This window comes from Oryctolagus cuniculus, chromosome 5 (genome assembly GCF_051225735.1).
Source record: "Oryctolagus cuniculus isolate XC-2025 breed Fujian yellow rabbit chromosome 5, ASM5122573v1, whole genome shotgun sequence".
In the NCBI taxonomy this organism is placed as follows: Eukaryota; Metazoa; Chordata; class Mammalia; order Lagomorpha; family Leporidae; genus Oryctolagus; species Oryctolagus cuniculus.
Window position 1 is genome coordinate 1553149 of NC_142871.1, and position 283905 is coordinate 1837053.

The following is a 283905-nucleotide window of genomic DNA, read 5'->3' on the forward strand; positions in this document are numbered from 1 at the left end:
GCCAGGGCACTGCCTCGCTGGGCCTCACGTGGCCCAGGGTCCGTGGCACTGAATCCCCACTCGCTTCCCCTCACCATCACCTCGGGGGCGAGGACTTCAGCATGTGGGGGTCGCAGACACCGTCTGTCCACACTTGCTGAGACCCACGGTGGGCACGCCTGCCTCCGGTCCTAGTGCAGGAGCTGTGCTCACAACACAGGGCCCCAGAGCCCGGAACCAGGCCCCACGGGCAGCAGAGGGCCCCAGAGCCCAGAACCAGGCCCCACGGGCAGCGCAGGGCCCCAGAGCCCGGAACCAGGCCCCACGGGCAGCAAACGGCCCCAGAGCCCAGAACCAGGCCCCACGGGCAGCAAAGGGCCCCAGAGCCCGGAAGCAGGCCCCACGGGCAGCAAAGGGCCCCAGAGCCTGGAACCAGGCCCCACGGGCAGCAAAGGCCGCTGAGTGGGTGAGGGAAAGGCGGGCGGAGCACGTGCCCGGTCAGTGCCTGGGCAGGGCTGGCTCACATCGGCTGAGCCACCATGTACACGCGTGTGCCCACCCACACCAAGGGGCAGGGGCCAAGGTGGCAGTGGAGACAAAGCCCCTGCCAGGGGTCACTACACTCAGACACAGGTACACATCCAGACATGTGCGCAATCACAGGTACACACCCATGTAATATCCACACCTACATCCACACCCATGCACACCTGCACACTCAGACACAGGTACACACCCACACACAAACGGGGAACATCACACGCACATCCACACATGTACGCGCCCACTCCTCCAGCTGCACACGTGACACCTCTACACACACAGTCCATGCACACACATGCATGTACACACACTCACCCAAATGCACACACACTCGTCCCCATGTGCACATACATCCGTGTGCACACACACGCCCATCCCTAGGTGTGCACACACACTGACTCGCTCTCCCCAGCAGGGGCCCTCACTCACTAGGACACACAGCCCCTCGGGGAACAGGGCTGAGCCTTGGCCAGACCCCTCTGCTACCCGCACCCCCTGGCACCCCCCTCAGTGGCTCTTGTCCGTAGCCTGGAGGCCGAGGCTGCACAACGCACCCCGTGAGGCCCCACAGAGAGCAGGCTCTCTCCCCAGCAGCTCGGGGTCTGCAGCCCCACCCTCCCAGGGGCTCCCCTCTGGGGCCAGAACAGCCCCCCGAGGGTGGAGGAAAGAAACACAGACTTGGGGGCGGGGCTGCCCTGATCCGCGCCTGGCCTGCTCGCCTGTACCACCGCTCGGTCCCTGTGGCACTGTCCCTACAGCCAGGGCTCAGGCTGGGCGGCCTCCCGGTGGGCTCCTGGCTAAGTCCTCCCACTGCCCCCTGGGGTCACCTCCTGCACCTCATGTGTCCCAGGCAGCGCCCCTGCCACCTCCTCGCACACGCCAGGCTCAGAAGCCAGCTCTGGGAGGAACTTGCTCCGGTACACGGAGCCCCAGGCGCCCAGCTGGGCGAGGGGGCCCGGGGCAAGGGACCTCTGGCCCAGCCTGGTCCTGCAGCCTGGGGCAGCCGTCAGCGTGACCCTGGCACCTGGGGAGATGCCCGCTTCATCAGCCCCTGGACAGCAGCAGCTGGCGGTGAGCTGCAGAGGTGGGCACAGGGCTGCACTGCGCGGTGTCGGCCGCTCCCCAGTGCAGGCTGCCGGCTCCCCCACGAGGCCGGTGCAGAGAGAGGTCCCCAGAGCCCGGCCCAAGTCCTGCCTCTCCTCTGGTAACTTGGGCCAGCTCTAGCCCTCTCGTAAATGGGCTTGTCTCGGGATTCACGGGCTGCCTGGCCCCTCAGGCACCGGCTGCCTGCTGGCTCCCAAGGACCTCACCTGTGGGACCATCCTAGGCCCTCCCCCACTTCCCAGACGAGGACCCGGGGCCTGGCCTCAGAGCTCCTGGGACTCCTCTGCCTACACCCCCTGAGACAAGGGCACCTCCTCCCTGGGCCAGGGCACCCGCGCCCAGCCCGACTCGGAAGGAGGGTCCTCGGTGAGCCCACCTCCAGTGCCTCCTGTCCGTCCTCATCCCAGGGCCCCGGGAGCAACCAGACTCGTGGGTCTGCAGGTCACGTGTTTATTTCTCAGGCGTGTGGGGCACAGGCTGAGCCCTGGCCGGGACCCCACGGGGAGAAGGCGCGCTCCTGCGCTCTGCCTCGCGGCTCCTTCCTCGCCTGGGTGCGGGAGGCCTCCCCCTGGCGGGGCCGCGCTCCACCTGCCGAGCTCGGGTCCCGAACCCCAGGCCCTGCAGTGTCTCTGCCAGGTGCTTCCGGCCCGGGGACACACACACAAGCAGAAGTAACTTCGCGTCACCACCTCGGAATCGAGAGAGGGGGAGAATGCAGGGCAAGCCCAGTGTCTTCCCTGGAGCCAGCCGGCCGCAGTGGGGAAGGTTGGGCAGGGCCGGTGCCTGGGACACGTGGCCCCCGCTGGAGCCCGGCCGGCCACAGTGGGGAAGGCTGGGCAGGGCCGGTGCCTGGGACACGTGGCCCCTGCTGGTGCCCGGCTGGCCGCAGTGGGGAAGGCTGGGCAGGGCAGTGCCCAGGCCACGTGGCCCAAGCCAGCAGGCACAGGATCTGAGGGCCACCCATCAGCCCTCTGCAGGGTGACAGCTGTCACAATTCAGAGCCAAGGAGTGACCCTCAGTGGCCCACAGAGTGTGGTTACCATCTGCTTGTCTCACCTCCCGCCCGTGTCACCTCCTACCCATGTCATGTCCCACCAGTGTCACCTCCCACCAGTGTCACCTCCCACTTGTGTCACCTCCCACCTGTGTCACCTCCCACCCGTGTCACCTCCCACCCGTGTCACCTCCCATCCATGTCACCTGTGTCACCTCCCACCCATGTCACCTCCTACCCATGTCACCTCCTGCCCGTGTCACCTCCTACCTGTGTCACCTCCCGCCAGTGTCACCTCCCGCCCGTGTCATCTCCCACCCGTGTCATCTCCCGCCCGTGTCACCTCCCACCCATGTCACCTCCCACCCATGTCACCTCCTGCCTGTGTCACCTCCCGCCTGTATCACCTCCCGCCTGTGTCACCTCTTGCCCGTGTCACCTCCTACCTGTGTCACCTCCCACCTGTGTCACCTCCTACCCATGTCACCTCCCACCAGTGTCACCTCCCACCCGTGTCACCTACCTGTGTCACCTCCCACCTGTGTCACCTCCCACCCGTGTCACCTCCCACCTGTGTCACCTCCCACCCGTGTCACCTACCTGTGTCACCTCCCACCCGTGTCACCTTCCGCCTGTGTCACCTCCCGCCTGTGTCACCTCCCACCTATGTCACCTCCTGCCTGTGTCACCTCCCACCTGTGTCACCTCCCACCCGTGTCTCCATCTGCTGCTTGGGTGCTCAGGCACGGAGCACTGAGCGCCCACCTGTGGGGTGACCTTCTGTCCTCCCCACTTTGCCGGCAGGAACCGGGCCCGAGCCCACCTGGGGTTGCAGAGCAGCCCATCGCCTGAGGGCACAGAGAGCCCCGCGCCCCCTCCCCTCGTGCGTCGCCGCCCGCGTGCAGGAGCAGGAGAGAGAAGTGCAGCGGGGCGGGGGGGGTGGCTCTCCTGGGTTGGTGGTGCCGTGGGGCTGTGCCCAGGCAGGGGCGGCTCCCGGGGGGGGGGCTCTCCCGGGTTGGTGGCGCTGTGGGGCTGTGTCCGGGCAGGGGTGGTTGCGTGGGTGGGGGGTGCTCTCCTGGGTTGGTGGTGCCAGGGGGCTGTGCCCAGGCAGGGGTGGTTGCGTGGGTGGGGGTGCTCTCCTGGGTTGGTGGCGCTGCGGGGCTGTGCCCAGGCAGGGGTGGTTGCGTGGGTGGGGGGTGCTCTCCTGAGTTGGTGGTGCCAGGGGGCTGTGCCCAGGCAGGGGTGGTTGCGTGGGTGGGGGGTGCTCTCCCGGGTTGGTGGCACTGCGGGGCTGTGCCCAGGCAGGGGTGGTTGCGTGGGTGGGGGGTGCTCTCCTGGGTTGGTGGCGCTGCGGGGCTGTGCCCAGGCAGGGGTGGTTGCGTGGGTGGGGGGTGCTCTCCCGGGTTGGTGGCGCTGCGGGGCTGTGCCCAGGCAGGGGTGGTTGCGTGGGTGGGGGGTGCTCTCCCGGGTTGGTGGTGCCGTGGGGCTGTGCCCAGGCAGGGGTGGTTGCGTGGGTGGGGGGTGCTCTCCCGGGTTGGTGGCGCCGTGGGGCTGTGCCCAGGCAGGGGTGGTTGCATGGGTGGGGGGTGCTCTCCCGGGTTGGTGGCGCTGCGGGGCTGTGCCCAGGCAGGGGTGGTTGCGTGGGTGGGGGGTGCTCTCCCGGGTTGGTGGCGCTGCGGGGCTGTGCCCAGGCAGGGGTGGTTGCGTGGGTGGGGGGTGCTCTCCCGGGTTGGTGGTGCCGTGGGGCTGTGCCCAGGCAGGGGTGGTTGCGTGGGTGGGGGGTGCTCTCCCGGGTTGGTGGTGCCGTGGGGCTGTGCCCAGGCAGGGGTGGTTGCGTGGGTGGGGGGTGCTCTCCCGGGTTGGTGGTGCTGCGGGGCTGTGCCCAGGCAGGGGCGGCTGTGCGGGGGGTGGGGGGTGCTCTCCCGGGTTGGTGGCGCTGCGGGGCTGTGCCCGGGCAGGGGCGGCTGTGCGTAGGGGTGCTTGGAGGAAACACGGTACCGATGGAGTCCTGGAGCAGGTGCGTGAGGCTGCTGTTGCGGTAGGGGACGTGGGCTCGGCGCTGCGACAGGGCCCCCAGGACGTCCGCCAGGGCCGCCAGACTCCGGTTGATGAAGGAGGCCTCCCTCAGGGCCAAGCCGGTCACCCCAGACTCGCCTGGGACCGTGCAGAGCCCGGGGGGTTACCTTGGCTGCAGGAAGGGCTGGGGGGGCACAGAGCCGCCTCCCTCTCCCGCCCCTTCGCTCCCCAGAGGCGCTCCTGAGGTTGGCGGCAGGAGGGGCACAGGTGCCTGGGAAGCCATGAACCTACATCTTCCTCAGCGAACGCCCTCCACCCTCCAAGCCGGAGCCAGGCTCGGGGCGGAAGTCCAGCCTCCCTCCGCTCCAAGGGCGGGAGGAACAAGGCTCTGGGCCGTGGGGGTCGGGCTGAGGGTCTTTGAGAGGGGTCGGGGTTCCCAGGCGAAGCTGAAGGCACCACGCCCCACGTGGAGTGCCTGTGACCCCAGCTCCGGCCGACGCGGACTCGGGAGGAAACGGTGGTGGCCCCAGTGACGGGGTCCCTGCCACCCCCGTGAGGCCCAGATGGAGCTCCCGGTTCCCCGCTCCAGCCTTGGCTCAGCCCTGGCTGAGTGGAGTGAGGAGAGGGTGGGAGATCACCTCCCTCTCCCTAAGTATTAGGAAAGAATTTAAATTTAAGGGTAAAATTCTCTTGGGAGAGAAAATGCATGTCCAGAGCCCCCATGTCTGGCTCTGTAGCACCCCCAGGTCCAGGGCTTCTGTAAACACCTGTGCCCCCCACACTCCTCCCCCTCCCCGGGCAGACCTGGAGGCCCCCACCTGTGCCCCTCCCCAACCCCGGGCAGACCCCCCCCCCCACTCACCAATGCACTCACTGCCGGCCAAGTCCACCAGTTGCAGCCGGGGCTGCACCTGCTCCAGCTGCAGGTGGCCTGCACGGTCCCCGGGAACCAGCGCTGGGGGGGTGGCGTTGGGGGGCTGCTGGAGGGGCCCCACTTGCAGCTGGCCTGGTGCCCGGAGAGCGACAAACAGGGACAACTGGGTTACTTCATCTCTGAGATGGACGTGGGCACCGAGGGGCAGGCAGAGGAGCAGGGCAGAGGCCGGCCTCACACCCGTCCGCCCCCAGGAGAGGGCCGGCTGCTTCTCGGCCGGGGTCGTGCAGCCGCCTCCCAGAGGCTTTGGCTGCAGTGGAAATACCAGGAGAGACCCGCCTCCATGGCGGCCACGCCGGCTTCCCCTCTGGGCTCTGGTTCCCCCTGCCTCCCACCCTCCTCCCCTTCCGCCAGGTCCCAGGGCCTTGGGCTTGGACGCGGCTGCGGTGCCCACGCCGGGTGCCGGGCGATGCCTCAGCCCTGCGGCCCTGCGGCCCTCCTCCCCTTCCGTGGACCAGCGGAACACGGACGGAGACTCTACCGGGGCTGTCGGAGGAGCCGGCCGCGGCCAGGCTCACGGTGATGATGAGGTGCGAGCGGGAAGAGGCGGCATGCACCAGGGTGGGGTGCTGCGCCCGGAGCCGCAGGCCCCCGTGGACGAGCCTCATGAGTTCCCCGGCGCTGCCCACGGCCCTGGCGGGGGACAGACAGCAGGCGTGAGGGGGCTGCGCCGTGTCAGCCTCGGTGGCTCGTCTCACAGAAGCTGCGGACGTGGCCCAAGGCCGGCCCTGGACAGAGCACTGCATGGTGGGTGTCCTGCCTGGCCCAGGGCCACCCCGCCCGTGTCACCGGCCCTCTCTCAGTGGCCGGTTACTTGTGGCACCCTCACGGGCCCGAGGGCTGAACTCCTCTCTCCTGAGCCACGTGCGTGAGATGGAAGCACGCCCCCTCTCCGTGGGCAAGGCGGCTGCGGGCAGGGCTCCGGGCCAGCAGCAGGAGGCACGGACGGCGCCTGCCAGTCACAGGCGGACGCCTGGGTCCCTGTGTGGCGACCGTGGCTGCGTTCCAAGTCTCAAACGCTGTGTGCAGGGCCCTCCCGGGAGGGCAAATTCCTCCCTCACGCGGGAGCTCCCACGCAGCCGTGGACTCACGCACACTCAGGACAGGACTCTGGCCAGGTGAGGCCCGAGCTGGGTCCCTGGGGTGACCCCGGCTGCTGGGGCAGCAGTCCCACCCCCTCACTCGCCGGCCCAGGGCTCTTGGGAATTTGTTTTTGAAGACACATTTATTTATGGGGTTTTTAAGAACAATTCCTGTCTCGCTCATACTCCCACGGCTTCACTATGATCTCGCCGGTGCCCAGCACTCGCGTGGGTCTGGGTACAGGGCCCGGTATGAAGCAGCCGCAGCACAGGTCACCGGCGACTCCTGAGAGGCCACGCTTCCACGGGTGGCCAGGACCACCCCTCCCAGCACTAGGGAACAGCGCCACAGGCCGTTCCACGCACGCATCCGTGGCCCGCCCCGCCAGCACGCTGGCCGCACACGGGCCTGAGAGCCAGGCCACAGGCACTCACCGGCGGGCCAGCGCGGAGACCTCCGTCCTGCCCTCCTTGGTCGTGGTCACCTCGCGCTTGGCCCCGGCCAGGCCCGCAGAGCCGTCCTTAGCCAGAAGGTCAAACACGTCGTTGTTGTAAACTTGCACCATGGACACGTGCAGCCGTGGGCTCCGGGAGGGGTCCTCCGACAGCAGCCTGGGAGACCACAGGGGTTAAACCCTCAGGGGCCAGGACCACGCCTCCCCCAAGCCTGGAAGACTGGCTCCCCAGCACAGGAGCCCCCCAGGGGACGCTCCCGCACAGAGCCCCTTGGGCCAGGGGTCGCTGGCCTGGGCAGGGTCCTACCGATAGCAAGGCCACTCAGGGGGAGGGGCGTCCTGTGAAATCGCGGGGTGAAGACCCCACAGCAGTGTGGGACCCGGAGCCCACACGGACAGCAGCAGGAGACTGCATGAGCCCATCTGTCCACCGTGGCCGGGCCCACGGCGCCTGCCCGGCTGTGTAAACCCATTCTGCTTCGGGGCAGCCCGCGGCCAGAGCCCTGGGCTCTGATTCTGTTCGTGCCTCCGACCGGGCTCTGCCAGCAGGCTCGCGGCAGAGCCTCCCCCGCCGGGCTGGCGGCCTGGGCTGGCAGGGACGGAGACGGCACAGGGATCCCGACTCCGATGGCATCCAGAACACTTGCAGGGAAATTTGCACGCCCAGGTCTCGAAGCACCGTTAAAGCGTTGAGCAAGGGGGTGACTTAGCCGCGTCCGAGGCGGGATCCCGGTTTGTGCGGCGGCCGCCTGTTTCTAGATGGTTCCGACAGCCACGTTTCCCTAACTCTTCCTCCGCGGGAGCCGGGGGCTCTGCACTGCCCGCCCTGCCTGCTGCCCTCACTGGCAAGCTGCAGTCTGCAAACTCGGGACCAGCCAGGCATGGGCCGTGCAAGGGTCACGAGCTGCCTTGACCCTCATGTAGGGCACACGCCCGTGACTCCAGCCCAAGGCTGCCCCAGCCTTGTGAGAAGGGAGTGGACACAGACCCTGAGCAACACCTTGGGGTCGCAGCGCCCACTGGCCAAGGCTTGTCCTGCTGTCTCAGGCCCCGCCACCCACACAGGAAGATAGCGGTGTGCTGTGAGCACGCCCCCGCTCTTCCTCTGGTCTCCCCGGGTCGGCCTGCAGTCCCCACCCCTCCCGCTGGGCTTGCACTGGCTGGGCACAGTGCCAGGGCTCCCTGTTGAGAGAGGCGGCCCCTGTGTTCACCTGGGTCCCGGTAGATTCCAGGATGGAGCTGAGACAGGGCTGATGGAGGTGTGGGCCAGCGAGCGACGCCAGGGGCCGAGGGGACACGGCCCTGCCCGGCAGCCAAGGGCTCCCCGCTCGCGGTGGCCACGCTGGGGATCACTGCCCCCAGAAAGAGCCGTCCTCTAGGGTCAGCCCCGCCAGCACCCCTGTGCCCGCACCTGCTGTCACGCGTCCTGAGCTTCTGACACAGAATCCCACCTGGAGGGGCCAAGGAGGCCGCTGTCCCCCAGATGGACAGTGCCGCGGTTCCTCCCCAGGGCTGCGCGGGGGCAGGATGGACAGTGCCGTGTTCCTCCCCAGGACTGCGTGGGGGCGGGATGGACAGTGCCACGTTCCTCCCCAGGGCTGCGCAGGGGCGGGATGGACAGTGCCACGTTCCTCCCCAGGGCTGCGCGGGGGCGGGATGGAGAGTGCCACGTTCCTCCCCAGGGCTGCGCGGGGGCGGGATGGAGAGTGCCACGTTCCTCCCCAGGGCTGCGCGGGGGTGGGATGGAGAGTGCCACGTTCCTCCCCAGGGCTGCGCGGGGGTGGGATGGACAGTGCCGCGTTCCTCCCCAGGGCTGCGCGGGGGCGGGATGGACAGTGCCGCGTTCCTCCCCAGGGCTGCGCGGGGGTGGGATGGAGAGTGCCACGTTCCTCCCCAGGGCTGCGCGGGGGCGGGGGGCGGGAGGCGGGCGGGCAGGCCCTAGCTCCCTGGGGCACTGCCCCGAGCAGGACGTGCGTCTCCTGGAGCAGGTTCCCGTGAGCGAGCTGTCAGCAAAGCCACAGCCCGCGCCCTGCTGTGGACGCCCAGCCTCCAGATCTGCGCGCCGGACAGGCCGCTTCCCTTCGGAGGGGTCTCGTCCTAGTAACACACACTGCCCACCACAACGGCCTCCTCCTGCCCGCCCTCCCCCTCAGCGTGGCCACGACGCTCGCTCTGGCGCCAGGAGCGCCCCAGCCAGGCCCACTCCCTGGGGAGGGCACGGCCCCCACGACCCTGTGCCCCCACCACCAGGTTGTGGCCGAGTCGTGGTTCACCCTCCCCTCCCCCCGCACGGCCCCCACGACCCTGTCCCCCCCTGGGTTGTGGCCAAGTCGTGGTTCGCCCTCCCCTCCCCCCGCATGGCCGCTGTCCCTGTGCCCCCCCGGGTTGTGGCCGAGTCGTGGTTCGCCCTCCCCTCCCCCCGCACGGCCGCTGTCCTGCCCCTGTCCCCGCCCTCAGAGGCACCTGAAGAGCTCCCGGGCGGCTCTGGGGACGAGGCCCCTGTCGTCGCCGTGAGCGGGCTCGGCCTCCGCGTGCCGGCCCAGCATGGTGTAGCTCTTGCCGCTGCCGGTCTGGCCGTACGCCATGATGCACACGTTGTACCTGCGGGGAACGCGGCCTCGAGGTGTGGACGCACCGGGGCTCCGGCACCCGTCCTGCTCCTGCACCCCTCGAAGTTAGGCCTCGCTGACCGGCACCACCGCCTGCTGACCCCGCCCGGCTGCGGCCTCGTCACACCTCGGTGTACCGACTCACACACACACAACAGGGCACACTGAAGTGTACACACACAACACGCTACACTGAAGTGTACACACACACAACACGGCACACTGAAGTGTACTCACACAACACGACACACACACACAACACGGCACACTGAAGAGTACACACACACACAACACGCTACACTGAAGTGTACACACACACAACACGGCACACTGAAGTGTACACACACAACACGGCACACACACAACACGGCACACTGAAGTGTGCACACACACAACACGGCACACTGAAGAGTACACACACACACAACACGCTACACTGAAGTGTACACACACAACACGGCACACTGAAGTGTACACACACACAACACGGCACACTGAAGTGTACACACACAACACGGCACACTGAAGAGTACACACACACACAACACGCTACACTGAAGTGTACACACACAACACGGCACACTGAAGTGTACACACACACAACACGGCACACTGAAGAGTACACACACACACAACACGCTACACTGAAGTGTACACACACACAACACGGCACACTGAAGTGTACACACACAACACGGCACACACACAACACGGCACACTGAAGTGTGCACACACACAACACGGCACACTGAAGAGTACACACACACACAACACGCTACACTGAAGTGTACACACACAACACGGCACACTGAAGTGTACACACACACAACACGGCACACTGAAGTGTACACACACAACACGGCACACTGAAGAGTACACACACACACAACACGCTACACTGAAGTGTACACACACAACACGGCACACTGAAGTGTACACACACACAACACGGCACACTGAAGAGTACACACACACACACAACACGCTACACTGAAGTGTACACACACACAACACGGCACACTGAAGTGTACACACACAACACGGCACACACACAACACGGCACACTGAAGTGTGCACACACACAACACGGCACACTGAAGAGTACACACACACACAACACGCTACACTGAAGTGTACACACACACAACACGGCACACTGAAGTGTACACACACAACACGGCACACTGAAGTGTACACACACAACACGGCACACACACAACACGGCACACTGAAGTGTGCACACACACAACACGGCACACTGAAGAGTACACACACACACAACACGCTACACTGAAGTGTACACACACAACACGGCACACTGAAGTGTACACACACACAACACGGCACACTGAAGTGTACACACACAACACGGCACACTGAAGTGTACACACACACAACACGGCACACTGAAGAGTACACACACACACAACACGCTACACTGAAGTGTACACACACACAACACGGCACACTGAAGAGTACACACACACACAACACGCTACACTGAAGTGTACACACACAACACGGCACACTGAAGTGTACACACACACAACACGGCACACTGAAGTGTACACACACAACACGGCACACTGAAGTGTACACACACACAACACGGCACACTGAAGAGTACACACACACACAACACGGCACACTGAAGTGTACACACACATACAACACGGCACACTGAAGAGTACACACACACACAACACGGCACACTGACGTGTACACACACACAACACGGCACACTGAAGAGTACACACACACAACATGCTACACTGAAGTGTACACATACAACACGCTACACTGAAGTGTACACACACACAACACGGCACACTGAAGTGTATATACGCACAACACAACACACTGAAGTGTACACACACAACACGCTACACTGAAGTGTACACACACACAACACGGCACACTGAAGAGTACACACACACACAACACGGCACACTGAAGTGTACACACACATACAACACGGCACACTGAAGAGTACACACACACACAACACGGCACACTGACGTGTACACACACACAACACGGCACACTGAAGTGTACACACACAATATGGCACACTGAAGTGTACACACACACAACACGCTACACTGAAGTGTACATGCACACAACACGGCACACTGAAGTGTACACACACAACACGGCACACACACAACACGGCACACTGAAGTGTGCACACACACAACAGGGCACACTGAAGTGTACACACACAACACGGCACACTGAAGTGTACACACACACAACACGGCACACTGAAGAGTACACACACACACAACACGCTACACTGAAGTGTACACACACAACACGGCACACTGAAGTGTACACACACACAACACGGCACACTGAAGTGTACACACACAACACGGCACACTGAAGAGTACACACACACACAACACGCTACACTGAAGTGTACACACACAACACGGCACACTGAAGTGTACACACGCACAACACAACACACTGAAGTGTACACACACAACACGGCACACTGAAGTGTACACACACACAACACGGCATACTGAAGAGTACACACACACAACATGCTACACTGAAGTGTACACACACAACACGGCACACTGAAGTGTACACACACACAACACGCTACACTGAAGTGTACATGCACACAACATGGCACACTGAAGAGTACACACACACAACACGGCACACTGAAGTGTACACACACACACAACACGGCACACTGAAGTGTACACACACACACAACACGGCACACTGAAGTGTACACACACAATATGGCACACTGAAGTATACACACACACAACACAGCACACTGAAGTGTACACACACACAATATGGCACACCATGCTACACTGAAGTGTACACACACGGCACACCATGCTACACTGAAATGCACACACACAACACAGCACACCATGCCACATTGAAGTGCACACACACACAACACGCCACACCACGCTACACTGAGGTGTACACACATACCAGTGCACTTACATTCACACACAGACACGCACACACAATCTGTGTCATACCAGTGCACTGATACACACACACCACACAACCAGCCACAGAGCACTGACACCCGCACTCACACACGTGTGCGCACAGCACAGTCACACACAGCACACTAAAGTATACTCAGACACAAATGCACACACACAGCATGCCTCCCACCAGTGCCCTGAATCACACACACACACACAGCACACGTCACACCACGGAGCCCTGAATCACACCCGCACTCACACGCGTGTGCACACAGCCCGAGGCCGTGGCTTCCTCTCTCCGCCGTGCTCGCCCCGTGGGCTGTGGCTCTAATCCAGATGCTGTCCCGGTCCCCGAGCAGGGCCTGGGCTGGGCCGGGCAGCCTGCTGAGAACCGCGCTGCCCGTCGCTGGCAGCGTCAATCCCCGTGCCCTGGAGAGACGCGGCTCCTGGTGTCTGCCCGCATTCACACGTGGCTGCAGCTGTCCCTGGACAGACACTCCTGGCCCCTAACCGAGACACCACTGCCCCTGGGCCCCACGGCAGCATTGCCGAGAACAGAGGGCTGAGCCCCAAAGGGCACAGCCACGGCACCAGCCGAGCTGACCACAGACGACAAATGCGACCTGCCCGGGAGCCCCGGGGCCCCGGGACAGGAAGGGAGCTGCGGCCAGTCTGGAAGCCACAGCCGCCCCGGAACACTCTCTGGGGCCCAAGCACGGGCGCCCTTGACGCATGGCCTTCACATCTCCTCACTCCTCTCCCGGAGCCGACAGCACCCGGGAACAGCAGAGTCCACACCAGGGCAGCCCCAGAGCCAGCGCTGACCCCGCCCTGCACCCTCCCCCTGTACCCTGCACACTGCCTCTGTACCCAGCACCCTTCCCCTACACTCTGTACCCGCCCCCTGCACCCTCCACCCTGTAATCTCCCATGCACCCTGAACCCAGCACCCTCCCCCTGTACCCTCCCCCTGCACCCTGCACCCAGCACCCTGAACCCAGCACCCTCCCTCTGCACCCTGCACCCTCTCTCTGCACCCTCCCCCTGCACCCTTCACCCTCCCCCCTGCACCCTGCCTCTGCACCCTGCATCCTGCACCCTCCCCCTGCACCCTGCACCTTCCCCCTGGAACCCTGCACCCAGCACCCTTCCCCTGCACCCTCCCCCTGCACCCTGCAAACTCACCCTGCACCCAGCACCCTCCCCCTGCACCCTGCAAACTCACCCTGCACCCAGCACCCTCCCTCTGCACCCTGCACCCTCCCTCTGCACCCTCCCCCTGCACCCTTCACCCTCCCCCCTGCACCCTGCCTCTGCACCCTGCATCCTGCACCCTCCCCCTGCACCCTGCACCTTCCCCCTGGAACCCTGCACCCAGCACCCTTCCCCTGCACCCTCCCCCTGCACCCTGCAAACTCACCCTGCACCCAGCACCCTGCACCCTCCCCCTGCACCCTCCCCTCTGCACCCTGCCTCTGCACCCTGCACCCTCCCTCTGCACCCTCCCCCTGCACCCAGCACCCTGCCCCCTGTACCCTCCCTCTGCAGCCCGAGGGCAGGCTCGGAGCCAAGGCTGCAGTCTCTGTACCCCGAGGTTTGCTGGAAGTTACCATAACTGTGGTCATCATTAGCTCACCCGTCCAGGAGAGACGTAAGAAGGGGACGCACGTCCTCAAATACCTCCCTCTGAGATTCTGCTGGACCATAAACTCTGAAAGAGCGAAAACGAGGCATCACTGGAAGGGAAGGGAGCTGCCCAGACACCTGAGTTTCCCACAGAAACTCCCAGCACACTCCAGACGTGCAAACCCCCAACACACTCCAGACGTGCAAACGCGCAGCACACTCCAGACGTGCAAACCCCCAGCACACTCCAGACGTGCAAACCCCCAGCACACTCCAGACGTGCAAACCCCCAGCACACTCCAGACATGCAAACCCCAACACACTCCAGACGTGCAAACTCCCAGCATACTCCAGACGTGCAAACTCCCAACACACTGCAGACATGCAAACTCCCAGCACACTCCAGACGTGCAAACCCCAACACACTCCAGACGTGCAAACCCCAACACACTGCAGACGTGCAAACCCCCAACACACTCCAGACGTGCAAACCCCCAGCACACTCCAGACGTGCAAACCCCAACACACTGCAGACGTGCAAACCCCCAACACACTGCAGACGTGCAAACCCCAACACACTCCAGACGTGCAAACCCCCAGCACACTCCAGACGTGCAAACCCCAACACACTGCAGACGTGCAAACCCCCAACACACTGCAGACGTGCAAACCCCAACACACTGCAGACGTGCAAACTCCCAGCACACTCCAGACGTGCAAACTCCCAACACACTGCAGACGTGCAAACCCCAACACACTGCAGACGTGCAAACCCCCAACACACTGCAGACGTGCAAACTCCCAGCACACTCCAGACGTGCAAACCCCAACACACTGCAGACGTGCAAACTCCCAGCACACTGCAGACGTGCAAACTCCCAACACACTGCAGACGTGCAAACCCCAACACACTGCAGACGTGCAAACCCCCAACATACTCCAGACGTGCAAACCCCAACACACTCCAGACGTGCAAACTCCCAGCACACTCCAGACGTGCAAACTCCCAACACACTCCAGACGTGCAAACGCCAGCACACTGCACACATGCAAACTGTCATGCACAAAAGGTGAATCTGTGTGGCTTCCCAGGCTCACAGGGGTGAAGGACGAGCGAGGGTTCTGCATCCGATGTCACCCAAGTGTCGCAAACCCAGGCAGAGAGAAGTGCTCCCCGGGGAGGGGGAGGGCGCAGCCGACTGTGGCTGATTCGCTCTACTCAGCCATCCAGCCGCAGCAGTGCAAACACCCTGCTCTGGGAACATTCTACGAGGCCACCAAACTTTCGTCTTCATGCCTGGAACGCGCGTTTCCCGGGCTCCAGGGCACGGAGCAGGTGGACACCCTTGGGAACCGGGGAGACGGGGGGGGGGGGCACATCCCTTCACGAACCGCCATCAGCATCACTCAACCTGAAGACACAGACTCAGGGGTTCGCCCACGGATCTGCACACGGATTGCCTGTAAATGCGATGAACTGAAACAACGGCTTGGGCCCGGCGCTGTGGCACAGCAGGCTAAGCTGCCACGCGTGACGTGCCACGCCGTATCAGAGCGCTGCCGCACATCTCAGCTGCTCGGCTCCCAGCCCAGCTTCCTGCTGCTGCACCAGGGAACCCAGCAAGACATGGCCCAGTCCTCCAGCCCCCAGCACCTGTGTGGGGGACCCAGACCCTGCTGTCGTGGCCATGTGGGGAGTGAACCAGCGAATGGAACACTCCCCTCTCTCTGTCACTCTGCCTTTCAAGTAAACAAATCCTTACAAACAACTCATCAGTCCACAGGATCCGTCAGGGGCAGCTCTGCCGGCCCCCACACCAACACAGTATGTGGCCCGAGAGCACCCACCTTTCAAAGCGGTAAGTCTTATTGATGGGGGGGTGACTGGGACGGTGGCACCTCACCAGGACAGTTTCCTGACGGTAAAGAACAAACAGGTGGTCAGACGGGGCCCTGAGCGAGGCGTCCAGCGGCCACCGCCTGCTTTCGTCACCAGCTCACCAGAGCACAGGCCCAGCCCCCGCCGACAGATCGCAAGTGACGCAGGGCCAGGGAGCCTGGCCGGGGCCCACGCAGCCCCCAGACGCAGTCCTTGCTCTCTGCCGGGCCCCGCTAAGCAGACCAGAGCCCCCTCGCGAGCACCCCTGGCTCCAGCACCTGAGGTTCTAACAGGCAGGCGCCTCTCGGGCCCCAGCCCTCGCCATGACCCAGCCGGGGGTGGCGGAGCGGGGCTGCCTGACCCCAGGGCACGTGGACTCTGATCGTGCTGAGCACAGCAGTTTCAGCACGGAATGTGAAATCAGCACTCAAGGAAGCTCGGAGCCAAGTTGTTCAATCCTAAAATAAATGTGAATTCATCAAAAACCAGAGCTCCAGGAGAAACTGTCCTCTTAACAAAACAAACCCTGCAATTGCACAAGAGGTCGGCGGCGCCCAGACAGCGGCTGCTGGGCAGACCGTCCAGCGTCTGACTGTACCATCATGCGTGTGTATCCATGTGTGTCCATGTGTGCGTGCGCCAGGAGTCAAGGGTACTGCAAGAAACCCACGCAGGCTGGCGCCGTGGCTCACTAGGCTAATCCTCCACCTAGCGGCGCCGGCACACCGGGTTCTAGTCCCGGTTGGGGCACCGGATTCTGTCCCAGTTGCCCCTCTTCCAGGCCAGCTCTCTGCTGTGGCCAGGGAGTGCAGTGGAGGATGGCCCAAGTGCTTGGGCCCTGCACCCCATGGGAGACCAGGAGAAGCACCTGGCTCCTGCCATCGGATCAGCGCAGTGTGCCGGCTGCAGCAGCCATTGGAGGATGAGCCAATGGCAAAGGAAGACCTTTCTCTCTGTCTCTCTCTCTCTCTCACTGTCCACTCTGCCTGAAGAAAGAAAGGAAGGAAGGAAGGAAGGAAGGAAGGAAGGAAGGAAGGAAGGAAGGAAGGAAGGAAGGAAGGAAGGAAGGAAGGAAGGAAGGAAGGAAGGAAAAGAGAAAGAGAGAAAGAGAGAAAGAGAGAAAGAGAGAGAGAGAGAGAGAGAGAGAAAGAAAGAAAGAAACCCACCCATGGCAAATGGGGCTAAAGCAGACATTGATTTGGTGCAATGTTTTTTGAGATCTATTTGCTGTTTGTCCTAACACGCCTCTCCCGTGAGCCCCTGTGTGTGCCGACAGCCACACCTGTGCGTCAGCAGTGTCCCGTCGGGGCTCACAGAGCAGGCTGGGGGCTGGGGGCTGGGCTGTGTGCTGAGGGCTCCCCAGGGCTGAGCTGGGACGCAGACACACGGTCTCCCTGACACTGAGATTGTGGGGACGCAGGACGCTTTCCCGTCTTCACGCCGCAGGGGTCACAGGTGCATGGGGTAAACCGAGCAGCAAGAGCAAATGCTAGACAACAGCCCAGGCGGAGCCGGCCTGGCCACACGGGCACCTGGCGGGTGCCCCAGCTCCGGCTCCCGCTGCGCCGCCCGCGCTGTCCCCACCCTGCGAGGCAGGGCTCGCCATCTCCCTGGCAGACCTGTCTCCGCCCTGTGCAGTACACCAGGCCGTGGAAATCCCCCAAGACCCCAGGCTGGCGACCACCCTGGCCCAGAGGGAGGCTCAGGAGGGAAGGAGGTGGGCCCCAGGCCGGGAGCACTGCGGGGGTGCCACAGGTCCCACCCCCTCAGCTCCCACTGTGTGTGCGTGACCAGGATGGTGAGGGCGGGGCTGAGGAAGTCCGTGGCACCTGGGAGCGGCCAGCGTGGCCTCCGGACCACAGTGAGAACAGTGTGCCTGTGTGCTCACACTGCTCTCCCGGGGGCGGGGTCCTTCTTGGGGGTGGGGTCGCTCTCCCAGAGCTCCTTTCTGCACCCAGTCTGTCCCAGGCGCCTTCTCCGCACCGGAGCCCACATCGGGAGCCACACGTTCCCGCACAGGGAAGTCACGTGCCCTGTGACAGAGGCCGCCCAACACTGGGCGGGGGCCGGGAGCCACGGCTCAGAAGCTCAGCAGGCCACGCACGGCGTCCCCCGCCATCCACTGTGAACCGGGGGCAGCCAGCGGTGCTCAGGGGTGCCCGAGAGCTGACAGGACAGGGCCGGGACCGGGGAGGAGGGGACGGCCACACGCACTGCGAAACTGCACCCTTAGAACGGCTAACGGAACCTTGTGTCTTGTGTTGTGTGCCTTGTATTTGCAAAAACGACACACCTGAGGGTGCGCCGGGAACCCAGGGCTGAGGTGACCTGAGTGTGTGCTCCAGGTCCAGGAAGGGAACAGAGACGTGGGAGCGTGCGCCTGTTCCCACCGCGCTTGGGGCAGTCCCGGGGTCGTCCCGGCACTGATACCGAGGCGGGGGCAGCTGTGGCCCCCCCGCAGCGAGGGGAGGGGGGGCAGGCGGGGCCACGGTCACAGCCGGCAGGGGCGGGAGGGGCAGACGGCCCGTCCCCCTGTTCTGACCACAGACGGCGGACAGACGGGCGGCTTTGTGCTGTGTGAAGTGTGGGACACGCACCAGGAGCGGTCCCTTCCGTGGTGTGATGAGAGCACACGGTGACGTCTGAGCCCCTGACTGCTGGGGGACGGCCAGGCAGGCAGGGACCCCCCACGGCTTGCAGAGGTTTCTCTGCGCATGGGATGGATGCAAAGCCTTCTGGGAGAACAGCGCCCTGTTCCCAGGTAAGGGGCCCAGCGGCTGGACACTCCACTGGCTCCCAGGCTCAGAGCCCCGCGGGGCAGGGCGGGGGCGGGGCAGGCAGCCCGTGGGGTGGGTGCTATTCCTTATCTCTCCCCCAGAGGGCAGCTCCACCCACAGTGGAAATCCGATCTCTGCTCCCCAACTTTGACACCTGCTTCCAGCAGGAGCCCCGGGGGCCGCCCCACCCCCACCGGCTGGTCAGCCCCTCTGCCCGCCTCTCTGTTGGGGCAGGAAAGTGCCCCTCTCCCCCCCTGCCCCCAGACCCTCCTTCTGCTCTGCCGCCCCGGTCCCCGCCCCCGCCCCCGCCCCCGCCCCCGCCCCCGCGGCAGGATGAGCTCTGCAGGCCCAGCACCGCCCAGTGCCCAGCGCCAGCGCCTGCATTTTTGATGACCTGGAAGCAGAGCCAGTGAGCACGGGAGGGCGAGTTCCAGGCACCCCTCCCACCGCGCAGCCCCCCCACGCCGTGCACCCCGAGACTGACTCCAGGGGCCACCCTGCCTCACTCCCACCCCAGGAAGGACCCGGACGCCAAACGTGAGCTCTCGCAGGACGGTGGCCGGGGGCGCGCTGGCACCATTTTGTCATCGCCGCTGGCTGCTGGGGCCGGAGGGCGGGCGGAGGCGCTGAGGCTCCGGCGCTCCGGCTCAGGTTAAACAAGGGGACGCCAGGAACACCGACCGTCAGCGCACTCCCTTCCAGAAACATCTGACCGAGTCGGTGGGCACCGCGCACGGAGCAGCCAGGGGACGCGGCCGACCGCCTTCTGAAGGGAGCAGCCTGCACTGCGGCTGTGAGACACGGGATGTGAGAGGGGCAGAGCCGGCGCCGTGGCGGCAAAGGTAAAGCCGCCGCCTGCAGTGCCGGCATCCCACACGGGCGCCGGTTCAAGTCCCTGCTCCACTTCCCATCCAGCTCTCTGCTGTGGCCTGGGAAAGCAGCAGAAGATGGCCCGAGTCCTTGGGCCCCTGCACCTGCGTGGGAGACCTGGAAGAAGCTCCTGGCTTCAGCCTGGCTGTTGCAGCCATTTGGGGAGTGAACCAGCAGATGGAAGACCTCTCTCTCTCTCTCTCTCTCTCTCTCTCTCTCTCTCTTTAACTCTTCCTTTCAAATAAATAAATCTTTAAAAAAATAAAATAGGAAGAAGAGGAGGAAGGGCGGAGCAGGGAGCAGCCCGAGCGAACGGGTGGGCCCGACAGGCGACTTCCACCTTTGATCCTTGCAACTCTGTTTTTAAAAATCCCAGGAAACCGGGACGTGGTTCCTGACATCATAACGACTTCCAGGTCCTCCCAGGTGGCTGCCACTTGGGGAATAGACCCAGGATGTCGCAGCGGGAAAGGACACGCCCGCCCCGGTGGGGCCACGGCAACACGTCCAGGAGTGGGTTCCGGGGGCCGTCTCCCTGTCACAGCACAGGCACAAAGCGCCGTGGGATGGGCTGTGAGTGTCTGGATTTCTCCCGCGGGGACAGGCACGCGTTGGGCGCCCACCCTGCCACGGGCTGCCCTGAGCGTGCGTGGCAAGCAGAGCTCAGAGCCCGGCCCTGGTGGGGAGCAAGCCCAGCGCCGTACAAGAACCAGACAAGCGGACGGGGAGGTGCCTTGAGCTCACGCCCGTGAGCCCACTGCCCCCGCAGCAGGGCCGGGCCCGCACAGTGAGGGCCAGTCCAGGCCATGGGAGCCAGAGGAGCCCCAGCGACCGGGCGTTAAGGCTTTGCCTGGGGTCACAGGGTGGCTGGCTCTACCAGCCATGGTCAGAAATCACCAAATGCCACAGCAAAGAGAACCACAGTGGCCACGGGCAGCTGGGCAGGCGCTCAGGGCACGGCCACCGATCCCTTCCCCCACTCTGGCGCCCGACACAAGATGGGGATGAAATGAGAAGCACAAATGGCCCCCTAGGATGGCGGCCAGGAGCGAGGGCCGGGCCCCCCACGGGACAGGCCCCCATGGGGTGGGCCCCCACGGGACAGGCCCCCATGGGACAAGCCCCCCACGGGACAGGCCCCCCATGGGACAGGCCCCCACGGGACGGGCCCCCACGGGACGGGCCCCCATGGGATGGGCCCCCATGGGACTGGCCCCCACGGGACGGGTCCCCACAGGACGAGCCCCCATGGGACAGGCCCCCATGGGACTGGCCCCCACGGGATGGGTCCCCATGGGACAGGCCCCCCACGGGATGGGCCCCCCTCGGGACAAGCCCCGCCTCCACGGGACGGGCCCCCCACAGGCCGCACCCCCACGGGACAGGCCCCCACAGGACGGCCCCCCACGGGACAGGCCCCCACGGGATGGGCCCCCACGGGATGGGCCCCCACGGGATGGGCCCCCACGGGATGAGCCCCTACGGGACGAGCCCCCATGGGATGGGCCCCCACGGGACAGGGCCCCCACGGGACAGGCCCCCACAAGACAGGCCCCCACGGGACGGGCCCCCCATGGGACAGGCCCCCCACGGGACGAGTGAGGCCACAACTGAGGCCCCGCGTGTCCAGCAGGAGCCCAGCTCCTACAGACCCCGGAGATGAAGAGCAGGGAGCCGGGCCACGGGCGCAGCACTGACCCCGTCTTGCCGTCCCTCTGCGCCCTCGGGGCCCGTCCGGGGACGGTGCATTCTGGGGGTGCAGCCCTGCCCCCGTGCCACCCGAGGGGCCCACTTCCTCCCAGGGGCCAATGCCTGGGGGCTCACAGGGCTCCCAAGAGGGGAGTGGGCCGATGCCTGTGGTTTGCGGGGCAGCACCCACCAAGCCCCGCTACCCTCGCCCTCTAGACGGCGGCGTCTCTGGGGCGGGGAGCCCCGCGGAGGGACGGCGCCTCTCCAAGCACCAGGGACCTACTCACGTCGTCCATGGCGTGGGCCACTTCCCCAGAGCCGGAGCTGCGGGAATAAAACAGCGCTGCACACACGCGTCTCCCAGCGCCGTCTGTCCTGGCCTCTGGGCCACCCCCACCCCCGGCCCCCTCACCCTGGGCCGACCCTGGCCCCCACCTCCTCGGGGCCCCGGGCCCCGTCTGCTGCCCTTCGCTCCCCTCTCTGCCCCGTCCGTTTCCCCTCGCTCTGCCCTCCAGGCCCTGTCGCTCTCTCCCCTCCCTCCACTTCCTCCCAAATTCTCCAGCTCTCCTTCCACCCCTCCCTCCCACACTTTCGTCCTCCGTGTGCGCTCCGGGGCAGCCTCCTGCCTTAGGACGGGTGCCGCGAGGGAGCCCCCCAAGGGCTCTGTGCGGTCACCAGTGCCCACAGGGGCAGCAGGTTCCACACCAGAACAAATGCGCGGCCTGACACAGGGCAGGCAGCGGTCACCGAGCTGGGGCCGGCGTTGCGGCACTCCGGGCTGAGCCCTGCTTGCCACGCTGGCAGCCCACACAGGAGCGCCGGTTCCGGTCCCGCTGCTCTGCCTCTGATCCACTCCCTGCTAACGGCCTGGGAGGGCAGCAGGGGACGGCCAAGTGCTTGGGCCCTGCACCCACGTGGGAGGCCCAGAGGGAGCTCCTGGCTCCTGGCTTCAGCCTGGCCCAGACCTGCTTGTTGCAGCCGTTTGGTGAGTGAATCAGTGGGCGGAAGATCAATCTCTCTCTCCCCCCCCTTCCCCTAACTCCCTCCCTCTCTCTCTCTCTCCCCCCACTTCCCCTATCTCCCTCCCTCTCTCCCTCTCTCTCCCCTCCCCCTCTCCCTCTCTCCCCCTCCCCCTCTTCCTTTTTCTCTCTCTCCCCCTCCCCCTCTCCCTCTCTCTCCTCTCTCTCTCTCCCCTCCCCCTCCCTCTCCTGCTATAAATTACAAATAAACAAATCTCTTTCTTTAAAATGGTGACTGAAACCTGTTGTGAGCCTGTGAGAAGCCGGGCAGCCTGGAGCAGCACTGGCGGTGGAGCCCACCTTGGGGCCAGGGGCAGAGAAACAGGTGTGGCAGTGGGTGTCACTTCCAACACACACATGCACACACGCTTGCATATATACATGTGTGCATACACGTGCACGCATGCTAACACATATGCACACATGTGCAAACACGTGCACATGCATGTGTGCTCACACACATGCACACATGCTAACACATATACACACGTGCAAACACGTGCACATGCATGACGTGTGCTCACACACGTGCACACACTTAGTACATGCACACCCACATATATGCACTCGTTTAGCACACAATGTGCACGCGCATGAACACGTTCACACACGCGTGTACACCCCTGGAGCAGGCCTCGCTCACCCGTTCTGGGGGCCTGGACCCTCCAGTTCGCCGTCCAGAGGCAGCAGGGGGCGGATTCGGCAGTGGACGCGGACGTTCCCCTTCAGCTCCTGCAAGGACAGGGAGCCGTCACGGCCACTGCCACCAGCGGGGCGGCTGGGCCGCTGGACGTCGCCCTAGAGGGCCAGGAAGTGGTGGTCGGCTCAGGACTCAGCCTGGCTCGGCCGAGAGCAGCGTCCAGGCTTCTGCCTCACTCACACTTAGAGTCTGTCCCCCGGGGGCAGGCGCGTGCCAGGCGCCCTTCAGTCCCCAGGGGCTCTGGGGGGACCCTCACCCTCCACCGAGAGGAGAGGGCCCAGGAAGAACCAGCCACGGGCAGTGCTGGACGGGGAAACCCAAGCTGGGTTCCTATAGCAACGAATGCCCCGAGGGGCCGTGTCCGGCCATGAGCTGGCGGCCACCTCCTTCCAGGCTGATGACCGACGGGGCGGATGCCACAGACCCCGCTGCTGCCCTCACCAGGGCCTGCACTGCAGAATTCCTTCCCCTCCCACGTGGAGAGCTTCCGGTCAGAGACGGGCGGCTCCTGGACCCTGCACACCCTCTGCCCCCCCCCCCCCCAGCCACCACCGCTGACCTGGCCAACACCCGGCCTGCTCCCACCCCTCTCTGACGCCGCCTCCGAGCGTGGGTCACGCTAATCCAGACGTCCCCTGGAGAGCAGCCCAGCAGCTGCCCCGAGGACGGATGCCCAGCTCGGGGCTCCCGGCTAAACCATCCGTCTTTGGGACCCTGGACCCACCCTCCCAGCCCCCGGTGGTGGAAACCTGCTCGGGGGAGCAGCAGAAATGCCGGCACACGTGCAGATCTGCCAGAGGCCTGAGCACGCCGCACCGGACGCCGTCTCGCGGGGAGAGCTGGGCACCGGGAAGGGAAGACCCCAGGGGATCATGCCACAGAAGACAGATGTCAATCAAAGGAGACGGCAGGACTGGGCCAGGCCAGCCGGCTACACGCGCATGGACAGGAGGCGCTCACCTGCAGGCCAGAGCAGCCTCGGGGGCCTGGAAGCGGTTGTGGCCTCTGGGCTCCCCCCAAGGCTGCCATCGCCCTCTGGGTCACGGACACTGGACCCCGCAGGCCCCCCGGGCCGGGGGATCCTGGGAGGGCTGCCCACCGCGGGCCAGTCTCACTCGGGGTCCCCCCAGGGCCGTGGGGGCCCGACGCCATCCCGGCGTGGCGCGGCCGCTCACCACCAGACGGTTGTGCAGGTGCTTCCTCCTCTGCTTTTCCAGCTCGTGGCGCGCGCTGACTTCCCGCAGCGACTGCTGCAGACCGACGGCCTGGGCCTGGCAGGCTGGGAGGACAGGTGCGCCTGTTAGCACGGCGCCCACGGCCTCCTCCAGGGGCACGAGGTGGTGCCGGCCGGCACCGGGCCACGAGCCCTCTGGCCTCCGGGTGCGCCATCCCCAGCGGCTCAGCCAGGGATCCCGGCCACACACGGCCAGGCCACAGGGAAGGCGCCAGCACGGTCCCGCCTCCGCCCCCTCTGGGGCTTTCTAGAAAACACCTCATCTTTCCAAAGCTCAGAGAGACCACTGTCCCTAAAGTAGCAGCGCTGTCTCTCCCTGGAGCACGCGATTTGCAAGATCACGCGTGTGTGCCCATGCATGCTCACCAGCACACGCATGCGCACACGCTGCACTCACTGCCAAGGTTCTCAGAGGGGTGGGGGGGCACTGAACCAGGCGCCAGCTCTCGGCACGCTGGGGTTGATAGAACACGGTTCACTCTCCCACGCACCCGCTGTGGGGTCACAGCAGGAAGACGGCTCCTACGGCCCCATCTCCATCACCGCTGGACGGCGTGGACACAGGAACCCCGGGCCAGGGGAGGAAGGGCGGGACCCAGGCACGCCTTCCACTGGGGACTAGCGAGGCTGTAGCACTTTACCAGGCCACAGAGCAAACGTGGCCTCCTCCGTGGGTTTAAGTTCTGAGGTTTGAGACAATGAACCCAGGCGCAGGCCCCGCTGCCCCGTGTGACTCTCACGTCCCAGATCCCAGCGCTGGCTCGAGCCCGCCACGCTGCTTCTGTCCCAGCCCGAGAGGCAGCAGACCTGGCTCAAGTGCTCTGGGCCCCTGACACCCACGTGGGAGACCCATTGGAGTCCCTGGCTACCGGCTGAGGGAGGGCGGGGGGGGTGGGCAGCTTGGGACCCAGGGCACCAAAAGTGCCTGAGCAACTCAGGTCTTGTCCCTGGGAAAGAAAAGGCATCGGGAACCTGCCTCCCAGCCACGGTTCCCCCCAACGCCGCCGCGCTGCGGGGGACCAGGCCGGCCCCTCACCTTGCAGAGTCTGCCCCTGGAGCTGCGCCGCCTGTGCCGCGGCCACGGCTGCGGCCACGCCGGCCCCGCACTGAGCCTGGAAATCCCCGAGAAGCCCCGTGGTGGAGGCCTGGAACTCCCTCAGCTCCCGCTTCAGCGTCTGCAGGGCGAGAGGCAGCCGGGAGTCGGATGGGTGTGCACCTGCTCCTCGCGCAGCCTCGCTGCCTGGCAGCCGGCCCACTCCCAGGAGGCAAGAACTGACCGCGCCACGGCCACGCAGGACTCCACTCCCCCCACCCCCACCCACGCGCAGCAGGGGTCTCGCTGCGCCCACGCCCTGGCCCGCTCCGGACATCCAGGCTCCGTGGAGCCAGGATTTGTACTCCAGAAAGCAACATCTGTGATTTCACGGCTTTCAAGTGTGAGAAATTCAGAGTCAAACATCCCACCAACGTCCGCAGGAAGCAGCGCTCGGTGCAGAGCGCGAGGGTCTCAGGCGCCCGGCGCTTCCTGTCTGCTGCCTTCCTTAAGCGGGAACAAAGCCGCCACCTTCCAGGAGGGCGGTCACCAAGAGCATGCGTCCCCGGGAGCCGCCTGCCAGGGCGAGGACAGGGCAGACCCCAGGCAGCGGCGCGGGGGGCGTGGGATGCAGACGCCGTGCCAGGAGGCGGCACGCAGCGCTCCCGTTCCACGGCTGACACCGAACGCCCTGGAAGCTCAGGAGGCGAGCAGCTGGGACAGGAGCTGGACCCGCTGTCCTGTCCCCGGGGGCGGCTTCCTTGTGTTAGGGGACTTGCTGATACACGGTCAGAACTGCAGAGTCTCGTCGAGAACGTCCAGCTCTGCGGCCGCGAGGACAGGGACGGACGCCCCTCGGCTGGAGGAGGGCGCGGCGGAATCAGAGAGCGACCGCCACGCTCCGGCACACAAAAGCGCCTGGGGTGGGGGGGTCTGAATCTGGATTAATCCTGTTTGCAGATGGTGTTTTGCTTGCTGTCACAATGGTTTCTTGCTTCCTAATCTTTCCCCCAGTCACCTGTTTGAAACAATGCTCCTAGGAGCTTGAAAACACCCGCGACCCGGCAGCCTGGCGTGGCGCCAGCCCCTGCCCCGCGGGAACGCGGCTCTCCCGGCATGCCTCTGCTGTCAGAAACTGCCGGGGCTCTCCCAGAGGCGTCCACTCTGCCGACGCGGTGACCGGGGACCGCGCACCAGCCGCCAGCACACGCGGCGTGCTAGCTCCCCACTGCTCTTCCCCACCTCCCGGGGCGCGGTCGGTCGAGAGCCGAACCCCGACGATGAAGATCCTCAGGACTCACAGCCCGCCATGGGCAGACGCCGGCTCCCTCCCACTCACCTCTCAGTGCCCACGGGGCGGGGGTGGGGGGTCCCCGACAGGCGACACGCACACAGCCCCCTGGAAACACGGGGGTGGGTCTGTACCTGCAGCTGGCGGCAGAGCTGGCTCGCGGCCGAGCCCGAGCAGGCGCACACGCGCGGGGTCTCAGCCCTGCAGGCCTCTCTGCGACTCTTGCCCATCCTTTCTCGGCACTGCTGGGCGGGAAAACGGAAGCTAAGCAAGACCAGGACGCCAAGCACGGGCGCCTCTTTGCGGACAGGAGAGGCGGCCCAGCGGCCTGGGGCCTGGACTGCAGCAGGGAGCCGGCGTGGTGGCGGCTGTCCCCCGGTGCTGGCCGGTGCAGAGGAGGGGCAAGGGTGTCCAAGAAGAGTGGCTGCCCGGAGGGCTTCCTGGAGGAGGCCGCCTGTGAGCACAGCAGGGGAGCGACAGGAGAGCCGGCCCTCTGGCCGTTCTGTGGATGTGGGGTCCTCCCTTCAGAGCCACACGTTCCCACAGCAGCACCTTAGGCGCAGCCGTCAAGTGCGGGGGCAGAGCCACGTGGGGGCGGCACTGGCGCTGCCCTCAGCACAGAGCCCCCCACCTCGCTTCAGGAGGGGCGAAGAGACGGAAGCAGATCTGCAAGCGAGCCGGGGGTGAGCGCTGTGTGGACGCTGACCCCGCCCCCCACCGCTGCACCTCGCCCAGCCCAGCGCCCCGGGCCCCAGACAGAACCACGCTAGCACACGGGCCAGCCTGAGCCGGCACCAGTCATGAGCGGGGAGGGGTGGGAGCCGGCCCCATGATCTGCCTGCACGCACGGGCTGCAGCCACTGCCACTAAAAGGCTAGAAAACCCTGGGCTGTAGCTGCCGGGAGGGGGAGCCGGCCGGAGGGGGTGCCGCCGACGCTGACACGGGCGTAAAGGCGCACTGAGGATTAACTACTCAACAGGCCACGGGGCTGGTGTGCAGGGCTCGGCCCCGCCTGGAGGCCGGGAGGCTGTGCCGAGGTGGTGCCCTGGCGGAGCTTCTCCGGACTGCAAGCCCCCGGCGTGCCGTGGGGGAGCACCCGGCTGCTCTCCATCGGGACTGGGGGCGGCGCCGTCAGCTCGGCCGGGCCTCGGCTTCGCCGCCTGTCAGTCTTCCTTGTGAGCACCCAGGGAGCGCATGACCCACACAGCCCGGCCTGGCCGCGGGCACCCGCCAAGCTCCCCTCGCCTCCTGGAGGAACTAGTGGGAACACTCCTTAAGTAATCGGCGCATTCGGTGCAGTTAAACTTCCCACGGCACCTGACAGGGTTTCTCACCAGTGGTGAGGACGGGGGGGGGGGGGGGGCCCTGGCCTTGGCCTTGGCTTTGCTGTGAGCATCTGGGGGACCCAGCAGGCAGCCAGTAGAAATGACACGGGTAGAATCACGCCAGCACCCAGAGTGACAGCGTCAATCAACAGAAGCAAAGGTGGCCTCCGGAAGCAGGGTGGGAGGGGACTGAATGCCGACGGGCGCCAGGCATCTCGGGGCTGCCGGGGGGGGGGGCAGCTGCAGGGTGCTGTCCACGCCCACCGCCAGGCAGGAAGAACCGGGGCCCTGGGAGCGGGGCTCACGTGGCGGGGGCGGCACCCTCCCGGTGCAGTCATGCCCACCGTGGCCTGGGAGGAAGGAGCTGGGGCCCCTCTGCCCCTGGGCTGGTCTGTGAGTGAGGCCACCTGGAGGATACCCATGGACCCCTGGAGGGCACCCCACTGAGCCCCTGGAGGGCACCCATGGACCCCTGGAGGGCACCCACTGACCCCTGGAGGGCACCCACAGACCCCTGGAGGGCTCACCCCATGGACCCCTGGAGGGCATCCACTGACCCCTGGAGGGCTCACCCCATGGACCCCTGGAGGGCACTCCACTGAGCCCCTGCAGGGCACCCCATGGACCCCTGGAGGGCACCCCACTGAGCCCCTGGAGGGCTCAACCCATGGATCCCTGGAGGGCACCCATGGACCCCAGGAGGGCTCACCCCACAGACCCCTGGAGGGCACCCACTGACCCCTGGAGGGCTCACCCATGGACCCCTGGAGGGCACCCACGGACCCCAGGAGGGCACCCACGGACCCTTGGAGGGCACCCACTGACCCCTGGAGGGCTCACCCCACTGACCCCTGGAGGGCACCCACGGACCCCAGGAGGGCTCACCCCACACCCCACACCCAACCCTCCACATCCACGAGATGCGGGTCTGCCCAAGTCCCTGGGCCCGGGAGCTGTCACAGCGCCAGGGCTCCAGCGTGGCCGGGCCTGGGGCCGTACACCGGACACGGTGCACGACAGCCGTGTGGGGAAGCACAGGCCCTCACACGCTCAGAACTCTGGGAGCCAGCGGACGCTGAGATCGGGAACGTGGACCTGCCTGTGCCGGAAAGACGTGCACTGAACGCCAGGTGCAGCCCCTCCCACCCACTGCCGGAGGCCAGGGCCAAGGCAGCATCACCTGTAGCTCCTCCTTCCACACGGGCACCAAGCCAGGGCGCCCCGGACGCCGCCGACCCACCGCAGCCCCCGGCGAGCCTACCTCGGCCAGCCTCAGGTGGAGAGCAGCATTTTCGGTCTCGAGCTCCACGATTCGTTCTTCTTTGACCTGCAACCAAGGAGCCCAGACGGAAAATGACAACAGGACAGCACGTGCTGACAAGAAGGCCACCACCGCCTCGCTCACAGCGAGTGCGGCCACGTGACCGCCACCCACGGGTCGGGCCACGGAGACCCCGCGCCCTCTGCCTGGCAGCCTGGTGCCCCTGCCCCACAACCCCTGCTACAAACACAGAAAACGGACGCGGCCGCCCTCTGTGGGAAGGCTGCTTGGGGGCTGGCTGGCGGGAGCGGGGCAGGAGAAGTCGGGCAAGGAGAGGCCAGTCAAAGGCCCTGCAGTGGGAAGGACCTGTCCAGGGCAGGGAAGCAGAGGAGCCGCCAAGGCCAGTGTTGCTCCTGGGATGAGAGCCGAGAAGAGGCACAGACGTGACCCTCACCATGGGAACGCACTGTGGTCATGCACTGGAAACAAACAGCGGCTGTCCTGGCAGGTGCCGGTGCTTGTGCGCAGTCCCCTCCTGGGGCTCAGTCCTCCTGCTGGGCTCAGTCCTCCTGCTGGGCTCAGTCCTACTGCTGGGGCTCAGTCCTACTGCTGGGGCTCAGTCTCCCTCCTGGGCTCAGTCCCCCTGCTGGGGCTCAGTCCTCCTGCTGGGCTCAGTCCCCCTGCTGGGCTCAGTCCTCCTGCTGGGCTCAGTCCCCCTGCTGGGTTCAGTCCCCCTGCTGGGCTCAGTCCCCCTGCTGGGGCTCAGTCCCCCTGCTGGGGCTCAGTCCTCCTGCTGGGCTCAGTCCCCCTGCTGGGTTCAGTCCTCCTGCTTGGTGCAGTCCCCCTGCAGGGCTCAGTCCTCCTGCTGGGTTTAGTCCTCCTGCTGCGCTCAGTCCCCCTGCTGTGCTCAGCCCCTCTGATAGGGCTCAGTCTCTCTGCTGGGCTCAGTCCCCTGCTGGGCTCAGTCCCCTCCTGGGGCTCAGTCCCCCTGTTGGGTTCAGTCTCTCTGCTGGGCTCAGTCCCCTCCTGGGGTTCAGTCCCCCTGCTGGGCTCAGTCCCCCTGCTGGGTTCAGTACTCCTGCTGGGCTCAGTCTCCCTGCTGGGCTCAGTCCCCTCCTGGGGCTCAGTCCTCCTGCTGGGTTCAGTCCCCCTGCTGGGGCTCAGTCCCCCTGCTGGGTTCAGTCCTCCTGCTGGGCTCAATCCTTCTGCTGACACTCAGTCCCCCTGCTGGGCTCAGTCCCCCTGTCTATGGGAGTTAGACTAGGGCCCAACTACTGCTTGAGATACGTTTGCTCCTGCTGGGGACTCAGGCTCTCCATATGGGGCTCAGTCCCCTGCTGGGGCTCAGTCCCCCTGCTGGGGCTCAGTCCCCTTGCTGGGCTCAGTCCCCCTGCTGGGGCTCATTTCCCTGCTGGGGCTCAGTCCTACTGCTGGGGCTCAGTCCCCCTGCTGGGGCTCAGTCCTCCTGCTGGGGCTCAGTCCTCCTGCTGGGGCTCATTTCCCTGCTGGGGCTCAGTCCTACTGCTGGGGCTCAGTTCCCCTGCTGGGCTCAGTCCTCCTGCGGAGGCTTAGTATCTGGCTGGGCTCAGTCCCCCTGCAGGGTTCAGTCCTCCTGCTGGGCTCAGTATTCTGCTGGGCTCAGTCCCCTGCTGGGGCTCAGTCCTACTGCTGGGGCTCAGTCCTCCTGCTGGGGCTCAGTCTCTCTGCTGGTCTCAGTCCCCCTGCTGGGCTCAGTGCTTCTGCTGGGCTCAGTCCTCCTGCTGCGCTCAGTCCCCACTTGCTGAGGCTCAGTCCTCCTGCTGGGCTCAGTCCCCCTGATAGGGCTCAGTCCTCCTGCCTGGTTTCAGTACCCTCCCTGCTGGGGCTCAGTCTCCCTGCAGGGCTCAGTCCATCTGCTTGGTTCAGTCCCCCTGCTTGGGCTCAGTCCCCCTGCTTGGTCTCAGTCCCCCTGATAGGGCTCAGTCCCCCTGCTGGGCTCAGTCCCCACTTGCTCAGTTTTCTGGCCCGGCTGGCCGGATGCTGAAGAGCCGCATGGCGCCCCGTGCTGATTCTCTTGGGGGGGCAGGTGCGCTGCGTCCGTGCATCCGAGGTTGGCCGTGGCTCCACACGGCCTGAGCCGCTTCCTTCCGGCACGAGCGCTGTGACTCTGATGTCCCTGTAACCGACTCTGGCCGCTAAGCTCGCCTTGCCTGCCCGCGACAAAGCCCAGCTGCCGCCGTCCTACTCTGCGGCCAGGCTTCCCGTGTTCCGTTGACGCTTTGCCCATGTGTGTGCTTCCTGTGTGTGTGCTGTGTGGTCTGCCTTCCTCCGGGCGCCAGCACCGGCCCCCGGGTGGGAAGACTCCCCTCTGTCCCTGGGGCCGGGGTACAACTCCGAGAACCCGTCGTCATTCTTGGTGGGAATTTCTGAACACGACTTTCATCTCTGTACCGGCTGCGGCTCCGTCCACTGCGCCCACCTCCGCGAGTCTGTCTTAGGCTGGACACGTGGACGGTCCGCGTCTTCCTGAGCTATCGGCCACGCGCTCGGCTTCTCCCTACCGTGTACCTGGTGGCCATCTTTCCTCTCTTGATTTTAGCAATCTGAGACTTCTCGCTGTTGAGAGCCAAGCTCAGGTTTGCCGTTCGGTGCTCTTGGACAGTCCATTGGTCCTCGGACGTCCCTCTGTCTACGGTTTCTTTCTGCTCCGGCCCCTGCTGCTTCCTTCCAGCTGGTCTGGCTCAAGTTTGCTGTCCCACCCAGCACCGTACGAGGGGGGGGGTGGGGGGGGCAGGAGCGGCGCTTCCTTACCTGACTTTGCAGGTAAGAACGACCCTCTCGGCGCCACGCCGGCTGCATCCCAAGCTCCTGTGTGACATCTTTATTCTTACACGTCTGCACTGATGCAGGATTGAAGTCCCACACACCTGCTGTGCTCTCCTGATCCGACTGTGGAGCTGGGAACACGCCGTGCACGGTGCCCGACGCGTGCTGGGAACACGCCGTGCACGGTGCCCGATGTGGTGCTGGGAACACGCCGTGCACGGTGCCCAATGTGTGCTGAGACACGCCGTGCACGGTGCCCGATGCATGCTGGGAACACGCCGTGCATGCTTCCTGACGCGTGCTGGGAACACGCCATGCACGGTGCCCAATGTGTGCTGGGAACACGCCGTGCACAGTGCCCAATGTGTGCTGAGACACGCCGTGCACGGTGCCCGACGCGTGCTGGGAACACGCCGTGCACGGTGCCCAATGTGTGCTGGGAACACGCCGTGCACGGTGCCCAATGTGTGCTGAGACACGCCGTGCACGGTGCCCGATGCATGCTGGGAACACGCCGTGCATGCTTCCTGACGCGTGCTGAGAACACGCCGTGCACGGTGCCCAATGTGTGCTGGGAACACGCCGTGCACGGTGCCCAACGCGTGCTGAGAACACGCCGTGCATGCTTCCTGACGCGTGCTGAGAACACACCATGCACGGTGCCTGACGTGGTGCTGAGACATGCCGTGCACGGTGCCCGACGTGGTGCTGAGACACACCATGCATGCTTCCCGACCTGTGCTGGGAACACGCCGTGCACGCTTCCTGACGCGTGCTGGGAACACACCATGCACGGTGCCCAATGCATGCTGGGAACACGCCGTGCACGGTGCCCGACGCGTGCTGGGAACACGCCATGCACGGTGCCCAACGCGTGCTGGGAACACGCCGTGCACGGTGCCCGACGTGGTGCTGAGACATGCCATGCACAGTGCCCGATGTGTGCTGAGAACACGCACGCCGTGTACGCTTCCCGACGTGGTGCTGAGACACGCCGTGCATGGTGCCCGACTGCGGTGCTGAGACACGCCGTGCACGGTGCCCGACGCGTGCAGACCTGGTTCACAGGTTCACTTGCCAGCACATCTCCTGCAGGTGGGGGCGGGCTCTGTAGCTGTCTGTCAGGACACAGTAGGGTGTCTCCTGTGGGAGTGAGCGGGCTCCGTAGCTGTCTGTCAGGACACAGTAGGGTGTTTCCTGCAGGTGGGGGCGGGCTCCGTAGCTGTCTGTCAGCTCCGGCTGGTTGACGGTGCAGCCCGTTTTCGACTTCCTTGCTCACCTAGTCTACCGTGTTGGACGTCCACACTTACTTCTGAATCATCCGTCTGCCTGGGGAGCCGTCAGGTGAGTTCTCGCGGGTGGTTTCTATAAAGCGTCACTCTAGCTCTGACAGGCTGTGCGCGGTCTCCTCCCATCTCTCACCGCACTTTCAAACCTGAAAGCCGCCTCCCCAGACAGCAGAGCCGGCCCAGCCTTCACCCGTCCTAGGGAACCCCTGCGCCTGGCTGCATTACCGCGCACGCATTTCCAAAGCCGCTGACCGACTGGGGCTTGCGGCCGACCTGTGCGGCTCGCGCCTCGCTCTCCTCTCTCCACTGCGACACTCTGCCAGCTTTCCCGACCTTTCCCACCACCGTCTGGCTGTCTTCCTGGCGGCTGCTCCAGGGGCTGCGTGCACACCGCTCCCACAGACAACCCCAGCCAGGTACGCGGCGCATTCTTCCCGCCCGCTGACCGCCACACCTCGGACGTCTGCTCACGTCGCACACGCAGCAGCACAGGCTCACGGTCACTGCTTCCCACAGCGCCCCCTTCAGTCAAGAACCTGAGCGCCCTGCTGTGGCCTGGGGAAGCAGTGGAGGACGGCCCAAGTCCTTGGGCCCCTGCACTCACATGGGAGACCTGGAAGAAGCTCCTGGCTCCTGATCAGCTCAGCTCTGGCCATTGCTGCCAGACCAGCGGATGGAAGACCTCCCCCTCCCTCTCCCTCTCCCTAACTGTGCCTCTCAAATAAATAAAATCTTAAAAGAAAAAACACTCCGAGTGCATGCACCGTGTTTCTCCCTGGCGATGCCCTCAAGCCAACACCTCCAAGGGCTGCCGTCTTCCTGCGTGGGAGACGTTTCTGCCCCACGCGTGTGCGTGCGGGGCTCTGCTCGTCCTGCGTCTGGAGCGCACGGATTCCGCCAGCTGTGGTTCGCTGCCTTCAGCCCGTGTGGGAAGCCTTCGCAACCACTTCTCAGTAGTTCTCCCACTCCTTCATCCCCTTTCCCCAGCCGTGGCTCCCACTGCCCTGCCTGAAAAACCCCACCCCCTTCCCTGGGCTCTGCTCATCCACCTTCAAGCTGTTTCCGCTGGTGTGCGTGTTCGCGTCTCTCCGTCAGTCGCTTCCTCACTGAACATTTCCCTCTGTGCTAACTGGGCATTCCAGCGCACCTCTGCTGGCGTCACCCGGGATGCGTGGGGGCGGCGGTCTCCAGGGTCTCTGATGGCTCTGGAGAGCTCTCTGGCTAAAGGTCGCGGCGCACCTGCTGCCGGGCGATGTCTCTCCAGAAGCGCTGTCTGCACCGTGTGACGCTCTCTGTCCCGTGGTGGCTCGAGGGCCTGGAGACCAGGCCAGAGCAGGGGGCGTACCCAATGGGCAGGTCCACTGCGCCGCTCAGACCGTCCCCGCCCCCCGCTGGCTTGGTGCAGACAGCGCCAGGGGCCACCGTGGGAGCCCGGGCAGACGTGGTGCTGACCGTGCCCCAGTGCACCCAGGTATGCAACTGCGCTCCACCGGGTGTCAGGTGACCCGGGCTCCCGGCCACTGAACAAAGTAGCAGCGCCGCCTCCTCCTGACCCAACCCCAAAGCTTTGTCTCCCAAGACGATACGTTCTACCAGCCCGGCCTCGACTGCTGGACTCGCTCTGGCTGCGGCCTGAACCCACTCTCAGTGCCCTGGCGAGCGCCCTGGCTGCGACCCCCGGCCCAACGTGTTCTCTTTGCTGGTCTCCTGTGGACCAGACCCTGCCCGCCTCCCTCCGCTCCGCCGGGCTCTGGCTCCGCGTGGACCCAGTGGACTCGGCCACAGCTGTGCCCCCCGTGACCTGCGGGTGCGACCACCTGAGGCAGGTCAAGGCTGGGTCCTCCTGGACACGGCACTCGCTGGGGGTGAAGACGCAGAGAAAAGACCACGTGAGGACGCGCGGCGGGCCGGCCGGGAGAAACCCAGACCTGGGGCTCCGACGTGCCGCCTCCAGGCCCGGTGACAGCCCAGCTGAGCAGGTGCCACACGGAGCCTAAACGAAGCCACTCCCGGGAGACGTCTTCTTACCAGGCCTCCTCTGGGACAGCTGGCCCGTGCCGACGGGCAGTGCCTGGCCGCGTCCTGTCAGCCCGCTGCCTCTCGCCACACAGCCCACAGCGCGCCCGAGCTGGGGGGCCACTGCACCCCGCCATCCTGGCTCTGCCTGGGTCCCCCCAGGGACTGCGCTTCCTCAACCCAGCCTGGGCGGCCGAGACCGGCCGGGACGTGGCCCCTGGTGAGGTCAGGGAGCCCAGGGGCTGCACCCCGTCTTCTCAGCCACCCTCCAAGTGAGCTTCTGTCAAGCTGAGGGGAGCAAGGATGGGATGGGGGGGGGCTGCGGGGGCCTTTTCAGCACAGAATTCGGTTCTGCCCTCCACGCCTGCGCTCCTGGGGGTTTCCGGGTCCGCCAGGTTTGGGGAAGCACCGCCCACCTGGAAGCTCCCACCACTGCCAAGCCAAGGGACAGTCGGGGCGCCCGCTCCCCACGGCCGCCTCGGCCTCGCGGTCCCCGCGCCGGCTGCTCTGAGCACTGCGGGAGCCCGGCCGCCCCCGCACGGGCACGCGCACGGGCACGCGCACGGGTGGGCGCCGTTACCCACCCGCTCCTCCGCCAACCCTGGACCGCGGGAAGCCGAGCACTGGCCACAGGAGGCTCCGCCCACTTGTGCCTGCGGGGGAGGCGGCCCTGGGCGGGACAGTGCCCCGCCCGTCCAGCCTGGCCCTCCAGGGTCCTGGGCGCGGTTCGTGGCCTCACCCGCACTTGATGCTGCAGCTGCAGCCCTCGGCGCTCCCAAAAGCTCGCCAGTGGCCCGCGACCCGAGGGCATCGCGGCTGCTTCCGCACCGCACCGCACCGCACGGCTCAGGCGCGCGTTCTGCGCCTGCGCGCTTCCACCCGGCGATGGCCCGCGGGCTTCCAGTGAAGGGGCAGCTGGGGGGGGATGGGTCAAGGCCACTCCTACAGCTGCTGCCCTGACCCCCACCCCTGCTGCACCTGCTGCTCTCGCCCAGCCCTCGGCCGCACCTGTCCTCGCCGTCCCCACCCCAGCCCCCGGCTCTGGCTCTGCGCTGACCAGCAGACGGACAGCGCCAGGCGAGGGCTTTCCGCGCCTGACCACGCTCCCCGTGACCGCACAGCCTCAGGGGTGGGGCCGGGACGCACCCTCGCCCTCCTCTTCCATCCTCAACGCCCCCTACACACACCCGGACTCGCCCCGCCCCACGCCCGGACCGGCCCCTACCCCCGCCCGCATGCAGCTGAGCCTGGTTCCAGCCCAGGCTTCCCGGGCCGTGACGGTCCCTCCTGGCTCTGGAGAGCCCACTGGAGCCCGGCAGGACGGTCCCGAGGGTCCTGGGCACCTCCTCATACGTGCTTATCACCTCACCTGGGCGTGCCACGTGCGCAGCCCCACTGCGCTCTCGCCCAGGGAACGGAGAACCTCCGCTTGCGGCAGTGCACAGGGGCCCAGGGCCCGAGTACGGCCCGTGCTGCTGCACCGCTTCGCGCTGAAGCTGTCGACAGTTCAGCAGCGCTCGCTCCAGTCCATAAATTCTGCAAGAGCCGAAGAGGCAGGGGCCGACACACGGGACCCAGGCACTGTCTTCAAACAGGGAGCGGGTCTCCATGCCCTGTGGGGGCCGACACACGGGACCCACGCACTGTCTGCAGAACAGGAAGCGGGTCTCCATGCCCAGCGGCTCAGCGGGCGCCCCCTCCACCAGCCACGCCCACGACTCCACGCCCTCCCTTGGTCCCCTCCTCAGGCCCTCGGCTCCCACTCCTTCCCCACCTTGCGCTAGCCAGAGACGGCAGCGGAGGCAGGGACAGAACCCGGCGGGGCCGTCCCAGGCAGCGTGCGTGCGGTCAGACTCGCTGGGACGCCCCCTAGCTGGCACCCGGCTCTCTCCCAGCCTGCACCCCGGGAGCCCTCACCCCTCTCTTCCCCAGTGCACCAGCCCCTGGCCGTGGGCTTCTCCTGCCTGCTACAAGCCTCTCTCCCCAGACGGTGCTGACCCCCTGCCCAGGGGTCCCGGCGCAGCAGGGCGAGCAGAGCGCTGGTTCCAGCCCCAGCTACCCCACTTGCAATCCAGCTCGGTGCCCACGAGCCTGGGAGGCAGCAGGCGATGGCCCAAGTACTTGGGTTCTTGCCGCCCACGTGGAAGGCCAGGTGGAGCTTCTGGCTCCTGGCCCGGCTCCGGCTGCTGTGGCCATCTGTGGAGCGAACCGTTTGGAAGGTGGGAAGCGGATCAGCACCCTCCCACGTGCGGTGCGGGTCAAATCCCAAACCTGCAGAGTACTTTCGTAAACACGTAAGCGGGAAAGGGTAGAACGGGCCCGGCCTGGGACCCACGGCCTGGGGCTCCCTCCAGCCAGGCAGCCCTGGGAAACAGGGCAGTCACTGACCCTCCCAGACGAGAGTGCGCCTTCCAGTCTACCCCGACGTGTGTCTCTGGGGCGCACGTGACTTCTGAATAAAACGGACGCATCTCTGGAACTGAACACCACGTCCCTCCAAGTCACTCGGCTGTGCGTACTGTCGGCCCAGGGCGGGGCCTAACCCCACCTTCGCACCAGTGTTTCCCGCGGCGAGGTGAGGACACTGCTGGGCCATGGCGGACCAGAGAAGCCTGCATTCCCTGCTCGTGGCCCGGGCGCGACCCGAGCAGTCAGTCCCTCTCCCCAGACTCAGCAACAGGGCTCAGTACCAACACTCGGCCTCCAGGTCTCTGCTCTCCAGCCCCGGAGGGACTCTGGGCCTCCAGGCTGCGGCGAGTGGACAACCGCTCCCCCCACAGAGGCGGCTCCGGGTCCACAGCCCGGGACACGCCCCCCCCACCCCCGCGGAGGCGGCTCTGGGTGTGCGGCTCTGGGTGTGCAGCCCGGGACACGGCCCCCACCCCGCGGAGGAGGCTCGGGTCGCAGCCCGGGACACGCCCCCCCCCCCACCCGCGGAGGAGGCTCCTGGTCGCAGCCCGGGACATTGCTCCCCCCTGAGGAAGCGGCTCCCGGTTCGCAGCCCGGGACACACCCCACCCCACCCCCGCGGAGGCGGCTCCGGGTCCGCAGCCTGGGACACGCCTCCCCCCCCCCTGCGGAGGCGGCTCTGGGTGTGCGGCTCTGGGTGTGCAGCCCGGGACACGGCCCCCACCCCGCGGAGGCGGCTCCGGGTCTGCACCCTGGGACACGCCCCCCCCCCCCCCCGCGGAGTTGGCTCAGATGTGCAGCCCGGGACACCCCCCCCCCCCCCCGAGGTCTCTCTTCTGGGCAGGGCAGGCGGCAGCTCCCTGCAGTGCAGACTGCACAAGGCGCCCCTCCGCCCGAGACTTCCCATCCTTTGGCCAACAACTCTGGGTCACTGTGGCCTCCCGGAAAGTCCTTTAGGGCCCTTGACACTGCCTCGTCCCAGGGCTGCTGCCCAGAGGTCACAGAGCTGGGGCCCGGGACCACATGAGGGCAGGACCCACACTCAGCAGGGCACCAAGGCGTAGCGGGGCTGACGGGCCTAAGCAGGCCGCAGCTGCCCACCACGGCCCGCGGCCCCCAGTGCACCTGCAGCGTCTCACGGTCAAGCACACGCCTCTGCCCCGGCTCCTGACTTCCGCACTCACACACCTGCCGTACACAATTCACTTATGACGGGGCAACTTTCGGAACTTGAGAGAGCCGGGGCGGGCCGGTGCACCGAGAGCCCGGGTGGCGGGCCGCGAGGGCTGCAGCCTCAGGCACACGTCCCCGGTGACACGCGAGCAGCTCTCTGCGTGTGCTGTGAGCAGGCCGGTGTGACAGTCAGTCAGCAACTTCAAAGTGACGCGAATCCATTTAAATACATAAAAGTTTATTAAAAATAGGCTGTAACTGGAGTACAGTAGAAATGAGACTACAGCAGTTCCGATGCTTCCCGTGGTGCACGCCGCTGAAAGCGCTTTTACACGTATACACGTCTGCCCTGACTCTCCCGGTGGCACGCACAAGCCCTGCCCCGTGTCCCGTGCCGCCGTGCACCTGTCGTTCCGCATGCTAACAGCACGCTGGGTGGCGGCACGGTCTCCCCGTAGAGCAGGTGTGGACCCGGTCACGGCCAGGCCGCCAGTGCTCAGAGACCTCCGGGAGCAGCCTGCTCGCCTGGCCCCTCCCCAACGCGTGGAGCACCTACGCTCTTCCTTAGCAAAGGAAACGTGAACGCACGCTTCAACTAGAACCCTGACAGCACAGAGTATCCACGCTGCTGCCTCACAGTGGATGGCACAGCCCCAGACGAGCGGCTTCTGTTCAGAGTGCGCACCGGCCGGGGGGGGGGGGGGGGCTGTGCGACCACGCGCGCCTGCCTCACACACGTCCGGAGGACAGCACGGCGGAGGAACCGCCTGGCCTCACGGGGGGCTGCTGTGCGACCACAAGGGAGTTCACCATTTTCACATCACACAACATCAAACAAACTGAGGTCCGTCTCCCCAGCACCTGCCACCTACCCACAGCTGGAGACAGGAGAGTTAAATAACCACTACACCGCAAGCAACAGCTCCAACTGCCTACGCGTCACTCGTGGAATACGTCGCTCACAGACGCCAGTGGCTCAGCCTTCCTGCAGCTGTGTCTGCCCGTGGACCGGGGGCACAGTGCAGGCGGTGTCGCCTCTGCTCCTGGGCTCAGGGACACTGTCCGCAAAGGAGACCCCTTCACAGGCCCGAGGATCTGCAGCCCGGCGGACTCTCTGATGTAATGCTCTCGAAATTCATCCATGATTTATTAACCTAACAACTATCCGGTACTTCTAAAAACAAAAGCCCCTAAGTTTAAATCCCCAAATTTCCATTTAGGAGGGTTTCTTTAAGTCAAATATTTAGAACTGATCAGGAGTGGCGTGGAACAGTCTGGAACCCGAGGGGCCTCCCAGCCGGCAGCAGGCACGGCCGCCACCGAGCAGTGCAAACAGCAGTCCAGTAGTTCAAGCTATTCACTCTGGAGGCTACAACAGGGGTCTTTGACAAGGAGAGGAACAGGACTTGCCTGTCGAAGCCCCTGTGAGGACTACGGGGCTGGTGGGGCGGGGGCGGACCCACCCTCCTCCCTGTGGCCTCTCAGCCTGGAGCGGCACACGACCCTTATCTTCCACTCAGAAAATGAAGACGTCAGCACGCCAGCTGCGTAAGTGAGAATCTTTTGGTAAAGTGAGAGAACACTTCTTGGAGCCTGAACACCTCTAAATCCCAGCCACTTCAGACAGGGCCGCTGTCACTCAGCCCACGACCCGCAAGGCAGCGTCCGGCACGGCCCTCCTCACTTGGTGTTCAGTTCGTTTTCCAGTTCTGTCAGTTTCCGGGAGGCTTTGACTTTGTCGGACACGTCCTGGCCTTGCGAGAAGAGACGCTGGCGCTCTCTGAACGTCAGGTTCTCAGGGGCCCCGGCACTCCCAGGCGAGTCCGCGTCGTGGCTGTGTGGGTCAGACAGGCAGCGTCAGCGAGCGAGGCGTCCGCACGGCAGGCCGTGACTGCCCAGTGAGGAGGCTCACTCTCAAATTTCAGTACGATTTTTTCTGCGATTAAAACTACTGGGGCGCTGGGGCGCAGCAGGTTCGGCCGCCGCCTGCAGCGCCGGCATCCCACCTGGTGCTGGTTAGGGTCCCGGCTGCTCCACTGCCCACCCAGCTCCCTGCTCTGGCCTGGGGAAGCAATGGAAGACGCCCAGGTGCTTGGGCCCCTGCACCGTGTGGGACACTCCTGGCGTTGGCCTGGCCCAGCCCTGGCCAGACGATGGAGGATCTCTCTCTCTCCCCTCCCTCTGCAACTCTTTCAAATAAATAAATCTTAAAAAACCACTGGGCTGCACTGAAGCCCACTAGGCAATGAGGGCAAAGTCACACTCCTCTCTCACAATACTAACTGGTGCCCATCTACCAGCAGTGCCGCTGACTAGCGGCGTGTGGGACCCGAGACGCCCGTGAATACGCCTCCTCCAGGACTGAGCTCCGGAACGGCCCGGGCGAGGGCCCCGCTTCCCCTGGTGCGCGGCCGAGACCAGCTGCCTCGGCCACTGCCCCCGCCGCCTGCCTGCTGCCGGGGCACACACGCCACTGCTGCGAACAGCGCTCAGGGCACACGGAGCTTAGCAAGGCCCTGCTCACACCCGCCCGGCCCAGCACCCTTACCTCTTACTGCGCTTCTCCCTGGGATCCCGGGAGGCGTCCTGGGCTCCGGCGGCCGTCCCAGTAGATCCCGTGTAAGAGTTTGGTCCTTCCCAGAAAAAGAAACAAAGTTCAGCTGCGTGCATTATTTCTGAACGTTACGGCGAAGGTGCGGTGCCCCCAGGACCGAGGTCTCTACTGGGTGCACGGGAGACCCAGAGGCCCAGGCTGGACAGAGGAGCCGTCAGTTAAGAACACCTGTCGCTCAGTGGCCCGAGGCGGCTGCTCCCTACCCAGAGACGGGGCTCGCCGACTCGGGCCTGGGATGAGAGGAGAACTGGGCGGCTGTATCTCCCAGGAGCTCGGATCACATCACACACAGCACCCTGGAGTCAGAAGGTGGCAAAATGCCTGACCCTGAGGACTCTTAGACAATTTCAGGAGCAAACGTTAACACAAACATTAAGAAATAATCACAGGGCTGGTGCTGTGGCGGAGCGGGCGCAGCCGCCACCTGCAGCCTCGGCCTCCCATACGGGCGCTGGTTCGAGTCCCGGCTGCTCCACTTCCAATCCAGCTCTCTGCTGTGCCCTGGGAAAGCAGTGGAAGATGGCCCAAGCCCTTGGGCCCCTGCACCTGCGTGGGAGACCCAGAAGAAGCTCCTGGCTTTGGATCAGCTCAGCTCTGGCCGTTGTGGCCAACTGGGGAGTGAACCAGAAGATGGAAGACCCCTCTCTCCCTCTCTTTCCCCACCTCTTCCTCTCTGTAACTCTGACCTTCAAATAAATAAATAAATAAATCTTTAAAAAAAAAGGAGTAATCACAGGCTAAACTTCTCTTTTCAGAATAAAGTTTTCTTCCAAAATAAATGGTTACACTGGGGCCAGCATCATGGTACAACAGAGAGAACCGCTGCCTGTGACGCCGCATCCCATACGGCCCAGGTTCCTGTTCCAGCTGCTCCGCTTCTGATCCAGCTCCCTGCTGGAGATCTGGGAAAGCAGCAGAATACACACCAAGTGCTGGGCCCTGCACCCACTCGGGGGACCCGGAAAAAGCTCCTGGCTCTGGCCTGGCCCAGCCCCGGCTGATGTGGCCATTTGGGGAGTGCACCAGACCTCTCTCTGTCTCTCCCTCTCTCTCTGCAGCTGTTTTCAAATAAATAAATCTTTAAAAAATAAGTAAATGACTAAAGTTATGAAAAGAAAATAAAGCCTTGAAACAAACGAGCTACCCCACCGGCTCTGCTGTGGCACGAGACACCTACAAGGCAGCGGAAAGGGGGAGTGGAGGGGACAGACACCGGGCTGGCCGGGCCGTGCTGGCCGCGCACAACACCTGCCCTGTGACACCTGGGCACGAGCTGCCGCTGGAGCTCCGCAGAGCAGACGGAAGCCTGTAAACGGACCAGGCGGGAGCCGATGCGGTCACGGGCACCTCTGAAAACCGGGGGCGTCGAACCAGCGCTCGGGTTGTTTCCCTTGTTCAACACCAGCAGGAGAGTCACCTGCCACTGGAACACTGCCCGCCTCCGACAGCGCAGGCCGGGGGATGCAGGCTCAAGCCGAGCGGCCAACACCCGGCGTGACCTGGGTTAGACAGGGCACAGCACGGCACAGCATCTCCGCACTGACGCTCTCCTTTGGGCCGAGTCTTCCCGTTTCCCCAGCCGCCTCCGCGTGCAACCCGGGGCACCGCACCTTCCCTCAGTCCAGCCCGGGCTCCCGGCCTCGGCCAAGGCTGTGCGGACGGAGCCAGGAGCTCTCCCAGCCAAGCCACTGTGCCCCTCAGGCGACACCTGCATGCTGGGGTTTTCCCATTTTTAATTCGAATGTTTTGGCTTAAAATCATTGCATTCTATATTTTCAGCTTTAAGAATGATTTTGGCTTCTTCCACTGGTAAAAATGAGTTCAAAACGCCCAGGATTTTTAATCAGCCTATCAACTCCTTTTAGCCACGTGTACGTGGCAACTATAAAATGCAAGTTGTTCCCACGGCGCCTTTCACCGTGTCACCATGCTGAGTCCATGGTGCTGTGCTGCCCACACCCCCAGTGGAAGGTGCCGCGTCTGGTGTCCAGAAGCCAGCACTGCCAGAATGCCCCCAGCAGACACAGGGCTGGACAAGGGAAGCCGACAGGTTAGAGAAGGCAGAGGGGTGACAGCTCTGTACCACACAAAGGAGGTCTTGGAGGGGCCGAGCAGCGAGATGCAGGCCACGCCTCTCCGACGACTTACTGCCAGTGTGAAACAAGACAAGGTCGGTGGTGTGAGAGCCAGCGTGGCTGGAAGTGACTCCCCGCTGTGCTACCTGCTGCCAAGCCTGGTGTCTGTGCCATGAGCCTCACACGGCAGCTACTGCTCGGCCTATAGGATCTGCTGAGGGGCTGGCGGCACTGCGCCAGGCGCCGACGGAGAACTGAGCAGATGAGCCGTCATAACAGACTGCCCTGTATCTGAGGGGTCAGGAAGGAGGGGAAGGGAGCCGGGGTGCCCCACACCAGCACCAGCGCAGGCTGCATTTCAGAAGCCACTGCGTGCGGAACAAAGTCCCACTCGATGCACAGGGGAGCCCTGACACGGAACCGGCACCTCTTCCTGAGGCACTGACACAGGCAGGCAGGCAGGCAGCAAACGGCTGGGAGAGGCAGAGAACGGAAGCCAAGACCAACAGTACTTCCGGTGATTATGGGAGGACCGGAGAAGGGCAATCATGGCCGCCAATGGAGGACAGGGAAGTACAAGGCACACCAGAAATGGCAGTCCCCAGCCCTGGACCGGACAGGAGCGTGAGCAGACACTGCAATCGGGGGGCGGTCACCACGCAGGGGTACGTGACCCCGCGAGATTCGAATCCCAAAGCAGGTGCAGCCGCGACTCCAGGCCCAATCACGGGCCAGAGGGAGCTGGACTGCCGCCCTGTCTGTGCCTCTACCTGGAGGGTGGCGGGGGCGGCAGAAGCTCGGCTTTTTTGGAGGGGGCGGGGGCTGCCCCGCCCTGTGGGCAGTACTGTTGGCTTTGGCGGAGGGTGGCCGGAATGAGCTGGAGAGGGAGATGCCGTCGGAGGCCGGGCGTGGCTGCGGCTCCCGGGCGGCAGCAGGAAGGTGCCCATGAGACTTCCTGGTGCTGGAGTACTTATCCTGACCTGCCGGGCTGGGGTCCGACTCCGCCTCTTCCTCCTCCTCCTCGTACGCGACAAGCCTGGCCGTGAACAGCGAGTCTGGGGAGAGGGCCTGCGTTTTGAGGTAGGAGGTGTTCCGCTGGGGTGGAGGCGGGGGGGCGCCGAGGGCCGGGGACGGGCACGGCGGCTCGTAGTCCCGTGGCAGCGGCGGTCGGCTCAGCCCGGGCTCCTCGGGCTCCAGCAGCCTGCGCGCAGCCTCCTCGTGCTGTCTGCGTCTCTCGGCTTCCAGGCGGCTGTAATACCCCTCCTCCTGTCGCCTCTGCGGGCGGGAACACACAGAGTGCAAAGGTCAAGGAAGGGCAGGTGCGCTGGCCCGGGTCCCCATGGCCACCCTGACATCCACGGATAAGGTCACTGTCACTCTGAGGGAAGCAGCGGGAGGAGCCTGCGTCCCCTCTGGAGCAGGGGCCCGGACCCCCCGGCCGCAGGCACGGCCTGCAGCCGCCGTGCGCCGCCTCCCTCCTGCCTGCCTGCCTCCTCGCCTCCTTCCAGTGGCTCTCGCATGCGGGAGCTCGCTCTCCCCGCGGCCGGCAGGCTGGTGACTTACCTGTCGTTGCTGAGTTTTACAGACAACACACAACTAACACTGGCTGCGCCGCGCCCGCCACAGCGGCACCTTCGGGACAGACAGACTCCCCTGAGCTCAGTGCAGTCAGCGCGGCGGCCCCCGCAAGGAAGGCACGAGGGGTCCCCCAGTTTCCTTCCTTCCAGGGCCCGGCAGGGGTCAACAGGAGACCACGAACGTAAGACATCGCTTGTTTTCTCAAAGGAACCATCTAACACGTGGACTTCCCACAGTCCTGAACGCGCGTGTCCGATCTTCAGAAACTCCCTGGCGGGAGACGAGCGAGCCAGGCGTTCGCGGCAACAAGACACGGTATTCAGATATATTTCGACACGTGTTGTACACTGCTTCTGACACACATCTGCACAGACTACAGGCGACAGGAGTTAGAGTACTTTAACAGCAGAAAGGTAACAGCACAGTTGGTCAGATCGACAAGCTTTAGGGCACAAGAAGAAGTGAGAAAGAGGACGAAGGACCCGGCACAGCCCTGCCTCCCCGGGCAGCTCGGCAGGCTCGGTGCATTGTAAACTCAGCCAGCGGCACGGCGCGGGGCGCTTCCCGGCTGGGTCACTGCCCCCGAGCCACTGCGGCCTGCGCCGACGGTGGGGGACACACAGGGAGGAGGCCGGCGCGGCCATCGGCACCCACACCCTTTCTCACTTCATCTTCCGGCTCCCCCGAGAAGTCCTGCAGACAAGACGCCGTCATCTGCTCGGCCACGGCCGGCGCTGCCTGTGACTGCTGCGGCTCTGGACCAATGCCAAGGGCCAGCGCCGCGAGCAGTCAGCGCCGGGCACCGTGGGGCGAGCACGGCACCCCCTGCTAGTCACCCGGAGCACATGTAATTATGGGTCCTAAGACGACTCTGTTTCGCTCAGCAAGTGAACGGCACATTTTTCTAAGCAAACCCGTCAATTGTGGACATTCTGTATGAAAAATAGGTTCTTCAGCAACTTTTTACAGTGACCACTCGATGACAGAAGTAGTTACTAAAACACAAGGGCACCCAACACAATCATGAGTTAGGAGAACACAGCAGGAGGACCACAGAACCCAAGAGGCTCTCCACTCGGGCACGGCCCGCCCTGCTCGCCCAGGGCTGCACGGGGCGAGGCCCAGGCGGCTGCCACCAGGGCCCCATCGGGAAAAGCTTCTCCCCGGAAACGGCCGGGGGTTTCCTGGGACACAGATGTCACCACTAAACACCACCCGCTCTTGGAAACCGAGCGGCTGAGGGTTCTCAGCGCCTCCACCTGACTCTGACGTCGGTGACCTCCCCTCCAGCCCCGCGCTCGAGCGCCTGACAGCTGCTCAGACGTTAACTAAGTGAGGGCGGGGCCGCCAGCCAGGATGGACGCGGCCTGGGCCCCCACTGTGCGCCCTACGCCCGCCCCGCGTCTCCACCTCACCCTTAGGTGGCTCTGCAGCCTCACAGATCACTTCACTACAAAAGCCCCCGGGAGTCTCTAGGTGTGTGTGTGTGGGGGGGGTCTGTTAATACAGCTCACTGGATCAGCAAGGAGGAACTGTTAATTACAACTAAATCGTCCCCCACGCCTTCACGGAAGGGGAGGACTGAGAACATGGCTCAAAGCAGAGCTCCACGCGGGCCCGTGGGACAGACCTGGGTGCCCACAAAGGCTGCAGCCACCTCCTCCCTCAGCCTCAGCCTCAGACACCAAGACCACGAGACCCGGGGAACACCTCAGAGCCCCATTTCTCAGGGACGTCGCGGGAAAGTTCAAAGGAAAGGATCGCTTGAATTCCAAAGCACAGGACGGAAACAGACGAGGCAGGGCACTCACGCGACGGCGCGCTACAGTCTCCGTGGGTAAGCTCCTGGAGCCGCTCGGCACCCGCGCACTGCCTCACCGTGCCCCTGCTGCCTCCCGCGGCCCCCACTCCACGCAAAGGTCACCCTCACCCGGCACGGCAGCAAGCTGGACCACGTCCACGGGGGCACAGTCCCAGGGACACGGACCCTGAGCCACGAGGCCCACTGCCAAGCACACCTAAGCGTTCGCCGTTGGAGGGAGACGGCTCAGAGGAGGCAGGGGATCTGGAGAGCCGAGCGAGACGCAGGCGGGCCGGACGCGGCCTGGTCCAGCCCCTCCGCCCCAGCCACGAGTGACGCCCGGCCGCTCTGCACGCTGCCTGCCCTCAGAGGACCACCACCTTTTCCTCAGCGTCCCGTTTCATGCGCTCCTCCTCCAGCCGCGCGCGGTCTTCCGCCTCCCGCTTCCGCATCTCCTCCAGCTGCTGCTGCCGCCGGCGCTCCTCGTCCTGCAACTAACAACACAGCGGCGTCAGCCTCCACGCAGCCCCACCAGCACGAGACGCAGGCACACGGCAGGACACGGGAACAGGGACACGGAGACACACACGCACGCACACACGCAGTTAAATACGCAGCAGCGAGTGAAAGCCGCTGCGGAGACAGAACCTGCGCGTCTTCCAGCTCCACAACCTCACGGGCCGTCGCAGTCCCAGGGTGACTCACAGCTCAGACGTGCCCACAGAAGCCAGCTCGCGTCTGTGAAGCCGCGCTCAGGCCGAGCAGCTCCGTGGGAGCACAGCACAGCCCGCGGGGCAAGGAGCCGGCCCCCCCGTGTGGCAGCACCGCCCCCTGCGGACCAGGAGCACCAAGAGCAGTGTGCCTGCAGCACCCGTCTCCTTCCCGGGCACCAAGCACCTGGGTGCCTCCCCCGGCCACCGGCTGCCTCGGGTCCGTCCTGGACTGCAGGCGCTGTGTCCCAGCTCAGGGACGCCTGCCAAGGCACGGGCTCTGCACTGGGGGCTGCTGTCTCCCTCCCAATACGTCTTCCACTGTCACCACGTCCAGACGCTGGTCTCAGACTCCGCACGCGGCAAAGCTCAGTCCTCGTGAAGCAAGACAGAAACGCCCAAGGCCCAGGACGGACTTCTGGGTCTGCGCTCCTCGGGCCCCTGCTGCGTCCCTCTGTGCTCCAGGAAGGAGCCCGAGATGAACAGCCAGGTCAGAACAGAACGGCCGCGCCCTTGCTGTCGCCTCCAGGTCCCCGAGGAACCGCATTCCCCGCCAGCACCAGGAAGAGACTGGGCCCCGAGGGACCCCCGGCTGCACTGGCACACGGCCAGGAAGCCACCTGCAGTTCCTGCCGCGGCAGGAGCCTCGCCCACACGACGCCTGGCACGGGACTTTAATTTCTATGGCACCGCCAGTCTTATAGGAACGTTTAGAGCAACCGTTTAAATAGCTACCTTCTGAATTTGAACTGTGTTTGCATTAATTTTTGGAACAAAAATACACTATTTTTGTTCCTGATAGAAAAAATGTACTATACGTTACGGGACAGCAGCAGCTCCGAGGCCGGCGAGCCGAGTGCGTCACTTACACACTTCTGGGGAGGAGGGCAACTGACCCTACCATCTGATTTTCTCGCCTCAGCAAACATCATAAAAGGTAACAGAAAAACTGCAAGACAAAATAACGTCCCTTTTCTCTAGTGTGACCCAGAGGTCACAGGAGGGAGGTCAGGTGACTGCGTTTATGCAGGAGCAGACACAGGGCAGCGCGGCAGGCCCTGCCCAGCGTCACCGCGCGATGGGACGCGTCCGTCGCCGGGGACTCCAGCGCCAGTCCCGGGCACACACCCCAGGGAAGCAGCCCCACGAGGAAGGCAGAACCGCACTCAGGCAGCGCGGTCTCCCTCGCCCAGCAGGCACAAAGCAAGGCAAGCTGGTGGCAGGCCCGCAGAGAACAGCACACACTGATACGGCGGCTACGTCCTGCAGCACGGACGCGGCCTCTAAGAACCCGAGCAGTCACCACTCTCACAGGTACGGGGGCTGTCTTGTCTTGTATCCCCGGCAGACGGCCGGTCCTACACCAGGGGGGGTGGGGGTGGGGGTGGGGAGCTGCTCTGTGCTCTGTGTCTTGTATCCCCGACGGGCGCCCGCCCTTACGGCTGGTCCTACACCTGGGGCGGGGGGGGGGGGGGAGGGAGCACAGCTGCTCTGTGCTGTGTGTCTTGTATCCCTGACGGGCGCCTCATGGCCGGTCCTACACCTGGGGGGAGGCTGCTCCGTGCTCTGCAGCTCTTCATCGCTGCAAGGGGAAAGCCACTTGCCAGCACTGCTAGAACTTCAGGCAGTTCCTGCCCACTGTCGGCTGGTTCACGTTCCTTTCATTTCCTAAGCTTCTGTCTCCCAAGGACAGGCTGGCCAACTGCCCCTCGGCCTGCGAGGCACTGACGAGAAAGGGAAGCTCCGCCCAGCTCAGAACAGTGCGCCGTCCTTAGAGACAGTGGCCCCAGGCGTGTCCCCTGCAGCTGCAGTCACCCACAGTCCAGGACCGGAGGCCTGCCTGCCTCACGAACCCTGAACTCCACTCCTGGGCCACGCAACCCATCAAGACAGCCCGGCAACATGCTGGGAGGGGACCCTCCGGCCAGCGTCCACGCTGGCAGTCCACGTTCCTAGAGAAGCAGGACAGAACAGCACGCCGGGAGCTGTGCGTTTAGTTCTGTACCACAAAACCACATCCGACCAGGAACTAGACCAGGGCTGCTCTGCCCCGCACCTGCTGGCACGCGTCCAAGCCCTTAAGAAACGTCTCGCTGCATCTGCTCACCCGCTAACACGCTTACCCTACAGGTGACTCAACGCCAAAAACCCCAGACGACACCTGCTCAGGCCTTCACACGCTGACTCGGCCCTGCCCGGCCCTGCCTCAGACCCCTGGTGGCGGACAGCTCCCTGCCCTGAGCCCAGGCCTGTGGCTGTCTCATCAAGCATTTGGCTGCGCAGGGACGCCGTGGCCCCAGCGCACACCCTGAGGTCCCCACGGGAACAGTCTGCTCTGACACCGTCACACACAGGGCACTTCTCCCTCGAATCCCCTAACTCCTGCAGCCGGGTGAGGACACCCGCCCCTCCCCCAGGGTGGAGCCGGTTCCCACCTGCAGCAGCCCCAGCCTGCGCCGGCTCCCTGGCTAACAGGCCCCGCGCCAGGCCTCCTAGCAGCTTCCACTTCAGATTGTGCACGACTTTTAATCATACCCCCCACCCCCCCGGCGGCTGACGTTTCTGAACACGTCTCTCTCAGGTATGTCCCCAACAAGACTTCTTCCTGCATTCGTGCGCTGCCCCAGTCGGCAGACGGCCTGGGCAGCTGGGTAACAGCCCCTCAGAGGGCCAGGCCAAGTACACGTCCAGTGGGAAAACAGGTCCTGTGGTCAGAACCCCAACTCCCCCGTGGCTGTGGGCCTGGCCCTCCTGCTCCACGCACGTAACAGGGTGGGTTCTCCACAGAGCCCCCTGGCAACCCAGAGCGCACACGCTGCCACTCAGGGAAGGCCAGCCTGCTGCCCCCCAGACTCCGCCCTGACCAAGTCCTGGCTCAGTGGGCTCTTCAGGCACAGTGCCACGCACTCCACAGGCTTCCGGGAGCGGACCTGCCCTCCGTGCACGGGCGCGGCTCAGCCAGCAAGCTCACCGGGTCTCTGCACCAGTGAGCGACTGCCAGGGAGCAGCAGTCAGACCTGGGCTTCCTACGCTCCCCAAGGTCACCTCCCTCAGGGACTCAGCAATGTGGCCCAGGACCACACTCCACTCGCTCGGCGGGACTGACTGCCGACCACATGCCGGAACTTTCTAGAAACCTGGACAAGGGTCTCGCTCCATGGTGGTGCAAACACACACAGTGGTGAGTCCCGTTCAAGACGTCAGAGAATGGAGCCAGTGCTCAGCGAACCAGCAAGGCGCAGGGACAGGAGCGGGGAGGGGGGCACAGGTGGGGCACTCACCAGGATGCCAGCGTCTAAGCAAGACGTGCGTGGCAAAGGCAGCCAGCCACGGGGAGCCCAGAGAAGGGCAAGGAACACGGGGGGGCGGGGGCGGGGGGCGGCAGGCGGTCGTGAGCCCGGCATGGGGGGATGGTGCTTGCACACACCCAGCAGTGCCTGCAGCCGAGGACAACTGGGAATGTCTGTCCAGGTGCAGGGCGCCTCGCCCAGGAGGGCTCTGGGGACGACCTCCTGGGATCCCGCTGGCTGCATCAAGGAGGCCCTGTAGGGACCTGGGGCACGCCGGCCACTCCCTGCGGCACTGACCCAGGACATGAGAGGACGGCGGCTCAGGCCAGAGCAGGTTCGGAGGCAGTCGGGGCAGCCGTGAGGTTTCTGTGCTGGACGGGGGAGTGCGGCCGCGGTGGAGGGCTGCAGGGCAGGCTTACTCGTGACTCCCGGTGCAGGCCTTCAGACAGTCAGGTGGGCTCCCGGTCTTAGGGCGCGAGGGGCTGGGCTGGAAACGCGAGGGGTGTGGCCGGTGTCAACACAGTCCTGCGTCACAGGTCTGGGACGATCACAGAGGAAGGGGGCCAGGCCCTGGACTGATGGACCGGCAGGGAGGGCAGGGACCAGCCTAGGCAGCCCTGTCACCAAACAGAGCAGAACCCGCCTCGCTCATCTCATCGGGGCCCCACGGTCCTGGGGTCTGCCGACCACTGCCTCGCGAGTGGCACCAATCCACACTGGCCTCCAAGGTCACGCCCTGGCCAGATCCTCACCGATGGCACCTGCCGCTTCTGACAGCTAAGAGTTCCACAGGCATTGGCAAGGGACCAGGTGCTCGAGTATGGGGTAGCTAGGGTCAGCATCAACACTCCGAAATAGTTATCTTCTAACAAAGGGAACCGCACCACTTCTCCGTGCCACAGCTCCTGCGAGGTCCCCACGGCAGGAGGCGCCCAGCCCACCCCGCAGGCCGCTGCCCCATCTGTGCTCCTGTAGCTCACAGACAGGGAGCACTGTCCAGTTCCATGAACGGGCACCTTCGTATCTGTGCACAGAGAAAAATGGATCTTATTTTGTGTAAAACAAAATACACAGTGAGAGACTACGCCTGTCACACACGAGGCGGGGGGATCCCGAGCAAGGCTTCCCTCCGGGGCGACGCTGCTGCCGAGCCGATTAAGCTGGTTAGGAAAAGACGACGCCACGGGCGCTTAGAAGCCAAGTCTGCTCAGGGACTCCCCGTGCGCTGACGGGCACTGAATGCTGGCCGTAACCGGGTTAAACTCTGGGTCAGAGTACAACTGACAGGGCACCCGACAGCCAAGCAATCTCTAAGAGTACACGGAACACACTCAACTCGGCTGCTGTTTGGCACGGCCAACAGGCCCGGCGTCCACCCGTGGCGCTGCCCGCGCTCACTGGGAGCTCCCTCTACCCAGACGTGACGCCTCGGCCGCCGCTCACTGGCACTGCACTGAGCCCACGCAGACGGAACACCTGAAATCTACTCCAGTGAGATACACTGGCCGCTGTCACGTCAGTGCTCACGTGTTCAGGACTACATAAGGATACACAGAATCAAATTATGACTGAAACTGAGAAGAGGTCAAACCATAAACAAACAGTGACAGTGGAAATTAACAGAGGAGAGTGGAGAGTGACTACGCTAGCAACATTCAAGCATGCGTCTAGTCGGGGCGAGACCCTGGGCTGGACAGCCCGAGAGCCGGGTCTACTGGAAACGTCAGACAACCACCACTACGAGAAAAGGAAATCGAGACAGCAAAAGGATACCAAGGGGAGAACGAGAACATACCAAATCTAGAACAGAGATTGCAGGCACAGCAGTCTGCTGCAGCAACAGAGGGAAAAAAAGAAAGACGAGTGTGAACAGTCGGTTAGAGCCGCACGCCGCGTCGGCACGTCTGCGCGCACGCGTCGTCTGTGTCCGCACAGCCCAGGGAGGGAGGGAAGGACTGCAGCTGACTTCTAGCGCAGGGAAGGACGACGGCCACCCAGTGTTACACGTCTGCGCTCCATCACTGAGACACAGAAGCCAGAAAGCACAAGCGCCCGGGCTGTCTTATTGGAGACTAATATTTCTGACGTGCAAAACAATTCTTACTAAATTATCCTAAGGAACTTCCCAAATACACTAAAAGAGTCTGAAACAGCAGACACTCTAGCCGTTTGGAAAAATCCTGATAGACCGTCAAATAAAAATTCAGTTCAGACTGCCGGAGAATGAAAATCCAAAGGCGGCAAAGCCGCTGCTGACCTCCCACTGCCCGGCCAGGGCCGCACGGCGGGGAACGCCGCGGGCGCCCACGTGTCTGGTGTCTGCGTGCGCACCCGCTGACAGACTGCACCGTGGCCAAGGCTGAGCACCTTCCCTGGAGTTGTGGGGGCAGGGCAACCCACGGCCATGGACACATGCCCTGGGGACCCGTGGCCTTGCGCAGGGAGGCAGCCGCACAGCAGGCCTGGAACGGAATGTCTAGTGAGTCGCCAACAGCTGTTCCTCCGAGTTCAACGGTTCTCGGGATACCAGCAGTGGTCATTCTGCATGGGGTCTGCTGTGGTGACTCTGCTAACGGTCAAGGCCACTGCTGGCGTTCTGTGCTCATCCGAGACGCTGCACTGCCCACCAGGGACTCGGGCTGAACTGAGCGAAGTCATGGGCACATCTGGCTGAGGTGCGTGTGCATTAAGAAGCGTGAACCAGAGACTTCTGGGGAAAATTCAGAGCACACTGAAGAGGGATCCCGCGGCTGGGCCCGCAGAGCCCTGCTTGTGTGAGGTCAAAGGTCACCAGCAGTCGCGGCTTAGGCGCTTCCCACAGCACAGGGACAAGGCTCTTGCCGTCTTCTCTCAGAAGACTGCGCTAAGTGACTGGAAAACGGAAAAGACCCTGAGACTCAACACGACGTGGCCATGCTCCCGGCCAGGTCAGCGACTCCCGACTGAGGGCGCCGACTGCCGTCCCCGCACAGTTCTGGCGCGGACACCAAGAACCCTGCTCTCATCTAGCATTCGGCATTTTAATAATTTATTGCATTAAACTAATTTAAAATTTGCTTTTACTGGAAACAAAAGAGAACAAAAGTTGCTTTCATACTATGGAGAAATATGAAGAAAGAATTCTCAGTATCTTGGCCGGTGCCGCGGCTCATTTGGCTAATCCTCCACCTGAGGCGCCGGCACCCCGGGTTCTAGTCCCGGTCGGGGTGCCGGATTCTGTCCCGGTTGCCCCTCTTCCAGGCCAGCTCTCTGCTGTGGCCCGGGAGTGCAGTGGAGGATGGCCCAAGTGCTTGGGCCCTGCACCCGCATGGGAGACCAGGAGAAGCACCTGGCTCCGGCTTCGGATCAGCGCAGTACGCAGCCATAGTGGCCATTTGGGGGGTAACCAATGGAAGGAAGACCTGTCTCTCTCTCTCTCTCTAACTCTGCCTGCCAAAAAAAAAATAAAATAAAATAACAAAAAATCTCAGTATCTTTATATTACACCTGAACTAGAACTGCTCACGACCGTAACGGATACTTGCTTTATTACCAACAGGGCGCCTGTTGTAAAGGCTGCACTTCTGGGAACGACACTGACGCCTTAATTCCGCATTGTGGGCGGCCGTATGTGGGCGCACAGCGACACCCATGCTTACACGGTGTCTGTGGACCCGGGGGGGGGAGGGGCAGCTCCCGTCCTGGGGGGGTCGGCTGGGCAGCGGCCAGGGCACGTCTGGCCCTCCAAGCCCGCAGGGTTTGCTCTAGCATTCAAGGAGAAGCTCTGCCAACCCCTGGTCCACGCTATTCTTGGTCACTGACAAACACCTTTTCTCAACTGAGAAGGGTTAACTGTGAGTTCTCTAGCAACACAGCGAGGCTGCAACTGGGTCGTCTTTGGCACTCGTCAGCTTTCTGACCCTGGCTCGGCTCACGGACCCGCTGACGCTCAGCTGTCTGTCACGCAGGCGAGGGGCGCAGACAGGCACAGCCGCGGCGGCGCTCTCCTTTACCCGGGCTCTTCGCTCGGCCTCCAGGCGCTGCATGATCAGCAGGGTGTCCACGTCCTCCTCCTCCTCCTCCTCGTCGTCCTCGTCCTTCTGCTTGGACTCCTGCAGCCGCTTCTGGAACTGCCACTCCAGCATGAGCTTGCGCAGCCGGTCGCTCTCCTCGGCGCTGCGGTCCGGCCGGGCCTGCAGCTCCTGGATCTCCCTGCTCAGCATGTCCACGATGTGCAGCTGCTGCTGCTTCTCCAGCTTCTCCCTGGCGTCCCGCTTCCAGGGGTCGGGGGACAGGCTGTCCCCGGAGCCCAGCTCCTCCTTGCTGACCGTGACGTACTGCAAGTCCCGGCGCTCGATCGTGCGGGGCTGCTGCTGCGGCTGCAGCTCCCGAATGACCGTCTCCTGGGGCCGCGGCAGGGAGCTCGGCTTCTCCGGCTTCGCCTGCGGGGCGGGCAGAGGGGCGAACGGCGCCGGCGGGAGGGGCTGCGCGCGCATCTGGCCCAGCTTCCGCTCCTGCTCCCTGCGCTTCCGCTCCCGCTCCTCCTCCAGGCGCGCCTTCTCCTTCTCGTACCACCGCTGGTGCTCCTCCCGCTTCTTCCGCTCCGCTGCGGCCACCTGGGCCGCCTGGGGTCCCACCTGGCCGGCAGAGGGAGGGGGTGGGAGAGGCAGGTCCATGGCCACCCCCTCGAAATCACTGGCATAGTGGGCAGGAGGCGGCGGGGGCGGTGGAGGCAGGTCTGCCCGAATGGGCTGGGAGACGGCCACCGGGGCGGCAGGGACGGCTGCCGGCGTCTTCCACCGGCCAGGGCCGCTTTTGGTCAGAGTGGAGGCCGGGGTGACGGACTTGGAGGAATGGTTCAGGTGCTCCTGGCTGGAGGTGCTGGACTCCACAGAGGAGCTCTGATTGAGCCACATGTCGCTGTCGGCCTTCTGGTCCATAGCGGACTCCACCCGCTGCCGCTCCAGCTGGTAAGCTTTATCTTCCCTAAGCTCCTCCTGGGAGCGAGCGACACGCTGGGGAAAGAAAACGGACCCCCATCATCTCCGAGCCCAGGCCAGAGAGAGTGTAAACCCACACCCGTCAGCCTCGGGGGACAGCCCTGGAACGGATGGATGAGTACGCAGAACGGCACCGAGACCGCCCTGAGGCTCACCGGTTCTGTGAGCAAACAGCGAATTCTCTGCACCACAGACCCGACTGGCCCACAGCGCCCTGGCTGCCTCGGACGGGCCCAGCCACACCGCCCGGACTCCTGGAGAACGGACGTGTCCGCCCGTCTCGCTGCGCGACAGGCACCCGGGGCGACTTCTCTGAGCGTTTCATCCACCCAGGTCGTGCCTGCACCCCACAGTGGGCCTGGCTTTCTAAGCTCCTGGACCAGCTCCACACAAGCAGGCAGGGCAGGCCCTGCTCAGCGGGGGGCTCTGCCCAGTCTTAGGGATGTATAAAAACGCAGGGCTAACACCCTATTCTTAACACTGTTCTCCCGACGTTTGAGTACTGCAAAAGTCCCTTTTCCCTCAGACCTAACTTCAAAAAGGACAACGATGTTCTGAGAACCCATCGACTGCATCTCAGGGCCGCCGTCCGCAGCCTGCCGTGGTCACCTGACCCCGCGAGGCCTGGGGGGCTTGTGGGCCCCGCGTCTCTAACCTGAGCTGCAACGCTGCAGTGGTTACTGTCCGTGTGCACGAGAGGCTTGTCCTCGTAGCTCGGCCACTGGCTGTGCGGAGGGGCCGCCCGGTCCTGAGACTTGGAGGCGGGGAAGGTGAAGTACTCGCGGGTGCAGGTCTGTGTGGGGATGGGGTAGGCCTCGGGCCTGGGTGCAGGCAGCGGCTCCTGTGAACACGGCACGCAGAGGACAGCACGTGGGCCGCGGGCACACACCGCTGCCGCCACTGAGCTGTTCCCACGCTGATGAGCTCTTACAGAGTGTTACATCACACGCCATGTTAAAACTTCAAAGTGTTGGACTCTGTACTGTGATAACGAAAAACATGTAATCCTGCCCAAACCCAGTCATCTAAATCTGGTTTACTTGACTAGTATGCCAAAAATCCAGACTGGATACGGCACATTCGGGAGCCATCAACACCCCCAACTGGCGCCTGGTTCCAGCCCTGCCCCAGCCCGACTTCCTGCTAATGTCCCCCGGGAGGCAGCAGGTGATGGCAGCAGGTGACAGGCTGGTCCCTGTCGCCCACACGAGACCCACATGGAGGTTCAGGCTCCTGGCTTCAGCCTGGCCCAGCCCTGCCTGTGCAGCCATCTGAGGAGCGAGCCAGCAGGTGGAAGAGTTCTGTCTCTCTCACTTTGTCTATCTTTCATATAAAACTGAAAATAAAGAAGCAGAAAATTTAAAAACTGGGAAAACGTAACCACTGCTAATCTCTCGGGTGGAAATGTTCCTCACAACCCTGACCCTCGCGGGCAAAGGCGGGCAGGACGGTGTCTCCCCTGACCTCAGCACACAGGTTCCCCGTGGAGACCGACGTTATCTTGGCTGCTGCTCCAGAGGGGTGCGTGCCCTTTCCTCCAGGGCTGGGGGGCTGATCTGCTGGAAAGAGACAGAAGAAGAAAGCTGAAGAGGAGAACAACAAACCAGACGTGACACGACCGGGTGTCTGCAGGGCTGTGACCGTGTCCTCCCCACACGGCACTGCCGGTGACAGCTCCGGCTGCTCTCGGGGCACCCACAGCCCAGCGGCTGCTGGCACACACTTCACAGGGCCCCAGCGTCCTGTGTCTGCACCACGTCCCTCGGGGTTCCCTCTCTCCGTTAACAGCCTTTAGAAGTGTGAAAAGCACTTCACACCTCCTCTGGGAACCGCCCGCGCCTGCTGGACTTCAGTGTGTCTCTGAATCACGGCTTCCCCAATGCAGCTTGTGTTTCTGCTAGAATGCTGGTGATGACAGCCTTGGGAAACGAGGCCCCGGCAGCAGCTTCCATTTAGTAACAGACAGAGCGCAGAGCGGCACTCTCACTGCCCCGCGACCCCGCTTACTTGCGACGTTGGGGCTGGAGCGGTGATCGGCTCTGTTCTTCACCAGTCTGTCGTCACCAGGCAGCTTCTTTGGCTCACTGTACTCCGCCCAGGGCATCGGAGGACTTTCAGGAGACCCGTTCTGGGCTGAGTTGTTATAGAGCTCAAAACCTTCACTCTTGGGTCGAGGTTTCCCCGAGCCACGGCGATCTGAAACTGAGGTCGGGGCAGTCAGTGCCCCACTCGTGCAGGAACCCACTTTACTCACCGGCAACATCCGGAATTCCTGACGACTGCTGCTAACGTGAGAAATATGCTAATTTTCATAAAAGAATGCATTGTTTCTATGGAATCTTTAAAAAGCTTTAAAATACATACACCAAAACTGACAACATTTTATATCACAGGTTATCAGTGGGAAAAACACACATTTAGTTCATCTCCTCATAAACAGAAACTCTTGTTTTAAGTAAAATGTACTTATGTAAGAGGCAGAGAGACACAGAGAACAAAAGAACATGGCCCCCTCTGCTGGCTCGTCCCCAGATGCCGGTGACGGCTAGAGCTGGGCCAGGGCTGGGCCAGGGCTGGGCGTCAGGGGCACACTCCGGTCTCTCACGTGGGTGGCAGGCCCGACGAGCCGTCACCTGTCCTCCCAGTCTCCATCAGCAGGAAGTCCAAGTTGGGAGCCAGAGCCAGGGCTCACACCAGGCATGCACTGTGACAGGTGGGTGTCCTCGCCGCAGCCTGCCTGCCGACCCCAGTGAACCTGTACTGGCCCCCAGGGCGACCCACGTCACCTCCACGAGGAGCCACACTGGAAGCGGTCACTCAGCTCCCTGCTTCCTGGGGCTTTCTCCCGCCTGCTGGCCCTGTGCGTCAGCTGCTTTCAGCTGCTTCCCTCCTTGCTCCCGACTTAGCCTCGAATTTGCTGCTTTTAAACGCCCGTGAACTCAGAGAGCAGACTCAGGATGTCACGCGTCAAGGCCGGTGACAGGCCGCATGGCTTTGCCAGGGCCGCCTGCTGTCTGTCTCAGCTCACAGGAGGCCCGGGCGCTCAGACACGCCTCCGAGCGCTGACCTGTGACGAGGGGGGCCCTGCCCAGGCCCCCGGACGGCGGCTGCCGCACTCAGCAGGCGTCTCGGGACCCGCGGGAAGGGGCGCGATGGCGGGAGGGGAATGCTCCGGGATTCTGCTGCAGGTTCTGCATCCTTTCAACAAATTCTAGACGTGTCCTCATCCACGGACGCCCTCACTACCCGAGCTCGCTCGGAGCCCCGCGATGGAAGCTCCCAGCACCACTCAGCCGCGGGGGCGGAGTCAGACGGCTCTGGGGGCAGGGGAGCAGCTGGTGGATGCCGGGGTGGCCCCGAGGGAACCCGGCTCCAGGGGAATATGGAGCCCCTTACTCCTGACCCCCGGGCACTGGGACGACCGCCAGTACCCAACTCCACAGACTGTGTGACATTACAACAGGTCACGGGCCGGCACTGTAGCCAAGTAGCCTAAGCCTCAGCCTCCAGCACCGGCATCCCATATGGGTACCAGTTTGTGTCCCGGCTGCTCCTCTTCCAATCCAGCTCTCTGCTGCGGCCTGGGAACGCAGTGGAAGATGGCCCAAGTGCTTGGCCCCTGCACACACGTGGGAGACCCGGAGGAAGCTCCTGGCTCCTGGCTCCTGGCTTTGGATCGGTCCAGCTATGGCCATTGCGGCCATCTGGGGAGTGAACCAGCGGATGATGACCTATCTCTCTGTCTCTCCCTCTTTAACTGTGCCTCTCAAATAAATTAAATAAATCCTTTAAACAAGACAAACCCCTTAACCAGCTATAAAAGACAAGGCACGCGGTGGAGTCAGTAAAGCCGGCGCCCCCTGCCGGCGCTTACTTCTCTGCATCATGGGGGACGGCTGGTTGAGGAGGGTCGCCAGGCCGTGGTAGATGGCACCTTGCTTCGCCACTTCAAGTGTCACCACAGAACTCGTCCTTGTCATGAGCTCCGCAGCCCTGGGAAGAGAGCATCACGAGAGTGAAGTGAGACTCGGGGCTGAGCTGACAGCCACGGCACAGGCGCACAGCCGCGGCCCCGCCCCGGTGACACGGCGCAGGTGCACAGCCGTGGCCCCGCCCCGGTGACCCGGCGCAGGTGCACAGCCGCGGCCCCGCCCCGGTGACCCGGTGCAGGTGCACAGCCGCGGCCCCGCCCCGGTGACCCGGCGCAGGTGCACAGCCGCGGCCCCGCCCCGGTGACACCGCGCAGGTGCACAGCCGCGGCCCCGCCCCGGTGACCCGGTGCAGGTGCACAGCCGCGGCCCCGCCCCGGTGACCCGGCGCAGGTGCACAGCCGCGGCCCCGCCCCGGTGACGCGGCACGCAGAACTCCAGCAAGTGCCAGCAGCACTTTTTTTTTTTAAGCATCAAAGCAGATGCTGTAGACTACAACCCACATTTATATTTGTTAACAGATACAAGTCAGGGACACTCAGAGTCCACAATAACAAAGCAAAGTGTCTCAGCACTATTTTCCATTTTCTAATTCTGAGATTTAATAAAAAATGTCATCTAAAAATGCTAATACTAAGCTTCTAGCAAAGAAGTAAGCCGTACCTTTCCTGAGAGAGTCCGACGAGGCTTCGTCCATCCACACTGAGGAGCTGGTCCCCTGCAGCCAACCGTCCATCCTGCGCGTGTCCAACAGGTGGGGGGGGGGGGAATGGTAAGTACACAGCCTGTCTGCACTGTGCAGTCCCCTGCAGCTAAGTGCCCGGCCTGCACACGTCCAGCAGGGGTGTGGGGTGGGGAGGGACCTGTCTGCACTGTGCAGTCCCCTGCAGCTAACTGCCCGGCCTGCACACGTCCAGCAGGGGTGTGTGTGTGAGGGGGGAGGGACCTGTCTGCACTGTGCAGTCCCCTGCAGCTAACTGCCGGGCCTGCACACGTCCAGCAGGGGTGTGTGTGGGGGGGGGACCTGTCTGCACTGTGCAGTCCCCTGCAGCTAACTGCCCGGCCTGCACACGTCCAGCAGGGGTGTGGGGGGGAGGGATCTGTCTGCACTGTGCAGTCCCCTGCAGCTAAGTGCCCGGCCTGCACACGTCCAGCAGGGGTGTGGGGGGGGGGACCTGTCTGCACTGTGCAGTCCCCTGCAGCTAAGTGCCCGGCCTGCACACGTCCAGCAGGGGTGTGGGGGGGGGGGACCTGTCTGACTGCAGTCCCCTGCAGCTAACCGCCCGGCCTGCACACGTCCAGCAGGGGTGTGGGGGGGGGGAGGGACCTGTCTGCACTGTGCAGTCCCCTGCAGCTAAGTGCCCGGCCTGCACACGTCCAGCAGGGGTGTATGGGGGGGGAGGGACCTGTCTGCACTGTGCAGTCCCCTGCAGCTAAGTGCCTGGCCTGCACACGTCCAGCAGGGGTGTGTGTGGGGGGGACCTGTCTGACTGCAGTCCCCTGCAGCTAAGCATCGGTGGCACCGTGGATCGCTCTTCCACAAGGATACTGACCACGTCCGCCGCGCCTCCTTTCACGACAGACTTCACGTAGATTCCCAGTTTGTCCTGGCCCGCGCCCTAAGTAAGAGCAAGGCAGAAATACCACTCTCAACACAGCCGGGAGAAACACACTGCACAGAGCCCCACAGGACACGGACAATACAATTCCTAGTTGTACAGGAAAACTAGAAATATAGAAACTACGTTAACAGCATTTATCCTCTATTTGGTAAAACTAAAAACAGAAAATGTGTCTATTTTACTTAAAAGGAAAGAATATCTGAAAAATCAGTTATTCATGAACACCCCAGAGCACAGGCAGAGTTCATGTCACAGCTCTGAGCAGCTACAGGCACACGCAGACGGCCAGCTGCACACACAGCGTGTAGCAGGAGCTACAGGCACACGCAAACGGCCAGCTGCACACACACAGCGTGTAGCAGGAGCTACAGGCACACGCAAACGGCCAGCTGCACACACAGCGTGTAGGAGGAGCTACAGGCACACGCAAACGGCCAGCTGCACACACAGCGTGTAGCAGGAGCTACTTTAACACATTTTAATTCATCTGAAGCGGCTTTTCTGCGGGGTCTTGACATTTCAACGTTTACCACGCCCCTCACACTCTCGTTCTTTTCCTACATATCCTGTAGTTCAGATTTTAAAATGGAAAGAAATTTATTGTGGCAAACAAAGATAATTATGCAGAAAGCATATATTATAGGCCTAAATAAATATTAAAGCAGCAAGACCCAGTCCCCATAGAACTGTCTTACTATGTAAGAGTAACGGACCTCTGTGAGCTATGAGTACTGCATTTGTATACACACACGTTACAAAAACCGCAACTCCAGGGCCAGTGCTGTGGCACAGCAGGTAAAGCTGCCACCTGAGACGCTGGCAGCCCACGTGGTGCCGGTTCAAGTCCTGGCTGCTCCCTACCAATGAACCTGCTAAATGCAGAGAAGACGCCCAAGTACCCGGGCCTGTCACCCATGTGAGAGTCCTGGAAAAAGCTCCTGGCTCCTGGATTCAGTCTGGCCCAGCCTCAGCCATCGTGGGTGAACCAGTGGGTGAACCAGTGGACAGAAGACCTCTCCCCGGCCCCTCAACCCCGCTTGTCTGGAACTCTGCCTTTCAAATAAATGAATACGTCTTCTAAAAAGGGTGATTTCAGTAAATCAATGAGAACAAATTTTCTAGGAAACTATTCACATTTTACTCTTAAAACCGACAGTTTACGTGTACAGAGCACCCCTGACCACAGGGCTACCCGGCTCCCTTTCTCTGGGAAGGGGGGGCGGGGTGGGGGTCACGAATGCTGCAGCCACTGCTTTGTGTGCCACCTTCTGGAAACTCACATCCCCTACATTCTGAAAACATCACACAACTTCATTTAACCAAACAACTCCATGTTGGGAAGCTGTGGTTCCACGGCCCACACAGGGTGGAAACAAACACTTCCGTGGCACCCGACCCCGGACCAGCCCCGCTTCCGTGGCACCCAACCCCGGACCAGCCCCACTTCCGTGGCACCTGACCCCGGACCAGCCCCGCTTCCGTGGCACCTGACCCCGGACCAGCCCCGCTTCCGTGGCACCTGACCCCGGACCAGCCCCGCTTCCGTGGCACCTGACCCCGGACCAGCCCCGCTTCCGTGGCACCCGACCCCGGACCAGCCCCGCTTCCGTGGCACCCGACCCCGGACCAGCCCCGCTTCCGTGGCACCCGACCCCGGACCAGCCCCGCTTCCGTGGCACCTGACCCCGGACCAGCCCCGCTTCCGTGGCACCTGACCCCGGACCAGCCCCGCTTCCGTGGCACCTGACCCCCGGACCAGCCCCTCTTCCGTGGCATCTGACCCCAGACCACAGTTCTCCCGACCTGCTCAGCCGCGTCCACACATCTCTCCTAGGTAGCCGCCATACTCCCTGCTCTAACCTCCCACCCAGCCCAAACATGCAGCTGCCTGCTGAACACCAGGCAGGCCTCTCCCTTACCTGTTGTGGCTACAACTGAAAACACACACACACACACACACACCCCTCGATCTAACACAGGATGTTGCGAAACAGAAGGCTGGAGCAGTGTGGGGAATGGAGTAAGGGCTGCATGGGAACTAAATAATTCCTTTTTTTTTTTTTTTTTGGTAAACGTATAACTTTACTAAAATCAAACATTAAAACACGGGTCCGGGGCTGTGGCATAGTGGATCAAGCCACCACGTGCAGTGCCATCATCCACATGGGTGCCGGTCTGTAGCCGGCTGTTCCTCTCCGAGCCAGCTCTCCGCTCATGGCCTGCGAAAGCAGCAGCAGAGCGTGGCAGACCTGGAAGCAGCTCCCGGGTCCTGGCTCCCGGCTCCAGCCCAGCCCAGTCCTGGCTGTTGCAGCCATTTGGGGAGCGATCAGCAGATGGAAGATCTCTCTCTGCTTCTCCCTTTCTCTGTCATTCTTTCAAATAAGTAAATAATTAAAAAAAAAAAAAGTTAAAACAAAAACTGCCCAGCACTGCCAACACCTAGACCCAAGGGCCTTGGATGGCTCCTTCTGCCCTAAATACACACACACACACACACACACACACGCACTCCCTGTCTCTCCTGAACAGCTGGCGAAGCCCGCACACTTTTATATTGACTTTGAAATGTCAAAATAAGAAGTCCGACGTGCAGGTGGCGCCCGCGACGTCGCCGAGAGCCCAGGCTCCCACCTGACTGCATCCAGGCCGGGGCAGCCTCCTTGAGCCTGCGGAGCTAAGGCACAGGAGAGCAAACGACGGCTGAGACGAAACCCCCCGCCCACCAGTGAAACGGCGCTCCCAACCCCCGAGTGACAGCTCAGCCGCTGAATCACTCAGCAGTCGGCCAACCGTGCCGACACTGGCCAACGCAGACAGCGTGGCCCCAGGGGCTCCTCGCACCGCAGGGGCAGCTGTCCAGTGGTCTTGCGGTCGCGTGCTCTCAGCAAACGCACGTGGCTTCACGTCCCTTTAGGCCGAGTCCAGGCCACTCTCTGTCTGCTTCCCACCCGACTGGCGGCCGAACGTCAGATTCCCAACTGGTCCAGTGAAGGAGCCCACAGCAGTCGCATGCCATTCTCTTTTGGTTAATGCAACTCTGATTTTGCAATTTAAAAATAAAAAGCATCTTTTTAATAACAAAACCAATTACTACCATCTCTGACAAGAAAAATGTTTACAGCAATACTGGCAACATTCTGGTAATACTGCTATAAAAGAGGAAATAGCAAGTTTGTGCTTCAGACAGGAAGTCACACCTCCCTCCCCCATCTCTGGTCTGCTTTCCAAGGTCACCGTCAACAAAGACTACGGGGACCCCAGTCACTCCTTAGACAGTGCACCAAGGAAGCCACAGAGCGGAGCAGGGCACGCAGCAGCTCAGGGCCCGGGACTTCCTAACTACGCCACACCTGACACACCGATGACAGGTTCCCACCGCAGGCGCCACACGGGCTGCAAGGAGTGCGTCACAGAACGCGAAACCGGCCACCTTGGCAGGCGGCTGAGAACACTGATGCAGCGTGGAGTTCAGTAAGTGTAAACTCAGACGCCCACCAGCCGCCAGCCCTGAGCGCCCGTGGTGAGTCCTGACGCTCGGCAGGAGGCGGCGGGCGGCTCCTCCTGCCGGATCTGCTGGCCTCCCTTGGCCCGCGTCTCGGGAAATCCTCCTTCTAGAGCACCCCGGCCAGCCTGCGGCAGACACATCAGCCTCCTAGTCACTGGCACCAAGCTGGGCCCCATTCTGTCCTGGCCCCCACCTTGCCTTTGTCTTTCTGATGGCCTTGATCTGCCGGAATCCTCTGTTCCTGCACCCCAGGCTCCCCTGCCAACCAGAGGCCAGCACAGCCGGGGAGGACGGCCCTCCTCCTCGCTGAGGCGCCGGTGCGGCATCCCAGCCACCTGGCACAGTCACCACAGCTGCTGGTGCGGGCGGCGCCTCCCCCGCCTCCCTGAGAACTCTGCCTCTGCCACAGCCGCTTCTGCGGGAGCCCGACTGTGCACTCGGGGGAAGCAGCCCCTTACCCAAGACCCAGCACAGGCCATCTGCCGCTCCACGGCAAGAAGCAACACAAGTGAGCAGAACCCGCGAGCGTTCCAGTCCACGGCTCCAAACGTGCTGCTTTAGCAGGACACTCACACCGTTACTTGCGGGTAGCACACGATGGTAAGAGGGGAGCAACTTTCGTCTTGTATACCCGAAAGTCCTCAATTCCAAGTTACAACTCGTCCTTTGATTCCGAGTGGACTGACTTTGGAGTAAGTCCGTCTGTCGCACTAAGCGGTCTTCAGGGGAAGACGTGCTTGTGATCATCCGAGACCTCCATGCCCGGACCCACCTGAATGTAAAGGCTGTTGGAGTCCGGGTATGAACACAGTGTGATTAAAGGTCGGACAATGCCTCACGCAATACGACACTAAAAAAATACCATTAGAGAAGGGACGTGACAGGAGGGAGGCCAGGCACGGTGTCAGTTCTAGAACATTCTAGGGGTGTGCTACATTTTGGCAGGCACCTGGGGCTCCCAGATGTGACCCCAACTCTGCAGGGCAGTGGCACAGCTCCCTGGCAGCCTCACTGCCCCCTCGGATGCCCTCCCGCCACCTGTGCCCCGGCCATACCCTAGCCACACATCATCCAAGCACAGTGCTGGCAACAATCTCAGAGAGACAGTCACACGTGAGTGACCAGAGTCGACAACAACTAAGAGTTAGTCCAGCCATCTGGATCAAACCAAGGTGGGTAGTTACTGTCAACCCGAACACCACAGTCTTCACCGGGCTTGAACCATGTCCATGGTCTCAGCCTGGTCACGCTGGCCTGGGCTGGCACGCCAGGCGTCAGCTGGGCACAGAGGCTTTGCTGCATGCCCACCGTGTCCAGACACCTGCCGTCTGCGGGGCCGTGAACCCCTGCCTATCTGGAGTTCACGCTCTCCCCACCCACTTCACCTACACCGAGACAAGAATGTCATAACCTAGGACAAGAGACTGTAGGAGGAGTGAAACCTCTTTTTAAGGTCAGATTTCTAAGTAACGACGTACACGCTCATCTAGTCTGGTCAGAATGGATCATCTCCAGCTCCTGTCTCTCTCTCTCACACACACATGCACACTTACACACACTTACACACACGCTCACTCTCACACTTACACACGCTCACTCACACACATACACACTCACACTTACACACGCTCACTCTCACGCACTTACACACGCTCACAGTCACACACACGCTCACTCACACACTCACTCTCACACAGTCACACACACTCTCACACAGTCACACTCACACACACACTCACAGTCACACACTCACAGTCCCCAGGCCCCTGCTGCTGAGTGTTGTGTGCAGCCAGTCACTGACAGCCGTAGCAAGCAGTGACCCAGCGCCAGCCAGAGGCACGAAGAGAACGGCACAGGGGACGCGGTGGAAGGGCCCTGGAGGCTCTGAAACGGTGCCGGCCCACGTGCGGCCACCAAGCCACGGGGGCCACAGAGCACCTGGGCTGAGAAGTCGGCCTGGGAAACATCCAGACGGCAGACAGCACACACTCCTGGCGTCACGGTCCTCAGTCACAACTTTTTACTATGTGTTGAAATAACAACTTGGATATACCGGGTAAAACAAAACATTATTAATGTTAATTTCACCGGTTTCTTTTCACTGTCACTAACAGGAAGTTAAAATTATTTACGTGGCTCACAGTATGTTTCTAAAACAGCACTGCTCTTAAACGTACGTATCAGCAGCCACAAATACTAGCTATAAATTTATAATTATGCAGAAAATTGGGCAAAAACAAGATCTCATCATAATATCTATCAGCTAACGTTACACATCTTGAACTCAAACCATGAGCCATTAAAACTGAGTACGACATAACAGGCACGTAAAAACTAAGGATCACCAGCCTAAAATACCTGAAATAATAATTGAAAGCTATCACTGCATGGTCTGTTCATTACCTGCAAAACCAAGAGCATGCCTGGCCCTCGGGTTAACAGTCCTCACCTAACAACTCCTTTCCAAACAACGGGGGAGGGGGTACGTTTAGAAAGCAGTTCCACATCCCAAAGGCATCGGGCTGCACACATCTTACACCTGGAGACAGAGTGTGCCCTCAGATCAAACACACGGGAGCCACACGCCTGGCGCAGGAGCCCCAACCGCCACGTTTAGCCCCTGTGCCTTCACGATGGCCGATGTCAGACGACGATGTCAAATGTACCATTAGCAGGTACCGCAAACCAAAGTCAGGAGCTCTGGACCCCGAGTCCTCAACATGAAACACAACCACCACCACCCGTTTCTCAAGTGCATCCTGAGAGGTGGCACAGATGAGGGTCGGGGAGAGCAGGGCGGGCAGACAGGCGGAGACAAGAGGCAGAAGCAAGCGGTATCCAAAATTCACCCGTGAGACTACGGCAGGAGGAGAAACCAAAGTGAGCAGAAAGGTGACCAAGGCAGAGCTGACGTAGCGCCAGGCACCTACGGACCTGCTGAGATGGCCAGAGGCAGCTCCGTGCTCTCCGTGGGGCCGCAGCCTCCCCACACCCTCAGACATTCCAGCAGCAGCCTGTGGGAGTGTGGTGTGATGAGCAGCATGAAAACATCATTAAAAAACAATCCAAAAACAAAAACACAGTGGGAGGAAGAAGGCGGCGCTGGCCAGGCAGCCTGAATGCCGCCCATTGTTCTCAGGTCTGGAAAGCAGCCGCAGGCAGCCGGCGCCAGGAGCAATTCCAGAAGCAGGCGCATGTGCCACAGCTGGCGGGCCTGCCCCAGTGCCTCTCCTCTGAGCAGAGCAGGCTGCTCCGACTCACCATCAAAGCCACACTCGGGCTTTAAAATGCTCCCAAGTGCTCTCTTGCTGGTAGGAACTGGCTCAGTTTTGAAACAATCAGTTGCAAAAAGTGTTCCCTACACACAAGTCTACCTTAGCCAGCTTGAAAGGGGCGGTGAGGTAGCCAGCAGGGCGGGGGCTGCGTGGACTCCAGCTCTTCCTCGCCCACCCCCTGCGGTGTCGGACACCCCTGCATCTCAGCCGTCCACAGCGTGAAGGGAATGGACCGGACAGGGGACACACTGCGTGGCAGGACACAGGCAGGAGGCATGGAGCCCGAGCACCACGGTGCGGCACCCGCAAGGGTGACCCGAGCTGGGGAGGCGCGAAGCATCTGCGCCAACTCCGCCTTCTGTGGGGCCCAGGCAGGGAGTCAGGGCTGCCCGTCTGTGCTCCTGTCACGTTATTTCATTCATGTAACTGAATCTGGTATTTCAGTCACTCCCAGAAATCGGCACGTAGGCTATAATTAGAAAGCGGACTCTTATATAATTTGCTATCTTGTCTTTGGCCTACAAATATAAAGCGTTATTTTCAAACTCATCAGAAAAGCCACGGAGCACGGCTTCGCATCAGACAACCAGACGGGAAGACGCGCCCGCAGCAGCTCGGAACCGCAGCTGCACAGGGCATTCGCGGCTGACTAAAGGCAGCCCAGGACGTCCGACTCCCTCGACGGCGTGGTGAGACCATCAGCACACACAAGCCCCCACAGCACGGATCCCAGCCTGTGTGAGGGGCCACGCCGCCCACAGCACCGATCCCAGCCTGTGTGAGGGGCCACGCCGCCCACAGCACCGATCCCAGCCTGGGTGAGGGGCCACGCCGCCCACAGCACCGATCCCAGCCTGTGTGAGGAGCCACGCCGCCCACAGCACCGATCCCAGCCTGTGTGAGGAGCCACGCCGCCCACAGCACCGATCCCAGCCTGGGTGAGGGGCCACGCCGCCCACAGCACCGATCCCAGCCTGTGTGAGGAGCCACGCCGCCCACAGCACGGATCCCAGCCTGGGTGAGGGGCCACGCCGCCCACAGCACGGATCCCAGCCTGGGTGAGGGGCCACGCCGCCCACGGCACCGATCCCAGCCTGGGTGAGGAGCCACGCCGCCCACAGCACCGATCCCAGCCTGGGTGAGGGGCCACGCCGTCCACAGCGCCGATCCCAGCCTGGGTGAGGGGCCACGCCGCCCACGGCACCGATCCCAGCCTGTGTGAGGAGCCACGCCGCCCACAGCACGGATCCCAGCCTGGGTGAGGGGCCACGCCGCCCACAGCACCGATCCCAGCCTGTGTGAGGAGCCACGCCGCCCACAGCGCCGATCCCAGCCTGTGTGAGGAGCCACGCCGCCCACAGCGCCGATCCCAGCCTGTGTGAGGAGCCACGCCGCCCACAGCGCCGATCCCAGCCTGTGTGAGGAGCCACGCCGCCCACAGCGCCGATCCCAGCCTGGGTGAGGAGCCACGCCGCCCGCGGCAGGAGCTGCACTGGGAACGCCGCCTTCACCCTCTCACCTCGAAGGCCCGGGAATCGTGTGTTTTCAGCTTTCAAAGCTAAGGATGATTTAAAGATTTAAAACCAGCACTCAAAGAGCATGAACTAAGACCATGTTTAAGACGGTGCCCTTCATTTTAACATGAAATAGTAAAATACCCCAAGTAGTTGTAAAATCGCCAACAAATCATATTTCAGAGGAAGTTTATACTAAAACCACGCAATGTGGCCAAAAGCACTGCACACCGGGGGCCGCGTCCACGTCCTCATGCAAGGGCACAGTGACAGCTCCCACCCCCCCAAGCCACTGACCACGCGGAGCCGAGCAGGACGACTCGGTGCAGCTTCCGGCTTGCAGTGCGTAGGAGCTGTGCGTGTTCATGAAGGTGAGAATCTCCAGCATAAACAGAGAGCAGCACACGTGGGCGTGTGGCTGCCGCGTGAACACGTTCGCTCTCGGCAGGCTGAGACAGGCCTGTGGGAGAGGACGCGCTCCCTCGGGCGGCGGCGCCCTGCGGGGACTCACCACAGGCTCTCTCCTCCCCACGACGGAGAACCACGTCTCCATCCCGGGAGCCGAAGCGCAGCGCTCTCCTCCTCTCAGCCCTCGGCAGCGGCCGACAGCGCCGAGCTCGACGCTAGGACGCAGCATGGACGGCACTGACCGGCCAAGCTGGACCCACGCAGCACTCAGACCCTGACGCAACCAGCCCGCTCAGACTTTCAGTCACCCGGTACCTCATTAAACTTTAAAAGGAGCTGCAGAAATAAAGTGAATTGTTGATATTTTAAAAAACCCAAATTAAACAGGAAGCATCACGCTGTCCCACAGACGAGCAGAAAGTAGCATGCTAAGCTTCCCCAAAAGCCCTATTTTAAAAAGTAAACTGCATACCACACGGCCTCCAAATCATCTGGATTTCATAAAACCTAACCACCACATGGAAGGCGAGTCAGGAACTTGACATCAAAACACGGCTCAGGGTTGCAGCAGCTGAGCCACACGCCAATTAAGACGGCAAGAGGACAGCGCCAAAGCCCAAGCCAACACTGCAGACAGAGGGCACAGCAGCACAGCCACAGGACCTGCAAGCGTGAACACGGGAGGGGTCCACCTCTCACCTGCGGCTGCGGGGGCTACGCCACGCCTGCAACCCAAAGGCAAGGAGCGGAGGCTTTGCCTGACGGCACCGTCGGCTCGGCCCACCACGGCGGAGCCCCGTGTGCCGCGGGCCACGCGGAGCGGCTCCAAGTGCCTCTGGAGGTCAACTGCCCCTGGGGACTCGAAAGTGCGTCGGCTCTGCCACAGTAAGTGAGGCAGGCCTGCACGCACAGGACCGCTGGCACACACGGGACGAGCACACCCTGCCAGGGGACGGGTGCACTAAGCCGACAGGCCCGCAGGTCAGCTGGACTCCGTGTCCCACGCCAGGCAGGTGCGACGCTGTTTCCCCCAAGACGGCTCCTCCACAGGCGTTCTCTCCGAGTCAGCTCCCTGCCAGCATCCCTGTGCTCACACTGGAATGCTGTCACCGGCTCCAACCTGCGCCCCACTGTCCCCCAGCCACTAGCGTTCCACTTACCTTCACGGCCATCTCAACCCTACAGACCCTGTCTCCAGCACAGGCCACCTCCTCGGCTGCTCCAGAGAGACCAGGACTCACTGTGAGTTTCCAGTCCATTAACTCATCTGAGAACTGCCACTCAATAAATATGCAACAGCACCCACAGTGACGCTGAAACTCCAGGGTAAACAGACAACGCCCTGCCCTCCAGGGCGCACCCTGCACCTACCTGCCGCTGGCTGCCTCTGGGCCATCTCCGGCCTCCCTGGAAAACGGCTACAACTAACTTACTGCCCCCTGCTGGGAATCCTGAGCGCCCACAGTAGCAGGGGTAAACGTCAAGCCACACTCTGGGGGCAGGTGTTTGCCACCCCACATCATCCGGTCCTGGCTCTGCCCCCGAAGCACGCCACCGCTAGGCGCACCCTGGGAGGCAGCACTTGGGTCCGTGCCCCCCTCCCAGGAGCCTGGAGTTCGTGGCCCAGCCTGGTCCACCTCTGGCTGCCGCAGGCATCTGGGGAATGAACACCAGATGGGACACATATCTGCCTCCCAGATTTTCAACTAAATAACAGTTTTTAGAAACTGCACTGTGCTCATTTTTGCCTCACCCAAACGAGGACAAGGCTCGCTCTGCCAGGCCCCACCTCCAGGGCCACCAAGTAACCCCGCGGCTGTTTTGGAGATGCCCTTACTGAACGAGTCAGCCCAGCCTCTGCCAACTGTCCCAGGGCCGGCCTCGTGCAGAACCAGCGGCTGTGCCGCGCGACCAGCCTGGCCCCACGCAGCCACGCGAGGCTCAGCGCTCCACCCCGGGACGGCCCTCTCCTCCGTGCCCTTCCTTCCAGCTGCAGCTGCAGAGTGTGTGCTCAGCACACCCTCACTGCCCTCCGTGCCACCGGATCCCAACAGCCGGCGGACACGGCTGGCAGTGCCCTCCGGACAGCGAGGGCTTTGCGCAGTAAGCTGGCTGCCTGGCACGTGGTGTCCAGTGGGAGAAGCAGCTGACCGGCTGAAACGGCTTCACGAGAGTCCAGCCTCTCCGTGGCTCGCGGCCTGCGAAGTGAGGCACTGCCGGCCTGGAGCTGCGTCTGGACTCCCCGTCAAAACTCGCTTTTCTCCCGCTTCAAGTGTATACACACTACTCACTCGGGGCGAATGTGGGAAGAGCAGAGGCGAGACCAAAACGAGAATCGCCCGCTGACAGGGAGGACCCGGCCTCCCTGTGTTGGGGGTTTGGGGCACAGCTCCTCTCCCCTGCCTGGGCGGGGCCGGGCCTCCAGGCACTCTGCCCTGCAGTGTCCAGTTCTAAGGGACTTGGGGCCTCATCCTCCTCCCCCTGGTGACCCTGTGGTGAGTGGGCTTCACGTGTGACTTGGAGGAGTGGAAGCGACCCCGTACTTAAGCTGGGCTCGGAGTGGCTGCGACGTCAGCCGTGCCCGCCCCCCAGCTCTGTCTGATGTCGACAGAGCTACGCTCACTGTCCTCCTCCTCTAATCCCATCCCCACCTGCAAATACTAGTGAGATGATCTCCCAGGTTTTTCGACACATCTTTCACATTCTCTCTCAGAAACAAGAAAACCACAGAGACTGGAAGACCATACCACGGAAATCTGTACTGTATCTTAAACGAGGCACTCATGTGCTCCTCTGAAGTACACACTAGTTTAAACACTGGCCACTTCCTTCATCAGGTACTATCCTAACCCTGGTAAGCCTAACGGAGCCCAGTGGGACAAGGCCCCGCACTGAAGCCCACCCTGCGGCTCCCGGTGGCAGCAGGTGCAGGTCCCCGCCTGGGCCGCAGACGCTCCTCCGGCTCCCGGCACCCGAGACGCGCTCTCCTGACGCATTCTGTGGTGTGGCCCGGAGAGGGGCCTGCCTCCCTCCAGGGCGGCCTCTGCGGGAGCCAGAGGGCACACGGCAGCTCAGGGCTGCAGGCCCCACGGAAGCCGAGTGACCAACAGGGCTGCTGGTGGGAGAGGTGACCAGGAGAGCTCTGGCTGGCAGCACGGGTGCTGCAGGTGGCCCAAGGCCAGGTTCGTAGAAGGCACAGCTCTCTGGTGACCGGTCCTGCTCCGGCACGGCCCCTCCCCGTTCGGACTCCTGGTCCGTGTTCCCCTCCCACCCAGGGCCACGGACAGGCAGTGCCTTCCCGTGGGCTCCCTGGGGAGCGGCTCTGCAGCTGTGGGGATGACGCTGCCCCTGGACATGCCGGGAAAGGCAGGGCTGGAGCCGCGCCCTTCCTCTGGCCGCTGGCCAGCGCTGCTGCAACGGCTGAACAAAGGCTGACTGTGGCTCCGCGCTCGGCATCCTGTCCTCACTGTCCACCTGCCCCGGCAGCCGGACAAGGACACAGGTCAACACTCACAAACAACCAGCGGCCACATGACATCAGAGGGGTGCGGGGGCGCCCAGCGGACCCTCCCTGCTGTGGGTAACACCGGTTCCTTCATGTGCCAGAGAGAAGGCCCGAGGCCCGAGAGGCCAGACGAGTCACACCGGGCAACATGCAGCGACTGATGAGGCAGCCCCTCCGTGCTGCTCCGGCCTCCAGCAGGGGTAGCTGATGCAAGATGAACAGGCAGCTCGAGGCGTCTGAGTGCGCGGACTCAGTCTGACCCCAGCAAGCGTTCACTCCCAACATCCCCAGGGCGCGGGGCGCCGCTTCCCGGAACCACAGAAGCCTGGAGCTCTGCGGCAATTCTGCACTGCGGGTGGGGACACAGGATCCAAGCCGGCGACCACCACAGGACAACCCTCTGAGTCAGAGCTGAGCCTCAGCGGCAGCCCCGCCCACAGCGCCCACCCCCGCAGCCCCAGGTGCTTCTACAGCCCCGCGTCAGTGCACCACTGCCTTGCCACTCCCAACCTCACTCCACGGCTGTCCAGACAAGGAGCAGACTCCTCCGCCTGAGCACCAGAGTGTGGACATCGGGAAGCCCTTCCTAGTGGGGCGCTCGGCTCAGGCCCTGCTCGCGGGGTCACTGCCCCCTCCCACAGACCTCCCTGTGCCCGTCTACCAATCACTCAGGTTCCGAGGACTAGCTGAATGCCACTTCTCTGAGCAAAGCTCCATGGTAAGTTATTTACACTAGATCTCTAAAAAAAAGCTAGAAACGATCTATTTATGGGGCCAGTGTTGTGGCACAGCAGGTAAAGCCACCCCTGAGAAGCCAGCATCCCACCTGGATGCCAGTTCCAGTCCTGGCTGCTCCCCTTACAATCCAGCTCCGAGGTAATGGCCTGGGAGAGCAGAAGACGGCCCAAGTCCTTGGACCCCTGCGCCCACGTGGGAGACCTAAATGAAGCTCCCGGCTTCGACCTGGCCCAGTCCTGGCTGCTGCAGCCATCTGGAGAGTGAACCAGCAGATCAAAGACCTCTCTCTCCCTCTCCCTCTCTCTGTAACTCTTATAAATAAATCATAAATACATAAATCTTTTTTAAAAAGAAATCACATTTGCCCCATTGGAAATACCTATGCTTCCCCAAGCTAAAATTCATTACAAACATTCTTGAGAATCAACCTCGCTTGAGAGCATTGTGAATAAATAACTCCCAAGAGTCACAATGTTAACTTCTTTCAACTCAAGAAAAGATTCGTGTGGTTTTAAACCCTCCTGCCACGAACTGCACGGTAGAGGGACCCGGGACCCAGGCCCCAGGGTGGGGAGGGTGGGCCAGCGGTCAGCACCCGAGGACAGAGCCGAGGTTAACAGCACAGTTCTCAATTGAAGAACAGCCCTAGAACCAAGTTCTTAAACAGGAACTTAGCTTATGACACCAGCATCTGGCAGAGGCGAAGACACTCCGTCCCACACCCACTGGGCGGCAGTGCCTGGACGCCAGGGCCCAGAGTCCTCTCCGTGTGCTGACCGAGCTGTGCCTGTCAGTGCTGTCTGCTGGGCAGCACTGCTCCCTCGCAAGGCCTGAAGTCACCCTCACTGACCCAAGAGCACACGTCCCTCCCCAAAGACAGGACGGAGCCCACGCCTTACGGCAGGCAGCAGGGCACCGACCAGCTCTGACCCAGGACTCGAGGCCGGCCGAGCGCCGTGCCACCACCATCACATCCTACCTTTGCCGCCACAATGCTCAGGCCCATTCCGTTCTGCTTTTTCAAGGTCACAGTGATGATTTCCGGTTCTTTCCTCAGAGGCTGAGCCTAAAAGATAACCACAGAGGTGACTGCCTGACAGCAACAGCAGGGCCGCACACCCCGAGCGGCTCCCGGTCTGCTCAGGCCCACGGCAGGGCCGCACACCCCGAGCGGCTCCCGGTCTGCTCAGGCCCACTGCAGGGCCGCACACCCCGAGCGCCTCCCGGTCTGCTCAGGCCCACGGCAGGGCCGCACACCCCGAGTGCCTCCCGGTCTGCTCAAGGCCACAGAGTGGAGACACCAGATGTGCTTCAGTACTGATCTGAAAAACCCAATCACGACTCGACTCAAGTCTCGAAGACAAATCCAATCGTCAGTGCTCTGAGAACTTATTTTTTAAATAAAAGTATTTGGTTTTGTCTGTTGTTGTTGTTGTTTGTTCTTAGAATTATTTTATTTATTTGAAAGACAGAGTTACAAAGAGAAGTAGAGGGGCCGGCGCCGTGGCTCGCTTGGTTAATCCTCCGCCTGCGGCGCCGGCATCCCATGTGGGCGCCCATATGAGGTGCCGGCACTGCAGGTGGCAACTTTAACCCGCTGCGCCACAGTGCCGGCCCTAGAACTCAGGACACAAGCACCTGACACAGAGCTGAAGACGCCATTTGTGTCGAAGGCATCCCACATCAGAAGGCCTGGGTTCGAGTCCCAGCCCCACTCCTGAGTCCAGCTTCCTGCCAACGCACACCCTGGAGGCAGTGCCGATGGCCCAGCACTCGGGTCACCACGCGTGGGGGAGCCCCGACGGTGGTCCCACCTGCTGCAGACATACACCATGAGCCAGAGGATGGGACATTTCTGTCTGCCTGCCCTGTTTTATACCAAAAGAGGCAATTTAAGCTTATTTGAGGCAGCCTACAGGAAGACAGCGAAAGACAGTTCTACCACCGAAGAAACAGCAAGGCAGCAGACACGGCTGCTCCAGGAGCGGTGCGGTCCGGGAGCTCCGTGAGGCGGGGAGCGAGCCTGCAGCGGAGCAGGCCGGGCCTCCAGCAAGCCTCGGACGATGACAAGGAAGTGAGATGAGCCACCGTCGGCCACCGCACGCCAAAGGGCACACGGAATGAGAGTCAACGGTGACACTCGCAGGGCAGCTCCGCTAACTGCGCACACGAGCCTGGAAGCGCCCGCTCCACGGTGCTGATGACAGGGAAGCAAAGCAAGCCTGCAAAAATACACTTGAAGAACCAGAGAATTCGGTGACTTTTAAAACCACCACAACCTCTAATCTGAGAAGTCTGAGAATAAACTCGAGAGACAAGAATCACTGTGCATCTAAGGTGTGTCTTCTACGCAGTCCGCACAGCACTGCTGCTGGGTGGGCATTTTCCAAGTGGTGAGGGGCGCTCCCGGGCCACCGCGTGCCACACGGCACTGCCCAGGCTCAGGTCCGGCTCTGCCCCACGCCAGCTCCCTGCTAACGTCCCTGGGAGGCAGCAGTGAGGACTCCCGTGGCTGGGAACCTGCCACCCACGGGAGATCAGGACAGAGCTCCACACCTGGCTCCCACACGGCCCAGCCCCAGCTGCTGCCGGCCTCCGGGAAGTGAGCCAGCAGATGGAAGCTTTCTCTGTCTCTCTCCGTCAAATAAATTTTAAAAATGAAGTTGTTACTGTTCCTCGGGACCTGACAAGCAGCTGCGAGTGAGGTCAGTAAGAGGTGACTGCAGACACGTCCACCTTATCAGTGAGCCACGACGCTGCGTCTGGGGCAGCAAAGCAACCGTCACTAACTCACTCTTCGTAGATGCTCTGCATGTGTCCACAGCGAGTGTGCAGGGAGGCCAAACTACACTGCCGTGGATTTGGCGAGGGGCACCCTCGGTTATGGCCCTGTGGCATCCGTGTCACAGGAGCAGGCTGAGCCCCGGCTGCTCCGTGTCCATCTGGCTCCCTGCTAGTACGCCAGGGGAACAGCGAAGATGGCACGAGTGCTTGGGGCTGTCACCCACACAGGACACTGAGGCAGGAGCTCCTAGCTGCTGGCTTTGTACTGGCCCAGCTGGTGCAGCAATTTGGGGAGTGAATGAGCAGACGGATCCCTCTAATTCTGCCTTTCAAATAAATTAAAAATTCCCCTAGAATGTATGAAACCAGAAAAAGATACAAAATATTAGTAAAATAGAAGACGGCCCAAGTCCTTGGGCCCCTGCACCCACATGGGAGACCCACAAGATGCTCCTGGCTCCTGGCTTCGGATCGGCACAGCTCCGGGCATTGTGGCCATCTGGGGAGTGAACCAGCAGATGGAAGACCTCTCTCTCTGTCTCTACCTCTCTCTGTAACTCTTTCAAATAAATAAAAAATGAATCTTAAAAAAAAACTTCTATAATAAAATCTGTTCAAGTTACCTTATTAATGTTTGTAAAACGCTTATTAACATTAAGCCTGTACAAGAATGAGCACAAACTGTTTTAAAAAGCACTGTTTACAGGCAAAACCTCACTGATATCTGTGAGAAAAATACACATGATACACAGCATGGTTTTCCAGTTTTCTAACAAAACCGGGTTTCCAGCCGTCAGGTCAGAGCGCGTCAGGTCCTGCAGAGAGAAGGCACGTCTCCCCCGGCCACCTCCCGAAGCCCTCACAGCCCGCACGATACTTGCCAGCTCCGTGTTCTCACGCACAAGGTAACTTCCGTAGTCCACACCTTCGAAGTAGATCGTCCAAGTGCCCGGCGAGCGCGTGTGAGGAATCAGCCTGCAGAACCCTGAGGAGGAACCGGGCGAGTCGCGTCAGGACACAGCTTCCGCAAGAGGAATCCTCAGTGGTCTTAACACCTGCCGACAGACCGCGTCTTCTCACGCTCAATCTGCATTCCCTCGGAACGTGGCCTACCAGACGTGCACAGCTGGTCCTGCTTTGGCCCAGGGTAATTCAGCACAAGGAGAAACGCTTGTCCCTGCTTTCATAGGAAACTGCTATGTTGCTTTGCGGCTGCTGTTGATGCGACTGGACCGGGAGACCCTCATAACATCCAGGGAAGGAAGGTGGGCGGGAGCTGGCCAGGGACACCGCAGGGCCGCCCGCCTGCCCCACCCCAGGGCGGGGAAGGGACTCATGTCCACTTGCCGCCTGGACAGGAGTTCTGAAGTCAGCCAGTCCCTTCTCATCACATGGTCCAAATTATTTTGCAGGTTTGCTCATTTAAATTTCTTGCGAATAAACTTCAGAATCATTTCATAATGTACTAGAGATATCTCTGGGGTCTGCGTCAGAGCCCAGTGAAACCTGTCACAAGGGAGCCTTCCCACGCAAGGTGCGTCACTCTCTCAGTCAAACCTGCACCGTCAGTCTCTGACAAAGCGGTGTCACCCAGACCTAGCGTGAGCACCCTGGGCGGCAACCTGCTCCGCATGGCCCTCCCACGGGAACGATGGACGGGCTGGCCTGGGCGCCCTGCGCACCGGCCCAGGAGGCCTCATCCACTCCTGACTGCACGTCTTGGATACTTACAAAGTTTGCTTGTGGTACAAGGAAAAGGAGATGTCAAAAAACGTATTGTTTACATATGGACACAGAAGTGGTTTTACTTTTTAAATCACTGTTTAGGTTCGCTGTCACTCAAATATAATCGACAGCTTGGATCTTAGCCACGTTTCAGAGAAGCACAACCTGACCATGACTTTGAGGCCAACAAACGTGAGCCGGCGCCGGCTTCCCCAGTGCAGGAATGCTGCCCCAGAGAGGTGTGCGTTCAGACTGGTTCACAGCCTCCTCTCACACAGCTCCATTGTGTTCAAACAAAGGGCTGTATGTGAGAGCACAGTGCTCTACTCAGCCCACGAAGAACTGAGCAAGCACGAGGAACATGATGTCACTGGAGAGAACAATTCCTTCTGAGTCTTCCACAGCCTCCCGTGCTCAAAGCAACGGTGACCAGCACCACTGTCATCCGACACACCACAAACAAGGCCGTGACGAAAGACCACAGGTGTCCTCAAATCTGTCCCCGCGAGACTGTCCTCATCTGCACGCTGGCAAACACCCACGCCGCGGCGCACACTGTGAAGCCGGCAGTGCCCGTGCCTGCTGTGTGGCACACACCCGCGTCAGACCACTACGCCAGTCTCCTGCAGCCTTACCTGCCCCAGGCTCATTCAAAGAGCTACTGAGCGAGCCCAGCCTCGCCTGCCTTCAAGGAGCTCAGGCCGCAGCACAGGAACCACGGGCCAGGAAGAGGCGAGGTCTGGCGTGGCACAAGGACGGCCGCCCAGCAGGAGCCGCGTCTCACATGGAGACAGCGCAAGGCCGGCGAGGGGAGCAGGCCTGGAGGGAGAGGACGGCTCGCCGCACGTGGACCCCAACCCTGCGCTGACAGAGGCAGTTCCTGCTGGGACACAGAGCGATCCACTACCTGGGAAGAGGGACTCTGTCGGGAGGGCCTCAGCACAACTGGCAGGTGTGTGGCCGTCCCAGGCGTGAAGCTGGGCGCTGTGGCTGCTGACCTGCTGGGATGTGGTGCCAGAAAGACGCCGTTAAGCAGCCACAGGTAGGCAGGTACGGAAGGATGGCAGGGGGCGTGTCCCAGAGGCTCCTCCAGGCCAGGGTCGGGATGGGTCTAACGCTCAAGGACAGGCTCGGGCCACTCCAGAGGGACTCCAGCGCTCCCTCCTTCCCCACGCGGTCACAGGAGTCCCGGTGCAGCCCGCAGAACTGAGAGCTACCGCAGGGAGACGCACGCCCGTCTCAGCACCAAGGACTGACGCAGGCTCGGCCAGCAGTGCTCCGGGAAGGTGGAGGGCCTCGTGACAAGAAGCCTTTCTGAAACCAGTTTTTGCAAAACTATCAAAAACTTCAAAGACGCCGCCGAGGCCACAGATCACACCCCGCGGAGACTGAGACACGCACTGACGAGGGCCTCATGCTCACTGTACTCGGTGGGCGTAAACTCTGGTCTAATTCAAGAGCTGCTACTTCAGGAGCAAGGGTGGTACTTTCAGTCAACACACATCAGAAAGCAACTGTGGCAAAGGTTACGAAACAGAGCCAAAGGACACCCTGAACTCACAGCCCACGCGCAGGACCCCGTGGACGCCCACACTGAGCTGCGTGCTGGCCTAGCCGTGGCCATGGCAGGCCCACACTGAGCTGCGTGCTGACCTAGCCGTGGCCATGGCAGGCACGTAGGGAATACCAGACGAAGGGGTATCTGTCTCCTGCTTTTCAAACTGAAAGAGGTAAAACTTACAAAGGCGGGCACAGTGCACACGATGCAGGAGGCTGGCGGGGAGGCACCACGGCAGCCGTGGCCCCCGCACCTGTCCACGCCCACCCCACAGCGAGATGCTGACAGAGGGAGTGTGCGGACAGGGCCCAGATCAGACCCGGGCAGGCTGCTCCCGAGGCGCACGCAGACCCAGCCTAGGCCCACTGCAGGGGGTGTCACCTGAGGCTCAGGAGACACCGGCACGGCAGCAGCAGTCCAAGGACTGGCCATGGGTGCAGCCCCGGGAGGCAGGGCCGGCGCCTCTGCAGCATCACAGCACACCACGCGGGCTCCGCGCCGCCGCCGGGACCGCGCATCGCCACACGCACAGACTTCAGGCAGGACGCCCAGGCAGAGCCCAGGCTCGGGCCGCTCTCGCGCCAGGACCGCGCATCGCCACACGCACAGACTTCAGGCAGGACGCCCAGGCAGAGCCCAGGCTCGGGCCGCTCTCGCGCCTACCTCTCTGGCACAGGGGGTCCAGGAACTCCTGCAGCCCGCTGGGGATGTTTCTGACCACGTCGCACGAGTAGCCGTCTTCCGGCAGCAGGAACGGCAGCTGCAGGTCGGGGTCCTCCTCCAGCCGCACGTCCCGCCCGTCGCTGCGGGCCAGCTCGTCGGCCGTGTTCTCAGCCACGGCCACCACGTTCTCTATGAGATCCTGTGTGCGAAACAAACGCGGACCACAGAACAGCTCAGGACCACGGCCTTAGCACACTGGGCACGGAGGCCCGGGCAGTGAGCTCCCCAGCGGGGGACAGAGCTCCACGAACCAGGCGCAGACAGCACGCAGCTTCACTGCAGAGCAACCACTCAGCTGAAGAACACGTTTCCTGCCATCTCCGAAGCAGCCTTCTCCCACACAACCCTCCAGCACCTCCAATAACCACGTTTTGTAGGATGTTTAAACACAGACACGGAATGAAGCGCTGTACTCTTCCCAGCTCGGATGCGTCGTGCCCACAAGTTACTTCTGAATCATGGGCTCTGAGCCATTTTTGTCTAAAAACATTGGACTGAAATGTGACGCTCACAAATCCTAAGCGCACAGTTCAGTAAAAGCCACGCAACCCTCACTGGCCCTGCCCCCCTGCTGAGCAAACAGGCACAGCCCGAGGCCGCCCTGCCCCTCCCACCCACAGCCACACCTGCCCTGCAGGCTCCTGGCCAGGGACAAGGGAAGTTGTCCTTGAGACGGAAGCACAGGGTGCACACTTTTCAATTCTGTGCCAACTCTGCCACAAAACCCACGCCAGACGCTGGGCAAACTAAACACTCCTCACGGGCAGCAGAGTGCAGGCCAGGCTTTGGCTGTTTTCTGTATGTCTTCAGCTGGCATTTAACTCTACACTGGAGGTCTTTCTGTCCATCCACCTGCCTCCCTGTAAGTGGAAATGCCAACAGTGGCACACCTGGGGGACTGGGCTTCTCTCTGGACACTCCTCACAGGACACCAGCACGCCACTCCAGAGGAAGCTGTGGGTTTACAGGCTGCCCTCACTTGGTCTGGGAGGCAGACACTGCAGGTGCACACAGGCCACGTGGCACAGCCACGGGACCCTGTGGCCCACTGGCCCTGAACTCCGCCGCGCCTCCTCTGTTCTGCTGCTTCCAATGCTTTTTCCAGAACCTCACTGCTGGGGCCAGCGTCAGCAGAGCCGGCGTCCCGTATGGGCCCAGCCCCCTGCTGATGCACCGGGGAGAGCAGTGGAGGATGGCCCCAGTGCAAGGGCCCCTGCGCCTCCGTGGGGGACCCAGAAGAGGCTCCTGGCTCCTGGCTTTGGATTGGCCCGGCTCCAGCCAATGCGGCCATCTGGGGAGTGAACCAGCGGACTGAAGAACACTCTGTCTCTTTGCCTCCACATCTCTGTAACTCTGCCTTTCAAATAAATGAACACATCTTTGGGGAAAAAAAAAAAAAAAAGAACCCACTTCCCTGAACTGAATAATCCCTTAGACTTACGTGGCTCCCACTTCTCACCCTGAACAGACGTCACAGTGGTCTCCTAAGTCACTCTCAGATACCCCTTCATCCCATTACCCAGGCAACACGTCCCACCACGTGAGGGCGCGGCGACCCACTCACCGCTGGGATAAAAGGCTCGTCGGGCGCACAGTGGTAGTTCTGCAGCAAGGCGTGCAGCTGCAGGGAGTTCAACTTAAAGCAGGTGCTGTTCACACTGGGCACGTCCTCGGGCGCATACTTATCCATGGTGAGCAAAGTGGTGGCCTGCGGGAGGACACATGACCCAGGCACCACAAAGTCACAACATCTTCGTGCAACATACGTGAGCTTGTAACTTGAAACCGCATGTGTTACGTATTCCTGCTAACCCTGCACATCATTTCAACGGAAAACCTGCCTGGAAGGAATTTCAGATCCCTCTTGAGTTCATGGAACAAGTGTTCCCCCTCACGCAGCGTCCAACCATTCTCTCTGGAAGTGGGAGCGCGCACTGCAGGGTGGAGAGCCCCCCCACAGGAAGCTTCGTGACCAGCCGGCCAGCGTCTGACGCCACACGTCTTTAACGGTGGCGAAAGATCAGGAAAGAAATCACACCCCCAGGGCAGGTGCCGTGCTGCGGTGGGGAGGGAAGTCACTGCTCAGCAGACCCGCACCCCATCCCAGAGCCCCGGGGAGCCCAGGCTGCCCTGCAGCGGAACCCGCTCCCTGCTAACGAGGATGGCAGGCAGCAGACGGCGGCCCCTGAGAGAGACCCAGGTCGAGGTCCTGGCTCCTGGCTTCAGCCTGACCCAGCCTCAACTGCTGCAGGCATCGGGGAGTGAACCAGCAGACGGGGATCCCTCTCCTCCCCTCCCTGTGTGTGTGTGTGTGTGTGTGTGTGTGTACGCGCGCACGGGCGCACTCATTAATCTTTTTAAAAAATTATACGTTATTTTTAAAACTATCCCAGCTTTTAGGGCTGTAAACAACTTTCTCTAATTGGAAATCAACAGATGTTTCGACAGCTAAAAAACTTCCTCTGGGCTGGTGAAAACCTCAGAACGTGACCCGGCATTCTCTATTTTTAGGTCACGAATTCTCTGAACTCTTACTCTCAACATCAGGCCCGGGGAAGGACACTGCTGCGCTGTGGCTCCCGTCTCCTGTGGAAGCCGCACCCTGGAGCCTCACGGCTGATCTTCCCGCACACAGGGCGACGGAAGGGGCCATCCAGACCCAGTCAGCGGACCCAACTCCAGGCACGCGTGCACACGAGCACACAGAGCCACACACACACTGAGCACACATAGTGTACGTGCACACAACACACAGAGCACACACACATAACATGCACTGAGCACACATACAACACAGAACATACACGTGCACACACAACACACACGCACCAACATACGTGCACACAGGCAGCACATGCATGCACACACAGCATACACACAGTGCACAGAACATGTGCGTGCACACTCATCTGCAGCCACCTACAGAGCACACGCACACACAGAGCACGGGGGGGGGGGGAGAGTGTGGGGGGAGGGGAGTGGGAGGGGGAGAGCGCCGATGCATCTTCAGGCTGAGGAGGCCCAGCAGCCGGGGCTGGGGAGGGAGAGGGGAGAGCCCCTCCTTCGCTGGCCTGCAAGGGACACCCCCCCCACCCTGCCCGCCTTCTGCTCCCCACTGCTAGAACAGGGCTCTTGGAAGGCCCGCTCACGTGGCACCGGCGCGTCTGCCCGCACTGGAGACCTCACCGCCCACGGCAAGCGCCCGAGGAGGGAGCGTGTCGTCTCGGCCGCGGCACGGGAACGCCCTCACGCCGCCGCGCCCAAGCACACGACAGCGGGTGGGGCTCGCGGCACGCACCTGCACAATCCTGCTCAGGTGGCAGTCGGCCGCCAGCTCCAGCCCCTGCTTCTCGGCCCAGGCCTCGATGTGCCCCAGCTGCTGGCGGATGATGGCGCCCCAGTAGTGGGAGCACAGCCCGGAGTCGGGGTCAGTGACCAGTCTGTTGAACAGCCACATGTTGATGAAGTGGAAGAGCTGCGAGAAGAGCTGGATGGTGAGCGCAGCGTTGACCCTGCAGCGCCGCAGCAAGGACATGGCGCCCGTGAGCGTGTGCAGCACGTCGTCTGGGGAGACAGGGCAGCAGGCGGCGGCCGCGTCACCCAGCAGGGCACGCGTGCAGGCCATCACCAACACCCCCCTCGGCCACGCAGCCGCCCGCGACACGTCCGACTGCACTCTTTAAAGTGGGACTATTCATGAACAAAGCACACTGAGCTGACAGATCCAGTAAGCAACCGCTCGTCTTCATCAAAATCCCTCCTTCCACCAGGCGACGTCAGCGCCAGTGGAGGGGAGAGGCGGGAGGGCCCTCACCTATGCTGGGCCTCTGCAGGCTGCTCTCCTCGGGGTCGTCCAGGAAGGCCGGCATGTAGTTGTTGAGCTCTGACTGCAGACAGTGGACCAGGTACCTGCAGGTGCGGGGGCAAGGGTGACGCGCTCTGCACTGCCAGACACATCGCTGCATGACATGGGACACAGCCACACGTGACGCAGAGGCCTCGACGTGACAGACACGTCACGCAACATGAGACGTGTCACACCATGTGACAGATGGCTCTCACACTGCCCCCGGAAGCCGACCCCCGGCACAGGCCGTCCCCCCACCCCCACGGACGCGCTGCTTACTTGAAGGCCATCTGCACCAAGTGCGCCAGGACGTCCTGGGCGTCCAGCGTGATGCGGCTGAGGTCCCGGTCCTGCTTCACGAAGTTGAGGAGCTCAGAGGCGTTTGCCATCCAGAAGGCCAGCGCCCCCGCGATGTTCTTCTGCTTCTGCAGACAGAACACACTGCCGTCAGCCGCGCGGGACGGGCCATGCCCCAGCACAAGCAGGAGTGCGCTCGAAAGTGCTCAGGATAGACCAGTACCTCCCCACGCTCACCAAGGAGCTCACCACAGATACCAGATATGTGCCAGGAATCTGCGTGCACACATAGCAACAGGAGGTCAACAACCCCCGTGCTACGTCTCAGGAGTCACGCACATACACAAATGGATGTAATGAGCTGGGACTCGGTGGAGATGGCGATACCGAATGACACCACAGCGGACTGCTGGCCGTGCATTATCTGGTAATCTGTGCGGTACACACGTGACCCCGGGCACCCACAGGCACCGTGATGACTTGCAGACTGCTGGTCGTGCATTACTGGTAATCTGTGCGGTACACACGTGTGACCCCTGGGCACCCAGAGCCACCCAGACACACTTGCAGTCGCGGCTCAGACCCCACGCGACTCAGTCTCAGGTACTGCTCTGTCACAGTCTCTCCCGACCACAGGTGCAGGCCAGGCAACCTCAGATGAGACCCGAAGAATAGGACCCAGGATAAATAACAGAGAGAACAGACGCCTGTCATGTCACATCCGCACGGCAGCGCATGAAGCAGAGATTATGGGATGCCCGAGCGAGCTGCAGTCAGGAGGGTTTAGTGCTGCACGAGTGTTAGGTGCTGCTCGGCCGCTGCCGGAGGGCTGTGGCTGGCACGGAAGCAGCGTGGCAGGCAGCTAAGCCAACACAGCTGGGTCAGCCTGCAGTGTCCTACCTGATCAACCTGGTCTACTTCCTGGAGAAAACAGACGAGGGGAACCAGGCAGAACGAGAGAAAGAGACTTGTAAACAATCATGACAGTTGAAAACATCACAACACCAACACGAAGGCACAACATGGAGGCACGACAGGTACTTCCGCTATCCCCAAATTACGTCTCCATCTTACGGTTCCCAACACAGAACACACACCAGCGTACGCGCTTCACACTGGCACAGTCGCGACGTGGACTTGCGATTACGTGACGGTGCACTAACAACACACGCACGCAGACTGGCCTCGCGCAAAGACCCGCCAGCAAGGGCTTCTCGACCCCTGGGCGACGCCGTGCGCCTGCTGCTCGGAGCCCAGAGCCCATCCCTCCGCGCTCAGCAGTAGGAACGAGAGGGCCCAGCGCAAACGGTCAAACACACACTGAGAAGGCGGCGTTGAGAGCTCACGAAGAACTCACACGCGCTCGTTTCTGGGGTGCGGTCTGATGGCTCACTATCGCGGCTCTTTCCCGCTACCACCAGACGCCTCTGACTGCACACCCGACCCCCGTCTGGAAGACTTAATTTGGGTGATGCTGACTTCACTGACGAGCTCCAGTCACTGAGGGGAAGCCTGCCACAGGCGCCGGACGCCCGGAGCGCCACACCGAGACAGACACGAGCACCCAGACGGGACAGGAGACACACGAAGGCTCTCGAGACGACTGAGGAGCGCGTGTTTGTTTGCAGAACACGTACACACGAGTAACCAGGTGGCGCCCACCGAGGCGAGGCTGCGCGCTCTGCACTGCCTGAGCCGGCATCGTAACCTGACCCAGCTCCTCGCCCGTCACTCACTCCAAGGTGAGAGAGCGCGTTCTCGGAGTTCTGGCCGCTACCAAACGATTCTGAGGGAATGAAAGACGTCCGGGTTCCTCCGAGATGAGATCCCGCTGGCGTCGAACCGTGAGACTTGGAGCCACACGGCGGGAGGCGGACACGCGCCTCGGCAGAAGCTCAGCCTACGCAGGCTCGGTGCAGTGTTCCCCCAGCAGTGCCCTGGCTGGACACGCTCCTCACGGGTGAGGAAGGACACTCGTCACCGCCGTATAAACACGACTAAAAACCCGGCTTCGACCCCGAGCGCCACAGCGGGCTCAGGAGAAGTGACGGCCAGGCCTGGCGGCAGGGGCGGCGCCTGACCGCGCGTGGAAACCTTCCAGAAGCTTCCAGTGGGGGTGGACTGCACTCCACGCCAGGGAACTGTCACCAGGTGGACTCCGTTCTCACTCTGCAACTCCATCTCAGAAAACGAGTTCAGAACAATTCCTCAGGAATTCCTAACTACGCATTTCTCCTGTACCACTCAGGGAAGTTTTACAATGAGAGGCAATAAAGAGACACGGCTGAGCCGGCCTCTCAGCCCCAACTCACCTGGATGACTCCTTCCATCATGCTCACCATCTTGTTGACGATGGCAATGACTTTGTGGGTGCGCTCGGCGGGGCTGGCGTCAGGTCTGTACTGGCTGGACAGTACGTACCGGCAGGCCATGTACAGCACGTACGTAGGCGACAGCTTGAAGTGGACTGTAGAACTATTGGTATAATTTATAATGGCAGACAAGAATGAATCTTCAGCTATGGAAAGATTTCAAGAAAGAAAAAGGACAAAGCACCGTGAAAATCCGAGGGAGAACAAGCGGGCGGGAGGCACTGCGGGGTCTCCACTACTCACAGCTCTCCCTGAACTCAATGCTCGCAGGCAGCAGCAGGTCCAGCCCCGGAGCCTCCTGAGGTCTAGAGGAAGAAAGCGGACATCAGGGGACCACAGTGCGCGGGCAGCCCGGGCAGCTCTGCACCACTGCAACGGAACGCAGCACGAGGCCCGGCCTTCGCCTGCGACCTGCTGACAGGTGTGATCCTACCACAACCCTCACGGCTAGCTCCCCGGGCAAGTTCCCCACCACGGCAGCAGATGGAACACACGATTCTGGATTATTAATGAACACCCTGCCTAGCCCTGAGATCAGACTCCGCGCACCTGCGCTCACCGGGGCTCGGGTCGCAGTGAAACCACACCACTGAGAGGCACAGGAAAGCTACACCGCGTGCAGCTGGACAGTGATCCTCCCGAGAGCACCCACTCTGCTCTCTACCTCGGCCGCTCGGTCCTGCGCCTGTCAGCACTCCCAGGGACAGGTGCCTTAAGACACTCTCTCCTTCATGTTTCGTAGGTCCTTTCCAACACTAACACTCGGCGCGACACTGTTCCAACAGGAACTGTCAGGAACAGGAAGACCGGCCCTCAGCACGGCGTGCGTACCGTTCATGCATCTGGGGTTTAGGATCAGAGAGTTCAAGGGGAGGGCACATCTCAACCAGCGAGCTACACCCACTGTGGGCCACGGTGCACACTGCTTAGTGGGAGTCCTCTCCAATCACAGCACACGTGCACGGACGTGACACCAGACACAAGGCAACATGGGACCCCGTGCTGTGCTTCACAGGGAATTTTCAGAAGGCGCTTCCAAGCAGACAGACTTCCCAGAGCGTGCAAGGCAATTACAAGTCCAGTTTAGATCTTAGCAGAGTCATGTTTTCTCCAGACAAGACTCAGGTTAAACAGCCTTCCGGCATGCGATTAGGACTTCAAGCCATTTAATTATTATTCTAAGTCAGTTCACCACGAGCTGTATTTTGTGTCTATTTATGAAACACCAAACAGACAAAAGGTTAGCCTCCTTAAGATTTCAGTTCTGGCGTAGCGGGTAGAGCCACCGCCTGCAGCGCCGGCATCCCATATGGCACTGGTTAGAGTCCCGGCTGCTCCACTTCTGATCCAGCTCCCTGCTGTGGCCTGGGAAAGCAGTAGAAGATGGCCCAAGTCCGTGGGCCCCTGCACCCACGTGGGAGACCTGGAAGAAGCTCTGGCCGTTGCAGCCATCTGGGGAGTGAACCAGCAGATGGAAGACCTCTCTCTGACTCTGCCTCTAACTCGACCTTTCAAATAAATAAATAAATCTTAAAAAAAAAATCTCCATCTTTGGAGCAGGCATTTGGTGCTGTGGTTTAAGGTGCAGTTCGGGACACCTGCCTCCCATCTATCCTAGTGCCTGCATGCAAGTCCCGGCTCAACTTCTGGGGGAGGCAGGTCACGATGCAAGTCTGCGGGTCCTTGTCCTTCAAGTGAGACCTGCGAGCAGTCCAGGGCCCCGGCTTTGGCCGGGTCAGTCCAGCCCCAGCTGTTGCAGGCACCTGGGGAGTAAGCCAGTGGATGAAAGAGCTCGCTCTCCCCCTCTTCTGAATACTGAACTGAAAATTAAATCATGAAGATTACAAGAAACACACACTGGAGTGAGATCTGTCAGGCTAAACGTTAACGACCTCAGACCGAGGCCGACATTCACCGGCTGAACACACACACCCCCGCCGTCATCCAAGCATAGGATTCCAAGCTGACCATCTCGTCTATGATTTAACAATTTGGATTTGATTCAGCAACTGAGGAGAACAAAGATACTCTTTAAGATTTATTTACTTGAGAGACAGAGTTACAGACAGACATCTACTGGTTCACTCCCCAGATGGCTGGAGCTGCGCCGATCCAAAGCCAGGAGCTTCCTCCAGGTCTCCCACGTGGGTGCCGGGCCCAAGGACTTGGGCCACCTTCTGCTGCTTTCCCAGGTGCACCAGCAGGGAGTTGGACTGCAAGTGGAGCAGCCTCGAACCGGTGCCCACATGGGATGCTGGCGCTGCATGCCGGGGCTTTAACCCGCCATGCCACAGCCCTGGCCCCAAAGATACTCTTTTCAACAAGATATTTAAATGCTCAATTATTTTAGCCTGTTTCTCTGGCACTGCCATATTGAGCCGTCTTAAACTGAAGGCAGGCCGTTGATTTTAGTTTGCTATCCCACAAAACGAACCTGTACAAAATGTTCCTACTGTTGGCTCCATCATCTTAAATTTGGCAAAAACGAGGAGCTTACATCTTTACTGGAAAAACAAAATCTCTCAGCGGCAATCAAAGTCACTTCTGTCCTCCCAAGATGCTGTCCTTGGCTAGAGTCAGTGTTCGTGGGGTTCATTTCTCCTGTGAACCCTGCAGGGCTTATCCCAGCACCCGCACGTGGAGACAGAGCCCGAGGCGGGTGGGAGGCCGCGGCCGCCTGTCGCGAAGGCAGTCTACAGCTCACGAACGCCTCGCCGGGCCTGTGCGGAACAAGCACCCCTGGGAAACCCAATTACACCACGTGCAAAAGCCTCCTCCTGACACCCAGGCAGCCACCACGCGGCCGCCCAGGCGCTCTGGCCACGCACTAGACTCCACAGTCCTCACAGCAGCGACCTGTCACCCTGGGGTGCCCCACCAAAAACAAGCACAGGCGCACGAACACAGAACCGACAGTCCAGCCAGCAAAAGTCCGTCAGCAGAGCGTGCACACACCAGCACTCAGCGGAGGTCAGACCCGGGAGCTCCCAGGACCGCTGTGGGACACAGCGCCCTCTGCTGGGCGTCAGCGACTAAGGCCTGCCTCTCCCGGCTCCAGGAGTTCTCCCTCCAGCTCCAGCTCCACACGTCCCCCCCCACCCCGCCCCCTGCCCCCGACCTGGTTCTCCCTCCAGTTCCACACGTTCCCCCCCTACCCGGCTCTCCCTCCAGCTCCACACGTCCCACACGCCCCCCCCCCCGTTCTCCCTCCAGCTCCACACGCCCCCCCCCGTTCTCCCTCCAGCTCCACACGTCCCCCCACTCTCCCTCCAGCTCCACACGCCCCCCCGCCCGGCTCTCCCTCCAGCTCCACACGTCCCACCCCCCCCCCGTTCTCCCTCCAGCTCCACACGCCCCCCCGCTCTCCCTCCAGCTCCACTCGTTTTGCCCCCCCGCCCGGCTCTCCCTCCAGCTCCACACGCCCCCCCCCCCCGCGTTCTCCCTCCAGCTCCACACGCCCCCCCATTCTCCCTCCAGCTCCACACGCCCCCTGTCCTCTCTCCAGCTCCACACGTCCCCCCCCTGCTCTCCCTCCAGCTCCACACGCCCCCCCCCCGCGTTCTCCCTCCAGCTCCACACGTCCCCCCCGCTCTCCCTCCACACGCCCCCCCCCGTTCTCCCTCCAGCTCCACACGCCCCCCGCTCTCCCCCCACGCTGAGAGAGGCCTCCTACCTGCCTTCGTGCCTGCGCTGATCCTGCTGCTCCGGCCGCATCATGGGTCTCACCAGGCCTCGCTCCACCGTGCCGGAAGCAGAGGGGGCTCTGTCGCCGTCCAGTCTGCCCGTGCTCTGCGACAGGAGGGTAGAGGCTCAGCACACACGCCGAGCGCAGCGCCGCGGGGGGGGGGGGGGGGGCGGATCTGATGTACAGACCAGACGCTGGGCCGCCGCGGCTGCCAGGTGTGCCCACAGCACGCAGCACGGAGGGAACAAAACCCCAGCCGCTCTGGTTTCAGAGAGCCAGGGGCTGGCCTTGTGACCAGGCCCGCGGAGCGGCACCCAGGACTTCTCAGAGCACGACGGCACCAGCGGCTTCGTCCCCACACTGCTTTACACACAAGGTGCGCGCAGGAAACGCGCGGTGGAAGACGCGGGCCCTGTTTCTGCTTCAAGAACGCACTTAAAAGCTCTGCTCAGCACAGCTCAGCACCTAACGAGCGCAGGGCAGAAACTGCTTCATTCCTGCTCTTACTCAACACGGGAAAACCCACTTCTAGTAACGGAACAGCGCACTTCAGCCCTGTGAAAGGACACGTCCTGACCACCCGCCCGACATCCGGCAGAGTGAGTTACTGACCGCGGGAAGGCCTCAGGACAGACCCAGAGCCTCTCCCACGTGACGTGATGTGACGTGACGTGCGGCAGCAGGACTGTCCCCAGCTATTCACCTGCCGGCCGTGGAGACTGCGCACGGGCAAGGAAACAGGCAGTCTCATCTGCACACAGAGCCAAACGCGGCGCCGTGTGCCTCCCCGTTCTCCTGCCTTCCCGGGACGGGACTGCCGGCCGGCCTGGGGTCACACTGCTCACGTGTACAGGGACAGGACTGCCGGCTGGCCCGGCGCCTCACTGCTCACGTGTACAGGGACGGGACTGCCGGCCGGCCTGGGGTCACACTGCTCACGCGTACAGGGACGGGACTGCCGGCCGGCCCGGCGCCACACTGCTCGCGCGTACAGGGACTGGACTGCTGGCCGGCCCGGCGCCTCACTGCTCGCGCATGCAGGGACAGGACTGCCGGGCGGCCCGGCGCCACACTGCTCGCGCGTACAGGGACAGGACTGCCGGCCGGCCCGGCGCCACACTGCTCACGTGTACAGGGACGGGACTGCTGGCCGGCCCGGGGTCACACTGCTCGCGCGTGCAGGGACGGGACTGCCGGCCGGCCTGGGGTCACACTGCTCACGTGTACAGGGACAGGACTGCCGGCCGGCCCGGCGCCTCACTGCTCACGTGTACAGGGACGGGACTGCCGGCCGGCCTGGGGTCACACTGCTCGCACGTACAGGGACGGGACTGCCGGCCGGCCCGGCGCCTCACTGCTCACGTGTACAGGGATGGGACTGCCGGCCGGCCCGGGGTCACACTGCTCACGCGTACCCTGCACTCGCTGTGAACATCCCACACTGCAGTGCCGACTGTGATACCCTGCTGTCCACTCGTCACAGTCCCTCAAACCACCGCTTGTCCACAGTGTGTAAAGTGCTCGTCAGCACAGGAGTGCAAGACAATTATACTGCAAACACACGCAGCACAGACACACAGACACCACAGAACTGCCAGTCACGGTCTGGCTGGCAGCACTGTTCAGACTACAAGGTTGCTACAAACGAGCAGACAGCCACGACCACGGCAGCAGGCGGAGGAAGCAGGACAGGAGGGTGAGCTGAGAGCTTCCCACCCACAGAGCTGCCAACGCGCCACTGCCCGCAGAGCCCACGGACACGGGCAAGCGTCCCTGGGGCCGACAGTGACCGCGGGGCTTCCCACTGCCCCTCAGTGCTCTCGAGGACCAACACATCCAGCTGGCTCCGCAAGTCCTCACGCATTCCCTGACTGCCAAGATGGCCGCCGTGACGCTCTGGCTGGCCCTTCCCGAAGTGCTAGGAGCAGCGGGGACCCAGGAAGCAGCACACACGGCACAGCCCATCAGCAAACAGGACAAGTGTTAGGCGGGACACAGCCGCAGGTGGGATGCTGCCACACTGCCTGGGGCCCTCACGGCAGTGGCCTTCAGCTGAGGCCTGAGACGAGAAGGGCCCAGGCCTGTGACGCCGAGGGCAAGGGCAGACAGCAGTGCAGGACAGGCGTCTGGCCGAGCCCTGGGCAGCAGGGGCAGTCTGGGTGGGGGGAGACCTCTGTGTGAGACAGGACCAGGGGGGAGACCTCTATGAGACAGGACAGGGGGGAGACCTCTGTGTGAGACAGGATGGGGGTGGGGGAGACCTCTGTGTGAGACAGGACGGGGGTGGGGGAGACCTCTGTGTGAGACAGGACGGGGGTGGGGGGAGACCTCTGTGTGAGACAGGACGGGGGTGGGGAGAGACCTCTGTGTGAGACAGGACCAGGGGGTAGGGGGAGACCTCTGTGTGAGACAGGATGGGGGTGGGGGAGACCTCTGTGTGAGACAGGACAGGGGGCAGACCTCTGTGTGAGACAGGACGGGGGTGGGGGGAGACCTCTGTGAGAGACAGGACCAGGGGGTAGGGGGAGACCTCTGTGTGAGACAGGACGGGGGTGGGGGAGACCTCTGTGTGAGACAGGACCAGGGGGTGGGGGGAGACCTCTGTGTGAGACAGGACGGGGGTGGGGGGAGACCTCTGTGCGAGACAGGGTGGGGGGAGACCTCTGTGAGACAGGGCGGGGGTGGGGGAGACCTCTGTGAGACAGGGCGGGGGTGGGGGAGACCTCTGTGAGACAGGGCGGGGGTGGGGGGAGACCTCTGTGAGACAGGGCGGGGGTGGGGGGAGACCTCTGTGTGAGACAGGACGGGGGTGGGGGGAGACCTCTGTGTGAGACAGGACAGGGGGGAGACCTCTGTGTGAGACAGGACGGGGGTGGGGGGAGACCTCTGTGTGAGACAGGACCGGGGGATAGGGGGAGACCTCTGTGTGAGACAGGACGGGGGTGGGGGGAGACCTCTGTGTGAGACAGGACGGGGGTGGGGGAGACCTCTGTGAGACAGGGTGGGGGTGGGGGGAGACCTCTGTGTGAGACAGGGTGGGGGGAGACCTCTGTGTGAGACAGCACGGGGGTGGGGGGAGACCTCTATGAGACAGGGTGGGGGGAGACCTCTGTGTGAGACAGGACGGGGGTGGGGGAGACCTCTGTGAGACAGGGCGGAGGGGAGAGACCTCTGTGAGACAGGGGAGGGAAGACCTCTGTGAGACAGGGCGGGGGTGGGGGAGACCTCTGGGACGCAGGGCGGCAGGCGCACTGCTGTTGAGGCCTGGGCCCTGACACGTAGTCCCCACAGTGGGGCTGCAGCCAGGAACTCCGTGTGCCAAGTGACAAGGTGACATTTTTCAAGCCGCTGCGAACGCGAACGGGAAAAGGAGGCGGATGGGCGAGCAGCACAGGAGACACTGGCGTGGGGGCGGGCGGGGGACCGCTCCAAGGCGGCGGGAGCCCTGCAGCCCGCAGCCTCGTGAGTACCAACTCAGTCCCAGTGTGGGCTGCGAGGCACTGGGCCCAACCCAAGCGCACCAGCGCCCGGCCAGGCCGCAGAAACCTGGAAGCTCAGGTGTCGCACGCAGCGCCCAGGGTGAGTCCCGCCGCCTGGGTGTGGCACGAGGGCCCCCAGGAGGCCCTGGACAACACACGTGACCACTGGGCAACAGCAGCACGCAGAGCGCCCCAGAGAGCTCACCGCACTGGCCACCGCGAGCAAGTCGGCTACTGCTCCGGCCCCTGGTTTGGGTGGCTCGTCTTCCAGAAACAGCACCCCAGAATGATCAAAGAAATGAACCGAGGAAAGGGGAGCTGGGGGTGGGGCTGAGCGCCCCGGGCAGGGGTCACGGCATCTCCCACAGAGGTGGAGCTGGGGACGGTGCGTGGGAGCACTACAGACGAGGACTGGCCGCCGCGGCCCGCAGCCCTCTGTCCCCCCAGGAGCAGCCCTCTGTGCCCCCAGGAGCAGCCCTCTGTGCCCCCAGGAGCAGCCCTCTGTCCCCCCAGGCGGCCCACAGCCCTCTGTCCCCCAGGCGGCCCGCAGCCCTCTGTTCCCCAGGAGCAGCCCACAGCCCTCTGTCCCCCCAGGCGGCCCACAGCCCTCTGTCCCCCAGGCGGCCCGCAGCCCTCTGTTCCCCAGGAGCAGCCCACAGCCCTCTGTCCCCCCAGGCGGCCCGCAGCCCTCTGTTCCCCAGGAGCAGCCCTCTGTCCCCCCAGGAGCAGCCCTCTGTGCCCCCAGGCGGCCCACAGCCCTCTGTCCCCCCAGGTGGCCCGCAGCCCTCTGTCCCCCCAGGCGGCCCACAGCCCTCTGTCCCCCCAGGCGGCCCACAGCCCTCTGTCCCCCCAGGAGCAGCCCTCTGTGCCCCCAGGCGGCCCACGGCCCTCTGTCCCCCCAGGAGCAGCCCACAGCCCTCTGTCCCCCCAGGAGCAGCCCACAGCCCTCTGTCCCCCCAGGAGCTGCCCACAGCCCTCTGTCCCCCAGGAGCAGCCCACAGCCCTCTGTGCCCCCAGGCGGCCCACAGCCCTCTGTCCCCCCAGGAGCTGCCCACAGCCCTCTGTGCCCCCAGGCGGCCCACAGCCCTCTGTCCCCCCAGGAGCAGCCCTCTGTCCCCCCAGAAACAGCCCTCTGTCCCCCCAGGCGGCCCGCAGCCCTCTGTCCCCCCAGGCAGCCCACAGCCCTCTGTCCCCCAGGAGCAGCCCACAGCCCTCTGTCCCCCCAGGCGGCCCACAGCCCTCTGTCCCCCAGGAGCAGCCCACAGCCCTCTGTCCCCCCAGGCGGCCCGCAGCCCCTGTCCCCGCAGGCGCAGCCCCGTCACCCACCTTGCTTGTTGGTAACGCCGCTCCACTGTGCACGTCGCCCCCTAAATCAAAAGTTGTCTCCTGAACCATGCTGGTGGGACCAGAAAAGAAAGAGTTAACAACGTTCAAATGACCTGGCAAAAACAACACTTAACTACATATTCAAATGTTCAAAGATCTTTTTAAAAATGCTTTATTTGCAGCACATGAAATTACAGATTAAAAAGGGGGGTGGCAGTGGCGTGGGGACTGGCATCGCCCATGGTGGCAGCATCCCACGTGGGGCTGGCTAGAGCCCTGGCTGCTCCACTTGCGATCCAGCTTCCTGCTGCTGACCGGGAAGAGCGGTGGAGGACGGCTTGAGAGCTCAGGCCCCTGCCGCCCACGCCAGAGACCTGGAAGAAGCTCCTGGCGGTGGTCTGGCCAAGCCCTGGCCATGGTGGCCATCTGGGGACCGAACCAGCAGACGAAGATCTCTCGTGATCCCCATCTCGCTCGCTCACTCTCTCCCCCGCTTTCTCTCTGCAATTCTGACTGTCAAACACTGGCACAGAGCTAACACCTTCAGGATCACTACTCAATAACCAGAAGTCGCGTGGACCTAATGACACAGCAGGCATCCCCTGACGTCAGCCTGCGTAGGCCTCCAGCGGCACAGGATGCGGTGGGCGGCCCTCCCTGTGCACAGCACCGAGGCCAGGCTGCCACCACAGCGCCGTGAGGAGCTGCCCCTGACAGCCCCGCTGGGGGTCTTGTTAGAGCAGAGGGATCACGGCGTAGGCTACACATTTAAAAATCAGGAATTTCTGATGTTGTTAGTGACTCAATCAACAGTTCTTCGCGTGTAGACGGATTTTTTTTTTTTTAGAAAAAGACTTTATTTATTTATTTGAAAGGCAGACTTACAGAGAGGCAGAGAGAGAGAGAGAGAGAGAGAGAGAGAGAGAGGTCTTCCATCCACTGGTTCACTCCCCAGAGTGAACCGCAATGGCTGGAGCCAATCCGAAGCCAGGAGCCAGGAGCTTCCCCAGGTCTCCCACGTGGGTGCAGGGGCCCAAGGACCTGGGCCATCCTCTACTGCTTTCCCAGGCCACAGCAGAGGGCTGGATCAGAAGTGGAGCAGCTGGGACTCGAACGGGTGCCCACATGGGATGCCAGCACTGCAGGCAGCGGCTTTACCTGCTGTGCCACAGTGCCAGCCCTAGGAGATTTTTAAAATACCTCAAAAATACCAAAACTTCTAACCGCATCATTATAAAAAACTCAGAATACAAATAAAACCTCACTTTGAAGAATAATGAGCTGAGCAAGGCCCCAGGGCACCAGGAAGCCACTGACAGAGAACCCTGCTACCTCAGCTCTGAGAAACTGCAACCAGGCCACACCGCGGCGTAGCGGGCTAAGCTGCCGCCCATGTGCCGGCGTCCCATATGGGCACCAGTTTCATTTCCTGGGCTCCACTTCCCATCCAGCTCCCTGCTAATGTGCCTGAGAAAGCAGCAACAAATGGCCCAAGTGCTTGGCCCCTGCACCCGTGTGGGAGACCGAGAAGAAGCTCCTGGCTCCTGGCTTTGGCCTGGCCCAGCCCCGGCCACTGCAGCCATGTGGGGAGGGAACCAGCGGATGGAAGATCTCTCTGGTTCTCTAACTTGGCCTTTAAAGTAAATAAGTAAAATTCTTAAAAAGGAAAATCGTCTTAGGATACAAAATACTCCCCTTTGAACGGTGACTATTTTGCTATTTTTTTCTTAAGATGTATTTATTTATTTGAAACAGAGACGGCGTGGGGGACGACACCCCCAAGGACACCCAAACACAGACACCACAAGACAGAACGCGGCACGGTCACCAACAAGCGGCACTGCGGGGACCTGCCTCACGCCATGAATCTCTCGGGCAAAGCCCCAGGGAGCCCAGCGCAGGTGCAAGGGCGTGGGCAGCCGTCGCCCAGGAAGGCGAGCGCCTGTGCGCTCAGAGCCGGCACACAGCAGGCTGCCCCAGGCTCAGGACGGAAGCCGGGCCGGGGCCACCCTGCAGTGGATGACACCAGAGGAAGACGGGGAGTCTCCCGGGAAGCACACTGCAAAGGCACCTGCTGGTCGCTGGCAAGTGACAGGTGTGCAGAGGCTGACACAGAACTCAGAGCCCAGCACCGTGGTGAGTGTCCCTCTGCCTAAGTGACTACGACGTGACAGCCCACGCAGCTTCAGCCCTCAACAGTCAACCTGGCCCAGGGTGAGCCAGCACGGTGGCAAGGCGACAGAGGGAGGCGCACCCGTGCTGCTGTTGGCGAAAGCTCACACCTCAGCGCACTTGGGGCCGCACGAGGGAGGACCACCACAGCCGTCACTCCAGGACCCACGTCCCACCTACCTGAAAACAGGTCATGGCAGCGAAGCAGCATGCTGGTTTTGAAAATCATCATTACCGAAAGGGACAGCCTATTTTCTACTCCAAAAAGGTTTTACTAGACAGTAAAAAGGACTTGTTTTCCAAACAAGCCCACGCTGCAAGGCCTCAGAGAAGCACCAGGTGGCGCCAAATACCCCGACCTCCTAAACAATCTTAATTATGCTTCAGTATTAAAATGACATGAAAAGCAAAAGTAACAAAAACCTTCAATAAAATGACTTAAGAGATCTCAGCCCCATGATTTCACAGAACATGCCTGTAAGCATTGTTAGGACGGTAACACTGTTATTGTAGCCTGGTGCATTCGCTAAGAAAAATGTTACACTTAAAACAGACATGCTGCAGAAGTTGAAAACACAAAGCGAAAGCCTGCAGACGTGGCCCAGCTGCAGCACCCTCAGCCCACGCCGCCAGCAGCGCTTACCCTGGCTTGTGCCTCGCGCCCTTCATCAGGCCTCCCTCCGCGGGCCTCTTGGCCAGCACGTGGTCCTGGCTGGGGTCCACAAACTTGAACACATGCGACGCCCCGAACTGCAGTTTCATGCCACTCTGCAGCATGGTGGTCTCGGAAATGCGCTGGCCGTCCACGTACGTCTCCGCGTCCATGCTCCGCGGCGTCACGGTGACCACGCCGTCCATGTTGGTGAGGTCACAGTGATGCGGCTGAATGCCTGGGCCAAGCAACTGCAACAGGAAGAAGCCAAAGCAAAACCAAAACCCGCCGTGAGGTGTGCGGAGTTGGAACCAAACGTACACAGCTCACGCCTGGCGATGGTGAATAACAGCTCGATCCCTGGTGTTTTTACTGCAGTTGCTCCCCAAAACTGTGACAGCTACACACAGCCAAAACACTGCCAACACAGTGGCTCACTGTCAGTATCCAGACTTCACCGGAGGACAGCTAACGCACTGAGAAGCGGACGCTTCTCCCAGCTGACGGACGGTCCGTAGGGATCATTACGGCCGCAGTGACCAGCAACCTGTGTTGAGGGTCAAGGAACGGCAGAGCGGACAGGACCTGAATCCGCCCGTCCACAGCTGAGGACGCCCCGAGGACATGTCCACCGCCTGCCGGCTCGCGGACTACGTGAGCGCCTGCCCCAGCACGCGCAGAGCCACCGCAAGGCCCTCAGCTCTGCGACAGCCCCGACCCTGCGGAAGGGAGGAAGGGGGCTGTCTCAGGGAAAGCAGCAGCCCAGGTTTCTGGAGGTGGACGGGGGAACTCGCTCTGCTCTTCTCCCACCAAAGCAGGCGGGCGACTCACACCCCACCCCATCGCAAACGCTGCGGTCCGGCAGCGACGGCGGGAGGCGCACCTGGATGGAGTTGTCCTCGAACTTGTCCGTCCCGACCTCGGTCACGCTCAGCTGCAGGCGATAGAGCTTCGGCTTGTCTCTGGAGTCGGAGCCGTCTGCAAGCAGAGAGCGCGCGCGCCATTGGCGAGGCCGAAGGCTCGGCCACGGCACTCACAGCCAGCACCCAGGAAGCGACTACGCCCCTCCCGTCTGGGGACTTCTGCTCAAGAACTCGCCAAGGGTGTCACACAACTCAGTGAGCCGGACACAGAAAATTCAAATGAAAAGTCAGCACAGAAACGTCTACTTAACCCAAAATGCACACGACCATGGATCCCAACGCGTCCTAACTACACGGGAAGAAGCTGTCTCTACCATGTATCCGGGTTTCTGTGAGTAATTCCAGGGAAATTTTATTAACAAAGTGACCATCAGAGATGATCAGGCCTACGACACAGAGCACAGTGCAGGCTGACCAGGGGTGGGCGGGGGGGGAGGTGTATTTTTAATTCATTTACTTAAGGAGCAGAGAGCGAGCGAGAGGGCGAGCGAGAGCGCTCCCATCTGCTGGTTGACTCCCCAAACGCTGCCAACAGCCAGAGCCAAAGCAGGAACGCAATCCGGCTGTGCCATTTGAGTGGCAGGAAACCAATTACTTGAGCCGTCACGCAGCTGCCTTGCAGGGTTGGCACTGGCAGGAAGCTGGGGTCAGAATCCAGAGCCAGGATCTGAACACAGGCTCTCCCGTGAGGGCAGGCTCGGCCCCCTTGGCTGGGAGATGAAACACCCACTCCAGGCGCAGGCTCCTGAGTCCCCCGCGGGTGGCGCTGCAGATGAGCCCAGAGGGCAGACTTGTTCACATCTAGATGAACTGTCGGAGCTTTGACCAGGGAGCGCCTCACCCCCTCCAGGACCGCCTACCACACGCGTGCCTTTCCACCACGCACGCCTCCGTGGACCCTATCCACTCCATCCCACGGATGCTGGATGATGTCCACTGAGACCCACCCCCATCTCAGAGCTGCTGACCCAGGAAAATGCACCTCAAAGGACGCCTGGTGCCGCAACTGCAGAGCCAGGCTTCCAGCTGAAGTCCACCCAGCGAAGGGTCCCGCCCCGCCCCCTTCACGCCTGCCTGGAAACGGCCAGAAACACTTTACCCTGCGCTTGGATTCCGTCACCACAGTCAGGAGGGCAGCTGTGCGGGCTCAGAACGTCACATAGTAGAGGGATGAGCGTGTACACAGCACGTGAACACAGTCACCATGTACAGCCATGTGGACAGGCACCACGTGCACACAGCCATGAGAACTGACAAGCACCACGTGTACACAGCCACGTGAGCTCTGACAGGCACCACGTGTACACAGCCACAGGAACTGACAGGCACCACGTGCACACAGCCACGTGAGCTCTGACAGGCACCACGTGCACACAGCCACAGGAACTGACAGGCACCACGTGCACACAGCCACAGGAACTGACAGGCACCACGTGCACACAGCCATGAGAACTGACAAGCACCACGTGCACACAGCCACAGGAACTGACAGGCACCACGTGCACACAGCCACAGGAACTGACAGGCATCACGAGTACACAGCCACGTGAGCTCTGACAGGCACCACGTGCACACAGCCACGTGAGCTGACAGGCACCACATGTACACAGCCACAGGAACTGACAGGCACCACGTGTACACAGCCACGAGAACTGACAGGCACCACGTGTACACAGCCACGTGAGCTGACAGGCACCACGTGTACACAGCCACGAGAACTGACAGGCACCACGTGTACACAGCCACGAGAACTGACAGGCACCACGTGCACACAGCCACATGAGCTGACAGGCACCACGTGCACACAGCCACAGGAACTGACAGGCACCACGAGTACACAGCCACAGGAACTGACAGGCACCACGTGTACACAGCCACGTGAGCTGACAGGCACCACGTGCACACAGCCACAGGAACTGATAGGCACCACGTGTACACAGCCGCGTGACCTCTGACAGGTATGAATGAGCACACAGCCGCGTGACCTCTGACAGGCACCACGTGTACACAGCCGCGTGACCTCTGACAGGTGTGAGTGAGCACACGGCCACGTGACCTGACAGGCACCAGGTGTACACAGCCGCGTGACCTCACAGACAATGGAGACCCTGGATTCACGAGCTCCGTGGGAGCGGATATGAGCCTCGGAGCACACAACGTGAACTCTAATGACGAAGCTTCCCGCCTCGTGACATGCGGGTGACACAGGTCGAAGGCGCGGGGGGAGGTTCCTGTGCACACTGCTCCGCCCTGTGCCGGGCCGCCTCCTCCAGTCCAGCCCTCAGAGGTCCGCTTCTCCCGGCCACGCAGGCCCCTCCCAGACCCGCTCAGCCCAACCCCTTGCCCTGTCGGCACCTCGGACGGCCGAGCAAATACCTGGGCAGCACACGTGTCCCTCTGCTGGCGGCCACAGCCCCGCTGCCCCGCCGCACTAGCCCTGACCGCACGGCCGCTTCCTCTTGGCCTGTCTCCCTCACCTCCAAGCCCCTCGGTGGCAAGCCTTTACGTACACCTCCCTGGGGCCTGTGTCGTGCGAGGCCGGCATCCCACTTGGGTGCCAGTTCTCATTCCAGCTGCTCCACTTCCCACCCAGGAAGGAAGTGGAAGACGCCCCTGCACCCATGTGGGAGACCCAGATGGAGCTCCTGGCTTCGGCCTGGCCCAGCCCCAGCTGTGAAGGCCATTGTCTGGGGGGTGAACCAGCAGATGGAAGATCTCTCTCTCTCTCTAACTCTGAAAAATTAATAATCCCTCCACTCTGGCACTCAGCACTAGCGTGTGGTCTGCAGTATGCAACTAGCAGACACGCTGCGTTAACAGCAAATAATTACACCGGGCAATGCCACAGTCACGACAGCCACACCAACCATTATAAACCAAGGAGAACCAGTCACGGTGCCGCGAGAACAGTCACTTCAACGCACAGGTAAGAACGCAAGAATGTGAGCGACATGTCAGTCTGGAGGGGAAGTGAAGCTGGCATTACTACCCTGAACTTGGAGTGCGTCTGCAAGGTCTCCTGGGAGCTGACAGGTGAGACCACACCGCACCCAGAGACCTAGCAACAGGCGGACTAGAACCACGCTGCTTCCCAACGCCTCCCGGCTCTGCGGCAGCAACAGAGCCGGGGGAAGCCTTCCCGGGCTCTGAGGAACCTGGCTCAGTGGTGCTGACTGAGCTGAGGCAGGGGAGGGGGAGCCAGTGTCGCCTCCCTGTGACAGCCCACCCGCCTCTCCTCACTAAACACACAACATCTCACAGAAGCAACACCCAGACAACTGCCACCCGCAACAAAGCCCCGTGTTTCCCCCCGTCCTCAACAGGTGTTCTACAAATACTTGGCTTCTGCCCCAAATGCCTGAGATCTCCCCACCGCAGGCGCAGCCGTCCGTGCGCCCAGCAGAGCCCGGCAGACACAGGTTGGGACCCCCGTCCCGCTGGGGCCGCAGTTTTCCCCCTGGACGAATCAGACCTAGGGTACTCCAGGTAAACCGGAAGACACCGTGGGTCGCCCCATGCACACGCACCACCTGCTTCCTGGGCAGCGCGTGCCTGGCTGCGGCCGGGAGCGGGCGACCCCGCGGAGTGACGCGGGCCCTCTAAGCAGTCTCCAGTGGGGGGGCACTCGGGATGCTCATCACACACTCCAAACACGAAGGGCGAGCAGGCCGCTGTGAGCAGGCCCGCGCACGTCCCCAGCGGACAGCAGCTCCACACCTGCGTCTGCTCTGCCCCAGTCTTTCCCAGCGAACCGGGGAACGCACAGGCAGAGCCGGCTTCTGTGTGCAGAGCTCGCCTTGGGCACGGCCATCGCGTGTCCACAACGAACCCACTCCCCGCAGTCACAGCCTGAGGGGTGCGGCGCGTGAGCAGTGGGGTCCGCATTACCTTCGCCAGTGTGATGGCTGTAGCAGGCAAAGTGACTCCTCCTCCCTGGGGTGAGACACACGCCAGGGCGCAGGTGAAGGCGGCGCCGGCAGCACAGAGAACACGCAGAACACACGGGAGAGGAGAGGGGAGAGACGCAGAGGGTGAGCTTCCGTGAGGCGTGTTTCGAAGGAAGAAAAGGTACATTCTACCCTTCAGCTCCTCAGAGCCGAGAGAGAACGCTACAGCGGCGCTCCAGAGCCAGGCAGGCTGCTGAGACAGGACAACAGGTGTCACCAAGCAACGCGACAGCACCAGCAGGCTGTGGGCCACACCAGGCCTCCACCCACCGGGCTGGCTGCTCCTGTTCACAACACATCCAACTCCACAGCAAAGAACAAACACGGAGCGTCTTCACCTCCCACTTCTCCAGGAGACAGCGCGCACGCGGCGTCGGCGTCTCCAGGAGACAGCGCGCACGCGGCGTCGGCATCTCCAGGAGAGAGCGCACACGCAGCGTCGGCGTCTCCAGGAGAGAGCGCACACGCAGCGTCGGCGTCTCCAGGAGAGAGCGCACACGCAGCGTCGGCGTCTCCAGGAGACAGCGCGCACGTGGCGTCGGCGTCTCCAGGAGACAGCGCGCACGTGGCGTCGGCGTCTCCAGGAGACAGCGCGCACACGGCGACGGCCTCTCCAGGAGACAGCGCGCACGCGGCGACGGCCTCTCCAGGAGACAGCGCGCACGCGGCGTGAGCATCTCCAGGAGAGAGCGCGCACGCGGCGTCGGCGTCTCCAGGAGAGAGCGCGCACGCGGCGTCGGCGTCTCCAGGAGAGAGCGCGCACGCGGCGTCGGCGTCTCCAGGAGAGAGCGCGCACGCGGCGGCGGCGTCTCCAGGAGACAGCGCGCACGCGGCGTCGGCGTCTCCAGGAGACAGCGCGCACGCGGCGTCAGCGTCTCCAGGAGACAGCGCGCACGCGGCGTCAGCGTCTCCAGGAGACAGCGCGCACGCGGCGTGAGCGTCTCCAGGAGACAGCGCGCACGCGGCGTGAGCATCTCCAGGAGAGAGCGCGCACGCGGCGTCGGCGTCTCCAGGAGAGAGCGCGCACGCGGCGTGAGCATCTCCAGGAGAGAGCGCGCACGCGGCGTCGGCGTCTCCAGGAGAGAGCGCGCACGCGGCGTCGGCGTCTCCAGGAGAGAGCGCGCACGCGGCGTCGGCGTCTCCAGGAGAGAGCGCGCACGCGGCGTCGGCGTCTCCAGGAGAGAGCGCGCACGCGGCGTCGGCGTCTCCAGGAGAGAGCGCGCACGCGGCGTCGGCGTCTCCAGGAGAGAGCGCGCACGCGGCGTCGGCGTCTCCAGGAGAGAGCGCGCACGCGGCGTCGGCGTCTCCAGGAGAGAGCGCGCACGCGGCGTCGGCGTCTCCAGGAGAGAGCGCGCACGCGGCGTCGGCGTCTCCAGGAGAGAGCGCGCACGCGGCGTCGGCGTCTCCAGGAGAGAGCGCGCACGCGGCGTCGGCGTCTCCAGGAGACAGCGCGCACGCGGCGTCGACGTCTCCAGGAGACAGCGCGCACGCGGCGTCGGCGTCTCCAGGAGACAGCGCGCACGCGGCGTCGGCGTCTCCAGGAGACAGCGCGCACGCGGCGTGAGCATCTCCAGGAGACAGCGCGCACGCGGCGTGAGCATCTCCAGGAGAGAGCGCGCACGCGGCGTCGGCGTCTCCAGGAGAGAGCGCGCACGCGGCGTGAGCATCTCCAGGAGAGAGCGCGCACGCGGCGTCGGCGTCTCCAGGAGAGAGCGCGCACGCGGCGTCGGCGTCTCCAGGAGAGAGCGCGCACGCGGCGTCGGCGTCTCCAGGAGAGAGCGCGCACGCGGCGTCGGCGTCTCCAGGAGAGAGCGCGCACGCGGCGTCGGCGTCTCCAGGAGAGAGCGCGCACGCGGCGTCGGCGTCTCCAGGAGAGAGCGCGCACGCGGCGTCGACGTCTCCAGGAGACAGCGCGCACGCGGCGTCGGCGTCTCCAGGAGACAGCGCGCACGCGGCGTCGACGTCTCCAGGAGACAGCGCGCACGCGGCGTCGACACCTCCAGGAGAGAGCGCGCACGCGGCGTCGGCGTCTCCAGGAGACAGCGCGCACGCGGCGTCGACACCTCCAGGAGACAGCATGCACACGGCATAGGCACCTCAGGGGCCGCCTGGCCTCCGCGTGGGGCCTCGACATGGCAGACGCATGCTTGGTGACACATGCAGTGGAGACACGGGACTCACCCACTCATGACCAACCCCGGGGTGAACACACACTGGGAACAGATCGAGCGCATGCAGCATACTGTGAGCGGTTAACAGACTGAAAACCTGGAGACGTCACGGCCTGGAGAAAGCACACGCCGCAGTGCGGGCGAGACCCGGGCCAAGCGGTCAGGCGTGCCCCTGAGCTCTCTGCACACTAACGGGGAGGCTCCCAGGGGCCCACAGATTTGCCGCCATCTCCTGGCACGTGGGCTACCCGCAGGAGGGGCAGTTCCTTCACCTGCTCTGACTAAGGCAGCGCCGGCAGCAGTGTGGCAGGAAAGACGGGGGCGCCAGCACTGCCGAAGGCTGCCACAGAGCTCCTGCTCACCTGGGCGCCGGGATCTCCCCACACCTGAGAGACACTTCTAACTACGAAACTAACCACCCAAGAAACCAAGAAACCACCAAGAAACCAACCAAGAAACCACCCAAGAAACCACCAAGAAACCACCAAGAAACCACCCAAGAAACCACCCAAGAAACCACCAAGAAACCACCAAGAAACCACCAAGAAACCAACCAAGAAACCAAGAAACCACCAAGAAACCAACCAAGAAACCAAGAAACCACCAAGAAACCACCCAAGAAACCACCAAGAAACCACCAAGAAACCACCAAGAAACCACCCAAGAAACCACCCAAGAAACCACCAAGAAACCACCAAGAAACCAACCAAGAAACCAAGAAACCACCAAGAAACCACCAAGAAACCACCAAGAAACCACCAGAAACCAAGAAACCACCAAGAAACCAAGAAACCACCAAGAAACCGCGGGTGTGAGGGCGGCAATCCTCCCTGCAACGCGAGGCCGCGGCTCACCTGGCGCTCTCTGTCCAAGGCCCAGAGGGACGTCTGACACGGACAAAGCGCTGGATGAACACGTGCCAAATCCACATGTTCATCCTCCCTCAGCTCGCCACCAAGATCAACTCTGCGCCGTTCCCGGGGAGTCATCTGTCCCGGCCGCGCTGTGCGGCAGGGGGCAAAGCCGGCATCCCCTACGGGCGCCACTTAGCACCTCGGCTGCACTTCCGATCCGGCTCTCTGCTGACGCTCCTGGCAAGCAGCGGAAGACGGCCCAGGTCTGGACCTCTGCCCCCGATGTGGGGCACCTGGAGGAAGCTCCTGGCCCTGGCCTGGCCCTGGCCTGGCCCAGCCGCTGCAGCTACTGGGGAGTGAACCATCAGATGGAAGCACGCGCGCGCGCGCTCTCTCGCACTCGCTCACTCGCTCGCTCTCTCTCTTTCCCTCCCTCCTAACTCTAGTTTTCAAATAAATACTCTGTTGTTTGCTCTTTTTAAATTTTCTAAGGGCTAACACTCTCAATTCTCAAAAATTTGGATCTGGAGAAGACAATCATCAGTTTCCATCATCCAAATGTAAAACTCAAGGACAGACCCGATGAGTGACGAAGATCTTCACAACCTTGAGCTCAGGAGGACACGCACAGCCCCACGGGATCGGGCAGCAAGGCGGCCTCACCCTCACACGCAGCGCTGGGACAGGTCTCAAAGCCACGATGAACAGGGGCCCAGCCACACTAACGCGGCCCTCACCAAGCTCATCAATGAAAACGGACAGCCTCAAACGAAAGTGAGAGTAAGAAGTACTGAGAACCCGAAAGCCACACTGTCACCAACTATAAACCGGAGTGTCACGGAAACAACACCCCCACCCTGCACTGATGTAACCTAGCTGCACCACACGCCTGCTGTCCAAAAACACCCTCTCTAATCGTCAGTCAACCCCAACAGTTGGCTCTAAGACACTAAACTAGGCGAGCAAGCATGGACATCGCCAGAGAGGGCAGACGCTCCTCTCGGCTGTCTACGTGAGAGGCTCACTTCTCCACTTCGCTAGAGAAACTAACCAGGCTTCATCTGAACCCAGTTTCTGGAAGGCTCTCGTTAGCATTTTACAATACAGGTCACCTGATACCATTTTAACTAAATAACTAAGAAATGATGTAGTTTGGCTGAATGGCAGACATACATAGCATACACACATGCAAATATATGCAAATGGAGAGATGAACGCATACATAAAACATTTCTTTAAGATTATGAAGGTCATTCTCTACCGACAGTTAGCTTGTGACAATACCTTTAGCTTATGACTTTCCCACAAGGTATTTAGAGAACTAATATGACAAAAAACTTACTCTGCTATTTCAAAATCAAATTACCATGATGAATTTCTTAGATCTTCTATTAAATTTAAAGAGACCCTCTTTAGCTACCATTCATAGAACACAAAAAATAATATACTCCTCTGTTAAATCTGCCCTAGGAGGGGAAATTTTCAATTTGTCATTATTAGTAGAAGAACAGTGTTTTATTACAGTTTTTTGGAAAAGTTTTCCTAAAAAGAAATACATTATTTAAAACTCTTAAGCATGACATGCCAATTTAAATTTTGTTCTTAATACTCTTTTTACCCACATGAACTTTATTTGTATGCACGAGTGCACACATTCTATGACTCTAAGTTTCTTTTTTCATAAATGTCATTTTGCAAAGGCTCCTTTTTTTTTTACATAAATGATTTACAAACAGCCAACAGAAAGGTCACCTAAGCAAGACGTAGCAAAGAAAGCTTGCCACCTGCGACCGGCTCTCTCACCTGGGCTTAACTCCACCAGGTAGGGCAGCTTCTCGGGCGGCAGGGCCGAGCCGTAGCCGGCCCCGTCGGCCCGCTCCTTCCCCCTCAGCGGCCTCGCGTCCCCCTGCTTCTTCACTGCCGACGGGACGGGGTCTGGCGGCCTCCTCTTCAGCTGGAACACGAGTATCCCTGGAACAGCAAACTGGACGTCAGCAACCCGGCTCCAGCGGCGTGGCGCCCGGGCGAGCCACCTGCCGCCAATGGACAATGCGACGAGGTCAACCGAGTGAAGCTTAACCACCTTCTCAGGCCGCTGCACGTGAAGAACGACACGTCACCCACTTAAGAAATAAGTGAAAGTCCACGTTGGCAAATAACCCTAAGACCAACAAACATATTCCTACACTCACACGCAAATGCATGCCTAAAAACATATTTCCAGTTGATCCAGTTTTTACTTAATTCAAGTGAATTAGTCAAATTGCTGTGAATTCTGAGTTAAGCTTATTTTGTCTCGGAAAAAATACTAAACAAGTATTTTTTAAAAGATGTATTTATTGGGGCTGGTGCTGTGGAGTAGCAGATAAAGCCACCGCCTGCAGTGCTGGCATCCCATATGGGTGTCGGTTCAAGTCCCTGCTGCTCCACTTCTGATCCGCTATGGCCCAGGCTGGTCCAGGCTGAAGGCAGGAGCCTCCAACTCCATCAGGGTTTCCCACGTGGGTGGCGGGAGCCTAAGTATTTGACCCATCTTCAATCGTTTTCCCAAGCACATTGTGAGGGGGCAGCTGGCACTCACCAGATCTCAGGTGCCAGCACTGCCGGAGACAGCGTAATCCACACAGCACAACTCAGGCCACGAGCACGTATGCTAATGAGGCTAGAGACTGTTACTAAGAAAGACGTGTCTGCAATGCAGCACAGTGGGCTAAGCCTCCGCCTGCAGCACCAGCATCCCATGTGGGTGCAGTTCATGTCCCGGCTCTTCCGATCCAGCTATTAATGGCCTGGGGAAGCAATAGACGATGGCCCAAGTGCTTGGGCCCTGCACCCAAGTGGGAGACCCATAAGAAGCTCCTGGCTCTAGCCCGGCCCAGCTCTGGCCATTGAGGCTATTTGGGGAGTGAACCAGCGGATCGAAGACCTTTCTCTCCATCTCTCCCTCTCTCTATTCACTCTACCTCTCAAATAAGTAAAAGCTTTAAAAACAAATTAAAAAAAAAAAAAAAATCCATCTTCAATACTGATACAATCAACTGGCGCGAAAGTTTGTCTTTTTAATGCAAAGGCCCTCTGAAGTGCAGTAACAGCTCACTCAGGGTGAAAAATTCTAAAAGCCAAAAAATTGTGTCTTATCAAAAACACAGCCATCAGCTGTCCCAGCTTTGAAATAACTACGTAAACAGAATGTTGCTAAGTGTGAATTGATTTCAGGCCGACCATCCTGAATCAGAAAATCCAAATCTGAAACTGAGCGCTGACCAGACGCCGCTCGGCCCTGACGTCCTGGAGAGGCTGCGGCTGAAACACAGGTGCACCTAAGACACTACACACAATCACCTTCAGACACACGTACATGTGTCCACACACAATCACCTTCAGACTCACGTACAATGTGTCTACAATCACCTTCAGACTCACGTACATGTGTCTACACACAACCACCTTCAGACTCACGTACATGTGTCTACACACAACCACCTTCAGACTCACGGGCATGTGTCTACACAATCACCTTCAGACTCACGTACATGTGTCTACACACAACCACCTTCAGACTCACGGGCATGTGTCTACACACAATCACCTCAGACTCACGTACATGTGTCCACACACAATCACCTTCAGACGCACGTAAATGTGTCTACACACAATCACCTTCAGACTCATGTACATGTGTCTACACACAATCACCTTCAGACTCACGTACATGTGTCTACAATCACCTTCAGACTCACGTACATGTGTCTACACACAATCACCTTCAGACTCACGTACAATGTGTCTACAATCACCTTCACTCACGTACATGTCTACACAATCACCTTCAGACTCACGTACATGTATCTACACACAATCACCTTCAGACTCACGTACATGTGTCTACACACAACCACCTCAGACTCACGTACATGTGTCCACACACAATCACCTTCAGACTCACGTACATGTGTCTACAATCACCTTCACTCACGTACAATGTGTCTACACACAATCACCTTCAGACTCACGGGCATGTGTCTACACACAAGCACCTTCAGACTCACGTACATGTGTCTACACACAACCACCTTCAGACTCACGGGCATGTGTCTACAATCACCTTCAGACGCACGTACATGTGTCTACACACAATCACCTTCAGACTCACGTACATGTGTCTACACAATCACCTCAGACTCACGTACATGTGTCTACACACAATCACCTCAGACTCACGTACATGTGTCTACACACAACCACCTCAGACTCACGTACATGTGTCCACACACAATCACCTTCAGACTCACGTACATGTGTCTACAATCACCTTCACTCACGTACAATGTGTCTACACACAATCACCTTCAGACTCACGGGCATGTGTCTACACACAAGCACCTTCAGACTCACGTACATGTGTCTACACACAACCACCTTCAGACTCACGGGCATGTGTCTACAATCACCTTCAGACGCACGTACATGTGTCTACACACAATCACCTTCAGACTCACGTACATGTGTCTACACAATCACCTCAGACTCACGTACATGTGTCTACACACAATCACCTCAGACTCACGTACATGTGTCTACACACAACCACCTCAGACTCACGTACATGTGTCTACACACAATCACCTTCAGACTCACATACATGTGTCTACACACAACCACCTTCAGACTCACGTACATGTGTCTACACACAACCACCTTCAGACTCACGGGCATGTGTCTACACACAATCACCTTCAGACTCACGTACATGTGTCTACACACAACCACCCTCAGACTCACGGGCATGTGTCTACACAATCACCTTCAGACGCACGTACATGTGTCTACACACAACCACCTTCAGACTCACGTACATGTGTCTACACACAATCACCTCAGACTCACGTACATGTGTCCACACACAATCACCTTCAGACGCACGTACATGTGTCTACACACAATCCCTTCAGACTCACGTACATGTGTCTACACACAATCACCTTCAGACTCATGTACATGTGTCTATACACAATCCCTTCAGACTCACGTACATGTGTCTACACACAATCACCTTCAGACTCACATACATGTGTCTACACACAATCACCTTCAGACTCACGTACATGTGTCCACACACAATCACCTTCACTCATGTACATGTGTCTACAACCACCTTCAGACGCACGTACATGTGTCTACACACAATCCCTTCAGACTCACGTACATGTGTCTACACACAATCACCTTCAGACTCACGTACAATGTGTCTACACAATCACCTTCAGACACACGTACATGTGTCCACACACAATCACCTTCACTCATGTACATGTGTCTACAACCACCTTCAGACGCACGTACATGTGTCTACACACAATCACCTTCAGACACACGTACATGTGTCCACAATCACCTCAGACTCACGGGCATGTGTCTACACACAATCACCTTCAGACACACGTACATGTGTCCACAATCACCTACACCTACACAAAATACAAATGATTCTGTGTTGAGACTTCAGTCTCATCCCCAAAACATCTTGTATGCACAAATATTCCAAAATCCTGAGCAGCTGTCCTGGCCCAAGAACAGCAGACAGGGTTATTCGGCCTGCACTTGAAATTACTAAATGGCTGGATAATCCTCAGGGCTGTATGCTGCATCCCTATCACAACCAAGCTGCGAAGCACCACGGCCACGCCGTGCTCCCACCCTGCAGGTAACCTTGTCTACTGATGTAGCGCCGAGAGTGCAGTCACCTGCAGTGTCCCCAGCTGCTCGGGGTCGCAGAGGAGATTGGGGTTATCTGAAGACAAGGGTGCTTACCTGGGCGAGCTCAGCAGGTGTCAGAGGGAGGCACAAAGTGCCAAGTAACACACAAGTACTTGCTACATCGTCTGGTGAGCTGAACAGCCTGTGTACCGTAGAGAGACCCGATCACTCGCAAACCACCTTGAAACTGACTCAGAGCACAGCTCACCCTTGTCACTCGGCCACTCCCTGAAGATCTGCAAGGGACACTCGTCATCATCGAGAACCATTTCCTGAGCGCCTCTGTCATCCGAATGCTGGGCTCCCGGAGGAAGCATGACCTGCGAGAGAACACAGCCGTGAATTCCCCAACTGCTGGCCGCGAGGACAGAGGTCACCGCGGAAGCACCAGATCCTGCCCCAGAGCAGCTCATCCGAAGAAAACCATCCATGAGCAGGAAAGAAACCCGTTTAATCACAAGGCTAGAGCTGCCTCAGCAGTTTTTATTCACTGCCCACAAAAAGAACTGTCTCAGGCTGCCTGCCTGTTTAATCAGAGAACTTCCCTATTGTGGGCTTCACCCTCTCCAGTTCCTGACCCAACTCTCCATTCCAACAGATGTTTCCATAGAGCAGACCCACCGGGTGAGACCCCCTGGGGTGACCACAGTCCAGCAAGACGTCAACTGGCTCCTTGTCCTGTCGGTGCCTGTCTCGGAGGTTAATTTGAGTCAGACCACTCAGCCGAGAGCAGGACGCTGGGTTCACCGCACTCATGGAAGCGCACGATGCTGAGCCGCTGTTTACCGTGTGTGGCTCTTGGTGCTCCAAGGAAACCGGAAGCAGGGCTGAACAACAGCACAGGCAGCCGAGGACACGTCCTGCCCCGGCTTCACCCTGACCAGCACACCACAGGCATCTGTGCCATCTTTATTCCCAACCTACCTGAGTTCATGTAGAAATGTGCCACCGTGTGCACACACCAAGCAGACGAGACCTTCAGCGAGCCCCACGCCTTCTCCACGACACTGCCAGCCCCTTAAGGAGCCAGGTGCGCCGGAAGCCACTCACACTGAATCGATCACGTCCTCCAGACCTCGGTGTCCTGGCATGCACCCACACTGCCCCGGGCCACACCATCCCACAGCGACCCTGGGCGCTTCCTGTCTCTGTCCCATCATGCCTTCACAGCCAAGCCACACTCAGCTGCGCAGGGCCCGTGCTCCCACCAAGCCTCCAGTCTGCCAAGCCCCCTGCCCACCTCTCCTGCCTAGCTTTGCCCACACATCCCTGGCCCCGAGTACAACCTCTCCAGGAAGCCTGCGGACTCCCAGGCTAAGTGAAAAGCCACCCTCTGCGGTCCTTCTCAGCCTTCTGTGCTCATACCCTTGTGTGCCGGCAGGGCATCCTACAAAGCGGAGACCTCAAACAGTGACCGGTGATTCTATCTGTTCCGTATCGCTAAGTGAACGAAGACTACTGGAACAGCTATGACAGCAACCTGGGAAATCAGGGATTTCTAACCCAACTTGGACAGAAAGTCGGCTCGACTTGCACTGCCAGAGCCTTCAGCGGAACAGGCAAGGGAAGAAACCGCAGAAACCGCAGCCGGAGGCGGCCTCCGGGGAAGTCGCCAAACAGCTCAAGAGGGCTGGCCAGGGCCAAGCCGCCCCGCCCCACCCCGCACCGCCCCGCACCGCCCCACCCCGCACCGCCCCGCGCTTCGGGAGGGTCCGACTCCCGCTGAGTGCTCCTTCCCTCGGGCTTTCCTCGCAACAGCCAGCGAGAAGCTACCCAAGGGGCCAGTGTCCAAGACCCTGCATCAGATGCACCTGCATGGAACCGAGCTAGGCAGACTTCACACACACACACACACACACACACACGCTCAGAGGTCACGGCGGGAGGGCGCCGGGCCCTTCACAACACTGCTTTACCCAACACTCCCAGTCGTCCATCATGGCTCGGCTTACTTTCTCTGAGTAAAGTGTACCTCCTCTCTTCCCAATAATGCTAGCCAAGGATTCCTTCTAAATAGAACAGCGGCTACGCCCCAGAGCACAGCCTTCCCGCGGGGCTCTCCTCCACGCACGCGGGGAGAACGCGGCGTCACGTGCTCAGCCGCCGCCAGCCTCGCCTCTCGCGGCTCCCACGGAAGCCATCTGCGGGAACCCCACCGCGGGCCTGCTGTTTCCTTTCTGGGAGCACGTCTCCTCCTTTAAACTGGCCAGGAGCACCTCCTCCCAGCGCGGGCTGCAGCGGAGGAGCCCACGCGGGCCCGCCTCCCGCTCCCCACAGGAAGGGGTGACAGACACAGGTCAGTCACTCCCCTGCAGGGCTGTGAAGCCCTAACCCCACCTCGGCCTCTCCCCAGGCTCCTCGCTGCCCTGCTGCCTCAGGGCCTCCTCCCCACACTTCCCCTCCGTGAGGCTGCACACGGCACTCAGCTGCTGGCTTTTCTCTTGTTTAGGTGACTGCCTTTACAAAAACAGACTATGTTTTAAAGATTTATTATTTATTTGAAAGTCAGAGCTACACAGAGAGAGGAGAGGCAGAAGGGGGGGGGGGGTCTTCCGTCAGATGGTTCACTCCCCAGATGGCTGCAACGGCAGGAGCTGTGCCGAACCGAAGCCAGGAGCCAGGAGCCCCCTCCAGGTCTCCCATGTGGGTGCAGGGGCCCAAGCACTTGGGCCATCGTCTACTGCTTTTCCAGGCCACAGCAGAGAGCTGGACTGGAAGAGGAGCAGCCGGGACCAGAACCGGCGCCCACATGGGATGCCGGCGCTTCAGCCCAGGGCGTTAACCCACTGCGCCACAGCGCTGGCTGCAAAAAACAGACTATTTTTAAAAATGTTCCCAGGTAAATGGCATAGATTAATTCATAGTGTCTGCAGATGCTGCCCTCAGCAGTCCCCTGACTCTTGCTATACATACACGACACTGCGAACACGTCATCCTTCTAGAAGCACATTCGGGAAGCACTGGCTGCTTGTGTAAGTTAGACGACACAAGTAGCATCAGCCACCGGGTTCCTAAACCATGGGTCCTGACCAGCACTGGTCCCCCGCGCCGGGCACCGCCTCCACACCGAGCACACTGTCGGCGCGTCCACACCCCCACCTGGGCACTGTGTCCACACCGAGCACACTGTCGGCGCGTCCACACCCCCACCTGGGCACTGTGTCCACACCGAGCACACTGTCGGCGCGTCCACACCCCCACCTGGGCACTGTGTCCACACCGAGCACACTGTCGGCGCGTCCACACCCCCACCTGGGCACCGCCTCCACACCGAGCACACTGTCGGCATGTCCACACCCCCACCTGGGCACCGCCTCCACACCGAGCACACTGTCGGCGCGTCCACACACCCACCTGGGCACCGCCTCCACACCGAGCACACTGTCGGCGCGTCCACACACCCACCTGGGCACTGCGTCCACACCGAGCACACTGTCGGCGCGTCCACACACCCACCTGGGCACTGTGTCCACACCGAGCACACTGTCGGCGCGTCCACACACCCACCTGGACACTGCGTCCACACCGAGCACACTGTCGGCGCGTCCACACACCCACCTGGGCACTGCGTCCACACCGAGCACACTGTCGGCGCGTCCACACCCCCACCTGGGCACCGCCTCCACACCGAGCACACTGTCGGCATGTCCACACACCCACCTGGGCACTGTGTCCACACCGAGCACACTGTCGGCGTGTCCACACCCCCACCTGGGCACCGCCTCCACACCGAGCACACTGTCGGCGCGTCCACACCCCCACCTGGGCACCGCCTCCACACCAAGCACACTGTCGGCGTGTCCACACACCCACCTGGGCACTGTGTCCACACCGAGCACACTGTCGGCATGTCCACACACCCACCTGGGCAGCCCAGACTTCCGGTCGACCCTGCCCTTCCCACTGGACAGGCTCCACTCTGGGTCCAGCGTCTTCCGCCTGGACCCCTCATCCTTGAAATATCCCTCCCTCCACTCGGGGTCTATTCTACGTCCAGTGTCTCTCAGTCTTAGCCAACTCCATCATTTGGTGGACAATGCAAGGTAGTTATGGTTTTGTTATTTTTTTAAAAAAAAGATTTGTGTATTTGTTTGAACATCAGAGAAAGAAAGAACACCGTCCACCTGCTGCTTTACTCCACGGATGGACCCAACGGCCAGGACGGGCCAGGCCAAGGCCAGGAGTCCAGAGCTTCAGCCAGGTCTTCCATGAGTGTGGGGGGGGCATCTTCCGCTGCTTTCCCAGGACATTAGTAGGGAGCTGGACCAGGACTCAAACCAGCACCCATCAGAGATGCCAGTGCTGCCGGCAGTGGCTTTACCCACCATGCCCCAAGACCAACACCGAGAGTTATGTTCCTGCCATGAATGTTTTGAAATGTCCTTATTTCATTCACTAATATCAATCTAGAAGGAAAATCATTCCACTTTACATTTAAAAGCATTGCTTCACAGTACGCCAGAAAAGACAGGTGCCAATTTTACTCCACATCCTTTATTGGAATTGGTTTCCCTGTGAACCCATTATTCTGCTTTACCCCTAGTGCTCTGAAAATTCAAAATGTGCTTTGGTTTAGGTCTTTCAAAGCAACTGTACCAGCCGGCGCCGCAGCTCAAAAGGCTAATCCTCTGCCTGTGGCACCGGCACCCTGGCTTCTAGTCCCAGTTGGGGCGCTGGATTCTGTCCCGGTTGCCCCTCTTCCAGTCCAGCTTTCTGCTGTGGCCCAGGAAGACAGCGGAAGATGGCCCAAGTGCTTCGGCCCCGCACCCACATGGGAGACCAGGAGAAGCACCTGGCTCCTGGCCTCAGATCAGCACAGTGAGCTGACCGCAGCAACCACTGGAGGGTGAACCAACAGTAAAGGAAGACCTTTGTCTCTCTCTCTCTCTCTCACTGTCCACTCTGTCAAAAAAAAAAAAAAGAAAAAAAAAGAAAAAGAAAAGCAACTGTACCATCAGCTGGCAGGCCTTTCAACCTCAAACTAAAACATCTGCAGCTATGGGATAACCCAGCATTACCACTGCACAGATACAGGACAGCCCAGCGTGACCACTGCACAGCTACGGGACAGCCCAGTGTCACCACTGCACAGCTACGGGACAGCCCAGCGTGACCACTGCACAGCCACGGGACAGCCAGTGTCACCACTGCACAGCTACGGGACAGCCAGTGTCACCACTGCACAGCTACGGGACAGCCCAGTGTCACCACTGCACAGCTACGGGACAGCTCAGCGTCACCACTGCACAGCTACGGGACAGCCCAGCGTGACCACTGCACAGCTACGGGACAGCCCAGTGTCACCACTGCACAGCTACGGGACAGCCGGTGTCACCACTGCACAGCTACGGGACAGCTCAGTGTCACCACTGCACAGCTACGGGACAGCCCAGCGTGACCACTGCACAGCTACGGGACAGCTCAGTGTCACCACTGCACAGCTACGGGACAGCCCGGTGTCACCACTGCACAGCTACGGGACAGCCCAGTGTCACCACTGCACAGCTACGGGACAGCCAGTGTCACCACTGCACAGCCACGGGACAGCCCAGTGTCACCACTGCACAGCTACGGGACAGCTCAGTGTCATCACTGCACAGCTACGGGACAGCCCAGTGTCACCACTGCACAGCTACGGGACAGCCCAGTGTCACCACTGCACAGCCACGGGACAGCCCAGTGTCACCACTGCACAGCTACGGGACAGCTCAGTGTCACCACTGCACAGCCACGGGACAGCTCAGTGTCACCACTGCACAGCTACGGGACAGCCCGGTGTCACCAATGCACAGCTACGGGACAGCTCAGTGTCACCACTGCACAGCTACGGGACAGCCCGGTGTCACCAATGCACAGCTACGGGACAGCCCGGTGTCACCAATGCACAGCTACGGGACAGCCAGTGTCACCACTGCACAGCTACGGGACAGCCGGTGTCACCAATGCACAGCTACGGGACAGCCCGGTGTCACCAATGCACAGCTACGGGACAGCCCGGTGTCACCAATGCACAGCTACGGGACAGCCCGGTGTCACCACTGCACAGCTACGGGACAGCCGGTGTCACCACTGCACAGCTACGGGACAGCTCAGTGTCACCACTGCACAGCTACGGGACAGCCCGGTGTCACCAATGCACAGCTACGGGACAGCCCGGTGTCACCACTGCACAGCCACGGGGCAGCCCAGTGTCACCACTGCACAGCTACGGGACAGCCCAGTGTCACCACTGCACAGCTACGGGACAGCCCAGTGTCACCACTGCACAGCTACGGGACAGCCGGTGTCACCACTGCACAGCCACGGGGCAGCCCAGTGTCACCACTGCACAGCTACGGGACAGCCGGTGTCACCACTGCACAGCCACGGGGCAGCCGGCGTCACCACTGCACTGACATCCTTTTCCATGTCCTGTTTTCTCTGACTGGCTCTGCTTCAACTAAGTGCCAAGAGATTCTACAAGAGTCATCTAAATTTTTTCTCTTGTACCTGCTTTTCTTTTCCTCCGTATGTATCTTCCACACGCTCATCTCAACATTTGCCCCCTCTACCGCTCATGTACTTACATTTTTAATTTCCTCTGCCTGTTCCTCGTGGAGCGCGACCCTCGTCCTCACCCCCAGTCTCTGAGCTGTCAGGCTCTGAAATGCTCTCCCCAGTTTCTTGCGCTGTCTGTCTGCATTTCAAAGGTGTGTGTCAAATGTCACTGGACCCTGGCCACACAGTCACTCACCACAGCAAGTCCCCAGCAAGTGGAATGTCACCTCTATGCTGCTGGGAGCTCTCAGAGTGAGGTCACCGGGCAGAATGTCCACAGGCCCTCCTCCTCTTGGGAGCCAGTGCTTTGGGAGCGATTTGTCAAGCTGGCCGTGAATATTGTGAATATTCGGCGTACACCCTGCTGTGGCACCTCCTGTTTTCAGCAAGGACCTGTGCTCTCTGTTTTGTCTGCTACCTCGCAGCCCAGGGGCTCCCATCGACACCCATGCCCAGCCCCACTGCAGCCTCTCCCTGGGCTCAGCTGGACACGTGATACAGCAGCCGGGACAGAGCAGGGCTGGAGGGGCTCCCCACTTCCACCAAGACTTTCAACCACGCAGCATTGTTCTTTTCAGCCTGGCTTTGGCACTGCCTTAGCAACACCCACGCCTCCGCCCCCCACCTCCTGGGAGGGGCTCGGCAGCCCTCCCCCCAAGCTTCTCTGGGCTGCTGGACGGAGGCCACACTCAGCCCGCAGGGCTCCACCAACCCCACACTCCTCTCTCCCCTACTCTTGTGCACTGCTACTTTTATTATCTGTCATTCGAATGTGAGAAAAGCGCTTCTTTTCCATCCATTTTCGGCCGAACACGACCACATTCACAAAACTATGCATCTACTAGCTTTCCCCCCAAAAATTTAATTTCTCTGCTTTTCAGCACGAAGCAAAGCAAAGCAGCGTCTTCCACTTATTTCCACCTGTAGCTGACAGACAAGGCACAAACCTGGCTGGCCACACGGCTGAGAGGCCTACAGGCAGAAAACAAGAGCTACGCTCTGCCCAGACTGGGATAGAACGCTGTTGGCACAGGATGCCCACGTCCAACCACAGATGTAAAACTCCCCCGTCACAAGTACAGAAACTGACACGCCGGCTTTCAAATTCGTATGCAAATGAAAATAACCTAGAATACAGCAATTTTTAAAAGCAACACACAGACCTACACTGGCAGTTTGATAGTTTCTAAATGGCATGTAGGTCTCCCACGGGACTGACGCTCGCGGTGCTGAGCGCTTCCCGAGACCTGTGCATGTCGCACACACAGCTCCATCTGCAGGCGCCAAGCTGAGCAGGGGACAGCACAAACGTCCGTCAGCAGGAGAGTGGACCCCTCACATCGACTCCCAGAAGCCAAGCGGAGAGCAGCACGTGCTGCACATTCCACAAGACAGCGGCCACATCTGCCTGGGGACGCAGCCCAGGGGAAGACTGGGTCACAGAGGCCAGGAACCTCAGAATTGACAGCATTATTTCATTTCTCAATAATTTCAGAGAGAAAAAGTAAAACAAGTAGTCACTCGATTTTAGCATTCAACAATCACTTGCTAAGAGAAGAGAATGGGAGACATCCTTGCTTTAAAATCTATGGTCAGGGGCCGGCGCTGTGGCACACTAGGTTAATCCTCCACCTGCAGCGCCGGCATACCATACGGGCACCGGTTCTAGTCCCGTTTGCTCCTCTTCCAGTCCAGCTCTCTGCTGTGGCCCGGGAGTGCAGTGGAGGATGGCCCAAGTGCTTGGGCCCTGCACCTGCATGGGAGACCAGGAGGAAACACCTGGCTCCTGGCTTTGGATCAGTGCAGCTCTGGCCGTTGTGGCCATTTGGGGGGCAAACCAAAGGAAGGAAGACCTTTCTCTCTGTCTCTCTTTCACTGTCTGTAACTCTACCTGTCAAATAAATAAATCTTAAAAAAATAAAATCTATGTCAGCTAAAGACTGATGGAGACACACTGCTCATAAAGAAGTGTAACTTGTGAGTTTAAGAATTTTCAAGGTTATGTTACAGTACGATACCACCTGATCCTACTTAGTGCTACCCAAGCAATTCTGGGGCACAAAATGCTGCTGTATTTCTTGAGTACTAGAACCAAAGAAATTTTTTATCTCTAAGAAATTATACCTGACTGCTAACATTACTGAAAATAAAATTTAGTGACCTATTAAGAAAAACAAGTTGGAAGAACACGTAACAAAAAGCTGATAGTGTGTGTGGTGACTGGTAGCAGAATCAGGGTAACTTCTATTTTCATTAATTTGTCTTTTATGCTTTTCTTATTTTATACAGTAACTAATACTACTTCTACTATGGAGAAGAGACTGCTGTATTGCTACATGTATTTATCACATGGCTTCAATTAATGATTCTAATGACACAGTGGGGACAAAGTCAGCCCAGGTCTAACAGACTTATGGAACATCTTCACTGATACACAAACTCTTGGCACGCGTCAGACGGACTCCGGACACGGGGCAGGGCCCGATAAGACACGCACGTGAAGCACTCGCTTACCCTAGCCAGGCAGTAATCCTTGGGGTTCTCTTTCTCCAGGCCATACTTCTCCAGCGCCTCAGCCACAGCGAAGTCTGCAGGATCCGTAGTGGACAGCAGGATCGTCTTGTAGGGAATATTTGGCTTTAAGCTGTCTGCGTAGATCCTCAACGTCCCACCTGAAAGAAACGGACACACGTCCCTGAGCACAAGCTGGGCCAGTAAGAGAAGTGACGCCGCAGCTGCTCACGGGAGAGCACAGAACCGCCGATCGGTGCTCTCAGCCCTGCCCGCGACGCCCACCAGCCTCTGCCACAGGGAACAGCCTCTTACGGCCGCCGTTCAAGCCACGCGTCGCCCTGTGATGCCTGACTCGCGTTCTCAGAGCGCCCAGACAGGAAGGACGCCCGAGTTTCCAGAGCTGCTTCCTTCACCCTCCCTCCCCGCCTCGCCCACTTCCCTCTGCCCCCTCCCGATCACCTGGCTCCCGCTTCCAGGGACAGAACCCGCTCAGTCAGGCCATCGCAGGGACCCAGATCTGCGCCCAGGGTTCTTCACGGGGCTCTGCCTCCAGAGCAGGGCTGCAGGCCCCCTCCAGGGACGGCAGATGGGACCGCCACTCTCCACTGCGCGCCCGTGGGAGCACGGCACGGGGCCGTCCTGCGGTGCTCCGTTCTGTCTGCAGGGTCCTCTCTTGTGGAGCTGTGATGCATGGTGCATCATCCCCTGCAGTCCACTTACAGCCCAGGTTTAATCAGCCCTACAAGCTCCGTCCCCACGGGGACAGTGGAGGAGAAGTGAGGCCGGCCCTCTGCACACCGCCACAGTGCATGGGGGACATTCTGACTTCTCCAGGCCTCGCATCCTCACTGCCAAGCCGGAGAGCCAGGCCCTGCAGCCCCCGGTGTGGGCTCTGACCTCCTGGCAGTCACTGTGGCTACTGAATCACCTCCCACTCTGTATTCTCTTTGCATAAGTCTGGTACAAACTGCAATGTGCTCGCTTAACGCACATGAAAGAATGTTGATGTTTCAAGAAGTCACCCAGACAGCGCTGTGACTGCAGATCTGCTGAGCCAGGCCAGGGGTACCCTCAGCACACACAGACTCACGCTGCCCAACGGGGCGACAGGGCGTGCGCCCGTCTTCGAAGGGCAGCGTTCCAGTGGGAAGGGGGACCGCAGGGGAGAGCACTCACAGGAAAACACGCCACGAGGATGGCGGTCGCCGAGAGCTTCCTGAACCCTGCTGAGTCAGCCAAGACCAGCACTTGAGCTGGGCCCTGGGAGCAGGCTCTCCCCACGCCTCACTGCAGCCCTCCCTCGGCACCTGCCACTCTGCTGGCAGCTGCCGACCTGACGGTGCTTACAGGAAGCGCACGTGCAGACAGGGCCCAGCGCCTCCAGACTGAACCCATCCAACCACCAGAGCAGAAGGGCTTCCGCTGTGACCCCTGAAGAAGCAAGCCGACACCCTCACCCAGCCGCTGCAGAGAACACCAACGGCCAGACGGCTGACTTTGCTGAAGCGATTTACTCCCGCTAAATGCCTGGGTAAGTACCTGGGGGTCCCAAATTTGCAGACCGCAGAGCTCCAAAGACTATCTGGTCTGAAAAACTTCAAGGCTGGAACCTCACGGGCATGACTAAGACACGCAGTGCGGCACCACGGCCACCCGATCCCGAGCGGCACTCCACTTCCGGTGCAGGACAGACACAGCCGCAGGCGGTAGCTCCCGGCAGCCTCTCGCTTACGTCAGGCGGAGCGTTCTAGAACTTCCGTCTAAGCCCGTGACTGGGTTCTAGTGAACTGAGGTTCAGGCACCCAACACACAGGCAGGAAGCAGCTACAGAGCACCTCAGATGGGCTTAGTCCGAAAAGCCGAAGGCACAGCGATGCCACGGGAGACACCACCGCCCAGCACGGAGAAACGTGCCAACACCGTGAAGCTCCCGGCACGGCACGGACCCAGTCCGCTCTGCCGACAGGGTTCACCGCAGACTGCTGCCCATTCTGCAAGCGAACACACGAGGCACACGGCCCACGCACGGGCCTAGCACCTCTGCACGCGCGGGTGCAGCGTGAAGCTGAGGGAGAGGCAGCAGCAGCTCCCCGGGACTCTCCATGAGTCTGCACACCTTTCTCAGTGTGGGCGGGACCCGCGCGGTGCCGGGGCCGAGTACTGGTGCCCCAGTCATGAGCCGACACGGGACAGCCCAGGGCGTCTCGGGCCCCTGCACACTGAGGACACCACAAAGCCAGGGCAAAGCTGGTGGGGGGTTCACCGCACTGCTGTTCAGCAAAATGAGCTGAGGCGCATACAAATCCCATCACCAGAACCTGGGGCGAGAGGGGAGGGGGGAGGGGACCTGGGGGGAGAGGGGAGGGGGGAGGGGACCTGGGGGGAGGGGGAAGGGGGGAGGGGAGCTGAGGGAGGGGGGAGGGGGGAGGGGACCTGAGGGAGGGGGGAGGGGTGGAGGACCTGGGGAGAGAGGGGAGGGAGAAGGGGACCTGGGGCGAAAGGGGAGGGGGGAGGGGACCTGGGGGGAGGGGGGAGGGGTGGAAGACCTGGGGAGAGGGGGGAGGGAGAAGGGGACCTGGGGAGAGAGGGGAGGGGTGGGGGACCTGGGGTGAGGGGACCTGGGGTGAGGGGTGAGGGGTGGGGGACCTGGGGTGAGGGGACCTGGGGGGAGGGGTGGGGGACCTGGGGAGAGGGGGAGGGGGGAGGGGACCTAGGGTGAGGGGGGAGGGGACCTGGGGTGAGGGGGGAGGGGGGAGGGGACCTGGGGGGAGGGGGAGGGGGAGGGGACCTGGGGAGAGGGGGAAGGGGTGAGGGGACCTGGGGGGAGGGGGGAGGGGACCTGGGGGGAGGGGGGAGGGGGGAGGGGACCTGGGGGGAGGGGGAGGGGGAGGGGACCTGGGGAGAGGGGGGAGGGGGGAGGGGACCTGGGGTGAGAGGGAGGAGGGTCTCCGGCCGCCATCCTCAGGGGAAGCGGCACCCGCAGACGCCGTGTCCCCGCCCATGCTGCAGATGAACTCCAGAGCAGGGCAGTCACAGCGGATTGCAGGGCTCTGGTTTTCTGAACACGTTATTAATGAAAACAAACAAGAAGCTGAGCGCTGTGGCTTCCCGGATATCAACCTCCAACAGTTCTGCTAAGGAAATTTGGCCTCCTACAGCTTCCTGGGCATCCTACAGACACGCCCACCTGGGACAGACACGCCCACCTGGGACAGACACGCCCACCTGGGAGGGTCGGCTGCTTCTGCTCTGAGGGCCTCTGCCCTCTGCCCTCTGCCCTCTGCCCCCTGACGAGTCTCCTAACCACTCTGGCATCTTACTCACTTCCACCCACACCTGGCGATGCTGCCTCCCGTGGCCACGTGTCTCCCAATCTGCCGAAGGGCTCTGGCACAGCGCCTCTGACCCGGCAGCCGGGGGCTCCCTTCTCCCCCATCACCGAATCTGATCACTGCAGAAAACCCAGCTCCCCCGACAAGGCCTTCCGCCCTGCCACCCAGCCACCTCCACACAACTGGAACCAGGGCTTGTCCGTGAAGCCGGGCCTGCTGGGGGCCGCTCTCGTGTCACCTCTCCACCGCCTAGGCCGCTCCCTCTAGGCCCCACGTCGCGGCTGAGCCGGGCGCTTACTCCTCTCACAGGCAACGCAACCTCTCAAGGCCACGCCACCTCTAATCACGGTTCCCAAGCCCATTTCCCTCTCCTCCACCTGACCTCCCGGACTGAGCCTCTACACTGAAAGCTCTCTAAATCCCTGCTTAAAATTCTTCCGCAGCTTACTAAGGAAGAGCATAGAACGGTCCCACCGCAGTGCACCCAGTGGCAGCGAAGACATGAGAAACTTCCTAGTTTACCTTTAACACTGCACTGAATTCACACTGAAGCATCGCATTATAAAAACACGGCTTTTACTTATAAACACTAATACTCTAAGCTACCGACCTTCACCATGCCTCACACCCCACCCCACCCCCGCCGAGGCCACCCGACTGCACCCCCGGGGACCAGGGACTCCTGCTCAGGAACCACCGTGACGACGCTGCCACACTGCCGCCGTGACAACGCTGCCACGCTGCCGCCGTGACGACGCTGCCACGCTGCCGCCGATGACGCTGCCACACTGCCGCCGCGGCACACCGCCTCCGGGTCTGGCACACAGCAGCACACGCCTGTACTGTCTGTTGGTACATGTGCTTGTACGTCATTTCCTGCCTGCCTGAGCAGCACAGGACACGTGTCAAAGAAACCAGGCGGGTCCTGACAGGCATCTGGTGTGGTTTTTACAGAACCAGGAAGCCCTCCCTCTCCAGCTGCTGCAGATCCAGCACGACGCGTCCTTGAAAGTGTGATGACGACTCGGGGCTCCGGACAAGCAGGGAAGGCCGGCGCAGAAGCAAAGCTCCAGGCCAGCGGCTACCTGGACACCTAATAGCACACGGCAACGTCTCTGTCACAGGGCGGGGCAGGGCGACCCGTACCCACACCCACAGTCCCTGGAGCTGCCTGCCACGTCTGCGTGTCCCCACGGCTTTCACGTGCTGACGTGTGGTCCTCCGGTCAAGTATGAAGTATGAAATTAACCTGACCACGGTGTTTGCAGGACCAGACAGGGCCACTCGGGTGGGGCCCCAGACTGAATCCTGGTGCCTTCACGAGGGAGCCAGCCCAGAAGAGGCGCTCACGCAGCACAGGCCCACACGCCCCCTCGGGGCTCTCCTCCCTAAACCTTACCCCGCCTCTGGTGCAGGAGACAGTGAGTGAGTGGACATGGGCTGGGAGGGGCTGCTAACAGGCAGTGGGGCCCATGAGGCCACAGCGCACACGGACAACCTGAGCACACGGCAAAACCCTTGGCGCTCAGGCGTGTTCTCAGAGAGCAAAGGGTTAAAATCAAGCATTTCTTCTGGTCAGAGCACTGCCAGCAAGGCTTTATGCAGCAAACCTGCCGTTCAAACGGGCAGCCTCTGCGTCCGCCGTATTCAGGCAGGCGCACCGCACACAGCACGAGTCGGCCTCGCGGCCCCCGAACGTGACACTGCAAAGGAATCGTGGGGCAGAAGGCACTAAAGCGGAACGGCCCTCTAGGGTAAGGATCACTTTTGAAACAAGTCATTACACCATTATCTAACAAGCAAAATTATTTTGTAGCAAACTTTAATTCTGTTAAGTCTCTTTCCGTCGGCTGCAATGAAAAGCTAATGATAAATAAAAGTTTTAAGTGAAATAACTAAAAATATACAAAACTAACTTGTAGCTCAAAGAGTAAAGTCACTTGCTTCACCGCTCTGATCTGCACGGCCCTCAGAAACAGAGCCTTCTCCAGGCCACACAGCCAAGGCAGGAGGCGGCCGGAAGGCCTGCACGGACCCCTGCCCTACAGGGACAAAAGCTGGCCTCCTGAAACACACCTGGTTACCTTGCAGGTCGCTGTTGAAACTACCAAGCGTGGAAGACATAAATCCCTAGAAGAGAACCTGAGTGCAAAGCCACACAGGAAGGTGACCCCGCGGGAGCCAGTGCAGCGGACGCCGTGCCCCTCGGCAGTCTCAGGAAACGTGGAACGCTCGGGCGTCACGATGCTGGGATAATTCTTACTGTTACACCACGATCACATAGCACAGAAAGAAATCACGCTAATTTACATGGTTAGGAAGCAAGACTTCCTGCAGAAGACACTCGGACTTTCTAAAGCCAAGACAGTTTAAAGGAACAGGTCTGGACGGGAAACGGAGATGACTGGCCGTCCCATCACACGGGAGGCTACCCAAGAGCCCCGGGGTCAGCCAAGGCCCAGGGGCCGGCCAGAGGAGACTCCCGTCGCCAGCTGGTGATTCCAGAACAAGGAGGGCAGGGACAGCAATGGATCAAACACCGGCATTTAAATCCAAGAGCCCATTAAAAAGGTCTAAAACTCACTGGTCCCCTGTCGAGGACACTATGGCAACTCCTCGAGAGCTGCAGGCTTCGGGTTTACCTAATCCAGGAAACAAATAGGCGAAGAGGGGAACGGTAACCAGCGACAAGCGACGCGGTCAGCGACATTCGCAAGCAATGACCGAGTGCTTCCCACAGGCTGGGGGGTGAGCAGAGACAGACAGAAAAACCGACTGTCAGCTGAGAGGTGCGGGCGTCGCTGGAGTCTCTGGAAGTGTCTGAGGCACCCCGGGGAGCCACGATGGTGCCGGGCCACAGCAGCGGTGAGGAATTACCGTCAGTTCAGCTCCTGCAACCGTGGTCACAGCACTGCGCTGTTACAGGACAGCGTCCTTCAGGAGAATTCAGGAGAACACTCCCGCGGACGCAGTGACTCGCCTGGTAACGGAGGCAATGCTGCTGGAGCCAGGACACACGAGCTGCTAACGACCACAACCTGTACCTCGTCTCTTCCCCGTATATCTGAAATTTCCCAACATGAAAAAAAACAACCAGCAATACATGCCCGGCAGGAACCGTGGACTAAGCCCGCGTCTGGTGAGGAGGCCACGCCGGGAGCACCTTGTTAGAAAGCGCAGTCGTACATCAAGGACAAGTAAACCCCCCCAGACGGAGCAGAGAAGCACGCGGGCTCCCACCTGAATCAGGCCGCCCGTCGGAGCTTCGGAATTCCTGCATTCTCTTCTCCAACTTCTGCTGCCTCCGTCGCTTCATGACCACCTCCGGGTTGGAAATGGTTCGCGTGAAGCTGGTCTCGGGCATGTCCTTGTACACCTCGGCTGCCAGGCGCGAATTCTCACTGTGGGGAAAAGCACAGGCGCCCTTCAGTCACCGCTCCAGTAAGTACAGCCGCCCTTCAGTCACCATTCCAGTAAGTACAGCCGCCCTTCAGTCACTGTTCAAGTACAGCCGCCCTTCAGTCACCATTCAAGTACAGCCACCCTTCAGTAACCGCTCCAGTAAGTACAGCCGCCCTTCAGTCACCGTTCCAGTAAACACAGTCATCCTTCAGTCACCCACCAATCACACAAAGTCAAAACAGCAGAGGTACCCGGCTACCTCCACAGCCTAACAGTGTGTCCTGTGCCATCTGCCCGGTGCTCATCACTATGAGACCGTAATTAAACTGTGTGAGTTTATTTAACTGTTGTGTTTTCCAGAAAGCTCTAAGGGACAGGGCAGATGAGACAGCTTAGCGGTTTCTACCAGTGTCGTCCTAAAACAGATAACAGGGTGATACGATACCACAACATTCCAACGAGAAATAAAGAGGATTAAATCTATTTTACTAAAACCCCGTCTCACTGTATACAATGATGAGCTGAAAAGTAAAGATAAAAAGCAGTTATACTTGGCTAAGCTTTATACATGTACTTTTAAATTTTTTAATAAAATAGTTTGATTAAAAATCAGGTAAACTTTTAAAAAAGTCAAGTTGAACATTTTAAGCAATTCATTTTCCCAAATGTACTACTTCCTAAACGGAGCTGACACACAGAACCATCAGACAGCCCGAGTGTTAGACCCTGCTCGTCCTTGGTTTGCCTCCGAAATGAGGACTCTCCCTGCGCAGACGTCTGTGCCCTGCTTGTGTGCTACGTGCTCAGGGATTGACTGCCTGGGCCACGCTGCCCTGCGGAGAAACAGCTGAGGACTCGCGGGCCATCCCACGTCCACACCAAGGAAACATTATTCAGAGACAACTGTTTAACATCCTCAATACATAAACAACACCTACACTGCGGGGAGACAAGCTTTACAAGAGCAAACAGGCTCAGTGTGTGAAAAGACAGCACCTTACTACAGACAAAGCGAAGTCGGCTGCTCGGACAGGCACTGAACAATTACAGCGCCAGGGAAGCGGCACTGGAAAACAACGCAGTTGGTACCGACCGACAGCAAGCTGCCCGTGCCTGAACCGCTGGCCGCAGACGGTGGCCAGGAGCTGCCCGCTCCAAGGAGGCAGAAGGCCCAGTTCTGCTGTCTCCGCTGTTTCAATGAAAACACGGTGATTCTCTCACTTCTTCAGCTCTGTGGCCAGAGCGCTCACACCTCCTGGGTAAAGTGTACAGTAGGAAGGGGCCGTGGACCCGCCAAGGGGACATCTGCTTTTCTGCCTGGCCTTGCCAACCTCCGACCAGGAGCCAAGTGCACCTCAAGTACAAAAGGAAGCACTGCTCCTTCAGTGACCAGAGCCACAGAAGCGAGAAGAGGACCCGCAGAGGAGACCCCTGGCGTGGGCGTCCACCAGTGCGAACCAGGGAGTGCCTGGGGCTTCCAGAGCGCACGCATGGGCGGGGGGGGGGGTCCCGTCAGCGACAAACCCCGGTCCGTGACACCCCGTCATCTCCCTGACAGGGCGAGAAGCGGATCCAAGTACAACGCACGCCTGACGGCCAGGCTTCCAGCAACGCCCCCGCGGCACACACTCACACGTCATCCCCGGGGAGAGGCCGGTCCTCCCGGTCGGACGCCTGTCTCAGGGCCTCTTTTTCTCTCTTCTTCTTTTCCTTCTTCTCTTTCTTCGAGAGAGTTCTCTTGAAATTCTGGATGACGCCTTCTTTCTCTTGCTTCTCAGGTCCATTACTTTGAGCCTTCTGATAAAAGGAACGTTATCAACACGTCGGCCCTGCAGTTACCACGCAATCACGGCACCTGCTAGCCCAGGACAAAGCTACGGGACACAGAAAGGTCTAGGATGGACGTTATCTTCACTGGGCTGACGGCTACACGGCTGCATGTGTCAAAACCAAACCGCATACTCAAGACTGTGTATTTCATCACAGACAAACTTAACTCAATTTAAAAGCAACAAGCAAGCAACACAACAAAGCCACTGATAAAACTGTGGTGGGAATCATGAAAGCCGAATTTCAATGAATAAAATTCTAGTAATTTGCATAAAGTGATTTGAATAAAAGGAATCTAATGAAAACACGGGCATCTGGAGCCTAAATCATCATCTACTGCGCAGACGTTCTTCCTCACTTCAACAGAAACCATGAGTGACCACAGCAAACCAGCTTGTATCAATCAGTTTTAGATACTGCGTTTGTGCAAAAAATTTCTAACTTATTTCCAGAACTTGTGGATTTGCCTGCTTATTCTTAATTTATATTTTAACCTGCAAAACAGGCCGGCTAGACAAGGACACGGGACCATAGTATTTTTTATGTGTAACTTAAAAAGTGAAGAATTAGGAGAAAGAAAAGCCATGGTTACTGTACTGGGAAACAAGTCCCACCTCCTTCGTTGTCAAGGGACAAAGAGCGGTGCCACTTCCGTCTCCATCCACGGTGTTACAGCCCCGCCCCCCAGAGCAGCTCACAGCGTCAGGGCCGCTCCGCAGGGCCCAGAGGCGCGCACTGCCGAGCCCACAGTGCAGACACAGCTACGGGCGCCCACTGCACCTCACAGCTGGCGCTGCGCACACACGTCCCCGGGGCACAGGCCCTAGCAAGGCCAAGGGGAAGCCTGTGTGTGCCCAGGACTCCTGCGCAGGGAGCACGGACATCAGACAAGATAAAAACCCTGCTGTGAAAGCAAATTCCCATCTTGTTGGGGGGGGGGGGGGATTTAGCCGGTTTTCCTCAGTTATTCTTAACCTTTGCATCTGCTACCACTCATGAATCTGAACTCCTACATAAAGTGCCACTTGCTTGAACACCAACTGAGTACTTCCTTCCACGTGCATCGGGACTCCACAGGATTCCATGAAGCAGCGCGATGGTGCGGAATTCTGGACCCTCGACCCCCGGGGAGCCTCGGAATCAGAGCATCGCACCCCCCGAAGGACCCGAGTGAGCACCTGCTTGCTGACCTTCCGCGAGCGGAAAAGGCTTCAAATGCGCCTTCTGATGCCGCAGCAGGAAGCCAATACAGGAGTAAGTTTATTTTTGTTTGGTTTTTTAAAGATTCATTTATTTATTTGAAAGGCGGATTTACAAAGAGGCAGAGAGAGAGAGGTCTTCCATCCGCTGGTTCACTCCCCAGAAGGCCGCAACAGCCAGAGCTGAGCAGATCCAGGAGCCAGGAGCTTCCTTGGGGTGGGTGCAGGGGCCCAAGGGCTTGGGCCATCTTCCACTGCTTTCCCAGGCCACAGCAGAGAGCTGGATGGGAAGTGGAGTAGCCAGGTCTCGAACCAGTGCCCATATGGGATGGCAGCACTGTGGACAGCAGCTTTACCTGCTCACCGCAGCGCCAGCCCCAGTAAGCAAGTTTACTGATGACACAAACAGGTCAGCAATAAAGGATAAAGCGGAAGGGGTGGGGGCTTTCATGGTATCTTCCGGGAGGAGGGCACAAGAGTTTAGAAAGAGAAGCCTCGGGGAGCCGGCGCTGGGGCACAGCGGGTGAAGTCGCCAATTACGGCACCGGCATGAAATACGGGCGCCAGTTCAACTCCCAGCTACGCCAATTCCCATCCAGCTCGCTGCCGTGGCCTGGGAGAGCAGCAGAGCACGGCCCACGTGCTGGCCCCTGCTCCCGCGTGGGAGACCGGAAGAAGCTCCTGGCTCCTGGCTCCGGGCTGGCCCAGCTCTAGCCATGCAGCCATTCGGGGAGTGAACCAGCACTTGGCAGATCTCTCTCTCCCCCGCTCCACTCTCTTTCAAGTAAAGTACATAAATCCTCGAAAAACCCAGAAAGTTCTCTAAGGCAGCCTCAGGCTCCCGCGCGGCCCGGGAGGGCGGCCGACCCACCTTCGGAGCGGCGGCGGCGGCGTTCTCGTTCTTCAGCACGAACCTGCCCTCGCGGTCGTCCTTGCTCCAGTTCAGCTGCACGACCAGCGGCTTCTCGTCCACATGCAGCCTTCTTTCTTCTTCACAGCATGAAACGAACGAGAAGCCACGTTACTCGACGGCGCCCACGGCCGCCTCCCACACGGCGGTCACGGGGGGCCCGGAGCGCTGACCCAGCCTCCCACACGGCGGTCACGGGGGGGGGCCTCCCACACGCGGCGGTCACGGGGGGCCCGGAGCGCTGACCCAGCCTCCCACACGGCGGTCACGGGGGGGGGGCCCTCCCACACACAGCGGTCATGCAGGGCCTCCCACACGGCGGTCACACAGGGCCTCCCACACGCGGCGGTCACGGGGGGCCTCCCACACGCGGCGGTCACGGGGGGCCTCCCACACGCGGCGGTCACGGGGGGCCCGGAGCGCTGACCCAGCCTCCCACACAGCAGTCACGGGGGGGGGGCCTCCCACACGCGGCAGTCACACAGGGCCTCCCACACGCGGCAGTCACACGGGGCCTCCCACACGCGGCGGTCACGGGGGGCCTCCCACACGCGGCGGTCACGGGGGGCCTCCCACACGCGGCGGTCACACAGGGCCTCCCACACGCGGCGGTCACACAGGGCCTCCCACACGCAGCAGTCACGGGGGGCCCGGAGCGCTGACCCAGCCTCCCACATGGCGGTCACGGGGGGGGGGGCTCCCACACAGGGCCTCCCACACGCGGCGGTCACGGAGGGCCTCCCATACACGGCAGTCACACAGGGCCTCCCACACACGGCGGTCACGGGGGGCCTCAGGCGCTAACGCAGCCTCCCACACGCAGTGGTCACGCGGGGCCCCAGCGCCCACTGGCAGGGGAGAGCTGAGTTTTAGCTAACATTCTACTGCAACTAATGTCACTGGCGCACAGTGCCAGACGCTGCGCAGACCTAGCTGGAAAACAGGAGAAGCAGAATGAGCCAGGGAAAAGTACGGAGTTCCCACCACAGCCTCTTTCACAAACCCAAGCGTCTCCCATGTGACCGAGAAACAAAGGACTAACGTCAGTATCAGAGGGGCTTCACGTACGAGCGTCTTCTTACCACGTTAATTTTTATATCCTACAAAGAAAAGGCAGCAAGCCACCCAGAGACGGTGGCACTGTCCTTGCTACTGGTGTAGATCCACCCGTCTCAAGGCGTCCGGCGGCGCCCTCCCTTCCCCACCATCGCTGCTAGGTTTGGCACACCACGTTTATTCAGAACCCAAGCGGCCTGGCAGGCACTCTGATCGCAAAGTGCTTCCCACAGAGGGACCTGAGAATCCACACAGCCTGGGGCAAACGCAGGCCCGCGGCAGGGTGGAGGCTCTGATGAGGGACCCCTCCCCTCCCAGGACCCCTGCACAGGGCGGAAGCTCTGATGAGGGACCCCTCCCCCTCCCAGGACCCCTGCACAGGGCGGAGGCTCTGATGAGGGACCCTTCCCCCTCCCAGGACCCCTGCACAGGGCAGAGGCTCTGATGAGGGACCCCTCCCCCTCCCAGGACCCCTGCACAGGGCGGAGGCTCTGATGAGAGACCCCTCCCCCTCCCAGGACCCCTGCACAGGGCGGAGGCTCTGATGAGGGACCCCTCCCCCTCCCAGGACCCCTGCACAGGGCGGAGGCTCTGATGAGGGACCCCTCCCCCTCCAAGGACCCCTGCACAGGGCGGAGGCTCTGATGAGGGATCCCTCCCCTCCCAGGACCCCTGCACAGGGCAGAGGCTCTGATGAGGGACCCCTCCCCCTCCCAGGACCCCTGCACAGGGCGGAGGCTCTGATGAGGGACCCCTCCCCCTCCCAGGACCCCTGCAGCAGGCGGATGTGGCTCCATCTCCCCCTACATTCCCCAGGAATCTTCCTCAATCCTTGGAGAAATCCATTCACCATGTGTGCACTTCCAGTCGCACAAGCCACCGTTGCAGACGGCTCTGAGTGACCCGTCCGGCCTTTCTCCTCTTAGTATCTGTACGTGAGAGCTTTCAGAAACAGCTGCAGGCCGGCATCTCCCCAGCTGAACGTCAGGACTGAACGCTGTCATGAAACGGAAGTGCTTACGGAGGGACTGGCTGCTGCTGGGATCTGTGCCCTCCTCCAAGCACCGCTCTGCGCATCCGCCCCTCCTGCACCACGTCCCTGTCAGCACGCAGCATGACTAGCACGCGGGAGACAGTGCACGGGCCACCCAAGTGCACTGCAAAATGGATTCCACAGCTTGCAGACGGTCAAAAGTATGTGATGTGCATGGCAGGGATCCTAAAACCCGGCCCGAATCTGCACCAACGGTGACGAGCGTAAGGGCAACGCAGCTAACGAGCAACCGCAGACAGGAACAACCGCTGACCGCCGGATCTCCGAGAGCAGAGATAGGGCCGCGCAAGACCAGGAGAGGCTCCGCGCCCGCCAGCCTCAGCCAGCCGCGGCCCGCGGGGAGCAGCCTGCCGGCACCAGCTCCCGTGGTGTCACAGGAAACCAAGGACAAGTCCGGGGCGAGGTCTCCGGTTCGTGAACTGGCCACACTTGAAACTGCAACTCTGGTCGACGTGAGATGGACTTCACGCTTCAGAGTGAGGTTCTTGTTTAAGTGGGTCACTTTTAAAGGAGCCGTCTACAGAAGCATCACCTTGAATAAGAGGCTGCTACGACAAAACACTACTTGAGGAACACGAGGACGGACCGCGGAACAGGTCAGCACTCGGGGCGAGCAGCAGCGCCGACTGTCCCAGGAAACGCGCAGGCAGGAGGACAGCACTGTCCCGGCAGTGGAGTCTCGACAGGGCAGGGACTCCCCTTCAACGCTACACCAGGACACCGGGTCGCCCTCCACCCGCTCAGGGCAGAAGGCGGCATCACGACGACGAGGGTGGCAATGACGACTTGATGCGGTGCTGACCGAGGTCACCCAGGTGACAGCCGAGATCCACACCACAACGCACACTGAGACTGCCGGGCACGGGCAGAGGTCGCGAGAGCTCCCAGAGAGGAGTTAGAGACAGTGAAGCCTTCCAGGGGCCCCCGTCACCGTGGGACGGGGCAGGGAAGCGGCATCTGAGCACATTGCAGACGTTCTGGTTATTTTACCGGCTGGAACCGTGGACAGAAAATCAGAGTCACCAATCAGGACAGAATCAATCTGAACTGCCATGACCAACGCTGGCAGTGTCCTGCCGCGAGATCACACCGGTCAGCACGGTGTTAGAGAACGGACAGCGACCACGAAGACCAGGCCCTGAAGGCAGCACACAGGCTGAGAGCAACGGGATGCAGGGACGCAGGGACACAGGGACGCAGGGACGCAGCCCCGCCCCGCAGCGCCCCTGCCGCAGAGCCGTCCTCGTGGCTCTGACACCTGTCGCAAGCGCAGAACCCTTTCACGTTCCCAATGGAACAAAGTCCTACAGACAGGAAGTCTCGAGGCTGGAGCGGGGGCTGGGGCCCGGGTCTCAGCCTCCAGCGTGGGTGTGTCAGCCACTGAGGAGCCCAGCCTGACCGCAGGTGTGAGAGTGACGTGGGCCAGGCCACGTGGAGAGAGCCAACCCTGGCCCCCGGCAGGCTGAGTGGCACTTGATACGGTCAGGAGCTGAGGGGCCCACCGGGGGCAGCTGGGCAGGCCTGGAGGAACGCGCCATCAGAAGGCTGTGTGCCATCACTTCCAACGTCCACCACACCGCTGCTCGGTAAGACTCAGAACCCGACTCCAGCGACAGCAACAGCAACACTTCCGCGTCTCCTTCGGCCTGACGGTGCCCCTGAGTAACTACCGAAGCACTGAGGGCTGGCACGCTGGCATCGCACACAGACGGCGGCACCCTGGTAACGCACGCAGTCAGACGGCGGCGCCCTGGCAATGCACACAGTCAGACAGCATTGCGGAAGGACACCCGTGGGGGGGGGGGGGGACCCTGCTCCTTTTGTTTCAATGTCTTCGTTTTTCCCCCTTACAAGGTATTTTACTTTTACAATCTAGAACACTTTAAATTAAAAAAAAAAAAAAAAACTTCTTAAAAAAAAAAAGAAAAGCACATTCCATTTTCAGATGCCCAAAGCTGCAGTGCCACTCGGACCGCACAGCAAGGCAGCCCAGGGGTCAAGCGACAGACACCCTCGTCCTTGTCGCCTACCGCGCAGAGTCCATGACAAGGACAAGCTTGGGGGAAGCGTCCTGAAATCGAGAACCTGCTTTATCGGCAAGCGCACTGTTGACGCAGTGAACTCGGCCTGCCTCCCACACGGCTGGGAAGCTGTCACCCCACCTGGAATCCCACGCGAGGAGCGCGCCAGGCTCGTCTCTGATGTGTGAAGAGACCACGCGCTGAGCACCAAGAAACGTAAGTTCCGCTGCGATGTGAACGGAACTCACGTCTTAGACCAGATTTGTGTCACAGGTAATACTTCATCTGCTACGCTGAGTGTAATCTGTATTTTAATAGTTTACTCAAGGTTTCCACAGTGCTTACAAAAAATTTATAAATTTATCCTCTCTGCCTTTCAAATAAATAAATATTTTTTTTGAGATTTATTTATTTATTTATTTGAAAGAGTTACACTGAGAGAGAAGGAAAGGCAGAGAGAGAGAGAGAGAGAGGTCTTCCATCTGCTGGTTCACTCCCCAAATGGCCTCAATAGCCAGGGCTGGGCCAAGCCAAAGCCAGGAGCCAGGAGCTCCTTCCAAGTCTCCCACAGGGGTACAGGAGCCTAAGGACTTGGGCCATCTTCTACTGATTTCCCAGGCCACAGCAGAGAGCTGGATCCGAAGTGGAGCGGCTGGGACTTGAACCGGTGCCCATAGGGGGTGTCGGCACTGCAGGCAGCAGCTTTACCTGCTACACCACAGCACTGGCCCCAATAAATCTTAAAGAAGGTGGGGGCAGCATGGCACAGCAGGTCAAGCCACTGCCTGGGATGCTGGCATCCCACCAGTTCGCCACTTCGAGTCCTGGCTGCTCCGCTTCCATGCTGGCTCCCTGCGAATGTGCCTGGGAACACAGTCGAAGTTGGCCCAACTACTTGAGAGAGCCAGATGGAGTTCCTGGCCCTTGGCTTCAGTCTGGCCATTATGGCCATTTGGGGAGCGAATCAGCAAATGGAAGATCACTCTCTCCTCCCCCAGAACTCTACCTTTAAAAGGAACAAAATCAGTTTTTGGGAAGCGACTTAGATACGCTGGACTTTTCTCTGAAGAAGCAGGCATCCATAGAATCAGTACCCGCACTCCAACCTCCAAGCAATGCAAGCGCTAGGGATGTGGGGGAGCTGCTCCCTGACACAGAAGCTTTGCCAACTAACACCTCCCTCATCCCACACAGAAAGGCAAGCCAGGCGCGCACGGTGGAGACGCCGGTGGGGACGCCTCCGGCGCCGAGGTGTCCCCACCGTGCGCACACACTGACCTCCGCTGACGTGCACCTCGTACAGGGAGTACTTGGGAGAGGACAGCATCCGCATGTCAGGCCGGAACTTCTCCGCCAGCGTCTCGATCACATCTTGAGTGGTAGCCGTACTGGAGACCCGAATGCATTTCGTCGCGAAGTTTCCAGCAGCTTTGTCTTGAAAATAAAATCTCATCACTCCATGGAACTCCAAATCCTGAAAGAAAACAAAATGACACATTGGAAAAACAACACTCCAAAAAGCTTCACTTTTCTAACAGGAAATCACGAAAAATGCTGCTCCACGCTTTTCACACATGTTTCCTTGTCGCCTCTGCCGGGACTTCCAGCCTTCAGTCTGCCTACTGACCGTGGACAAGTCACCTCCTGTCTTTCCTTCAAACCTTGTGCCGTGTGAACAGCAGCCAACGACACCTGACCGCAGGCCTCACCTGACGCCGCTGCGTAACCTGCGGTGCAGTGGGTGCTGTCCCTAAGCCCTGTCTCAAGACCCAGTCGCCAGCCGCGAGCTCCGAGGGCCTGCTCAGGCAGGCGGCTGCAGACCCGGAGCCACAGTTCAGATGTGCTGGGCTCCAAAGCCCAAGTCTGGTCCTCCAGGGTTCACAGCTGCTGAGACGCTAAAGCGAGAAACAAACGTCAGCCCTAATCCCACCCCGAATGCAAACACGCGGGAATTCCACAGGTGAATGGAACCGCAGCGAGTTTTCCACATAATGACCCAAAATTCAATGAGCGTAATTTAATTTGACTTGGAATCTGACCTTTAGAGAAAAGTCACAACAGAATTCCAACTAAGGATAATAACTCCATGTACGAGGATATTTCAAAGAATTCACAGAAAAATGAAACTAAAAGATACGTTTACGGGGCCACTGTCGTGGTACAGAGGGTCAAGCCACCATTTGCAAAGCCCACATCCGAGTGCAGGTTTGAGTCCTAGCCGCTCTGCTTCCAATGTATCCTCCTGCAATGCGCCCGGGAAAGCAACATAATGGCCCAAGTACTTTGGACCCTGGCCCTCACATGGGAGACCAGGATGGAGATCCAGGCTCCTGGCTGCTGCCTGCACCAGACCTGGCTACTGCAACATCTGTGAAGCAAACTGAGAAAGATCTCCTCCCTCCCTCTCTCTCTTGCTCTTTCAAATAAGTAAATACATCTTTTTTAAAAAGATAAGCTTATTATGGTGCCAAAAATTTGGAAATCCATGATTATGAAAGGATCTTCAAAAAGTTCATGGAAAATGTGTTAGGAAATCCTGTGAAAGAATGAATTTTTAAACAAATATTTACTGTGGAGGATGGCCCAAGTCCTTGGGCCCTGCACACCATGGGAGACCAGGAGAAGTACCTGGCTCCTGCCATCGGATCAGCGCGGTGCACCAGCCACGGCGGCTTTTTTTTAAGGATTCATTTATTTATTTAAAAGTAAGAGTTACAGAGAGGGAGGGAGACACAGGGCAAGAGAAAGATCCCCCATCCACTGGCTCACTCCCCAAGTGGCCACAATGGCCACGGCTGAGTCAGGCAGAGGCCAGGAGCCAGGAGCTTCATTCAGGTCTCCCACGCGGGTGGCAAGGGCCCAAGCTTTTGGGCCATCAGCAGGGACCTGGATGGGAAGTGGAGCAGCCGGGATTCGAACCAGGGCCGACAGGGGAGGAGGGGAGGAGGGGAGGAGGAGGGGGCGGAGGGGGGCGGAGGAGGGGAGGAGGGGAGGAGGAAGGGAGGAGGAGGAGGGGAGGAGGGAGGAGGGGGAGGAGGGGAGGAGGAGGGGAGGGGAGGAGGGAGGAGGAGGGGGGAGGAGGGGGGAGGAGGAAGAAGGAGCAGGGAGAAGGAGGGGAGGAGGAGGGGAGGAGGGGGAGGAGGAGGGAGGGAGAGGGGAGGGAGGGGGAGGAGGAGGGGAGGAGGAGAGGACTGTGCCAGCACCGGCACTACCTGTGTCCACAGATTGCCGCCCCAGACAAGAACAAGGAGGCGCTCACTAACGGGTCCGGCTGCTCACAGGAAGTACCCAACGCAGAGGCTGGGGGGGGTCAGGAGAACAGCCACAGCCACCGCCCTGCAGCCTCCACCCAGCCTGAACACGACTGCCTCTGACTCGATGTGGTTCGCACTGCGTAAGCACTAACTACTGACTTAGGCTGCCATCACAGAATGTATTAATATTCTGTTTTTATTATCCTGCCAATCACAGGTCTGGCTGGTGTGCCCAGGTCTACAGACTGACCAAAGCAGTGTGCAGCGCCCAGACTCACAACAATGATCATCTCTACAGCTCGCTCAGTGCCCCTCTGCACTAGACACTGAGTTTTGTGGTTAATTCCCCAGGCTAAGAGATGGCTCCTACTATCATCACCACCACACGGGAACGCAGGAGGGGGCGCCGGCCGCTGGCGCGCTCACAGTCACACAGTCACACGGCCTGCCCAGAGCAGGGCCGAGCTGCAGCCAGACACGCTGCAGCAGGCGCCGTGCCACAGGGGTGACACGCACGGTTCTCTCTGAACCACGACAGCTCCAGGAGCCGCTGAGAAGAAAGGAGTGAGTGGATGAAGGGGAGAGGGGCTAGAGGGCAACAGGGGGCGGCTGCAATGGCCCCCAGCCCAGGGCCACAAGTCAGCCCAGCAGCTGAGCTCAACACCCATGCAAATTCAGTTTTCTCAATTACAAAACCAAAATGGTAAAGCCTGTTCTAAGGAACCAACAAGACATCCAGAACACAGGCGAGTGATCCCAGTCACAAGCTCCCTCCTTCCGGCCTCCAGACTGGCGCTGGGCTTCCCGGAGACAAGGTCCCCTCCGCACCCAACAGGATGATTTGCACACAACCATAAAAGGTAAATTTGAGTCAAAAACACAACAGGATTCACGTCTTCCAAGCTGTGGTCATCCATTCTCAACTGAAGAGAACTCTGGAAAACAAAACTTCAAATTAGTAATAAACAGCCATAAACTCTCAGGGAAGGGCCATTATGCCCTCTTTGAAAGATCTATGTATTTATTATCTGAAAGGCAGAGTTACAGAGAGGCAGAGGCAGAGAGAGAGAGAGAGAGAGGTCTTCCATCTGCCGGTTCACTCCCCAGATGGCTGTAACAGCCGGAGCCTCCTCTGGGTCTCCCAGGTGAGTGCCGGGGCCCAAGGGCTTGGGCCATCTTCTTTTCCTTTCCCAGGCCACAGCAGGGAGCTGGAGTGGGATGCCCGCACTGCAGGAGGCGGCTTCACCCACAGAGCAGGCCCCAGGGCTATCATTCTAGGAAGTTGCAAACAAATTACAATTAAAAAAAAAGGCACGCAGCCTCCCCCTCAGCATTGAGTGTAAATTCTCCACCACAGGAAAGGCTCCTGAGACGCCGCCACTACCCGCAGGCAGCGATGCCTCTAAGCCTGCGCGGCGCGAGGTGCCTGCAGGACTGGCCGGCACGTCCAGGAGCCGGGCGGCTCGCCAGGGTTACAGCAGGAGTGACGCGCCGCGCTGTGCCCTCGCTGCACACAGCGTCCTTCCGCTCGGTGGACCCCATGGCAATGCCCACCCCTTCCCCGGCCGTGGGGTGTGCCGGTGATGGGGGCACCACTGCAGGGCACGGTCTCGGCCCCTCTGCGGTCCTGAGGCCGCACCGCAGGCCGGCCATCGGCACATCGGGAGCACCATGGCAGCGCCATGCCCCCCCCACGTGCCCGGCAGGGGAGCTCCTTGCCCCCAGCTTCCGGAGCGCAGGTCTCCCGTCAGTCTCCGCCGCCACACGGCTGCACTCTCACGCGGCCCAACGTCCCTTCAGGGTGGGCTCCCCACGTGCGGAGGTGAGTGAGCCCCTCGGGGAAGGCCGTGCCCACCTTCCCACACTCCGTCTGCTCTTCCAGGGCGAGGCTGGGAGGGCAGTGCTGGGGCGAGCGGGGTGGAGCTGCCGCCTGGGCACCGCCATCCCCCGGGAGTGCCGCCTGCGCCCTGGCTGCGCCACTCCCAGCCCAGCGCCCCGCTACCCGCCCGGGTGCGTTCCCACAGGAAGGAGCAGCCCGATGGCCGCCCGCTGCCACCTCCTCTGCCGTCTGCACAGGGCTCCTCTCAGAGACACCGGCGCCAGCGCTGCCCTTCCGCAAGGGCTCTCCCCGCGGACAGGAACCCAGCTGCTCTGGGAAACGCTCACCGACCTCCCTATCAGCCCTCCCCAAAGAAACAGTCCCGCCAAGGACTACCGCAACGGAAAGGGAAAGACTGCGTTAGGGTTAGTCTAATGACAGCTGCAAAACACAAGTCTTGTCATGCTTCTGGGGAAGACTACGATGGGGGCCTGCGCTGCGACGCGCTGCGTTAAAGCCCCAGCCCGCAGCGCTGCATCCCCCATGGGCGCCGCAGGGTCCCGGCTGCTCCACTTCCCATCCTGCTCTGCTGTGGCCGGGAGAGCAGCGGAAGACGGCCCGAGTGCTTGGGCCCTGCACCCGCAGGGGAGACCCTAAAGCAGCTCCTGGCTCCTGGCTTTGGATTGGCGCAGCCCCAGCCATTGCAGCCGTCTGGGGAGTGAACCAGTGGATGGAAGACCTCTCTCTCTCTGGCTCTACCTCTCTCTGTAGCTCTCTTTCAAATAAACAAAATATTAAAAAAAAAAAAGGGAGAGAAAGAATACGATGGTGGAGACGGACAGGGAGGGAAGGGAAAGGTCACCTTGCGGGATCCCTAAAGAGTCAAGCAGGCGCTAAAGGGTTCGATAGTTTCCTCGCTGCCTCCGACCGACACCAGCTCCCTAGCGGAGAGACTCCTCACCACGTGGCCTCCTTCTCAAAGTGACAGGAACCTGCAGCCTCCTTCTGCTAAAGCTCATCAGTCAGGACCGCTCACTCCAAAACTAACAGGTCGACCACACCCCCTTCTTCCCTGTCTGACAGATGGGAAGACCACACCCCCTTCTTCCCTGACAGATGGGAAGACCACACCCCCTTCTTCCCTGACAGATGGGAAGACCACACCCCCTTCTTCCCTGTCTGACAGATGGGAAGACCACGTCACAGCAGAAACAGTGCGAGCCTCAGACACGGCACCATCACCCAGATCCACGGAGGGCGCAGCAGCTGACAGGACTGTCACACACACACACACACACACACACCCCCATACAGGGAGCAGCAGCTGACAGGACTGTCTCACACACACACACACACACACACCCATACAGGGAGCAGCAGCTGACAGGCTGTCACACACACACACAGGGAGCAGCAGCTGACAGGACTGTCACACACACACACACACACACACAGGGAACAGCAGCTGACAGGTCACACACACACACACAGGGAGCAGCAGCTGACAGGACTGTCACACACACACACACAGGGAACAGCAGCTGACAGGTCACACACACACACACACACAGGGAGCAGCAGCTGACAGGACTGTCACACACACACACACACACAGGGAGCAGCAGCTGACAGGACTGTCACACACACACACACACACAGGGAGCAGCAGCTGACAGGACTGTCACACACACACACACACACAGGGAGCAGCAGCTGACAGGACTGTCACACACACACACACACAGGGAGCAGCAGCTGACAGGCTGTCACACACACACACACACCCCATACAGGGAGCAGCAGCTGACAGGACTGTCACACACACACACACACACACACACCCCATACAGGGAGCAGCAGCTGACAGGCTGTCACACACACACACACACACAGGGAGCAGCAGCTGACAGGTCACACACACACACACACACAGGGAGCAGCAGCTGACAGGACTGTCACACACACACACACACAGGGAACAGCAGCTGACAGGACTGTCACACACACACACAGGGAGCAGCAGCTGACAGGACTGTCACACACACACACACACACGGAACAGCAGCTGACAGGACTGTCACACACACACACACACACAGGGAGCAGCAGCTGACAGGACTGTCACACACACACACACACACAGGGAGCAGCAGCTGACAGGACTGTCACACACACACACACACAGGGAGCAGCAGCTGACAGGACTGTCACACACACACACACAGGGAGCAGCAGCTGACAGGACTGTCACACACACACACACACACACACACACCCATACAGGGAGCAGCAGCTGACAGGACTGTCACACACACACACACACACACCCATACAGGGAGCAGCAGCTGACAGGACTGTCACACACACACACAGGGAACAGCAGCTGACAGGACTGTCACACACACACACACACACACAGGGAGCAGCAGCTGACAGGACTGTCACACACACACACACACAGGGAGCAGCAGCTGACAGGACTGTCACACACACAGGGAACAGCACTGTCACACACACACACATACACACACACAGGGAGCAGCAGCTGACAGGACTGTCGCACACACACACAGGGAGCAGCAGCTGACAGGACTGTCACACACACACACACACACCCATACAGGGAGCAGCAGCTGACAGGACTGTCGCACACACACACAGGGAGCAGCAGCTGACAGGACTGTCATACACACACACACACAGGGAGCAGCAGCTGACAGGACTGTCACACACACACAACACACACACACAGGGAGCAGCAGCTGACAGGACTGTCATACACACACACACACAGGGAGCAGCAGCTGACAGGACTGTCACACACATACACACACACAGGGAGCAGCAGCTGACAGGACTGTCGCACACACAGGGAGCAGCAGCTGACAGGACTGTCACACACACACACACACACACACACACACACACACACCATACAGGGAGCAGCAGCTGACAGGACTGTCGCACACACACACAGGGAGCAGCAGCTGACAGGACTGTCACACACACACACACACACGGAGCAGCAGCTGACAGGACTGTCACACACACACAACACACACACACACAGGGAACAGCAGCTGACAGGACTGTCACACACACACACACGGAGCAGCAGCTGACAGGACTGTCATACACACACACACACACACAGGGAGCAGCAGCTGACAGGACTGTCACACACACAACACACACACACACAGGGGCAGCAGCTGACAGGACTGTCACACACACACACACGCACACACACAGGGAGCAGCAGCTGACAGGACTGTCACACACACACACACACACAGGGAGCAGCAGCTGACAGGACTGTCACACACACACACACACAGGGAGCAGCAGCTGACAGGACTGTCACACACACACACACGCACACACACAGGGAGCAGCAGCTGACAGGACTGTCACACACACACACACAGGGAGCAGCAGCTGACAGGACTGTCACACACACACACACACAGGGAACAGCAGCTGACAGGACTGTCACACACACACACACAGGGAGCAGCAGCTGACAGGACTGTCACACACACACACACACACAGGGAGCAGCAGCTGACAGGACTGTCACACACACACACACGCACACACACAGGGAGCAGCAGCTGACAGGACTGTCACACACACACACACAGGGAGCAGCAGCTGACAGGACTGTCACACACACACACACAGGGAGCAGCAGCTGACAGGACTGTCACACACACACACACAGGGAGCAGCAGCTGACAGGACTGTCACACACACACACACAGGGAACAGCAGCTGACAGGACTGTCACACACACACACACACACAGAGGGAGCAGCAGCTGACAGGCTGTCACACACACACACACACCCCATACAGGGAGCAGCAGCTGACAGGACTGTCACACACACACACACACACACACACCCCATACAGGGAGCAGCAGCTGACAGGCTGTCACACACACACAGGGAACAGCAGCTGACAGGACTGTCACACACACACACAGGGAGCAGCAGCTGACAGGCTGACACACACACACACACACACACACAGGGAGCAGCAGCTGACAGGACTGTCACACACACACACACACACGGAGCAGCAGCTGACAGGACTGTCACACACACACACACACACACACAGGGAACAGCAGCTGACAGGACTGTCACACACACACACACACGGAGCAGCAGCTGACAGGACTGTCACACACACACACACACACACACGGAGCAGCAGCTGACAGGACTGTCACACACACACACACAGGGAGCAGCAGCTGACAGGACTGTCACACACACAGGGAGCAGCAGCTGACAGGACTGTCACACACACACACATACACACACACAGGGAGCAGCAGCTGACAGGACTGTCGCACACACACACAGGGAGCAGCAGCTGACAGGACTGTCACACACACACACACACACACACACCCATACAGGGAGCAGCAGCTGACAGGACTGTCGCACACATACACACAGGGAGCAGCAGCTGACAGGACTGTCACACACACACACACACAGGGAGCAGCAGCTGACAGGACTGTCACACACACACACACACACACACACACCCATACAGGGAGCAGCAGCTGACAGGACTGTCACACACACACACACACGGGAGCAGCAGCTGACAGGACTGTCACACACACACACACACAGGGAGCAGCAGCTGACAGGACTGTCACACACACACACACACACACAGGGAACAGCAGCTGACAGGACTGTCACACACACACACACAGGGAGCAGCAGCTGACAGGACTGTCACACACACACAACACGCACACACACAGGGAGCAGCAGCTGACATGATGTCACACACACACACACACACACACACAGGGAACAGCAGCTGACAGGACTGTCACACACACAGGGAGCAGCAGCTGACAGGACTGTCACACACACACACACACGGGAGCAGCAGCTGACAGGACTGTCACACACACACACACACAGGGAGCAGCAGCTGACAGGACTGTCACACACACACATACACACAGGGAGCAGCAGCTGACAGGACTGTCACACACACACACACAGGGAGCAGCAGCTGACAGGACTGTCACACACACACACACAGGGAACAGCAGCTGACAGGACCGTCACACACACATACAAACATATGTACAACAAATTCACAGATGCCCAATGCTGGTGCCTCTAAAACACAGTAGTCCCCACTTAGTTCTCACACCCAGTGGATTCCTGAAACCACTGACAGTACTGACCTCCGTGTTCTTTCTTATACACACATACGTACCTGTGATGGGTTAACTTCTAAATAAGCATGGTAAAATATTAACAACTGTGGCCAGCGCTGTAGTGCAGCAGGTAAAGCCACCACCTGTAGTGCTGGCATCCCAAATGCACAGCGGTTCAAGTCCCGGCTGCTCCACTTCCTATCCAGCTCTCTGCCATGGCCTGGGAAAGCAGCAGCAGATGGCCCAAGACCCTGGGCCCCTGCACCAGTGTAGGAGACCTGGAAGAAGTTCCTGGCTTTGTATTGGCACAGCTCCGGCCACTGTGGCCATCTGGGGAGTGAACCAGAGGATTGAGGAACTCCCGAACTCCCTCCCTCCCTCCCTCTCTCTCTCTGCAGCTCTGCCTTTCAAATAAATAAGTAAATCTTTTTTAAAAAGATATTAACAACTAATAATAAAATAAATCATACAACATGCCTTAAGTTTGTTTCTAACTTATGGGCTGTTTATTTTCTGGGATTTCCCACTTAATATTTGCAGACTGTGATTGACCACAGGTAGACTGGATGTGTCCAGACAGCCATGCTGCAGCACACACTCAGTACACACAAGCGCTAGTACATGCAGCTATCAACCAGACAGCAACAGCCACCTGACACAGCGGCACGGCGGGCTAGCTGGCCTCCTGGTATACCTGCGATCCGTATCAGGGTGCTGGCACAGAATCCCGCCTCTGCTTCCCAGCCAGCTTCCTGCTAATGCGCCTGGGAAGCAGCAGAGGGTGGCCCACAAACCTGGGCTCCAGCCGCCCAGCAGGCAAACCCAGACGGAGCTCCACCTCCTGGGCCAGTGCAGCTGCTGCAGGCGCCTGGGGAGTCAACCAGCGGGTGGAAGATGCCAGTACCCACCTCTTTCCACACCCACACTTGCCTCTCAAATAAATAAAACTTCTAAAAAGTAACATTGGAGTGTTAACTGAAGAAGAGTTTTCAAAATCTTATTGGTATGAATGCTATTTTTTTTAAGAATTATTTATTTATTTGGAAGGCAGAGGGTTACACAGAGAGGGAGGGAGGAAGAGACAGACAGAGAGAGATCTTCCAACCTCTGGTTCACTCCCCAAATGGCCACAACCAGGGCTGGGCCAGGCTGAAGCCAGGAGCCCAGAGCCTCATCTGGGTCTCCCGCATGGGCGTCAGGCTCAAGCACCTGGGCCCAGGCACATCAGCAGGGAGCTGGATCCAAGAGGCGCAGCCAGGACTCGAGTCAGTGCTCATATGGGACGCCGGTGCTGCGGATGGTGGCTGAGCCCACTGTGCCAGAAGGCTGACCCCTAACCACCACTCTCAGAGGCTGATACTTTAAGAAGTCTTTAAAATGATATGAATTTCATTACCAGAACTGGGACAAGTAACACCCTGCAGGCACCATCAAGAGCAGCTGTGAGGGTTCTGCACGGTGCTGCCTGCTCTCTCCACAGCACTCACACAGGACACCTTAGCCAACCCCTTCTCCCGTCCCCATCTCCTCGGGCCGGAGCGCCTGTGAAACAGCTTCCGACAGCACTCACAGCACCTGCTGCTATCCCAACGCACTCAACTACAAATGCATCTTCTGTAATCCAGTGCCTATTCACTGTCTTTTCAGAGAACAGCCTGTGCTAGGAGGTCTAACCCCAGGCAGGCACCGGGCACAGGGGCGCAGACATCTCCTGGGAAGCCTGCGTTCCACGTCAGGGTGGCTGAAGGCTCCAGTCCCAGCTCTGCTCCAGTTCCAACTTCCCACGGAGGCGCAGCCTGAGAGCAAGCAGGTGACGGCTCGTTACTGGCTTCCTGTCACTCACACGGAAGCCCTCGACGGCTTCCCCAGCTTCGTCCTGAGCCCTCACTGTTGCATCTTGGGGAGTGAACCGGCAGAAGCATGCACAGACCCTCTCCCTCTCTGCAGCTCTGCCTTTCAAATAAACAAATAAATCTTTAAAAAAGAAGAAAATGTGAAGGAAAGAAAGAGAGCAGGAGTGAGAGGGAGAGAGAAGGGTCTTCCATCCACTGGTTCACTCCCAGATGGCTGCAATGGCCAGAGCTGAGCCAGGAGCCTCTTCCAGGTCTCCCACGCCGGTGCAGGGGCCCAGGGACTTAGGCCATCCTCTAATGCTTTCCCAGGCCAGAGCAGAGAGCCAGACTGGAAGTGGAGCAGCTGGGACTCGAACCGGCGCCCATATGGGATGGCGGCACTGCATGCGGCGGCTTTACCTGCTACGCCACAGCGCCGGCCTCCTTTACTTAGTTCCTACAATTTTTAATCTTAGCCTGAAATCAAATCCCTGAGTCTCACTTTCCTCACTGTAAATCGGCCCAGCACTGGCCTGGACCTCCAAGGGCGCGGTCACTCTGCGTGCGGGGAGGAAGCCGCACACAGCCGCCAGAGAGCAGCTCAGCACACTGCGTGTCCTGTCGTGAGCAGCCCGCACCCACAGGGAGCTCGCCCCCCGGCTGCACAGGTGTGCCTGGTCTCTATCGGACAGTAACCTCAGTAAATTAAACGTCTTTGTTCTGAAGAGAAAGGCCCAAGTTCTGACGGTACACACAGGCTGGGAGCCAGCCCTGCCCTCCTGGCACCTTGCTGCTGACTCACCACCTCTGGGAAAGAGCAAGCTCACTACAAGTGGGCAAGGGACCCTCCCAGTGCCCGGCAAACGCCGCTGGACTAGAAAACCGACGACAGAGTGAGTGATGAACGGGGAGGGGCACGAGGAGCAGGCCTCCACCCACCAGCTGAACACCTGAACATTCCAGGTAAACCCAACTCTCCACCAGAAAACAAAGCCTACGAGCCGCCACGCTTTCTGAAGGGCCTCGGCCCTCACTGCCAGCATGACCACAGCTGGACGCTGGGGAGCCACAACTGTCAGAGGTCAAGGCTGGTAAATCAGGGCTTTGCTGCCAGGCCTCGGGGGAGTCAGAGCGCCTCCCCTTGTCAGCACTGTGGAGGGATCCAAGAGCAAGGGTCTCCACGGCCAACGCTCTACCCTTGAGTAAGGAACGACCCACTACCACACGGGCGCTGAAAGGCAGTCTGGGAGAATACACACTAAAGTCCCATGGCAAAAGAGGAATCACCACACTTGAGATCAAAGATCATGCCTCAATTATGATCTTTAAATGCTACCTTTGTACACGTGTTCATACATGCAGAAAACAGTCTAAAAACTACCCCTCAAGGGGCCAGCGCTGTGGTCAGCGGGTTAAAGCCGCGGTCTGCAGCACTACCATCCTGTATGGGCACCAGTTAGATCCCGGCTGCCCCACTGCCCATCCAGCTCTCTGCTGTGGCCTGGGAAAGCAGTAGAGGATGGCCCAAGTGCTTGGCCCTGCACCTGCGTGGGAGACCCAGAAGAAGCTCCTGGCTCCTGGCTTCGGATCAGTGCAGCTCCGGCCATTGCAGCCATTTGGGGAGTGAACCAGAAGATGGAAGATTGATCTCCCCCACCCCCACCCCCGCCGCAACTCTGCCTTTCAAATAAATAAATCTTTAAAAAAATACAAAAGATTACAATAAAACATCATTCCTCAAGTAATTTTTGAATCTCCTATTAAAGATGTAGTGAGTGGTGAGCATATGAACCAGAGTCAGGAGAAGGCGGACGCTCAGCTGAAGGGTAAGGAAGATGCCCCCACTGGAAACGGGCTGCAGTTCTGCTCCCAAGTCCAAGACCCCAGGGAGTCTACTCAGGGACTGACAGAGCCGGGGATGGAGCGGTCACTGCACAGAGGACGTGTCCTCCTGGGGCCCGGCCGCCAGCGACAGGCGACTGCTTTAAACAGCACCTGAGCCTAGCTGTGCTCCCGTGTGCACACCCCAGTCAGCAGCCATCATTTCCTCCTCTCACCAGTGAGACAAACAGGCGAGAGGGAAGAGCCCTGCAGGTGCAATGCACTCTGGGAAGGGCAAAGGGCACCGACCATCACGTGAAATCCAACCTCAGTTTTCCCGTGGGAGTCCTGGGCTGCGCAGCCAAACAAGGGTGGTTTCTTGCTTTGTTCCAGCCCTCTCCCTAACACACCCATGGCCCAGCTCCCTCCCTAACACACCCATGGCCCAGCCCCCTTCCTAACACACCCCAGTTCCAGCTCCTTATATAACACACCTGTGTTCCAGCTCCCTCCTTAACACACCCACAGTCCAGCCCCCTCCCTAACACACCCACAGTCCAGCCTCCTCCCTAACACACCCACAGTCCAGCCCCCTCCCTAACACACCCCAGTTCCAGCCCCGTCTCCCTAACACACCCACGGCCCAGCTTCCCTCTTTCCCTCTCCCTCCCTCTCCCTCCCCCTCCTCTCCCCCTCCCCCTCCCTCCCTCTGGCCTCCAATGTCAACAGTTCTCTCTCTACTTAGCGCCCCTCTGCTTCACACACGCGGAGATGTCCTCATTGTCTCTGACCACGCTGGATCCTGTGAAGGACATCGTGTGTCTTTTCAATCCCAACAACTCTCCGTCTTACCGAGATCAGAGCAAACATTTCTGTGATAACCAAGTTCAGCATCTACAATGTGAGTATAAACACACACACTGCTCCTAAAACCTGTGCCATATAAAAATGTAGTATCTTCCCGGAAACTCACACTTCAAATTACATACCCCTAACTAACTGCATGGAATACACACAAAAGCGCATGTGCAGGGTTCTGCACGCATCTAAATCTCTCTCACACATAAAGCAGGCTTCGTAAGCACATCTGACTGACTAAACTAGTGCTGACCCTCACATTAACAGGCTGCTCTGCACAACTTGCTAGATGCTTCCTGCCGCAGTCGTGGCTGGTGAACAGCCTCAGCTATCACTCAGCGTCGCACGGGGACTGAAGACGGGCGACGCACACAAGACCTGCAGCAGTGCTGTCACCCTCTTCAAACCCAGGACCCCCTTCTACAAACAACGGATGGGTGATCCCACTTCCGGCCCAAGTCTACTAAACGGAAGGTAGGTCAAGATTCAGACGACCGCCAGCTACACAGTGCCCGAGAGGACGCACACACCTGACCTCCCTGGTTCCCAGCATTCTGACCCATCTGTGACGGGGCTCCTCGCATCCACCAGAGAGCACACGGCAGGCGTCTGAGGGTCAGGCGAGCGCTTCAGGCAGAAGTTGACCCTAAGGGTCTGCAGCACTCGCACAGTCCCCGGAAGCTCCCAGGCGGCCACTGTCTGGCACACCCAAGGGCTGAATCCCCCAGCTCGGAGGAGCCTAGCCGGTTACAGAACAAGCATCTTCCTACTGTCCAGAATGAAGCGAGCGGTGCTGGCACTCTGCACTCCACTGAACCCTTCCTTTCACGGGCCAGGACGGAGGAGCAGCGGGCCACGCCACAGACTGGGCACCGGTTCAAGTCCCGGCTGCTCCACTCACGATCCAGCCCCTGCTCGTGTGCCTGGGCAAGCAGCAGAGCGTGGCTTAAGCACTCGGGCCCCTGGCGCCCTGGGGGAGACTCGGATGAAGTTCCAGGCTAGGCCCTCGGGGCGTGGACCAGCTGACGGAAGACAGATTCTCTCTCTCTCTCTCTCTCTCTCTCTCTCTCTCTCTCTCTCTCTGTTTTTTCCCACCTCCAATTCTGCCTTTTGAATAAATAAAATTTTTAAAGAAAACTTTGTTTTAAATTAAGAAAGCTAATTAGATCTGATTAAAACTTCAGAGTAAGTTCAATTCACAGAGATTTCACTTGTGGTTAACTAACAGTGGCTACAGAATCCACCCTGCTTTCCACTCCGTAACGCGACCAAGACTCAGTACTTAGTTCTATAGATTCAGACTTACCCTTTGCACATTTTTAAGAAAGAACTTGCCCAGCATTATTTTAAGACTCCTAGGAGGTGGATACCACGTGGTTCACTGCACAGTTCATCTGTCTAGTTAACGAGACCACTTATCGTTTAACACATCAAGGACAAGAAAAACAATCACTCATAATTCACCATACTTTCGACAGCACAAGAAATGAATGTGTAACTTCCATGTCACTTCAACTATTGACATAAGCTAGAAAAACCACCTCGAAGAAGCTGCATCGACCACACTCAACTTCAACATGACATCAGTTACCAGGCAACGGCGGTAAAGTCACACCGAACGCCATCAAACAGCCCATTTTTCTCTTGTGCTATTATCAAAACCTTTCCATTTTTTCCTAAACATTGAGTTACAAATTTAATGTACACATTTAAGAAGATACTTGACAGGAGGCCAAGACACCGTGTGCGACTCGGAGCTTCAGAGTGCCTGAGTCTGAGCCCAGCTCAGCCTCCTCCGAGAGGAGCCCCGGGTCCCGGCTTGCTTCCTGGGCACCTGCCGCCTTGTGGGGGACCTGGCTGTGTTCCTGGCTCCTGCCTCTGGCCTGCCAGGTTCTGGCCTCTGCAGGAATCTGGGGAATGAACCAGGGGACACGGAATCACTCAATCACTCTCTTTCAAATAAATAAGGAGATCAAAGAAAAAAATCTTTAAAGATAAGATTTTGTTGTGTTCCTCCACCTCTTTCCCAGAACTAAATAAGCAAATTAAAAAGGTTTTACTTCCTACCAGGAAATAAGCATGAAAGAAACGCACAAGGATCCAGACGACTTGTAAATACGAGGGCCAACCTAGAGACGTTTAGAAAACTCGTGAAACCTCTATTATTCATTTATTTTTAAAATCTCCATTTTAAACACCACCTTGGTGTGAACGGACTGGAGCCCAGACAGCGCTGCGGGTGGGGTCTCAAGTCAGCGTGGAGAAGAGGGGCTTCTTCCCAGGGGGCCGTGCTGCACTCCAAGACCAGAGGTGAAGGTGCAGCAAACATGACCATTTCCACTGCAACTTGGGAATAAGGGGAATCTCCTAATCGTGACTCACAATGCAAACGCAAGTAAGAAAATGTTAGCAAGTTTGACTCATAAAACTTCCGTATCACAAAAAAAGGCACGCCATGAGCAGAATACAAAAACAACACACTGGGAGAGACCATTTCCAAATTCCTCACAGAAATCGTCCTCTCTAATATGTAAAAAGTTTCTAAAATGTATAAAGAAAAAGCCCAATAACAGAGGGGCCGGTGCTATGGGACAGCAGGTAAAGCCTCCACCTGCAATGCGGGCATCCCGCATGGGCCCTGGTTCTCGTCCTGGCTGCCCCACTTCTGATCCAGCCCCTGCTAAAGGCCTGGGAAAAGTAGCAGAAGACGGCCCAAGTGCTTGGCCCCTGCTACTCCCACTGGAGACCTTGAGGCTCCTGGCTTCAGCCTGGCCCAGCCCCAGCTGACACAGCCATCTGAAGAAAGAAGAGCTGACAGAAGAGGTGTGTGTGTGTGTGTCTCTTTCTCTGTCTCCCCTTCTCTATCACTCTTTCAAACAAATAAACCTTTAAAGAAAGAAAAAAGAGAGAGCGAGCAAGGGCCGGAGCTGTGCTGCAGCAGGTAGGAGGCCTGGAAGAAGCTGCCGGCTCGGGCTGGCTCAGCTTCGGCGGCTGCAGCCATGTGGGGAGAGGACCAGCAGACAGGAGACCTTTCCCTCTGCCTCTCCCTCCCTCTGCCTGTGGCTCTGCCTCTCAAATAAATATATAAAACCTTAAAAAAAAAAAAAAAAAAAAAAAAGGACCAGCAACACAATAACACAACAGAAACGTAGAGGAGAAAAAAATCTCCGGGGTTCACAAAGCAGCAAATGTGCCCTTAAACACCCAAGAGATGGGCGACTTCATGCGGGACAACTCCAGAACAGAACAACGGCCGAGACAAGAACACCCAAGGAGCAGGTTTGGCAATATTTGCCAAAATTACTCAAACGTGTATTTTGACACAACCCAACTGCTGTCGATCTATTCCAAAGACACACTAGCAAAACCAAGACATGCCAATGCAGAAAGTGACCGACCGCGGCCCTGGTCACAACCGCAGGAAGTCGGCAGTGACCGGCAATGCCCACTCGCGTCAGGGACGGGGGGGGGGCGCAGGGACCTGCGGTGCAGCCTGCACAGCCACGCGGGAAAGGCCAGGCGCACGCCCGCCTGCCTCGGAGGCGTCCACACCAGTGCAGGGAACACAGCTCGCACCTGACTGGACGGAGAGCAGCCTGCTCTGGGGGGGTCAACCAACACGCGCCCGAGACGGCAGCAAGGCCTTCCTGAAACCAGCAGACGACACGGCACCAACCTCGCACCACATGCCTGTTTTGAACACGGAAACTAAGTTTTAAAAAGGCCATCACTGGAAAGGCAGAGCCGCAGGGAATGAGTCCATTTGTCAAGTTGGCCACATTCGCAGAGAAAAAAGGTTGTTTTCAACGATCTCTAGGGAGGATTTTCAGCTTTCTATTCCCAGCGTACTACACTGAGGCCAAACAGCCGCGAGGAAGCAGCGCCGCGCTGGGAAGGCCCGCTGACACTGGTGCCGCTCCGTGTGCCGCTCTCACAAGCACAGCACAGAACGAGGTCAGCGAGCACCTGTGCGTGCACAATGACGAGATTTTCAAAGTCAAAGAAACAGGGGCCAGCGCCGTGGCACGGCGGGTAACAGCCGCCGCCTGCAGTGCCGGCGTCCCACGTGGGCTGCCCCACGCCGGCTGCTCCACCTCCGATCCAGCTCCCGGCTGTGGCCTGGGAAAGCAGCGGAGGATCCTGAGTGCCTGGGCCCCTGCACCCGCGTGGGAGACGCAGAAGGAACTCCTGGCGCCTGGCTTCACATCGGCCCAGTTCCAGCCGTTGCAGCCATCTGGGGAGTGAACCAGCGGATGGAAGACCGCCACTCCCTCCCTCCCTCCCTCTCAGACTCTGCCTTTCAAATAAATGGATAAATCATAAAATAAAAAATCGAAGAAATAAAAACTCTAAGACCAATGTGAACTGGAAACATCAACACTAATACACGGATCCCCCCATAAAAGCAGGTCTCCCCTGAGGAGAACTGGAAGTGAGGGCTCCTTGTGTGCCGAGCACTGAGCGAAGCCAGGCAAAGCAGGGGCCAGGCCAGGGACACGCAGGGAACACCAGAGCCGAGGTGATGGGCTGCGCGGGCACTGCCCGGGGGCTGCACCTGAGACCACAGAGCCAACAGACCGACCGCCAGCAACCGAGAAGAGCCCAGGGCGAGCCCAGAAGCGGCCGTCCCCTGGGGAGCTCACCACTGCCCCTAGGCTACCCCAGGAAACACAGGCTCGAGTCAGACATCTAAATACTACCTGTGACCCAGACAGAATAAACAAACTCCAAAAACAACCGGGAGTGAAGTCTGAACAAGATGTTAAATGACGAGCAGGAACTGTCCACTTAAATCCCTCAAGCTGCATCCTGAAATAGGGGGAAATAACATGATGGATTTCACAACCTGATGTAAATCAATTCAGCGAGAGACAAAAATAATGAATTTAAATGACAAATTTCTGGAAATTCTAATCCCTATTGATGAGTTTCATCCGCTTGCAAATATTCCTATTAAAAATGTTTACTATGAAATGTTATAATTACAAACTAAATCTTATGCAAAATAATACAATAATACAAAATACAATAAACTTTTAAGATTTATTTATTTTATTTGAAAGCCACAATTACAGAGAGAAGGAGAGGGGGAGAGAGAGAGAGAGAGAGGTCTTCCATCCACTGGTTCACTCCCCAGTTGGCCACAACAGCCGGAACTGCACTGACCTGAAGCCTGGAGCCAGGAGCTCCTTCCAGGTCTCCCACGCGGGTGCAGGGGCCCAAGGACCTGGGCCGTCTTCTACCACTTCCCCAGGCATAGCAGAGAGCTGGATGGGAAGTGGAGCAGCCGACTTGAACCGACACCCATGTGGATGCCAGCACTGCAGGCGGTGGCTTTACTGGCTACGCCCAGCACTGGCCCCAATAAACCTATTTTCATAAACATATAGATACCCTAAAGTATCTAGACTGGCCATGTGGTGTAGCAGGTTAAGCCGCCACCTGTGACACTGGCATCCCACATGGGCACCAGTTCAAGTCCCAGCTGCTCCACTTCCCATCCAGCTCTCTGCTAATGTGCCTGGGAAAGCAGGAGAAGATGGTCCAAGTGCTTGGGCCTCTGCACCCACATGGGAGACCTGGAAGAAGCTCCTGGCTCCCGGCTTCAGCCTGGCCCAGCCCCGGTCGTTGCGGCCACTTGGGGAGTGAACCAGCAGATGGAAGTCCCTCTTTCCCTGTCTCTCCCTCCAACCTCCCCTCCTCTCCCTCTCTGTAGGTCTGCCTTTTAAATAAATGAATCATTCTTTAATCTCTCTCTCTCTCTCTCTAACTCAAGGAATTTGACCCGACAAGATAATGAACTGTGTGGCCCCAGAGATGGCCGTCAGCAGGGGGCGATGCAGAAAGTGAGGCAGTCTGCAGGTGGCCAGTGGCCAGCTGGAGCCTGGGTGCCTTCACTCAGCTCCCCCCTGGGCCTGGGCCAGCCACGAGTCCTCCCAAGTCTCCCCTCCCCAGGGAAAGGGCCTTGTGGTTCCTAAGCGATGTATGACAGAGAGAGCCACCTGACCCACAATGACAAAGGTCACTTCCTGCCGGTCATTCTCCAGTGCCAGCACTCACAGGGAAAAGCAGCTGAAAAGGGGAACAACCGGAAGCCGGGAGCCAGGAGCTTCCTCCGGGTCTCCCACGCGGGTGCAGGGGCCCAAGCACTTGGTCATCTTCCACTGCTCTCCCAGGCCACGGCAGAGAGCTGGGTCAGGAGTGGAGCAGCCGGGACTCGAACCAGCGCCCATGTGGGATGCTGGCAGGGCACGTGGCAGCTTTAGCAGCCACGCCACAGCGCCAGCCCTAATAGTAAGTTTTTAAATCTGAATGACACCGTGCATTGTACAAGCCATATCCACAAACACTGGTAGGCTACCATTCACTTGCTTCTACAGTAACTCTGAAATTAAGGTAAATATTCAAACTATGACAGCTGTCTCAAAGATTTCTGACAATCTACATCTTTTTAGTATACTAAAAATTTAGTTGAATTCACAGCACTCAATCTATTTTGATTAAGGGAAAAAAAAAAAAAAAACGTGAAGCAAAGTTCCTCACTTAGAAACACCTTCCAGTGTCTACCAGAGCACTGCACTGGAAACGCACGCGCGCCCACCCAGGCCTCCACACCGCACCCGAGACAGGGAGAGGGCTGCGGGAAGCAGCGGCACGGATGAGCCCGGGCAGGCCGTGTGACAGGAGGCCACCGCCTCGCGGCCGGGAGTCTACAAACCAGAGCAGCCACACCGTTTCAGTGGCTCGGCGCGACCTCCAGCCTACCTTCCTGCTTCCCGGCATCACCAGTGACTACCGCGCACTGGAATGCCACTCGCTACCGGGCAGGAGGAAAGCCGCGTAAGGCCGCGCGGGGACTCTGAAAGGAGGTCAGGCTGTCCCAACGCCTTTTTTCTTTTCATAAAGTAGTCATCTGCAAAGGGAACAGAGTCAGACACAGATTCCCATTCAGGTTATGGACATGAACCCTGTCCCCTAAAATAACCTCCGACTCCTCCTCTGGAGACTCCCCCTCCCGGGTAAGCAAACATCCCAGGTTAGCACAGGCCTGGAGACCTTAACAGACACACAGCAGGTGTGCATTCTAAAGAATCCGGAGGGGTAGGTGCTGTGGGGCAGTAGGTTAGGCCACCGCCTGCGGTGCCAGCATCCCACAGAGGCACCTGTTCGAGTCCTGGCTACTGCACTACTTCCGGTCCAGCTCTCTGCTATGGCCTGGGAAAGCAGTGGAAGACGGCCCAAGTGCTTGGGCCCTGTATCCAAGTGGGAGACTCGGAATAAGCTCCTGGTGCCTGGCTTCGGATCGGCCAAGCTCCGGCAGTTGCGGCCATTTGAGGAGTGAACCAGCAGATGGAAGACTTGTCTGTCTGTCTGTAACTCTGCCTCGCAGATAAATAAATAAATCTTAAAAAAAAAAAAAAAAAAGAATCCAGAGAAATCAAGCTAAATTCTATGAAACAGAAACCTCAAAACCACTGATTATATTTTCTACATAAATTTACACTACTCATGAAATGTTACTTAAGGACAGTTTTGAAAGCTAGGTTACCATTTAGAGGTATAATTGCACACAAGCGAAGAGTAAGGAACCAGGATGTTTTCACTTCGACACACAGAGCGCGGAGCCGCCCTGCGGTACCCGACGCCGGCACACCACAGGGGCCCCTCCCCACCAGAAACACCCACCAGCAGGAAGCCAAGCACCTAAAGGCCTGCTTCTGTCCTGAGAAAAGTAGGAATGTCTGCTGAAGCTAACACAGCAGCATGAGGAAAGGAAAGGAAGCCACAAGTAAAACCGTATTGCCGGGGCAGGCACTGAGCCCAGCAGGTGAGACACAGCCAAGACACCAGTGTCTGGGCTCGATGCTGCCACAGACCCTGGCAGGCAACAGGAACTGGGTTCCTGCCACTCTCTCCTGACTGAGTTCCCAGCCGCAGCTCCTGGAGGCATCCGGGGGTGAACCAGCAGAGCTGAGTTCGGTCTGTCTCTCCCTGTGCAGGCAGGAGATGACTACGAGGCCCCTGACATCGCACACTGCACACCGTGAAAACACAGGCACCACATACCACATCCAGAAACTGACGTTCCAGGGGTCTTCTCCAGCTGTGCCTGCTCTCAGTGGAGAGCGACACAGACAATGCTAGGAACAGAGCTGTCAGTCACCGGGCCCGCGACCAGGGGGCACCAGACAGCTGCCTCTCCCAGGACAGGGCGGGGCTGCGACAGCCGGGAGTCCACCGCGGAAGCAGCAGTGCCCTGTACTCCTCCAGTGATAATTCTAAGGAAGGAAGGGGAGGAGGAGGAGGAGGAGGAGAGAGGAGGAAGAGGGAACGGCCTGTCACGCCGGGTGAGTCCTGAGGCTGAGGCGGCACACGGAATGTCCACAGCACCTTACCTGGTAACACACTCTACACCAAAAATGCTTAAAAAGAAACGAAAACTGTTCCTGTCCTGGCCAAAGCATGCTCAGAAAAGACCAAGACACGCAGCCCCAGGGAGACACTGCTTCCCAGTGAAGCCATCGCCACCACCAGCACCTTCCCCCACCCTTTCTCCAGACAACCCCAACCGGGAGAATGAACGGAGTCCAGCCAGACACAGCGCCCGCGCGGCACAGGGGCAGCCTGGGGACGGGTCACGGCAGCACTGCCGGCGGGGGACAAGGCGGTGGGCCCAGGCGGCCCTGGTCTCAGGAACAGGAAACCGCCGCGCGCCGCGCAGTGAGAATGAGGAAGGCGGCGCTGGACTTCGGAGGCCAGAGTGTGCTGTGCGTAAGAGCCACTGAAGACTTCTGCCAAAAATGCTGCATTCAACTTAAGGATCTAAGGCCACACTCACTCGCGAGTGCGCATAATTAAGCTGGGGCAGGTGATCCTCAACGCCCTTGACGCTGGCTCCCTCTCAACGTCAGAACTGAGAAGCAAAGGAGACCTTCTGCCTTCCACTTTCTACGGAGTCCACTCTGTGGACCCCAGCGAAGAAACGAGCCAAGTTAACCCGCACAGACGTCAGTGAGCACGGGTCCTCCGCATCCCAAGTGACGCGACTGTCGCGAGCTCCCTCTTCAGCACAGGTCAGCCCCCCTCCAGAGACGGCATCCCACGCACGCCCCTGCAGGTGGGCCCCAGCAGCCCAGGGAGGAGCCGCAGGGCCCCGGGCGGGTCTGCCCACAGGGTGTGCCACCCCGACACCGCGACACACCCTGGCTGCGGGGTCAGCTGCCTGTTTCCAGAAACACTGCACAAGCCCAGCGGGGCAGCGACAGATTTCTCAGAGCTGAAATACACGGATTCAGATTTAGCTGCTGAGTTGTGCACAGTGGTCACCCCTCAGCTCCTCACCCTCACCACCAGCTGTCGCTGCCTCTCCGAGAACTCAGCCTGGACCCCGTCTTCCAAGAGCTCAGGTCTGCTGCAACCCCCGGAAGTGCGTGAGAGCATATTTGGGCACCAAAGCCCCATTTTTAGGTCTTGGGAATAGAGAATACCGGCGAGTACTTCAAAAAGCTCATGAGGAGAAAAGGGATTAGGAAATGAGCGCGTGAATCCGAAATTCACGCATACAAGGCGTCTTCAGAAAGTCCACGGAAAGTCTGCACCATACGAAACTGTGCATGGACTTCAAACACTCGTGCCAAAATGCAGCACCTTGAATCCCACTGCTCTGTGAACGCGTTGTGCGTGCTGTTTACTGCCCAAGGCTGAGTGAACTCTCCTGCGGCCCCCGCGGCTCCCTGCCAGGGGCTCCTCCTGGGCTGTCCCTGTCTGGGGGAGCAGCAGCCGTCCCTCCACGTGATGCACACCTGCCCACACCGGCACTTCCTGGGGAACACTCTCCGTGACCGCCCGCCCAACCTGGACAGGCAGGACTGGACTCTGGTGTAGGCAAACAGCACCCGGATCAGCTGATGCAGAAAATCCACAGAACACGCTCTGCGGGGGCAGTGATGCGGCATCAACAAGGGAGGATGCGGGCAGACTCCAGACGGACGAGAGCCGGCACAGGCAGCAGCTGCTGCAGTCAGCCCTCTACCAGCTCCTGGCACAGAGCGCCTGCGACCCAACAGTGCCAGCCACAGTGCCAACTACTGAAGGATACCCAGCACCCCTCTCCAACACCAACTGGCTTCAGACCAGGGCAGCCGAGTCAGGGCCTCTGCCTGCTTGACCCCTGGGCGACAGCTCCATGGTGACAGCCGGCCTCACTGCAGGAAGCCCCGCAGTCAACACAGGGACTCGGGACCACACAGGGACTGGGGACCCGTCCCCAAGAGGAGGAGGCCAGGACCTAACATGGGCAGCGGCTTCGGCAGCCGGGATGCGAAGGCCATCGAAGCAGGCCCTCCCGGGGAAGGCAGGGCCGGGAGCGAGACCGGCACAGCTGGGACGCAGCGCACGACTGTCGGGTCTCCCCCACCGACAACAAGCCTTCCCCTGACTCCGGGCTTTGCTGTGTGCTGTGGTGACCTCTCAGCAGTGAGCGTGCCAGTCCAGTCCAATGAAGAGACAGCGCGGGCCAGCCCAGGCGGCCGTCTCAGGGATGAACCGAGAGCCCCGCTTCGGCCTGGCCCAGTCCTCGCCGTCGGGGCCACGGGGCGTGAACTGGCAGGTGGAGGATCGCTCTCTCTGTCCCTCCTCTCTCTATAGAACTCTGACTCCCAAATAAATAAGTAACCCTTAAAACACACAAAAAATGCATGATGCGACAAACACTGTGACAGCTGTGAATGTTGAGAACAGTATTTTTTAAAATAAGCAAAACAAAAAAACTGAGTGCTTCACAGAGCAGGAGAGTCAAAGAGGCGTGGATGGGAAGGAAAGGGTGCGAGACAGGAAGGAAGGTGGCAGCCGTGTCCAGAGGAGAGCTCAGAACGTTCCAGAAGCAGCGGCTTCGGACGCTTCCTGCGGAGAACACAGCGGAGCCGGCAGCTCCGGCGGAGGCCGAGGGCAGGACTGGCCACAGTGCTAGAACCCAGAGCGCTTCGGGGATACTGAAGAAATTTAAAGCGAGACCAGAGAGTAGAAATTCAAATTAATTAAAAGCGATTTAACACATTTACAGCAAGGTTCCAAGGCAGGAAGCTCAGCGGAGCCGCGTCCCCTGCCCATGCCACCCTCCCCAGGCACCCCTCCCCATGCCACCCTCCCCAGGCACCCCTCCCCATGCCACCCTCCCCAGGCACCCCCATCCTCTTCCCAGCCGTCCAGCAGTCCCCGTCCGCGCTCCCTGCCCCAGGTTCTCCTCTCTCTTCACAGTTCTTTCCCAGCGCCTCAGCTGCGCCTTGGCTACATCCCACCCAACCTAGTAACCCCGAACCATTCGTTCTGCCCCCACTTCCTCTCAACTGCCTGTGCAGGAACTTCCCGAAAATCCACCGGACCAGACTGGATCTCAGAACTTTCACACCATCCCCGCCTCACCCCCACTTAGATTTCTGACGCCACCACCCAGGCGGCCAATTGAAACACCGCGGTCTCCCGGTCCCCCGACGCTCCTCCCTCTCAGCTCCACACCCAAACTGCCCTCCCTGGCTTCCCCCTCCCCCATCCCCATGCGCTGCCTGACCTCAGGTCTCCCCCTCCCCCGTCCCCGTGCGCTGTCTGACCTCAGCACAGGTCTCTGTCTCCCAGGCAGCCGCAGGAGGCCCAGTCCCACCTGCAGGCTCGCCCGGCTCTTCCTGGTCTTTATCTGTGAGCTTCTTAGCTTGGCTTCCACGGCCCAGAGGACCCGTCCCTGGTTCACAGCTCCAGCTGCGCGGCTCCCAGCGGGCTCCTCCGCCCCGGACTACACCGCACACATGCGTGCACAGGGGTGCGCACACGGGACTTCATCCCCCAGCCCATGCTGCTAAAACACGATCAGCTCTCAGCGGCTTCCAACAACAAAGTCCTCTCCCTCTCAGAGAAGGACCCCGACACGGCTCCGCGGCTCTGTGCCCGCCAGGGACCCCGACACGGCTCCACCGCTCTGTGCCCGCCAGGGACCCCGACACGGCTCCGCGGCTCTGTGCCCGCCAGGGACCCCGACACGGCTCCACCGCTCTGTGCCCGCCAGGGACCCCGACACGGCTCCGCGGCTCTGTGCCCGCCAGGGACCCCGACACGGCTCCGCGGCTCTGTGCCCGCCAGGGACCCCGACACGGCTCCGCGGCTCTGTGCCCGTCCGCTGCACACTGTGCAAAGGCCAAAGAAGTGAGCCCCAGCCTGGGATGCACCAAAGCCCCGAGAGGACCAAGAGCAGCAGAACTGAGCTCCGCTCAAACCAGCATCTGCCCCTGGCCGAGCCTGACGCCACCAGGAGGAGCCTGACTCCACCAGGACGAGCCTGACTCCACCAGGACGAGGCTGACGCCACGCGGCCGAGCTGACGCCGCCAGGACGAGCTGACACCGCCAGGACGAGCTGACACCGCCAGGACGAGGCTGACGCCACCAGGACGAGATGACGCCGCCAGGACGAGCCTGATGCCACCAGGCCGAGCTGACGCCGCCAGGATGAGCTGACACCGCCAGGACGAGGCTGACGCCACCAGGACGAGATGACGCCGCCAGGACGAGCTGACGCCGCCAGGACGAGATGACGCCGCCAGGACGAGCTGACGCCACGCGGACGAGGCTGATGCCACCAGGACGAGCCTGACGCCACCAGGACGAGGCTGACGCCACCAGGACGAGCTGACGCCGCCAGGCCGAGGCTGCACACTCCACTCACTGGAAGAAGCGTCCATGAGAAACACAACGTGCAGCACGAAATGCCGCTTGCGCTCACTCAGCGTCAGCCGCTCCTGCCTCTGGGTAACCCCCCCCCCCCCCCGCTCTGCCAACTGTTCCCACACCTTCACAGGCTCGGAGCAAACAGCTCTTCTCCCAGTCAAGAAAGCTGTGCTGTGTCTGTGCTGCCTGCCAGACCCCTGCTCAGGCTCTGCCACGCGCCTCTTGCCCGGGTTCCCGCCAAACCGTGGCTCGACGAACGCGCTTCTGCTCTAGGAACACCGTGCCCAGCAGGAACACCCTTACACAGAGCCCGGCCAGCACACCCTGGTCCCCCACCCTAGCGGAACCTCCCGTATTCCCGCCCGCTGGTTTCCCACTCCGTCTACTGTCCTGAAACAAGAGCTATCAGGAAGAGGACCGTGTGCCCAGAAGCTCAGCACTTAGCCTGGTGACCGACACACAGCAGCTGACGCTAACGGCGAGAACATGGACTGGAGAGGAGCCGGCGGGCCCCCAGGCCGGGACGCAGCCCCTGCCGCCCCACTCTGCAGCTGGGAGCACACAGGCCCGGACGCTGAGTCTCCCCCTTCCTGAGAGCCCAGTCCCTAACAAGGCCAGCACAGCACACCGCTCCACAAATACCAGTCTCCGTGGAGGCACTGCAGGAGCCGACACAAATCCCACAGTTCTACAGAAACGCGTAAATGTCCACAGCTCTGCAAGGATGAGCCATTATTTAAAAAAGCAACAGTGAGCGAACAGTAGAAACCAATTCCTGTACAACTCAGCCCACGGCCCAGGCGCACAACAATGTCTACAGGGCTCGCTCCTCGTGGCCATCAGTCCAGGCACCAGCACGAAGCCCGCGTTCCAGGCGGGATCCGCAGGGCTTCGCAGGAGCCACGCGCTGCAACCTTACACTGACATGTCGTCCACGGACAGCGCGAACGCCTGCAAAGCACCACGCGCGGACTCGGTCAGTCAGGGGCCACAGGCGGAGGGCTCACCGGCCGCCCAAGCCCCAGCCTCTGAAAACTGACTCGTGAACTGAACTACATTCCACGCAAGAACACAGGCCCCAAGAGCCAGAGGCCAATGCAAGCAAGGATCAGACGGGTGAGAGCCTGGGGTCACACGCGTGTGAGCGTCCTGTGACGGGCAGCAGCTCTGTCCACACGAAGAGGTGGCTGACACGCGGCTCCACAGAGCCCCAGTGCACCGCACCCACACGCCACGCCAGTGGGCCACTGGAGGCTGGCTTCCTGGTTACCAAGTGGACCACCTGCCACGTGTGTTCAAGGGACCCCAAAGTACACATTTTCATTACAGTGCAATCACTCCACTCTGCTGTGAGCTGTGATGGAACTTCTAATGGGCCTAATTTATAAAGCAAGCTTTATCACAGGAATGCACAAATGTACCGGAAACCACAGTACATCAGAGTACTGCACAGGGATCACGTGTGTACACACAGAGTACATCAGAGTACTGCACAGGGATCACGTGTGTACACACAGAGTACATCAGAGTACTGCACAGGGATGCACGTGTGTACACAGAGTACATCAGAGTACTGCACAGGGATCACATGTACACACAGAGTACATCAGAGTACTGCACAGGGATGCACGTGTGCACACAGAGTACATCAGAGTACTGCACAGGGATCACGTGTACACAGAGTACATCACAGTACTGCACAGGGATCACGTGTGTACAGAGTACATCAGAGTACTGCACAGGGATGCACGTGTGCACACACAGAGTACATCAGAGTACTGCACAGGGATGCACGTGTGTGCACACAGAGTACATCAGAGTACTGAACAGGGATCACGTGTACACACAGAGTACATCAGAGTACTGCACAGGGATGCACGTGTACACACAGAGTACATCAGAGTACTGCACAGGGATCACGTGTACACACAGAGTACATCAGAGTACTGCACAGGGATGCACGTGTGTGTACAGAGTACATCAGAGTACTGCACAGGGATGCACGTGTGTGCACACAGAGTACATCAGAGTACTGCACAGGGATGCACGTGTGTGTACACACAGAGTACATCAGAGTACTGCACAGGGATGCACGTGTGTACACACAGAGTACATCAGAGTACTGCACAGGGATGCACGTGTACACAGAGTACATCAGAGTACTGCACAGGGATGCACGTGTACACACAGAGTACATCAGAGTACTGCACAGGGATGCACGTGTACACACAGAGTACATCAGAGTACTGCACAGGGATCACGTGTGTACAGAGTACATCAGAGTACTGCACAGGGATGCACGTGTGTGCACACAGAGTACATCAGAGTACTGCACAGGGATCACGTGTGTGCACACAGAGTACATCAGAGTACTGCACAGGGATGCACGTGTGTACACACAGAGTACATCAGAGTACTGCACAGGGATCACGTGTGTACACACAGAGTACATCAGAGTACTGCACAGGGATGCACGTGTGTACACACAGAGTACATCAGAGTACTGCACAGGGATGCACGTGTGTACACACAGAGTACATCAGAGTACTGCACAGGGATGCACGTGTACACACAGAGTACATCAGAGTACTGCACAGGGATGCACGTGTGTGTGCACACAGAGTACATCAGAGTACTGCACAGGGATGCACGTGTGTGTGCACACAGAGTACATCAGAGTACTGCACAGGGATGCACGTGTGTACACAGAGTACATCAGAGTACTGCACAGGATGCACGTGTGTGCACACAGAGTACATCAGAGTACTGCACAGGATGCACGTGTGTGCACACAGAGTACATCAGAGTACTGCACAGGGATGCACGTGTACACACAGAGTACATCAGAGTACTGCACAGGGATCACGTGTACACACAGAGTACATCAGAGTACTGCACAGGGATCACGTGTGCACACAGAGTACATCAGAGTACTGCACAGGGATGCACGTGTGTACAGAGTACATCAGAGTACTGCACAGGGATGCACGTGTGTACACACAGAGTACATCAGAGTACTGCACAGGGATGCACGTGTGCACACAGAGTACATCAGAGTACTGCACAGGGATGCACGTGTGTGCACACAGAGTACATCAGAGTACTGCACAGGGATGACGTGTGCACACAGAGTACATCAGAGTACTGCACAGGGATCACGTGTACACACAGAGTACATCAGAGTACTGCACAGGGATCACGTGTGTGCACACAGAGTACATCAGAGTACTGCACAGGGATGCACGTGTGTACACACAGAGTACATCAGAGTACTGAACAGGGATCACGTGTACACACAGAGTACATCAGAGTACTGCACAGGGATGCACGTGTGTACACACAGAGTACATCAGAGTACTGCACAGGGATCACGTGTACACACAGAGTACATCACAGTACTGCACAGGGATCACGTGTGTACAGAGTACATCAGAGTACTGCACAGGGATGCACGTGTGTGCACACAGAGTACATCAGAGTACTGCACAGGGATCACGTGTACACACAGAGTACATCAGAGTACTGCACAGGGATGCACGTGTGTGCACACAGAGTACATCAGAGTACTGCACAGGGATGCACGTGTGTACAGAGTACATCAGAGTACTGCACAGGGATGCACGTGTACACACAGAGTACATCAGAGTACTGCACAGGGATGCACGTGTGCACACACAGAGTACATCAGAGTACTGCACAGGGATCACGTGTGTACACAGAGTACATCAGAGTACTGCACAGGGATGCACGTGTGTACAGAGTACATCAGAGTACTGCACAGGGATGCACGTGTGTACACAGAGTACATCAGAGTACTGCACAGGGATGCACGTGTGTACAGAGTACATCAGAGTACTGCACAGGGATGCACGTGTACACACAGAGTACATCAGAGTACTGCACAGGGATGCACGTGTGCACACAGAGTACATCAGAGTACTGCACAGGGATGCACGTGTACACAGAGTACATCAGAGTACTGCACAGGGATGCACGTGTGTACAGAGTACATCAGAGTACTGCACAGGGATGCACGTGTGCACACACAGAGTACATCAGAGTACTGCACAGGGATGCACGTGTGTGCACACAGAGTACATCAGAGTACTGCACAGGGATCACGTGTACACACAGAGTACATCAGAGTACTGCACAGGGATGCACGTGTGCACAGAGTACATCACAGTACTGCACAGGGATCACGTGTGTACAGAGTACATCAGAGTACTGCACAGGGATGCACGTGTGCACACACAGAGTACATCAGAGTACTGCACAGGGATGCACGTGTACACACAGAGTACATCACAGTACTGCACAGGGATCACGTGTGCACACAGAGTACATCAGAGTACTGCACAGGGATGCACGTGTGTGCACACAGAGTACATCAGAGTACTGCACAGGGATCACGTGTGCACACAGAGTACATCAGAGTACTGCACAGGGATGCACGTGTGTACACACAGAGTACATCAGAGTACTGCACAGGGATGCACGTGTGCACACACAGAGTACATCAGAGTACTGCACAGGGATCACGTGTGTACACAGAGTACATCAGAGTACTGCACAGGGATGCACGTGTGTACACAGAGTACATCAGAGTACTGCACAGGGATCACGTGTGCACAGAGTACATCAGAGTACTGCACAGGGATCATGTGTGCACACAGAGTACATCAGAGTACTGCACAGGGATCACGTGTGCACAGAGTACATCAGAGTACTGCACAGGGATGCACGTGTGTACACACAGAGTACATCAGAGTACTGCACAGGGATCACGTGTGCACACAGAGTACATCAGAGTACTGCACAGGGATCACGCATGCACAGAGTACATCAGAGTACCTGGCCCAGCTCTGGCCATGTCAGCCATTTGGGGAGTGAACCAAAGGGTACAAAGTCTGTCTCTCTGACTCTCCCTCTTTCTAATTCTGCTTTTCAAATAAATACATAAATCTTAAAGAGATAAATGCAACATTACTCCAGGAAACCTGCTAGTGAAAGACACACGTGAAATCCCACTGCATGAACTCACTCAACGCCAGCAGCGAGGAGAGTCAGGGTCTCTGCAGACGGCAACGGTCAGCCCCTGCTGCTCACCTCCAGGCGCAAGAGGGTGAAGGGCTGGCCACGCCCAGCAAGCAAGCGGACGCGAGACCCTCACCACCACTCCCACTCCAGCCCAGGTCCTCTGACGGGGGCTGCACCCGGGGCGGGCCGTGAGGGAGGCCCACGCAGCGCATGAGATGCTGTGCAGGACCAGCACCGCAGTCTGCGATGGGGAGACCACAAATGCGGCACAGATCACGCTGGCCACAGGAGCAGGTCACCTGCGGCAAAGACGAACCCGAACAGGGCCTCAGACGTCTGCTGTGACAAGCAAGGAGCCCGCATATCCAAGTGTGCTGAGACTACCTATGCACACAGGTGTGTGGGCCACAGGAGCAGGTCACCTGCGGCAAAGACGAACCCGAACAGGGCCTCAGACGTCTGCTGTGACAAGCAAGGAGCCCGCATATCCAAGTGTGCTGAGACTACCTATGCACACAGGCGTGTGGCCTGAACAAAACTGAAGCCAGGCCTCGGGCCAGCACTGGGCCACATTTCCTGACGGACCAGTCCTTGAGACTCCAAAACACAGCAATTTCATGAAGGTAATAAAAAGTAATTTTTTTAGAAACAGAATAAAGTTTAGCATAAAAACATTAACTATGCCATGAACTCAAGGAGGCCACCTTTGGCAAACCTGAATTAAAAACAGATCTGCAAGGGTGAGGCCCCGAACATCAACTGCAGAGAGCACTGTCCATGGTACTCCTGCGACTTATCTGCAGTGGGCAGCTTGGGGGACCTGCACGGAATCACCACGCGTGTACAGCAGCAGGTGCACTTCCTGTCCGTGTACAGCAGCAGGTGCACTTCCTGTCCGTGTACAGCAGCAGGTGCACTTCCTGTCCGTGTACAGCAGCAGGTGCACTTCCTGTCCGTACACAGCAGCAGGTGCATTTCCTGTCCGTATACATTAAAACCACGTTCTCCTGCAGGCACGCCTCACTGAAGTTTGTTTAAACAGTGCTCCATCAAGATACTTCAGAGATGCTATCTATGATACTAAATGAAGTGGTCAGACAGAAATTCACAATGAACGCCCGTTCCACCATGAACTAGCCCCCCACACCCCTGCTGTCACACACGCGGCCACTGAGCAGGGGAATCAACCTCACCTGACGTGTACACTCAGCGCTCTCGTCTCTTCCGACCACAGAGGCTGTTACAGCAACACACCCACACGTCATCCCACATGTGGGGCAGGCGTCTGGCACACTGACTGAGTCGGCTTCCTGCTGGGAGGCAGCAGCCACGGCTCGGGGAAGCCTGGACGGAGCTCCTAGCTCCCTGCTTCAGCGTGGCCCGGCCCCGACAGCCACTGGATGTCTGCCTGCACTGCAAATACATGAAAGAGGGGCTGGCGATGGGGCACAGAGGGTTAACGCCCTGGCCCCAAGTGCTGGCATCCATATGGGCGCCGGTTCGAGACCCGCTGCTCCACTTCCGATCCAGCCTGGGAAAGCAGAAGAAGATGGCCCAAGTGCTAGGGCCCCTGCATCTGCGTGGGAGACCCTGGGCCGGCACCGCGGCTCACTAGGCTAATCCTCCGCCTTGCGGCGCCGGCACACTGGGTTCTAGTCCCGGTCGGGGCGCCGGATTCTGTCCCGGTTGCCCCTCTTCCAGGACAGCTCTCTGCTGTGGCCCGGGAGTGCAGTGGAGGATGGCCCAGGTCCTTGGGCCCTGCACCCCATGGGAGACCAGGAGAAGCACCTGGCTCCTGGCTTCAGATCAGCGCAGTGCACCAGCTGTGGGGGCCATTGGAGGGTGAACCAACGGTAAAGGAAGACCTTTCTCTCTGTCTCTCTCTCGCTCACTGTCCTCACTGTCCACTCTGCCTATCAAAAAAAAAAAAAAAAAAAAAAAAGAAAGAAAAAAAAACATACCCGGAAGAAGCTCCTGGCATCGGATCGGCTCAGCTCCGGCTGTTGCAGCCAACTGGAGAGTGAACCACTGGATGGAAGATCTCTCTCTCTCTCTCTCTGCCTCTCCTCTCTCTGTGTAACTCTGACTTTGAAATAAATCTTTAAAAAAACTAAATGAAAGAAACTATTTATTTTAACTCCATACGTGCATGATGGGTTTAGAATATAAATGCTGTCTGTGTTTGTCTCTCAGGAAACAGTTAAGAGAAAACACAATTTAAAAGAGCAGGAAAAAACAGACATCCCCCATAATTCAGAGTCTGTACGTGGGACAGGGAGACAGAAGCTCACACCACACGAGAACATGCCTGCCCACGGTGCTGGGCTGCAGCAGGCAGTGCCGTCGCAGCCAGAGCAGTGACCAGTGACCGCAGCACCAGAACTTGGTGGCTGTCACCTCAGCTAGGCTGCGGCTCGCACTCTTGGCCAACCGATAAAGGAAAATGCCGCGTTTTATTCCTGATGACTAAATACAGTGAGTATTTATAAACATAGAAAATAAACACACACGGTGCATATAATAGACATGTTGAAATCTAGCCTTCGTAGCAGCAGGCCCTGCTCACATTCAAGTATCACGGATCTGTTTGCAGCACAGCCCTCCTCGGGAAATACCACGCACACAGGTCTTAATATTCGACCGTAGTGTGTGTGTGTGTGTGTGTGCATGCGTGTGTGTACGTGTGTGTGTCCATGTGTGTCTGTGTGTGCATGTGTGTGTGTACGTGTGTGCGTGTATGTGTTACAACCTACCAGTGAACACTGCAGGGTGACAGTTCACAACTATCATCTATAAATGCATGAGCTTCCCAAGACCCTGTCAGGTCATTCCTGAGTTCAAAACCATGTCCGTCACTGTGTTCAGACAGCGGTGGCCTTTTTTGATTGTGCTGGTGTTTCCACACATGGTCAAGCCCGCGAGCAAAGTGACAGACACAAATCAAGGCAGCAGCATCGAAATACATCCCGGGGCTGGCGCTGTGGCGTAGCGGGCTAAGCCCCTGCCTGCAGCGCCGGCACCCCATCCGGGTGCTGTTTCGAGTTCCAGCTGCTTCTCTTCTAATCCAGCTCTGGGCTACGGCCTGGGAAAGCAGAAGATGGCCTGAGTGCCCACACGGGAGACCCGGAAGAAGCGCCTGGCTCTTGGTTTCAGATCAGCTCAGCTCCGGTTGTTGCAGCCATTTGGGGAGTGAACCAGCAGATGCAGGACTTTTCTCTCTAAATCTCCCTCTGTCTGTAACTCTACCTTTCAAATAAATAAAATCTTATTAAAAATGTATTCTATATATATTTCACTATTATGCAAATCTTCTGAAAACCTCATGAATGCACCTGACAGAATAAAACAATGACTGAGGTTTCTGGGTCCTGACTCGAGTCCGTGTTTGGTGGACATCTCAGGAAGGGCTTGCGGAACTGGTCCAATTCACCAACTGAAGGAGTCCCTTTTTTCCATGAAGCATCATTTTTCTTAAAACTGAAAAACTAGCTTTGATTCAAGGCTTAGTCATTGGCCTCAAAAATGAATAAAAGGTGTGTCCCCTCGATGCTGCAAACAAAACCTAAGCGTGGAACAGAGTCATCGCTGTGAGCCCGAGGGCCTCCCTGCACGGTCACCGGACGACGCGACACTCTGGTACCCGGAAGGAAACCTGTCAACACTGGCACATCTGCGTGAGTCACCAAGCCAATGTTTTCCAAATGATCAATGCATGACGGAACAGACCATGCACTGCTAACAGATTAAGTCAAAGTACAAGACAGACTAACGATTTTTAATGTAAAAAGTGCAAAGTATTTAAAAGAATCTTCCAAAGGAGAATCAGGAGCAAAAATTGAGTTAAAATACTTGAGCTTGAACATGAAATGTCGGTAGAGCCGATTCTTATTAATTACCAACACCTCTTAAAAATCATCACCCCAAGTTTTTGCTAACCAAATAATTAACATAAAGAGCGTGATGAATGTGACCTAAGGGCTCCTGCAGAAGCTCACCTAACACCACAGCCCGCTCAGACTGCTCCTCCCACCTCGCTGACCGCCATCCATCACCAGCGGGGAAACCGCCAATCCCAGTCCCGCACCCACGGCTGCTACAGGAGGACGCACCTGCGGGTGCTCCCCCCACCGGAGTCAGACCACCACGGGACGCCCAGCAGGAGCAGACAAGGGCATCAGACGCAGGGCCCTGGCGGGAGCAGAAGACTGCATTCTGGGAGAGCAGGTCTGGCTCTCTCTCAACAGAGGCAGGGCGCACCGTCCTGGATAAACACGGAGAACCAGGCAAACTCGGGCAGGATTTTAGGGGCAAGGCGTGCCCTGATTTGGAAGCAACGGTCCATCTGTCTGCACCACACACAGACGCCGGCAGACCTGCCCCCAGCATCGGGATGCCTGGCCTCTCCGTCCTCAGTGAAGAACTGGCTGTGCACACAGAAAACGTCTGCACGTTCCATGAAAAGACTCCTCTGCTCTGTCCGCCTCGGTCCACCAGGCCCTCAAACCCGCGACGCTCAGGACTGCAGGGAACGAACACAGCCCAAACAGGTCTGTCCTAGGCACAGCCGCCGTTTCCGCCTGCTGTCCTGGTGTAGCTCCTAACAGTGCCCACAGTCACCAGTGTCCCCCTAGCTACAAGCTGTGACGATGTGCACAAGCAGGCACACGGTGTACAGCCCACCTAAGAACAGTGGCGTAACAAGGAGACAAAGCCCACACTTCTTACTTCCTATAAGCCACGGGATTTTAACATTAAGTATCTCGCAAGGAAAACGTACAGAAGTGCTGCTTACCTCCCAGCCACAGTGAACAATTCAATTCCAGCTCCTCGGAGTCATGTATGACACACACATGCACACTTGCACGCGGAAACATCCCATTAGCCTCAACTTTCAGACTCAGTCTATTCTGGGAAAACATTCTCCTGCTTCCACACGCCACCTCACACGTGCGTGTCCTCACAGGATCCAGTACACCCACCTTCTACGCTAAACCGTAACGTGGCTGGCCCCCATTTAGGCCAGAATAATGAGCGGGTTTTTAGGTTTCTGATGACTTAAGTAGAATGAGGCAGCCCAGTACAAACTACGGCCTGGGGATCCCAGGTGCTTCAGATGTCAGGTTTCTGTACTACGGGGCTCACCCTGTGCTAGAAGCACCAGAGACAGCCCAACCTGACACCTGACACGCACACTGTCCACCACAGGTGGGGACACTCCTGGACGCCCACTGGGATTTCCAGGGTTTGTCAGGGACGTGTCCAGAGGGATTTGTCATCCTGCTCCTAACCCAACGGACAGGTGTAGACAGAGGTCTGACATGCGACCCCCGCACCAGGCCTCTCGTGTCCTCCATAACAGACATGCGACCCCCGCACCAGGCCTCTCGTGTCCTCCATAACAGACATGCGACCCCTGCACCAGGCCTCTCGTGTCCTCCATAACTATAGACATGTGACCCCCGCACCAGGCCTCTCGTGTCCTCCATAACAGACATGCGACCCCCGCACCAGGCCTCTCGTGTCCTCCATAACAGACATGCGACCCCCACACCAGGCCTCTCGTGTCCTCCATAACAGACATGCGACCCCCGCACCAGGCCTCTCGTGTCCTCCATAACTATAGACATGTGACCCCCGCACCAGGCCTCTCGTGTCCTCCATAACAGACATGCGACCCCTGCACCAGGCCTCTCGTGTCCTCCATAACTATAGACATGTGACCCCCGCACCAGGCCTCTCGTGTCCTCCATAACAGACATGCGACCCCTGCACCAGGCCTCTCGTGTCCTCCATAACTATAGACATGAGACCCCCACACCAGGCCTCTCGTGTCCTCCATAACAGACATGCGACCCCTGCACCAGGCCTCTCGTGTCCTCCATAACAGACATGCGACCCCCGCACCAGGCCTCTCGTGTCCTCCATAACAGACATGTGACCCCCGCACCAGGCCTCTCGTGTCCTCCATAACAGACATGCGACCCCCACACCAGGCCTCTCGTGTCCTCCATAACAGACATGCGACCCCCGCACCAGGCCTCTCGTGTCCTCCATAACTATAGACATGTGACCCCCGCACCAGGCCTCTCGTGTCCTCCATAACAGACATGCGACCCCTGCACCAGGCCTCTCGTGTCCTCCATAACTATAGACATGTGACCCCCGCACCAGGCCTCTCGTGTCCTCCATAACAGACATGCGACCCCTGCACCAGGCCTCTCGTGTCCTCCATAACAGACATGCGACCCCCGCACCAGGCCTCTCGTGTCCTCCATAACAGACATGCGACCCCCGCACCAGGCCTCTCGTGTCCTCCATAACAGACATGCGACCCCTGCACCAGGCCTCTCGTGTCCTCCATAACTATAGACATGTGACCCCCGCACCAGGCCTCTCGTGTCCTCCATAACAGACATGCGACCCCTGCACCAGGCCTCTCGTGTCCTCCATAACAGACATGCGACCCCCGCACCAGGCCTCTCGTGTCCTCCATAACAGACATGCGACCCCTGCACCAGGCCTCTCGTGTCCTCCATAACAGACATGCGACCCCCACACCAGGCCTCTCGTGTCCTCCATAACAGACATGCGACCCCCACACCAGGCCTCTCGTGTCCTCCATAACAGACATGCGACCCCCGCACCAGGCCTCTCGTGTCCTCCATAACAGACATGTGACCCCCACACCAGGCCTCTCGTGTCCTCCATAACTATAGACACGTGACCCCCGCACCAGGCCTCTCGTGTCCTCCATAACAGACATGCGACCCCCGCACCAGGCCTCTCGTGTCCTCCATAACAGACATGCGACCCCCGCACCAGGCCTCTCGTGTCCTCCATAACAGACATGCGACCCCTGCACCAGGCCTCTCATGTCCTCCATAACAGACATGCGACCCCCACACCAGGCCTCTCGTGTCCTCCATAACAGACATGCGACCCCTGCACCAGGCCTCTCGTGTCCTCCATAACAGACATGCGACCCCTGCACCAGGCCTCTCGTGTCCTCCATAACAGACATGTGACCCCCGCACCAGGCCTCTCGTGTCCTCCATAACTATAGACATGAGACCCCCACACCAGGCCTCTCATGTCCTCCATAACAGACATGTGACCCCCACACCAGGCCTCTCGTGTCCTCCATAACTATAGACACGTGACCCCCGCACCAGGCCTCTCGTGTCCTCCATAACAGACATGCGACCCCCGCACCAGGCCTCTCGTGTCCTCCATATAATCAGAAAGCCAGCAGAAACAGCCAGCTCTTCATCGAAAAACGAGACTATCTAACCAGAAATAATCTTCAAGAAAGGAGTCAGTTCACTGTTAAGTGCGTCTCACATATTACTACAACAAGGAAAGGCCAGCCCTGTGGCTCAGCAGGCTAAGCCGCAGCCTGGACCGCCGCATCCCACATGCGGGCCAGCTCCAGCCGCAGCTGCTCCACTTCAGAACCAGCTCCCTGCCGCAGCACACCTGGGAAACAGCAGGTGATGGCCCAAGTACCTGGGCTTCTGCCACCCTCGTGGGGACAGACGGAGTTTAAGGCTCCTGGGTTTGGCCTGGCCCAGTGCCAGCCATGGTGGCCACTTGGGGAATGAACCAAGGATGGAAGAAATCTCTCTATCTCAGTCTTTCTTAGTCTCTCTCTCTCTCTCATCTCTCCCTCTCCCTCCTTCCCTCACTCTCCATAACTCTGTTTTAAATAAAATAAATCTTTAAAAAAAAAAAGAAAGAAAAGTGATTGCCATACTATTTGTTAGCATTTTTTGCTTTACAGCAAAGTTCAAGCCTGGTCAATTGTTCACACACGAATCAGCCAACACCCCCAGACCCTCCAGCGCCTGGAGGGACGCCTGCCGCACCACAATCCTCAGTTAAACCCATGATGACGTAACTGTCACCCTTCTTATCTTGGACGCCCACCAGTTTATACCAGATCCTGATCTTCTGTGACCAACAGTTTTTCACAAATATGAAAGACCATCCCTAGCAATCCCACCATAATTTAGTCAAAATCAAAATGTGATAGTTCTGTAAAAGTTCACAGTTAACATTTACATTCAGTTAGGTCTGTAACCGCGTAAAATAAATTTTCAGTAGCAAAAGTATACAAAACCAGTCAAGATGCAATTTCAGTTCCAGGTAACTGGAAAACGACAGGCAAGTTATAGCTCAGACACACACACACACACCTGCGTCAATATAAAACTGAACCAGTTATCACTGGAAATAAAGATTTGTAAAAAGTTAAAACCATAAAGAAGCTGAGCCACCCCCGCGCACTCCCAAAACACCAGGAAGAGAGATGCCTATCACACAAAGAACACTTCAGGGCTGGCGCTGTGGCACAGCAGCTTAACGCCCTGGCCTGGAGCACCGGTATCCCACATGGGCGCTGCTTCAAGTCCCGGCTGCTCCACTTCCAATCCAGCCCTCTGCTATGGCCTGGGAAAGCAGCGGAAGATGGCCAAGTCCTTGGGCCCCTGCACCCGCGTGGGAGACCCTAAAGAAACTCCTGGCTCCTGGCTTCAGATCAGCACAGCTCCGTCCATTGCAGCCAACTGGGGAGTGAACCAGTGGATGGAAGACCTCCCTCCCTCTCTCTCTCTCTGCCTCTCCTCTGTGTAACTGACTTGCAAATAAATAAATATTTAAAAAAAAAGAACACATCAGTGGCAACCACCCCTCTCATCAGACATCAGAACACAGCACCAGTCATTTTCCACACAACTTCTCACAGCCACGCTGTACGGTGACGGCAGTCACAGCCGAAACACTACCCTGGAACACAGCACTGACTACAGTCAGTCACTGCCCAGGGACACAGCACTGACTACAGTCGATCACACATCACCGCCCAGGGACACAGCACTGACTACAGTCGGTCACAGTCCCTACCCTGGGACACAGCACTGACTACAGTCACGCAGTCACCGCCCAGGGACACAGCACTGACTACAGTCGGTCACAGTCCCTACCCTGGGACATGGTGCTGACTACAGTCGGTCACACAGTCACCACCCTGGGACACGGCGGCTGATTACAGTTGGTCGCACAGTCACTGCCTCGGGACACGGGACTGGCTACAGTCGGTCGTGCCGTCACTGCCCCAGGACACGGCGCTGACTACAGTCGGTCACGTAGTCACCACCCTGGGACGCGGCGCTGACTAGTCGGTCACACAGTCAGTTCACCTGAAGACTTCTGCTTCATCTTGCTGACAAACAGATGCTGTTTTCACGCATCTCTGGGTGATACAGAACCACCACACTGATCAATCAAAGAACCGAATGTAACACAGCCACACAACTGAGAGATGGGTTTCTGACAGGGCAGGAAGAAGGCCACGCACGCAACACTAACCACCGACTTCCAGAAATGTCTGCCAAGCATCAGTGACCTGGCATGCCCTGCGTTTATGTCACTGATGCAGAGCTAAGAATGAGATAAGAAAAGGTGCATCTTTCAGAGGCAGCGCTGTGGCGCAGCGGGTACAGCTGCCACCTGCAGTGCCGGCATCCCAGATGGGTGCCAGTTCGAGTCCCGGCTGCTCCTCTTCCGATCCAGCTCTCTGCCATGGCCTGGGAAAGCAGTAGAGGGTGGCCCAAGTCCTTGAGCCCCTGCACCCACGTGGGAGACCCAGGAGAAGTTCCTGGCTGCTAGCTTAGGATCAGCACAGCTCCAGCCATTGCGGCCAACTGGGGAGTGAACCAACAGATGGAAGACCCCCCCCCTCTCTCTCTCTCTGCCTCTCCTTCGCTGTGTCTAACTCTGACTTTCAAATAAATCAATCAATCTTTTAAAAAAAGATGGACCTTTCTTAGTCTACCAAGCTTTAGGAAAAGCACAAATCCCATGTTTTATCAGGAATAACTGCTTACACAAAGGAAATCAGCCAATATTCTTCCCACAAAATACTGACCGCACACCTACCGTGCACAAGACACAGTAATTTCTCAACAACAAAAGTCTCAATTCTCGCCTTCGCGTTATGAGGCAGGGAGACAGCCAACCAATGGCTGTAGTGACAGGCTGACCCCAGGGCGAGCGGGACAGAGCCGTGGGGGGCAGCAAGCACTCCGCCAGCAGAGTCCGGACTCCCCAGAAACAGCCTGCACACCGAGCACAGGACAGACCGAGAGGCTGGACAAGCCTCCCGCAGGCACCGAGACGGGCTCCTGGTGCTAACCATGAGAATCGGGCCCACGGGAGAAAGTGCTGGAGACACTGCACGGAAGCACACTGAGCACAGGACAGACCGAGAGGCTGGACAAGCCTCCCGCAGGCACCGAGACGGGCTCCTGGTGCTAACCATGAGAATCGGGCCCACGGGAGAAAGTGCTGGAGACACTGCACGGAAGCACACTGAGCACAGGACAGACCGAGAGGCTGGACGAGCCTCCCGCGGGCACCGAGACGGGCACCGAGACGGGCTCCTGGTGCTAACCACGAGAATCGGGCTCTCCTGGAAGTCCCCGTGGAGATAAAGGAAAAGCAAATCTCACCAGACGGATCATGAAACTTGTTCCAATTTCCTGACAAGTAAGCGAAATCCACAGAACCAAATTTATCAACTTACTAAACATAGAAACCGCAAAATTATCAGGGAATCAGAGCTGCCTGAAGCCACCAATCAGATGATTGGCAACAGATACTGATCACTCCACAGGAAAGCAAGCAAACACACGAAACAGCTCACAACCGTAGTCTCACAGCACATCCGATTACCCAAGTAAGTAAACAGGAGACTCAAATCCCACTCGCACAAACCAACCAGTGCCAGCGCCCCGCACGGGCCCGGGAATACTCTGTTCTCACGGAACACGAACCGCCTGGGGCCGGCGCTGGGGCACAGCGGCTAAGCCTCTGCCTGTGGCACCGGCATCCCATCCAGGCACTGGTTCGCGTCCCAGCCGCTCCTCTTCCAAGCCAGTTCTCTGCTGACAGCTGGGGAAGCAGTGGAAGACGGCCTCTGGCTCCCGGCTCTGGATCGGCCCAGCTCTGCCGCAACCATCTGGGAAGTGAACCAGGGGATGAAGACCCCTCTCTCCCTCCCCCTCCCCCTCCCCCTCCCTCTCTAATAAATAAAACTTAAAAAAGAAAACTAAGACATTTAATTCATAATAGCCAAACAGAGTAAAAGTAACCACAAAATAGTAAACACACAAGCTTAGATAAAGCAAACTGAATCACTGGCTTTGAAATATTGGTTTAGGAATTAACATTAAATAATTTTATCTACATGCTAATGAGCAATAATATGCTAAACAAAAAGCTGAACTTTTATTGAAACATTTATTTACTTGAAACTCAGAGTTACACAGAGAGAAGGAGAAGGGGAGAGAGAGAGAAAGAGAGAGAGAGAGAGAAAGAGAGAGAGAGGTCTTCCATCCTGCTGGTTCACTCCCCAATTGGCCCAATTGGCTGCAACGGCCAGAGCTGTGCTGATCCGAAGCCAGGAGCCAGGAGCTTCTTCCGGGTCTCCCACGTGGGCGCAGGGACCCAAGGACTTGGGCCACCTTCTACTGCTTTCCCAGGCCAGCAGAGAGCTGGATCCAAAGCGGAACAGCCAGGTCTTGATGTGGCGCCCACATGGGATGCCACCACAGTGCCAGCCCCAAAGCTGAACTTCTAACAGCAGAATACTATGAGGCCTTCAAGAAATTGATGGAAATGCATTATTTAATTAAAAAAAGCACATTTTTCAATTTTTACATCAAGATCAACCCCTGCTAACAGGTGACCCAATGTGTGGACAGGACCCGGCGCGAGCCCTGAGCAGCCCCGTCCCAGACGCCTGCTGGATTCTGCTAATACAGACGCAAGAACCTGCGTCAGACCTACGGAGACGCTGCAGTGGGGACGGCAAAGTCACAGAGCGCCCGGGGCCTGCGTGGCAACAACCCCGAGACACCAGCAGTGTCTGCACAGAGAACTCATCCTGAGAACCGACTCCAGTGAGGACGCCCACGGCAGCACCCCCCACCCCAACCCACCAGGGAAAGCCCCGGCCTGCCTGTGCCCCGGCAGGAGACGCACGCCTGCCGGCAGGAACAGTAGCCACCACCACGGAACCACGGTGGACACCACACTCACTGCCCGGTGAACACCGCCCACCACGGCACCCACAGTGGACACCACGCTCACTGCCCAGGTGAACACCGCCCACCACCACGGCACCCACAGTGGACACCATGCTCAGTGCCCAGGTGAACACCGCCCACCACAGCACCCACAGGGGCTCAGGGACGCCACGCTCACTGCCCAGGTGAACACCGCCCACCACGGCACCCACAGTGGACACCACACTCACTGCCCAGGTGAACACCGCCCACCACCACGGCACCCACAGTGGACACCATGCTCAGTGCCCAGGTGAACACCGCCCACCACAGCACCCACAGTGGACACCACGCTCACTGCCCAGGTGAACACTGCCCACCACGGCACCCACAGTGGACACCACGCTCACTGCTTAGCCGGGGACAAACTTAGAGCCGACCAGCTGCACACACAGCGGGGACTCCAATGGGCGTTTCCAACAAGAGGCAGCAGGCTGCTGCAGCGTTTCTCCTAAGGACGGGACGGGACACGTGGCTTCAACCCAGGGTCCTGGGGCAGGGCCCGGCCGCAGCACTGGCTACAGAGGGAAGTGGCTCCGTCACAGCAGAGCTCCTGGCCACGGCCAGGGAACAGGTCCTCTCCGGGCAACAAGGCCCTGCGAACCATCGGGGTCTCAGTCCCGAGTCGGCCCTGACTCCTGTTTCTTTCCCAGAATGCAGGTTGCACTGACATCACCTGGGCCACGAGGGCCCCCGGAAGGACGGAACGTGGGATCCTGGCCCCGAGGAGTCTCACGTGGGATGGAGCCTACGAAGCGGACACGTTTATCTTTTCATTCCATTTCCCACGAACCTTCTGAAGTCCGCCCGAGCACACAGGTGTCCCTGACACAGGGAATCACTACATACTGAAAACGCTCAAACGTTACTTCCTGAAAACCATCCGATTACCAGGCTTTCCAGCCCCATTCTAACGAATCATTTCTAGAAGGCAGAAACGCGGAGACATCGGCGCCGAGGCAGAGCCGGGGCGTCCCCACTCTCAGCTCGGCCTCCACCCTGCACGCACTAGCGGCTACCTGCAGTGCCACCGCGGTCACCCCATGGCCAGTGTCGCTTCCCCGGCTACTCACGTCTCCAGGAAAACAGAGGGCAACTTTCCATCGGGTGCTTAAAGAGCCTTTAAACTAGCAGGAACAGTGTGTTTATTTGGGAATTTTTAAAAAGTACCAACTCAGGGGCGGCGCTATGGCTCACTCGGTTAATCCTCCACCTTCGGCGCCGGCATCCCATGTGGGCGTCGGGTTCCAGTCCCAGTTGCCCCTCTTCCAGTCCAGCTCTCTGCTGTGGCCTGGGAAGGCAGTGGAGGATGGCCCAAGTGCTTGGGCCCTGCACCCGCATGGGAGACCAGGAGGAGGCACCTGGCTCCTGGCTTCGGATCAGCAGCCGTAGCAGCCATTTGGAGGGTGAACCAGCGGAAGGAAGACCTTTGTCTCTCTCACTCACTGTCTATGACTCTACCTGTCAAATAAAAAAAAGTACCAACTCAAAGCCCAGGGTAGGCTAATCCTCCGCCTATGGCGCCGGCACACTGGGTTCTAGTCCCGGTTGCCCCTCTTCCAAGCCAGCTCTCTGCTGTGGCCCGGGAAGGCAGTGGAGGATGGCCCAAGTGCTTGGGCCCTGCACCTGCATGGGAGACCAGGAGAAACACCTGGCTCCTGGCCAGTGCCGGCCATGGTGGCCATTTGGGGGGTGAACCAACAGAAGAAAGACCTTTCTCTCTCTCTCTCTAACTCTGTCAAATAAATAAATAAACAAACAAAGTCCAGAATAAGTGGAATTCTGCTCCCGGGCTGAGAAGATGGTTCTTGTCGACCAGACTTGAACACCACTCACAAAGCACAAGTGGACGCGTCCCAAGTTCCACCCGCCAACTCGCCATCGAAAGACAACCTACCCTGGGACCGCGACACCGCTCCTTGCAGGAGCCCTGCTCCCAATCCAGGTGGGGTGGACGTGTCTGCAGGGCCCAGCCACGAAGCCACCACAGCAGAGCTGCGCCCAGAGCCAGCCTGAGGTCTGCGCACGCTGCCCCCTGGGCCCACTGTCCCCCTGAGCCCAGCACTGTCCCCCTCAGCCCACTGCCCCGAGCCCAGCACTGTCCCCCTCAGCCCAGCACTGTCCCCCTCAGCCCACTGCCCCTGAGCCCAGCACTGTCCCCCTCAGCCCAGCACTGTCCCCCTCAGCCCAGCACTGTCCCCCTCAGCCCACTGCCCCGAGCCCAGCACTGTCCCCCTCAGCCCAGCACACTGTCTCCTGAGCCCAGCACTGTTTCCCTGGGTCCAGCACTGTCCCCCGAGCCCGAGCGCTGTCCCTCTGGGCCCAGCCCACTGCCCCGAGCCCAGCGCTGTCCCCCTGGGCCCGGCGCTCACTCGCCCCCACTGAGGTTCACTCCCCGCGCCCCAGGTAGGAGCGGGGCCGGGACTCGCATGACGTCGCGGAAAACGCAGAACACACTCACATCTCCTCCAAGCACGGCCCGGCTCGCAGGAGAAGGGGCTTGGAGCCCACGAGGCCGCTCGCCCTGCGGGCTACCTGCTGCCCGCGAGCCGCAGACCGACGCGCTGCCCCCGTGCGGGGCGGGCTCCGCGCGGCCGAGCAGGAGAAAGGGCCGCTCCCCAGGCCCGCACCTCGCCCCGCCGCGCGGCGCAGGTGCACTGCCCCCGCCCCCGGGCGGGCCCGCGACCTCTGCACTTTGACCGCCCGGGCGGGGGCGGCGCGGGGCGGCCGCCGCGCCCCCAGCCCACCGCCCGGGCCCGGCCCGCCGGCCGCCCCAGGCCCAGGCCCGCCTCCGCGCGCGCCGGGCCAGGTGTGCGGAGCCAGGGCGCAGGTGGGCGCCGGGCCGCGCGTGGGGCGGCCGGCGGGCCCGCGCGCGGAGGGCGCGTCCCGGGGCGGCCGGCGGGGGAGGGGCGGCCGGCGGGTCCCGCGCCCCCTCCCCGCGCGCGCCCCTCCCCCACGCCCCGCCGCCCGGCCGCGCTCACCTCGGTCGGCTGGCTGATCTCGAACAGGTCCAGCCGGTTGGCGTTCCAGTGGTGGATGATGTCGGCCAGCTTCCGCCGCTCCTCGTCGCGGCCGCCGGCCGACATGGTCCCCGCCGCCGCCTCCCCGCCGGCCGGGCCGGGGGAACGCCGGGCCCACGGGTCCGCGCCGCCGCCGCCCCGCCGCCCGCCGCGGCCTCCGCCCGGGCTCGGCCTCCGCGTCGTCCGCCGAGCGCGGCCTCGGCCCCGCGCCGCACCTCAGCCCCGCGCCGCACCTCAGCCCCGCGCTCAGCCCCGCCGGCCGGTGCGCCCGAGCGCCGCGCGCCCGCCCCGCCCCGCCCGCCGCCGTGCGCGCCCGCCGTGCGCGCCCCCGCCGCCCGCCCGCGCGCACGCGCACCTCCGCGCCGCCCGGCGAGGTGCCGCGGCCCCGGCGGGCTGAGCAGCCGCGACCGGCGCGGGCGAGGGCGGGCGTGGACCCCTCGGTGGACCCGGCAAGGACAAGGGCGGGCGTGGACCCCTCGGTGGGACCCGGCGCGGGCGGGCGTGGACCCCTCGGTGGGACCCGGCGTGGGCGGGGGCGGGCGTGGACCCCTCGGTGGGGCTCGGCGCGGGCGAGGGCGGGCGTGGACCCCTCGGTGGGACCCGGCAAGGACGAGGGTGGGGGCGGGCGTGGACCCCTCGGTGGGACCCGGCGCGGGCGTGGGCGGGCGTGGACCCCTCGGTGGGACCCGGCGCGGGCGTGGGCGGGCGTGGACCCCTCGGTGGGACCCGGCGCGGGCGTGGGCGGGCGTGGACCCCTCGGTGGGACCCGGCGCGGGCGGGGGCGGGCGGGGACCCCTCGGTGGGACCCGGCGCGGGCGGGGGCGGGCGTGGACCCCTCGGTGGGACCCGGCGCGGGCGGGGGCGGGCGTGGACCCCTCGGTGGGACCCGGCGCGGGCGGGGGCGGGCGGGGACCCCTCGGTGGGACCCGGCGCGGGCGGGGGCGGGCGTGGACCCCTCGGTGGGACCCGGCGCGGGCGGGGGCGGGCGTGGACCCCTCGGTGGGACCCGGCGTGGGCGGGGGCGGGCGTGGACCCCTCGGTGGACCCGGCGAGGGCGGGCGTGGACCCCTCGGTGGACCCAGCGCGGACGAGGGCGGGCGTGGACCCCTCGGTGGGCCCGGCGGCCAGAGCCGGGTTCTGACGGACTGGGCGTGGTGGGTGGACGGTGCTGGGGACAGGCATTAGGTGCGGGGTCCCCCGGCGTCCCCCTCAGCTGCCCCAGGTGACCGGGCCCGTTCCCCACAGTTCTCGGACAGTGAACTTGAGGGAAATTGTCCTCATACACGTTTTTTTAAGTTTTAGAGCCTTTCCCAGCTGTTAACGTCGAAGCACGCATTACTTCCGTCGGATTTAAACGAGCTAGAAAAAGCAGCCCCGTAAACACCTAATTCCGAATGAGGACGTCAGGGTGAGAGAGCCCAGTCGGGGCCGGCGCTGTGGCACCGGGCGAGTCCAGGCTGCCCCACGTCTGACCCCGCCGCCCGCTGGGGCGCCCGGGCAGCAGCAAAGGCCCCAGTGGGAGACCCCAGTGGGAGACCCCAGTGGGAGACGCCAGTGGGAGACCCCAGTGGGAGACCCCAGTGGCGCTCCGGGCTCCAGCCAGGCCTGGCCCAGCCCTGGGCTGTTCAGCCATGTGGGGAGCGAGCCAGTGAATAGAAAATACCTCTCTCTGTGTAAGTCTACCTTCCAAATAAATAAAACAATATTAAAAAAAAAAGCCTAATCAAATAGAATTTCTTCTGCTAACTACTAGCTATCCCAGGAACCGGTTAATTATCTAGAGTAACCAAAACAGTAGTAAAAAGATTAACAATGATCTACACCCATAACCAGCTCCCATACCCGCGTGTTACGGCCACACCAAGAATACTTGGCAGGAGCGCCTTCCTGAAGACCCTTAAAATCCACTCCCATTTCATGAGAGCCCATCGTTCCTCTCGCTGGTAACCCCCTTAACAAGCCTCAAAGGCCACTGAGCCCCGCGGTTATGGCGGTTACGGTCCCGGACAGAGCACGCAACCTAACACAGCCCACAACCAAAACGCCCCTCAGAGTAACGTGGAGCCGCTGTAGATGGGTGATTGAGTTCACAGAAAATCCCACAAAACCCGAAACAGAGATGGGAGGTGATAGAGTTCCTGCATGTGTTGTCTGCTTAGGTGGACTTTAACCGTGACTGATGATGTAAAAAGGCGTAACTGTGCCGGCCCTCGGCTCTCGGGAACGGCATTGGAGACCCCAGCCCCGACTGGAGGTGCCGGACGCCTCCCGCATCACCACCGTCAGTGTCTCAGTGTGATGACAGCGTGGCAGCCCCTCTCTCAGAGTGAAGCGACAAACGGTCAGACTGTTAGCGAACACGGGGCAGGAGGTGCCGTCGCCGCCGCGGCCTCGTCTGTCAAGATGCGTGCCATGGCCGAAGCACGCACACGCTAACCACGGATGCCGAGGCCCACCCCGTGGCGCCTACGGGTGCCTGCTGCCTTGGGATTATCTCGTTATTTATCATCAGAGCCACGGCACGCGTGGGCCACGTCCTACCATGAGGACAGCGGCCGTGGCAGATCTGTGAGCACCGGGTGCAGTCGGTACCGCCAGCAGGATGAGGCCGAGGGGCGGTCCAGTTGACGAGGTTCCCTCACACACTCACCTCCACTTCATTCCACCACCTGTCATTTCAGCCCTAGTCATCACCCACTTCTGTTTCTTCATGGAACATTATAAATTAAAATAAAATAAACCCTCCGGGACCTGCAGTGCAAAGCCCGTTTCCCCCTCCCCCCACAGCTCCAGGCTTTCCTGCTGCCCCTGCTTGTCCCCGTCCCTCTCCCTGACCGCCCACGAGACCCCGGCCACCGTGCTCAGCGTCTCCACGTGACAAACCCAGCAGCTCTCCTCGCTAGCTCAGCCCCGACCCACGCCCCGCAGGGAAGGAGCTGCCACAGCCTTTGTGCTTCAACTCTAGTTTGGGATCATTCCAACACTCCATCAAAGCAGTGACACGCTTTACTCCGCCCACTGAGCCAGAGCTTATGCTGAGAGCTGGCGGTTGACCTCTGCCCACTCACACGACCTGGAGGACAGCGAGCTGACCCTCCCCGTGTTGTTCTCGGACAGATGGCCCCGTCACCTTCTCCTAACTGCGCTCGTATTGGTGCCATTCACCAGTTCCAGTTTTCCAACTCCTTGAATGAGGACTCTGGGGTTTCCAAAGTCACTGCGGGGTTTTTAAACCAAAACTGAGAGCGGTTCTCCCTCGGGAAATAAGGAAGAACCCTGCTCACAGCACCCGAAGTTGAAGTTCCATGTAATCGTCCTCTGATTCTCCTGCCTGCGGCATGTGGATTCTGGCGGCCTGTGTACCCAAGCATGGTGTCCCCCACCCCGTTGATGAGCTTCTAGTGCCGCACACAGTCCATGCGAGTTTAATCAAACAATCCCTCCCCGTGCATATAAGCATGTGCATAAGCTTCCTAAAGTGCATAGCACTTCAATCATTAGTCCACAAGAAGTGCTTCTGCTCATGTGAATAATCAGTACACAAGTTTTATCTTCCTTAGGCGCCGCCTTCGCTGACTGCACACGGCACGGGAGACAACAACTCTGGAAAACATGCTCCAGTGTTTGTCTTTCCTACCAAGCTTCAGGCAACCAGGGCCCCTCTTCTTGCCCTGGACTCACGAAACGAGAGACATTTTAACTGAACCACCTCTGACACCGCCCACTCTAGGACCGAGACGCCAGGGTGGCCCAACCGCTGCCAAGAGTTCTCCACAGCTTGTCTTTTGGCCGGTGCCTCGGCTCACTAGGCTAATCCTCTGCCTTGCGGCGCCGGCACACCGGGTTCTAGTCCTGGTCGGGGCGCCAGATTCTGTCCCGGTTGCCCCTCTTCCAGGCCAGCTCTCTGCTGTGGCCAGGGAGTGCAGTGGAGGATGGCCCAAGTGCTTGGGCCCTGCACCCCATGGGAGACCAGGAGAAGCACCTGGCTTCTGCCATCGGATCAGTGCGGTGTGCCGGCCGCAGCGCGCCAACCGCGGTGGCCATTGGAGGGTGAACCAACAGCAAAGGAAGACCTTTCTCTCTGTCTCTCTCTCTCTCTCACTGTCCACTCTGCCTGTCAAAAAAAAAAAAAAAAAAAAAAAGAGTTCAGGCCGCGACACGGCAGCCCTTTTCCACGGCTAACTGTGCTGTCATGCACTTGACATTGTATTCAGCAGTTTTTTATATGAAAGGCAGGGAGGAGAGAGAGAGAGAGAGAGAGAGAGAGAGAAACTTCATCCAGTGGTTCACTCCACCAAATGCCGGCAGCAGCCAAGTGTGGGCAGGCTGAAGCCAGGAGCCTGGAGCCCAGCCCAGGTCTCCTACGGGAGTGACAGGAGCCCAAGCCCTCGAGCCACAGCTTGCGGCTTCCGAAGACGCGTGTCAGCAGGAAGTGGGAAGTGGATGTGGGACTCAAAGCAGGTACGCCAACAAGGGACACGGGCATCTCAAGTGGTTTCTGAACAGCTGAGCCGCGGACCGTGGCTGATGTTTGTGGGAGAGTACTGTGGTCCAACATGGCTGTCTCGGCCTTGTGCAGTCTAGTGCCTCGTGACCAAGCTTTAACTGAGTATTCCTGGGTGCTGGGTTCTGCACGCTTGCTGGACAAAGCAGATGTTTCATGTGCACGCACGCTCCCTCCCGCATGTGCAGCTCCACAAACTGGGCCCATCCTCCTGAACTCAAGCTCTATTAAAATAAAGTGATACACTGGGGCCGGCACTGTGGTGTAGCGGGTAAAGCCGCCACCTGCAGTGCCAGCATCCCCTGTGGCGCTGGTTCAAGTCCCAGCTGCTCCACTTCCAATCCAGCTCTCTGCTGTGGCCTGGGAAAGCAGCAGAGGATGGCCCAAGTGCTTGGGCCCTGCACCCGTGTGGGAGACCTGGAAGAAGCTCCTGGCTCCTGGCTTCACATCGGCCCAGCTCCAGCTGTTGTGGCCATTTGGGGAGTGAACCAGTGGATGGAAGACCCTTCTCTCTCTCTCTCTCTCTCTCTCTCTCTCTGCCTCTCCTTCTCTCTCTGTATAACTCTGACTTCCGAATAAGTAAATAAATCTTAAAAAAATAAATAAAGTGATACATTAATATACTTAATCAGTTTTTGTTCATGCCAACTCCAAACTAAGGAATCTTATATAGTTAATAACTCGAGGCTGATGTTTTCATCACTACATTTGGTTCCGGCTTCATCTAGAAGCAGGTTTCAGCCTGACGCCTCATGGGAGAAGTTTCACAAAACCCTGAGCTGCTAACGTGGATGTGGGCAGCCACGGCGGAAGAGACGGGCGCGCGTGGAAGTCCACGTCCGCCTCCCGGGGCCCTTGCTCCACCAGGTACCAGAACACAAAGGGGCCTCTGTTCCGGCGCCCGGCCCCGCCCTCCCCGGGCTGTCCCCTGATTATTTATGTGTGGGTTCCACAGCGACTGGCATTCTGTCGGGGTCAAATCAAAGGAGACCTTTGCCGGAGGAAGACAAACCACGGCCGGGGAGTGCGTTTCAGAGATAATGTTTTGAGAACCTCGCAGTGTTTGCAGAGGCGTGCCTCCTCCGCCTCCCGGTGTTCCCGGAATGCCTCCCGCTGTCCGGCCGCCTTCCCGGGCAGCTTGTGCAGAGGGAGTGTCCAGCTCCTCCGTGCCTATCAAAACACGTCTTCTCACAGACAGGGCGCTTCAGCAGTGCGCAGGAAATGACCTTAAAAGATCAAGTTCTGCACAAAAATGTTTTTAAGTCCTTGCCGAGTTTTTTCTTGCATAAGTATTTTCCATGAACTTTTTGAACCCAACTTGCATGGCTTTCAAAACACTTTTTGCCCCAAAATAAACTTGTTTTTTATTCTGTTCTCCATGAACTTGACAGAGTGTTACATCTGCACACACTCCACAGACGCAGGTAGTGGGCCACACGTTAAAACCATACATGATGGGGGTGGGTGCGAGAAAGAATTGGTGTCTCCCCTTGAGCCCCGGAAACCGCCACGTCAGCATCATTTTAGATCCTGTAGGCAGGGGTGGGCGTTGCGGCCTAACGGGAAAGCCTCCGCCCACCACACTGGCACCCCAGGTGGGCACCGTTTCCAGTCCCGGCTGCTCCACTTCCTAACCTGCGCCCTGCTAATGGCCTGGGCTGCAGAAGCACAGAAGGTGGACCAAGTGCCTGGACCTCAGCACCCACGTGGGAGACCTGGTAGAAGCTCTGGCTCCTGGCTTCAGATCGGCACAGCTCCGGCTGTTGCAGTCTTTTGGGGAGTGAACCAGTGGGTGAAGACCTCTCTGTGTTCCTCCCTCTCTGTACCTCTGACTTTCAAATAAATTAAATAAAATATTTGAAGAACAGTGAATCCCGTGAGACCCCGTGGACCTGGAAACCTAGAATTACTTTCTGTGGCAAGTTCGCGGTCGTGGGGTCCTTTCCCGTGTCCCGGCTTTGTTTGCAGAGCCCGCGGCAGGGGCATCTCCCGCGCACCGAGCTCCTTCCGGTGGCGCCGGCTTCTCCTCTGCCTGCCTCGCCTTCACCTTTGAAACACGGAGGCTGAGGCTGTGAACCCGCTAAGCTGCGTTTGACAAAGCCCCTTTCTTCTCGTCATTACTTTTCCTCTTCCACGGTCCAGATCGCTCCTCTCTGCACCAATTGGCTTTCTTCTTTTGTGGGAGAGAAGAGAACTGCACCCTCCCTGCTGCTTTTTGTCCCCCGGTTTCTTTTCTGCAGCACTGGGACAGGGCGGCCACATAAGGAGTCTTTTCAGCGGAAAAGCGGAGGTGTTGAACCCGTGCCATGGGGGCTGAACTCTTCAATGCAGCCCCCAGTCCTGGTGCGCGGAGCGCGTGTGGCGGCGGCCAGGAAAGCGTCTGTGTGGGAGTGCCCCCGCCACGCTCTGGCACTCTGCTCCTTTGTGTCCTGGGGCTCCCGTGCAGACTTGGGTCCTGGCAGTGCTGAGTGCCAGTGTCAGCGTCGGCGCAGCGCAGGACTCCGCAGCCTGGCCCCCTCTGGCCCGCGGCCCACCGGCCACGGTGCCATCTGAGCTGGCCGTGAGGCTGCTATCAATAAGGTCAGGGCTCCTCGAATAAATTAGATTAGCAGAGCTGGCCATTAGATCGCCGATGGCCAAAGTGCATGCAGATATATGAATAAAAAAGTTAAAATTCAAAAGAAAAACTGATAGGAAAAACAGAGGTCGTGCAGTTTCAGTAAAGCGAAAACTCAGTCTTGCTAGGAACTAGGTGAGGACTCCCTGCCACATTGCTTGTCATAAAAAAAAAATGCACAGCACACGTGACCCGCAGGACACAGCGAGGGCTCTGCACGGCGCCGACCGGGTGCTCAGTCCGTCCTCGCACTCCGTGGAGGGGAGCGTCAGGCTCCAAACCGCAACCCTGGCTTCCTGTCCCGGGGTTGAAAGCAACCGGAGGGGCTGGCGTTGTGGCGTAGGCAGTCACGCCCCAACCTGCAAGGCCGGCATCTCCCACGTCAGAACCCTGCTCCGCTCCCAGCCACGCCACCGCCCTCCCGCTCATGCGCCCAGGGAGGCAAGTGCTTGGGCCTCTGCCCCTCGTGGGGGACTGCGATGGGCGTCCTGGCTCCTGGCCTCGGCCTGGCCCAGACCAGGCTGTTGAAGCCAGCTGGGGAGTGAACCAGTGTATGGAAGACCTCTCTCTCTCTGTCTCTCTCTCTCTCTCTCCCCCTCTCACTTTGTCTTTCAAGTAAATAAATACTTTGTAAATTAAAAGATATCTAAATCCTGAAATGCATAGGGCGCCTGTGATTCTTGGCTCATGACAGAACCGGCACAGATTTCGGCAGTGAAAATCTCAGGCTGACAAATTCCTCCAGGAACACTGTTGTTCAGGACCCCGGGACAGCCTCCGAGCCGCACGCGAATTCTGCTACGCAAACAAGAGTGAAGAGACCCGGCGTGGGCGTCTGTTCGAGCGCTGCCGCGCCTGATGGACACGTTTCGGAGCAGATTTCCATGGCGTTCAAGAAGTGCTGCAGGAAGCAGGAGTGTGCGGGCTCCAGTTCCTGCTCTGGGACGCCGAGCAGCGCGGCGAGAGAGCGGCGCCAGCGCTACCAAGCCTGGAGCTCGTGAGGCGGCCACGGGAGACCTGGAAGAAGCTCCTGGCTCTGGATCAGTGCAGCTCCCGCCATTGCGGTCTATTCGGGAGTAAAGCAGCTCTCTCTCTCTGTCTGTCTGCTTTTTCTCTCTCTGTGTAACTCTGACTTTCAAATAAATAAATAAATAAATCTTTGAAAAACATTCAAAGTGCTGGTGCTGCGGCTCACTAGGCTAATCCTCCACCTGCAGTGCTGGCACGCCGGGTTCTAGTCCTGGTCGGGGTGCCAGATTCTGTCCCGGTTGCTCCTCTTCCAGGCCAGCTCTCTGCTGTGGTCCAGGAATGCAGTGGAGGATGGCCCAAGTGCTTGGGCCCTGCACCCCATGGGAGACCAGGAGAAACACCTGGCTCCTGGCTTCGGATCAGTGCGGTACGCCAGCCGCGGCGGCCGTTGGAGGGTGAACCAACGTTAAAGGAAGACCTTTCTCTCTGTCTCTCTCTCTCACTGTCCACTCTGCCTTCCAAAGAAAAAACACTTTTAGAATACAGTATTATGAGAGCCAGGTTCCTAGACCAAATATGAAAGACCTTTTCCTCCCAACTTTCACAGGCTCCTGCTAGTAGGCGGTCCCAGCAAGAAGATGAGTGCAGCAGCTGTGGGCACGGTCAGCCCCGCTCGGTGACCCACGCGAGCAGCCCGTTCCGTCTCTCTGTAAAGTAGCCAAAGCTTTGAAAGTTCAGCCTCATGGTTGTGTCAGTCATCTTTAGCAGGAAGCGAAGTGCGAGGACAGAACGATAGGAATCAGGGACTCTCAGGGTGAGCTGTGGGCAGGGGCCCGGCAGGGAGAGCCCAGCCAGCCAGTTCTTCTAGAAAGCGCGGAGCCAGGCTCTCCTTTGCCAGTGTTGTTGATCCAGCTTTGCACAAAGAGAAAGACATCGCAGAGGCGTCGGTGGGGTGTGTTGTTCTGCTCCGCGCGTGGAGAAGCACTGATCGCCGGACGAAGCTCCCCTCACCGCGGCCCGTGTTCCTGAGGCTCAGGCAGACTCCAGGTTATGTATTTGTTTACCGTTGACAATCAGATTTACGTAGAGAGAGGGAGAGGCAGGGAGAGCTCTTCCGCCTGCTGGCCCACTCCCCGATGGCTGCGATGGCCAGCACTGAGCCAGGCTGAGGCCAGGAGCCCTGGCTTTTGGTCTCCTACACAGGAGGCAGGGGCCCAGGAATGTGGGCCATTACCAGGGAGCTGGTTCAGAAGTGGAACAGCCGGGACATGAACTGGCGCCCATGTGGGATGCTGGCACGGCAGGTGGCGGCTTTACCACTTCGCCAGAGTGCCGGCCCCTTACTTTTTACTATAATTTTTAAAGATCTTATTTATTTGAAAGAGAGAGAGAGAGGGAGGGAGGGAGGGAGAGGGAGATCTGCCATCCGCTGATTCAATCCCCCAAAGGCTGCAGCAGCCAGGCCAAGGCCAGGCCAAGCCAGGAGCCTGGACATTCACCCAGGTGTCCTGCATGGGTGGCAGGAGCCCAAGCACTCGGGCCGCCTTCTGCTGCCTTCCCAAGCTCACTCACAGGGAGCTGGATGGGAAGGGGAGCAGCCGGGACCGGAATCTGCGCCCAAGTCGGGATGCCAGCATCACCCACGGCAGCTCCACCACTGTGCCGCAACGCGGGCAGTCACCTCACCTATTTGTAACAAAAGCTGGCCGTGTCCTCCTAGAAGGACTCGGGTGGCTGAGCAGGGTAGCCAGCAGCTTGTACCCTACCACAGCGCTGGGGTTGGAGGGGTGGTGGCTGAAGGAGAAGCCCTTTAAATCCAGGAGCACGGTTCTTACCGGAATGCAGGGGAGACGGGCCTTTCGGCAGATGATGCCGGAGCAGATGTGGTCCAAGTGTGTGGACAGGGGCCCCGCACCTTCTCCACGTGGAACCGCGCGGTGTCACCCTGCTTCCTCCAGGTCGTGTGAGCTGTCACTAGGCTTGTCAGGTCCCAGAGTGTGGCAGTCCTGCTTCCTGCCTCCTCTTCCTCTCCCATGGGACCTCGCAGGTAATGAGGCGGCCCCAGCCCCTCGGGGTCCGAGTCCCACCCGGGAACGGATCCTCAGAACAACACCATCTCTTCGCTTGAGCTCATCCCCACGACGAGGTGCCGCCCCCGCCCCGGAACTGACGCTTTGATCCCGAGCCTACCTTGAATTTGGGGTGTGGGAGGGGCGCACCCTTGTTCCCCTCATCTCGCCACCACTTCCAGCACCGCAGCCTGGTGTTCCGAGTGCCTGGGTCTATGGTGAGGGTGGCTGTGCTTGCGGGCTGCTCTTCCCATCTCGCCGCCACCACGACCCGTGCTGACCAGGCGGTGACCCCACAGTGGGGACCCTGGGTGTTTCCATCAGCCCTCTGGGCGTTCTCCCCCGGGTGGGGTAGGTGACACGGAGCCGTGTCAGGCCCCCAGACTCACTTTATGTGGCCCTGCCAAGGCGACCACGGGCAGGGTTCAGAATCCAGTCCATCCCCAGCTGGCGTCACAGCACATAGATGTTTCTACGGTATCCATGCTGTTTGCAGTACGTGTGTAATTTTGCCAGAAAATCAGTATTTCAAAAAGCAAACTCCCATGGCATTTTATTTAAACAAGTTTAAAACACCCACCAGGTGAAGGGAAAGATACTCTCAATGGTTCGCCAGCAGAAAGAGCGAAGGGGCACAAGAAATGGAGCCTTGGAAAACCCAAACGTGGAGTGTGCGCGGGCTCCCTCGGAGCAAAACCTCCCCTGGATCTACCAGCTCTCGGCGAAGGTGCCAATTACAGGGCTGGCTTTGGAAATGCCCTGCATCTGAACCCTCCTGACATCGGCCATGCCTCCAGAAGAAGTGACAGCCGGCTTAGGGAGTCCTGTTCGATGGACGGTGCAGCAGCCGCGGGTGTGGAAGCACCCTGCACTGAACACAGCGGCCAGAGCTGGAAAGTGGGGAACACGCCGAATTAGGGGTGCCAGAGACCACCAGGCGTGGCCGAGGAGCCCCCGGGGGAGGGGCAGAAGGAGCGGTGCTGCTGGAGCCTGGACCCCAAGCACGCAGTCCTGCCGCCAGCAGGGTGGAAAGACCCGGGCCTGTGGTGCCGGCTGGCTGAAGCCGCGTGCCTGAGAGAGCCGTGGCCCCGGTCTGCTCACCAGGCGTGGGCTAAACCAGCCAGGGAGCACCACTGATGCCTGCACCAGGGCTGGTGTCAGCTGGGGGAGGAGTGGGCAGAGACGCCAGGAGAGAGAGAGCAGGACAGAGAGACTCGCCTAAGATGAGCTGAGCAGCTGAAGTCCCGAAGCACCTGCGCAAGCCGGTGCAGGAGCCACCGCACCGCAGCCCCGGGGAAGGCGCTTCACGGAAGCCTCTGCAGCCGGGAGGTCGGCACGCGGAGAAGGGGCCAGCGGCTACGGAGAGCTGGCAGGAAGAAGGCAGGGACGCATTAAAGAGAGCCAATTAGGAGTCCTAGAAATGATGGAGCTGAGTGATTGACACAGGAAAATCCAATAGGAAGAAGGAGATGGGGCAAGTGCGTGCGGAGAGCAGCCTGGAGAGACAGGAACGCTTCTGGAAGTGCGAATCCTTCAGGGACAGGAGCCGCGGCCGGGAGCCTTGCTGGGTCAGACCAGAACTCCCAGGGCAAGAGGAATGGCAGCACAGCGCACTTCGAGAGAGGACGGCTGGGGACGGACGTTCCAGGATGTAAGAGACACACCCGTCACTGATAGTTTTCAGATGTCAAGTGGAATGAACAGAGGTAACACCACACAAGTGTGAATCACAGCCGGCGCTGTGGTGCAGCGGGTAAAGGTGCCACCTGCAGCACTGGCATCCCATAAGGGCGCCAGTTCCAGTCCCGGCTGCTCCACTTCTGATCCAGCTCTCTGCTGTGGCCTGGGAAAGCAGTGGACGATGGCCAAGTCCTTGGGAGACCCAGAAGAAGCTCCTGGCTCCTGGCTTTGGATCAGCACAGCTCTGGCCATTGCGGCCATCTGGGGAGTGAACCAACAGATGGAAGACCTCTCTCTCTCTCTCTCTCTCTCTCTCTCTCTCTCTCTCCTTCTCTGTGTCTAACTCTGACTTTAAACTAAATAAATGAATCTGAAAAATAAAAATAAATCACAATGCAGCCATTGGGCAAAAGCCGGAAGGGAGCGCTCCGAGTTGCGTCCACGAGGTTTCTGGAGAAGGAGTGCGGAGGGCGCCGGAGCGCTGTCTCTGAGCTCCTCGGGCAGACCCTGGGCGCCACCCTGAGCTTCCAGAAGGTCGGCCGCGCGACTCAGAGCACTTCGCTTCCCTCATTCCGAGTGCCTGATTTCAGTAAACGCTTCCTGATTCCAGCCCCACCAGGGACTGGACGAAGGCCAACAGGTGGGTGTCGGCCAGCACCACTGGAGTGGGGCCTGGCGCACCTGCGGGGTCTGAGTGAGGAGACTTCCCCGCAGGTGGGATTTGTTATGGAAACTGCAGGCTCCACACAGCAGGGACCCTGTCAGTGCTTCCGGGCCCACCTGGAACCAAGTCGCAAAGTTCTCACACACCTGTTTCAGTCAGCCTCCTCCTTCTGCTCCCACGCCTGGATTATTTTAAAAACAAAACCAGAGTTAGTTTAGGGGCCAGTGCTGTGGTGTAACAGGTAAAGCCACCGCCTGCAGTGCCGGCATCTCATGCGGGCACTTGTTCCAGTCCCTGTTGCTCCACTTCCCATCCAGCTCTCTGCTGTGGCCTGGGAAAGCAGTAGAAGATGACCCAAGTCCTTGGGTCCCTGCACCCACGTGGGAGACCTGGAAGAAGCTCCTGAATCCTGGCTTCAGATCTGCACAGCTCCTGCCATTGCGGCCAATTGGGAGTGAACCAGCAGATGGAAGACCTTTCTCTCTCTCTCTCTCTCTCTCTCTGCCTCTCCTTCTCTCTGTGTGTAACTCTGACTTTCAAATAAATAAATACATTTTTAAAAAGCCCCGCAGAGTTTAAGCAGCTTCATTAGAAGGGTTGCGGATGTAACTTCAGAGGGTAAGGATCCTGAAAATGTTGTCCTTGCATCACCGTCATACCTCGAGGAAGAACAGTAATTCCTTACAATCAGCCACCATCAAGTTAGTGTTCAAATCTCCGAGGACCCTTTAAAAAGACGTCCACGTGCGTCCAAGCCAAGGCCCGACACAGAAGCGAGCAGGAACCGCAGGGAGAGCCCCTGCTGCTCAGTCTCCCTGCTGAGCCTGCTACCCACGGGGTCGGGGGACTGCTGGCTCACCGACCTTCCGGGTCCCTTTGACCTTGAGACTATGGCTTTTCCAGGGTCTCGCTGTGACGTCGCCTCCCCGTCCTCCTCCTGTCACCGCACCCACAGGGAAATGGGGCACATGCGCACATGCGTGATCAGAGGCACTGCCGTGAGAGAGCGCTGGGCTGAGGGGTCACGGGGCCGGGGCTGAGCCCGTCTCCTGCGCCGCTGCCATTCACGGGACAGTGCGAAGAAGAAACAGTGGTGCCGCAAAATCATCAAATTCTCATTTTCCTGCATATTCTTAACAGTTAAGAGGCCTGCGTTAGGACTTCCACTCAAACCCCTGAAGGCCCCCCACCAGGGTTCTCAGCCTTTGATCTGACCTGATTGACAGGGGGAGCGGCTGAGCTACAGCCTGTGCCCTTTCCCGCTGGCCCGTGTCCCAGACCCCAGCACACACCGCGGGCCGTCCTGCTGGGCTGCTCTCCCACTGCCCACTCGGGCAGCTCCTCAACCCTCTGCCTCTCCCTCCCCCTCCTCTCTGCACACCCCTTGGCCCCTCCTCCTGCAGCCAGCCCCTCTCAGCCGGTTCTGGGCGCCTTCCCTCCCCAGCACAAGTGGTTCCAATCTTCCCCCACAAGGTCCTGGCTCGGTTCTCCTGGTGACGCCGTGGCACACAGAGCCAAGCCAGCCCAGTCAGCATCCACACGGAAGCGCAGGCAGGCCATGCCCCGTGCCACCGGCCTGCTGCTGCTCTCCCTCCTCCGGACAGCTCTGCAGACGCTCCCACTGGTTTCTGGGTCTGGTTTTGCTCCCGGAAGCACGCGGGATTTCGCCTGGCCCCCCTGTGAGGTCAGGCGTGGCCGTGTGATTTGTTTTGGTCGGTGAGGTGGCACCGGGGCGGGGTGGGGGGGTGACTGGAGTGGGAGGCACAGCCCCGGCCTTGCTTGCCACGGCGACTGTGGCAACGCCCGTGTGGTCCTGGAGGGACCACAGCCCCCACAGCCTGGCCCAGCCCAGGCCCTGCAGGGTCACTGGGTCCCACAGGATCTGCATTTCCCAGTTTGCCAGGGAGACCTGAAGCTGTGCTGAGCCACTGCGGTCTCAGGGTTGCTGACTCCTGGAGGGGGACGTCACAGGACAGCCACGAAAGGCCCGGCTCTAACCCCCTCTGCCTCAAAGTACGCCAGGGGCCACAGCGGGGGAGGCAGCCACAGCTGTGGGCCTGTCTGTGTGGTAGGGGTGCAGGAGGTGTCTCTGGGTGGCAGGGGTGCAGGAGGCGTCTCTGGGTGGCAGGGGTGCAGGAGGCGTCTCTGGGGCAGGGGTGCAGGAGGCGTCTCTGGGTGGCAGGGGTGCAGGAGGCGTCTCTGGGTGGCAGGGGTGCAGGAGGCGTCTCTGGGGCAGGGGTGCAGGAGGCGTCTCTGGGTGGCAGGGGTGCAGGAGGCGTCTCTGGGGCAGGGGTGCAGGAGGCGTCTCTGGGTGGCAGGGGTGCAGGAGGCGTCTCTGGGTGGCAGGGGTGCAGGAGGCGTCTCTGGGGCAGGGGTGCAGGAGGCGTCTCTGGGTGGCAGGGGTGCAGGAGGCGTCTCTGGGGCAGGGGTGCAGGAGGCGTCTCTGGGTGGCAGGAGTGCAGGAGGCGTCTCTGGGTGGCAGGGGTGCAGGAGGTGCGGGGGCTCGCAGTCAGGGACTGAGTGCGATCAGCGGCCATTTGGGGAGCGAACCAGCCGATGGGAGACCTCTCTCTCCTTCTCTCTCTCTCTGTCTCTACCTCTCTCTGTAATTCTGTCCTTACAAAATTAATCCCAGCAGCTAGTTAGGAGATGTTTATCTGGTTCTAGATTTGCATCTGGAGTCCAGAGATTAGCCCTGTCAGCTCCATAATTATTTTTGAGAGTCAATTGTAGCTGTTAATTTCTCATAGTTAGTGAAGAAAACAAGATCACGGTGAACTGTGGAGGAGAAGGAGCCGCCGTCCAGGAGGGTGCACAGGAGCACAGGCAGAGAAACCTCTGGGTCCCGCCCGGGGCGGAGTGAGGAAGTGTCTAACCGGGAACCATTGTTGAAGACAGGAAACGCACGGAGGGGCCCCAAAGACTGAGGCCAGACTGCTGGCTTCCTCAGCGCTGCCGTCTGGTTTACTGGCCCTGAGAGACAACACCGGAGGGTGAACGCCGCCTGCGGAAAGGTGCGTCTGAGTGTTTGGTCGTGTGCCACTTTCTACACCACAGCTCTGCGTCCCGCAGGCAGCCCCTGTGGCGGGGCCACCGCGCTGTGGAATGGCCGGAGAGCAGACGTGGAGGTTCCGAGCCCGGGAGGCAGACCTCCTCCTGGGAGCCAGGCCCAGCCCGCCTCTCGCCGAGTGTGGCTCCCGACCTGCGTGTGCAGCTGGCTGAAAACACACGAGAGGTGACGCGGCAAGACGTCCCCTTTACAGCCTAGATGGAGTAAAGGTGCCGTTAGTGAGCAGGCGTCAACGGACAGAAAGTTCCCGTTCTGATCACTGAAAAAGAGTGTTCTTGGAAAGCAACAGTAATTAACCCGGACAAAACGTTTCGGTGCGGAGTGGCGTTCTCAAAGTTATCTGATGACAAACCAGGTAGCCAGCATTTGCGGGCATTTATAACTCCCTGGGAGAGATCCGGCAGCTGTTACCACAGGAAACATCCCAGAGTCAGTGGCAGATCCCACACAGCCGGCACTGAGGGACAGACGTTACCGCAGGAGACAGCTCAGAGACAGAAATCCGAATTATTGCTTTTCAGCTTACAATTTTCTCAGATGAGAGCGCACAGTCATTCCGAATCCACGAGTACATATTTTTGGAGGAAGCATGAGAGTAATGAACGGGCATGCCCAGCTGACTCAGGCAGAGGACGGAGGACGGAGCAGGAAAGATGCCGCGCACATTCCTCGCCCGTGCGCGGGCTCACCCGTGCAAATGCCTGGGCCTGGCCACCTGCGCACCAAGTCGCCCGTGAGACACAGTCAGGGCTCGGGCCATCTGGTGGCTCCAGTCGGGACCGGTGGCACCCTGCACCTGTGGTGGCTCTCACCCCCCGGGGGTGTCCGCTACCAAAGCCGTTTTCTGTCTTCTGTGTCCTGCGTCCGTCATCCTCAGGAAGACAGGCCGGTACTGCTGCCGACACCTCTCCTCCCAGCTCGGTCTCCCCTTCCTAGTAACGTTGCTATAGCAACAATGGATTGCATTCTCCACCACGTTTACGGTGAGCACACAAAGAAAGCATCACAATGGTGCAGTTCAGCTGACACTGGCGCGTACCCCCCGATTTAAAACCACAGAAAGTTACCTCCCCCAGAAACCAGGCACACCGCCATTCCCTGGCGGGGAAACATCGCCCTGACCTCCGGCGTCATCCACGAGTTTGCCACTTTTGAAGCTGATGAAGAATCACACAGAGTGTGTGCGTGTGTGTGTGCGTGTGTGTATGTGCACATGTTCATGTGTGTGTGCACATGTTCATGTGTGTGTGTGTGAAAGATCCATTTTGCTGGTTCTGACGCGCCAGTTCCTTTGCAGGGACGGGGCCCCATACCCCACTGACACTCGACCGTGATTTCTACCGTGTGTGCACGTTTGGATTTTTTCCATGAAGACCCCTGCGGGGGACGGATGTGCGTGTGTCTCTGTGAGCAGCCTGGGGTTCCGGGGTGGCGTGCTGGGGCCTGCGGCGCACACATGCACTCGGTGGTAACCAGTGACACACCTCTGCAGTGTCACTTTGCGTTCCCACCAGCCTTGTCTCGGCCTTGTCAGCATTGTCAGCCTTTTCCACCTGCGTATTTTCAGGTTCCAGTTCACGCTGTCCTCACTGCTAATGAAACACCACCTTATCACAACTTTTTAAAAGATTTATTTATTTTACTTGAAAAGCAGTGTTACAGAGAAAGGCAGAGGCAGAGAGAGAGAGAGAGAGAGGGGTCTTCCATCCGCTGGTTCATTCCCCAAGTGGCCGCAATGGCTGGAGCTGAGCTGATCCAAAGCCAGGAGCCAGGAGCTTCTTCTGGGTCTCCTACGTGGGTGCAGGGGCCCAGGGACGTGGGCCATCTTCCACTGCTTTCCCAGGTGCATTAGCAGGGAGCTGGATTGGAAGTAGAGCAGCTGGGACTCGAACTGGCACCCATAAGTGCTGCAGGCAGCAGCTTAACCGGCTGCGCCACAGTGCCAGCCCCATCTTATCACATCTCACCATCTGGATATCCATGATTTACGATGTCTTCAACCTCTTGCTTATCTTTCTGTTGGGTTGTCTGTCTGTCCTCAATTATTGTAGGCGCATTGCTGTCTTCTGGATACAAACTTCTCTACAACCACTGTATGACTTGTGGCTTCCCTTTGCCTCTCAGTAGTACTTTCCAATTTTCATGTAGTCTAACTTACTGATCTTTTCCTTAATGGTGAGTACTGCTTAATGTCCTTTGAGAAATTCTCAGTCCCCAAATCATAAAGGTTTTCTCTCATATAATCATCTGACCCTCTGCATTCAGGTAAACTGTATATCTAGACTTAACTTTTGTGTACAGTTTCCGAGAAGGGATTTCTATTTTTCCATGTTGATATCCAATTTTTCGGAGCATCATCTAGTGAGTAAAATAATCGTACACTGCTCCCCAGTGTGGCTACCTTTCATCAGCTATCCGTGTGTGGGTGGACCTGAACTCATTATTCTGGTTTCTTGACCTAGTTTTCCGACATTGCACAAAAGCATTGCATTGCTTACTAATGCTTTATGATGAATTTGATATCTCGTAGAGTCCTTCTACCTTGTCAATTTTTTTTTTGAAGATTGTCTTGGCTATTCTCAGTACTCTGTATTCCCATGCAAAATCAGCTGGTCAATTATCACAGAAAATCCTGCTGGAATTTTTATTGGGATAGCCTTGAATTTATAGATTAATTTCGTGATAATTGATGCATTTATAATAAGTTTTCTAATCCATGAACATGGTATAGCCCCATTTAATTAGGTTGCTCTCTCTGTATGACCACTATGTGTATTTTCAGATTTAGTCTTGAGCATTTGGAATTTTATGATAATATCAATATCTGCTTTCATATTTTACTTTCTGATTATTGATGGTATGTGGAAATGTACCTGATTTTTCAAATATTCAACTCCTAACAACTTTTTTTGCTTAAATCCTTTCTGATTCCGACAGTTTTTGTTTTCCACGTATGCAATCATGCTGTCTGCACATGGCAGCAGCGGTACCCTTCTTTGCCTCCATTGCCAGGGGCTGCTGGGTGTGGGGTGTAGACAGTCTGTGTGTGGCAGTGTAGACTGTCTGTGTGCTCTGATCTCAGGGGAGTTACTTCAACGTTTCATTGCTAAATACATTCTAAAAAATACCCTTGACTATGAGTATGATGTCCCGCCATGTGCCTGTGGTTCAAAATGTTCTTCATCCGCACAGTGAAGATTCCCGAGTTGTCTTTCTTTCTTTCTGTATCATGGGTGGGTTTAATTTATCTTAAATGATTTCTCTCCATCAATCGCACGATTTTATCCTATTCTCCGTTTGGTGCACTGCTACGTCTGCTTTGCTAATGTCTTGGTCACAGAATTTATACTCGTGTGCACGGGGAAGGTTGGCCTGTTTGGTTCTGAAATTCTTATCGGGCTCCGAGGTCACGGCCACACTGGTCTCAGAAAAGCTGCCGGGAGCACCTGGCTTTTCTGTCTCTTGGCCCCGTTGGGATTTACTTGGGCCTGGGGTTTTGTGCAGGGGAGTGGCAGAGTGAGAGGGAGAGCTGGGAGGAGATGCAGGATTCCTGGGTTAGCGGAAGAGCTGTGAAAGCCTCAGGTTCTCCTTGTGACTCCACTGGTTGCTTTTCTGTTTTCTGAGACTACGCCCACTTCATCTAAAATTTCAGATTGATGGTCGTGAAGCGCTTCATAACATCTTTTTTTTTTTTTTTTTTTTTTGACAGGCAGAGTGGACAGTGAGAGAGAGAGAGACAGAGAGAAAGGTCTTCCTTTTTGCCGTTGGTTCACCCTCCAATGGCCGCCGCGGCCGGCGCGCTGCGGCCGGCACACCGCGCTGGTCCGATGGCAGGAGCCAGGAGCCAGGTGCTTTTCCTGGTCTCCCATGGGGTGCAGGGCCCAAGCACCTGGGCCATCCTCCACTGCACTCCCTGGCCACAGCAGAGGGCTGGCCTGGAAGAGGGGCAACCGGGACAGAATCCGGCGCCCCGACCGGGACTAGAACCCGGTGTGCCGGCGCCGCTAGGCGGAGGATTAGCCTAGTGAGCCGCGGCGCCGGCCCATAACATCTTCTTGAGATCATTCTGCTGTGTGTAGACTCTGTAATGGTTGTCTCTCTTCATTCTCGATGTTTATTCTTCCTAACTTGGGATTTATCAATTTCAGTAATCTTTCCCAGAGCCAACTCTTGGGTTGATTTATTCGTATCAGGTTCTAAGCGAGCCATGAAACACTGAGTATGGAGAACACAGAGACTCGTGGTCAGAGGACATGGGCTGTGGGATATTATTTCAGGAAGCTCACAACTTTTTTTTTTAATCTTTTTTTTTTTTTTTTTTTTTTGACAGGCAGAGTGGACAGTGAGAGAGAGAGACAGAGAGAAAGGTCTTCCTTTAACGTTGGTTCACCCTCCATTGGCTGCCGCGGCTGGCACACTGCGCTGATCCAAAGCCAGGAGCCAGGTGCTTCTCCTGGTCTCCCATGGGGTGCAGGGCCCAAGCACCTGGGCCATCCTCCACTGCACTCCCGGGCCACAGCAGAGAGCTGGCCTGGAAGAGGGGCAACCAGGACAGAATCTGGCACCCCGACCGGGACTAGAACCTGGTGTGCCGGTGCCACAAGACGGAGGATTAGCCTAGTGAGCTGCGGCGCCGGCTGAAGCTCACAACTTTTTAAAAATAATAGCTTTATTGAGATAGAATCCACGTGTCGTAAAAGCCCCATTAATGGCGCACAGCTCCGAGGTTTCAAATCTGATCACAGAATCGAGCAGTCATCGCCACCGTCTGATGTCGAACTCCCTCGTTGTCCCAGAAAGAAACCTGGTGCCCACCGGCTGTGCTGCGGCTTTCCCTGGGCAAGGACACAGCCTGACTGAGCGCTGCCTCTCCCAGAAGAATCCCAGCACCTCCTCAAGCTTCATCCTGTGGTAGGAGCCTTGTTTTGGAACGAAAATAACACTGTCATAGAAATTCTGTGATTTGACCAAAATGTCCCTGTTTGATCGAACAGTATAAAACAGTCTTAGACTTGTTATCTCTACCGAATGTGCTTGGTAAGGTGTTAATAGTCACAATAACCTCTGCAGATGGAAGCATTTTTGTCTAAGTTCATTTTGCTGAAAGGAACAAAAGTCAAGTTGCAGGATACTGTTAGTTGTACAATAAATATTTCCAAAATGCATTCTTAGTTAATGGAAAATTATTCCCAAATTTTTAAACATAATTTTAGAAATCAGATAATGTATTTTATAGGATACCATTACTAAAGTAAAAAGCTTTAGATGAAGAGTATAACATATCTTAATTTTCTATGCAAATTAATGATGAAAAACTTCCCAGCTAAACTAACAAGGTTTTAAATCTTTTATTAAAAAACTTTTAATTGACACAAAAGTGTACATATTTGAGGGGTAAATGTAGCGTGTCAGTGGACACATGCAGGGTGCAGTGAGCAGACCAGGGCGATCAGTGTATCCAGCACCTCAAACACTTGTCATGTCTGCACTGGGAACATTCCACATCCTGTCTGCCAGCGATCCTGAAACACAGACTCCATCGTTGTCAACTGCGCGCCTGCACCTGCCTTGGAGCGCCACGATTCCTCCTCCCGTGCAGCGCGCCCCTCGCAGAGCCTCAGCGTGGAAACACTGAGAGCGGACGATGTTCGACTTCAGCCTGGGAGACTGTGCAAAACAGCTACCCCACTCTTAGTTTAACAGAGATCACTTTTCAGTTCAATTTAAATACCTAAGAATAAGTGTGTGTTAATTAAAGAGTTCAACCAATAATATTAAGTAGAACAAAAAAAAATACTAAAAGGGATAAGGTATTAAGTTGTTCCTGGACAGTCAGGACAAGGACTGATCAAATCATTAAGTGAGGGAGGAGATGTACAGTTCAGCACATGCTCAAGCTGACTTGCCCCAAACGGTAGAGCTAGAAACATGCCAGGGGATTCCAATTCAATCCCATCAAGGTGGCATGTACCAATGCCATCTCACTAGTCCAAGTGATCAGTTTCAGTTCACAATTGATCATAATGATAGGATTAAGAGTCAAAGGGATCACATAAACAAGACTAGTGTCTGCTAACACTAACTGATAGAATAAATAAAGGGGAGAGCGATCCAACATGGGAAGCGGGATACACAGCAGACTATAGAATAGCAGATGTCCTAAACAGCACTCTGGCCTCAGAATCAGCCCTTAAGGCATTCGGATCTGGCTGAAAAGCCCATGAGAGTATTTCAGGCATGGAAAGCCAACGCACTCTGGAAAAAAAAAAATGAGGACCTAAATGAAAGATCTCTGCGAGTGAGATCCCAGTGGAAAGAACAGGTCATCAAAGAAGAAGGTACCTTTCTCTGAAGGGAGGAGAGAACTTCCACTTTGACTATGACTTTGTCTAAACAAGATAAGAGTCAGTGAACTCAAAATGCTTCCATAGCCTTGGCAGCTCATGACAAGAGCCTAGGGAGATTACTGACACCATAATCAAGAGTGTCAATTGTTAAATCAACAACCAGAGTCACTGTGCACTTACTCCCCATGTAGGATCTCTGTCCTTAATGTGTTGTACTATGTAAATTAACGGTATAACTAGTACTCAAACAGTATTTTACACTTTATGTTCTGTGTGGGTGCAAACTGATGAAATCTTTACTTAATATAGGCTTAATTGATCTTCTGTATATAAAGACAATTGAAAATGAATCTTGGGCCGGCGCTGTGGCTCACTAGGCTAATCCTCCGCCTTGTGGTGCCGGCACACCGGGTTCTAGTCCCGGTCGGGGCACCAGATTCTGTCCCAGCTGCCCCTCTTCCAGGCCAGTTCTCTGCTATGGCCAGGGAGTGCAGTGGAGGATGGCCCAAGTGCTTGGGCCCTGCACCCCATGGGAGACCAGGAGAAGCACCTGGCTCCTGGCTTTGGATCAGCACAGCGGGCCGGACGCAGCAGCCATCGGAGGGTGAACCAATGGCAAAAGGAAGACCTTTCTCTCTGTCTCTCTCTCACTGTCCACTCTGCCTGTCAAAAAAAAAAAAAGAATCTTGATGTGAATGGAATGGGAGAGGGAGCGGGAGATGGGAGGGGTGCGGGTGGGAGGGAAGTTATGGGGGGGGGGAGCCACTGTAATCCAAAAGCTGTACTTTGGAAATTTATATTTATTAAAAGTTAAAAAAAAAACCAGCTACCTCGACAATGGGCAGAAGAGAAAACCATGATGATAACCTCGGTTGTCGCAACGTCTTCACGGGTGTGGACGGACGTCCAAGCTCCGGCAGCCATGCCCTGTGATCACGTGTGTTTATTATGTGTTTACAAAACCACAACAAAGCTACGCCGAGTGCCACGGAACCACGTCACCCACGGGAGCTGCCACACGGTGGCCAGTGGTTTCCTGCTGCGGTTTCCACTTCTTGATGTGGTTAGATTTAGCAAAAAGATTGCAACTTCTTTCTTTCTGATCCGCTTTTAGACATTTAATTTTGGAAATTTTGCTCCCTCTTTTTTTTTGGGTAAATGAACACATCTGCCATACCAATTTTAGAAGTGAGTAGGTGATCAACACTGAGAATAGAACCACACATTTTGGTTATGTAAAATCTGTTTCCAGGTCTAGAAACAAAGTCTTTAAGTTTAAATATGATTTTGCTTTTTTAAAAATTGCTTCCTGGTAAGAAATTCCTGCAGAAATGCACACATGATGCTGACTTTACAAATTGGTTCAGGAGCCTCATTTTTAAACTTCATGAATATTATTGACTTTACACAGTATGGCCAAACTCAGGTGCCACACACAACAGCCTTGGAAACGGCCTGGTTCATGGGCGTTGCAGTGCAGTGGGTGAAGCTGCCACTGGGAACACTGGTCCATATCAGAGGGCTGGCTCACGTCCCGGCGGCTCTGCTCCCACCGGCCCCTGCCGATACACCTGGGAAGGCAGCAGAAGACGGCCCGGCCTGAGGACGTGTGATCCTGCCACCCCCGAGGGAGACCCAGGTGCAGTTCCAGGCTCCTGGCTTGGCCCGTCCAACCCTGGGCATCGTCACCACTTGGGGAATGAACCAGTGGTTGGAAGATCTCTCCTTGTCCCGCCTCTCATGTCTGTCACTCTGCTTTTCAAATAAATAAATGAGTCTTTAAAAAGAAAAATAGAAAAGAAATGGCCTGGTTCAAAGGGGTGATGGATCAAGGGGACCGTGGTCCCCAAAGGCCCAGCGATCCTCGTGCCAGACGGGGTGAGGTGGGGCGCACAACTTCCGCTGCTCAAGGTGCCGGCATGGAAGACGGAGGAGCTGTGGAGCAGTGTCCACTGGCTGGCCACGGTGCGGGGCCAGACCCAGCTGACCTGAACTCTGGCCGTTCAGTCTAGTGAGCTTCGTGAGCTGGAGCATGTCGGGGGTGGGATTCTCAGTAACTGACTTGCGGAAAGAAGTGCAGTGAGGCTGCGCACTGTGGGGCTTCCTGCACACTGTGGGGGCTTCCTGCACACTGTGGGGGCTTCCTGCACACTGTGGGGCTTCCTGCACACTGTGGGGGCTTCCTGCGCACTGTGGGGGCTTCCTGCACACTGTGGGGGCTTCCTGCGCACTGTGGGGGCTTCCTGCACACTGTGGGGGCTTCCTGCACACTGTGGGGCATCCTGCGCCCTGTGGGGGCTTCCTGCACACTGTGGGGGCTTCCTGCACCCTGTGGGGGCTTCCTGCACACTGTGGGGCTTCCTGCACACTGTGGGGCATCCTGCGCCCTGTGGGGGCTTCCTGCACACTGTGGGGGCTTCCTGCGCACTGTGGGGGCTTCCTGCACACTGTGGGGCTTCCTGCACACTGTGGGGCTTCCTGCGCACTGTGGGGGCTTCCTGCACACTGTGGGGCTTCCTGCACACTGTGGGGCTTCCTGCACACTGTGGGGGCTTCCTGCACACTGTGGGGGCTTCCTGCACCCTGTGGGGGCTTCCTGCACACTGTGGGGCTTCCTGCACACTGTGGGGCTTCCTGCGCACTGTGGGGGCTTCCTGCACACTGTGGGGGCTTCCTGCACACTGTGGGGCTTCCTGCACCCTGTGGGGGCTTCCTGCACACTGTGGGGGCTTCCTGCGCACTGTGGGGGCTTCCTGCGCACTGTGGGGGCTTCCGTGGGTCTTGGGAGCATTGGCAGGTGAAGTTACAGACTGCCTTTCCAGGGACGGTGCTGGGGTCATGGAGATGGGGCTCCTTCTGGGGCCAGGGCCGGGTTTGTGTCAGCATGACACGCCGGCACCGACAGGCAGCATCCCCCTGGGGCCGCCCCGTCCTCCCCAGGACTGGCTGCTGTGCTGGGAGCAGTGAGGTAGTGAGGTCCTTCATCTCAGACCCCGGGGGCTCCCGCCTTCCGCACTCCGAGCAGCTTCCTGCGACTCCCCCGGTCGGGGGAGCCTGTAGCCGCAGGGTCCTGACACCCCTGGACCCCAGTTCCTGAGCGCAGGGGGAGGCACCAGATCAAGCGGCCCGGCCTGGGAAGTGGGAGTCCCGCAAAGACACGCACGCTACCTTCCTTCCTCACGCTGAGTTACAGAAACACAGCTCGGTTTGTCCGCAGGTTGATGAGGTCCCCCAGGCTTCGGTGGGCGCTGTGATCAATTTCCGCGTTCTGATTGTGTGTTCTTGGCAATGGCTGCATGCGCTTCCCGGCGGCTTTCTCTCGGCTCAGCTCAGCCACCAGGAGCCACACTGACAGCCTCGCTCTGGGGTGGGCAGCCCGGGCGGCTGACGTCAGCGCACGCTTGCTGCCTTGGCATTCGCGGGACGGTGCCGCCCATGCTTGTGAGAGACGAGACCCATTCGGAGCGTGCCTGCTGCTCAGTGGGTCTGTCTCTGCCGGTTACCAGAAATGGGAGAGTAGACTATGAATAGATAGTGGAAAGAGAAAGAGGAAAACCGGCTTGCTGTGTGTCTCCACTCACGGCCGCGCCCACTTCTTCCGTGGTAAATGCTTCTTAGAGGGCCTGTAAAGCCCAGCGATTTTCTTCTGGCTCCAGAGGAAGTTTTTCTTTTCTTTCCTTTTTGGAGGAGGGCGAAAGGCGGGATGCTCCTGACCTCTGTGGCCCCTGCATCCCCTGCTGGGCTCTCGCAGGGCGCCGCCTCGCAGCTCCCCAGCTCGCCGCACGGGGTTCCACGGCGTTTCAACATGCTCCCAGAGCCCCTCAGGCAGCTGTCACGGGGTGCTGAAATAGTACTTCTTTGTCAAAACATTCGAGGGTAACTTGTGTTTGAGGAAGGCACGCAGGCACTCGCGGCTCCTCAATGCGTAGTTTCATTGCACAGCATCTAGAGGCAGGCGTCAGGCGCGGCTCCTGAGCCACTGCTGGGGACACCCACCACGCCCCACGCCCCACGCCCCACGTCCCACGCCCCACGCCCACGTCCCACGTCCCAAGTCCCACGCCCCACGCCCCACGCCCCACGTCCCACGTCCCACGTCCCAAGTCCCATGTCCCATGTCCCACGTCCCATGCCCCACATCCCACGTCCCATGTCCCATGTCCCACGTCCCACGCCCGACGTCCCACGCCCCATGTCCCACGTCCCACGTCCCACGCCCCACGTCCCACGCCCCATGTCCCATGTCCCACGTCCCATGTCCTATGTCCCACGCCCCACGCCCCACGCCCCACGTCCCACGTCCCATGTCAGAGGGGCCTGAGTTCACGGCCTGGCTCTGCTCCCTCTCCCAGCCTCCTCACGCACCCTCCAGGCCACAGCACGGGCTGGGTCAAGTCTTCGGCCCCTGCCCCCACCCCACGGGAGCCCCAGAGGGAGTTCCCAGGTCCTGGGGGCCAGCCGCAGGCATCTGGGGAGCGAACCAGCCGTGGGCGGCCTCTCTGTGCCCCGCCTCTCAAGCAGACAACCAGCAAAGAGAAAGGTCTTCCCGATGTCTCTGGGGTTTTCTCTCAAGCGCCACACCAGAAGACACGAGAGGTTTTCAAAGGTTGTGCAACAGTCGTTGGTGGGAAAACGCCGCGTGGACTGCGCACTTCACACATCAGAGTGAACTCGTCCTCCACTCGTTTTCTGCGAACCTGAAGAGCCCGTGCGTGGCTTGCGTGGGCCTCACTTGTTTGCAGACGAGAAGTTGGGAGCTTCTTTTCCGGTCTGTGAGATTTTTCCTGGTCTGAGCCACTTGTCCCTCAGACTTTTAGCATCTGTGACGCTTGTGTTTGCTGGCGGGGGTGGACAGAGGGCTGGGAGACAGGAGGGCATTTTCGGGCGCTGTGTGGGCCCCCCTGGGCGCTCGGGCAGGGGCCGGGGGCAGAGCTGCCTGCAGGGTCCTGGGAACCCCCTTCCTCAAGGGGCTGTTTCCGTCTGTGAGACAGAGACCCCCATTGTCTGGTGGTGCCACCTGCAAGGCCAGCGCCGTGGCCCGCGGGAGCCCCTTCCTTGCTTCCCGCGATGCAGGATCAGCCTGGACGCGTCGAGGTGGACAAAGGCCGGGCTCTAGCTGTCCCCTTGCACTCTCTGGGATGCTGAGCTGGGAACCAGTTGTGCCTGGTGAGGACCGCCCAGCGGTGTCCCAGAGCAAGGCAGAAGCATGCGGGGCCCTCCCCCAGGGCCAGGGTAGAGAACGGTCAGGGCTGGTGTGCTTGGGACTGAGACGAGGGCACCGTGGCGGCAGGGGAGCCGCCCAAACCCGGACTCAGGCCCCTCCCCCGACAGGCGCGTCCCCAGATGGGGTCACAGTGCTCCCAGTGCACCTGGGCCACACAGCCTCGGCCACCTTCCCCGGGGACAAGGGACGCTGTGTCCACCAGCGACGGGGCCAGATTGCTGTCGGTTGTAGCCGAGACGCTGGGGGGAAACCTCGGGGGTTAAGGACAGCCAGGTGTGTGTTAGCCGCCCCAGTACACCCTGTCCCACGGAGCTCAGTGAGACGACACCTCTGGCTCTGGGCAGCACGGCGAGAGGTGGACAGAGCTCAGCGGATTCTCGGCATCAACTCACGGAAACACAAGGTCAGCCACCGAAGCCGTGCCCGCTGCGGAGTGGGCGGCCCTGTGCCCAGCTCCTCTGCCTCCCCTGCCCCTCCCACTGGTCCCCGACTCTGTGGAGCTCGCCCCACGGACACTCAGCCTGAGCCCAGTGGCTCCACACCCCGCAGTGGTGCTGGCAGGTTGTGGGAACACTCGCGTTGGCCTGCCTGGGCTGGCCAGCTTCTCAACTTCCACTGTTGTTATTTTCTAGCTGGCTGCCTGCATTTAAGGTCTGGGGAATCTGACTGCCATGGGCGGCGCTTCCAGGGGCTCCGACTGATACCATCTGCCCCCAGCTGTACGTGGGGAGCGTCTCTGACAGCAGGGTCTGGGAGTGGGCGAGGACCCTCTCTCCTCAGGGTCTCTGATTGACAGTGGGGGGTCTGGGAGTGGGCATGGTGGGGACCCCTCCCTCAGGGCCTCTGTGACTGACAGTGGGGGTCTGGGGGCAGGCATGGACCCTCTCCCCTCAGGGTCTCTGTGACTGACAGTGGGGGTCTGGGAGTGGGCGTGGTGGGGACCCCCCCCTCAGGGCCTCTGTGACTGACAGTGGGGGTCTGGGGGCAGGCGTGGTGGGGACCCCCCCTCAGGGTCTCTGTGACTGACAGTGGGGGTCTGGGGGCGGGCGTGGTGGGGACCCCCCCTCAGGGCCTCTGTGACTGACAGTGGGGGTCTGGGGGCGGGCGTGGTGGGGACCCCCCCTCAGGGTCTCTGTGACTGACAGTGGGGGTCTGGGGGCGGGCGTGGACCCTCTCCCCTCAGGGTCTCTGTGACTGACAGTGGGGGTCTGGGGTGGGCGTGGTGGGGACCCCTCCCTCAGGGTCTCTGTGACTGACAGTGGGGGTCTGGGGGCAGGCGTGGTGGGGACCCCTCCCTCAGGGCCTCTGTGACTGACAGTGGGGGTCTGGGGTGGGCGTGGTGGGGACCCTCTCCCCTCAGGGTCTCTGTGACTGACAGTGGGGGTCTGGGGGCGGGCGTGGACCCTCTCCCCTCAGGGTCTCTGTGACTGACAGTGGGGGTCTGGGGCAGGCGTGGTGGGGACCCCTCCCTCAAGGCCTCTGTGACTGACAGTGGGGGTCTGGGGGCGGGCGTGGTGGGGACCCTCTCTCCTCAGGGGGCTCCCTGACGAGGTCCCCTTCTCTCCGATTCTCTTGCCACTGTTTCTAGTGGTTTGTTCCCTGGTCTAGAACATCAGCTGTTCCAGGACAGTGCCGCACTGCTCACCTCACCCCTCCTGGTCCCTGGTGATGCTCAGCGGGTCGCATGTCCCATCACTACTCCCATGACAGCTGGCCGACCTTGCAGGCCGCTGCACTGGGCTCGGGACCTGGCCTAGTTCTAGCTACGAGACAAGCTGCCTGTTGTCTCCACTCTCCAGTGGACCTGGTGACCTAAGGACGGGGACCGTGGCAGCAGCACCGCCACATGGCAGGTAGGCAAGGCCGGGGCCCGTGCCGGCTGGCTTTCGCTCGTGGGCCCTGTGCAGCTAACAGCTACAGCAATGGTGCAGCCTTCATCTGTCAGCCTCCCGGGGCGAGCAGGACAGTAAGCCCCGCGATGTGGGCCAGCGTTGGCCACCAGAGAGAGAGGCCGGGGGCTGGTCAGTGGCCTTACCTGGGGAGCTGGTCAGCTACCCTCAGCCTCACCATCTGCTTCCTGCCCGCCTCGGGCCAGGGACACAGGACAGGGACAGGAGCGAGGGTGGCCACGAGAGTGTGGAGTGCCTGGGAGTGGGGTGGAGCATGCTGGAGTCCCCCTGGGCCCTGCGCACGCTGACCACTGACCGCGTGGGCAGGGGAAGAGCCGCGCTGGAGAGCTGAGCCCAGCGGCGCGCACTGGGAGCTCCGTGTCCCAGCGCCTGGCTTCTGTTTCCTGTTGAGGCTGAATGTGGGATGGCAGGAGACACAGCCACGCAGCACGCCCCGTCTCCACGGCCGTGCCCGCCTCCCTAGCTCTCCCATCACCACGTCCGTGCGGCTGGCCCGTGCTCACCGCAGGGCCCCTGGGGGGGAGCCTGTGCCCGGCACCTGGCGCTTCCCGAGGCCTCGCATCCCTCCGGCCTCGCATCCCTCCGGCGGCATCTCGGCCCTCTCTTCCAAGGAGGGATGACTGCTGTTTCCACCTTACAGACGAAGGACGGCCGGGCTCTCCCCTGGCCTCAGGCCCAGGCCCTGTTACCTGTCGCTGAAGCTGGCTCTGCCGCCTTGGCTCACGGGGCCCCCCCCCCGCTGGGAACTGGCTTCCCCTCTGTGAGCCACTGTCCAGGAATGTGCGGAATCCTGTCACGGCGTTGAGTACCAGGCGCTGCGGCAGCCCGCCCCACCCACTCGGGCCGAGTCAGCGTCAACAATGGACGCGGCCAGGCCGCCCTGAGTCACAGAGGCAGGGTGAGGCAGGGGAGCCCCAGCTCCGACGCGGCAGACGTGCGCATCCAGCAGAAGCTGGGAAAGAAAGTAGAGAGAAACAGGGGGCGTTAACTTGAATCCTACATTGAACCCATCATATCCAAACACTGGCGTTTCAGCTCCCACTGAACAGAAGGTGGCTGGTGCACGGTGCTGATGCTGAGTGTGAGGTTTATCCTGCGTGTGTGAGTCCCAGACTCTCCGGCCTTTGCTTCACCCCACGCCCCAGCCACCCTCGGGGACAAGCTGGTCTCTGTCTCTAGCACGCGGCAGCCTCTGGAGCGTCCGTCAGTAGTCTCTGGAAACTTCCAGAATGGCTTAAGCCAAAGTCGCCACTTTTTCTTTTTTTTAAGATTTATTTATTTGAAAAGCAGGGTTACGGAGAGGCTGAGGGGGAGGGGGAGAGGGAGAGAGAGAGAGAGAGAGAGAGAGAGAGAGGTCTTCCATCCACCGTTTCACTCTCCAAATGGCTGCAACGGCCGGAGCTGGGCAGATCCAAAGCCAGGAGCCACCAGCTTCTTATGTGTCTCCCACGCGGGTGCAGAGGCCCAAATGCTTGGGGATCTCCCACTGCTCTCCCAGGCCACAGCAGGGAGCCGGATCAGAAGTGGAGCAGCTGCCCGTATGGGCTGCTGGCACTGCAGGTGGTGGCTTTACCCGCTGCGCCACAGCGCCGGCCCCTAAAGTCTCCATTTTCATCTGCGTAATGAGAATCACATTCCCTCAGGACACAGCACAGGGGCTGTTGGAGAACACACTTAATTTTTCCCTTAACAGCAAGGACACGCGCAGTAGGTTGGCGTGTGCATGCTTGCTGTGGAACGGTCTCGTCTGGATTCGTGACCTCGGGACGCCACCTCCTAACCATGTGCTCACGCTGGCCGCCCCTCACCACAAGGCCCTGAGGGGCCCAGAGCTCTCTCCAGGTCTCCCTGTGGGTAGCGCTAGAGCCGTCCTCTGCTGTCTCCTCGGAGGTGCACAGCAGGAGGCTGGACTGGAAGCAGAGTAGCCAGGACTCCAAACAGGCGCTCCGATTCGGGATTCAGGTGTCCCGAGTGCGACTGTGACCCACTGAGTCCACAGCCTGCCCTCAGCTGCCTCTGAGGGGTCGCTGGCACCTGCTGCTGGCATTGCCGCTGCGGCTCCAAGGGACTGGGCCGCCTGGTTCCTGCTGGTGCGGGTGCTGCTCATAGAGTCCTGGAAGGTGACCCATGGCGGCGCCAAGAACCTGTCCTGGCTGCCCCCACGGCTCTCGCCTGCCAGGTTGGAATTGCTCAATTACTGCAAGAACTGGGGCCGTGGAGCTCCCTGCCGTGGCCATCAATGCCTGGAAAAGCCCCACATCCTCTCATTGTGTGCGGCCAGGAGGCCAGAGCTAGCAAGGGGTGTCGGCCAGCACCCAGCCGGGGCTTGGCTGGCTTCCCAGAGGAGGTGGCACTGGCTCCGACCTGGAAGGGTCGGTCCTGCTCGGCAGGAGCCCGCCCACGGGCCAGCCGGCCTGGCCAGTGCCTGTTCTGCCGCCCTGGGTGTGAGCACCTAGAGAGGCTGCCAGTAATGGGTGGGGCTCCGCTGACCACGGTGCGCCTGCTCTCTCAGACTGGGAGGGGCCTTCCTGTCCGAGGTGAGTGGAGAGGCGTGACTGCCTGCGACACCCTGTGCACCTGCTGCTGGGCGCCTACGCCGAAGCCTGGGCTTGACTTGGTTCTGTTCTGTCGACCTCGAATAGGCCACACTCAGGACGCACTTAGGAAAGGTTTGGTGTCCGTCGTCGCTAACTCGGGGGAGCTGACGTCCGCCCAGCACTCCGGGATCCGCCAGATCTGGGCAGAGGGGGATGTGCAGGCTGGGGTTTGAGAGGTCGCCCCAGAAGCAGGGTCAGGGAAAGCAAGCTGTAGCTGAGGTCCCCACTGCAGGCCACAGGGCCCAGGTGGGGCACACCCAGACCACCACCCTAATTCACTGTCGGCCCAGACATGGGGGCCGGCAGGACACCCCCCAACCTGTCCGCGCTGGATGGGAGTCGTGAGGCTCAGCGCCTCTGTCCTGGCTTTGTCTGTAGTGACTCCCACGACCCCCGTGACTTCCTGACTCCCACGACCCCCGTGACTCCCGTGACTCCCGTGACTCCCGTGACTCCCGTGACTCCCATGACTCCCACGACCCCCGTGACTTCCTGACTCCCATGACTCCCACGACCCCCGTGACTTCCCGACTCCCATGACCCCCGTGACTTCCTGACTCCCACGACCCCCGTGACTTCCTGACTCCCACGACTCCCACGACTCCCGTGACTCCCGTGACACCCAATGGCTCCGTGCCTCCCGTGACTTCCACGACTCCCATGACTTCCTGACTCCCGTGACTCCCACGACCCCCGTGACTCCCGTGACTCCCGTGACTCCCGTGACTCCCACGACCCCCGTGACTCCCACGACTCCCGTGACACCCGTGACTCCCACGACCCCCGTGACTCCCACGACTCCCGTGACACCCATGACCCCCGTGACTCCCATGACTCCCACGACTCCCGTGACACCCATGACCCCCGTGACTCCCGTGACTTCCTGACACCCATGACCCCCGTGACTCCCATGACTCCCACGACTCCCGTGACACCCATGACCCCCGTGACTCCCGTGACCCCCGTGACTCCCGTGACTTCCTGACTCCCATGACTCCCACGACTCCCACGACTCCCGTGATCCCCATGACTCCCACGACTCCCACGACTCCCGTGACTCCCGTGACACCCATGGCTCCCGTGACTCCCGTGACTTCCATGCATAGGAGCCCCTCTGGTGAGCACCACGGGAGGGCGCAGCACCTAGTCTCCTCCTGCTGTTTGCATCACGGACTGTGCACAGAGAACAGGCTCTGATCCAACAGTCCAGAGTGAAGCCGTGGCTGTGCTCGGGGCTCGTCTCGTGCTCGAGCTGGGAGGGGCAGAGGTCCTCAGAGGCGGCTCTCAGACCACTGCCTGCAGGAAATGGACGTGGGACTGTCTGTCCCGGCTTCTCTATCCATTGTTTCTCTCTTCCGCCCTCCCTCTTCCTTCCTCCTCTCTCCCACAAACACAGCCGTTCGCCCAGCCCACCCCGCAGCTGCAACCCCCGGGGCTGGGCTCTCTGCCCTCCGAATGGGAGTGGGTGTGTCTTAAGGCCTGGGTCCTCTCTCCCTATCCATCTACGTATTAATCATCTATCATTGGCCTGCCTATATCCATCTGTCTCCATCTGTCAGTCATCTGTGTGCCTGCGTCTATCAGCTAGCCAGCCATCACGTGTCCATTGCTTCTCCGTCACCTGTCATGCACTCGCCTGTCACCCCATCCGCTCATCTGCTCACCCATCCTCTGCTTTGACGCCTGTTCAGCTACCATCCACTTAGCTTGCTGCCTCCTTCTATCTCACACTAACGAGAAGCCTTGAACTTGTGCTTGAAAATGAGCCACCATGCACTCAGCGCCGTGACCCTAGTGAATCTGTGTGCAGCAGGGCACGCTTGAACAAACGTGGACTAAACAGGACTTCAGGGTCTTCAGCAGGCATTCCCACCTGCTCCTGGGCAGGGCTCTACACGCAGCTCCTCACCGGCTGCCTCCCGCGGCCGCAGAAACACGGGCCAGACGCGTGGATCCGCGCATTCTGCAGGCTGCCGGGCGGGAAGGCTGCGCTTGGAGCCGGTTTCCCAGGAAGCTGCTCGCTTGGCCACCTGCGGAGCTGCCGGGGCGGGGGTGGGGTGGGGGGCAGAGGCTCTGCAGAGCGATTTCCTGCTGTGTGCAGGCAGACATGTGCTCCAGGTGCTGGCTGAAGGGAGTACAGGTGGGCGCTTCCCTCTGCGGGGCCTGGTGCAACCTGACCTGTTGGTGCAGGTGCCGACTGAGCCGCGACGGTGGCTCAGACGCTGGGCACGTGGCGGTGGCAAAGGGGGAGAAAGCCGGGGACGCCGGCCCTGCTGGAACGCGGGTGCTGCTGACGAGGGTGGGGAGCGAGGTTCCCACAGCGGGTCACCTCTGTGCTGCACACAGCACACTACCGCGGGCAGCGGGGAAAGGAGCGGTGCCGGGACAGCTGTCCGCGGCCGTCTGTGCGGTGTGGTCACGGGCAGGGCGGGAGGGCCCAGCGAGGCGCACCTGTGGGAGCTGTCAGAACAAATCAATCTGGATAGAAAGGCCCAAGACAGCCCAAGTGTCGCTCCCCGTCTTCGTGGAGGAGCGCTGTTCTTTTGTCTGCTCGGCCCTCCCCGGGTTTGCTGCTGGTTCTTCCCGGGTTGGCTACCGTCCCTTCCACCTCCGTGGAAGGGCGGTTCCCCCTGCCACCTTCCCCACTTCCGCGGGGGAGCGGCACACCGCCGGCCGGCTCTCTCGGGGGCTGCACAGGTGTTCCCCTTAGATGTTCCTGGTGCATGTTGTCTCTCTCCTCCTTTATAGTCCTCCTCCGCCAATCCCAACTCTGCTACCCACACGCCAAGTACGCTGCTCTCCTCCAATCAGGAGCAGGTCCTGCTGTTTATTGGTTGAACTGGAGGCAGCTGCGTAGAAGCTGTTTCCTCCTCTCCCAGCGCCATATTGTGGGAGAGCAGATGCATAGAATAAGTCTTAATTCCAGTAACTTAGTCTAGTCCGAGTTGCTCCCAGTTGCTCCCCACACCCAAGGACCTCGGCTCGCGCGGCTTCCTGACCCGGGAGCATCCACTTGGACTGTGGTGGACACCACGGCTGACGGGGCCCTCGGAACGCGGGGCGAAGCCCTGGGCTACAGCGCCCTGAGGCCCCGAGCCGTTGAACACGAGCAGGGCTTGGGCTCTGTCCGGAGGCCTCGGTGGCCTCGGCTGTGCCGTGAGATGTCCACAGCGCAGCACAGACACACCGGCTTCACGCGGAGCCTGCTGCAGAGACGGGATCTGGAATCGCAGTGGGGCGGGGGCTGGCACTGCCGCCGCCTGGCTTTCCTAGGTGCTGTCAGACGCATTTCCAGGGAGAGAAGCTGAAGGGAGCGTGGCGCCGGGCCGGGCCACAGACCTGTCGCCGGGAGCAGGTCTGCTCCAGCCCCGCAGACGTGGCACGCGTGCACCCCACCAGAGAGACCTGCTCTAAAACGGCCTTGGTTCTTAGAGGGTGGACGCGGCTTTGTTTTGTGTTGCACACCTCAGTGTCACAGAGCCGGTGACTTACAGCAGAGACGCACGTACGCCTCACGGCTCTGGAGGCTGCGGCCCAGCGGCGTGGTGAGGCCTTCCTGCGCCAGCCATCAGAGCGCGGCTGAAGGTTCCCACGGGAGTCGAGCCGGCTCGGGCCCCCTCCCCGTCTATGCAAGCTGCGGCAGGAGGCCCACCTGTGACCTCCCGAAGGCCCCCACCTCCGAGCAGCACCAGCGACCAACTTGAGGATTTGGTTTCCAGCACATGGAGCTTGGAGGACACATTCAAACTCGGCAATAGGAGAGAGAGTCTTCTGAAACCCGACTGACTGTCCCGGGCACCGGGCTTTAACGTGTTCCAGCCCAGTCAGGAACATGCAGGCTCGCTCTCGCTGGAAACGCCGACCACACCCACACCCACGTCTTTCAGCTCTGACGGCTGGTCCACGTGGTGTGTCCCTGGTCAGCAACCCCGCGATACAGAGCCCCGAGACCTTTGCGACTGAGGCCAGCTTCATTTCCCAAGGCTGCGGCAACGTTTCCACGGCCTGGTTGCTAAGGCACATCTCTGTCTACAGCACTGTTTATGCTGATGCTTTCTGAAGGGTTAAAGGAAAACAAGTCACTGTTGATCCCTGGTGTGCCATCAGCTGGTCCACTACAGCCTGAGCCAGGTGACAAGGGGACAGGACCGCGGGCCAGGGTCCGGCTGGCTCCCTCACACCCATCAGCTGGTCCACCTCACCTGTGCTGGGTGACAAGGGGACAGGACCGCGGGCCAGGGTTCGGCTGGCTCCCTCACACCCATCAGCTGGTCCACTACAGCCTGAGCCAGGTGACAAGGGGACAGAACCGCGGGCCAGGTTCTGGCTGTCTCCCTCACACCCATCAGCTGGTCCACCTCACCTGTGCCGGGTGACAAGGGGACAGGACCACGGGCCAGGGTCCGGCTGTCTCCCTCACACCCATCAGCTGGTCCACCTCACCTGTGCTGGGTGACAAGGGGACAGGACCACGGGCCAGGGTTCGGCTGTCTCCCTCACACCCATCAGCCGGTCCACTACAGCCTGAGCCAGGTGACAAGGGGACAGGACTGCGGGCCAGGGTCCAGCTGTCTCCTTCACACCCAAGCTTGCACTCAGTCCACAAGCTGTCCTGATCCCACTGGAACTGTGCAGTGCCCAGAACACAGGGTGAACAAGGACATGGCTCCGTTCCCGGACAATCTGCAGACAAAAGCTATCCCCAGCACACCACAGGTCAAATGTATCACGGGCAGGTTTAGTGCTAATATGAACCTGTGCTGGAAATGAGTCTAATTCTTCCTGAAATGCAGGCTTTCAGGAGGTTGAAGACAGTAAATCAGACTGGTGCGTGTGCTGGCCTGGTCCTGGCGGGGGCTCGCGCTGCCCGGCTCCCGCACCTGCCACAGGCCTGGCTGTCGGGCATCAGTGCCATCTCCCAGGTGTGCAGGATGGCAACGGTGCCAGCAGCACCTACAAAGCCCGGTGCTGCCAAGACACAACCACTCGGGCAGCACTTCCTTTTACTTGGTTTACGGTTTTAGCGATAGAAAGCCCTGTGATGCTGTGCTGTCCACGCTAGTGTTCCGTGACATGGAGACCCGCCAGCTGCCTTCTCCCTGCGGAGCCCCCCGCCCCCACACGGAGGGGAAGGGAGGCCGGGGCCCGGGTGCCGCGAGGAAAGCCAGCCGACTTTCCTGGTTTCACCCCACCTGCTCTCGGGGACGGACGCCACACGGGGACAGGGGCTCGAGCTCTGGGCAGGAAGAGGGGAGTTCATCAGCCAGGCAACCGCCTTGCCCTGTTCACAGAATCGCTCCCGCAGGAAGAGAGCCCTCGGGTGCCAGGGGACGCCAGTGCCGTCAGCGGACCGGTTCGCTCCTGCTGGGAAAGGCAGCCGCGGACGCTGGGCTCCTCACCTGACACGGACGTTACGTGTGCTCTGTGTTGACACGTGTGTGCTCTGTGTTGACACGTGTGTGCATACTCTGTGTTGACATGTGTGCGCACTGTGTTGACACATGTGTGTGCTCTGTGTTGACACGTGTGTGTGCTCTGTGTTGACACGTGTGTGCATACTCTGTGTTGACATGTGTATGCGCGCTCTGTGTTGACACGTGTGTGCATACTCTGTGTTGACACGTGTGTGCATACTCTGTGTTGACATGTGTGTGCTCTGTGTTGACGCGTGTGTGTGCTCTGTGTTGACACGTGTGTGCATACTCTGTGTTGACATGTGTATGCGCGCTCTGTGTTGACACGTGTGTGTGCTCTGTGTTGACACGTGTGTGCATACTCTGTGTTGACATGTGTATGCGCACTCTGTGTTGACACGTGTGTGTGCTCTGTGTTGACACGTGTGTGCGCGCTCTGTGTTGACACGTGTATGCACTACGCAACCTTCAGCTCAGGGGCAGCATCTCAAATGCTCATCCTTGCTTTGGGATACAAACAGTCCTTCCTGCCAGCCTTCAAGAAAACACGTCCAGAAACACAAGGCTACGTACGTGCGGCGATCCTGCCGTGACCAGAACACAGAGCTTCTTTCTCCCAGCTCGCAACGGCTCAGACATCAGCCTCTCCCCGCCCCGGACACCCAGTTCTCCTTGGAAAAACGCTTCATCGAGAGGTAAGACAAAACCCACCAACGAGAACACAGGCGATCGCACATCTCAATGTTTGGACATCAGAATATTGTCTAAGGAAACTGTGACCCAAAAAATGGGATTGTGGGGCTGGCAGCGTGGTGCACGCAATGGGTGAAGCAGCCGCCTGCGATGCCAGCCTCCCATACGAGCACGGGTTCGAGTCCTGGCTGCGGCACTTCTCTCTTGCTTTCTCTTAAAAGACTTCTTTCTTTATTTGAAAGGCAGAGTTACCAAGAGAGAAGGAGAGACAGAGAGAGAGAGACAGACAGAGAGAGAGATCTTCCATCCGCTGGTTCACTCTCAAAATAGCCTCAACGGCTGGGGCTAGGCCGGGCCAAAGGGGTCAAGCTCCCTGCTATCGCACTTGGGAAAGCGTTGAAGATGCCCCAGTGCTTAAGCCCCTGCCACCCACGAGGGAGACCCCTGTGGGCTTCCAGGCTCCTGGCTTCCGCCTGGCCCAGCTGTTGTGGCCATCTGGGGAGTGAACCAGTGGAAAGAATACTTCTCTCCCTTTGTCTCTCCTCTCTGTAATTCTGCCTTTCAAATAAATAAATATTTTAAAACATGAAATCAGGGGCTGGCACTGTGTGAGCCTCTGCCTGCAGTGCCGGCCTTCCATACAGGACCGGTTCGAGTCCCGGCTGCCCCTATTCCGATGCAGCTCTCTGCTGTGGCCTGGGAAAGCAGTGGAAGATGCCCGAGCACTTGGGCCCCTGCACCCATGTGGGAGACCCAGAGGTAGTGCTTGGCTCCTGGCTTCGGATTGGCCCAGCTCCAGCCATTGTGGCCATTTGGGGTGTGAACCAGCAGATGGAAGACCTCTCTGTGTCTCCCTCTCTCTCTGAAACTCTACCTCTCAAATAAATAAAAACCTTAAAAAAGGAATTTGCACACCAGCCACCTGTGTTTTGGAGCATCTGGTTTACCAGACCCTTACCTATAAAAGGCCCCTAACACACACAGAAAAAAAATAATGAATGTAACATTGAAAACATGGCTTCTGAATTTTTGAATTTATGCTTGGAATTCCAGAGAGATTGACTATGTGATGTGTTTGCTTTTATACATTTTAATGAATTGGAAATAAATGCTCCAGCCCTCATTTGTCTCATGGGAATTATCTTTAGATATTGTTTTTCAAACAACATTAGAAAAAAGCAAAAAAAAACCCACAATAGAATTATGAGTGCTTTTTCATATATGATGCAAATATTTTCCTTCAAATTTTCATTTGAGTAGTAATAATCATATTAACTGAGGGTTTGGTATCTAGAGTTTGCATTTTTTGTATGAAATGTGTTATTGTTTGTTCACAGTTTCTGGCGTAGCCTTTCTATTTCAGAAGATCATATACATCCAATTCACTGGTGGTTCCATTTGATTGCTTACCCCTCCAACAAAGGCAGCCACCTCCCAGTGGCCAGCGAGGCGCTGTTCCTTGGGGGTGGCCTCTGAGTGGGTGACGCGCTGAGTCGCAAACAGAACTCTCCCCAGGATGCAGCCCCTTCGCGGGGCTAATGAGGCTGCAGGAGGTGACAGCCCAGGGGTGCCAGGGTTTGCGGATCTGAGCTCCCTCCGCAGGCTTCAGCTGGAGGCAAGGCCTCTGATGAGGGGGAGGGGTGGGAAAAGAGCCGGAGCAGGTGAGGCTTTGAGGCTTAGATTCAAAGTAACCGCGTTGTTCCAGCGTCACTGTGGCTGCCGGACTGTTGGAGAGCAGAAGTAGCTATGGAGAACGGCTGCACACAGTCTGGCTCTCAACAGATCAAAGCCTGCGGGGGTCTCGGCGTAGCCCTCCCCTGCTGGGACAGGTGGCAGTGGTGGTCCACCAAGGGCAGGGGCAGCAGCAGGCAGGGCAAGGGGGGTGGCGGCCTGGGAGGCTCAGCCCCACGACCTCGGTCCTGCGGATGACAGAGCACCCCCGTCCCGCCCCTCCTCCCACCCTGCCTTCCTTCGGTGAAGTTAACTAAGTTGGGTTGTTTGCCCTTGGGTTCCAGACCGACGTAGTGGACTTCGCTGGGGACGCCGCGGGGCGGTCTGCACCCGAGACGCAGAACTGGGTGGCTGACCTGAGGACCTCTTCAAAAATTAAGTGAAAACTGCTTTTCTTAAACCCTCTGAGATGCTGATGAGAATTCAAAAGCTCTCAAGCCGGTGGCTGGTGGAGGCCCAGCTTCGCAGACCCAAGCCCAGGCCGACACGCTGCGCCAAGCACAGGACGTTAGGGCGAAGTGAGTGCCCAGCCTCCGTCCTGGAGGTCCCGTGTCAGAAAATACCGTGGTGGACATGGAAAGCAAGGAGCCAGTGTGTAGGGGGAGAAGCCTATTCGTTTATAACTATATTCATTTACTCTTTTTTTTTTTTTTTTTTATTTGACAGGTAGTTATAGACAGTGAGAGAGGGAGACAGAGAGAAAGGTCTTCCTTCCGTTGGTTCACTCCCCAAATGGCCACTACGGCCGGCGCTGCACCTATCCGAGGCCAGGAGCCAGGTGCTTCCTCCTGGTCTCCCATGCAGGTACGGGGGCCCAAGCACTTGGGCCATCCTCCACTGCCTTCCCAGGCCACAGCAGAGAGCTGGACTGGAAGAGGGGCAACCGGGACAGAACCAGTGCCCATACGGGATGCTGGTGCCGCAGCCGGAGGATTAACCAAGTGAGCCACGGCGCCAGCCCCTACTCGGTTTTTTGACAGGCAGAGAGAGACAGACAGACAGACAGAGGTGTCTTGCTTTCCGCTTCACTCCCCAAATGCCCACAACAGCCAGGATGGGCCCAGCCAAAGCCAAGAGCCAACAACTCCATCTGGATCTCCCACGTAGAAGGCAGGGGCCCAAGTACTCAAGCCGCCGCCCACTGCCTCCCAGGGTGCATCAGCAGGAAGCTGGAATTGGCGGTGGAGTGGGGGCTCGGACCCAGGCACTAGGAGACACAGGCGCCCAAGAGACTAGCACTTGGTCACGGTCACGCACCACGCGGCCTACGCCCCGGAAGGCGATTATGATGTCAAGTGGGAATAGGAAGGTCGCGTCCCCGGCTCGGGAGTCACTGAGACAGTCTCCCTTTCCAAACGTTTGCGTGGTCATAGAAGCCTTTATGCAAACCTCCAGATTTCTGTTGGATTTGCTGCTTATTCTCCATCGACATTTTTCAAGATGCAAGCGTAAGTTTTAGGAGCAGAGAGCTGCCCATTCTGACCTAAGTGAAAAAACACGTTCGTATGTGAGCCGTTCTCAGAGCGAATGTGCACTGGAGACCACACGAATTAATTATCCTAAAAGGGCAAAGTAGCCCCCGGGGTGTAGAAGGAGAACAGCGGATGAGGCGGCTGCTCCCCACGGAGGCCTTGCTTGTGCTTGGAGAACAATCAAGCCTCCGAGCCTCATTCAAGTTCACAGAGAGTAGACGAGCTTCTTCCAAGTCTGGTGTTCTTTCCCCTTCAGGCAAACAGGGCTGCTGGCCACGGAGAGGGAGGAAGAAAAGTGGGTTTATCCAGGCCTCACCTCCTCCTGGACTGTACTGGGGGCTCACGTGGAGGACAACCCCACATTGCTGAATCTCTGAGTTCAAAGCAACCTGAAAGATTCTCCACCCACCCATCCACCCATCCTGCCATTCATCCATCCACCCATCCTGCCATTCATCCATCTGTCCATCAGTCCATCTGTCCATCAGTCCATCTGCCCATCAGTCCATCTGTCCATCCACCCATCCACCCATCCTGCCATTCATCCATCCACCCATCCTGCCATTCATCCATCTGTCCATCAGTCCATCAGCCCATCATTCCATCTGCCCATCAGTCCATCAGTCCATCTGTCCATCGGCCCATCATTCCATCTGTCCATCTGTCCATCTGCCCATCAGTCCATCAGTCCATCTGTCCATCCACCCATCCTATCATCCATCCACTCATCCTGTCATCCATCCACTCATCCTGTCATCCATCCATCTGCCCATCTGCCCATCCATCCATCGGTCCACCTGCTCACTCAACCATTAGTTCATCCCGCCACTCCTGCGGGCTTGCATCCGTTTCATGGGTGTTTCTCCGAGGAGTGGCCGGTGGAGCTCACCTGTCTATCTAGCTCGTCCAGGGACTTTCTCCCCGGAGCTGATGTCCTCCCAGAGAGGTCGCTCCTGGCTCCTTCCCCTGGATCTGGGTGGGGTCTTGTTGCTGTCTGGAGCAGCCGTGTTTGGTGGGAAGGAGGCTGTGGCCTTGGAGCCTAGGTCATCTCAGGAGAAGCGTCTGCATGGGTCCCTCTGCCATGCAGGACCCCAGCTGTGGGGACCCAGCCTCCACGTTGTGAGGAAGCCCAGACCACGTGAGGAGGCCACGGTTCTTGTGAGCTGCTGACAGATGTGAGTGGGAAAGGGCCTCCAGGCGATCCCAGCCCCGGGCAGTGGGGCACGGACGGGACAGCCGCACGAGGCGCTCTGTTCCGGGGCGCGGGAACGCTGCCCTGGAAACCAGTCACTGTCATTTTCAGCCACACCAACAGGCCGCCGCGGTGAAAACACTGCCAGCCTCGTTAAGAGTCGGGAGCTGCGGGAATGGGAATGACCGACTCCGTCCAATTCCCGCCAACGGGGCCGGGGCTGGGGCCGGTGCGCGGCACAGGGGTGGGGTTGCAGCTTGGGCATCTGCAAACCTCGCCAGAGGCCTGGCTTGGTTTCCGGCTCCTCCGCTTCCAACCCAGCTTCCTGCTAAACGCACTTCCCGGGACGCGGCGGAGGCGGCAGCGGCTGCGGCTCAAGGAGTTGAGTCCCCGCCTCTCTCGTGGGAGACCTGGGTTGCGCCGTGGACTCCTGGCTGTGGCCCGACCCAGCCCTGGCTGTGGCAGGCATTTGAGGAGTGGAGCAGCAAACGGGAGACCTTCCTCTGTCTTTCAAATAAAACTAAAAACAAATGTGAAAAATGTACACTCAGCTAACAAGCAGGCCTCTAGTTGCCCAGGTGACCGCGGGAGGTGCGGGCGCGGGGGAGGCTGGCTCACCGGCTCTTCGGGCCGCGAGATGAGCCTGATGCTTCTACAGAGAGTGAGTGCCCTGGACGGAGCCGAGGCTTCGCAGAGAGGGAACTAAGGGAGCCTGCGTCGCTGGTGGCGTTGGCAAATGAGAACTTCGGGGGTCCGTGTTCCCCGCCATGGCCCCGACGGCTTCCCATCCCTGAAGGCCTCTGGCGAGATCGGGGGCGATCCAGCCCCACACGGGACTTTCAGCGTTGTGTGGACTCTCCAACAAGTGCGAGACGCACAGCCCAGAGGAGCAAAGCTTGCTTGCTTCTTTCTTTCTTTCTTTCTTGCTTGCTTGCTTTCTTTCTTTTTTTCTTTCTTGACAGGCAGAGCCAGACAGTGAGAGAGAGAGACAGAGAGAAAGGTCCTCCTTCCGTTGGTTCATCCCCAAATGGCTGCTACAGTCGGCACTGCACTACGCTGATCTGAAGCCAGGAGCCAGGTGCTTCCTCCTGGTCTCCCACGCAGGTGCAGGGCCCGAGCACCTGGCCCATCCTCCGTTGCCCTCCCGGGCCACAGCAGAGAGCTGGACTGGAAGGGGATTAGAACCTGGTGCCCACATGGGGTGCCGGCGCTGCAGGCGGAGGATTAGCCAAGTGAGCCACGGCGTAGACACCAGGCGCAGAGCTTTCTAAAGGACCTGGTGCAGGTGAGACGCCCTTGGGCCGTGCGTCACCTGTGAGCGTGGAGAACTGCGCACCGTGACTCCAGACTCCGGGTTGCACGTGGCACGTCTGCTGTGGTTGCTTGTCAGGTTCTGGTGTCAGAGAGGAATGTTCTCAGTTACCACGCGTGCCCCAGGCCCAAGGCCAGGATGGTGCAGTGGGGGGAGGAGGAGAGGGGGCAGCAGTGGGGGAGGGGCGGCCGTACCCACACCTGCGGGCCCAGTGGCTGGGCCAGGCTGCCAGCTGTCTGGTCAGCCCCAGTCCAGGGCGCCAGGCTGGGAGCGACTTGGGGTAGAGCGTGGTCCTCACTCTGTGGGCCTCACCAGGCTTTGCTGGGACCAAGACTTCTGACGGAGCAGGAGTTCAGCCCAAGTACCGGCTGTCACCTGGCCATGCAGGCTGCTGACCTGGCCTGCGGATTCCACGCCTGCCAGCCCCCCACCCCCGATGGGCCTCTCCCCCTTCCCCCGCCCCTCCCTCCTGCAGTCTCTCCCTCCCTCTCTCTGTCTGTCTCTCTCCCTCCCTCCCTCTCTCTCCCCCTCCCTCCTGCAGTCTCTCCCTCCCTCTCTCTCTCTCTCTCTCCCTCCCTCCCTCTCTCTCCCCCTCCCTCCTGCAGTCTCTCCCTCCCTCTCTCTGTCTCTCTCCCTCCCTCTCTCTCTCTCCCCCTCCCTTCCGCAGTCTCTCCCTCCCTCTTTCTCCCCCTCCCTCCTGCAGTCCTTCCCTCCCTCTCTCTCTCTCTGTAGTCTGTGGATCCCATCAGTTGTAGCTCCTGGAGGATCCTAAGGCAAAAGGCAGAAGGGCAGATGGGCTCACTGTCCGGAAGGCCTGGGAGCTGTCTCAGGGCTTTACCAGGCTGTGAGGCCGGCCAGCCCGGGCCCCTGTGCCATCAGAGCTGGCCCGGCCCAGGCCGTGTGCTCTCCATGGAGCTCGGCTGTGGGGCTGGGAGATGCTGGGGTTGGCCTTGGCCTCCAGGCTTGGTTGGCCTCAGCTGAGCCACCTGCATCAGGGGCTCGGGGCGGGGGCTGCCGCCACAGGGACTCTTCCTCGCGGGGCTGCGTCCATCCGGTCATCAGCCGCGTGCAGGCCCCAGGCCACCTCGCCTGTCCATCTCTTCCTCCGTTCACTCACTCAGCAGCTTGTGACGTGCGCCCTCCACGCCCAGGTGCTGTTACCTGTGGTCGTGACTCACAGGCGCTGGGCCAAGCGGCCGGCTGGGAACCAAGCCGCAGTTCTGCGGGCCCATTTGTGCGCAGGGTTTAAACCCCCTGGCACTTGCCTCCTCTTCTCAGTGAGGACCGAGTCCTGCGCGTGAAGCCAGGGTGGGGCACGGCGGGCGTGAACACAGGGTCCTCCCACTGGAGCGCAGGCTTTCATCTGTGTGCGTAAGGGACAGCTCGGGTCTTGTGGACCCCATGATTGCCTCCCCCGAGCTGTGCAGAGGAGAGAGCCGGCTCAACTCCTCTCCTCCCCAGACACAGGCGGCGGCTCGCTTGGGGCTGCAGACAAAGGCGGTTCCCTTCCCTTGGAAGACAGAAGGGCTCTGGGGCCAGCGTCTGGGGCCTGCGTCCCACCCTGCAGCGCCTGGGCTCCTGCCCCCTGCACTCCTGACTCCAGCTCCCTGCCAAGGCGCCTGGGAGGCAGCAGTGACGGCGGGGCCCTGCGCCCACGTGGGAGGCCCGGTGGAGTTCCCAGCTCCTGGCTGCGGCCTGCTCCAGCTGGGCTGTTGCAGGCATGTGGGGCCAGAACTGGAGAATGAGAGCTCACCTTCCAAACAAGTACGAATGTATAAATCACACACACACACACACACACACACTCACACTCACACACAAGGGGGTGGGGGAGGGGACAGCAAGCCTGAGAGTGGGAGGCGGAGGCACGGGAGGCGTGGGACTCCCACAGCAGCAGCAAATGCGTGGGCGAGGACACGGATCACCCGGCCACACGCTCTCCCGCCCCAGCCACACAGGGCCTGCATCTGAGTTCTCCAAACACTTTAGAGGCCTCCATGTCTGAAATAAGAAGGCCCCCACAGAACCCCAAAACGGCACCTGCCAAGGCTGCGTTTCTGGGGTCTGGCGGAGCAGCCCCTGGCACGCGCACGGCCGGCCGCGTCCTGGGAGCACGTGCAGGGGGCCTTGCTCCCGTGTGCTCCCCTCCCGCCGGCTCTGTCTGCACTTTGAAGTGAGGGGCGCTGGCTGGTGAACACCTGCGCTGTAGGTTCACGCTCGGTTGTTCTTTTTATTTGTAAAGGTTTATTTATTTATTTGAAAGGCAGAGATACATAGAGCGAAGGAGAGGGGGAAAGAGATAGAGAGGGGGAGAGAGGGAGAGAGGGAGAGAAGGAGAGAGGGAGAGAGGGAGAGGTCTCCCAGCAGAGGCACACCCCCGGGTCTTAGCACCGTGTGTTTTCTTTCTTCCACGGCAACCCCCGTCGCCGTCCCTCATTCGCCAGTCGTGTCTGGCTCTGTGGTAAGCACCCCGCTGCTTTGATCTCTCCTGCCCGTTACGTTCGTCAGAAGCTGTTTTTAGCCAAAGAGCCAGCCTCGTGGTCTGCAATGCTTTCTGCTCCCCCCGGCGTTGGCGTGCGGCTGTGTGGCATGGTGGCTTCCACGTGGAGACAGGCCCGGCTGGAGTCCTGACCACACGGTTCCCAACGTGAGCCATGGGAGCCTCAGCGTGGTGCAGCTGGACTGAGATAAGAAACACCGTGAGCTCCAGGCACTGCGTGTCTCAGAAGGGGCAGTGGACCATGCTCCGGGAGTCCTCCATGGCCGAGGAGGTGACCAGAGCCCCAGCCCCGAGTGGGGGAGGGGAGACTGGAGGAGGCACAGGGGACCAGGGCAATCGGAGCAGCCACCAGGAGGGCGGGCTCGTCGGCGCGTCCCAGAGCCAGCCCGACCGGGGCAAGCTGGTGCAGTCAGTAATTACCACCCTGGTACATTCCTGAGTCCCAGAGGAGGGGCCCGGCGGGCAGTGTCTGGGAGGTGGGGGGCAGCAGGGGTGGGGGTGGGCAGTGGGGAAGCAGAGAGGAGAGGAGGGGCCGACAGGTCAGACCGAGGGTCCCAGCCCCGGGCTGTGTGGTGCTGCAGGCTCACTGCGGTCACTGTGCCAGGGCAGGCCGGCGAGTGTCCCAGGAGGAAGGGAGAGCACTGTGGTTCTGTGCAGATGACCCTCCTGGGCAGCCGGGCCCAGCGTTGGGGGCGAGGGGAGAGAGCCTTCCCCCGGCTGGTGGACGGCCAGTCTCGCCGTCAGTAGAGAGAACCGTTTGTTAACACAAGCACGGTGCTCCCGGGGCCACGGAGGGGAGGCCTCCCCGTCAGCACTGTAGGCTGCGGGCTGGGGGACCTAGGGTCGGGGACAGTCATGATCAAAGGCCCGGGAGCGGCTCCGCTGTTTGTTCTCCAGGAGTCGCCTTCTGCTCGTGTCCGGGGAAACTATTCTCGCGGAAGCAGGAGCAGAATGAAGGCAAGCAGCGCCTGATTTTGAAAACACACACGCGGCATCACCCCACTCCCGGTGGGCAGAGAACCGATGGATCCCGGCCTTTAAGAGCTCGTCGGAGGAGTGCCATGGCCAGGTTGGCCGGTGCCCCCGGTGCTGACGCTGACGCTGGCCGCAGGAAGGGCCAGGAGGCTGAGGAGGGAGGCCCTGGACACCCCTGCACCGCGCCCAGCGCCAGCGCGGCTCACCACCCTCCCCGCAGCCCCCGGGGACTTGGTGGGCGCCTACTCCCTTAACCCCCAGTGCTCGCCACAGATAGGAACCGGGCAAAGGGGTTGAGAATTTTGGTTTAGTCCCTAAAAATGTGAGTCTTCCGGAATCTCCCCGCAAAGCACCATGGCGACTTCTGCCCGCAGAGCAGTGAACACAGCCAGGCTCCCGGCAGAGGCGCCTGAGCCGGGGTCCTGCCCGGGCACAGGGCTGTGGCACCTCAGGGGGAGGGGCTTGGGCCTGCTGCCCCGGCCGGGGTGGAGGCTGTGGGACTAAGACCCAGCCGACCACTTGCTCTTCTGAGGGTGAGAGAGCCACGGGCAGCAGGCGGAGCTCAGAGGAGGTTGAGGTGCCGAGTGCCCAGGCGTTCTGCATTTGTGTGACACCCAAGGGAGGCCCTCTGTGGATGAGGGCTCTGTGCTGTGTGCACGTGGGTGGGACACGCGCCCCCTGTGCCGTGTGTGTGCTGTGTGCACGTGGGTGGGACACACGCCCCCTGTGCCGTGTGTGTGCTGTGTGCACATGGATGGGACACACGCCCCCTGTGCCGTGTGTGTGCTGTGTGCACATGGGTGGGACACACGCCCCCTGTGCCGTGTGTGTGCTGTGTGCACATGGGTGGGACACACGCCCCCTGTGCCATGTGTGTGCTGTGTGCACGTGGGTGGGACACATGCCCCCGTGCCATGTGTGTGCTGTGTGCACGTGGGTGGACACGTGCCCCCGTGCCATGTGTGTGCTGTGTGCATGTGGGTGGACACGTGCCCCCTGTGCTTTCCAACCCTCCCTCTCACCTTTGCTCTAAGAAATAAAGTCTATTGGGCCGGCGCTGCAGCTCACTAGGCTAATCCTCCGCCTTGCGGCGCCAGCACACCGGGTTCTAGTCCCGGTCGGGGCACCGGATTCTGTCCCGGTTGCCCTGTCCCGGTTGCCCTTCTTCCAGGCTAGCTCTCTGCTGTGGCCCAGGAGTGCAGTGGAGGATGGCCCAAGTGCTTGGGCCCTGCACCCCATGGGAGACCAGGAGAAGCACCTGGCTCCTGGCTTCGGATCAGCGCGGTGCGCCAGCCACAGCGGCCATTGGAGGGTGAACCAACGGCAAAGGAAGACCTTTCTCTCTGTCTCTCTCTCTCACTGTCCACTCTGCTTGTCAAAAAAAAAAGTCTATTTTTAGAAAGAATAGAATGCGGACGTACATTACAGCGTGGATGGATTTGGAAACACACCTGGTGGTGGCTGGCTCTGTGGCACAGTGGGTTAAGCCACCACCTGCAGTGCCACATCCCATATGGGTGCCAGTTTCAGTCCCAGCTGCTCTGCTTCTGATCCGGTTCTCTGCTGTGGCCTGGGAAAGCAGCAGAGGATGGCCTAAGTCCTTGGGCCCCTGCACCACATGGGAGACCCGGAAGAAGTTCCTGGCTCCTGGCTTTGGACTGGCACAGCCCTGGCCATTTGGAGAGTGAACCAGGGGATGGGCGATCTCTCTCTGTAACTCTGACCATCAGACAAATAAATATATCTTTTAAAAAAAAAAACAGCCTGGAGAAAGAAATTAGACAAGGAAAGCTTGTGTTGTGTGATCTGTTTGCATGGGAGGCCTGGAGTGGGCAAATCCACAGGACGACAGTGGGTGGTGGTCCTGGCGGGGAAGACCTAGGGGACCACTAACGAGCACGGGTTTCTTGAAAATGTTCTGAGATTCGTGGCAACGGTTTCACAAGCTCGCAAGTGTGCAAAAAAAGCATTCGATGCTGCACTTTCAACTTGTTTTTAAAGGTTTATTTATTTATTTGAAAGGCAGAGTTACAAAGAGAGGGAGAGACAGAGACAGAGACAGAGACAGAGAGAGAGAGAGAGAACTAGGGAGATTTTCCATCACTTGGTTCATTCCCCAAATGGCCACAATGGCCAGGGCTGGACCAGGAGCCTGCATGTCCATCTGGTCTCCCACGTGGCTGCAGGGGTCCCGTCACTGGGGCCGTCCTCCACTGCCTTCCCAGGCCGTCAGCGGGAGCTGCATCGGCAGTGGAGCGGCCGGGACTCGAACCAGTGCCCACACAGGATGCTGGCGCTGCAGGTGGCGGCTTAACCCAGTGCACCACGACGCTGGCCCCAGAGCTACACTTTATATAGGCAAACTCGCGGTTTGTTAATCATATCAGAATGAAGATGGTGTAAGAAGTCATAGGAACATTAAAGACCACTTCTAGTTATAGATTCTGATTCCTTTCCATCAGTGCTGGCCCTCGCGAGTCAGGCCAGCATTTCCGTATGTTAACGCGTTGTTTAGCAGAAACTGTTAGTGAAAACGCCTGAGGTATTTCCACCGCGGTTCGTGGGGAGTGCAATTGTCGCTGTAACAGGATTCGTGGGGTGCGCAGTCCAGGTACCCAGGGGGTCATGCCGGTCACTCTGTCCTGTAACAGGATTCGTGGGGTGTGCAGTCCAGGTACCCAGGGGGTCATGCCGGTCACTCTGTCCTGTAACAGGATTCGTGGGGTGTGCAGTCCAGGTACCCAGGGGGTCATGCCGGTCACTCTGTCCTATAACAGGATTCGTGGGGTGCACAGTCCAGGTACCCAGGGGGTCATGCCGGTCACTCTGTCCTGTAACAGGATTCGTGGGGTGTGCAGTCCAGGTACCCAGGGGGTCATGCCGGTCACTCTGTCCTGTAACAGGATTCGTGGGGTGTGCAGTCCAGGTACCCAGGGGGTCATGCCGGTCACTCTGTCCCTGTAACAGGATCCGTGGGGGTGTGCAGTCCAGGTACCCAGGGGGTCATGCCGGTCACTCTGTCCTGTAACAGGATTCGTGGGGTGTGCAGTCCAGGTACCCAGGGGGTCATGCCGGTCACTCTGTCCTGTAACAGGATTCGTGGGGGTGCAGTCCAGGTACGCAGGGGGTCATGCCGGTCACTCTGGATGCGGCCGCTCCTCTAGGAAGCTGTGCTGCCTGCCCTACTGTCTTCTGAGAAACTGTGGCCCGAGCACTGGTGCGAGGACGGGGGAGCCTGGAGCAGGGCCTGGCGTCACCCAGACGAGAGGGGAGAAGAGGGCACACGGGATCGCGGGGATCAGCACCCACTGGACTACTTCAGCAAGAACCTGAGCGCTCACTGTGCACAGGGACGCAGATTCTGAACAGATGCCGCCAGGCTCCACAGTGTTCAAGCGCGAGGGGCCGGCGCTGTGGTGTCCTGGGTCAAGCCTCTGCCTGCAGGGCCGTCATCCTGGTGCTCCACTCCTGACCCAGCTCCCTGCTGTGGCCTGGGAAAGCAGTGGAAGGCGCCCCAGGTCCTTGGGTCCCTGCACGTGCGTGGGAGACCGGGAAGGAGCTCCTGGCTCCTGGCTCCGTCGGGCACAGCTCCACCCATTGCAGCCGTCTTGGGAGTGAACCAGCGGATGGAAGACCTCTCTCTCTCTCTCTCTCTCTCTCGCTGTCTATAACTCTGCCTCTCAAATAAATAACTCTTTTTTTAAAGAATAAGTGTGAATTGTCTGCATATTTTATCACAAGGATGACCATGTTCTGTCAAAGGCTCATGGTTTACATAATGACAACCCGCGTGGGACAGGCACTTAGCCTCCTGATTAAGATGCTGGCTAAGAACCCGCTTCCACAGCCGGCTCTGGCTCCCGGTTCCGGCTTCCTGCTCCCACAGGCCCCGAGACACGGGCGTCTGGGAAGTGAACCAGTGGGTGTGCGCCAACTATCTGCATGTGTGTCTCCCTCTCTGTGGCTCTTAACACAAATAAATAAATATGGGCCGGGCGCTGTGGCACAGCAGGTTAAAGTCCTGGCCTGCAGTGTCGGCATTCCATATGGGTTCCAGTTCAAGTCCCGGCTACTCCACATCCGGTCCAGATCTCTGCTGTGGCCTGGGAAAGCAGTGGAAGATGACCCAAGTGCTTGGACGCCTGCACGCATGTGGGAGACCTGGAAGAAGCTCCTGGCTCCTGGCTTCAGGTCGGCGCAGCTCTGGCCCTTGCGGCCGAATGTGGAGTGAGTCACTGAATGGAAGACCTCTCTCTCTCTGTCTCTCTCTGCAAGTCTGCCTTCCAAATAAATAAATTAATTAAACAAAAAAGAATAATGTAGTAACTGACTTGGAATCTGAAGTTTAGGAGGTGACGATGGTTTTGGTTTGGTTGAATGGGTGGGTGCGAGGGGAACGGCGTAATTCCGGCCAACTATGGTTTTCCGTGGGTGAGAAGGCGGTTCCAGTGAGAACTGCACACGAGAACGTGGGAGCTGCGGACGAGCAGAGTTGCCTAGAACTTCCGGCCGTGGGCGCAGTCTCCGAGCCCAGGCTGCCGCTGCGGAGTACGAGGGGCTTCCGGCGGTCACCACCACCGCACCGCGCGTGGACTTCCAGTCAGCTCGCACCAGCACGATTGCAGTTTCCCGTGAGCTTTGGCGGCTCCTTCCCTGGTGTGTTAGTGGATCACCTGGTGCCTTTCCCAGGGAGCTTTCCGCTGGCATTGCACGTCAGGGAGACAGCAGGGTCTAACCCCGCCTCCGAGGAGCTGGGAGAGACCCGGGCGCCCTGTGCAGCCGCAGCTGCCCGAGCACTGAGCGAGGGCGCGCACCGGAGGTCACGGGGACAGGACTAAACCGCGGAGGCTGGCTTTTACCAGCACGGCGCCCTCTCCACAGGGGCCCCAAGCCGTCGGTAGCCCGAGAAGAAAGTGTCCAGCTGCCCACGCAAGGCCAAGGAGTTTCCCCGCAGGTCCCTGCAGGTGCAGCCTGCCCCGCCCACCGCACCCAGCAGTAGCGCGCCTGCGCGCCTGGGCCCTGCTGCCTCCCTGCCCCCTACTCCCCTTCCGCGGCTTTTGGCACCGCGCAGTCTCTGCGGGGTTTCCTTTCTGCTCTGTTCATTACTGATTCCCTTCTGTCTGCATTGCCAGGCACAGATTTTCCTGTCGGTGGCTTGGTCACAGAGGGGCCAGAATGGAGCCCGTCGCTGATGTGATGTACCGGTGAGATTTCTGGAGCGGATCGACCTGAAGAACGAATAAACAGAGCTACGAGGGGAAAGTGGGAAGGTGGTGTCAGAGTAAAAGAAGTAGGGGCCTGTGCTGTGGCGCAGCGGGTTAAAGCCCTGGCCTGAAGCGTCGGCATCCCATATGGGTGCTGGTTCTAGTCCCGGCTACTCCTCTTCTGATCCAGCTCTCTGCTGTGGCCTGGGAAAGCAGTAGAAGATGGCCCAAGTGCTTGGGTCCCTGCACCCACGTGGGAGACCGGGAGGAAGTTCCTGGCTCCTGGCTTCAGATCGACCAATTGGGAAATGAACCATCGATGGAAGATCTCTCTCTCTCTCTCTCTGCCTCTCTCTCTCTCTGCCTCTCCTCTCTGTGTAACTCTGACTTTCAAATACGTAAATAAATCTTTAAAAAAAGAGTAAAAGAAACAAGATCTATGCTCTGAAGCTATTCCAAGGGGAGGAACTCTCGCCTCTCAAGATGTGAAAGCGCACATTGGATGAAAAAGTGAGAGAGCAGGTGCAGAGCCCAGGGTGTGCGAGGTCCTGAGTTCTGATCCAGGCGGGGTGGCAGTGCAGCTCTGCGGGCAGAGCCCAGCCAACCCATCAACCGCGGCGACCAGGAGCCTGCGATGGGGATTCAGGTTAATAGTAGACGGCGCCGACCTATAAAACCCTCAGACCCTGTCATTAGGGCTGGGATGCCGCCGTGTGATTGACGCCTGTGTGTCAGGAGCCAACGCGGGCCTCGGCACCACGAGCGATGGTAACGTCTCAGCAGGATGACGCTGGCACCAGCAGACGAGTGCCGGGAGACGCCCGCGGCGTCCCAGGTTGGTCACGGCTCGTTCCGGGGCGTCTCACGGAAGCAGCCGGGTCACCAAGTCCCCCGCCAGGTTTTAGGTGCTTGTCGGTGACTCGTCCACCAGAAGGTTGTGCCAACTAACTACCACCAAGCCTGTGGCCTGTCTGCAGATGCGTTTGCAGGAGTTCGAAGACAAGGGCGACTGTGCATTGTGGTTCCCCAGCGCGTGGATGTGGTGTGCCCATCGGCACGTGGATGGTGTGGGCTGCTGCCGTGGCCTGGGTGTGGTGCATGTGTCCCCAGTGCCGGAGGCTCAGTGACCAGCGTGTGGGAGCCGAGGTGGCCACGGGCGCCTCCTCCCTGCGTGAATGGACAAGGCTGTTCTGAGGTTGGAGGGTCCCCTCAGGACTGACTCAGTTCCTCCCGAGTGAATTGTCACGGAAGCGCGAGTCTGGCCCACCCCGGCGAGCTGTCCAGCCCCCTCCGCACCTGCTCCCGCTGCCACAAGCCCCCCCCCTGGGCCCCACACTCCTGAGCCCCCTGAGGGGTGAGTTCAGCAACGCACCTCCTTTCCGAATGCTGCCTCTCAGGACTGCCGCTACAGCCACAGAAACCCGCCCCGCGCTGAGGCCAAGAGAATCCGCAGGAAGGGGGGTGCTGGCAGGGCCAGAAATGAGGCGGCGAGGCCAGCGGGCCACAGCGGGACGGCCCTCAGCATGCCCCCAGAGCAGAGTCCCAGGGGGAGGAGGGAGTGGACAGGAGAGCCCCCGGAGCAGCCCGGCTGGAGCCGTGAACAAGAGCAGAGGGGTGGGAGCGAGGAGTGGGGGGCGCCCCCCCCGGAGGTGAGTGCCGGGGAGGGGGAGTTCTCCCAGGGGCTGAGCTTGGGCCAGATGAGCAGTGCCACGGACTCCACCGGCCCCACGGGGGATGAGTGAGCCCCTGGGCCCTGGGCGGCAGGTGTGGGGAGGGGCGGTCGTGGGCCCACGGATGCTCGGAACAGAGCGTCTCCGTCACCCAGTTTCCACCTGCAGGGCGGCGTCCAGGGATGGGCCGGTGCTGCCCACCCCCATGTGCCCAGACACACGGCCTCGACTGGGGGAGGGAGTAGCGGTTCCCTGGTCACGGGATGCAAGAGTCCAGGCATCGTCCACGCTTGGGGCCTGCACTGGGCAGTGCCACCTCTGGACTGGACTCCCTCCTCCCGGCAGAGAACACTGCTCCGGCAGGCGGTGCCCTGGGAAGCTGCCCTGGGGTTCTTGTTTGTTCTTCCCCTGGGGTGGCCTGGGAGCCAGGAAGGGAGGAGCCGTGTGGGAGAGCTCCAGGCCCTGCCTCCTCTGCAGGCTTCCTGTGCCATGGGGTTGGTGCCGAAATCCCGGTGGTGGAGCCTGGGCCTCGCGGCCTGCCCGGTGGCCCTCGCCTGTGTCTCCTCGTGGCCTGCCCGGTGGCCCTCGCCTGCGTCTCCTCGCGGCCTGCCCGGTGGCCCTCGCCTGCGCGGAGGGCGCCCATCTGCTGGTTCACTCCCTAAACGCCTGCAACAGCCCAAGTGCTGGAGCCAGGAGCTAAGAACTCAGGTGGGTGGCAGGGACCCGGTGACTTGAACCGTCTCTGCCGCCTCCCTGCCCCGGCTGTCGTGGGCAGGAGGCTGGAGTCAGGACACAGGGCCCTGACCGCCAGGCCTGCTCCACGGAGCTCTAGTTCTAACTCCTGTTTCCAGCCTGGGTGCTGGGCGGTGTGACAGAGCGGGGGCGGCAGCCTAGGGAGGAAGTGCTCTCTGCAAGACTGATTCTGCTTAGCTCAGACGTCCTGGGCACGGACTTCTTTGACGATGACTGCACTGAGGTCACTGAGCCACTGGAGCGAGAACTGACCCGGGCGCTGGCGGGACTCGGGGCGTGCCGGCCGAGCCGACCGAGCTGACCGGGGCGCTGGCGGGACTCGGGGCGTGCCGGCCGAGCCCACCGAGCTGACCGGGGGCGCTGGCGGGACTCGGGGCGTGCCGGCCGAGCCGACCAGGGGCACTGAGCTGGCCAAGCCGACCGAGCTGACCGGGGGCGCTGGCGGGACTCGGGGCGTGCCGGCCGAGCCGACCGAGCTGACCGGGGGTGCTGGCGGGACTCGGGGCGTGCCGGCCGAGCCCACCAGGGGCACTGAGCTGGCTGAGCCGACCGGGGTGCTGGCGGGACTCAGGGCATGCCGGCTGAGCCGACCCGGGTGCTGGCAGGACTCAGAGTGTGCCGGCTGAGCCGACCCGGGGTGCTGGCGGGACTCGGGGCGTGCCGGCCGAGCCGACCGAGCTGACCGGGGGTGCTGGCAGGACTCAGGGCGTGCCGGCTGAGCCGACCCGGGTGCTGGCGGGACTCAGGGCATGCCCGCCGAGCCCACCAGGGGCACTGAGCTGGCTGAGCCGACCCGGGTGCTGGCGGGACTCAGGGCATGCCCGCGGAGCCCACCAGGGGCACTGAGCTGGCTGAGCCGACCCGGGGTGCTGGAGGGACTCAGAGCGTGCCCGCGGAGCCCACCAGGGGCACTGAGCTGGCTGAGCCGACCCAGGATGCTGGCGGGACTCGGGGCATGCCGGCTGAGCTGACTGGGGTGCTGGCGGGACTCGGGGCGTGCCCGCCGAGCCCACCAGGGGCACTGGGCCGGCTGAGCCAGCCGTGGGTGCTGGTGGGACTCAGCAGGCCAGTGGACAGGGCTGTTTTCCCAGGGTGGACTCCTCCCGGCTCTGCCATCACTGTAGTTCTGCTTCATGTCACTCCCAGTCTGTGCCTGAGTCTCTGCGTTTATGGGATGGGGCTAGGTCACCACACCTGGGCAGTGCCCGGCACACGGTGCACCTCCCGTGGATGGGGCTGTCTGAGCTGCAGGAGGCAGCAGTCGCCGTGGCTCCGTGGCTGCTCACTCGGAGGCCTGGGCTTGCACTGGCCTCGTGCCGGGACCAGCGCGGCGAGCCCAGCCCAGAGGGAAGGGACGGAGGACGCGGGTGGCCCTCAGCCGCAGGGTGAGGCTCTGGACAGACGGTGCATCCCACGGCCTGCGCTCTGCTCCGGCAGCAGGAAGCCTCTCTGCTGGGAAGGGGCCTGGTGCGGATCAGCGGGCAGCACCGTCACGCGTAGCGGAAGAGAGCAGATCCGAGCTGGGCAGAGCTCGGTCACCTCCCGAGGCGACAGGACGGTTAACAGGCACGGGGTGTCGTCGGGCGGGAGGCAGACTTTGAACGTTCTACAGTGGGGCACCTGTGGCTGACGGCAGCCAACTGTCTCAGAATCGCTGACCGGGGATCCTGTGAGTGATCCCCGGAGACAGGAGAGAGGTAAGCCGGGGGGGGAGGCAGTGGCCCTGCTCTGGTCATCGTGCGTCTGTCACACGAGGAAAGACCACACTGTACCCCGTCAGCACGTCAATCACTGCACGTCAATCACAACAAAAATGTTCAAAAATAAAAAGGTGAAGGGAAACCTTGGCTGCTCCTGTTCAGAAATGCTGACCAAGCATTTACCCGAGAGAAGGGTTGGGGTCGCGTCATGCACTGGCAGGATGGCGCAGAATGTCTTTGCTTTAAAATCCGAGGGAAAAATCAAGACTGGTTTCTATGTGTCACTGAGTTTTCCGGCCTTCAATTATGCTCTTACGACTAGCGACTCCACAGAAGCTGGGAGCCCAACCCAGTGGGAAGGAAGCAGGCACACGTGTCGGTCTAAAACTCAGCGTTGAGCTGTGTTTGTTGGCTGCGTTGAAAAAGCCCAACAACCACGCGTGAGATCGCTCAGTCGAAGCGGTTTTCTGCCTCTGCACCAGACGGTGCTGTGCGCGGGGCCACGCCGAGTGCCGGCCACCACACACGCAAACACAGACCGGCCGAGTGCGGGCCACCACAGCCGTTTAAGCGCGCGTGGGTTTTCTGGCGGATTTTGTGCACAGGTTCCAGGCTAGGAGGCAGCTCAGGGAGAGGGAGGCTGTGGACACGGTGGGAGGCTCATGGCTGTGCCCTCGCTGGGTGTGGAGGGCTCGTCGGGGGCCTGCCGTCTGCCTGGACCCTGGACTATGCCTGATGGGCCACAGCCTGGGTTTGGAGATGAGTGCCCGGTTCCCAGGCACTGGCTGGCTCTTAGAAACAGTGGGGACAGTGCCTCCAGCCTTGGTCCCTGACAGTCTCTCTTGGTCCCCCAAACCACAGTAACTGGCAAGAGAGCCATGGCAGGACGGACAGAGGACACCTCAGGACGCGGCCTCACTGGGGGCCAGATCCCTCCTGCCCCCCTCTCCCCATGACACCTTCCACGTCCGCAGAAAGCACACTGGTCCTCCCCGCCCAGGCTTCCGTTCTGAGCCCTGGCAGGACAGGGTGAGCCGGCGACCAGACAGCAAGGGAGGCAAGTGGAGACACCCACACGCCGGTCAGTGGGGGTGCTTGGAGGCCCGCAGGTGCATCTGTGGGAGGCCCTGCCGACAGACACATTCCAGCCTTGTCAGTCCATCGAGGCGACAGCCCCAGAGCGGGATCTGATGTGTTTATCCTAACCCCAGCCCTGCTGAGGCCACCGCCAGCGGTCAGCGCGAGGGCGGCTGGGCCCAGGTCTGCTGGAGTGGCCTGTGCCGGGGCGGGGCGGGGGTAGGTCTCCAGGGACAGATGAGGCAAGTCTTCCCTGACAGACTCAGGTGAAAAGGCGCAGTTCAGAGCCCCGAACAGGAGATTCTAGGTGTCAGCTGGCACCCGCGGTGCGTTGGGGCGAGGGGGGTGTGTGGAGTGGGGCGGCGTGGGAGCAGGCGCCCAGCCCTGTGCGTCCTCGATACCACTTTGATATTTCAGCGACGAGCACGAGGCTGCGAGTAATAACAGCTCATTTCCGAGGCCCTGCTTCTCGGCTCCCTGTCCACATCCTTTGAAGTCCAGCTCCTGCCCAGCTCGTCCCGCTCCCACTGGGGTAATGAGAGCTGCCGGCGCCTCACACCGCCCGTCTGTCTGTGCGTGCGTCTCGCTCATCCCGACTTGCACCCTGGGTAGTAATTAACCGCCCAGCCTCTCCAAATGATAGCTTCCCTGAAGGAGCCCACCACCGCGGCTCTTCCCGTCCGTCTGTGAAAGCGCCGGGGGCTGGGACCCTCATAGTGCCTGCCGGCCCCTCCAGGACGAGCGGGGGTCCCCAGAGGTTTAGGGGGGCAGCTGTCAGTCCCTGAGTGGAGCGTGGGCCCCCTTCTGTCCAGCCCACTCAGGAGGGGCGCCAGCCATCCCGGGGAAGGGCGGCCGCAGCGTCCAGTGAGTGGACACAATGCCAGTAGGGCGGCTGGGGAGCTTCACCCGCGCTCAAATGTCACCTTCAGGTAGTGCGAGTGAGTGAGCGTGATGATAACTGCCGAGACATCGCCTGAGCGAGTGCCTGGCCTGGCCGGCTCCGGGCCTCCAGACACCCCCACCCCAGCCCCGGGTGCTAGGGGAGGGTTGATGGAGAGGTCACGGGGGAGATGGCTGGCCTGATTTATGGCTCTGTAATGACAGCACTTAGCATTCCAGCAGGGCTCTCATCCCCAGCGCTCGGGCAGGAGGCAAACAGCCCTCGGCACCCTGGGCTCTCAGCTCCGGAATCCGGGGTGTGGCCTGGAAGTGCAGGGCCCCTGTGGTGGGTGGGGGGTCTCCTCGCACTCTCAGAGTAGGGAGGGGTTTTCAGGAGCTCGTGGGGTGCCCACACGGGCCCTGGGGGCTCACTATGTCCTGCGGTGGGGGGGCTTGTTCTGGTCCTTGTTTTCACACAGGTCGGCCAAACCCTGGCCGCAGTGTAGGACGAGCGCGGCACAGTTCCGGTGGCCGAGGACCGAGTGGGTGTGTGGCTGCCCCCAGCTCCAGTCATTCTGCAGCGTGTATGCTTGTTCCTGGTCACTGTTTGAGGGGGGCTCGGTCATTTCTCAGCAAGAGGACTGACGGGCAGAGCAAGTGAAGCCGGCCTGGGTCGGCCATGATGGTGATGAAGGCTGGCCACGCCCCCTGGACTTGTGCAGTGCACACGGTGTGGGGGTGGGGTGTGGGCAGCACAGCCCACAGCCTGGGAGACAAGGCAGGGTCAAGGCCTGGCCGATGCCCCAGAGGCCAGAATCTGGGTGAGGCCACCGCAGCCGGAGCTGACCGCTGAGGCGAGGGGAGCCCCCACCCTGGGGACCCAGCGTTCACCACCACCAGCTCCGCCTCCCTGGAGCTCGACGACTCTGACCTTGAGACGGTTCAGGTTTGAACCCCTATACAGTCTATACCCGCTCCCCTCTGAGCCCCTCAGACCCAGCAAGGCCAGGATGCTCCGGCCGTGTAGACGCCCTGGAGGGAGCAGCCTCAGAGGCCCTTGCTGGCAGCCGCTGGCTTCCGGGACCCAGGCTGCCACCTGTGCCAGCGTCGTGGGGGCAGAAGGGGAGGAGGAGGAGACGAGGAAGAAGGAGGGAACCCAGGCGCCAGACGCCCAGGCCGTGGGCTTGCTGCTGCTGCGCACCCGTGGGGGACTTGGGACCCACGCTGTACGTCCTGCTTCTAGACGCGGGGACGACAAACCCGTCCTGGAGCTGGCACCGGGCCGAGAGCCCCGAGCCAAGCCAGATGGGTGGCGGGCTGTGCTGTGGGCAGTAACCAACCCGAGGCGCTTACGTAACTCACTCCCAGACAGCAAGCAGCTCCCGGCTCCTGCAGCTGCCCCCGCCTGGAGTGGACCGACCGGCTGAGCTGCCCTCCCAGTCACGGGGTGTGCACCGGAGCCCGCCCAGGAAAGCGCTTCGCTAAGCCCCTGAGCAGGCTCGGCCAGCCGGGACGGCGGGGCACGCCCAGGCCCACACCCGCCGGGCAGACTGGCCCTTCCGGCACCAGGCCGGCCGCCCTCCCTGCCCTGCCGGGGACTCTCTCCCACCCCCGGAAGCTGAGCAGAACACGAGGGGCAGGAAGGGGCAGGGTTCCTAGCAGCAGGCTTCCCAGGGAAACACGCCGGCTTCTGAGTCGAACCTGTGAGGTTGTGGCGGCTCAGGCTCCCGACTCCGGGAGCGGAGGACTTCGGGGCAGGGTCTCCGAGGATCCCCGGGGGGGGGTGCCAGGTGCCCCCCGGGTCTCAGCCCATCTCCTGTCTGGGAGGGGCCCGCACCCAGTGCAGGCGTCTCCCGTTCCCAGTGCAGGCGTCTCCCGTTCCCAGTGCAGGCGTCTCCCGTTCCCAGTGGGAGGCTTTGCATTTTGCAGGCCAACGGGAAGATGTTTCACTTAGAGGCAGCGACGGCTGAAGCGGCTTTTCTAGGCATGCACAGGGGTCCGAGAGCCGGAGAACCCACAGGTGTGCAGGACATGGGTGAACCCTGAATAGGGAGGCAAAGGGGTGTTGTGGCGGAGTGGGCTCAGCCTCCACCCGCGGTGCCAGCATCCCATACAGGCACCAATTCCTGTCCCGGCTGCTCCTCTTCCGATCCGGCTCTCTGCTGTGGCCTGGGAAAGCAGTAGAAGATGGCCCAAGTCCTTGGTCCCCTGCACCCACGTGGGAGACCTGGAAGACGCTCCGGCCGTTGCGGCCAATTGGGGAGTGAACCAGCGAATGGAAGACCTCTCTCTGTTTCTCCCTCTCCCTGTCTGTAACTCTGTCTCCCAAATAAATAAATAAAATCTTTTTAAAAGTAAAATAAAAAATACACTTTGCTCACTCAACGTCGCTCGGGGAGCCTCAGCTGTGCTCCTCATGGAAGTTTCTAGAAACCCCATGAAAGGCGCTAGAATGAAGGACACACGCCTCCCACGCCTTCAGAGCCTGAGAAAAGCTCCACGACCACGCTTCTCTGAAAACCTAATAGATACCACGGAGACCGCCGCCCAAAGACCCGCCCAGACCCCCTGCCCCCTCCCTGCGAGACTCCGCCCAGCACGCCCGCGGGCGCGCCCTTGGCTGGTCCCCGAGCATTCTGTGGGCAGCCAAGCCTCGTCCTCCCAGGTAGTGGGGTGCATTCTCAGCCACGGGGCCCCGGCTCCCAGTGAGGGCGGCCTGATCCAGGTGATTCGGGGTGTGGAAGCCGAGGCCACCCGGGCCCAGCACGGGGGCTGGCAGGATGGAGCCTGCTCGAGGCTGGCAGGTGCACTGGTCTCACCTGTTTTCCCCGGCACCACGCAGAGGCTGGAGATGCAGCGTCCGCCGTGTGGTCTGCCGCACAGCAGGCCCCCTGCAGAGGCCCGGGGGCTCCACAGCGGAGGGAGGGGCCTGCAAGTCAGGGACCCCTGGGGCCCCCTGCCCCTTTGGGACCACAGCCTCCGTGCCAGGCTGGGACAGTCAGCTCGGGGACCACCATGAGTTCCCAGTTTGGGGACGAAGATCGCTTTAGTCATAGCACACGTGTAGGAGACCGGGCTCTGGTGGGCCCCATTCCACGGCAAACGCTCTGTCCTATATTGCCGGAACCCGGCTGATGCTCTGGGAACAGAATGAAACCCAAGTTCCTCCGCTCTCACCAGCTGTGCACGCGGAGTTTTTGGCTCCTGGGCGAGTCTGTCCGCAAAGGACAAGGCCCTGAGGAGGAGCTGCTGTCTGCCGGGCGCCAGGCGCCGGGACGGAGCCAGCACCTCTGGGACCCGGGCCCGGGCTCCGCTCCACCCGGTGAGACGGGAGCCCTGCTGGAGACAGGCGGTCACGGCCTCTGTCCCATACGGCCCTTCCCTCAGCCCACACCGTACCACACGTGCGCACACACAGGCATACACAGCACACAGTACACACTCATGCACACACACAGGCACATGCACACTACACATGCAAGCACACGCAAATCCACAGATTACACATGTACACAAGGCACATGAGGCACACACATGCACATAAACAGGTGCGCACACACCAGACATGCAGGCACACACATGAGTCCACACATTATACACACATGCAGTCATGCATAAGCACATGAGGCACACACATGCACATAACATGTAGGCACACACTATACATGCAAGCACACACAAATCCACACGCATTGCACATGCAGACACACGCAGCATTGCCACCAAGTCTTCGTGCACAGTTAAGCGGACGTGAAGCTGTGTCGCTCCTGCGGCCCTCCTCGGGGTGGATCTCGGTCCTGCAGGACACAGGGCAGGTGTGAGGTGCTTCAGAGCGCGAATCCCCGTCTCTCCAACAAAACACTGTGTTAACCCCTAACAAAGGGTCTGCGCACGGCTCTGGTCCATTCAAGCCATCCCAGCTGGTAACCAGGCACAGACTGACACGGTTCTAAATACATTATTTATTTTGTTTAATAATTTATAACACGCCCATCAATAATGCATCCAGCTGGAGAAGGCGAATTCACCCCAGGCCACGCACCAAGGCCCCCGGGACGCCTCGGGCCTCCGTCGGCACGCTGCAGCCAACACGTTCCCAGAGTCCGTCCAGAGAAACGAGGCCAGGCCGGCCTGGACGCACGCCTCCCTGACCCCCCCACCAACGAGGGGGCTGCTGCTTCCTCCAGCCCAGGCCCGTCTCGGCGGTGTGGCCGGCACGAGGCCGGAGTCCCGGCTCTGGAAGATCCGCGGACTTGCAGAGCAGGCCCGGGATGGAGGCCGCGGCGGGAGTCGGCTGGGTGTGCTGGGGGAATCCCGCAGGAGGGGGACCTCACAGCCAGCGGCACCCGGAGTGGTGCTGGGAGACGCTGGCTGCGTGTTCCTTCCCACACTGGAGCTTGTAGGGTCCATTCAAGGGGCCGGCGCTGTGGCGCAGCCGGTTGAAGCCCCGGCCCGCCGTGCCGGCATCCCATATGGGCGCTGGTTCGAGTCCCAAGTGCTTGGGCCCCTGCACCTGCTTTGGCCTGGTCCGACTCTGGCTGTTGCAGCCATGTGGGGAGTGAACCAGAAGAAAAATGCTCTTTATTAAAACACACAGACAAGAAAAACCCAGACACAGGGGACACAGGCCGTGTAAAATCCAGCCTTCGCAGGCGGAAGCCCTCGGCCCTGTGGTGGAGGAGGCCTGGCGCTGAGCACCGGCTCAGGGACACAGGGCAGGGCGGGGCTTGTCCGGCAGAGGCTCGTTCTGGGTGCCCCTCTGTGGTCCTTACAGGGAGGGGGCGTTGTTATGATTATTGCCGTTGGTGTTGTTTGCTGGCACCCCAGGAGGTTCCGCCGCGTGGGTCAGCAGGCGGCACCCGGAATGCTGAGGCTGGCTTCCCTGGAGAGGACGTGGCCTCTGTCCCCTGGGCCTCCGCGGCTCCTCTGTGTCCCGAGGGACCCGGCTGGCTCACCGCCCAGAAGGCAGCTCAGAGCTGGCTCACGGCTCTGTCCTGGGACAGGGACACCCAGGGGCTGGGCAGCTCAGAGCTGGCTCACGGCTCTGTCCTGGGCCGGCGTGGGGACACCCAGGGGCTGGGCAGCTCAGAGCTGGCTCACGGCTCTGTCCTGGGACAGGGACACCCAGGGGCGGGGGTGCTCAGAGCTGGCTCACAGCTCTGTCCTCGGTCGGTGTGGGGACACCCAGGGGCGGGGTGTGACCCTGAAGCCTTTATTCTTTTGAATAAAGAAAGTCAGAAGTTTGGGGTTGTAAATAGGACCTCCGAAACCCTGGCTGGCCTCCCTGGGCAGCCCCTCCCTGGTGGCTGAATCCCTGGACCCCGGTCCCCCAAGGCTGTGGGCGGGGTCTCCACAGAGGCGGGGCGCAGGGATGAGGCCCAGACGCTGTGGCTGTCCTGGCTCTTATCTGAGGTGTGGCGCTGGCGCCGGCCTTCTTCCAGACGGGGTGGGGGTGGGGGAGGGCAGCCTCTGCCTAGGAGAAGTGACCCCGTAACCTCGCTAGGAAGGTGGGGGGGGGGCGCAGCAATGCCGGGAACTCACTCCAGGCCCGTGCTTGGCCTCCCGGCAGCCTCCAGCTCTCCTCTCTCCCGGGAGCCGCCCGGTGTGGGGGGCCTGCGGCTGGGGGGCGCCGCACACCGCACACCGCGGCTCCAGCCAGGCCCCGCTGCCGGTCAGGCCCCTGTGGCTCTCAGCTCTCTGCATTCCAAAGGGAGAGGCCTGGACTTTGATCTCTGGGCTCCAGATCCCAGCCCCACCCGCACAGGCAGATGAGCGATCTCTTATCTGTGAGAGGTGGCTGTGGGCTTCCTGGGGCCAGGGCCGGGCGGGCACTGGAGCCAGGCACCTTCTCCAGACAAAACCCGAGCTGGGAAGGCTGCCACGAACCCACAGTCAGGACACCTGGAGCTCGCTTTTCTTTGTTTAAGGTTTATTTATTTATTTATTTGAGAGGCAGAGATGCAGAGAGGAGGAAAAACGAGACAGAGAGAGAGAGAGAGAGAGAGAGAGAGAGAGAATCTTTCATCCGCTGGTTCCACTTCCAAAATGCCTGCAATGGACGGGTTGGGGCAAGCCAAACCTAGGAGCCAGGAGGTACATCTGGGTCTCCCATGTGGGTGCAGGGGCCCAAGAACTTGGCCCACCTTCCACTGTTTTTCCAGGCCATTAGCAGGGAGCTGGAACGGAAGTGGAGCAGCCAGGACTTGAACCTGTGCCCACAAGGGATGCCAGCATCCCAGGCAAGGGCTTAACCGTTGTGCCACAGCGCCAGCCCCACCGTGGGCTTCTAGAGCTGCCTGGAGCTGGGGTGCTCTCAGTGGGAGCCACAGGAGAGCCTCGAGGGCTTCGTTTTGGGGAAAGGAGCCAAGTGAATCCCGCTCAGGGCATGGCCGTCCCCCTGAGGGCTTGCCGGGTGCCGCAGACGCTGTCCCCAGGGAAAAGCCGCGGGTGCTGCGCCCAGGCGCACAGGGCTCCCGGCTGTGAGTGGGGAGCCCTCCCTGAGGCTGTGGCTGCGCGCTTCTGGCTGGTTGGAGCAGCTCCAGGCACGGCCAGGGCTTAGGGGCCGCTCCGAGCGTGGTAGGGGCTGCTGGAACATGTTGTGTTTAGCAAGTGCTCTAGTTCCTGAAGACACAGCCTTGCACAGCCTCGCTGCCCGCCCGCCCCGGGCCCCAGGCTGCCGGCAGAGAGACCGAGCCCTGCCCGCTCCTGTCTGGGCTTCGGCCCATGTTTCTGTGTCTGCGGGGCTCGGCGGGAGACTCGGGCAGGTCGGAAATGCACAGATGACTGGGCGACAGCCTCGGCCTGTGTGGCTGCGGGGGCTGCAGGGGCCAGAGGGCAGAGGGGCTGTGGGGAGGGCGGGGGGAGCTGGGCACAGGTTGGAGCTCCCTCGAGGATTCAAGGTGAATAAGGAGGAGAATTGCATTTCTATGTATTAGCGATGAGCAACTGCAAAAGCAAACCAAAATAACTGTCATTTAAAGCGACTCAAAGGGCTGGCGTGGGGCACCGTGGGTCAAGCTGCTGCCTGTGGCACTGGCATCCCATACGAGAATCGGTTCAAGTCCCGGTGGCTCCACTTCCCATCCAGCTCCCTGCTAGTGCACCTGGGAAAACAGCAGAAGACGGCCCAAGTCCTTGGCCCTGATGGGCCATTGTGACCATTTGGTGAGTGAACCAGATGGTGGAAGATCTCTCTCTATCTCTCGCTCCCTCTCCCTTTAACTCTGCCTTTCATTTCTTTTAAGATTTATTTATTTATTTGAAATACAGAGTTACAGAGAGGCAGAGGCTGAGAGAGAGAGAGAGAGAGAGGTCTTCCATCCGGTAGTTCACTCCCCACATGGCTGCAATGGCTGGAGCTGCACTGATCCAAAGCCAGGAGCCTGGAGCTTCCTCTGGGTCTCCCATGCTGGTGCAGGGGCCCAAGGACTTGCGCCATCTTCTGCTATTTTCCCAGGCCACAGCAGAGAGCTGGATTGGAAGTAGAGCAGCAGAGGCTTGAACCGGCACCCATACGGGATGCCGGCACTACAGACCAGGGCTTTAACCTGCTGTGCCACAGCGCCGGCCCCTCCTTTCATTTTTTTAAAAAATATTTGTTCATTTATTTAAAAGCCATAGTTATCGGGGGAGGGGGGGAGAGAGGGAGATCTGTGTCCACTGGTCCACTCCCCAAATGCCTGCCAACGGCTGCTGCTGGGCCAGGCTGAAGCCAGGAGCCAGGAGCCTCTTGCAGGTCTCCACGTGGGTGCAGGGCCCAGGGACTTGGGTCATCTTCCACTGCTTTCCCAGGTGCGTCAGCAGGGAGCCGGACTGAAGGTGGAGCAGCCGGGACTCGAACCAGCGCCCATACGGGATGCCGGCGCCGCAGGTGACCGCCTTACCGGCAGAGCCACAGCGCCGGCCCCTCTGCCTTTCAAATACATTTTAAAAAATCTTTTCAAAAAATTATATCAAAATATCAGATGCCTAAGAACAAATGTAGAGACGTGCACGTAACACTTCTATGGGAAAAAATTAAACAACATGGCTGACACACATCTGAACAGACGGGTGGGTGGGTGCCTAGCACCCGGGGCAGGGGGGCGGCTGCTTCCACCAGGGGCTCCGGGTCCACAGCACTGCACACAGGAGGCGAGGACACGCACGCTCGGAAGTGCGGTCCGAATGTCCCAGCTGATGGCCGACCATTTCCTTCACTGGGTGTTCAGCTGGGGCCACCAGCAGTGGCGAGGTGACAAGCGTAGGACAGACAGTGCTCAGGAGGTCTCTGGGAGCACACGTCAGATCACAGGTCTGGTGAACCTGGCTTTGCCCTCCTCTGCTACGGGACCAGGCCCAGCCTTGCCCAAGCCTCAGTGTCTGCATCTGCATAATGGGCTTTTCCACAGCCGTGGGGCTGGTGAGGTTGCAGCCATTGAACTTGTGCACGGTGCTCAGCCACCCCGAGTCGTCATTCTGTGGGGCCGGGGAGGGTCCCTGGGCAGCACCGGGGTCTCTCCTGGGCACGCTGGATCTGCCCTTCACTGGACAACCTCCTGTCCCTTCCCGGGAGTGGGCACACAGGGCTCAGGGAAGATGGCACGTGGTCCCCACGCAAGGCCGGGGAGAACCCACGACCCCATTCCTGCTTCCAGTCTCCACGCCTGGCCAGCCCACGTCTGCTCTGCGTCTCACTGCAGATTCTGCATGGGTTCCGAGCAATGTGCGGCCCAGGAGCGCAGGGCCATGGAGTCCGTCTGGGCCTGTCCTGGTCGTGTGCCCGGAGCCTCATCCGGGACTCAGCTGCCTCAGGGCAGAAGAACGCACACAAACACCTGCGGCACTGGACTGCCGCACGGACGCAGAGAGAGGCCTGCGGCGTCCCTGCCTGTGCAGACGGCCAGGGCACAAAGAGGGGTCTCCCTGGAGCCCGCTGCCTGGCTCGGTGGGCATCGCCGATGGCTGCGCGCGTGGATCACAGCCGCGTATCTGCACTTTTGTTTCTAGGCATGGACGCGTCGTACAAAGCCAGTTCCTGAAGCCACGTCGTGGGGAGCACCTTCCTCCCCGGGAGCTGCCGTTGGCCCGAGCACGGTGGGACTCGGCCACTCTGCAGAGCTCCCGAGGCACACGCTGGACCGTGCACCTGCTCCTCGCACGCAGAGCCTGGGAGGGGAGGGGAGGGGACAGGAGAGGCTGATCCCCTGCTAACTTTCAGATGAGGCTTCTCCAGGCCTGGCTCCCAGAAAGCCACTGGACTGCGGCCATCGCTCCTCAGAGTCAGCCCAGGGCCGTGTCCCGAGTTCCGTGCCACAGCTGCAGGGCTGTGTGCTGGCGGCAGCTTGTGGAAGGCTGGGCGTCCCTGTGCCCTGTGTGCAGGATCGGGGGGGACGGGGGGGGGCTGCACTCAGCGGGTGTTCCCAGGGAGGCCATGCACTGGCCCAGGACTTCCCGCAGGCAGCCACAGGGACGAGGGAGCGAGGGGAGCGGCTTAGGGGAGCAGAAACACAAACAAGGGAAGTGCAGGCCGGGCCAGCGGGCAGCAGGGGAGGAGCTTACCCTGCGACAACCCCAGGAGCTCCAGGGCAGGGGTGGGTGGTGTGGGGTCAAGGTTGCAGAGGCCAGAGCAGAATGTGCAGAGGGAGCAGGAAGGTGAGAGGGGCCGGCGGCCAGCTGGGGAGGCCCCGGAAGGGTTCCTAAGTGCTTCTGGGCCGTCCACTCAGGAGGGGAATCCACTGCCGGCCGCGAGTGGGGGGCAGGGACGTCGGCTGGACAGGAGCCCGGGTGTCTGTCCCGATTGCCCCGCCCACTCTGGTGCCATCTGGAGAAAGCCTGCCCTGCTCTGGTGCGGGGAGGGGGACACAGGCGGTGAGCTGGCTTGGCAAGGACGCGTGGCTGCCAGGGGACCCTGGGAGCGCATTGTGTCCAGAATCCACCCACCGAGCTGTCTGTCTGCCACCAGGCCCTCTCGGCACCAATCACCCAGCGTCAGAGCGAGTCCTGAAGCTGGCGGCCCAGTGCCGCAGCTGTCCCCTCCTCCGGCTTCGTGCCGGCCAGCAGGGCTCTTCCACCTGGCCCGATAGCATCAGTCAGTTGCTCCGTGTCCACAGAGCGGCTCGCTGGGACTCCGCCCGCAGCGGGCTAAGTGGACAGACCTGGCCGCAGGCTCCGGGGTCTTGGCAGCAGGGGTCTCCCTGGCTGGCAGCGTGGACCATTGCTCTGTTTGTTCAGTTGTTTTCTCTCACCGGAGTTTTGGGTTTTCCTCACACAGCTCTTTTACATGTTTTGTTAGATTTTCACCCAAAGATGTCATGGGGGGGTGCTACTAGGAACAGTATTGGTTTTTTTTTTTAAGATTTATTTATTTATTTGAACGAGTTATGGAGAAGGAGAGGCGGGCACGCACACACACACACACACACACACAGAGAGACAGAGAGAGAGAGAGACAGAGAGAGAAAGACAGAGAGAGGTCTTCCATCTGCTGGTTCACTCCCCAAATGGCTACAACAGCCAGGCTGAAGCCAGGAGCCAGGAGCTTCCTCCAGGTCTCCCACATGGATGCAGGGGCCCAAGCACTTGGGCCGTCTTCCGCTGCTTTCCCATGTCATAGCAGGGAACTGGATCGGAAGTGGAGCAGCCGGGATTCGAACCGGCGCCCATATGGGATGCGGGCACTGCAGGCGGCAGCTTTACCTGCTTCGCCTCAGCGCCGGCCCCTCTTTGTAGGAAGCTGAGTGAAATCGTTACGGGTCAGTCCCGCGTTCTGCAAGCTCTCTGATCCTTTCCAACGGTCCTCTGGTCAGTTCTGTCGGAGTTTCTCCACAGATGATGATGTCATCTGTCAACAACTTGGACTGTTTGGTGCCCAGTTTGTCTGTCACATCCTTTGTTGTGTAAGCTAGCACCTCGGGTGCAGTGCCGAGAGGTGATGAGAGGGACCCTCCCCGCCTTGCCCCTCGCTGGGGGGCGATGCTCCGGGCTTCTCAGCGTTAGGGGTGGCGATGCTAGCTGTGGGTTTTGTAGACGTTCGTCATCGAGTCCAGCAGAGTCCCTCGCATTCCGAGTGTCCTGGGGACAGCTGTCTCAGGCAGCGGGGAGCAGTGCCAGGGTGTTCACGGTAAAAGCGGTTAACACTCTCGTCTCACGGGGCCCAGCACCACACACACCCGGCTGCCACGGTCTCCAGCCTCAGGAGGGGCGACGGAGACCCCAGGCGCAGAGACCCCAGGACGCCTGCCTGCAGTGCCCCAGGATTGTGGGGCTCAGAGGAAGGCGTGTCCAGGGCGGGGGCGGGGGCGCCTGTCCCCTGTGGAGCTGGGTTGTGTCTCCCCTGGTGGCCGCCTCGGTGGAGGCCCCTACAGACCCACACGGAGCGGACCTGGGAGACGCTATTACCAGTTAACGCGGCTTCTGACCTCAGGAGAAAAGCTTCCGAGCGGTTTCTGTTTCTTTTCTTCTTTGAATCAGGACAGGCAGGAAGAGATAGGAGACGGCAGAGCTCCTTATCGCCCCCGCCCCCGCCCCCAGCTCTCCAGGCCTGCCCGCCTGTCACCGTGAGTGACGGACATTCTGAGCAGGGGCCGCAGCCTCACGTCATCACTCAGTGTCCAGGGCTGGTTAGTCAATCATTTTAAAACCATGTTCTGGAAGTTTCTTAAAACAACGGTGGGGGCTGGTGCTGCCACCGGCATCCCATGCGGGAGCCAGTTTGAGTCCCGGCTGCTCCACTTCCGATCCGGCTCTCTGCTGTGGCCTGGGAAAGCAGTGGACGATGGCCCGAGTGCTGGGGCCCTGCACCCACGTGAGAGACCCGGAAGAAGCTCCTGGCTCCTGGCTTCTGCCTGGCCCAGCCCCGGCTGTTTGGCCACTTGGGGAATGTCGTTAAACATTCTGACAGTCAAGAACAGGTCTCGGTTTTGAGGAGCAGGAAGGGGAGTCGTGGCCAGAAGCCCCCAGAACAAGGATAATCAAGACTGCTAGGCCGATGGCCGAACGCTGATGCCCGCACTTCTCACGCCTCTCCACTGGGGTACAGCAAGCACGCAGGTGGTTGGTGGGCTCTCTGCAGGTGACAGCCCATATAGTTGGTGGGATCAATTTGCTGGTTTCGTTTGTTTCTGTCTACGTTTGTAAGAGATTGGCCTTGGGCCGGCATTGTGGCGTAGTAGGGTGAGCCACTGCCTGCAGTGCAGGCATCCCATGTGGGCGCTGGTTTGAGTCCCGGCTGCTCCACTTCCGATCCAGCTCTCTTCCGTGGCCTGGGAAAGCAGTGGAAGATGACCCAAGTCCTCGGGCCCTGCACCCACGTGGGAGACCAGAAGAAGCTCCTGGCTCCTGGCTTCAGGTCGGCGAGGCTCAGGCTGTTGCTGCCAATTGCGAAGTGAACCAGTGGATAGAAGACCTCTCTCTCTCTCTCTCTCTCTCTCTCTGTGCAACTCTGCCTCTCAAGCAAATAAATAAATCTTAGAGAGAGAGAGAGAAAGAGAGAGAGAGAGAGAGGTGGGCCTGTGGGTTTCCTTAGTGTGCGATTGTGCTGGCCTCTGCACTCAGGTTGGAAATGTTCCCATTTCTCCTTCTGGAAGACTTACTGCACGCTGGATGGAAGGGCTTGGAGGACTTTGCCGGTAAAGCCATCACGGCCTGGAGCTTTTCCTGCGGGATTCAAGCTTAGCAGTGAACATAAGTGGACACTGGAAACTCGAAGGCTCCGTGCTGCACACGTGACGCAGCCTGATGCCACAGGAGCACCGGGACTGCGGGGGGGGGGGGGGGGGATGGGTGTGCTGTCTCACTTTTGCGTGATGAGGACGTGGAGCCTATCTAGATTTTTATGGCAAGGAATAACTCGAACATATTTTTTTAAAAAGATTTATTTATTTATTTGAAAGTCTGAGTTACACAGAAAGAGGAGAGGCAGAGAGAGAGAGAGAGACAGAGACAGAGACAGAGACAGAGAGGTCTTCCATCCGCTGGTTCTCTCCCCAATTGGCCGCAATGGCCGGAGCTGCACTGATCCGAAGCCAGGAGCCAGGAGTTTCTTCCAGGTCTCCCACGTGGGTGCAGGGGCCCACAGACTTGGGCCATCTTCTACTGCTTTCCCAGGCCACAGCAGAGAGCTGGATCGGAAGTGGAGCAGCCGGGTCTCAAACTGGCACCCACATGGGATGCCGGCACTGCAGGCAGCGGCTTTACCCGCTACACCACAGCACCAGCCCCTCGAGCATATTTTTTAAATAAATATTTTTCAGGCCGGCACCGTGGCTCACTAGGCTAATCCTCTGCCTATCGGTGCCGGCACACCGGGTTCTAGTCCCTGTTGGGGTGCCGGATTCTGTCCCGGTTGCCCCTCTTCCAGGCCAGCTCTCTGCTGTGGCCAGGGAGTGCAGTGGAGGATGGCCCAGGTGCTTGGGCCCTGCACCCCAGGGGAGACCAGGAAAAGCACCTGGCTTCTGGCTCCTGCCATCGGATCAGCGCGGTGCGCCAGCCGCAGCGCGTCGGCCGCGGCGGCCATTGGAGGGTGAACCAATGGCAAAGGAAGACCTTTCTCTCTGTCTCTCTCTCTCACTGTCCGCTCTGCCTGTCAAAAAAAAATATTTTTCAGACCTCATATGCATAGATTTCGTCCTTTTTCACCATAAAAAAAATCTTTCGATTGCATTTTCCAGGAGTGTTCGAAGCATCCTCAAAGACCGCAGTTTCTGTGTGAAAAGCCTGAGTGCAAATTCAGGGAGGGGACTGTGGGGGAGGGGGCCCAGCCTGGGGACTGTGGGGGAGGGGCCCAGCCTAGGGGTTGTGGGGGAGGGGATGCAGGCCTCGGGCTCTTTCCCAGACGCCGTCTTGCCTCACAGCTGTGTCCACTGCTGACCGCTCCTCATAGCTGGCGGCTTGACACTGGGTCACCTGTGCGGCTGACTTCGCACAAGCACCCTGTGCGGGCTCGTTATGTCCTGGGGACGCGGCCTGGGGATGGCTCCATCGTCCGAGACTTCTTCCCAACACCCACGGAGGAGCGGGGTCCCCACTGTGTCCCCGTGCCCGGGGACCCCCGCTCGGGCCATCTCAGCCAGCACAGGCTCAGGCCGGACCGTGGCCCTGGGGTCCCTCCTGGTGCTGGCACTTGAGGGGCAGGAGCAGAGGGGGTACCCGTGCCGCCCGGGGACATGGGCACGCCTGGAGGGGACACCATGGGCCCCGTGGGTAGCGGGGATCCGAGGCGTGCCTCGGGCCGTCTGTCTGCCCCACGTCTCACACGTTCTCCACGCGGAGTCCCCTGTGACGCTGGGTCGTGCACCCTGCTTTAGAAACCTAGGATCATGAGCGCCTTATGGTTGCTAACACCGCCTGGTCCACCTGTGACAAGCAGAAAACCCCGCCGCTCAGGCTGCGTGCCGGCCAGCGCCCTCCGCGTCGGGAACCCGTGTCGTGGGGCGTCCTGGGGGCAGCCAGGCAGGGCACGTGACCACCGTGTGCTGAGGGAGCCGCACGGCCCAGACGGGCAGAGGCCTCGGCTCCCGAGCGGCGCCTCCTGGGCTGCGGTGAGGCGCGAGGGGTGAGCGACGGGGCTGGTTACGGTGAGAGCGGTGTCGCTCCGGTCTGAGAACCCCGGAGCGCGGCCGCAGCTGTCCCTCTGGTTCCTCCCTGCCCTGTGCTCCGGGTGGCCGCCTGCACGCTGAGCTGCCTGGAGGGCGTCGTCTCTGGCGTTTTGTCAGCTCATGCGTCCTGTGACTACAATAGGTGCGTGTTTAAACTTCCAAAAAGGCACTGACCTCGTACTTCGTGATACAAGACTGATCTATTTGAAAAGCAGAGTTACAGACACACACACACACACACACACACACACACACAGAGAGATAGAGATAGAGAGAGAGAGACAGAGAGAGAGAGATTTTCCACCTGCTGGTTCACTCCCCAAAGGCCACAGCGACCCCAGGCTGGGCCAGGCTGAAGTCGGCATCGTACTTGTATCTTTGTATGTATTAACTTGTAATTTTGAAACATTACTGGAAGTGAACAGCATGTGTGTTCTTTGTGGTGGTGGTGGTGGGGGGGGTGGTTAGGAGAAAGAGGACAAAATGGTGTTTGTTTCCTGAGGCCGGGCAGCGGGGCTGGGGTCTGCGGGCCTCAGACGCAGGTGGAGTGGCCCGCCCAAGCAGGCTGTGGGCTGCGGCTGGAGAGTCCGTCTCCACGCCCACCGGCACCCCCCACTAACAGCTTCTGTGCCGCATGTGTGACCTGGGGGCTTTAAACCCCAGCTCAGGGAGGGGGCACTTTCACCCAGAGCTGGCAGGGGAAGGGGCTGGGCCCTGGGGAGGGTCGGACCGGCCCCAGGAGACCCCCGCTATCTCGTGGGACCTTGTGGGTTTAAACCCTGCCTTCCAGTCCACCCAGGGCTGGCGGAGGAGGGGGCCGAGCCCCTGGGGAGTCTCCAGGAGACCCCGCTATCTCCACGAGCCCCAAGCCAGTCCACACGCGTATGTGAAACCCCGTGCAGTGGGCACCGCAGCAGGATGACCAGTGGACAGACAGCAGCGCCTTAGACACCCGGACCCTCCCTCAGAGCCGGCGTCCGCCCCCTCTCCTCTCAGACAGACGCGGTCTCTGTCGCCCGCCAATCACATACAAGTTTCTGCCTCTTGCTGATTGTTTCCGGCTTTGTTTCTGTGCTGAGCTGAGGGGCGAACCCACGAGCCTCGCTCTGCACCGCCCTCCCCCGGGACCCGCACTGTTTCCTGCAGCTCACAGCCTCCACCCTCAGGTTCCCGGCTCTCGGACGTCATCCATCTTTGCACCTTTGACACGCTTCCAGCCACACGCTCATCCCGAGCGCTGTATCGGAGCGTGGTGTCATCGCTGGGTTTGCGAGTGCCCCGTCCGCCTGGTGGCCTGGGCCAGCCTCTGTGCCGCGGCTACTGTGTTCCTGAGGGGTTTCCTTCTTTCCTTAAAGAAGTATTATCGATGTATTAATATTTGAGAGAGAGGCATCTTCCACCTGCTGACTCACTCCCCGAATGCCCGCAGCAGCGGGGCCTCCATCTGGCCTCCCGCGTGGGCGCAGGGGCCCGAGCCCGAGGGCCTTCATCTGCCGCCGTCCCCGGCGCGTTAGCAGGTGCGGGAGGCAGAGCAGCGAGGAGTGGGACCAGCGAGGAGTGGGACCAGCGCTCTGGGACGGGAGCCGGCGTCGCGAGGTTCAGCCCCCGCCCAGCGCTGGCTCGCTCACCGGGAGTGGAACGTGTTCTCGAGCCTGATCCCAGGAAGGCTCACGCGATGTGACATCGTGCGTGTTTGACGTGACTCCCACCACGTGTAGCAGTTCTCACCGATCGGCCGTCAGCCTGTGACGTTAAATACAAGCTCGTCTTCACCCAGGAGTGAAAACAGACCAGGTTTGAGATCTGAGGATCACGGTTTCCCTCCTGCATGTGCCTCGCGGAGGGGGACCGGGCTGCGCTGTGGAAACCTGGGGTCACCCGAATCTTCACCCCTCTGTGTGCTCCCACCCACACGGGTCTGTGTGCTCCCACCCACACGGTCTGTGTGCTCCCACCCACACGGGTCTGTGTGCCCCCACCCACACGGTCTGTGTGCCCCCACCCACACGGGTCTGTGTGCTCCCACCCACACGTCCTGTCCTGGGGTGGAGGATGCGTGTGCGCTGCTCCAGGCCCACGCGTGTCTGTGTACTCGGATCACGAGGCGTAGGGCATAGGAAATCACCCGCGTCACCCTGGAGGCCACCGGAGGAGACTTCCCCTCATGTCGATGTGCCAAGAAGGCCCAATGGGGCCGGCGCCGTGAAGCGCCTGAAGCTCCAGCGCCCAGTTGGACTCCAGTTCAAGTCCCGGCTGCTCCCCTTCCGATCCAGCTCTCTGCTGTGGCCTGGGAAAGCAAGAGAAGGGGGCCCAGGTCCTTGGGCCCCTGCACCCACGTGGGAGACCAGATGAAGCTCCCGGCTTTGGCCTGGCCCAGCCCTGGCTGTTGCGGCCATGGGGGGGGGGGGGGACCAGCAGATGGAAGCCCTCTCTCGCCTCTCCCTCTCTGTAACTCCACCTTTCAAATAGCCACGGCCTTGGGTCTCAGCAGACCCCCTCCGCCCCCTTCCCTTCCCTGATGAGGCCCGGGAGGGGCCCCAGCTCCGCTCCCTTCCCGGAAATGCCGCCGGCGTCTGCACCTGTGGAGGAATGGCAGGAAGCGGCGGGCTTTGAGCTCCAGAAACAGAAAGGGCCCGGGGCTGGCTGTGAACAAAGGGCAGGAAGCAGGAAGTGTGGGGTGTGGCGACCATGGCGGCAGGGAGCTGCCTTCCGCGGCTGGAGCTGGACCCAGGCCGGCTCCCCTGCGGCTGTCGGGGAGCTTGTCCACGCCAGCCGTGGGAGAGAGCGTCTGGGCCCGACGCTAGAGGCCTTCCCTATCCTGGCTGCCGCAGCCCGCCCCTGACATGGCAGTGGGGTGTTGGGCGGGCGGTGGATGCCCGTGCCCCGCCCTGGGGTCCTGGTGTCCCTGCATCCCTGGGAGCCAGCAGGTGGCGGCTCAAGTGCCTGGCCCCTGCCACTCACTGGGAGACTCAGAGTTACCCGCTCCTGGCTTCCAGTTGGCCCAGCCCTGACTGTTGGGGGCATTTGGGGGTGAGCCGGCAGATGGAATTCTGTCTCTTCGCCTTTCAAATAAAATGGAAATTAATAAAAAATGTTAAAAATCCACATAAAAGATGTTAAAAAGGAGTAGGCTCCTGCTCTACTCAGCGACACATTTAAGTTCCTGTAAAGTCGCCTTCGCCCCGGGCTGAGGCAGTCACGTGCCGTTCGCTGTACCAATTCTCTCCCCACACCGGGTAAAAAGCCCAGGATCTCACACGCTCATGGCTTACAGCACAGTAGCCAGAGCCGTACCTGTGTCCCAGGTGGGGGAGTTCTGGGTTGTGGTGACCCTGCTGCAGGACAGGGGCCAGGGTGCTGGTGGCGCCCTGGCTCAGCGGGGGGCCAGAGGTGGCCACAGGCCCTCCCCAGGCACAGGGGGCCCTGCGGCAGCCCTGCTGGAAACCCCTCCCCCGCTCTGTGACCCTGACCTGGGGACCTTGGGCCGTCAGACCCCCCGGAAGTCTGGTGCATCTGGGAGCCTCGTGCCCTGCCCACGCCCAGCGTCTGTCCTTGCTGACCCCACCAGGTTGGGAGGGAGGGTCCACCCTGCCCAGGAAAGTGGGGGGGCAGAAGAGGGACAGAGGGGGCTCTCGTGTCCTCTCCCAGTCGCCGTGCGGTCGGGGTGGACGCCCTCTCAGCTGCCAGGGCGGAAGCCACAGCAGCGAGGGGCTGCTCTCAGGTCAGCTCTGTCCCCAGGGGAGGGGCTCCCCGGGTGGTCCTGGCTCAACACCTTCTCTTCCCTGACCTGGGTGCCCCTGGCTTCTGCCCAGTTCCCGTCCGCACCCTCCGGCCTCCCCGGCTCCTGCCCCGCTCCTCTCTCACAGCTCTGCCTGGGTCTCTCTGTCCCCCTCTCCCTCTGTCCCTCTCTGTGGCCTCTCAGTCTCTCTGTCCATCTGTGTGTCTCCCTCTCCCCTCACCCACACTTCACACCTCCCTAGCTGGGCTGTGCCCGCTCACCGTCTCTGAAGAGGGAAATTCTATCCTGGCCAGCTCCCCGCAAGAATCTTACACTTACTTCCCCATGACTGGCTCCTGTGCCCTGCACTGTGTCAGTTATCCACCGCAACCACGGCCCAGGGCTGGGCAGTCACGGGTGTGGGCTGTGACCTCACCAGCCTTTGTGGGGTCTGTGGCCGTGGGGCAGGCTCTCCTGCCCTGGTGTCCACTGGATCTCCACTGGAGCCCCGTGTCCCAGCAGGTGTGTCAGGTGTGTCTGCTGTCCCAGCAGGTGTGTCAGGTGTGTGCACTGTCCCAGCAGGTGTGTCAGGTGTGTACTCTCCCAGCAGGTGTGTCAGGTGTGTGCACTGTCCCAGCAGGTGTGTCAGGTGTGAGCTGTCCCAGCAGGTGTGTCAGGTGTGTGCTCTCCCAGCAGGTGTGTCAGGTGTGAGTGCACTGTCCCAGCAGGTGTGTCAGGTGTGTACACTGTCCCAGCAGGTGTGTCAGGTGTGTGCACTGTCCCAGCAGGTGTGTCAGGTGTGTGTGCTCTCCCAGCAGGTGTGTCAGGTGTGTGTGCTCTCCCAGCAGGTGTGTCAGGTGTGAGCTGTCCCAGCAGGTGTGTCAGGTGTGTGCTCTCCCAGCAGGTGTGTCAGGTGTGAGTGCACTGTCCCAGCAGGTGTGTCAGGTGTGTGTGCTCTCCCAGCAGGTGTGTCAGGTGTGAGCTGTCCCAGCAGGTGTGTCAGGTGTGTACTCTCCCAGCAGGTGTGTCAGGTGTGAGCTGTCCCAGCAGGTGTGTCAGGTGTGTGCACTGTCCCAGCAGGTGTGTCAGGTGTGTGTGCTCTCCCAGCAGGTGTGTCAGGTGTGTGCACTGTCCCAGCAGGTGTGTCAGGTGTGAGTGCACTGTCCCAGCAGGTGTGTCAGGTGTGAGTGCACTGTCCCAGCAGGTGTGTCAGGTGTGTGTGCTCTCCCAGCAGGTGTGTGTCAGGTGTGAGTGCACTGTCCCAGCAGGTGTGTCAGGTGTGTGCTCTCCCAGCAGGTGTGTCAGGTGTGAGTGCACTGTCCCAGCAGGTGTGTCAGGTGTGAGCTGTCCCAGCAGGTGTGTCAGGGCTCTCCTGGGTTGTGCTGAGTGTCCTCACCTCACGGGTGAGCTGAGTGCCGCTCTGAGCTATGCCTCTCATGGGGGAACTCACCTTGCACCAGGCGCTGGAGGGCAGCAGGGGAGCCAAGACCCCCCTGCCCTCTCTGGAGGAGGGGCGAGCGTCGCACTGTAGCTGGTGCCTCACCTGACAACCCCAGCACAGGTCTGGCGGCTGACACTGTTAAGCCACGAGACACCGCACGGGCTCAGGTCTAACAGCTCAGGTGCTGCTGCCGAGGGCGGGGCGCCTGCCTCCCTGGAAGGGGCGGGGGTGCAGGGAGGAGGGCAGAGTGGTGGCTGACTTCCCGGTCGGGTGGAGATGGAGAGGTTGCGCTGGGGGGCGGTGCTTCCAGAACTGGCTCCACCTCTCTCTGGGGACCTCCTGCCCCCTAGCAGACTCCTGCAGGAGACACCAGGCCCGGGAAGGCAATGGGGCTCCTGCCGGAGTGGGTGCTTCCGGGGCACCGAGGGCTGGGTGAAGAGAGGCGCTGCCCGTGGTAGCTCCTGGCGTACCGACACAGTGGCTTCTCCCAGGCTGCAGGGGGACCGCCCCGGCCCCACCTGTGGGCTGACCCAGGTCCTTTCTCTCCACACCACCCTGGCTGTCATGGCTGTATCCCCTTCCCACCAGCGCAGGTGCAGGGGCCTGGCCACGGCCCCCAAGCATCTGCCAGGCAGCCTCGCGTGCTGCCACGCTGGCCCTGAGACACAGCCGAGCTCTCCTGGGGCCCGCAAGCAGGGGCCCTGTGACCCCCACGGAGCCTGGGGTCCTGGCTGGCTCTGGCATGCTGGCATTTCTGCCACTCGCCGGCATGCAGCCCCGGACCCTGGATCTCACCACGAAAGCCCGGCAACCTGGAGCAGGGTGCTGCCTCCAGGCAGGAGGTCGGCTGCCACTCTGCCCCGTTCTGGAGAGCAAAGGACAGAGGGGGCTCCCTAACCCTCCCGTGCACACGATACTGGAGCGCACACTCACATGAACCAACACTCACACGTGAACCAAAGCTCACACACGTGCACATCCTGTGCACGCCCTGCAGGGGAAGGCGGGGGAGCGGGGTGGTCAGAGGGCCTCCTGCCCCTGAGAGCGCGGAGGAGCCAGCCCTCAGGAGCAAGTCGCAGGCCCTGTGACCGCCCGGCGACACGGCCGAGCCCGCTGTGTGTGTGTGTGTGTGTGTGTGTGTGTAAGGGGGGCTTCTCCACAGGAGAGCCAAGTGCAGCCCAGCCAGACACAGCACCAGAGGGGAGGAAGGGCGGTGGCCCCGCGTGGGCGCAGGGCCAGCCCAGGAGCCCTCTCGGAGCTCAGCCGCCCGTCCTCCCAGCGTCGGCGACTGTGCGGTGCCGGAGCCCGGGGAGCGAGCGGGAGACCAGAGCAGTCCCGCGGGCTCTGCTTCCCGAGGTGCGCGGCCCCCCGCTCTGCACGTCCACTGCACTGGCCCGGAAGGAAGCCCACGCTGGCCGCAGCCCCTGTGGGATTGGGGCGTTGCGCCGTGTCAGGTGCCTCTGCTGGCCCAGGGGAGGGCTGCGCCGGCCTGGCTGCACCTTTACGTGCCGGGGGCAGGCGCCAGTCCTGCGCGGCCTTGTCCCGCCCGAGGACAGCCAGGGTCCCATTCAGCACCTGGTGCTGAGCTGTGGTCAGAGAGGAAGGTGCCCGCTGGGGGCCCGAGGCTGGGGAGAAACCAGGCAGACCCCGGCCTCGGGTCCTGATCCTGGCACATGGGAGTCAGGTGCGCGGGAACACACATCAGCACTGTCCCCACAGCGTGCACGAGGCTGGGGGCGAATCCACTCAGGAGGCTGGGGGCGTCTCCGGGCACGAGGCTGGGCGAATCCACCCACGAGGCTGGGGCGTCTCCACGTCAAGTCCAGTGGGCAGGCAAGGGCGAAGACGCTCGGAGGAGGACGGGGAACAGAGCCTGTTGCTCTCGTCTCTTCCATGATGGGCACGAGTGGGGTCCCCGTGGGGTGCCCTGGCCGCTCTCAGCCCCTTAGCTCGGCTGGCAGACAGGTTTGGCTCAGAAAGTTGTCTTCAGGGACCTGGAGCCAGGACTGGGGGCCGGGGTCTCCTCACGGCCGCGCACCCACTCCGGGACGCAGGCCCGCTGCCCACAGAGAGGCCGCGCAGGGGCGCGCGCTGAACAAACCTTCGCGGCCAAGTTGTCGGGGAGGGAAAACCCACTGGTGGACTTTGACCTCCCAGGCAAACAAGGAACAAGGCGCCCTTGTTTCCAGGCCCCGAGAACACTGCCCGATTGTGGTCTGGGCCGAGTGACCCAAGCCATGGCCACCTCCGGATGTCGGCTTCCAAGGCTGGAATCCCCCGGCTTGACTGTCCACGGGGGACACTGGGACGGCGAGGGTCACGGCCAGCTTGCAGTACCTGTGGCGTCACCGCAGCTCCGTGGCCCAGTCGCCGCACACTGAGCCTGCCACTCCTGGGAAGCACCCTCAGCCCGCACTTCCCCAGCGCCCCGCACAAGGTTAAGAACTGTCCTTTGGAGCGGCTGCAAGGGGGTGGCAGGTCCCAGCCAGGGTGTTACCAAACCGGAGCACGGCACCACACCTCTCCCACGTTTGTCTCCACGGTAATCTGCAGCCGGTTGCGGGGGGGGGACCCAGCAGGGCCAGGGCCGATTCTTCTGTCTTCAGCTCCTGCACCTGTCCTGAGCTCCCTGGTGCTCAGGGCCACGCCCCTGGGGGGGAAGCCGGCTGGGTGCAGCAGGCAGGCCCAGGCTGAGCTGGGCCTGACCCCTGGGGTAGGTTCTGCTCACCGCCGAGCTGGTTCGGCAAAGCGCGGTGCCCCGGACCCGTGTCTGCAGCTTTCTGTTTTCTTTCCGTTGGCGACCCAGCCAGTCCTTGGACCTGAGCCCCTGTCTTTTGTACATGGGGGTCTGGGGTCTCCCCCTGCTCCTGTCTGGGGCTAGTGCTGCTCCCGGTCCAGACTCCCACCCCAAGGTCTCCTGCACCCCTGCCGGCTTCACTCTGCGTGGGGGCAGCTCTGCTTCCCTGTGACCACAGGACAGCACAGTGCAGACGCCACTTCCCCCAGCCCCCAGGGTCTCCCGCCCTGCAGCTCTTCCTCCTTGCTCCATGCCCCCCCCCACCCCATTCTGGGGCTCCTGGCTTCGCCTTCTTGGAAGGAGCTCAATGCGGGGTCCTCGCCCGGGGCAGATGCAGCCTCTTCTCAGGCCGCCCGGCCTGGATACCCCCAACCCCGTGTTCTCCTGGGACCCAGAATCACTCCCTGCAGGGCACCGCTGCAGCCCTGGGCCCTGCGGCTGGCAGGGACCGTCCCTGACCCTGGGGCTCCCCCAGCCGTGAGCCCAGAGCAAGCCAGAAACGGCAACATCTTCCCACCTGCGACTGTGTTGGGGGAGCCGGCTCGTCCGCAGGCCACTGTGACAGGCACCACGGGCTGGGTGGCTGAAGGATCCGCCGGCCGAGACCACGGTGCAGGCAGGCGGAGCCTGGCGCGGCCTCTCTGGCTCTGACCGGCCAGGAGGAGGGCGGCTCTCTGACCCCGGCCTCCACGCAGCGCCCCGTGGGGTTAAGGCTTCACCTGTGCCCTTATGGGCACTCAGACGCGCAGCCCTGGGCCCAGCTGACGTGGTTGCCAGGTGCATTTCCAGGGCACTGCCCCGCTGACCCTGCAGGACAGCCTGACCCGGGGCCTGGCTGGGCGACCAGGACACCAGGACACAGCTTCACTCTGGCTGGGTTGATGGAGCTGGGACTTGGCCCACTGAGGCCTGGGACACCGTTCCTTCCACGATTATTTGTTGGTGCTGGAAGGCTAGGAGCTGGGGAGAAGAGGAACAGGGCGTGACGCCCCCTAGAGGGCATTGCCCGGTATTGCATCATGGACTCCCCTGTCCACAGGAGCGGAGTGCTGGTCACTCACTCAGCCACTTATTCTGAAACCTGGGCGTGGGTGGCTCTGCCTCTGGCCAGGACTCCTGCTTCTGGGAGAGTTGAGGTCTCCGGGGCTTCCTTTTTTAATTAAAATTTATTTATGTGAGAGATTTACAAGAGAGGGAGACAGAGTGATCTTCTGGTTCACTCCTCAAATGGCTGCAATGGCCGGGGCTGGGCCAGGCTGGAGCCAGGAGCCAGGAGCTCCCTCCAGGTCTCCCACACGGTGCAGGGCCCAGCACTTGGGCCATCGTCCGCTGCCTTCCCAGGCCAGGGCAGGGAGCTGGATCAGAAGTGGAGCAGCCGGGACTTGAACTGGCCACAAGGGCCGCTGGCGGCACAGACGGGCACTTCGCCTGCTCCGCCACAGTGGCAGCCCCTAGAGCTTCCCCTCTGCAGCCCTGTGCGGGGCAGGGGCCTGTGTGCCTCCCGGGCTCTGCGTGGCTTCTGGCCCCGGGACACACGTGGACTTACCCATCCCACTGCAGGGGCCTGGGCAGCAGACAGCTGGCTCAGGTGTTCTGCAGGGAGATACAATGGTGGAGCCAGAAGCGGGGGCCGGAGTGGAGTGGCCGGGGTGGGGGTGGGTAGGGATTGGGGGCGGGGCTTCTGGTGCCTCGGGCTGATGGGGGCGGGGTCAGCAGAGGACCCTAGTTGAGGTGTTCTGTGCTCTGGGTGTCCACTGCCTGTGTCTCTCAGTGCACGCCCGTCTCTGTGCCCACGCACCTTCAGAAAGGCCTGGGCCCCGGCCAGCCGCCTGGTGTCCCCACTCCCCCGCCGGCCCCTCCTCTCAGAACGCACTTGGTCGTTCATTGGAAACGGTGCCGGCATCTGCATTCACACAGAATTCTCCTTAATCCCCCAAAGCCCTGGCAGCGCGGGGTCAGCCCGGGCGAGGGGCAGGACCGGGGGCGGGGCTGCGGCTCCAATGGGAACTTCCTGCAGGGACCCCCGGGAATCCCGAGCCCTTCTCGCCGCTGGCCGGAGGCGGACTCCTGCGCTCTCTGCCCTGTGTTCCCTCCGAATCTCTCTCCCAACAGTGCGGAGCCCAGCAGCTGAGGCTTTGGGGCCCGGCCCCTCGCTACCCGGCCAGGGGAGTGGTGTCTGAGGCCTCTCACCCGGCCAGGGGAGTGGTGTCTGAGGCCTCTCGGCCGGCGCTCAGGGGTGGGCTGGGGGGCCGGGGCGGGCTGGGCTCTCCAGGGCGCCTCATTCATATGCTAAGAGCTCTGCATTCCGCTTTGATTGGTGTGAGGGGAAAGTGGCCTCAGCTGCCCCAGGCCGCACTGCAGGAGCCCGGCCACACCGCTCTGTGGAGATAATCCCCGCAGGGCGTGCGGCCTGGGGCGCCCCTGGTGGGGGCAGGGCTCGGGCAGTTACGGTGCCCACGGCAGGGGCCTGGGCCTGTGTTCTGAGTTCTAAACCCACCACCTCAGCTTTCCTTTGTATGAGGCAAATAAAAAGGCCTGTGTCTCCCTGGGCCAGAGGCGAGCCAGGCCACGGCACCGGTTCCAGGGCATGGATGGTGGCGAACCGCTCATCCCAGCCCAGGGCCCTGGCTGGGGGGTGGGGCTCCCCACAGGAATGGAGGAGGGGGCCCTACAGGACCACAGTTCCTGGCATTACCAGAGACACCTGAACAGCCCCCAGGAGACAGGCAGGGGCGGCGCCAGTCTGCGTTGGGTCCCCATTTCTCTCCCCCGCCCGATGTGGCTGGGAGGGGGGCTTTGTGGACGTGGGCCCCGGGCAGCTTCCCAGGCCTGCTCCGTGGTCAGCCACCCCTTACCTGACACCTGCACACCCTCCTCACTCCCCGGGCTGGGGGCTCCACCGCTCAGCTCCCCCGGGGCGTGGGAGGAGGGGGCCTGGGGTGGGGCTGGAAGCGGGGGTGGGGGGTGGATTCGTCCTCTGGAGCTGCGGGAGTGCGGGGGCCTCTCCCTCCGCTTCCCAGTAGAAGTGGGAGTTACTCCTGGTCTCTCAGGCTGTGGGGAGGGTCCGGGGCTGTGGGGTGGGGCGTGGCTGGGACGGGCAGGAGAGGTTTGGGCCCGGGGGCTGTGTTCTGTGTGTGCTTGAGTGGGGTGCGACTAGGAGCCAGAGCTGCCCGGCACAGACTTGATTCCTCAGCTCCCGGCTCTGCGTCCTCCAAGGCCGCAGTCGCTTCCGGGCACCTCCAGGCAGGCGGCTGCGGTGCCCTCGGCTCAGAGCGCCACGGGCACGAATTCGCTTCTGTGCTGGGATCGGGCCGCAGGGCACCGCTGTGTGCGTCCCTGGACGCCCTTGGGCTGCAGGGCGGTGAGGCCGAGGCCGGCTGACCCAGCTCCCCGCGCCGCTCCCCCGAGGCCTCGGTGCTGGGTGCTGCTGGCGCCCGGGCCCGCTTTTGTGTTTCCGCCTGGGCGAGCAGGCCGGCTCTTTGTGCTGCGGCTGAGCGGCCTGGGCTGGAAGACGCCCCCGCCTGGGGGTCTGCTCTGCAGCTGGGGCAGCAGACAAAGGCGGGGGAGGGGCAGAGGAGGCGCCCGGGAGCGCTCCCTGTGCAGGGGAGGGGCCTGGCTCTCCCTGGGCCCGGTGGTGAGGAGTTGGCTTTGGTCTAGGGCCCGTTACCTTAACCCTGTCCAACCCGCCCCAGAGTGACCCTGGAGGAGAAAGCGAGGTCACCGTGAAGCTGTACTGGCGCTCCCGCGCACAGCCTAACGGGCCATGTGGGGAGCAGCCGGCGCAGCCAGCACCCCCATCAGTGCGCCAGTGTGAGTCCCGGCTCCTCCGCTTCCTATCCTGCTCCTTGCTAAGGCACCTGGGCCGCAGCCGGTGACAACTTAAGTGCTGGGGCCCCGGTGGCCCAAGTGGGAGACCCGGATGGAGCTCCAGGCTCCTGGCTTAGGCCTGGCCCCGCCCAGGATGTTGTGGGCATTTGGGGAGGGAGCCAGATGGAGGGAAGATGTCTTTCCCTATTTCTCTGTCACTCAGCCTTTCAAATAAATAAATAAATAGGCCGGTGCAGTGGCTCACGAGGCTAAGAGGCTAATCCGCCTGCGGCGCCAGCACACCGGGTTCTAGTCCCGGTCGGGGTGCCGGATTCTGTCCCGGTTGCCCCTCTTCCAGGCCAGCTCTCTGCTGTGGCCAGGGAGTGCAGTGGAGGATGGCCCAAGTGCTTGGACCCTGGACCCGCATGGGAGACCAGGAGAAGCACCTGGCTCCTGCCTTCGGATCCTTCGGATCGACGCAGTGCACCAGCCGTGACGGCCGTTTGGAGGGTGAACCAACGGCAAAGGAAGACCTTCTCTCTGTCTCTCTCTCTCACTGTCCACTCTGCCTGTCAAATAAATAAATAAATATTCTTGGAGCCAGGGCTGTGGCATAGTAGGTTAAGCTGGTTGGAGTCCTGGCTGCTCCACTTCCCATCCAGCTCTCTGCTGCGGCCTGGGAAAGCAGTGGAGGATGGCCCAAGTGCTTGGGCCCCTGTGAAACTGAAGATGACCCCCTAAAATTCATACAAAAATGTGGCCCCTTAAAGTTCCCCAGAAGTGCTATCTGGGGTGCCACATATGCTACTGGAATTTGGGGCGCCATACGATTTCACCATATGCTTATTAATAAATCCCCAGTGTTAATATTTAGAGAAGAATTCTAAATACCAGCACAGATAAACGAGGCAGCAGAGTACATTTTAAGCCTTTGTTAGTGAGAAAGGTACATAGGAGAGTGAGAGCTTTGTTTAGGAGAGAGGAGATTAGGGGTTCATACGGAGCACCAGGAACCAGCCAGGTGGAGGAGCATCTAGGCCTGGAGCCCTGGGGGCGCAGGGCTACAGCCAGCCCCCTCCTGGCAAGAGGCCAGGGAAGAAGAGCGGGGCGGGACACACCGGGTCCCAGGGTTTCATCCCACTTCCAAAGGGGAGGGGTTAATTAGCCTGATTGGATGGTGGGCACCCGGATGTGGCCAGGTAGGGCGTGAGGTCACACAGGGGCATGGGAAGATGTGGTCTTCCAGTCACAAGCCTAATCAATTTTAACCTGTGTGCCTGCCTGAATCACCTGCACCCGCGAGGGAGACCCGGAGGAAGCTCCCGGCTCCTGGCTTTGGATCCGTGCAGCTCTGGCCGTTGCAGCCAACTGGGGAGTGAACCAGCGGATGGAAGACCTCTCTCTCTCTATGTATATAAATATCTCTATCTCTCCCCCCCTCTCTCTGCCTCTCCTCTCTGTGTAACTCTGACTTTCAAATAAATAAATAAATCTTTAAAAAATAAATCTTTAAAAACCACATCCTATTTGAAATAAAAATAACTAACTAACGGGCCTCCCCAGGCTGCAGGGCCGCCCTGTCGGTGCAGGATCCCAGCCGTGTCCTCCGCGGTTTGCAGCTGAGATGAGGGCGAGAAGGAGGGCCTCCTCGCTGTGTCCCGTCAGCCCATCCCCCACACAGGCCCATGGCCCCGCAGCTCAGCCTCTGGGCTCCCTGTCCACTGGCACAGCAGGGTGGGGCTTGTGTCTGGGGCCCCCAGGAAGCTGGGGTCAGCCACACTCTGACCGCACGTCCCTGTGTGACGTGTGAGGTCGGCCCCCTCCGCCTCGGCCCCAGCCTCCTGGCCTGCTGGCTCGGTGAGGGCGGGGCGGGGCGGAGCAGCGCCTGCCCCTGCCGCCCCAGCCCAGGAGCTCCGCGAGGCGGGCGGCCCCACGTCTGGCTCTGTGCGCTCGCCGACGCTGGGGACACTGGCAGAGTGGGTGAGGACGTGGCCGCAGACAGGAAGTGGCTTGGAAAAGCTGGGGTTCCGTGGGCCCAGGTCCCCACCCAGCTTAGATGGAGCAGGCAGGGTGGGGGGAAACCCCTGCTTCTATAGGAACCACGACCCCTCTCCTTCCTCAGCAGCCACACGTCACCTCTGGGCAGACCCCGGGTGTCCCCGGGCCAGTGAGGCCCCTGCGCTGGGACTCAGCCTCACGTGGACCTCCCTCCTGCTAGGGAGGCCACGGAAGGCACCGGAGGAGCAGCAAAGGGGGCCACGCGCCATCTGCACCTTGGGGCTGTCACCCACGTCTGCGGCCACGGACACTGGACGTGGCCCCAGCGCAAGGCCAGGGCCAGGTTTCAGGACAGTAAAGAAGGAAGCGCCCCGTGCACCCGAGATGCTGCCTGAAGCCCAGGCCGGCGGCCACCAGGGGTCTTGGGAAGGGGTCCCGTGTGGAGCAGAGGCCGGCCCAGTGGGGCCGTCGGTGTTTCGTGGTGAAGTGCGCAGCTCATCCAAACCTGGCCACGTTGCTGAGCCGTGCACCCCAGGTGGTGCCCTGGGTGGGCGAGGCGCGTGAAGCCAGCCCGGCTTGGTTTCCCCCGCACGGCCGGGACCGGTGCTCAGCACACACTAACAGTCGTGTTCCTGACGGGGTCCCCCGCGTTCAGGGATCAGCAGCTGCGGGCACAGTGACAGTGTCGCGGGAGGGAAGGCGGGGCCAGCTAGGTCTACAGGCTTTGGAGGAAACTCGACTCCCACCTTTTCCCCTGTCTGCAGATGGGGGTCGTCCTGGCCTCCCAGGCAGACTCAGCCCCTGCCTCCAGTCCTGTTGGGCTTGGCGGGGGCGGGGCGCTGGTGGAGAGGCTCAGGCCCCGGCCAGCCAGGAGTTGCTCCTGGCCTCCCCCCCACGCCTGGCGCAGCGACAGGACCCAGGTTTCTCTTTGTCTTTGACACCTATTGGGACACACACCTGCGGCCTGGGAGCCTCTGAGGGCTGCGTGGTGCCTGAGTGACAGACAGGGTGTGGTTCCCAGTAGCGTCCCCGGCACCTGTGTGGCAGGTGACTCTAGGTGTGTGGTTGTCCTGCGCTGGTGCTGCAAGGGGCTTTGGCCGGTGAGGGGTCCGGTGAGGGGTCCGGTGAGGGGTCCGGTGAGGGGTCCGCGTTGAGCTCGCTCGAGGGCAGGGGTCACAGGAAGGAAGGAGAGCAGCCCAGAGCCCAGCGCTGGAGGGGATGCGGGCACCCTTCAGGAAGGGCGGGGCAAACTCGGTGCGGTCACCGCCCTCTCCCCTCCACGTCTCAGGGCGCACCGGGAGTTCCTGGCGTGACTCACGGGGACCCGGCAGGCGTGAGGGGCCGTCTTCCAGCCAGATTTGCTGCCGTGGCAGGGCGGGGCCAGTCTCCCATCTGACACGCACCAGACACGCCAGCAGGCGTGAAGTCAGAGAGCAGTGAGGCCGCCCCTGCCTCTGACCCTGCACCTGCTGAGCTGCGGGGGCCTGGGGTTTCTAACCCAGGGCACATGGAAGGGACAGGGTGTGGTCGGGAGAGGAATCCCCCTGGGTGTGTGTCCACAGGGAGGTTAGGCTGGAAGCGAGGACTTGGCTCCCAGGTGCCCATGCAGGGAATGGGTGCCTGTGCCGCGTGTGTGCTCTGCATGTCCCCTGCCTGTGCCTCGTGTGAGCCCTGCATGTCCCCTGCATGTCCCATGTCTGTCCCATGTCTGTGCTAATGCTCCCAGGGAAAGCAGTGGCAGATGGCCCAAGTGCTGGGGCCCCTGTCGCCCATGTGGGAGACCCGGATGGAGCTCCAGGTTCCTGACTGCATGTTCGCCCAGTCCTGGCTACGGTGGCCATTTGGAAAGTGGAGACCTCTCTCACTGTCTCTCCTCCTTCTCTGTCTTTCTCTCTGCCTTTCAAATGAATAACAAAAAGCTGCCAAGGCCGGGAACTGGCACAGTGAGTATTCTGTGCAGTGGAGATTTTGGGACATCCAGGCGCGCCCAGCCTGGGAGAACTGGGCCCCCGTCAGGGAAGCTCTTCCGTCCCAGGCCACGCCACATGGGCAGGCGTCCGTGTGCGCAGTGGCTCAGTGGCTGGCACTGACACACTGGCCCTGAAAGGTGCCAAACAAACCTTCGCCTTTGAACCCTGACGTGACATCGGTGCTGTGCCAGATCACCATCCAGGAACCTGGTTAGAAACGAGTCCACGGAGATCATTGCAGGAAGGCCCCTTGCCTGTCACCAAGCCAGCGGTGTCCTCGGCTTGTCCCCAGCCAGACGGGTCACTCGCGTGCAGGCCGTCCCCTCCCCCTCCACACACGTGCACACACACGCACACACACAGGTGCACACATGTCCCTCCACACACATGTGTACACACATCCCTCCACACAGTACACACACGTGAACACACATGTGTACACACATCCCTCCACACAGTGCACACACATGTGTACACACATCCCTCCACACAGTGCATACACATGTGCACATACATCCTCCACACAGCGCACACATGTGTGTACACACATCCCTCCACACAGTGCACGCACGTGCACACACATGTGTACATACATCCCTCCACACAGTACACACATGTGCACACACATGCACACACAGGTGCACGCACGTCCCTCCACACAATGTGTACATACATCCCTCCACACAGTGCACACACGTGCACACATGTGTGCATAGATCCCTCCACACAGTGCACACATATCCCTCCACACAGTGCACACACGTACACACATGTGCACACACATCCCTCCACACAGTGCACACACATGTGCACTCTTGTCCCTCCACACACGTGCACACGCACATGCACACAAAGTTGCACACAAGTCCCTCCACACACACGTGCACACACGTCTCTCCCCACACAGGTGCTGGAGGTGAAGCTCCTGTCCCCTAGTTCACACTAAGTCCTCTCCTCCAGGCGCCCGCATCCGGAGGCGGGATTTCAGGAGGTGGGGACTGCGTGGGGACGTGGGCAGAAGTCACCATCGGTGCTGAACCTGCCGGCCACCTGCTCCTGCACTCCAGCTTCCTGGTCTGGGAGCGATCGCTCATGGTGGTGAGCCCGAGCTCTGACAGGAAGTCGATTTTAAATGACAAGTGGCAGAGACGAAAGGAACGCGTGGTTTGAATGCACGGGCTTTGCCGAGGCCATTCAGCGGCTACCCACGGCCACGTCCATGAGCAGAGCTCCAGGACACACTTGCCTGACAGGTAACACGGTCCCCTCCCACGTCCCCTCCGAATGCCGGCCCCTGCAGGCCAGCTCAGGTCCTCGCCTCACCCTCGTGCTGACCGTGCCACGGGCGTGGCTCACACGGCGTGGCTGTGGCTCCAGTGTCCCAGTCTGCAGCAGGGGCGTGGCTCGGCGTGTGCCCAGCAGTGGATCTCCACAAACACGGGGACTCCAGCGCCGCCTGAATGCCCGTGGCTGCCGGGCTCAGGGACTGCTCCTTGGCCTCGGGCTGGGGGTTCTCTGAGCTGCGTGGCCTGCGGGATGCCGGGGCCCCGCCCCTCGCCCGGCCCGAGTCTCTGCCCCGGCGGGCACTTGGGTCTGCACCGCCCGTCCCGTCCTTGAGGCCAGTTTGCGTTGCATGCCTCGCTCTTCCTCTGAAGGATGCAGGGCTCTCTTGAGTCCCGCCGGGCTGGACGCTGTGCTGGTGGACCTCGGAGGACTCAACACGGGCACGGACGGATCCGCGAGAGGGCGCACGCAGAGCCGAGGAGCCCCGAAGCCTGATGGGCGTTTCCAGAGCCCGGGGTCCCCCGACGTGGCCTCACTGCAGGCTCCCAGGCCACGGAGGGATTCCACGTGCACGGACGGCCCATGCTTTGTCCGCTCTGCTCTCCGTCCCGGCTTTGCCAAGGGTGAAGTCACCCGGCCGTGTGCCTGGGACCACGAGCAGAGGAACAGCGTTGGGTGACCCCGGCGGGGAGGACTGACAAGGACCTGAAGGTGTCCGTGCAAGGTCACTCGTGCCGGAGGTGCGCCTGGCAGAGGCGGGTCTTCCCCAGTCACAGCCCCTCTCGCGGCCCTGGGCCAGGCGGGCGGATGGGTGGACAGAGCTGCTGTTTCCCCCAAAGCCGCAGTGGCGTCTGGTCTCGCGGGGGGCCGACAGGGTCACGAGGTTGTCCGACTCCAGGCACAGACCCCTGGGTGCTGCCTCGTGGGACCCTGGCGGGGGTCGTCTCCAGGGACCCTCAACGAATCTGCACTTTTAGGAGGCTTCGGGACGATTCTCCTGTTTTTAAAACATTTATTTTCATTTCGTTTGAAGGCGGGGGGCAGAGGGAGAGGGAGAGAGCAGGACAGAGAGGTCTTCGGTCCACCAGCTCATTCCCCGAATGCCCGCGCCAGCTGGGGCTGGGCCAGGCTGAAGCCAGAGCCAGGAGCTCCATCCAGGTCTCCCACGTGGGCCTCAGCGACCTAAGTGCTGGCTCCATCGCCTGCTGCCTCCCTGGGGCATAGAGCCGAGCCGGGAACCCAGGCTCGCCCGCTTGTCCGGGCACAGCCCCCCAGCAAGTCCCCAGCCTGTCCACACAGCAGGCTCCCCGCTGACTCCACCTGGAACTGGTGGTTTCCTGGGAGTCGGCCTCGTGTGGGCCGCGTGCAGCCCGGCTCTCTGCTTTCACGCTGTGCCCTCGCCTGTCGGCCTCGGACTCCAACACTGGACTTCCTGTCCACGCAGAGGCAAGCACCGCGTGGACCTTTCAGGTTCGGGAAGTGGAAGACAACACTTGGGAAACGGAGTTCCTGGTGAACACCCGGAGCCACGGCTGCTCACACCGTACCGTGGCCCTGCCGGCAACTCCACAGGGGACCCCAGAGGGTCGCAGGCCCTGGGTGCGGCGAGTGGCCCCTGAGGTGGCCAAGTGGTCAGGGGATGTGGCTGCCTTTGAGAAACGCACTCGACATCACTGTGGGGCCTCTCGCGTGAGCCACGCCCCAGCCACGCACAGGCCGGGCTCGGTCCAGGGTGTCCCCTGCTCCTGGGCGGCCCGGGTGCCTCCCGCCAAGTGGGCGGAGTTGCAGGCAAGGCAACAGCTCCCTCACTGTGACCTCAAAACCTGGGTACTGGCGCTCCCTCCCCGATACCAGGAAGTTTACTCTCGGACCAGGAAGTAGAGTGAGAGCTGGGGAGGGAAGCGGGCAGGGCCCGGGCAGGGCCAGTGAGTGTGTGGCTGGCTCTGCAGAAAAACCAGCGCCCACAAAGTCCCCTCCCACCTCTGCCAGGAGTGGGCAGACACGCGTGGAGACCCCCCTGGGGAGTGGGCAGACAAGGGTGGAGACCCCCCCTGGGGTGTGGGCAGATACCTGTGGAGACCTCCAGGGAGTGGGCAGGCACACGTGGATACCCCCTGGGGTGTGGGCAGACAAGGGTGGAGACCCCTCCCAGGAGTGGGCAGACACCCGTGGAGACCCCCAGGGAGTGGGCAGGCACACGTGGAGACCTCCCGGGGAGTGGGCAGACACGCGTGGAGACCTCCCGGGGAGTGGCCAGACACGCGTGGAGACCCCCAGGGAGTGGGCAGACACGCATGGAGACCCCCCGGGGAGTGGGCAGACACCCGTGGAGACCCCCTGGGGAGTGGGCAGGCACACGTGGATACCCCCCGGGGAGTGGGCAGACACGTATGGAGACCCCCAGGGAGTGGGCAGACACGTATGGAGACCCCCGGGGAGTGGGCAGACACGCATGGAGACCCCCCGGGGAGTGGGCAGACACCCGTGGAGACCCCCCAGGGAGTGGGCAGATACGCATAGAGAATCCCCTTGGGGAATGGGCAGACACATATGGCGACCCCCAGAGAGTGGGCAGCCAAGGGTGGAGACCCCGGGGGAATGGGCAGACACCTGTGGAGACCCCCGGTGAGTGGGCAGACACGTATGGAGACCCCCAGGGAGTGGGCAGACACCTGTGGAGACCCCCGGGGAGTGGGCAGACACGTATGGAGACCCCCAGGGAGTGGGCAGACACGCGTGGAGACCCCCCCTGCAGACAGAAGTGCACCTGCGGGCTGAGGTTCCGCACAGCCGATCCCCGTGGCTCGCTTGGCTGGTTCCCACCAGACAGTCTCTGGGTGCCACCCACCCACGGCTCAGTGAGCGGGCTGCCTTCCAGCCGGCTCATTTTCTCCAAAGAGGCAGACTCGCACAGGTGGAGAGCTGCGGTCATGGCCGCGCTGTGGAAGCGGAGGGGCAGTGGGCGCCCCGGCCCCGACTTTCCCGTCCGTAGAGCTCGGCTTTGGTCGAGCCACTGCTCCGGCTGCCGGGGCTCTGGGGACGTGTGCTGGGCTTCGCAGGGGGAGACCCGCGGGCGTGAGGTCTGCCGCACCCGGGGCCACGGAGTTTCTGCACATCCGGTTGTGCACGGTCCAGTCTCACAGCGGGCACCGCTGGTGTCAGGTCCCTGCAGCAGCTCAGGGGAGGAAGCGAGAAACTCAGAACTCGGGGGAAGGGCTGGACTTCCCAGGGTCCCCAGGGGCCGCCGCGGCCGTGGGGGGCTGGCAGGACTCTGTGCAGCCGTGGCGGGGTGGGGGGTGCCACTCTTTGTTGGCGTCATTCACCCTGACGGAAGGCCCTCCCCCGGCCCAGAGCACTGGGCCGAGGTGTGGGAGGGAAGCTCGCCACAGGAGCTGAGACAGGGACGTGGTCTCGTGTCCCAGATCGCTTCCTGGGCCAAGGGGACCCGCCGTGGGGGACACAGAGGGCCTGGGCGGGCCCACCTGCAGCCCTCAGGTAGAGCTGTGTCTCCCACCTTAAATCACTCACACCTGAGAGTGAGCAAAGCACACTGTGTAAACCCAACCAGACAGCGTTGGGGGCTGGCCACCACCCGGGCAGAACCTGGCCACCTCCAGCAGTCAGCCGGGACCCCGGGGTCTTCGTTGACCTCTGGGGGATGCAGGGGGCTGCATTTCCCTCCCGTCGCTGCTGGGCTCACGGCTGGATGACCCAGCCAAAGCCAGCACCTCGCCTCCTTTCTCCGTGGCTACACTCAGTGTGGGCTTTGTGAGGAGAGGGGTGCCCTGGGCACCAGCCAGCAACGCCTATGATGGTGGTGACGGCGGTGGCGAGCGGGGGCGGAGCCGTCTGTGAGGGAGGAGCCAGGCAGGGTGTGCCAAGCTCCCCATGCCCCCCCACCCCCCACCCCCGAGTCCCCGACAATGCTGGGGACTCGCCTGGGAGGCTTCGTTCTCTCGCCCCTGGGACTGATAAAACCATGGGATGAGAGCTCTTGGTCAAACGTCTTGAAGAGATTAAGGCTCAGTGTCAGGTCGTCTCTGATAAAACATCAGTGACGGTTCCAGCAGGCCGTGCAATATTCACGAGGTGTGTGACGATGATAAAGAATTCTCGTGTACGCCTGTCCCCCCCCCCCCCGCCACGTCTCCTCGTGAGCTGTGCTGAGCCCCTCTCTGATGCCAGGTGCGCTATTTGTTCGCCCTTTTATTATTTTATTTTTATTTTTTGGAGATTTATTTATTTATTTGAAAGAGTTACACAGAGAGACGAGGAGAGGCAGAGAGAGAGAGAGAGAGAGAGAGAGAGGTCTTTCACCCACTGGTTCATTCCCTAATTGGCCACAACTGCTGGAGCTGCACCAATCCGAAACCGGGAGCCAGGAGCTTCCTCCGGGTCTCCCACGCAGGTGCAGGGCCCAAGCACTTGGGCCATCCTCCACTGCTCTCCCAGGCCACAGCAGAGAGCTGGATCGGAAGTGGAGCAGCCGGGAGTCAAACTGGCGCTCATGTGGGATGCCGGCACCAGAGGCAGTGGTTTTACCTGCCTGTGCCACAGCGCTGGCCCCCTTTTAATTTTTCAAATTCGTTTTGGAAAAGGTGGAAAGACCTGATTTTAGGATGAGTGGTGGTGCTGCCACCCCAGGCCGCTGTCCTGTGGCTGACGTGGGCACTGGGTGAAGGTCATTTCTCCACGTCTCCTTACACCTGCTGCACCTGCTCTGACCTCTGGTGGCAGGGGTCAGCTTAGAGACGCAGGCACACTGTGCGCTCTTGTGGCCTCCTGCAGACACACTGTGTGCTCTTGTGACCCACCGCAGACACACTGTGTGCTCCTATGACCCACTGCAGACACACTGTGTGCTCCAGGTGTTGTGCTGTGGGGTCAGAAGTGCGGAGTAGCTGAGGACTCAAACCAGACGCTCTGATGGGGTGCACCCACTTGACTCTGGCTCCCGGCTTCGGATCTGCGCAGCTCCAGCTGTTGCGGCCATCTGGGGAGTGAACCAGAGGATGGAAGCCCCCCCCCGCCTCTCCTTCTCTCTGTGAGCCCCAGGCGCTCCACGCAGAGTCACTGTACCTTCTGCAGTCCCCGTCTGTCCCTCCAGGTCCCTCCTGGCTGACCAGAGGTGGCCTCGGTGAGCAGCGTTGCCATGGAAACGGCAGGGGGCAGCAGGGGACCCCAGCTGAGTCTGTTCCTGCCTCTGCTCACCATGAAATGCAGAGCAGTTGTGGCCCTGGGAGCCCACCGCCCTCTGCTGGCCCCAGCGTCAGATCCCCCGTGTGCGACCCCATGGCCAGCAGAGAAAGGGCAAGGCCCCGCCTCGAATGACGGAAATTTTTTTATTATTAAAAAAACTGTTTCTAGACACACGCATGTATCCACTTTAAAACCCAGCAATGCTTCGAGCCCTAACGTTGGCCGGCACGTGGTTATGCCAAGCTGGACGCCACCGCACTCCTCCCCCAAGTCCACGTGCAGGCTCTGTCGCCTCCCTGATTCACCCAAACCTGTCACAGAGCCAGTCTGGCAGGGCCATGGCCAGCCCAGGGACTCGGGGGCTCTGACCCCAAAGCCTGCGACCTTCCCAACCCTCCCACACAGAGTCACGCCCCCAGGATGGCCACCACTGCCCGCACTGTGCTGGCCAACCTTCCAGGTTTCCTTCTCCTCTCCCTCTCCCTCTCCCTCCCTCCCTCCCTCCCTCTCTCTCCTTCCCTCCCTCCCTCTCCCTCCCTTCCTCTTTCTCCCTCTCCCTCCTTCCCTCCCTCCCTCTCCCTCCCTCCCTCCCTCCTTCCCTCTCCCTCCCTCCCTCCCTCCTTCCCTTCCTCTTTCTCCCTCTCCCTCCCTCTCTTCCTCCCTATCCCTTCCTCCCTCCCTCTCCCTCCTTCCCTCCCTCCCTCCCTGCCTCTCCTCCTCCTTCCCTCTCCCTCCTTCCCTCTCCCTCCCTCTCCCTCCCTTCCTCGCTCCCTCCCTACCTCTCTTCCTCCCTCTCCCTCCCTCCTTCCCTCCCTCCCTCCCTTCCTCTCTCCTTCCCTCCCTCCCTCCTTCCTTCCCTCCCTCTCTTCCTCCCTCCCTCCCTCTCCCTCCCTCTCCCTCCCTTCATCCCTCCCTCTCTCTCCCTCCCCCTCTCTCCCTCCCTCCCTCCCTCCCTTCCTCCCTTTCTCCCTCCCTCTCCCTCCCTTCCTCCCTCCCTCCCTCTCCCTCCCTCCTTCCCTCTCCGTCCCTCCCTCTCTGTCCCTCCCTCTCCCTCCCTCCCCCTCTCTCAGGGTCACACCCATGGGGTCAGAGGACTCACGCTGTGTGACTGGCGCTGCCCATTCACCAGCTATGTGAGGGTTTCCGGGGGGAGGGGCTGAGAGCTCAGGTGGGCTCTGGCTTCCGAAGCACCTGCTGTGCAGCGGTGACTCCCAGGGCCACACCAGGGATGGCTCCTGGTCAGCCCCAGGCCTGCTCTGGCCTGCGCAGCTGTGACTGGGGAGGAGCTCCAGGCCGGCAGAGTGAGGCGAAGCGGGAGGAGCTCCTGCCGGCGGGGAAAGGAAGCGCCCGTTTCTGGAGAGGTCGGAGGCTGACTCGCGCCCTGCAGCCAAGTGGCCGGAGGCTGGCGGCACAGAGACGGCCCTGTGCTCTGTGGAGTAAGTCCAGTGCTCGGGACCCCTGGTCTGAGGGCCCAGCCAAGTGATGGACACACCAGGTCAGCACCTGTCCAGTGACCACGGACAGGGACAGTATCCAGGGACCACGGACACAGGGAGCCACTTAGGGCAGAGAAAGTGTATGCAGGAAGTAACTGATCAGCAGTGAGTGGACGGAGGCCGGCGCTGTGGCGGAGCAGGTAAAGTTGCTGTCTGCAGCGCCCGCAGCCCATGAGGGCGCTGGTTTGAGTCCCAGCTGCTCCACTTCCGATGCAGCTCTCTGCTGGTGGCCTGGGAAAGCAGGAGGATGACAAGTCCTGGGCCCTGCACCCCCGGGGGACCTGGGTGGAGCTCCCGGCTCCTGGCTCCTGGCTTCCACCTGGCTCAGCCCCGGCCGTTGCAGCCATTTGGGGAGTGAAGCAGCCAACAGACGACCTCCCTCCTCTCTTTCTCTATCTCTCCCTTTCCAGCTTCCTCTCTCTTTCAAATACATACATACATACACGCATACATACATACACGCATACATACATACACACACATACATAAATACATACATACACGCATACATACATACACACATACATGCATACATACATAAATAAATAAATCTAAGAAAACAATGGATGAGGGGCCAGCGCTGTGGTGCAATGGGTTAAAGCCATGGCCTGAAGCACTGGCATCCCACGGGGTGCCAGTTCTAGTCCCGGCTGCTCCACTTCTGATCTGGCTCTCTGCTGTGGCCTGGGAAAGCAGTGGAAGATGGCCCAAGCCTGCGTGGGAGACTGGAAGAAGCTCCTGGCTCCCGGCTTCAGTCGGTGCCATTGCGGCCAATTGGAGAGTGAACCAGAGGATAGAAAACCTCTCTCTCTGTCTCTACCTCTCACTATAACTCTGTCTTTCAAATAAATAAATCTTAAAAAAAAAAAAAAGCAAACAACGGATGAGTGAGGGAAGGGACAAGTGTGTGAAGGGAAGCACTGACCGCTGACGATGAGCCCAGGAGGAGCCGTGCACTGGGAAGAATCTCATCAACGCCGAGTGGACGGATGAGGGGACAAGTGCATGCAGCAAGGGATTAATCAGGAGCGAAGGAGGGACGGGAGCAGAGTGTACAGAGAAGCACTCAGAGGGGACAAGGGGATACAGCAAGCAGTTAATCAATGCTGGGTGTGTGAGTGGAGGGGAAAAGTGTATACAGGAAGCACTTGCTCAGTGCTGAATGGGTGAATGGAGGGGACAAGGGTATACAGGAAGCACTTACTCAGTGCTGAATAGAAGAGGAAAGTCTATTGGGAAGTAGTTAACCAGTGCTGAATCAATGGATGGAAGGCACAAGTGTATACAGCAAGTGATTAATCAATGCTGGATGAGTGAGTGGAGGGGACAAGGATACACAGCAAGTGATTAATCAACACTGGATGAATGACAGAGTATACAGGAAGCACTTACTCAGTGCTGGTGGAGGGACAGGTGTGTCACATGGCGGCACACGTGGAGGCACGGTCAAGGAAATTGAGGGCACCTCTTCTCTCAGCGAGGGAGGCTTTCTCAGGATCTGAGCGCCCGTGAATTTCCTGCACACGTGCAGGCAGTCGGCTTGATGAGCCGTGGGGAAGGACTTCCTGCAGAGGGTGGTTGGGGAGGGGCCTCGGCCCTGGAGACGGTGGGAGGCATCGCCCGGGTAAGGCCTGGATGGGAGGAGCGGCCAGTGCTCGCAGCGGAGGTCTGAAGAGAGACAGCCACGGCGGCGTGGGGGTGGGGGTGCGCTGTGCGAGGGGGGTGGGTATGTAGGGAGGAGGTGGAGGTAGTGATGGTGTTGGTGTTGGTGCTGACGTTGGTGGTGATGCGATGATGGTGGTGGCAGTGGTAGTGGTGGTGATAATGGTGATGATGCTGGTGGTGGTGGTGATGCTGGTGGTGTTGGTGGAGGTGGTGATGCTGGTGGTGGTGGTGATGGTGATGATGGTGATGCTGGTGGTGGTGGTGATGGTGGAGGTGGTGATGGTGATGATGGTGGTGGTGATGATGGTGGTGGTGGTGGTGGTGGTGATGATGGTGATGGTGGTGATGATGGTGGTGGTGGTGGTTGTCGCTCCCCGTCTTCGTGGAGGAACGACACAGGACCCTGCGCTGTTCTTTCGTTTGCTCGTGCTCGGCCCTCCCCGGGTTTGCTGCTGGTTCTTCCCGGGTTGGCTACTGTCCCTTCCACCTCCGTGGAAGGGCGGTTCCCCCTGCCACTTTCCCCACTTCCGCGGGGGAGCGGCACACCGCCGGCCGGCTCTCTCGGGGGCTGCACAGGTGTTCCTTCAGATAGATGTTCCTGGTGCATGTTGTCTCTCTCCTCCTTTATAGTCCTCTTCCACCAATCCCAACTCTGCTACCCACACGCCGAGTACGCTGCTCTCCTCCAATCAGGAGTAAGTCCTACAGTTTATTGGTTGAACTGGAGGCAGCTGTGTAGAAGCTGTTTCTCCCTTCTCAGCGCCATATTGTGGGAGAGCAGATGCATAGAATAAGTCTTAATTCCAGTAACTTAGTCTAGTCCGAATTGCTCCCCACAGGTGGTGGTGGTGGTGATGATGGTGGTGGTGGTGATGGTGGAGGTGGTGATGCTGGTGGTGGTGGTGATGGTGATGATGGTGATGATGGTGGTGGTGATGATGGTGATGCTGGTGGTGGTGGTGATGGTGATGATGGTGATGGTGGTGGTGGTGGAGGTGGTGATGATGGTGGTGGTGGTGATGGTGATGATGGTGATGCTGGTGGTGGTGGTGGAGGTGGTGTTGGTGTTGGTGGTGGTGATGATGGTGATGATGGTGGTGGTGGTGGTGGAGGTGGTGATGATGGTGGTGGTGGTGGTGGTGGTGGTGGTGGTGGAGGTGGTGATGATGGTGGTGGTGGTGGTGGTGGAGGTGGTGATGATGGTGGTGGTGGTGATGGTGATGATGGTGATGGTGGTAGTGGTGGTGGTGGAGATGGTGGTGGTGGTGGTGGTGGTGGAGGTGGTAAGGGT

At 60.2% G+C, this 283905-nt stretch overlaps 2 protein-coding genes and 1 long non-coding RNA gene across 39 annotated transcripts; 1 reads left to right on the forward strand and 2 right to left on the reverse strand.

Moving 5' to 3' along the window:
- Positions 1-2062: 2062 nt before the first annotated feature.
- On the reverse strand, positions 2063-25869 carry KIF25 (kinesin family member 25). Of its 8 annotated transcripts, XM_089332440.1 has the most exons (12): positions 25522-25869; positions 24427-24530; positions 23195-23283; positions 21820-21856; positions 16166-16233; positions 14328-14402; positions 9571-9708; positions 7088-7264; positions 6052-6203; positions 5499-5642; positions 4619-4774; positions 2063-2315 (listed from the first exon to the last, which is right to left on the reverse strand). In XM_089332440.1, the coding sequence occupies exons 1-12, from the start codon at positions 25853-25855 to the stop codon at positions 2077-2079; spliced, it is 1713 nt and encodes a 570-aa protein (XP_089188566.1). In that variant the 5' UTR covers positions 25856-25869; the 3' UTR covers positions 2063-2076. The 8 variants fall into 8 exon arrangements, with proteins under 8 accessions (XP_089188566.1, XP_089188568.1, XP_089188567.1 ...); XM_089332442.1 differs by lacking the exon at positions 9571-9708; XM_089332441.1 differs by lacking the exons at positions 16166-16233; positions 21820-21856.
- A 13440-nt stretch (positions 25870-39309) lies between these two features.
- On the reverse strand, positions 39310-184742 carry AFDN (afadin, adherens junction formation factor). Of its 28 annotated transcripts, none has more exons than XM_089332448.1 (35): positions 184402-184742; positions 138037-138232; positions 132589-132707; positions 130322-130482; positions 128527-128687; positions 121955-122112; positions 113112-113223; positions 108950-109117; positions 104063-104107; positions 100135-100229; positions 99243-99502; positions 96428-96497; positions 91611-91726; positions 88181-88242; positions 87878-88083; positions 86466-86486; positions 85548-85693; positions 85236-85330; positions 84720-84985; positions 82986-83129; positions 81362-81560; positions 78297-78400; positions 75611-75697; positions 61618-61683; positions 60728-60801; positions 60010-60128; positions 58143-58337; positions 57600-57691; positions 56791-56976; positions 55149-56150; positions 52952-52987; positions 47537-47650; positions 44758-45052; positions 41637-41721; positions 39310-40922 (listed from the first exon to the last, which is right to left on the reverse strand). In XM_089332448.1, exons 1-35 carry the CDS (start codon positions 184504-184506, stop codon positions 40769-40771), a joined length of 5514 nt encoding a protein of 1837 aa, XP_089188574.1. In that variant the 5' UTR covers positions 184507-184742; the 3' UTR covers positions 39310-40768. The 28 variants fall into 28 exon arrangements, with proteins under 28 accessions (XP_089188574.1, XP_089188571.1, XP_051697855.3 ...); XM_089332445.1 differs by having other exon boundaries at positions 44548-45052; XM_051841895.3 differs by having other exon boundaries at positions 44548-45052; positions 57600-57694.
- Positions 184743-243417: 58675 nt separating this feature from the next.
- Positions 243418-245030, forward strand: LOC127489924 (uncharacterized). 3 transcript variants are annotated; one of them, XR_016233375.1, is made up of 3 exons: positions 243418-243609; positions 244532-244683; positions 244768-245030. It is a non-coding gene; the product is annotated as an uncharacterized LOC127489924 (long non-coding RNA). The 3 variants fall into 3 exon arrangements; XR_016233376.1 differs by having other exon boundaries at positions 244593-244683; XR_016233374.1 differs by lacking the exon at positions 243418-243609 and having other exon boundaries at positions 243616-244683.
- Positions 245031-283905: the final 38875 nt, after the last annotated feature.

Excerpts from the sequence above, each read along its gene's own strand:
- KIF25 (XM_089332440.1), bottom strand. The coding sequence starts at position 25,855 with ATGTCCGGAGCGGGCCAGGGCGTGGGCGCAGCGAGACCCCTGCTGCGC. Across the intron at positions 9,709-14,327 it reads CTTACGTCTCTCCTGGACGG|GTACAACGTGTGCATCATGG; the intron begins GTGAGCTAATGA and ends CGTTCCCCGCAG. Across the intron at positions 7,265-9,570 it reads GCCGCCCGGGAGCTCTTCAG|GCTGCTGTCGGAGGACCCCT; the intron begins GTGCCTCTGAGG and ends GTGGTCTCCCAG.
- AFDN (XM_051841893.3), bottom strand. The coding sequence starts at position 184,506 with ATGTCGGCCGGCGGCCGCGACGAGGAGCGGCGGAAGCTGGCCGACATC. Across the intron at positions 81,561-82,985 it reads ACGAGCCTTTTATCCCAGCG|GATCTCATAGAGAACGTGGT; the intron begins GTGAGTGGGTCG and ends TTTCGCACACAG. Across the intron at positions 57,695-58,142 it reads CTCCAGCCCCAACGTCGCAA|CAGATCAGCCCCCCAGCCCT; the intron begins GTAAGCGGGGTC and ends GTCTCTTTCCAG.